Source organism: Pinus tabuliformis, chromosome 9 (genome assembly GCF_031772625.1).
Source record: "Pinus tabuliformis cultivar Carrire ecotype Pingquan chromosome 9, CPIR1, whole genome shotgun sequence".
Taxonomy (NCBI): Eukaryota; Viridiplantae; Streptophyta; class Pinopsida; order Pinales; family Pinaceae; genus Pinus; species Pinus tabuliformis.
The window spans coordinates 1,042,858,232-1,043,146,589 of NC_142307.1; the positions used below are offsets into that span (position 1 = coordinate 1,042,858,232).

Here is a 288,358-nt window from a genome sequence, read left to right on the forward strand (position 1 = left end):
TGGCTCCTCTTGCTCAAATGTGGCTGCTCTGGCTTGGCAATGTCTTTCAAAGAGACCTCCTCTATTTGCTCTGATATTCTGCAATATGCCTCTGGCTCTGATATTCTGCGATATACCTCATTTGTTAACTCCTCTAGCTTATGGTTGGCTATCCTGATGGCCTTGCTTCTGTCTCTTCATGGATCTACTCTGCTTCCCCTTGGCTTCATATCATCATCTGGTATCTAGAATATTTCCATATTGACATCAATGACAACCTAGGTCAATAGCTTCTTCAATCTAGGGTTTGATTCTTCGATGTAGATCTTGATCTTTTTCTTTGATAACCTTCAACTTGCTTTGATGCCTTCCTTGAAACTTGATCCTTGAATGTCTCTTTGATTAGATGCCCTTCCCTTGATTTTAGCACCTTAGCTTTGATACCATGTTGAGAAATCTAAGGCATTAGTGTTAGGTGATTTCTCTTCCATTAGTGACTTCTTGTGAATGTTTTCACTTCTTTAGATTAGGTTCTTCTTACGTTAAATTATTAGTGTTCTTCTTCATCAAATAGTAACCAATGCATGAGCATAAATACGCAAGAGACACATCATGTAGGCTATAAGCCAAGGCCAAAACCTCTCACTCTTTGAGAGGAAAACCCGCACAAATTCTTATTATAGAGATTCCAATTGATGAATACAAAGACCATGACCCTTGACCTATTAGCCCCTCCAAGATCAAGACACAAGTTCTCTTCCACCTTCTACTTTCTTAGTTTCTCCTACTTTAGATCTTGCAACATATGTGATGACACTGAATTGTGATCACTGAACCTGTCAAGGATGTTGAACTTTTCCTTCTCTTGTAGCACCAATTCTGAAGTCATGTCACTAAACCATAGATACTATTGATAGCACGAAGACCTTTCTCCCTCATAACAGTACTGAGATTATGTCACACACTTATCACCTTCCTCTTGAGGTAGCACCGAATACTTCACTGGAATATCACTAAAACACCATGGTATATTATTGAACTGTCTTCTTTATAGCATTGAATCATAGTCTTATCATTTCAACAAGTTGTGGCTTCTCTATAGTAACAAATTGTAGTATATATACATGTCCTTGATTAGGCAGTGTTCCTTTATTGAGGTACCAATACTTTTCTTCAATGGGAGCCACTAACAAATAAAATCTCTCACTCATGAAACCCATGAAGCAAGGCATACAAAAATAATTTTATTTCCTTTATTACATCATTGACAAAAGTCACAATTACATGTCATTATGAAGACCAAACCTAGTTACACTTTTCAACAGTGTCTACCTAGTTATATAAGCAGGCCCTCACCTTCATTTGCAATCATCTCATACCTCATCAATTCTTTTATATAATATTCAATATACAATTACTTGTCCTACAATGGGTGTCCTTGTCTTCGAAGTATTTTGAAGATTATTGCAGAGTACATATTGTGTTCATAACATAGTCTCTGATACCCTAAAATGTATGCCTCCATATTGTCTGTCTATCTGAGTTAGGCCAACTCCCTGAAATGAAGCTCGGGGTCCTTCCTATCAAATCGCTCAATAAGCCTCTGAGTGAACTCAATGTATGAGGTGATGTTGTGACCCATTGTTAAGAACCCATGGTACCACCACTCATGAGCTTCACCTTCGAAATGTAATGGGATTAGCTTAATAGTCACCTCCTCTGTGATCTAATGCAACTGAAATATATATCCAATTTACCCATGACCGAGTTGAGCATTTGTATGACCCATCAAAGCAAGGGATGGCCACCTTCCCCAATGTCTTTTGCAGCTCGTTAATCTACCTCAAAGTCCTCTGAAGTGTTTTGGGCTTGCTTTTCAACCGAAGGTGGCAAAAATTAATGAAACTCATGATAGCGTGGAACTCACGTCTCAATGCTCTATACTCCTGATAATCTGCATATGGAATTGTTTGACTTGTCTTCTTTGTTTGGTCCTCTGTTGTCTCATGTAGGAACTGAGGCATGTTGAGTTTGGGTGTTCTGCTAAATGAGAGTGAATGGCTCTATGTAGTAGCACGAGCATGAATGCCTTCAACATTGTTGGACCCTTCACCATTAACAAGATCCCTTTCAATGGAAGTCCCCTTGTTTGACACCATTCTCATAAGGCTGACCATCTCCTTTTGGCCTTTAGCTAAATCATTTAGTGCATTTAGCAAACTATTAAAGGCCTGTGTCTACTTATCCCCTATCTTTGGTTTTTCTCTCTCAGACGACTCTTCTACCCCCTTTCCCTTACTAGTAGTTTCTTCTTCTTTTATTTTTGAATTTCTTCTTCCTCTCGAATGAGAGTGGGATCTTTGGTTTTGTATTGTCTTTTATTAGTGACGTAAGTATGTTCTTCACCACTCATTAAGTTATTGATAATCTTCCCTTAGACCCCACAATTGTCCATGAACATGCTCTAATACCACTATAAGATCCCCACTAGGAAACAACACAAGATGGACAACAATATCCCCAAGTTTAACAAACTTTTTCAGTATTGAGAAAACACTGGTGTAGGTGTAATTTTTGCTTATTTTTAACTTGAGCAAACACACAATGACAAATCTATGCAACCAAACTTCAACCAACAACCCAGGTTACCATTTAACCTTCAAAATGTCACCATTCATTGGTATGCATATCATTACCAATGAATTGGAAATTATGGACTGTTATATATATAACCATATATATTTTTATTTCCAAACCCAAATACACAAAAGGCATGTGAGCTTCAAACAAACTCCCAAATAAAGATAAACAACATAACCAACTATTGTAAATATTTCTATTGCAACATATTAAATGGCTTTCTCCTTTAAAATTTTACACAGGTACATATTACAAAGTCTGATAAATTCATTTTTCAGTCAAAGCTTCATCTGGGTGCCCGCAATAACTCGATAGAACCAACAGCAGATTCTAGGGAAAAACTCGGTCAATACGGAATTTCGAGATTGTCAATGTTATGAAGCTGGCTCATGCTTCTTCAGCAGGGCAGTTATAATGCCATTGAATATATATGAGGAGCATCGCTTTATTATATGATGCATACCCCTAGTGAGTCGTTGGTTGGTTAGTTTGGGGGTTGGTTGTTCTTGGATCTGGAATTAGTCGTAGGTGAGCTCCCAGATTGCTTATGGAAATAATAGTGAGCTCTGGGAATGGTTCGATCTGTGGAAATGGATACTCAGATGAGCTACTCGACTAAAGACAGGAAGATGACATGTTCGTTACTTATGAGCATTTCAATTGAGAATGATTTGATTGGATTTATAATTGATTAGTCTTCTGAGAGGGACAACACAAAAATAAAACAATAAAGACGATAAGCTCAAAATAACACAATAACTTCGAATCTTTTCACCAACTTACAATAATTTAACCACACCCTTCCAGTGAGTAACTCGAACCATAATGTGAGAAGACTCCTCCCACAAGAGAAATCAGATCTCTATGCAATGTGTCCAACAAAGATGGGTAGGAAATTTTTCCTTTATCTAGCAACCCTTCCCTCAAGTAAGAGGGTCAATACATAACCCAACTCACAAGGGATACAACCAACAACTATTATGGAAGTCTACAACATTCATTTCTTAGCAAAAATCACCATTCAGCTAACAAAACTAACCCTGGGTAGTAAGGAAGGAATTCAAACCCCTTTTTAGCAGAGAAGCTCACTTCTAATGCGCCCAAAAATAATCAGTTTGACCCAACAATCTTTTGACCAAGCGTAGACCCTCTTCAATGGCCAAATGGTTCTCAGTTGTAGCATGTGCCTCCACCTGTTATAAGAAATATAGAAAACATAATCTCAGGAAATAGAACCAACTGATAAAACCTCTTTCAGCTCAATATCTCCTACAAATCTTTTTCTCCGTAAAAACACAATGGTGAAATTTAAGTGATTTCACTTTTGAAACCATCTATAGTGTCTAGTTTCAACATCGAAACTATATGTGGCAGCTAGGGTTTCTCAGACCCTAAGTTTTCTCCCAAAAACTCTTCGAGGGCTATTTTTCTCAAAATGCAAGTGAGAATGAGGAGAAACTATTCACTTTTATATTTTTTATATTTGAAACTACTATTGCCGCTATTCTACCCTTTTAATATTTTATTAAGACACATTAAGAGACTTTCAATTTATAAAATTAAAGTGAATTTTCATTACCCTAAGCTATGTCTCATTTTCACCCCTTAGGCAATTATAAAAGTTCTCCTAGGCAAATCATGTTCACTTGTTAAAATTTCCCCTACCTTAGCCTATGGAAACTGATTAGACCAGCAGAACCCATCTTATTTCTCCTAAGCAATCGGTGACATTACAAATAAGGCTCAACCTAAGGTGATTTCGAGTTTCACGTTGCCCAAAATAACTTTAAAAATGTGGACTTGATGTGAATGCCTACTCCAATGACTACTCTGCAACTTTTTCTCCAGCGTCATTTCCTTGGAAGCTTCATGAATTGCTTACCTCCCTTTGCACTTTTTAATATGTGACTAAGCCACTGCATGATTTTGTCTACCCTCAGGCCTCAAGCTTGTCACTTAAGCATTGTGCTAAATTGAAAGTTGAAACCCCCATGCGTGATGTATCCATTGTTCACAGTCGCACTCGACCACAATCATGAATGGTGTTCGTCATTCACTCTTTGTAACCTTGATACAAACGTTGTCAAGAAAGCAATCGTGCTCCAATCTTGACTAGCTGAAATTTTGACTCTGTTACAAATTTTGTGAAACAATTTCAAGGATTATAAATATTTCACATTATAACTGTTTGACATTATGGACTTCCTTTGAATTTTGAAATTTAATAAATATGTTATACAACATTTTGCAATTTGTAGAGTTGCAGTAGTATTGTACTATATGAAATATGTTCAAAATTTGATTATGTTTTTTTATGTTGAGAATTTACTTCAAGGATCACAAGTATTTGACATTTTGGGCATACAGATCCTTTTAAATTTTGAAGCTGATAAACATGTTCTACTTCGCTATGCTTATTTCTGTGTATTGATGCTCATTTTTTACTCTTTTATATATAGAGAGAGAGAGACAGAGAGAGCTCCAAACCCCGTCCGGACATTAATGGGAAAATTTGAACCCAAATCGAACTTAATAGCTGCTAGCAAGAACAATAACACCAAAGAAAAGCTGGGGAAAGGGAATTCTAAGTAATCTGAATGTACTCATAAATACCAACCTTGACCCTTTTAGGTGGAAGGAGGTGTCTTGGGGCATCCAAAGTGTGTCTAAAGGGAGGCGGTTAGAAATGTCATAAAGACCTCACAACTTTTGGGTTGAGATGAAGGCTCTATTGGAATAAAATAGGTTCTATAAGCATAAGCATCATATGCTGAAAATAGACTGATAGAGCCCTTGTACTATAGCAAAAGTGATAGTCTGATATAGTCCTTGTACTATAGAAAAAGTGGTGCACAATAGTGCAACTTGGAATCAGATCTACTTGTGCAACCTGGAATCCACAATGTGGTCAATGTCGACAATATCAAGCTCTATGAAGCCCTTAATTTGGTAGAAGGAACAGAGCTTCACCCAATGGACAACGTTCTGAAATTTCAAAACCAACCACTGAAGACACTCTGCCAAATATCATAACTCAGTACAATAAGACAGCAAATCACCTCCTATGTAGTCATCAAGAAAGACATCTTGTCCTCTAAAGAGAAATGTCTCCTCATGCTCAATTACTGCAGAAATTGACACTTTCTGGCAACATTCTGATATTGAACAACTGCTTGCTGAAGACACTTTGCTGGATATCAGAAGTCGGACTACCAAAAGACCATAAATCACCTCCTATTTAGTCAACAGGAAAGGCACCTTGCCTGCTAAAGAGAAATGATTTCTTCTGCTAATTTACAGAAGCAATTTCCCGGTTTGCAACAGAAAGAGGCCACTTTCTTCCACAGACTCCAAAGGAAAGGAAACAATTAAGTACAAAAAATAATAAAATGATACTTAACAAACAATGATAATTAAAAATTGTTTGAACGGGCAGTATCTCTTTCATTTAATAACAAAGTCTGGAATGTGGATGAATAAAAGCTTTTCTTGCTAGGCAAATTTTCCGAGTCTCTGCTTTCTTCATTGTTTTCTTCGCAAATTAATTTTAGCAAAAGGTCCATGGCATGTTAAAGATGCATATACATTACAGCAAATTTTGCTCTGCTGAACAACAATTACAGTCTCACTAGCAATCAATCCCGAAATCCACATCTTCCAAAGAGAAGATGTCCTCTATTATAGGAGTGTTCAAGATGGTGCCCATGGTGTCAGGGGATTCATAAAGATTCTTAAGATAGATATCCAAAATTTTTAAGGGGATTGAATTATTTTCCTTCGCTTTACGAACAAGAATATTCTTCCAAAATTTTCTAGGCTCAACTTTAAAAAGGTGAAGAAGATGCTCTTGCCTCCTATTTATATAGGATCTTTTCCTCTTTCTGGTAAGAGCTTTGTACATATTAATTTTTTCAAGCTTTACAGTTCCGTTAGGAGCATCTCTAATCACTTTCCTAGCAATTTTACAATCATTATCATACCAAGGGTTGAAAAGTAGTTCTATTATTATTTTCATAAGACACCTTGAATGAGAACTTGTTAATGGTAGTGGACAGAACTTGTTAATAGTATGTATGCACGCGGTGGTTATGTCTCTCAATAATCCTTTGAAAGTAAACAAATAATATGACTCAAAGAAAGCCACCTTTCACACCTCTCTTTCAACGGTAAATCATGGCCAATCATACAAAGGGTAAATCTTGAGAACATTTCATGCAAATACAGAAGAAAGTGAATGTTTCAGAAGAATAGTAATGCCGTGTTAAAGATGAATATGCCTTTACAGAAACTTTGTTCTATTGACCAACAATTATCATCAGTCATTAGCAACAATAAATGTGTGTACAAATTGGTCATGCTGCTATTAGCAAATAATCATTTGAAGGGAAGCAAATAAAATTTGCTTCGAAAGAAATCACCGTTGACACCTCAACAATAATCATAAGAGCCTCCCTTGAGCTCTAAATAGAAACATATTTCTATTGTATTCGAATAATTAATTGTTTCTTTAACACAACATCGAACAACATAGATATTATTGAGTTTTTACAATGCCCTTGAGCTCTAGATTGTCACGTTCAACTCAGTCTTTTATCAACCACCCTCCACATAATTCAACTACAAATAGAGTCATACATATGCAAAAATAATGTTTTGATATGCCATGCATGCAAGTCTAACCACCTGGATCAACTCAATCTCTACAACATGGTTACTTGTAAAATTTTATTCCATCCATACATTTATACGTGTTTTCAGTCATTTTAATTTCTAATGAAAAGACATTCAGGGCTTCAATCCATGTCCACTAGAAGTAAAAAGAGCAGTAGTGAAATGCTAGCTTAAAATGCAATCATTGCAAAATTTGAGAGACATTTCTATTGAAAATTACAGATCTTTCTTTATTTATTTTCAGATGATCCTTCATAAGGAAGAACATTAATGGCAAGAGAAAGTATTAGCTAACATGATTAAATTATCTGCAAGATGATATTTAAATTTCATATACCTAGTAAATCTGTGTGCAAGCACCTAGATAGAAACCATCATGTAAAAGAATCCTACTGAATTAAATATTGCAAATTTGAAATAAATCACCGTAAGGGATCCGAGTTCTTCATAAAACAAAGCAGCCCCGAAATTAGGACAAGGTTACAGCCATTATCACAAAGAACAAAAGTTGTTATCTGCACCCTTCAATCCTTTAGTGAATATTTCTTGCCACTAAATGCCTGGAACTTGGGTTCTTCCTTTGGTACCTCCTGTTTGACCTCCTTCACAGGTTCCTGCATTAAAACCAATATATCAGATCAATGCACCAACAGGAACCTAAATAAGCTCGCTCTCTTCTAGTAAGGTGAAATTCGATATGTAATTACCTTAGAGGCATCCGTAGAAGTACGTCCCGTGCCCGAACCAAATACAAGCTTCCCTGAGGCATGGCGTTGTGAAGTGCCTGCAGATGAACCAGGCCCCGATGTTTTATTGTTTGTAAGATGGGATGTCGTTTCTGTCAATGGTGCTACTGAATACTTTAGTGGTTTCCCATCCAGACGCCTTCCAACTCCAGTAAAGGGAGTAAATTTAGTTTCTTCCACATCTTTTGATTCCTCTGAAATCGCGAAACCACCAGACTGTAAGTTATGTTCCAAAAAAATAGGGACTCATAGGTTCAGAGAAATCAAGCAGACAAATACAAATAAGTGATTCCTCAGACCAGTTAGTCAACTACACAGAGTGAATTGTCAAGTCTGAGCATGACAGTGACTGTACTTTGGGCAATTCACAGATATAAAATTATACGGCCCATAGATTTTGGTTTTTATATCAATTTAGATAAAAGATGGAAGCACTTGTAAGCTTATCATTCTCCTAAAGCATTAAGCCTGGTAATCTAAGTTGCACGGAACTCCAAAAAAAATAGAAGTTTTTGAAACAGGTATGTCTTGAAACGCAACCCCCAGAAAATGGAAACATTGGCCGAAAAAAGACTTAATCACTCTTGCTCCACCAATTTTCATCAATCGATGCCCTCCTCACCATACTTCCCTTCTCCAAATCTAACTGTCTCCACTTAGCGCAAGTTGAACCCACCACCATACTCATTAATGCATTTTTAACTTCAACAAGGCAATGCAACTTGATGAGTTTGAGGCACACCTTATCTCAACAACTTTGAGAAACTCCAATTTGGAGTATTCTCGATATATAACACTTGAGATTGGTGGTGGTTAGTGACGAATTTTACAATCTCCCTAGCCTACCCTATGACCTCTATAATTCATTTTGCTTTTGTTTCAATCTCTTCTAAAATCATATTCAAATTGTGGACAATTCAAGGAGTCCAAAATATGTGATTGTATCTACTCTCAACAAGGCGATGCAACGTGGTGAAGTTTGAAGCATACCTTATCTCAACAACTTTGAGAAACTCCAATTTGGAGTATTCTCAATATAATGCTTCAGATTGGTGGTGGTAAGTGACGAATTTTACAATCTCCCTAGCCTACCCTGTGACCTCCAAAATTCATTTTGTTTTTGTTTCAGTCTCTTCTAAAATCATATTCAAATTGTGGACAATTCAAGGAGTCCAAAATATGTGATTGTATCTACTCTCAACAATTAAGCTTGCAGCTTTGCAAATAGGTGCATTATCTAGTGTTGCGGGGGAGCACACCCCCCCCACTCCCCTCGATCTCGTTCCCAATCTGCGCTCTGGGCGGGAGCGACTCGGGAGCGGGTCGAGAGAGCGCTCCCTGCCTTTTCGAGAGCGTTTAGCCTTTTTTGCAAAAAGAAATTTGCAGTAATGTTCCAAATGCAATTTTTTCAAAGAAACAAATAAGTTTTGAGTGGGGCAGCTTAATGATCAAGCCTATGGCCCTAGTATTGATATGTGGTTCATGGTAAAAGTGACATTCTCCTTTTACTTAAAGTAATCTTCATTTTCATCATTTTACTTAAATTTTTAACATTACCATGAAATGACTCAGGATGTTTGAGAGTGGTTCTGACCTCATTGGATTTCATATGGAGAATGTAGAATTTTAAATTTCATTCAAAATCTAGTAGACTTATCAATTTTTCAGGATAGCAATGTTTCCATTGAATTTTGTCATGTATTAAAGTATGGAACTCGTATTTAATCAAGAGCACCAATTCCTCTATGTACCTTGATGTTAGTGACATTGGTTGTTGAACTCCTCTATCATGACCCTCCTAAAAATGTATGCATCACTCAAACAAAATCTTGACTTGACATGCTATGCTTTTTCTATCTTATGTTAATGTTTAGAGGGTGATATTAATGACAAAGATCCCTATACAGGTACAGAGGTAATGACAAAGATACCTCTAGATATTAATGCATAGAGGGTGATATTAATGACAAAGATCCTGATTTTCCAACAAGACTAAAAAATTAGACATTTCTCGTGGTGGCAAGAGGCCCAAGCATAAGCAATAGATAATAGATTTACTTGTCTTTTCTAGTTTCTAGTAGTTTTTATAACTATTGACTCTTTCATATTTATTATGATATTTTTTTAAACAATATATGACAATTTAAGTTTGAAGTTGGCAATTATAACTCATTAGTAATGAATTATGAATATGATGCTTCATGAAAGTTGAAAGTTGTTTCATTTCATTTTATAACATTTCATTTCATGTTAGATATTATTTGTTGTAATGGTTACACTTAGCTTACAAGTACAACTTTGGTGATCAATGATGATAAATGTTATACATTGAATTTTGAAAGCTTGAAACTTTAAGATTGATGAATCATGAGACTCAATATGTTGTATGTTACTATGTTACTAACTTGTGGACGTGGTTGATGAAGATTATAACTTCTAGATGATTGTTGTTATATGGTTCAAATTATGTTTTAGAAACCGGAACCGGTGACAGAAATGGTCCACCTAATGAACCAGGTTTTGAACCGGCACTGATCAGGTCTAAACAAACTAGTTTGAAAAAAATACATTAGCTAATTTTTAATGAAAAAAAATATTTTTAAGATTTAAAACCATGATTCCAAGCCAATAGAAACAAAATATGCAAGGTTTTCTCATCTATATACCATGTAAAGGTGAATATATTAAAATGGCATCGAGTGCAATACATATCCGCAACAAAATACATAATCAATGAGGCTCTAAATGGCCTATAGAGTCTGAAAGCAATGCTCTAAGCTATGAGATCACTGAACTACTACAAGTCTACATATCAACGATCAACAACATGATCACTCCTCATCGTGATCAAACTCATCACCATGAGCTACATAAATAATATGCCTCCAAGTTTGAGGACTCCTAAAACTCCTCTACAACTTTAGTAGTAGTAGCAAAAATAGACATCAAAACTACAAATCACTGATCAACATGGTCACTCATTAAACTCATCATTGATTCAACACTACTAGAAATACATGAACATCATCAACAAGAGATACATGAACATCATCTAGCTCAAAGTCTTCAGGCTTGGATTACTCAACCTTATAACATGATAGAAATTGAAAAGGTTTAACATGCCCAACCAATGATTTTGGTTTGAGTGAAGGGTTCATCTCCTCAACCTTATAATGTGGTAGAAAAAGCTTAGTATGCCTAACCAATTGTTTTCCTTTGAGTGAAGCATGCATTCTTGTTAAGGCCATGGTAGAGGAGTTCAACAATCAGCACCACCAACATCAACAAAGTTCAACAATAAATGCCACCACGATCAAGGTTCTTAAAGGGCTTCATGCTCTTGATCAAATGCCAATCTCATACCCTCACGCATGATAGACTCAAATGGAAACATTGCAAACCCCCAAACCATGAAATCTTGAAAACCATTAAGTCTGCTGAATTTTGAGTGAAATCTAAAATTCTAGTTTCTCCATATGAAATCCAATGAGGTCGAAACCACTCTCAAACATCCTGAGTCATTTCATGTTAATGTTAAAAATTTAAGTAAAAGGATGAAAATGAAAATTAAAGGAAACGTCACTTTTAATTTAAGAATTCAACATTACCAACATTGTTAGGGTTGAGATGTGTCAGGGAAATGAGAGGGTAGGCATGTTTTTCTCGGAGGGACTATTTTTGGAGGAAAACAACCCAAAATTTCGCTCAAACTCATAAAAATACATTTTTTGGGGTTTATAGTTGCCCTGGCAATAAACCAGCTGGTTTGACCACAAACCGGCCAATTCCGTCCTTCCATCCTAAACCGGCCGGTTAGGACCGATTTGTCCTCTTTATTGGCGAAATAGAGGGTCAACCGGGTTTTTCTGCCGGTTTGACCCGATGGGCTAGCTAACCAACCGGTTTGACCGTTACCAGTTCAGACCGGCCGGTTTTTAAAACACTGGGTTCAATCTATGTTTTTTATATCTAATTCATCATTCTACATGTTTTTGTTGACATATATGTATCAAAATATAAAAATATATAAAATATATATATTATATAAAAAACGCTTCGGATTCGCTCCCAAATCAGGAGCTTCTGAAAATGTCGCTCCCGTTCCCATGTAACATTGGCATTATCTATGATAACTTGCACTACATTTTCTAGCCCCACTTATTCAATAGTAGCAATTAAAATTTCAGCAATGAATTTACTATCCTTTACCTCAATCGAACAATCTTATGCTTTTATGAACATGGCTCCTTTTGCTGATGATGCAATGACATTAACAAAGGCCTACGCTTTGTATTAGTCCAGCCATCTGAGGTAATGGAAAGCCCTATGCTACCCCATGAGTTATGAATTGGTTTCAATAAAGAACTTGACTCTCCTTGACCAAAATTGTTTTAAGTTTTTCATAGTTTGGCCCCTCGTAACCTTGAGGGGTTGTGTTAATCGCTGTCACCAAATCGTAGCAATATGGGGATCGAACTACATTAAAAGGGATGCCACAAGCAAAGATGGCCCATGCCACTCTTGAGTTAGCCTCTCTCTCCCTTGATTGTCAAGCATTTTCAACAATCTATTGTCTTTAACTGGATTTGATGGCTTGGATAACTCTTCTTTTGCTACTAGCGCCCTACTCTTTCTTGCTTCATGAACAATCCTTGGCTCATTGTCATCTTTCTCTTTCCTGAATCTAGCCCTTATCTTTGGATTTCTGGCATGTGCACACACTTCAATACCCTTTATCTCTTCATGCAAAATGTGAGTCTTCACTCTTGTGTAAGTTCCCTTGAAGGTCCTATCAATTTTGCATAAATTGCACTTCCATTCCCTTGAACCACCAGTAACCATGTGCTTGACTTTGATAACATAACTCTACAAAGGATAGTATTCTTGCCCTAGTTGCTTGAGTAGACCTAGGGGAACTACAAACACAACTTTGAGAAGCCATAAATGTTGCAAAAATAGAAAAAAATCACTTGCCAAAAAAGTTGTTGCCCATGCCCTTCTTGTTGCCCACACTCCAAAATACAACTAAAATGCTTGCTACTGCTGTAGGAAGCCCTTCTTGCAAAAGAATGCATGAGGAGAGAGTGAATGAAGTGTGTTTTAATAGAAAAGAAGAGGCTGATAGGGTTTTTAGAGAATTCTAACTTTTCAATTTTCTAGAGAATTCTATTTGTAATTTTTTTTTAATTAAAATTTGTAACTAAGTGTTTAACTTAACTTCGGAAAAAAATGTTAATTTAGTGTTTTTGGGCCATAGAAGGGACTCATGTCCTTCAGCCATTTGACTGGACTAGAAAAGAAAGAAAAAAAAGCCCAAAACACAGCCTTTAGCTGCCAAAATGGCTTTGAAACTCCGCCGGTTTTACTGTACTACATTTCAGAATCACGAACGCCATATGGTACGACCAACAACATTCTGGAGTTGTTTTGGTGTCGTTTCAAGTACCAGGACAGCCTCTAGCCAGCCATTCCTGCAACATAGCTAGTTATATTGTCAAGAGTTTGTTGGAAATGGTGAGAGGGGGGGTGAATCAGTGTTTGTTTAAAATTGTTATTTTACCAGTTAAGATGTTAATTTTAGGTAACAATGGTATGTTCTGTGCTTAAGAGAAATTTTACTTCAATTTCTTTATTAGCCCAATATCAATATCCAGTTCAGCAGTCACATCAACATGATAGTAAAATGCAGATGGAACATAAACATAAACAATAGAAGACAAGCCAAGACAAGAGGACACAAGATGTGGCACCAACAAAGGACAAACCCCAATATGGGGAAACCCTTGATCAATTCTTCTTATATTCTTCAATAGTTCAGCAGAGAGAGAGAGTACAATTTACAAATATGATCATTTATGGCAGCAGCAAAAAGCCCTAGCCAAAAAAGTCAACGCTAGTCAACAGGGTAGAATTCTTCCTTTATTCAGCTCAGTCAAACCCAATCAACTTCGGCCTCCAACAGCAAGTGTAATCAGCCCAAAACAGTCTGAAAAGGTCCAGACAAAACTAGTCAACAAAAGTCAACCCTGTGGCTAGCCCTAGTACAGTCAACACTGGTCAAAGGAGAGGTCAAATTGATTCGGTTTTAGTGCCCAGACCTGTGGCCTGCTAGGACAGAGATGCCTCACCCAAACCAAAGTCAAAACAAGTCAACGCTTGAAGTCAACGCAGTCAAATAGCCTCCCTGCAGCTCGGTCAACACAGTCAACAGAAATTTGTCTTGCTTTCCTTCGCACGTGCGAGAGAGAAGAATACCCAGAAATGCGTACACAATCACAAGAGGAGAGAGAGACGTGAGATGAGATGATGATGAAACTTGAGGTCTCCTTTTATATGCAACGTTGAGGATGAGTTGGGGGTTTGAATCCCTATTTTGCTTGTTGGTCGACCTTGACAATTTGTCCATAATATAAATAAATTCATATCTTTATTTGTACCTGTCGGAATCGAATGATCTTTAGATCAATCCTACACCTCTCGAAGAGAGGAATCCAAGAAAAAAATTAGTTGTCATAAATAAGATGACCCATGTGGAGTTTGGCCCTAGTTGCTAATTTTAACACTCCCTCTCAACTAGGGAGAACTCCATCTGTTAATCCATCTGCCAGTCGTTACTATCTCTGCCATCAATGCACTGCTCTATTGAACTATGAAGAAGAAGAAGTGATCGAGAATGTATCATACCATTCTCTACTGACCCAAAGTCAATCCCAGACAAAAGTGAGTGTCTCATACCACTCTTACTGACCCGAAGTCAATTCCAATCAAAAGAGAGTGTCTCATACCCGAAGTCAGTTCCAATTGATCCCAAATCAATATCGGTCATCCTAGCATAGGGAGTACGGTAGTACACAATGCGTCCATCAATAGTACTATGGTCCCTATCCTCATTTCCCTACTCATTGGCCAAATGAGAGGTACTTCCCATGAGTCCCAGACTGCATAGTTAGGATGTCTCAGTAGGAGAAGGATGAACCACTCATCCTTCCTACATGTCGCCATGGGGTATCACAGGGGAAGGTTGAACCACTCACCCTGTACACAGCAAACCACTAGGGGAACGCTGAACCACTCACCCTATGGTTGCTCATCGCTCCAAGAAGTACCCCAAGCCCCCCAGAGCTCCCAGAGCTCAATGTCCATATCATACAGGACCCTCACAAGAGGGTCCCTCCACGACTCCAAGTCGTTCTCGGAAGGCCAAGAACTTGACCTTCCCCAAGGGCTTTGACAGAATATTAGCGACTTGTGCATCAATCCCAATGTGATGGAGCCTTATTGCTCCTCGTTGTACCATATCCCGAATAAAGTGGTACTTGATATCTATATGCTTAGAGCGATCATGAAACACGGGATTCTCTGATAATCGGATCCCACTCTGGTTGTCACACAAGATCACGGTGGTATCCAACACATGTCCAAACAGTGCACTGAAGAGCTTCCTCAACCAGACAATGTCATACAAGGCCATACTAGCAGCTATGTATTTGGCCTCGGCGGTGCTCAAAGCAATCGATTTCTGATTCCTGCTCATCCCAGATTTCAAAGCAGAACCCAAAGAAAAACAACATCTAGAAGTGCTCTTGCGATCCATCACACTACCAGCCCAATCAGCATCAGAATAACCATGCCGCCTCACATCTCCGACAGTGTATCTCAATTCATGAGTGATTGTACACCGAAGATATCTCAGAAGATTCTTGGCACCAATGCAATGTATATGATGAGGTTCAACGTGTTAACTGCAAAACATATGTCGGGACGAGAGTTCACCAAGAACATCAGTGCTCCTATGAGTTGACGATACTTAGAAGCATTTCCCAATTCAAGTCCAGCAACACTACCACATAACTTCTTAAAGTTAAGTTCCATCGGGGTAGTCACAGGCTTGCAGTCCACCATCCCAAATCTTTCCAATATCTTCACAACATATTTTCCTTGAGATAGGAAAATTTCTCCTGGCTTTTGCCAAACCTCCAACCCTAGGAAGTAGTGCATCAGTCCTAGGTCCTTCATCTCAAATTCAGAAGCCAACTCCCTCTTACATTTGTGAATGAGAGGGTCTGCACCTGTCAGAAAGAGGTCGTCCACATAAAGTACCAGTATGAGAGGTTTACCATTTTCAACTTTAAAGTAAAGGTTCAGATCAGTTTCACTTCTAGTGAATCTCAGCTTCATCAGATAGCTATCAATCCTCTCATACCAAACCTGGGGTGCTTGCTTCAAACCATAGAGTTTTCTTCAACCTTCATACATGAGATTCCCGGTCATGAACCTCAAAGCCCTCAGGTTGTTCCACATAGACTTCCTCTTTGATCGAACCGTGCAAGAAAGCAGTGTTGACATCCATCTGATGTAGGTTCCATCCTTGCGAGGCAGCAAGGATGGTGATCGAGCGAATGGTGGTGTATCGGGCAACGGGTGCAAATATCTCATCGTAATCTACACCTCCTTTTGAGAGAAGCCTCGAGCAACAAAGCAAGCCTTGAACTTTTCTACACTTCCATCAGCTCCATGCTTGATTTTGTAGAGCCACTTAGAGGTGACAACCGATTTGTCCTGGGGTCTAGGAACCACATCCCAGACATCATTCTTCATAATTGACTCGTATTCTTCATTCATAGCATCCTTCCATACTCGTTGCTTCACAACTTCTTCGAATGATGAAGGCTCATTTTGAATGATAGTGCTCATGAAAGTCAAGTATCCTTGATACCTGTTCAGCGTCTTTCTTTCACGGAAAATCCCCCTTGGTGCAATATGTCTCTCGGCATCTTCGAGAGTCTCCCTAAGCCATGAGGGTTTCCTCTTGGAGGAGGAGGGCCCTTGAGGAGGAGGATCAATAGGATCCATAGGTTCATCAACATTCGGCATCGTTTCATCTTCTTTTGCACCCTGTTTTCCGGTGTCAGCTTCTTTGTCCTTCCTTGGGATAGGAAGGTTGTTGATCTTTCTAAGGGCCATATCTTCGTCGAAGGTGACATCATGACTTATCTCAACTTCCCTTTGACCAGCCACATAAATTCTATAACCCTTAGAATTTTCACTATAACCCACAAAGATTCCTTTCTTCCCTGATGCACCCAATTTGCTTCTTTTCTCTTTCGGCACATGAAAATATACGGGACTTCCAAAAATTCTAAAATGAGAGACATCGGGTTTCTTACTAGTGAACACTTCTTCGAGAGTCTTGGAGTCCAATGCTTGATGAGGGCATGGGTTTTGAACATACACGGCAGTATTTGCAGCTTTAGCCCATAGGAAATTTGGAATCCCTTGATCATGAAGCATGGCATGAACAACTTCTACAATAGTATGATTCTTCCTTTCAGCTACACCATTCTGCTTGGGAGTGTATGGTGTTGTAGTCTCCCTCTTAATGCCAGCTTCTCTGCAATAATCATGGAATTCATTGGATTCGTACTCAGTCCCATTATTAGTCCTCAATATCTTGATTTTCTTCTCAGATTGGTTTTCGATCAAGGCTTTGAAGTGACAGAACCAAGTGAACACTTCATCCTTCTTTTTCAAGAAATAGATCCAGGTCTTGCGAGAATAATCATCTGTAAAGGTGAGATAATATAAGTATCCTCCCAAAGAGTTTACGGGCATCATACCAGATATGTCGGAGTGGATCAATTGCAATGTATATGTGATCTTGCTATTACTTGCGGGGAATGGTCCCCTTGTAAGTTTTCCTTCAGCACATCCTGGACATACACCTTTATGCTCTACTTTGAACACGGGCATACCTGTCACCATCTGTCTCACATCGGGTAGAACCTTATAATGAAGATGGGCAAACCTTCGGTGCTATAGTTCAGATTGTAGAGATGTGTCATGAGACATAGCTCCCAATGGACTTCCTCCAACTTGATACAAAGTGTCAACCCTGAAACCAAGAGTAAAAGCATCTTTAAAATTTATTTTCCAAACATGTACCTGTCCATTGATGAATGCCACCTTGTATCCTTTGTCTTCCCTTGTCGAAATGGACACCAGGTTCTTCTTGAGATCATGTACATATAGTACTTCTTGTAAATGAATAGTGTTACCTTGATTCAATTGAAGGGTAACATTCCCTACTCCCTTCACGGGATAGGTGGCATCATCTCCAAGGATAATCTCCAAGTTTGTCTCCTTCTCTATCAGATTAGGGAGAGCTTCGTTGTATCTGGTGAAGTGCCTTGAGACACCACTATCAATCAGCCAATTCCCCAAAGTGTTAGGTGGAGAGGTAGTGGAGAGGGCCAATATAAGATAGTACTCCTTTTGCTTATTGTTAATAACATTTGATTCTTCATGCCTGGAGTTCCTTGCTTTCTTGGAGGGTCGACCATTTCCTTGATCTCCCGTATTCCTTTTTCCCTTGCCATTCCTTTGATCATTGTTGTTGAAGTTGCCCCTGGAATGATTGTGATCATCATCATGTGATGTGTCCCTTCTATTTGGACACTCCCTTGCATAGTGGCCAAACTTATTGCAAACAAATCACCTGCCCTTCCTTCCCTTAGATCCAGGCTTTCCATTGAAATGACCTTCAGACCCTGCATTATTTTTCCTTTTGGCATGAGCGGAGAATGCAGTGGGGTTGCTTCTATTAGAAGGAATTTCTTGCTCCACCATTCTTGTTTCTTCTTGAATGCATCTCGACATCAATTCTTCAAACCCTGGAATTCGATCATTATTGAGAATAGTGGTTCTAAATATATACCACTCGAGTGGGAGTCCTCCAAGGGTAGTGATAGTAAGCTCCCTGTCAGGAATGACCTCTCCAATCAAAAGTATATCATTCTTGATCTCAATAATCCTTTACAAGTAGGATTGAATATCCTCGTCCTTGCCCTTCTTAATATCCTTCAAATTATTTTTGAGAAATAAAATTTGATTAGAATCACTAACCTTGAACATGTTGATCAACCTGTCGTAGATCTCCTTGAAGGTCTTCAAATCGGAGATGTAGGCCACCAAACGCTTGTCAATGGAATCTCTGATAATCTTCTTTGCTTTGACTTCAACCCTATTGTACTTGGACTTCACAGCAGCCGGTGCATTTGAAGGAGGCTCAAGGATTTTACCCTTCACATAATCCAACACTTCTTGTTCTTCTAAGCTTAAATCAAGAGACATCTTCCATCCATGATAATCAGATTTTTCACGGAGTTTGTCTTCAGCCGGGAAGTGGGATGAGGAACCCATTGAGCCTTTTTTTCTTGTCCAACTGCCTTTGGTGATTGCTCTTTCAATCTTGCTTGGGCTTTGTCTTCACCTCAGATCTGATACCATATTAATTTTAAGTAACAATGGTATGTTCTATGCTTAAGGGCAATTTTACTTCAATTTCTTTATTAGCCCAATATCAATATCGAGTTTAGCAATCACATCAACATGATAGTAAAATGTAGATAGAACATAAACATAAATAGTAGAAGACAAGCCAAGACAAGAGGACACAAGATGTGGCACCAACCAAGGATGAACCCCAATGTGGGGAAACCCTTGATCAATTCTTCTTATATTCTTCAATAGTTCAGCAGAGAAATCTTAACGGAGTCAACAGAAATCTGTCCTCCTTTCCTTCGCACATGTGAGAGAGAAGAATGCCCAGAAATGCGTACCCAATCACAAGAGGAGAGAGAGAGAGATCTAAGATGAGATGATGATGAAAATAACTTGAGGTCTCCTTTTATATGCAACATTGAGGATGAGTTGGGGGTTTGAATGCATGTTTTGCTTGCTGGTCGGCCTTGACAATTTGTCCATAAACAATGTTGCGGGGGAGCGCCCCCCCCCCCGATCCCGCTCCCAATCAGCGCTCTGGGCGGGAACGACTCGGGAGCGTGCTCCTGGAAAAAAAATTCCGCTCCTGTTGCTCCGAGAGCGATCGGGGAGTGATCGCTCCCGACCACTCTCAGGCTATTAAAATGCTCCCAGCCGGTGAGCGACGAAAAAAATCGCGCAAGGAAAAAGAAGTGGCTGGAAAAATATAGATTGTCACTGGTTTTGGGGGAAAAAGGGAGGGAAGGGAGGGAATATAAATAAACCCTCCCTCCAATCAATTTCATTATTTTAGAAGAGAGTGAGAGTGAAAGCAATAGGAGAGTAAGAGACGGTGAGGAGCAAGAGAGAGTGAGGGGCAAGAGAGAGCAAGTGAGAGTGAGAGCAAGGAGCAAGGTGCAAGCAGAGAGCAAGTGCCAAGGAGCAAGGAGCAAGAGAAAGCAAGGAGGGGAGATTGGAGGCCAAAGAGTTAAGCTCTATTCTAGAAATTTCTTTTTAATGTTCATGAATCATTACTAAATAAATAAATAAATAAAATTTCTCCCATTCCCATTCCATTTTTTTTGCAAATTCAAACATCATGGTTATATTTCTTGGCATTTTCTTCTTCTTTGTTCCTTTTTTGGTTATTATGGTGTTGGAGAGTAGAAAAATGAGGGTTGAAAATGAAGAAGGGGATGAAGAAAGGGGTCATAGTGAATTTGATGAAACCCCGGTGAGGAGCTGGAGGAGAGTGAACATGAGTCAGCTCAAAAAACTAAACAAGACCAAACTCCATTGTGGAAATATGTTAATAGGCCTAAAGCAGGGAAAGGGAATGGAACAACTAAATTTCATTGCCCCCATTGCAACAATAATTACATAGGTCAGTGTTGCGGGGGAGCGCCCCCCCCCCCCCTTGATCTCGCTCCCAATCCACGCTCAGGGCGGGAGCGACTCAGGAGCGGACCGGGAACGCACTACCGAAATCACTCCCGAAAATATATATATATATATATATATATATCGGGAGCACACTACCGAATCACTCCTGAAAATATATATATATATCGGGAGCACACTACCGAAATCACTCCTGAGTCACTCCCGCCCTGAGCGCGGATATATATATATTCCGCTCCCTGCCTATTGCCGGAGCGAAGTAGGGAGCGATCGCTCCCGTCGCTCCAAGAGCGTTTTTTATAGCCCGGGAGCAGTCGGGGAGCAATCGCTCCCGATCACTCTCGGGTTATAAAAAACGCTCCCAGCCAATGAGCGACCAAAAAAAAAAATCTTGCAAGGAAAAAAAACCGGAAAAATATATAACATCGTTGGTTTTGAGGGAAAAAAATGAGGGAAGGGAATATAAATAAACCCTCCCTCCAATCAATTTCATTATTTTAGAAGACATTGAGAGTGAGAGCAAGAGGAGAGTAAGAGAGGGTGAGGAGCAAGAGAGAGTTAGGGGCAAGAGAGAGCAAGTGAGAGTGAGAGCAAGGAGCAAGGTGCAAGGAGAGAGCAAATGCCAAGGAGCAAGGAGCAAGTGAAAGCAAGGAGGGGAGATTGGAGGCCAAAGAGGTAAGCTCTATTCTAGCAAAAAAGTTTAATGTTCATGAATCATTACTACATAAATAAATAAATTTTTTCCCCCATTCCATTTTTTTGCAGATTTAAACATCATGGTTATATTTCTTGGCATTTTCTTCTTATTTGTTCCTTTTTTGGTTATTATGGTGTTGGAGAGAAGAAAAATGAGAGTTGAAAATGAAAAAAGGGGATCATAGTGGATTTGATGAAAACCTCGATGAGGAGGCGCTAAAGGAGAGTGAACATGAGTCAGCTAAAAAAACTAAACAAGACCAAACTCCATTGTGGAAATATGTTAATAGGCCTGAAGCAGGGAAAGGGGGGTGGAGCCACTAAATTTCATGGCCCCCATTGCAACAATAATTACACAGGTCAGTGTTGCAGGGGAACGCCCCCCCTGATCCCGCTCCCAATCCGCACTCCGAGTGGGAGTGACTCGGGAGCGGGTCGGGAGCGCGCTCCTGGGAAAAAATTTCCGCTCCCTGCCTATTGCTGGAGCGAAGTAGGGAGCGATTGCTCCCGTCACTCCGGGAGCGTTTTTTATAGCTCGCGAGCAGTTGGGAAGCGATCGCTCCCGACCACTCCCAGGATATAAAAAACACTCCCGACCGGTGAGCGACGAAAAAAAATCACGCGAGGAAAAAAAGGCTGAAAAAATATAAAACGTCGCCGGTTTTGGGGGCAAAAAGGGAGGGAAGGGAGGGAGGGAGGGAATATAAATAAACCCTCCCTCCAATCAATTTCATTATTTTAGAAGAAAGTGAGTGAGAGTGAGAGTGAAAGCAAGAGGAGTAAGAGAGGGTGAGGAGCAAGAGAGAGTGAGGGGTAAGAGAGAGCATGTGAGAGAGAGAGAGCAAGGAGCAAGGTGCAAGGAGGGAGCAAGTGCCAAGGAGCAAGTAGCAAGGAGCAAGAGAAAGCAAGGAGGGGAAATTGGAGGCCAAAGAGGTAGGCTCTATTCTAGCAATTTTTTTTAATGTTCATGAATCATTACTAAATAAATAAATAATTTTTTTCTCCCGTTCCCATTCCCATTCCATTTTTTTGCAAATTCAAACATCATGGTTATATTTCTTGGCATTTTCTTCTTCTTGGTTCCTTTTTTGTTTATTATGGTGTTGGAGAGTAGAAAAAGGAAGGTTGAAAATGAAAAAGGGGATGAAGAAGGGGGTCATAGTGGATTTGATGAAAACCCCGGTGAGGAGGAGCTGGACGAGAGCGAACACGAGTCAACTCCAAAAACTAAACCAGATCAAACTCCATTGTGGAAATATGTCAATAGGCCTGAAGCAGGGAAAGGGGGTGGAACCACTAAATTTCATTGCCCCCATTACAACAATAATTACACAGGTCAGTGTTGCGGGGGAGCGTCCGCTCGATCCCACTCCCAATCTGTGCTCCGGGCGGGAGCGACTCGGGATCGAGTCGGGAGCGCACTCCCGGGAAAAAAATTTCGCTCCCTGCCTATTGCCGAAGCGAAGTAGGAAGCGATCGCTCTCGTTGCTCCGAGAGCGTTTTTTATTGGCCGGGAGCGGTCGGGGAGCGATCGCTCCTGACCGCTCCCGGCTGGTGAGCGACAAAAAAGAAAAGCCGCCAGAGAAATATAAAACGTCGCCGGTTTTGGGGGAAAAAAGAGAGGGAAGGGAAGAAAGGGAGGGAGGGAGGGAATATAAATAAACCCTCCCTCCAATCAATTTCATTATTTTAGAAGAGAGTGAGAGTGAGAGCAAGAGGAGTAAGAGAGGGTGAGGAGCAAGAGAGAGTGAAGGGCAAGAGAGAGCAAGTGAGAGTGAGAGCAAGAAGCAGGGTGCAAGGAGAGAGCAAGTGCCAAGGAGCAAGGAGCAACAAGCAAGAGAAAGCAAGGAGGGGAGATTGGAGGCCAAAGAGGTAGGCTCTATTCTAGCAATTTTTTTTTAAATTCATGAATCATTACTAAATAAATAAATAAATAAATTTCTCCCACTCCCATTCTCATTCCACTTTTTTGTAAATTCAATCATGGTTATATTTCTTGGCATTTTCTTCTTCTTGGTTCCTTTTTTGGTTATTATGGTGTTGGAGAGTAGAAAAAGGAGGGTTGAAAATGAAGAAGGGGGTCATAGTGGATTTGATGAAAACCTCGGTGAGGAGGAGCTGGAGGAGAGTGAACATGAGTCAGCTCAAAAAACTAAACAAGACCAAACTCCAATGTGGAAATATGTTAATAGGCCTGAAGCAGGGAAAGGGGTGGAACCACTAAATTTCATTGCCCCCATTGCAACAATAATTACACAGGTTCATACACCCGTGCCAGAAAGCACCTCCGCGGGAAAATGCCTTGGGATGGAGATAAACAAATAGGAATCAAAACTTGTTCAGGTGTGTCAGCAGCAGATAGAGCCAAATACGCAAGGGAAGAGGAGGAAGCCCAATACAAATCTAAAAAATCAAAGGGTTTCTTTGAACCAAGCTCACAATCACATGCACAAATAACTCCTTCAGTGTCCTCCCAAGGCAGTGGATATGGAGGCACGGGGTCACAAGGTTTAAGGCGTAGAAGCATATCATATTTCCTTGATGAAGGGTGTAGGAATGATGTGGATTCAAAATTTTACAGGTTTCTCTATGCATGTCGGGTACCATTCAATGTTCTTCGCTCACCTTATTGGCACAAAATGGTTTCTACCATAAATGATGCCCCTAAGGATACAAGAGCCCTGGGTATGATGTTATGAAACTAGCTCACAAAAAGATAGAAAAGATAGATAAACGTCTTAGAAATAAGCCTCTTCGAGAGGCAACCTCCTTTACATTACACAAATGAACAATTCTTAGATGATACAAATGACAAGACCTCCTTTCTATATATAGGAGTCTAAGGGGTCATAATATAATCAGAGTCGACACAACAATAATAATGCAAGGGCACAATAATAATAATAATAGTGGGCTTCTATGGGGCACAATAATAACAATATGGGGACTACATGGGCACAACAATATAATAAAGGGATTGTACTAATAACAATAAGGGGTTACACTAGTAGTATAGGGACCTAACATGCCCCTCTCCTTCAAAAAGTGTTGTCCTCAACGCTTGAATAGTTCTTGATGCTTCTGTATAAATTCTTGTCCTCCAATGTGGAATCTTCAGTGGGTAAGTTCTTCCACTTGATGAGATACTCTGAAATTGATCTATTTCGTAGTTGTCGATTTCTCGGTTCTGTGACTGCTTCAAGTTCCAATCTGATTTTTCCTTCCTTGTCAAGTTCTCGCAATACTATTTGAACTAGGATCTTCTGCAACTTTTGAATGAGTTCCCACTCCTTTGGGCATATGGATATCTGTAAGGCCTGATGTTTGGAGGAACACTTCCTGGAATCAAATGAATAGCATGATCATGATCACGAATAGGTGGAAGACCTTTGGAAGTCCCAAATACCTTGGAATGATTGTCCAAAAGTTTTGGAGATCTACAGAAATATATGATTTCGATGTGGGATCCTCTAGTGAACATAATTGTGCAATTACACCCCGTTGTTCTTTATTTAGAAGCTTTGTCATGCTATTAGAGTTGATTATCTTTCCTGATTTCCCTTTGATACCCCTCAATTCAACTTTCTTTCCTTCCCAAAAGAATTTCAAGAAAAGTTGTTGAAAATTAAAAGATATCGTACCCAAAGATTGTAGCCATTGGACTCCTAGTAAAACATCAGCACCACCCATTGGAATGGAAAGCATTGGATTGTTCAATACATATTCTCCCATGGATAGCTTGATATTATGGCACTTTCCAGAGCAATTTATGGTTCCTCCACTTGCAACCATCACTTGACACTCTGGTGCTGGATATAGGAAGCAATTCAATTCCTTCGCTATCTTACAATGAATAAAATTATGGGTAATGCCCGAATCAATCAACACTATTACCTTTTTCTTCTTGATATGTCTTTCTATCTTGATAGTTTGAGGACTGGTAATTTCTTCCAATGCATTTCAAGATATGGTCGGATTCATTTCTTGATGCTCGATGTGATCTTTCACTTCTTGAACATTTTTCTTCTTGATATGTCCTATATTGATAGTTTGAGGAGTGGTAATTCCAGTCAATGCATTACAAGATATGGTCGGATTCATTTCTTCTTTCTCAATGTGATATTTCACTTCTTGAACCTTTTTCTTCTTGATATGTCCTTCTAGCTTGAGAGTTTGAGAAGTGGTAATTCTTTCCAATGCTTTACAAGATATGGTCAGATTAATTTCTTCTTTCTCTGGGTGGGTTCCTGGTGTATATCCTCTTCTTTTGATGTTTCTTGATCATTTTCTTCCTCCTCTTCATAATCTATGTAAAATAATTTCTTCTCAGCACACTTATGACCTTTAGTGTATTTGCTATCACAACTGTAACAAAGCCATTTTTCTCTTTTTTCTTCCAATTGTTGTGGTGTAAACCTTGTAGGTTGTGGAAGGCTAAGAGAAAAAACACTTCCATAATTATATTCATGAGTGGTGGGATTCCTTGTTTCCATAATTTCGCTTTCAATTTTTCTTGCCAACCTGAATGCCTTCTCCAATGAATCAGGTTCCCAAAGACAAACCTCGTGTTGAATGTTATCCTTTAAAGTCCCTATGAAGACATCAACCATTTTCTTCTCTGGAATATCATTTACCCTTATATTCAATTTTTGGAAGTCCTCAATGTGCTCTGCCATTGAATCCTTTTGTTTGAGATTTATCAATTGGCTAAAGAAGGTGTTTCTCTTTGTATCCTCATAATGTGCTATCATTTCCTCTGTGAAAATTGACCACGTGACAAGTGGTTTACAAGAACAAAGCCCTTTATACCATAAAAATTGATTCGATTCTAAATAATTAGATGCAATACGTACCTTTTGTAACAGTGGTACACCATGTAGATCAAAATATTTCTCCATTTGTAGTATCCAATTTACCGGATCCTTGCCATCAAACTTCCTCATCTCACTTTTTCTTGATTTTAGGAGCTCGATCTTGAAACGATTGTAACTCTGTACTTTCAGATCTTTAAGTTCTGAAATTTCGGTCTGCAATAGCCCTCTGAGTCCTCTTTCTAACTCCACAAGTCTTATCACAATTAGGTTCCTAAAGAAAGATTTATTCCCAATCTCCCGCAATGACCTAATTATAGACTAGTTCAGTAGAGTGAACTTGTACGACATGCCACGTGTCACTGTTTCAACCTTAGGTTCTGAAAATTATACCCAAACAAAATATAGTCCGTCCTCTTTCTGTAACTTCTTACGAAATTTCAATTTGATGCTCAGAGAGAAAGTTATGATGATTTTCCCAAGGTCACCTGTTTAGGATTTAATTCGGGAGTCTGCAAAAACCCTAACTTCCTCAGATCATATATCCGAAAATATAGCGAGCCAAGATTTGAAATTCAGACCCGAGGTTCAAACCGATTTCTTCTCAAATGGGTTTTTTTTTTAGCTTCTGAAACTTCATAGCGAAAACATTATAGTGAAAATTCCACAATGACCTGTTTTAGATGAAATTCTGGAGCTTGCAAAAACCCTAACTTCCTCAGATCATATCTCTGAAAATATAGTAAGACAAGATATGAAATTTAGACCCGAGGTTTAGCGTGATTTCGTCTCAAATGGGTTTTTTTTTCGCTTCTGAGATGTCGCAGGGAAAAAGTTATAGTGAAAATCCCACGATGACCTGTTTGGAGCAGCGAAACCCTAGAATCCAAAGCTCTGATACCAAATGTTAAGAAACCAGCGCACAAAAAGATAGATAAACGCCTTAGAAATAAGCCTCTTCGAGGAGGCAACCTCCTTTACATTACACAAATGAACTATTCTTGGATGATACAAATGAGAAGACCTCCTTTCTATATATAGGAGTCTAAGGGGTCATAATATAATTAGAGCCGACATAACAATAATAATGTAAGGGCACAATAATAACAATAGTGGGCTTCTATGGGGCACAATAATAACAATATGGGGACTACATGGGCACAACAATATAATAAGGGGATTGTACTAATACCAATAAGGGGTTACACTAGTAGTATAGGGACCTAACATATGACAAGGCAAAAACCGTTGGACTTGATCATGAAAAAGCAAAAATATCACATTCTTTGAATAGAAGGACAAGTTCTTGGACTAACCATGGGGTGTCCATTGTATCTAATGGATGAAAAAATGTAAAAGGCAAGCCATTGATAAATGTTCTTGTTGTGTCTGTTAGTGGTGCCATCTTTCTTTCAGCATATGATTACTCAGACAAGTTCAAGACCGACAGCAACATTGCAGAACCATTACTTGAAATAATTGAGTGTATTGGGCCATACAATGTCATCCAAGTCATCACTAATAATGCTCTTAATTGTAAGGCAACAGGAGCAATTATTGAGGATAAATACCCCAACATATTTTGGTCTGGGTGTTTGGTTCACACAATGAACCTTTTGATGCATGATATTGTTAAGAACAAAAACGAACAATACAAATGGATTGGTGATTTGTACAAGAGAGGCAAAGAAATGATAAAATTTATTACAAATCATAGCAATACCCATGGCCTTTTCCGCAGTCACTCAAGATTGGAGTTGTTGAAGATTGCGAGGACTAGATTTGTTAGCTATTACCTCACATTCAGGCGCCTTTTGAAGGTAAGAGAGTCATTGGCTAACATGGTATCAAGTCCACACTGGCAGGTATTAAAGGAAAGGGCTACAAATGCAGCTGACAGGCAAGGTTTTGAACAGGTGGAGGAGGTCGCTCTTGATGGTATGTTTTGGGCACGTGCGAGGCAAGTGTGATTTCACCAGGCCCGTTTATCACATGATTCAATTTGCAGATACAGATAAACTAGTGATTGGCGAGGTGCATGGCAGATGGATACCATGTTGGGGCAAATAAAATATATTGTTCATAACAATGATCCCAACTTGTATAAACTGATTCACGATTGTGTGTGTATACGGTGGGATAAACTTAATGTTCCACTACATTGCTTGGTGTATATCCTTACGCCAAAATACTACTCTGCATCTTGGTTGGGCCAACCTGCACCAGGGGGTGGGGTTAAGGTCAAACCCCATATAGATGAAGAGGTATCTACAGGATATTTGCAAGCATTAGAAAAGTTGATACCTAATAGGGAGGAATGTGCTAGTGTGCGTCTTGAATTAGGCAGATACTTCAGTTGCACTGGTTTGTTTGGTACCTTTCATGCAATGGAAGATAGAGACAGATTTGATGCTCTCACATGGTGGGAATCATATGGTGGCCAGGGACTTTTGGTAAAATTGGCAAAAAAAGTTCTTTCACAGGTTGTAAATACTTCTTCTGCAGAGAGGTGTTGGAACACCTACAGCTCCATACATAATGTGAAAAGAAACAGACTCAATGAAAACTGAGCAGAAAGCTTGGTTTATGTGCACTACAGCTTGAGGTTGTTGAGTCATTACTGTGATTGAGCTTATGAGGATCCAACATATAAAAGTTGGGACAACCACCTAGAGGATGATAATTTAGAGGATGGCACTATACATCTTGAAGAACTGGAAGCGAAACTTATGAGAGAGGAAGATGAAGCAATAACCATGCCACCTCCACCATCCAGTAGCAATGCTTGAGTTCAGAGTCTTGTTCCTTTGCTGTCGCTGCCTCCATCTATACCCTCACGTGGAGGGCATGTGCCTTCTGGTTCTGGTCGTCGGTTTGTGCAAGAGGAGACTCCTAGAAGACCACCAAGACCTGCTCATACATCAGACACTTCTCATGGCAAAGGCCACATGAAGTAGTAGATAATAGATTTACAATTTACTTGTCTTTTCTAGTTTCTATTAGTTTTCATAATTGTTGAGTCTTGACGCTTTCATATTTATTATGATATTTTTTGTAAACAATATATGACAATTTAAGTTTGAAGTTGGCAATTATAACTCATTGGTAATGATTATGAATTATGAATATGATGCTTCGTGAAAGTTGTTTCATTTCATTTCATAATTCATTTTATAGCATTTCATTTCATGTTAGATATTATTTCTTGTAATGGTTAAACTTAGCTTACAAGTACAACCGTGGTGATCAATGATGATAAATGTTATATATTGAATTTTCAATTTTGAAAGCTTGAAGTTGAAACTTTAAGATTGATGAATCATGATTCACAAGACTCAATATGTTGTATGTTACTAACTTGTGGACATGGCTGATGAAGATTATAACTTCTAGATTATTGATGTTATACGGTTCAATGATCAATCTATGTTTTTTATGTTTTTTATATCTAATTCATCATTCTACATGTTTTTGTTGACATATATGTATCAAAATATATATATATATATATATATATATATATATATATATCGCTCTGTGATTCGTTCCCAAATCGGGAGTTTTTGAAAATGTCGCTCCTGCACCCGCTTTCCCTCCCGCTCCCAAGTAACACTGGTCCATAATATAAATAAATTCATATCTTTATTTGTACATGTCGGAATCGGATGATCTTTAGATCAATCCTACACCTCTCGGAGAGAAGAATCCAAGAAAAATATCCACTGTCATAAATAAGATGACCCATGTAGAGTTTGGCCCTAGTTGTGAATTTTAACATAAGATCACTTAGATAAAACACAAAATGGACAATAACAAGATAAATAATTTTATTAACAAAATTGACGACTCCTCCAATCCTCTTTACAACAAATCAAGTACAATAATGCCCAAGGCTCCAACCCTAGATGAAGACACCAATATTCAATTAACCAGGCTCTGACTTGTACTTTGCCAAGCACCAAGTTGGGCTTCACAAGGCTAAAACCTCTAGGGCTCCAACCCTATCAGCGAGCACAGGCACCAACCTGATCTTCCTAAGGACACCTATCCTCTAGGGTTCCAACCCTACCAATCTGCGTCAACTCTTCAATGTAGGTTGAATGGTTCTGCGAGGCTTCCAATGTCTTCTACAACAAACCCTGGTAGTATCTTCAAGTTCACCTTCAACAATACCCTTGCTTAGCTTATCTATGACAGCATTATCAACCAAAAAAAAAAATGTGTCTTCACAACTCTTCATGATACCCATGCAACTTCCTTCAAGGTCACTTCATGAGGGTTTCAATCATGCTCCAAGGTCTCTAAGAATCTTCAATACTACTTCTTTAGATGCTTCCAAGATGCACTTACACATGTCTCAATAATTTTCAAGGGTGTTTTTTTAATTCAACAAATGATCTTAATAATAGTCTTCAATTGAGTTATTATATGATTCACCAAGGTGTGCTCAAACAATCCTTCAGAATGTATAAACTTCGTCAAAATACTCTTCAAGATTTGTACAATGATCAAAGATTCCTTTAGATCTGTTCCAGAATAGTCTTCAAAGGATTGCTCTTTAACAAAAAGGCTCTTCCATATTCTGCTCCAACAGAGTCCTAAAGAGTAGCTCCAAAATTTCACCAGCTAGCTATAGTCTTTTTCAATGGTTTGTTCCTCAAATAGCTCTTGGTGTCTTTCAACAAATCTGCCCTCTTGCTTGGGCCTCTTGACAAACCTTATAGCCCACTGTCCAAAGCAAACAAGGTAACTTGGTCCTCAATTTTGAAACCTCAAGAGATATCACAAGTTTTTCAAAAGTATTGCCCAGGTCTTCAATGTGCAGAGTAGTCACCAAAAATTTCAAAAAATGCCTCACGTTCTAGCTGCAGACTTTATCAGGTTGGTCCACAGGTCTATATGCCACTGATTTGTAAGTCTTGAGTTATGTGACATAGGTCTTTAACATGCCACAGGTCCGCACATCTATAACCATGCCACAGGTACACAGGTTTATAAATATGCCTCACTGCTAGATGAACCTTATTTCTTTTGAAATTTGTTGGGTTTATAGCTGAAACAGACCTCAATTATGTCTTTGCTAACCACAGGTCTGCAAGTAGATCTAGATATCTTCACAAAACTTTGTACAGAGGTTTCCAATTTCCAAATGTGAACTTCCCTTTGACTGCTTCCTCGCTTATCTGCCTTGGTTTAGTGCAATGATGGACCAATGTATATAAGCTCTGCAAATCGATCAATCTACAGAAGATATCCTCCACAGAGCTTCCGAACAATGAATCTCAACCAGGTCCGCAAATGATATGTATTACAGTACCACGAGTCTGCACGCTTCTACAGGTCTGAGTCCCAAAATAATAAAACAGGTCTTCCTTCAGTTGACAAATATGCAAGTGTTTGACAGGTCCAAATTTCAACAAATACGAAACAGGTTTGCACATCAGTTGACGGGTCCTCACTTCAATTAACAGGTTTGCAATTTCTTCATTAATCTTATTTGTGTGTGAGTTCACGAGATGTGAACTGGACCTCACACCCTTGCTTACTTATATTATCTTGTCATAATTTTATAATGATTTTAACGAAACTCGTATATCTTTAATTTATATGGGTTAATGTGTATTAAAGAGTCATGACCATTAGCTTTACGATGGAGCCGACTCATAGTTGAATAATTGTGCCTTTTAATAATAGCCAATGGTATCATAATATAATGGTAGCTTTTTAATAATGTATGGTAGCGTAGGATAGGGCTATCATTATGCTATTTTAATAATATAAAGTAGTGTATAATGTAAGATAATGTATGGTAACATAGGGTGATATATGGTAGAGTAAATGTAGGGTTAGGGTTTATGTATTTTATAGAAGGGCTTAGAATTTAAGATTTTTATGAATTTTTATAAAGTCAATGGAATATTGTATATGCCTAATTTTAGGAATTTTAGGGCTAGGGTTTCATAATCTAGGGTCTCATCATAAATTGGGGTTTAGGGTTTTTTAACAAGCAAGGGTTTGCAAACAAGGCTAGGGTTTCGTCTTCTTCAACAATGCACCAAATTTGCCATCTTATTGACATCAATGACAACTTTATCCAACAATCTCCCCCTTTGTCATTGATGACAATATTCTCGCCCTTTCAGCATTCTCTCCCCCTTTGACATCAATGGCATATGGGGTGTCCCAACAACGCCTTTTTCATTAAGTGCTTCCCCTATCATGCTTCTTCTTGATATGTTGCTCCCCCTGTCATCATGCTTTACTTCTTTTGGCAATATGGTACAAAAGATATCTTTGTGTTTCTTCATGATCAACCAGCTCCCCCTGCCTGCATAAACTCCTCTTGCTCTTCTTTTTGCTTATGGAACCTAAGACAAGAAAGATTGTTGCCTTGTGATCAAGTGGAAGGCATCTTCAACAATGGATGTGTAGTGAAGACACAATATCATGCTTTTCTTTAATGGAATTACTCCCCCTAAGCTTTGCATGCATGGAAATGAATGAAGTAGATGATGTCTTTATGCAAGAGAGACCAATTTGTCCAACAAGATTTTCTTCAAACAAATCTCAGAGATGATCCATCAAGAGATATATCTATGTGTCTCATAGCATGATTGTCCATGTGTGACACGTCAAGGGTTTCCCAAGGCTTATCAAGGAAGAATAGTCAAATTGTCACAAGCTTCCCCTAACAATATGCATGGTCTTTGGCAAAAACTCATCATCAAAGCTTGAAATATCATATCTACCAAAGATGTATTGATTAGATCAACAACATGAATTGATGTTTTGAGTGTTCAAGACACATTCCATGTGATCTCCTTGTGGTTCAGCTTGCTTCCTTCTCCAAACTTCTTTAACCTTCTTTTCATGCTTGGTTGTTATGGTTTTAGCTTGTTTAGGAGCCCAATTCAAGTTACAATCACAAGCTATATGACCAATATTATGAATTTTGTAGCATTGAATTTTAAATAGATGAGGCATAATTTCTTCTTGCAAAATTGCTTCTGGGAGACTAATGGGAACCATTATAATTGTCTTTGTTGTATGCCCTACATTCCTTTTCCATATGCCCAAAATTTGTACAAGAATAGCAATAACCAAAACATATACTTTGGTACCTGAAGGATGATCCTTGCCTTGATGTACTTCTAAAGTCTCTTTGCCTTGAGATCCTTTGGTGATGTGCATTGCCTCTTGCATCCTTAACACAACCTATATACCTTCTTTGAGTAGGGTTTCCTTCAAGATTATCTTGATTAATCTTCTTGCTTTTACTGGAACCAGGGTCATCAACATATCTTTCAAGCTTTTACACACTTGTTATTTGATGCATTAGGGTTTGCATCATTTTCGCTTGAGGGTTCACCTGCATAACAAAGACCTGATTTATCAAGGGGGGATCTTTGATGACTTAGGATGTCATCTAGGGTTTGAGAGCTCTTTCGACTCTTATTCAGCAAGTCAACTTCTTTCCATAGGAGATCAATTTCTTCTTTCATCATCTTGCATTCTTCATCCTTCTTTGCTAGACTGGTCTCCATTTCTTCCTTCATCCTTGTTGCTTCACATGTTTCGACATTGAGAGAGGTGATATCTGATTTTAATTTGAAGATCTCTTCATATTTTCTTCGAGTTGGTAGGCCATGGCATTTCTTTCCTTTTTTGCTTCACCTACTTGTCCTTCCAGGAGGGCCAAAACTTCCATTACCTTTTCAGCTCCTTGTACTTGTTTCTTTGCTTCTTCCAACTGAGATTTAAGGGAGAAGACCTCTTCCTTGTATTGACCAATTTTTGCTTCAAGTTTGTTCAAGTCCTCGTGTCTTTGTTCAAGATGGCTTGACAAAATGTCTTCCCTTTTCTTTGCTTTATCCAATTGATTCGTCATGGATATGACTTCTTCATGATGCCTTTTCTTGTTTTGATGAAATTCCTCCTTAATCTTGGTGAGCTCCTTATCTCTTTCTTGTACTTGAAGCTTAAAGAGATCAACTTCCTTCCTTGTCTTGTCAAGGTCATAGTCACCATCTTATGCTTTCTTCTTGAGCTCCTCATTTTCCTTATTCAATCTGCTTATTTCTTCTAGCGCAACTTCAAGTTTTGCCTTGAGATCTTCTTTGAGGTCTTCTTCATTTTCTTCATCTTCTAGGTCTTCCTTGGTCTTGATGTCTTCACTCTTGTTTTCAACTTCCTTTATGGGTTCTAGATTTCCTTCTTGCTTTTCATCATCTTCTTGATTAGAGGTCATGGTCAATGCTCCTTTTGAGTGAAGATTTTGCAATTTTCCCCACATATCTTTTGTTGATGAACATTTTTTTACTTTGCCCTTTATCAGATTTGGTAGCCCACTAAAAATTTCCTTTATTGCTATTGTACTATGTTTCTTGGATTCTTCATCTTCTATTGTACTTCCAGAAATCACTCAATCCCAGCCTTCAAAACCCTGAGTCATCAAAAAGAATTTCATTCTACCCTTCCATACTTCAAAATTTGTTCCATTCAACATGGGGACTTTGACTACTTGATTTTCATCTGAATTTTTAACTAAGGAAGAGACATCTTCAGAAGGTTTGGAGCCTTTCTTCCTTGATGTTACCATTTGTGTGCTAAGGATCCACCTTCAAGCTTGTTACGCTCTGAGTGAAGGCACTAACTCTGATACCAATTGTTGAAAACACTGGGGGGGGGTGAATCAGTATTTCTTTACAATTGTTATTTTACCAGTTAAGATCACTTAGATAAAACACAAAATGAACAATAACAAGATAAATAATTTTATTAATAAAATTGAGGAGGACTCCGATCCTCCTTACAACAAATCAAGTACAATAATGTCCAGGGCTCCAACCCTAGATGAAGACACCAATCTCCAATTAACCAAGCTTTGACCTGTACTTTGCCAAGCTCCAACTTGGACTTCACAGGGCTCCAACCCTATCTTCTAGCACAAGCTCCAACCTGGTCTTCTTGAGGACACCTATCCTCTAGGGCTCCAACCCTATCAATCTGCTTCAACTCTTCAATGTAGGGTAAATGGTTCTTCAAGCCTTCCAATGTCTTATGCAACAAACCTTAGCAGTATCTTCAAGTTCACCTTCAACAATGCCCTTGCTTAACTTATCAAGGACGACATTATCAACCAAAAAAAAAATGTCTCTTCACAACTCTTCATGATACTTATTACCCACCATTTCATGGGTAATATCCCTAGGGGAAAAAAATTTGCAAGATGGTCCTCAGCCGACAGCCCCTTGCAGCCATGAGCTAGCTCATTGTGCCATTTCTACACCACCTGACCCAGCCATGTGGTCCCTCGCCATCAGCCATGATCGTATGTTTGAAGGTGGGCCTTCACGGGGCTCCAACCCTATCTACTAGCACAAGCTCCAACCTGATCTTCTTGAGGACACCTATCCTCTAGGGCTCCAACCCTATCAATCTGCTTCAACTCTTCAATGTAGGGTAAATGGTTCTTCAAGCCTTCCAATGTCTTATGCAACAAACCTTGGCAGTATCTTCAAGTTCACCTTCAACAATGCCCTTGCTTAACTTATCAAGGACAACATTATCAACCAAAAAAAAATGTGTCTTCACAACTCTTCATGATACCTATTACCCACCATTTCATGGGTAATATCCCCAGGGGAAAAAAATTTGCAAGATGGTCCTCAGCCGACAGCCCCTTGCAGCCATGAGCTAGCTCATTGTGCCATTTCTACACCACCTGACCCAGCCATGTGGTCCCTCGCCCATCAGCCATGATCGTATGTTTGAAGGTGGGCCTTCCAAATCTAAAGGTATGCCTTGTCATTTTGAAATTGAGTATTGTAGTTTGCTTATCATGAACACTTCTAGGCATGAATTCATGGGGGGATTCGGCATAAAGGATGGGCTAGGTCTGTGCTTTTGTCCCCTAGACCCCTTTTAGGGATTAACCTTGGATTCTAGTCCTGTGGGATCTCGTTTACTAACCATTTGGTTTCAGGGATGGTATTTCATGGGAAACCCTGATTTTGGTTGCGTGGTCCCGCTCCCTTAATCCTCTTATATTGCCCTCTTTCCATTCATTATTACCCCATCCATCATTTCTCCCACCTAGGTCCACACCCCTCCATCAGGTCGACATAGGGTTAGCTCACCCCTTCCCCTTGCCCACACCTTGGGTCATGACCTAGAATGAAGCCCGAAGGTTGATGCAGCAGCGCAGCTGAAAAGAAAGTTAAAAGCATATATGGCCACATTCAATAGGAAAAGTACCACAAAATGCATAAGATGGTCGGGACAAAAACATTTTAGCATGTGGGCATAAGCCAATACATAAGCTCTGCCCCATTATCATGGCCATCACCTTGGTTCCTATAGGTTTTACGAGATTTCTTCATCATATAGGAACCCATGATTGTCCCAATCCCTGGTGGGCAATGAACCACCCACCTTAAAAAGGGGATTACACTACTATATCTTACACATCATGCTCTAACCCCTCAAGCCTCGAGCAACTAAACAAAGAAAATCATAAAAAGGCAAAAGGTATAAAATAAGGGTGGAAAAATCAAGGTTAGGGCACCTCATGTACCATGATTGCTCCTCCTATACATTATAACCCCAAGTGTGGGCTTCCCTCTTATGAGCTACCCTTGCACCCCAACATGTGACCCAGGGCTACCCCTTTTCATCCCCTACTTCATTCACCATATTTGTCACATGCCACCACCTTTTGAAGGATGTACCTCGAATATTGACCCCTTTAGAAATAGAAACCACCTAATAGGGTGCTTGGTTAAGCCATTTGGAGTTTAGGAGACATTGGCACATCCTGAAGCCCATTATGGAAGGGCAGGCCATTATGAAGTCCCCACCTGTGGTCCATGATTAGGTAAGCTCATTTACTCGATTTCTCTAATGACTTGTTGTACTGGAAGGCTAGGGGACGAATTGGATCTTATGCAGGATTGCAGATGGTTTCCATTTGGGGTTTGGTCTCTTTCTATGGGATCCTAATCCTCCAGAGGGATACATTGGCACATGTAGGGTGAGCGTCGAGAGCCATGGACCTCCACAGCAACAGATTGCACTCCATGGATCCCCACAACCATCCAGAGATTTCTCGTGTTTCACTTATTGGACGACGAGGATGCACTTGATCTATCATGCCCAGCCAGCCCTAGATCTACACCATACACTTGGAAAATGATCCAAGACTTACACGATGATGTGGCATCACCTACACCATCATCCTAGCTCTTAAGGGCAGCCTATAGGCATCCTCAACTTGTTTGGAGACCCACGAGGACACGCATGCCCCCACATGTCATTGGGAGCACCACAGGTTATTACAAGGGACCAACCCCTTGTCCACTTGCTTTTGAGGGTCTTATTCTTCATCGGGTGCACCCATGGACCCCATTAGGCCTCTTAGAGGACCCTACAACATACATAGATTATTATTCGACCTCTTAAGAGGCTTACTTTTTCATTTATGAGCTAATTTGGTGAGCTTGTCACCAAAAGTTGTATTATTAACACATTATTTTATTTTTGGGGTTATGTAGGCCAAGGAGGCTAATTCGAACTCCTAAGTTGTGTATAAATAGGAGTGAGATCAGTTCATTTCCCATCATCACTTTGGATTGGATCTCTCTCTTCTTTAGAGAATTTTGCACTTTTTCCTAGAAGATGAATTCGAGCTTTTATGGATGAATTTTGATGTATGGTTGTTGGTCTATCTTTTCTTAGAGCTTCTTTATTGACATTTGTGAATGGTTGGATATACTCTACTGCATGTAAGTACAAAATTTTGATGTTATTCTTGTTACTTTTTTTCATTTATGCTAGATTGGGATTTTCGTTGTTTCAGGGTTAATATTGCATGCAGTTATTGCTTAATGTTTGGAATTGTCTCTATTATAATGTTCCCTCCGTGTATGGGCCATGTAGTGTTAGCGAAATATCCTATGGGTAAAATTTGACCTTTATAAGCCATTCCTCTTGTGCATTTGAAGTATAAAAGTTGCATGATTGCTTTCACTTGACCTAGATGATTTGTGAAGTAATTTTGAGGCCTCCTTGACTGGGAACCAAGAAATATTACACATAATCAACATAGACTCCATTCTCCAAAGGATTAAGGCACTGATCTACCAAGGGTGGTCATCAAAACTCTTATTCCTTCACCTTCTCCCAAGTCTAGCCACATTGGGGTGCCTAGGGCATCAATTTCTTGACAAGTTAGCCATTAAAAAAATTCAATCTCCTGGGGTCTCTTGCACTGGCCTTTCCTCTAGCTCTCCTCCAAATTTGAAGACATTCCAACAATGGAGTTGGGAGAAAAGCCACGCCCTAGCTCCAGGACCAATACTTGCCCTGCCATCCCTAAGGCTAGCACTTCTTAGGGTCAAACCAACATCTTTGAGCAATTATATTTTCTTTGATCCTTTCCCCACTTTGTCTAGGGTAAGAATATCATTGGTTGCTACATTCCTTCCTCATACCCTAGACCGGGTCCACTTGGCCCCGTGTGGTCCCACTCCTTTCAAAGACCATTCTTCAAGAACCATCCTGGATTCCAATTCTAACAAGGATTTTAGGGATTGGAAAGATCCTTCACACGTCTATCCCATAGACCTAACCCTCAAAATCCTCTTCCTTTACCTAGAAGTACATAGTACCTTGCTTAGAAAGCAAGCAAGCTCCATCCTTCAAAACCTTCTGGGAAAGGGTCTGGGTCACTCATATCCATTGACTTATCATTCATTAGTGACTCCTTAGGTCCCTTGCTAGTTTGAGCGGTAACAATACCCATGCAACTTCCTTCAAGGTCACTCCATGAGGGTTTCAATCATGCTCCAAGGTCTCTAAGAATCTTCAATACTACTTCTTTAGATGTTTCCTAGATGCACTTACAAATGTCTCAACAATTCACAAGGGTTTTTTTTTTTAATTCAACAAATGATCTTGACAATAGTCTTCAATTGAGCTATTATATGATTCACCAAGGTGTGCTCAAACAATCCTTCAGAATGTATAAACTTCTTCCAAATACTCTACAAGATTTGTACAATGATCAAATATTCCTTTAGATCTGTTACAGAATAGTCTTCAAAGGATTTCTTTTTAACGAAAGGGCTCTTCCATATTCTGCTCCAACATAGTATTCAAGAGTAGCTACAAAAATTCGTCAGCTAGCTATAGTCTTTTTCAATGGTTTGTTCCTCAAATAGCTCTTGGTGTCTTTCAACAAATCTGTGCCATCCCTCTTGCTTAGGCCTCTTGACAAACCTTACAGCCCACTATCCAAAGCAAACAAGGTAACGTGGTCCTCAATTTTGAAACCTCGAGAGATATCACACAAGTTTTCCAAAAGTATTGCCTAGGTCTTCAATTTGCAGAGTAGTCACCAAAAAATTCAAAAGATGCCTCACGTTCTATCTACAGATTTTCTCAAGTTGGTCCACAGGTCTATATACAACTGATTTGTAAGTCTTGGGTCTATGTGACACGGGTCTTTAACGTGCCACAGGTCCACACATCTATAACCATGCCACAGGTACCCAGGTTTACAAATATGCCTCACTGCTAGACGAACCTTATTTCTTTTGAAATCTGTTGGGTTTATAACTGAAACAGACCTCAATTATGTCTTCACAAAACTTTGTACAGAGATTGCGAGTTTCTAAATGTGAACTTCCCTTTGATCGCTTCCTCGCTTATCTGCCTTGGTTTTGTGCAATAATGGACCAATGTATATAAGCTCTGCAATTCGATCAATCTACAAAAGATATCCTCCACAGAGCTTCCGAACAATGAATCTCAACCAGGTCTGCAAATGATATGTATTACAGTACCACGAGTCTGCAGGCTTCTACAAGTCTGATTCCCAAAATAATAGAATAGGTCTTCCTTCAGTTGACAAATACGCAAGTGTTTGACAGGTCCAAATTTCAATAAATAAAATAACAGGTTTGCAAATCAGTTGACAGGTCCTCACTTCAATTAACAAGTTCGCAATTTCTTCATTAATCTTATTTGCATGTGAGTTCACAAGATGTGAATTGGACCTCGCACCCTTGCTTACTTATATTATCTTGTCATAATTTTATAATGATTTTAAAAGAACTCGTATATCTTATAATTTATATGGGTTAATGTGTATTAAAGAGTCGTGACCATCAGCTTTACAATGCAGCTGACTCAGTTGAATAATTGTGCATTTTAATAATAGATAATGGTATCGTAATATAATGGTAGCTTTTTAATAATGTATGGTAGCATAGGATAGGACTATCATTATGCTATTTTAATAATGTAAGGTAGTGTATAATGTAAGATAATGTATGGTAGCATAAGGTAATATATGGTAGAATAAATGTAGGGTTAGGGTTTAGGGATTTTAAAGAAGGGCTTAGAATTTTAGATTTTTATGAATTTTCATGAAGTCAGTGGAATATTGTATAGGGCTATTTTTAGGAATTTTAGGGTTAGGGTTTCATAATCTAGGGTTTCATCATAAATTGGGGTTTAGGGTATTTTAACAAGCAAGGGTTTGCCAACAAGGCTAGGGTTTCATCTTCTTCAACAATGCACCCATGTTGCCATCTTATTGACACCAATGACAACTTTATCCAACATTCTCCCCCCTTTGTCAATGAAGACAATATTCTAGCTATTAGAATATGTCTATTTAGTATTTAATGCTCAGTCTTCTAGCTGTTGCTAATTTTATTCTTTTAGCAGTTTCTTAGATGAAACTGTTTGTACATAGAAACCTGATGTTTCTATTATTGTAAATATCTTTGTATTATCATTGAGCTGTTTGCTCTTTGTGAATTAATTCATTCAACATTCTTTTATGGTATCAGAGCACAGGGATTTTTTTCGAAATAATTTTTCATAGTTTGAAAAATTCAGGAGTTCATTTCGAAACTGCTCTCAGGGTCTGTAGATTTCTTGATCAGCTATCCTCTTCATTTCTTTCTAAGGTCGAGCCCTCTGTAAGCCAGGTAGCCTTCACTGAGTCTTAGCTTCGGCTTTGCTCATTGTGATAAAAGCTTACAGTCGTCAATCTCGATACAGAAAGGGATTCTTCTCCTGCATTATCTTTATTATGAGGAATTAACTTTGTGGAGGTACTCGGGATCGTGAAATTTTCTTGAAATTAAATCCGGCATTTTGAAATCTGGGGGCAGCAGTCGATTTATCGGTTGAACAGGTTATCTGTTTTTGAAGTCTTGTTTATTTTTGTGGCCCGTGAATTCTCAGTATTCAACCCTAGTCTCGTACCAGCGTTTTCACGGTGAATCTGGTTCAAAGTGTTCTTCTGTCACGATATCTGGAATCGCACACATATCCGGTTATTTTCTTCGTGGGAGCGGGATTTTGTTTTTTGCTAGCGAATCCGATTATCTTCTTCAAAGTCGTGGAACCTGTGGATACACCTGCGGGTTATACACCTGTGGATCCAGCGTTTGCTCTTATCTCTGCGTGCTTCAATTCTCGCCTTGGTATGCTCAAAACCCATCCATTTTCATGGTCAAACTATCTTAGAAATGCGTGGATGAATATTCAGTAAGTATAAACTTCATATATCTATGCTGTTCGATCTTCGATTTAGAGGAAATCGCTTGTCGAGTTTATATTCCGCGGCACTGTGGACGTGAAGCCATAACACAAATTAAATCATAGCTGAGAAAGTGAAGACGTGGGTTCATATTTTGTTATAAGCCGTGAAAAATTAAACCGTGAAGACGAGAAGACGTGAAGACGTGGGTCTGAGACGTGAAGACGTGGGTCCATATTTTTTGTTGTTTTGTGAACCGTGAAAACTTAAAATCATAGCTGATATACCGTAGAACTGAAGACGTGAAGCTGTGAAGAAGACGTGGGTCCATTTCCTTGTTTCAATCTACGTATTTAATTTTTCAAACAGTCTTGTCTGCCGGCAGTTGTTTTCCAGTCAACGAATTTTTTCTCCATAGTGATCCTGACAGCCTCCATTACAACTCAGATTTGAAGGAAAATTATCTGTTTATAGCCTGGACATTGCAGCAGTCAGACTTGTGCTTACCTCAGGACAAATCTCAGAACTGGAATCTCAAACTTTAGCTTATGATTTGAACCTGTTACATCCATTAAAGTTCTGTCTTGTGGTATTTGCCTAAAGAAGGGTACAGCTACAGCCGTATTGCTATTTTTTAGACAGGGAGAAATTTTTTTTTGCTGGGTAATTTTTTTCCAGAACAAAATCTGTTTTGATTTACATCAGGATAAACAGGCAGCTACATTCTTTTTGTGTATCAGTCTTCTGTATTTTCTTTAAGAAAATGGCCACGCTCACCAATCTGATGTTAGAAGGAAATCAACGCTTTAATGGCAGCAACTATAACATTTGGAAACAAAGAATGTTGACCATTTTTGAATACAGGCGTCTTGATCAGCTCATTTTGGGCAAAGAGCTTCGTCCCGGTACAGCTGGGACCGATCAAGATAAATTTGATGATCGAAATCGAGAGGCTGTTATGCTTCTCAAGCTCTCTGTCGCTGATGATCAGTTACCACAGATTCCTTCTGGCAAGACCGCTGCCGAAATCTGGCAACAGTTGAAAGAACTGCATGAGACATCTGACAAAAGCAGAGCATTTTTTCTCAAAAATCAGTGGTTCTCCATCATGATGGATGACCATATGTCTTTACAGGAACATCTCAACAAAATTAAAGACATTCGAGATCAGCTCGAAGCTATTGGTCGGACTATGGAGGAAGAAGATATGGTAGTCATTACTCTGAAAAGTCTACCGAAATCTTATGAACACTTCATCGAAACACTCAACATTACAACCACAAATGTTGATCTGAAGTTTCCAGATTTATGTACCAAACTTCTGCAGCAAGATAGGTGGAAACAGCAGTTTGGTAGTGGTACTTCATCAGTGCCCTCGGAAAATGCATTTGCTGCAAAATATCAGTCCTCTCAGTCTTTTCAGCAGAAAGGCTCATCTCAGTCTTTTGATCCTGCCAGGAAGAAAAGTGTACAGTGTAATTACTGTCACAGGTTCGGTCACATGAAGAAAGATTGCCGGCAGAGGATTGCTTCTGAACAAAAGAAACAGGGAGGGCCACATCAGACAGCGAATGTTGCAGAACATTCCGAGCAGACAGATTCTGCCTTTTACGCCTTTATGGCTAAAAGGTCTTCAGAACATGTTCCTTCCTCTGCATGGTACATTGATTCTGGTGCATCACGCCACTTCTCTCACAGGCGTGACTGGTTTATTGACTTCTCACCTTTCAGTGATTCAGTGGTATTTGGTGGAGGTGAAAAGTACAATGTTGCTGGCAGGGGTACAGTTCAAATTCAGTCTGGTGGACGCACGCTCATATTTCTAAATGTATACTATGTTCCTGGTATGGAGATTAATCTGCTCTCTGTCAGTCAGATTATGAGGAATTCTCCTCAGCTTGATGTTGTGTTCAGTGCACACAAGTGTTCCATTATTGACAGGGAGACCAGTCTAACAGTTGCTACTGGCCTAGAGGACCATGGCCTATACAGGCTACTTGACACCGGTGACTTTCCAGAAGTGGCTCTAGAAGCACGTGTCTCTCCCATCAGTACTCTATGGCATCAGCGATATGGGCATCTCAATATGCAGTATCTCTCTCAGCTCTCTCGGGAGGGACTTGTGTCAGGATTACCTGATATTCAGACTCAGCAGTTGGGGGTATGCAGCGCCTGTCAAGCGGGAAAGCAACATCGGTCTTCATTCAAAAATGGAGAATCTTGGCGCGCATCACAGGTACTTCAGTTACTTCATGCTGATATTTGTGGTCCTATGAATACAGCTTCTATCACTGCTTGCAAATACTTTTTACTTATTGTAGATGACTTCAGTAGAAAGATGTGGGTGTATTTTTTAAAAAATAAATCTAATGCTCTTAGTACCTTTCAGAAGTTTAAAACTTTAGTTGAAAACGAATCTGGTTGTAATATCATGACCCTTAGGACCGACAATGGGGGGAAATTTTGTTCCTCAGCTTTTGCCAACTTCTGTGATATTCATGGCATCAAACGTCAATTAACCACACCTTACACTCCCCAGCAGAACAGTGTTGTCGAGCGTCGCAACCGCACGGTTGTTGAAATGGCTCGTTCCATGTTACAACACCGGAGTGTTCCAAACAAATTCTGGGCTGACGCAGTATTTACTGCTGTTTACCTTCTTAACAGATCCCCTACTCAGGCTGTTAAAGGGAAGACTCCTGAAGAAGTGTGGTCTGGTCGTAAGCCTAAGATCAGTCATCTCAAAGTTTTTGGCTCAGTTGCATATGTTTGGATTCCATCTGCTAAGCGCTCTAAGTTGGATTCCAAAAGTCAGAAACTCATGATGACAGGTTACAGTGATCATCACAAGGCCTATAGGCTGATAGATATAGCCACTGGTCGACTTAGCTTCAGTCGAGATGTAGTATTTGATGAAGACAGAGGATTCTTTCAGTCTTCTTCTTCTGAGCAGCGCTCTGAGGATCCGCCTCACAGTGTTCTTCTTCCAGTCAGTCCATCTGATGGGAGGGATGATGTAGCATCAGGATTTGATACTACTCTATCTGAGCTTCCTCCAGAAGCTAATCCTCCTCTTTTTGTTCCTATTGCTCTTGAGCCTGCTTCTCTTCCTCCTGATATTGGTTCCTCTAATCCTGATATTGGTTCTTCTTCTCTTCGGCCTAAATGGTGGGCTAAAACCATAGGTGATCTCCGGGATGATGAGCTCCTTGAAGGTAGAACTTCTAGGCATAAGAACAGACAACAGTCTACAGTCAATTTTGCTCTTATGGCTAACCTTCACAGTATTTTTGAGCCTCAAACCTATTCAGAGGCTAAGGGTACATCTGAGTGGGAACAGGCTATGGAAGCCGAATTCCAGAGTCTTCAGAAGAATCACACCTGGACTCTTTCTGATCTTCCTGCGGAAAAAAAGCCCATAGGCTGCAAATGGGTGTATAAAGTAAAATACAAAGCTGATGGAACCATAGACAAGTATAAAGCTCGTCTTGTGGCTCGAGGGTTCTCGCAGAAGGAAGGCATCGATTATGAGGAGACTTTTGCTCCTACAGCCAAGATGAGTACCATAAGGCTTGTTCTTGCCCTAGCAGCTCAGTTCAATTGGAAAGTTCATCAGAAGGATGTAAAGAGTGCTTTCCTAAATGGTGATCTTCAGGAAGAAGTCTACATGACGCAGCCTCCAGGTTTCAAGGTTGCTGGTCAAGAACAGAAAGTGTGCCGGTTAGCTAAAGCAATCTATGGATTGAAACAAGCTCCTCGGGCTTGGTACATGAAAATTGATCAGTATCTGACAGATCAGGGTTTTCAGCGGAGCCCATCTGATGCAAACCTGTACATCAAGCATACTGGTGCTGATATCTTATTGGTTGTTGTCTATGTGGACGATCTCATCATTACTGGCAGCTCTGCACATTTGATCCATGGGATCAAACAAGATCTATGCAGAACTTTTGAGATGACAGACTTGGGACTTCTTCATTACTGTCTGGGGGTTGAAGTTTGGCAGACTGAAAATCAGATTTTTTTCTCTCAGTCCAAGTATGCCAACAATCTTGTGGAACGGTTCAGAATGCAGGATTGCAAACCGGCCACGACTCCTATGGAACCAGGGCTCAAACTTTCAGCACAATCATCCTCTCCTCTTGTGGATGAAACTTTATTCAGGCAATTAGTGGGCAGTCTCATCTATCTTACTGCTACCAGACCTGATATCAGTTTTGCAGTAAGCTACATTTCTCGCTTTATGTCATCTCCTAAAGCTGATCATTGGATAGCTGCAAAGCGGGTGCTAAGATATGTGCGTGGTACTTCTGATTATGGCCTCTTATATACTCGCAGCTCCAATCCTATTCTCAGTGGCTACACTGATTCTAACTGGGCCGGTTCGGTTGATGATCGTAAATCTACAGCTGGGTATGTGTTTAGTCTAGGATCTGGTGCTGTTACTTGGACTAGTAAGAAGCAACAGGCAGTGGCTCTCTCTTCAACAGAAGCAGAGTATCGGGGAGCAGTTAAGGCATCCTGTGAGGCAGTTTGGCTTCGCCGTATGCTTGCAGATATGCATGTTTTCCAGACAGGGCCTACTTCTTTGTTTTGTGATAATCAGGGAGTACTCAAACTTGCCAAGAATCCAGTCTTTCATGAACGAACAAAGCATGTGGAAACTCATTGCCACTACATTCGCCAGCTGGTTGAAGACGGCTCAGTTCAGTTGCAATATGTTCCCACAACAGAGCAGCTCGCCGACATTTTCACCAAGCCACTTGGTCCTGATAAATTTGTAAAATTCCGAGGGTCTATTGGTGTTGTAAATAGATTGAGCATTAAGGGAGGGTATTAGAATATGTCTATTTAGTATTTAATGCTCAGTCTTCTAGCTGTTGCTAATTTTATTCTTTTAGCAGTTTCTTAGATGAAACTGTTTGTACATAGAAACCTGATGTTTCTATTATTGTAAATATCTTTGTATTATCATTGAGCTGTTTGCTCTTTGTGAATGAATTCATTCAACATTCTTTTACTAGCCCTTTTAGCATTCTCTCCCCCTTTAACATCAATGGCAAATGGAGTGTCCCAACAACATCTTTTTCATCAAGTGCTTCCCCTATCATGCTTCTTGTTATGTTGCTCCACCTGTCATCCTACTTTACTTCTTTTGGCAATATGGTACAAGACATATCTCTGTGTTTCTTCATGATCAACCAGTTCCCCCTGTCTGCATAAACTCCTCTTGCTCTTATTTTTGCTTATGGAACCCAAGACAAGAAAGATTGTTGCCTTGTGATAAAGTGAAAGGCATCTTCAACAATGGTTGTGCAATGAAGACATAATATCATGCTTTTCTTTAATGGAACTACTCTCCCTAAGCTTTGCATGCATGGAAATGAATGATGTAGATGATGTCTTTATGCAAGAGAGACCAATTTGTCCAACAAGATTTTCTTCAAAAAAATATGAAAGGTGATCCATCAAGAGATATATCTATGCGTCTCATAGCATGATTGTCCATGTGTGACACGTCAAGGGTTTCCCAAGGCTTATCAAGGAAGAATAGTCAAATTGTCACAAGCTCCCCCTAACAATATGCATGGTCTTTGGTAGAATCTCATCATCAAAGCTTGAAATATCATATCTACCAAAGATGTATTGATTAGATCAACATGAATTGAAGTTTTGAGTGTTCAAGACAAATTCCATGTGATCTCCTTGTGGTTCAGCTTGCTTCCTTCTCCAAATTTGTTTAACTTTCTTTTCATGCTTGGTTGTTATGGTTTTAGCTTGTTTAGGAGCCCAATTCAAGTAACAATCACGAGCCATATGACCAATATTATGACATTTGTAGCATTCAATTTTGTACATAAATGAGGCATAATTTCTTCTTGAAAAATTGCTTATGGGAGACTGATGGGGACCATTATATTTGTCTTTGTTGTATGCCCTATACAATCCTTTTCCATATGCCCAAAATTTGTACAAGAATAGCAATAACCAAAAAATATACTTTGGTACCTGGAGGATGATACTTGCCTTGATGTACTTCTAAAGTCTCTTTGCCTTGAGCTCCTTTGATGATGTCCATTGCCTCTTGCATCCTTGACACTTTCTATATACCTTCTTGGAGTAGGGTTTTCTTTAAGGTTATCTTGATTAATCTTCTTGCTTTTACTGGAACTGAGGTCATCAACATCTCTTTCAAGCTTTTCCACATCATTCTCGTTTGATGCATTGAGGTTTGCATCATTTTTGCTTGAGGGTTCACCTGCATAACCAAGACCTGATTTATCAAAGCGAGATCTTTGATGACTTAGGATGTCATCTAGGGTTTGAGAGCTCTTTAGACTCTTACTCAGCAAGTCAACTTCTTTCCTTAGGAGATCAATTTCTTCTTTCATAATCTTGCATTTTTCATCCCTCTTTGCTAGACTGATCTCCATTTCTTCCTTCATCCTTGTTGCTTCACATGTTTCAGCCTTGAGAAAGGTGATATCTGATTTTAATTTGAAGATCTCTTCATATTTTTCTTCAAGTTGGTATGCCATGGCATTTCTTCCCTTTTCTACTTCACCTACTTGTATTTCCAGGAGGGCCAAAACTTCCATTACCTTTTCAGCTCCTTGTGCTTGTTTCTTTGCTTCTTCCAACTGAGATTTTAAGGGAGAAGAACTCTTCCTTGTATTGACCAACGTTTGCTTCAAGTTTGTTCAAGTACTCGTGTCTTTGTTCAAGATGGCTTGACAAAATGTCTTCCCTTTTCTTTGCTTTAACCAATTGATTCGTCATGGATATGACTTTCTTCATGATGCCTTTACTTGTTTTGATGAATTTCCTCTTTAAGCTTAGTGAACTCCTTATCTCTTTCTTGGACTTGAAGCTTAAAGAGATCAACTTCCTTCCTTGGCTTGTCAAGGTCATAGTCACCATCTTGTGCTTGCTTCTTGAGTTCCTCATTTTCCTTATTCAATCTGCTTATTTCTTCTAGCGCAACTTCAAGTTTTGTGTTATGAATATAATTCATAACAAGTAAATAAATAAAATAAATGTAAATATTAAATAATCAATTATCGATTATGTTAAATAGTCATTAAGTTAAGTGAAAAAGCATGTCTAAAAGACATGCCCAGTCACTAAAGCACTATATATGCTGGTCTCCATTGTAACATTCATCATTTGTACATTTAATACCTATGATAAATTATTATTACAAAATACCTCGTGTATTTTAACATATTAAGTCAAAAAACTACAAGTTTTGTTGCTTCAATGGTATCAAAGCCATGGCACACAATATAATCATGCGAGTCTTTGAACGTTGTTCCCCGCACAATGTGCCATTACGTTCAGGACCTGATTGCATTGAGCAGTTTAATAAAATTCAATAAGTGTTTCAATGATTAGAAAAATCATGTGCAGACGTTAAAGCATGTCAAAAGGAAATCGATACTAAGGAGGTTGATAGTGACAGTGAGGAAATAGAACAAGGTGAAGCAGGAGAAGAAGATTTTGACCAGAATGATGATAATGAAAATGAAGATGCAAGGATTATTGATTCTGATGATAAAAGGGAAATGAAAATGATTGATTCTGATAGTGGTGGTGAAGAGGAAAATGAAAGGAACGTAGAGATAAGAAGTGGAGGAAATGAATTTGAGGACATAAATACAGTTGTTGATGATGAAGATGTTGGGATTACTCATTCTGATGATGAAAAGGAAGTGAAGATGCCTAATTCTGATAATGGAGATGAGTCAGATTTAGATAGCACAAATAGTTACAGTGGAAGTGTTGTGAAAAGGGACTTGCCAAAGCTTCGGTTTTCGTTGTTACCTTCCAAAATCTCCCAGTATCCAAAAAAAATAGACCTCTCCCCTTTCTCAAAACCTCTCCTATCATATTGTCCTTGCCTCGGACTATCTGTGTTAGCAGCTCTAGCACTAGCATTAAAGCAGAGCCAGATTCAGCTGAAGCAAAGTCAGATAATTCTCCAAATAATCAGACCAAGTGGAAACCCATTACAAAGAGGAAGGTAGCAATGCGTGTGTAGGAATTTACAGGGTAAGTTCCTCAGACAGAACACCAAAAGGACACCGCTCACAACCAGATCGCAGATCAATACACCAGTATTTTGACGTGGTTAAAACCCTCAAAGAGGGAAACAGTCCACGGCCTAAGCCAACGCGGCCACTTCAGGCAATTTATTAATAAAAGAATGAAAATTTACATATGTTTCTCTCATGCATGGATTACCCTACAAATGACCATCCATGCGCTTTAAATAGAATTCATGGACCAATCGGGTGTCAAGCCACGGATCAAGTGTCGGTAATACGGAGGAGAAAATGAACCGTCGGATCACTACATATCGTGACCGTCGGATTGTAAGTTACAAAATGTACAACGGTAAAGAAACACACTTTACCTAACTCTACACTAGACCAAGTTGTACTTAACTATTTCCTATGTGTCGGAATATCCTAACATCCCCCCTTAAGAACAACTTGGGATAGGATTGAAGGATTTACAAATATGACACAATAGGAGAAGGAAGGAGGCACTAGAGCCTATCCCCCCTTAGTGACAACTTCCTGAACTCCAACCATGAATCAAAGTTTAGTGAACTTCGCCTCTGTGAGAGCCTTTGTGAAGATGTCTACAGCTTGATCATCTGTTGAACAATATTGCACTTCAAGAACATGGTCGTGAATGAGCTTTCCGATGAAGTGCATGTGCAGTTCAATGTGTTTGCTGCGTTGATGTTGGACTGGATCTTTGCATAGCTGAATGGCACTTTGATTATCACACCAAAGTGTAGTCGGATGTTGCTACTGAAAGCCAAACTCTAACAGGATCTGACGAAGCCACAAGGCTTCCTTGCTAGCTTCTACGGCACCACGATACTCTGCTTCTACTGACGAAAGAGAAATGGCACCCTGTTTCTTGCAAGCCCATGTAATAGGTCCTGAACCAAGAGTGAATACATAACCGGCAGTAGACTTCCGATCATCAGGGTCACCAACCCAATTGGAATCAGTGAAACCAACCAATAGAGGAGATGCTTCGGCACTATAATGAATCCCAAACTGAACTGTACCTCGAACATAACGAAGTATTCTTTTAGCTACTTTCCAATGACTTTCACGGGGCTTTTGCATAAACCGAGCAACAAGGCCAACAACAAAGGAAAGGTCAGGACGAGTATGGGTTAGATACAAAAGTTTTCCTACAAGTTGACGATATAAGGTAGCATCAACTTCAGGAGAATTACAAGTGACTGAAAGTTTGACTCCAGACTGAAAGGGAGAAGGGGTTGGCTTACAGTCTTCCATGTGAAAATGACGTAGAATATCACAAGCATACTTGGACTGGGAAAGGGAAATAACCTCCTTGGATTGTAAGACTTGAAGACCGAGAAAATAGTGTAAGTGTCCTAAGTCTGTCATTTCAAATTTCCTTTTAAGGCTAGACTTCACATGGTTTATAAGGTTGGGATCACTACCAGTAAGGATAAGATCATCAACATAAAGAACAAGGATGATAAGAGAGTTGCCCACTTTCTTGGTGTAGACAGTATTGTCAGAATGACACCTAGAAAAGCCAGATTCTAAAAGAAAGCTATCCATTTTGGCATACCAAGCCCGCGGAGCTTGCTTGAGACCATAAAGGGATTTCTTAAGTCGACATACAAGGCTGGAGTCTGTTTGTATGAAGCCAATGGGTTGTTCCATATAGATTTCTTCATGCAAGTCTCCATGCAAGAAGGCAGATTTAACATCCATCTGATGGACTTCCCATTTGAAAGAGGCAGCAAGGGAAAGAACAAGGCGGATAGAGTTCATTTTGGCAACAGGGGAGAAGGTTTCAGTGTAGTCAATGCCTTCAACCTGTGAAAAACCCTTAGCAACAAGACGAGCTTTATGTTTATCAACTTTCCCATCTGGTCCATACTTAGTTCTGTAAACCCATTTGCATCTAACAAGTTTTCGTCCCTTTGGTAGAGGAACAAGATCCCATGTATCATTTGCCAACAATGAATGATATTATTCATTCATAGCTACTTCCCAATCTGGATGGCCTGAAGCTTCTGCAAAGGTGTCAGGATCATAATTTACTGGAGCTTGAGCCAGTAAAGAAGAGGCTCTCTCGAACTGAGAACGTGTACGTCGTTGATCTGTAGGATCACCAGCAAGATCACCTGCTGCATCTCGAGTAGCACGAACCCATTTTGGAAGCTCAGGAGCTGAAGGAGGATCCTGAGATGGTGGGGGAGGATTGTCATCCTCACTTTCATCATCTGAAGAAGAAATGTTTTCAAAAGTAGAAGAGATAGGGAGAGGTGGCACAACCGCCGGACTAGGCTCGCAGGCCGATATATTTTCATCAAATTTTACATCTCTTCCAATGATAACATTTTTGGACTTAAATGGAATAAGTCTATAGCCTTTGACATCTTCAGAATATCCAACAAAAGTACATTTTTCACTCTTAGGTTCTAAATCCTTATGCTTTTCATCTGGAATATGGGCCCACGCTTCACTTCCAAAAACACGAAAGTGACTTACATCTGGTTTGATTGAGCTCCATGCTTCTTCTGGAGTGATATTCTTTAAAGCCTTAGTAGGAGTGCGATTTATTATGTAATTTGCACAGTTAATTGCTTCTGCCCAAAAACTAAGACCAAGTCCTTTAGATTGTAGCATACAATTAGCCATTTCCTTTAAGGTGCGATTCTTCCTTTCAGCTACACCATTTTGTTGTGGAGTATATGGAACAGTATGTTGCATTTGAATTCCATTCTCAGTGCAATAGTTGATGAATGTGTTTTTAACATATTCTCCGCCATTATCAGATCTTAACTTAAGAATTTGATGTCCAGATTGTTTTTCAACAAAGGCCTTGAAGGCCAAAAAAGTGTTAAATACTTCACTCTTGAGTTTTAAGAAGTATACCCAAGTGCGTCTGGAGAAATCATCAAAGAAAGTTAAGAAATACTTGCAGCCAGAGAATGACACAACTGGAAGTGGACCACATAAATCACTATGCACAAGCTGTAAAGGGGCTGAGGCGTGCCAAGAGGCACGTTTTTCAAAACTGTCCCGATGATGTTTTCCGAGTACACATCCGGAACAAACACCATCTCTGCAAGATACCATAGGAAGACCTGTCACCATATTTTCTTTACATAGATGCTGAAGGGAGCGATAGTTTAAGTGACCAAATCGCTCATGCCAAAGTTTGCTCACTTCATCGTTATGAGCAACAAATACTGAGGGAAGATTTGATGACCCAAAGTTGTGAAACTTATACAACCTTGTAGAATCATCAGCAATGCCAGTAGCCAAAATCTGTTTAGGATCTCTTAAGTCCTTGATTACAACATCATGAGGTTAAAATTCAACAATTTTACCTTCACCTGAATGAGTTATCTGATATACAGATAGAAGATTGCAGGATAAGGTTGGAACACATAATACATCATTAAACTGACCATTGTCTAGATGAACAGTTCCAGTCCCTATAACATTAAGAGATATATCATCACCAACATATATATTTTTGGTGTTACAATCATTTAAAGAAGAAAACATGGCTTTGTTTTTGGCCATGTGATAAGAAGCTCCAGAATCAATGAGCCATTCATGAGAATGAGAAGAAGAAGATACATTTAATGCATAGCCAGACCGAGATGCTTGACAACCACATGCAGAAAGTGCCATTCCTGAAGATGAAGTTGAAGTTGAAGATTGCCCAAAATGGATGTTATGCTTCTTCATTGCTGCTTCCAAGGCTTCCATCTTCTTAAAGCATTTTGATTCTAAGTGGCCATCTCGATTACAAAAATTGCAATGTCTATCAGTCTTCTTCCCTTTGTTTTTATTTGTCTTATCATTTTGTTGAAATGATTTTTCATTTTGGGGCTGAAATTGCTTAGGACCCTTGTTTGGTTTAGGACCATTCTTTTTAGGATATGACTTTTTAGGATTCTTTGAATTTGGTTGCTGCTGGGCGGCTAACACTTTCTTGGAAGAGTTTCCAAGATTAAGAAGACCAAGGTGTAAGAGTTTTTCTTGTTCTCTTATTAAAGAATCACAAAAAGAGTCAAAGGAAGGGGGCTTGTAGTCTGTTCCTTGAGAAATAAAGGCTTCTCTTGTAGAATGGAAGGTGGAAACAAACACAGAGTAGGTTGGTCCCAACTTTGTAAGAATGGAATAGATAAGGTTACTATCTTCTTTCTTAACTTTAACACCTTCCAAAAGATATCTAAGGGTCTTGAACTTAGACAAGAAATCTTCAATGCAAGAAAAATTATTAGGGTCCAATGTAAGCAACTCATTTTCAAGTTGATGGGCTCTAATTCATTTTTAATCCCAAAAACTTTATTGATTTGTTTCATTGCTTCATCAGGAGTATCAATTTCTGCAATATGGAATCTAAGATCTGGAGAAATAGACATCCCTATCAATCCACGTGCTTGATCTTGCCTATTTTCCCATTTAGCGGCTTTATCTTCATCCTTTGGTTTCTTTTCTTGTCCTGAGGCTATTCTGTAGAGACCTTTACTTCTAAGTAAATCCTCAATGTAAGCCAACCATTGGAAGTAGTTGGTGCTGTCAAGGGTAACTTGGTATTGACTTTCCATTTCAACGGAAACTGAAGCTAAAGATACTGAAAATAAGTGTTCCAATGGATAGATCTCGAAAAATTAGGCTGGTTTAAAAGAAACGGCTCTGAAAACGGCTTCCAGATGAAGAAGTTATGGCTTTTTGAAAAAAAGTTGTTGAAGTTGCCGACGAAGTGCGGGAATGTGCGGAAATGAAAAAGTCTGCCCCCACAAAATGGAGACTTGAACCCAAGACCTCTACTCTCTTAAAATAGCTTTGAACCAATTGATCTATACAAAAAATTTGTGTGAGAGAGAGAGAGAGGGGGGGGGGATGCTTTGGGTTGCGTGCTTGCCTTGAGAAAGCCAACACGGACATGCAAAGAAAACGAACCTTATGGCTCGAAGTTAGCTTTAGCCGAAAAACTAAATATTTTCAAAAATGAACCTTGCGGCTCAAAGTTAGCTTTGGCCGGAAACTAAATATTTTCCTCAATGTTTCTGATTTTCCGAGATCACCCTAAGGCGCAGGGAAAAGAGCATACGCATGAGAAAAATCCTTCCTTTCTGTTTCTGATTTGCCCAGATCGCACAGAGTCGCAGGGCAAAGAGCATACGCAGAAATGAAAGGTATAGATCCGGTAATAAAAAAGGCTAAATAAACTGAAACCGAAATAAACAGAGAGAAAATAACAGTACACTGCAAATAAACACTGTATACCTCCAGATCTTAAAAATGACGCAGCTAGGGATACCGGAAACCTTTTCGCGTGAAACGAAAGGGGTTCCTCACTGGAACAGATGCTCCCAACACAACAGAGCAGTCCTCTCGGCCCGAAAGCAGTCAGAAACAGCAGATCTAGGAAACAGCAGTCGGATGCAGTTCTACCGGCTTCAGATTTGGATCACCAACGGACGCGGCCCTCAAATAGCTCTGATACCATGTAGGAATTTACAGGGTAAGTTCCTCAGACAGAACACCAAAAGGACACCGCTCACAACCAGATCGCAGATCAATACACCAGTATTTTGACGTGGTTAAAACCCTCAAAGAGGGAAACAGTCCACGACCTGAGCCAACGCGGCCACTTCAGGCAATTTATTAATAAAAGAATGAAAATTTACATATGTTTCTCTCATGCACGGATTACCCTACAAATGACCCTCCATGCGCTTTAAATAGAATTCATGGACCAATCGGGTGTCAAGCCACGGATCAAGTGTCGGTAATACCGAGGAGAGAATGAACTGTCGGATCACTACATATCGTGACCGTCGGATTGTAAGTTACAAAATGTACAACGGTAAAGAAACACACTTTACCTAACTCTACACTAGACCAAGTTGTACTTAACTATTTCCTATGTGTCGGAATATCCTAACAGCGTGTTGATTACGTTGGGACTAATTACAAAGGTCTTCAAATTCAGCGAGACTTTGCTTCTACAATCACAATTGAGGATGAATTGGAAAATGCTATTCTCAAAACAGGAGGGATGCTTGAGAGTAACTATGGAAATTTACATAAAAACCGATCGAAGAGGAGCAATCGAACTGACAAAGGGGTACATTCTCTAGCTACAGTAATAACAATGAAAATGGAGATTCTTGATGGTGCTTGGGAGAAAGATCCAGATGGTATAGCACTTGCAGATGTTATCAACGGGCATCTTCCATACAACATAAGGATTTTCAGCATTCTTCTGGTGAATAAGCGATTCGATGCAAGAAATGAATGTAATAGTCGAAAATATGTGTATCTTCTTCCAGCTGAAGTTATAGGCATTGGGAATGCCAGCAGTCCTAAAGAAATGACTGAGGCAATGACTTCAATGCAACTTTCATTAGAGAGGCATAGTCTATTTAGAGAAAATGTAAACAACAATCATCTGCCAACAATCTTGTTCCACATAGAAGGCAATGCACATCTTGTTCCTTCCCTGAGAGTTGAACTCTATCAGCATCAGTCTTCTCAAGAAAGAACCCCTGTTCCCAATTCTAGCCATGACCAGAGAGACCGAGTATGGGAAATATTCAGAGATGCATTGATGAAGCCAGGCCATCCATCCACATTTGCACTTCAGGCATTGCAGGAGGCTGTGGGTCCTAAGAACCAGACTGTGCTCGCCCAAGATGAAAATCAGTTGCTAGAAAATGGCTTGAGGGCTTTGTTGCAGGAGCTAGTGACCTCTGCAGTTGAGGCTGGAAAACCCACAATGCACCATGGGGAATCAATTGCAGAAAAGGATGCAAAAAACAATTGTGGGCTTATCCCCAAGATTCTTGATATTGTGCTTTATCTTTGCCAAATGGGTCATGTAGAAGGAGGCCTCATATTCCAGTTACTTGAAGATTTGACTGAGATGTCAACAATCAGAGACTGCAAAGAGGTTTTTGGGTACATTGAAAGCAAGCAGGAAGTTCTTGAAAAGGCAGAACTCCTTGGGAGAGGGAAGCTTGTCATGCTCAGGACATGCAATCAGCTCCTTCGTCGTCTATCCAAGGAAAGTGATGTGGTTTTTTGTGGTCGAATTCTTATGTTTCTGGCACATTTTTTCTCACTCTCAGAGCGTTCAACAGTTAACATTAAGGGAATTTTCAACACATCCAATGACACAAAATATGAAAACCATGATGGGATTTCTTCTGTTGGGTCCATCTCAGAAATGGTTCCCAGGCCAGATAAATACTATGAAGTTGAAGGTGAGGTAAAGATAGACAGGATATCTCCCACTGCTTGGCCACTACCCGCGGAAAACCTCTGGCCTCGACGCATTGTTCCAACCACCGATCACACATGGCCACATTTGTTCATGCGCTGCCCAACAAACCAGACACTATAATCTATTGGTCTGTACCTACAATCACCCCACGCCCCACGCTGGGATGGCCGACCGTCGTTCCACCTTTTTCCTTTTTGTGCCGTGACTCCCATTACTCTTCCCCGTTGTCTGAGTGTTGCATTTCTACACCCACTGCACTAGATCATCGACATCGCTTTCCCTAACTGACCGACGATGGAGTGGACAACTACAATCAACCAGGAGGTAATTCGTTGATTTGATATGAAGTCAACGGACTGCATAACCGGACACTGGGTGAAAGCGATAAGTCGTAACCATTACTTAATAAGTCACTCGACTATACGTAAAAATAGTTATATATATTTTATATAAATTATAATTACATAATATATAATTTATAATTATATAATTAAAAATATATATATTATTATTTAAAAAATAATAATAATAATTAGAGTTAATTAAAAAGAAAATTTAAAGTTCAAAAATTAAAAAAAGTAGAGTTCAAAAAAAAAACGAGTTATTCAAAAAAAAAATCGTTAAGCATGGATTCAAGAGAGTGTTACCAAGCGAATTATACAATTCAAGACAATGTTACCAAGCAAATTATACAGGCAGAGATGCCAATGGCGTCGAATTACATATGCCGAGATGACAAATGCAAACTGAAGGAAACTGGCGACAATAAGCTTTGAGGACAAAGCTTTTGAAGGAATGGGCTATGTTATGAATATAATTCATAACAAGTAAATAAATAAAATAAATGTAAATATTAAATAATCAAATTATCGATTATGTTAAATAGTCATTAAGTTAAGTGAAAAAGCATGTCTAAAAGACATGCCCAGTCACTAAAGCACTATATATGCTGGTCTTCATTGTAACATTCATCACTTGTACATTTTTATATCTATAATAAATTATTATTACAAAATACCTCGTGTATTTTAGCATATTAAGTCAACAAATTACAAGTTTTGTTGCTTCATTTTGCCTTGAGATCTTCTTTGAGGTCTTCTTCATTTTCTTCATCTTCTAGGTCTTCCTTAGTCTTGATGTCTTCACTCTTGTTTTCAACTTCCTTTATGGGTTCTAGATTTCCTTCTTTATTTTCATCATCTTCTTGATTAGAGGTCATGGTCAATGCTCCTTTTGAGTGAAGATTTTGAAGTTTTTCCCACATATCTTTTGCTGATGAACATTTTTTCACTTTGGCCTTTATAGGATCTGGTAGCCCACTCAAGATTGCCTTTATTGCTATTGTACTATGTTTCTTGGATTCTTCATCTTCTATTGTACTTCCAGAAATCAGTCAATCCCAGACTTCAAAACTTTGAGTCATCAAAAAGAATTTCATTCTACCCTTCCATACTTCAAAATTTGTTCCATTCAACATGGTCTTTTGACTACCTGATCTTCATCTGAATTTTTGACTAAGGAAGAGACATCTTCAGAAGGTTTGGAGCATTTCTTCCTTGATCTTTCCATTTGCGTTCTAAGGATCTACCTTCAAGCTTGTTAGGCTCTGAGTGAAGGAACTCGCTTTGATACCAATTGTTGGAAATGCTAGGGGGGTGAATCAGTGTTTCTTTACAATTGTTATTTTACTAGTTAAGATCACTTAGATAAAACACAAAATGAACAATAACAAGATAAATAATTTTATTAATAAAATTGATGAGGACTCCAATCCTCCTTATAAAAAATCAAGTACAATAATGTTCAGGGCTCCAACCCTAGATGAAGACGTCAATCTTCAATTAACCAAGCTCTAACCTGTACTTTGCCAAGCACCAACTTGGACTTCACGAGGGTCCAACCCGATCTACTAGCACAGGCTCCATCCTAATCTTCTTGAGGACACCTATCCTCTAGGGCTCCAACCCTATCAATCTGCTTCAACTCTTCAATGTAGGTTAAATGGTTCTTCAAGGTTTCCAATGTCTTCTGCAACAAACCCTAGCAGTATCTTCAAGTTCACCTTCAACAATGCCCTTGCTTAGCTTATCAATGACAACATTATCAACCAAAAAAAATGTGTCTTCACAACTCTTCACTATACCCATGCAACTTCCTTTAAGGTCACTCCATGAGGGTTTCAATCATACTCCAAGGTCTCTAAGAATCTTCAATACTACTCCTTTAGATGCTTCCAAGATGCACTTACAAATGTCTCAACAATTTTCAAGTTTTTTTTTTTATTTCAATAAATGATCTTAATAATAGTCTTCAATTGAGCTATTATATGATTCACCAAGGTGTGCTCTAACAATCCTTCAGAATGTCTAAACTTCTTCAAAATACTCTTCAAGATTTGTAAAATGATCAAAGATTCCTTTAGATCTGTTCCAGAATAGTCTTCAAAGGATTGCTCTTTAACAGAAAGGCTCTTCCATATTCTGCTCCAATAGAGTCTTCAAGAGTAGCTCCAAAATTTCACCAGCTAGCTATATTCTTTTTCAATGGTTTGTTCCTCAAATAGCTCTTGGTGTCTTTCAACAAATCTGCGCTATCCCTCTTGCTTGCGCCTCTTGACAAACCTTACAGCCCACTGTCCAAAGCAAACAAGGTAACTTGGTCCTCAATTTTGAAACCTCAAGAGATATCACAAAAGTTTTCCAAAAGTATTGCCCATGTCTTCAATTTGCAGAGTAACCAAAAATTTCAAAAAATGCCTCGCGTTCTATCCACAGATTTTCTCTGGTTGGTCCACAGGTCTATATGCCACTGATTTGTAAGTCTTGGCTCTATGTGACACATGTCTTTAACATGCCACAGGTCTGCACATCTATATCCATGACACAGGTCCGCACATCTATATCCATGCCACAGGTACCCAGGTTTATAAATATGCCTCACTGCTAGACGAACCTTATTTCTTTTGAAATCTGTTGGGTTTATAACTGAAACAGACCTCAAGTACGTCTTCTTCCCTAACCATAGGTCTGCAAGTAGATCTAGCTATCTTCGCAAAACTTCGTACAGAGACTGTGAGTTTCCAAATGTGAACTTCCCTTTGACTGCTTCCTCACTTATCTGCCTTGGTTTTGTGCAATGATGGACCAATGTATATAAGCTCTGCAATTCGATCAATCTACAGAAGATATCCTCCACAGAGCTTCTGAACAATGAATCTCAACCAGGTCAGCAAATGATATGTATTACAGTACCACAAGTCCGCAGGCTTCTACAGGTCCAAGTCCCGAAATAATAGAACAGGTCTTCCTTCAGTTGACAAATACGCAAGTGTTTGACAGGTCCAAATTTCAACAAATACAAAACAGGTTTGCACATCAGTTGACGGGTCATCACTTCAATTAACAGGTTCGCAATTTCTTCATTAATCTTATTTGCATGTGAGTTCACGAGATGTGAACTGGACCTCGCACCCTTGCTTATATTATCTTGTCATAATTTTATAATGATTTTAACGGAACTCATATATCTTTAATTTATATGGGTTAATGTGTATTAAAGAGTTGTGACCATTAGCTTTACAATGGAGCCGACTCATAGTTGAATAATTGTGCTTTTTAATAATAGCCAATGGTATTGTAATATAATTGTAGCGTTTTTAATAATGTATGGTAGCGTAGGATAGGGCTATCATTATGCTATTTTAATAATGTAAGGTGGTGTATAATGTAAGATGATGTATGGTAGCATAAGGTAATATATGGTAGAGTAAATGTAGGGTTAGGGTTTAGGGATTTTATTCAAGGGTTTAGAATTTAGGATTTTTATGAATTTTTATAAAGTCAATGGAATATTGTATAGGGCTATTTTTAGGAATTTTAGGGTTAGCATTTCATAATCTAGGGTTTCATCATAAATTGGGGTTTAGGGATTTTTAACAAGCAAGGGTTTGCCGACAAGGCTAGGGTTTCGTCTTCTTCAACAATGCACCCAAGTTGCCATCCTATTGACATTAACGACAACTTTATCCAACAGAGTTTGCATGTTAGATGAAATCATTATATTGTCTCCTAATATGTAGAGGCCAGTCGTATAAATTATCCTGTTTATTAAGATTTCACATCCAACCTGACATGCAGAAGACCAGTAAAGTGCCTCTGCTGAGAAGAGAAAGTTCTGTACTAGATAAATGTGTCATAATGCTAAGGGGTTGATCTGGAATATGTGATATCGTTTGAAAATATTTTAGTTATCAAAATGTCATTGTTAAAACACTGTATAAATCATTATTTAAGGCAACAATGGCTAGGCCTAGCCATTACAGACTGCAAGATGTCAAAAAAACTTTAACACTCTCAGAGAATGCATATTCACCTATTTGTCACAACAAAGATGTATATCCACAGTTTGTATTTTGATCATAAACAGCAGCTTAGAATATGGTGGCACAGAAGATCAATCATCAAAAAGCTTGCATGACTCTGGAGTCAGGAAGATAATCGCATATTCATAGCAACACACAGTTACATGGTATTGCAGTTCCTTACTACTGTCTTCAAGAGAAACTTGAACCTCATTCAAACCTTGGATCTATTCTGAGTTATCCACATACAATAAATTTCTAATGTGTGTTTCTCCTGTCTGAAGGTATCAATCATATACATTTGTATGAATGTTCGTCTTGCATTATAATTCAGGGGAGGTTCAGTGTTACCAGACTCAGCTCAGGAAAAGCTCGGCAAGGCAGAAGATTCCAGGGAGTTTGACTCAGGTCAGGAAAAAACTCAGCTAAATCAAATGAGAAATATGGTGTGGTTTCTGGGCACTTATAGGCTGGTTGAAAAATCATACTCAGTTGAAGGGAGGTTTAATGTTATCAGACTCAGATCAGGAAAAGCTCGGCAAAGCAGAAGAGTCAAGGGAGTTCAGTTTGATTCAGATCAGGAAAAGCTAAGCTAAAACTTCAGAGAAATATGGTGTGGTTTCTGGGCATATATGGTTAACAAATCATACTCAGATGAAGAAGTTTGACTCAAGTATGATTCCACCTGAATCATTTTGACTAGTTTTGTTCACAAACAAGTCAAACTTGCAAGCATCTGAGTTTGATGCATGAATCTTGTAACACTTTTTGAAACATTGTGGTCAATCACTGTTTCCAAACTACCAAGAAACTTAAGTTCTGGGTAATGAAGGCAATTATTGAACCATTAACTGCATAAAATTTCCCAAAAAAGTTAAAGCTTCATTCTTAAGGTCCACCAGACATGTTTCACCAAGTTTTGTGTTAAACAATCACAAGACCCAGCTTCTTGATATAATGGTCCTAATGGAAGACAATGAATAAAAGGATAGAATACAAGGAAAATATTGCAGACCTTGAGTTGTTGTTGTCTTTGCAGCAGGAGCAGGTACGGCTGGCACTCTTTCAGGTTCTTTGTAATCAAGAGGAGGAGCAAAATCCACCTCACAATCTGTCTCAATAATAGTTATTGCAGAAGCAGGTTTTGTCTCAATTATGTCTATATAGTATTTCTTGTTGTTGTAAGCTACCATAATACTATCACCTGAGGTCAAACAGGAAAAGTTCCTTAAGGTGGTCTCCAACCTGCAAGAATTGAAAAAAAAAATAACCATGACTTCTCTAAAAATATTTTGCAAGAATTACGAGATACATATGCTTATTTCATGAATTTAATTTCTCTATCATAATTTTAAGCATAGAATTTAAATCTCCACATACTTATACACTGCAATTAAACAAAAATTAAGAATATATGCATCAAAATGTCCATGTAGTTTAAGCACTTACACAGCTTTTGGATTAGAAATGTCAAGAAAATCCTTTGTATGGGGTTGTAGCTTAACATATGTCCCTTTTGGAAGGGTGGCATTTTTCACATTCACTGTGTCACCCTCTTCTAAAAGCATATTTTGCATCATCTAAAACCATAAAAAGAAGATAAAAAAAGTAGGTTAGTTTGTATCAAATCCTGAGACAAAGAAACCTGATAAAGTTCTCAGAAATTATCCATGACAGCATGTTGACACATACCCAATATGGCATATAAATCATGCCCTCCTCGCCAACAAATTCAAGCACTCCACAGTGTGATCTTCTGTGTGTTGCAGGATTATGAAGCTCAAAGAGCATTGGATAGTCTATGTGTAATGATGCTACAAATCCATCAAACAACAGTATTAAGATCAAGAGCAAATTTACTTCATGACAACAAAATGTTAGCATCCAGGTTGGAATACACACACAGCAGGATGACCAAGGTAGTATAAATGACCACTACACATGTATATCATTAAAGCAAAGTGGCAGACACTACTGACAGGACAGTTTCTGTGTGTAGAAAATTAAAATGCCTACGTTACATGACAGTTCAACCCGAGTCCTATGCTACAAGACAATACCATTTAATAAAATAAAAAGGTAACATAGAATGCTACCAGGTTATAGAGCCAATAGTGAAATGCCAGTAAAGGATTTACTGTGATTTACATACCCAGACGATCAAGAGCAGAAGGGGGCATTATAACTGGCAATTGACACAACGAAGATTAATATGAGTTCATTGAACAAATTGTCCAGAAGAAAAAACACTAAAAGCTGTATTACAAACTAACAAAGTATATAGTAAATAATTCCATATATAGAATGTTGAGATAGATTGAATAACCACATACTTTTGTCACCACTTTCCAGTTGAGGCTGCATCAAGAGACCAAAGCAGACAGTTATACTTCAATTAACAATATAACATTGTTATGAAAACAAGTTCATTGCATGTTCACTGATGCTGAAGAAACAAGAGTTGTTATCCAGACTTATCAATTGCAGATATGTAAATGCTTTAAAAAACAAATTCTAACTGATCCATTTCCCAAGGAGGCAGATTTGGTGCATTTCAGAGAGGTATCACGAAACCTCTGAGAAAATGAGAGCAACAAATTTTAAATCCATTAGACAGCAGATTATTTTACTATCTGATCAAAATGGGACTAAGTTTCATAATAATGTTGGAGTCAAGTAAGTTTACTCAAGTCAAAAAGAGGAATGCAAAACTATAAATACCTAACACAGAAAACACTCTAAAACAGTATAGAACAGTGAACCAAGCAGTTAAATCATCAAAAATGATGAATCAAAATAACTAGGAAAGAGCAAACAGTTTTTCCATAAGAGCTGGCACTAATCATCAACTTACTTTGAAAATATGTAAAGACTATTAATCACCACACACCCAAAGACCAGCTGCAAAAACCTACCTGGAACCTCGTATAGGTTTACTACAGTCTAAAACATGAACCAAATTGATTTTTGACTAATTGAATCAGAGAAAATATGTTGTCCTGTATCAGAGGAGCATGCATGAACATCAGCTCTGCCCTTCAAATTGTGAATCAATCATTATGCTTATATTTACATGGAATATAATGCTACAAGTGATATAAGAGGGTGATTTAGCTTGGCCAGGAGGAAATTTTTGATGTGAATAACAATTAGGATAGTGATTATCTCCCTTTTCCAGCTAAAATTGTGCACAAGTTTAGTAGATAATCAATAAATTGTCAGATAAATAGCTTTATGACACAGTGGAATAGATAGAATGGAATTCACCAGAAAAATTCAGAGGGATACAGCTGAATCAGAGTAAAGAGATATATATGAGAAGATCCAGATAAGGCACAGATATGTAGAAAGAACATGATCTGTATAATCATCATGCTCGTTTTAAGCCAGGAACATTCCTGACTGAAAAGGAACAAAGCCAGAGAATGCAATGTCCCCGATTACTTGAGCACAAAGTTATTATTCCCGCTTGTCTAACTGTCTCCTTTAGGCTAGCAAGAGGGGAAAATTGTCAAGGAGACTAAGGGAGTTTTACCCAACTCACCTTGATTTTATTATTATAAATAAAAATGGGAAAAGTTATTATTAATAATAAAAGGGGCAAAAAAGTCACTTGGGGGGGAATAAGTGGCTTCATGAATAAAATATTAAAGGGAAGTTCTAGAAGCTTGGAGAAGATCTGGTGAAAGTCTTATAAAAAGGGAAAGAAGGCCATTCTTCATTCATTCTATTCTAGTGATTATTTTCTTATGTTTGGATTTTGGCTCAGGGAAGTCAAGTTTGAGGATTTCAGGCGAGACTCTTATACTAGGTTTGGTGGACATCATTGCCACCCTAGCTGGTAATGGTCCAATTTCGGTGGACATCATTGCCATGCTAGTTGGGGCTTGTGGGGAAATCATTCAGATTCCCATTTGTGCTTATTTGCGGGAGATCAAATTGCTAATATTTGGAGGCCGAGTTGTTTGCAGGTGATCTTTGAGGGCCAAATATCTTGCAGGAAGAGAGGGCCGAATTCATTCTTGGAGGAGGACCAAATTCTTCTTATCTTGTGGCCAAGTTTCTCCTCATTCTCTTGGGCCGAATTTATTTTAAGCTATTATTGGAGAAGGCTGAGTTTGTCTTGACAAATAGCAGGGGTTGGAGCTGCAATAATTGGAGGTCGATTTCTCAAGGAGGTCGAGCTGCTTTCATTTTATTGCCAGAGGGCCCAGTATATATCTTTATTGGGAGGCCGAGTAACCTCTTTAAGTAGAGATCATGGTATCTGAACCATTCATTCACTTGGGAGACCAAATTTGGTTCTTGAGGGCGAGATTTTTGTCTATTTGTGGAGACCGGGTAGCATCATTAAAAGAGGCCAAGTTGCTTGATCATTCTGAGACAAGTAGCTGATTATCATGAGGCCGAATTGCCCATATTCATGAGGTAAGCTTCCATATTTTCATTAGGCTGAGTTGCTTAGATTTCAGGGTATCGAATTCCTTGCTTGGAGGAGATCGAACCCTCTATCTTGAGACAAACCAAGTTGCTGAAAGTAGCCCTTCATTGCCAATGCTGAGTCTGTGAATAACTGAAGGGGCCAAGATATTCTTATTGCCAGGCAGAGTTTTCCATTGAAGGCTGAGGTCATTTCTGGAGGGTTTTATCATTATTTCAGAGGAACAAGATCGATCTCAGAGGAGCCAAATTTATTCAGGGGTCTGAGTTCAAACTTCATACTTGTTTGGAGGATAAAATTTCTGTAGCTAAAGCTTCTCTGTCTAGCGGAAATCACGTTCTTCCTAAAGGCCAAATTGATTCATATATTGCTGGAGTTGTGCCAGGTTCATCAGATTTATCTGAGCATTGTATTTCTCTTCATCAAGATAATAGAATCTCTACTTGCCTCTCATATTTATTTCTGTCGCAAGTGTTTCTACTTTGTCTGCAAAGTGTTTGACAGAAGTTCTGTTCACTAATTGTTTGTTAAAAGTCTTCAAAGAAAAATATCTGTGCACTAAGTTTTTGAAGAAATCCGTCAAAGAAGATTTTTAAAATTGCTGGATTGCATTAGCTTTTTATATTTTTGGTACATTGCAGAGAATGTGTACAGTACAAGAAAACAACAGATTATATATCCATAGCAAATACATAAAGAAACATTTTTTAGAACAAAATATGCCTCTCTTCTGGAAAATCACGAAACAGCGCCATATATCATGAAAAAGCATGCAATGCATTCCAGATTATTTCCTTTCCTCCAAGGAGAAAAACAAAGAGAATAATCAGTGTCTAAAGATGATAACAGAAATGAAGTTGTTAGAAGCTAACCATTTATGTTATCAGATTGCACTATATATAATGGGAATTATACTTTTTAATACTGCAAATACAACGGACAAGTGCAAGGTTGGGAATTAAAAAAAGAGTAACATCAATAAGTTCTTTTTCTAGAGAGTTACGAAGAGAATTTTATGAGAAATTTAAGGTTTTATAGCTTGTCATTCATGCTTCCGTAAGTCTATATAGAATTCAAAATCAGTCAAAATCTGACTAGATTTGGAGGAAAATTCCCCCTCCCTCTCCCTCTTGCACCCCCAAACCCATCCAAAACAATCTTTATCAGGTAAATAAATTTTTTCCATATGCTGTGCACAGGAGAACGACTGTTGGCTGTGAGTTTTGATGCAACCATTCTGATTTGGGAATATATTTACTGCACAAGTCAGTTCATTGACAAGGTATAAAGGATCTAGCTGCATGAAAAGAGGAAACCAAAAGATCACGCTCTGGCAGAAACAAAGCCATCATCTGCACATTTCTTCCTAGTTTAGAGTTAGTTTTCAGTTCCTTGTTGAGACATGCCGCTCTTAAGTTTGCAATCCTTGCTGCCGAAATCTTTGTCACAGTTTAGTTCATCATTGTGCCCAGTTCATTTGCGACCAATACTAGCTGATGGTAAATCTTTCCTGTGACTCATGTTACAGAAATGCAACTGTTCATAGATTGTTGATAATAATATTCAGCAATGAATGATCTTCAACAGTAAAGAAACTTTCTTTCTACCAAAGCCAGTAGGCAGGGTCTGTCAGTCCATACTATTCACTGATATTTAATATAACACTTGCAGCTAGATGATTCCAACGAGATAATGACTGTAGCAGTTGCTTAGCTTAACTAGGCAACATGCTTCGCGTAACACCTCTTCAACAACGGATACGTCAGCATTCACAACTCAATCAACAAGACAATCAACAAGACGATCTTTCCAACAACTGAAAGCTTCAACGATAATTTTGTTATAACATTTACTCTCAGCAGCAACAGCTCTAATGATTAACTCAGCAATAGTTGAATTTACACCTTCAAAGGCTTCAACGTTCAAACTTCAAATCATACTCTGATACCATGCCATCTCTTACCCACACTGTCACTTGGTGGTGGCTGTCAAATTTCTACATTCCCTTTCCCCCCTGCACAATCATACATGTACCCAGCACAGTCACTCTGGGGGCATTGTCAAACTTCCTCTTTCTTCAATTCTAACAATACTCTATCATGTTCCTGCACCTTCAATCGATGGGAGGTGCCAATCTTCTTTCTTTTACTTTTGATACCACTTGAGTTTATGCGCCCAATTTTTATTACCCAGCAGGATGGTCAGAATCTTGCTCTAATGCTAATGTTTCTCTACAGTATTAAGGAACGTCATATACCAGCCTTGCAAAACTACTTTGTCATTGATTATAACCAAGCAATCAACCATGTAAATTCAACTAAGTGCATGTAGTAATACCTAAATCAAGAGTTATCTAAGACATGTACAACAAACATTGACCGAAGAGCTAAATAAGAATCATTACCTTTAGGAGAGTTTTTGGGATCATGGCTAGCGTTGCTGCTCCAGGTTTTCATGCCACCGCCGCAATGCACACCAGAGATGGGGGCCACGCAGGAACCCCCCACAGCAGATCGACGTTTGGATGCCTCCCCCTCCCGCATCAAGGTAACCAATCCGATCAGCCAGTCGTAAAGGCAGTGCGGCCGATTCAGTCAGCGAGGGAGAGGTTATGGGCCGTGCTACCTGAGGCATTCCAGCACTCATTTGAATAGGCGGGAGTAGGTGCCAATGAACGGAAGATGGGTGTAGCGGCCCTAGCCATAGCGGCCATGAGCCCGGAGACCCGGATTTTCCTGCCGCAAATAAATACTCTTGTCAAAGCAGATGGATCTCTGAAAAACGCTCCCTATAAGTCAGATCCGGAGAGACCAAGGCGTAGACTAGATCCAAAACTAAATGGCGCATTTGGGTTCACAGAGGAATTGCCCAATCCAATCGAGCAAGGCCTCACAAAGAATGATCCACTCTGCATGGATGAAGATCTGATACAAATCTTCATCAAACTGATAGGGGGCAAACATTACAACATGCGGCTCAGCAAGGGGTCGAGTATCCAAGCTTTAAAGAAGGAAATCCAAATTCAACTTGGAACCCCAACAAAATACCAAAACTTGATATATTCAGGGCATAGTCTGCAGGATAACCAAACACTCCAGCACTACGGCATCATCAAAGATTCAAGAATCATTCTAAATCTGCGACCGCGGCAGATGTAATGGAACTAGCTCAAAAAATACAGGTTCCTTTTGGGATGCAGTCAAAGGAAAGGAAAAAATGCAAAATAAACCAGCACCACCACCAGAGCTACCAGGCCCCTATACTGTGGAACAAAAACCGGAATCTCCAATGCTTCAAGTATCTTTGCCGGAGGTAACTAATCTACACACAGATCTATCCAAAAACGCTGTTATTTGCAGATTTAACGGGTTCTGGCCAAAATAAAATGCTCTGCATCAATGGATTTTTTCACAATGGACATCTAACTGTGAGATTTACCTGTGCCCAAAGGGGTTTTTTATTGTTAGATTTAACACAGAGCAGGAACGAGATAGCATTATCAATCAGGGGCCTTGGTTTTGGGGCAATGCCACCTCTTCACCACCCCCTGGTTTCCTGATTTTGATGCCAATACAATGAAAGTCTCAACAATGCCAATTTGGGTAAGGCTTCATAGTCTTCCTCTACATTTTTGGCATCACAAAGTTCTAATAGCCATTGGGAATTCCCTAGGTAAATTCCTAAAAATGGATGAAGACAGAGCTATCAGGGGAATATTCACATTTTCCAGGATATGTGTAGAAGTGGACCTGAGTCAGGGGCTACCAGATCACATCACTTTGAACTTCAATAATTCTCTGTGGACACAATCGCTTGATTACGAGAACACAGCATTCGTATGTCGCGGTTGCATGCAAATAGGGTACCTCCAATATTCCTGCCCACTGGCTCGAAAGGACCCCAAAAGGAATAAGAAACAACAAAAAAAGCCCAAAGGATGGCAGCATACCAGCCCGTTGGAAGAAGAGGACATGAACACAAATCCCACAGAGAACCAGACAAAACCTAATACACAAATGGCACAGAAATATACACAAGAAGAGAATTCCCCAGTTACTCAGCTGGGGCCACTCATATCAAAACAACAACAAGAAACACATCTGGAAGTAAGCGGCATCAAACGAACTCATGGATCCGAAGGCTCAGAATCTGACAAAGAACTTCCATTGATCACAATGGAAAACCAGCTAGCTATTATTGCACCTACCCCCAACTCCGGAGGTTGGCGACGAGTTGAGAAGAAGAAGGGCAAAAAATTATAGGCTAGCTGGAATTTACTCTTTTTCTCTTTTTTTCTTTTGATTCCTGTCATTACAGGAACAGCTATCTGCATATGCTCAAACATCTACAAAATGTAATTTTTTCATATGAATAAAATTACGACTTTTTTCTACCGGAAAAAAATGTACAACAAACATTTCATGGACCTGAAATATCACATGTTACAAACGATATTTACTGTTTAAATCAACCAATTGTGAAACTGACTGCCAGACAACAGATTCACCATCCTGCCATTTGCATTCCTAATTTCCTCGTCGAATTCCACCCCTAAGTTGGGGAAACAATAAGACGAGTGATCCACAAGCACAGAAAGTTGAAATGACCTTCACTCTATCTCCATTAACTTACACGATACCTTTGTTAGCATTCAAGCTCATACGGGGACAAAGATGATAATCACATAAAAAAGACTCACCGGACTTCAACAGTGAAGGAAATCGCAACCAACAAATGGCTTGCTAGAGTACTCACTAGCACAAGACCTCCTCACTAGCCTTTTCACTACAACAAAGGAAACTCTAATCCTTGCTAGCTTGTTAAGGTATCTAGACATTTAGGCGTTAGTAAAGATCAACTTGGTCTAATGCGTCTTTAGGTAAAAGTGTGTTTCTTTAGCATGCATTAATACGCAATTGTAGTTATGTAATTTGACAGTCATGATATGTTCTAGACATGAAGTGATCCAACAGCTCACATTCTCAGAATTGGACTTTAGAAAATGGCCCTCCATGCTCTTTAAATATAGATCATGGACCAATCGGGTCCCAAACCACGGATCAATATAGTCAAAATAAATTCCATTGACCTTGTTCTAATCCTTGTAGCCTCACATAAAGGGGAGGTCCATCAAATGGATGTTAAATCTACCTTCTTGCATGGTGATTTGCAAGGGAAAATCTACTAAAACAACTTCCTGGCCATGTACAGAATGAGTCCATCACTACCTTAAGAAATCTTTCTATGGTCTTAAGCAAGCTCCCGAGCCTGGTATGCTAAAAAGGATAGCTTTCTTTTCAACATTGACTGTTGTTGATGTTATTCTAAACCCAATGTCTAATACTAAGAACACAGGAAACCATCTGGTAATACTTGTTGTTACCGCACAAATTAGCAAAAATGCTAGCCATGTGGAACTAGAAGGTTGGCCACTATCACCTCACCAACCCTACTCTACATTTTCGACTAGGGTAAATTGAATCCTAACTGGGGGGTTCGCTATGGGTTACCAAGTTTAATGTGTATGCAACATGTAGTTGGAGCATGAGAAATCTTAGCATCATAAACAAAAATGGAAAAATGGGTTTAGATAGTTGGGGAGTGGTGCATAAAAGGGAAACTAGTGCCTCCAATTGCTTGGGCAATGGACTAGTTTAGAGAGTGATTCTAATGTAATTTTAGTGGTAGCAAGAAATCGCTTGATATGTGCAACTACACACCTAACTTGTTTGTTTAATCTACAAGTGTGATGGTGTAGAGGATGCTATAAAAGATCCAATATTCAAAGCAAATTGCAAGGTGGCACCTATGAAAGATTATCTACAAATATAGAATGTGTAATGTTTTCATCTTGAAAGTGAAGTGAAAACTTCTTGATACGCAGAGAAATATATATATAAATATTTATTAATGATTAATTGACCGAAGATGATTGTTTACAGTGGGGGTTCCTGGCTTATATACCGCCATGGGCACCCTCTAGGGAAAGGGCATGATCTTATGATTGTGCCCTTTCGTCTAATTAACCTAAAATTTAAAATAATAAATAATTTTTACATAACATTGCCTTCCTCTCGAAAGAATGCTTTGTCCTCAAAGCATACGTAACGACAGATGTTGTTGACAAAATGATTCATTCTCCCAAGAAGCGTCTTCTTCGGGTAAGTCCTTCCATTTGATCAGATATTCCTTGATTGTATGATGTCGAAGCTTTCTTTCTCTAGTAGATAAAATACCTTCTGGTTCTAGAATGACCCTTCCTTCATCATCCAGAGATGGAAGCGTTGTTTGCGCTAATTGATTGTTGCCTAGTGCCCTTTTAAGGCAGGATACATGGAATACGTTGTGAACACGACTTGTCTCTGGAAGGCTTAAACCATACGCAACTTGGCTAATCTTTTTGTTGATCTGATAAGGTCCATAGAACTTTGGTGCCAATTTGTTTTTTCCTTTCTGTTTTAAGGATAATTGTTTGTATGGTTGGAGCTTGACAAACACCTAATCTCTGACTTCAAACTCTCTTTCGGTTCTGTTACGGTCTGCTTGTTGCTTCATGCAATTCCTTGCATTATTCAAGTTTTCTTTTAATATTTGGACGATTTTTTGGGTTTCTTCTAGTTGATCTTTAACAGCAGGCAGATTTGTCTGGACAACAACTAGATCTTTCCATTTCGGGGGTTCATACCCATATAAAGCTTGAAATGGCGTCTTTTTTGCTGATGTATGATAAGTGGAATTATACCACCACTCAGCAAGATGTAACCATTGAGCCCACTTATTTTGTTTTTCTGTAGCGTAGCAACGTAGGTAGGTCTCCAAACATTTATTGACAACCTTTGTTTGGCCATTTGTTTGAGGGTGATAAGCGAAACTCATATTTAGGTAGGTTCCTATATGGTTGAACAATTCCTTCCAGAAATTACCCTTGAACTTGGCATCTCTATCACTCATAATGACTTTCGGAAAATCATGTAACTTATATATATTTTTGCAAAATATTTCAGCGATTGCTTTTGCTGTGTACGATTTCTTTATTGCCATAAAGTGAGCATATTTGGTGAGTCTGTCAACTACTATGAAAATCTTGTCCTTGCCTTCAGATACTGGTAATCCTTCGATAAAGTCCATTGAAATTTCTTCCCATTTCTGATCTGGAATGTTTAAAGGGTGAAGTAATCCCGGTGTCGTAATATTCTCACTTTTATTCCTTTGACATGTGTCACATTCTGCTACATACTTCTGAATATCGGGACTCATTCCTTTCCAAAAGAAGGATTGACGTGCATTGTAGTCAGTCTTAAAGAATCCTACACGTCCAGCTGACGATGAGTCATGTGATTCCTTGAGTATCTTAAATTTAAACTTGGAATTTGTATTTAGATAGATTCTTCCCTTATACCAAAGGACATCATTCTTCCACTCAAATTTTGAGTTGTTGGGTAGGTTATTGATTATTCCCGTTATTTCTGGATCCTTGGCATACTCACTTCGAATTTCGTTAAGCCACTCAAGAACAACAACTGAAATTGCAAGTAGTGTTGGTTCTTCATCTTTCCTGGATAGGGCATCTGCTACTACATTGTCTTTACCTCTTTTATGTAGTATTTCCAAGTCAAAAGCGGCAATTTTTCAATCCATTTTTGTTGTTCTTCAGAAAGTGTTTTTTGTTCAAGGAGATGCTGGAGACTGTTGTGGTCTATTCGAATGGAAAACTTACTTCCCAAAAGATATTGCCTCCACTTAGCTAGCGCGTGCATGATAGCGAGCATTTCTTTGTTGTATGTGGATTTGAGGCGTTCTCTTTTGTTGAGCTTCCTACTTTCAAAAGCTATTGGATGTCCTTGTTGCATTAATACTGCACCTATACCGAAACTAGAAGCATCACACTCAATGATAAATGGTTTAGAAAAATCTGGTGTTGCTAATACGAGAGCATTAGACATAATTTCCTTTAATTTTTCAAAACACCTTCCTGCTTCCTCATCCTATAGAAACGAATTCTTCTTTAAAAGAATTCAGAGGTGTAGTTATATGTGCATAGTTTTTAATAAATCTTCGATAATATCCAGTCAAACCTAAGAACCCTCTTAGCTTGGATATATTGACAGGTTTGGTCCATTCTTCTATAGCTTTGATTTTTTTAGGGTCCACCTTTACGCCTTCATGGGATATAATGTGTCCAAGGTATTCTACTTCTTCCTTTCCGAAGGTGCATTTGGATTTTTTTGCGTAAAATTGATGTTCTTTAAGTAGTGTAAGAACTTTGTCCAGATATTGCAAGTGCTCTTTCCAAGTTTTACTGTAAATTAGAATATCGTCAAAGAATACTAATACGAACTTCCTAAGATGTGGATGAAATAATTCGTTCATAGTTGCTTGAAACATTGATGGTGCAATGGTTAATCCAAGCGGCATTACTTTACATTCATAGTGACCTTCGTGTGTTCAGAATGTCGTTTTTGGTATGTCTTCCAATCTGATTCTAATTTGATAGTAGCCTGATCTTATGTCCAATTTTGAGAAGTACTTTGCGCCATGTAGGTCATCCAACATTTCGTCGATAAAGGGAATTGGGAACTTGTTTTTTATTGTTATTTTGTTTAATCCTCTATAATCAACGCATAACCTGAATGAACCATCCTTCTTCCTTACCAATACAATTGGAGCAGCGTAAGAACTTTTACTTTTCGAGATGATCCCACACTTTAAAAGGTCTTGGATTAATCTCTCAATTTCCATTTTTTGGTGGTGTGGATATCGGTATGGCTTGATGTTGACGAGGTCTGACCATGCCTTGACTTCTATTGTATGCTCAATTTCCCTATTAGGTGGCATTTTCATAGGTAGGTCTTGAAATACTTTTTCATGCTTCTGAATTAGATCTTGTATCTCTGGTGACTCTTCACTGGTCATATTTGCAGATAACATTTCTAATTGGTGACATTGTACTACATAAGCGGGTGCTCCTTTTCGAATCATCTTCATCATCTGAGATGATGATACAATTTGATTCTCTGGTGCTTGGAATCCGTGTAATTTGTACTTCTGACCTCCCCATTTGAATTTTATAAATTGTACTTGATGGTTGGCGGCATAAGTACCTAAAGTTCGTAGCCATTGGATACCTAAGACTACATCTACTCCTCCTAATGGTACCGTGAAGAACAGAGACTCTAAATTAAAGTCTTGAATCTACAATTTGACCTTATGGCATTTCCCCACCTTTTCAATCTTCTTACCGTCAGCTACCATCACTTTCATGTTTGGTAAGGGAAATGAAAAAATATTGAGTCTCTTTGCCACAGTTGCATCTAAAAAATTGTGTGTGCTACCAGAGTTGATGAGAACCACTACGTTGTTCTTCTTTATGTGTCCTTTTAACTTTAAGGTCTGAGGTTGTGATATACCTGTCATAGCTGATAGTGACACTTGCGGAATACTTCCGTCATTTAATTCTGGTGAGAATTCTGGGGCATCTTCGATTTCTTCTATGTCAAAATCTTCATTGTTTGAATCATTGGTTGCTTCACAATTATATAGGTTCTTTGGTTCTTTTCCTTCAGCACATCTATGTTTGGGGTCCCACTTCTCACCACAGCGTTTGCATTTACCCTCTTTTATCCTTTGCATTTCCACATTAGATTTTTCATCTTCACGACGATGTGGTGGAACATATCTTGTATTATTTGAGTCCACATACTGGGGTATTCTTCGTCTTGAATATGTTTTTTCCGATTTTGACCAAAATATTTGTTCGAATTTCTTTCGGCTTTTTTTGCTTTTCGTCTTGCTACTTCTATTGATGTAATGTCATGCATCTCAAGTTCTACTTGTAAATGAGTATTGAGTCCCGAGACGTATGATTGAATTAGACGAGATTCTGATGACCCAGGTACTCGTGTTACTAAGGTCTCCCATTCTTGAGTGTATTCGTCCACACTTCCTTTTTGTCGTAATTTGATGAGTTTTGAAAAGAACTCTTCTTCCTTTACACCTTGGAATCTTTTAAAGAATGCATCCTTAAATGTTCTCCAACTAATGACGTGTGTTGTCTTTTTCCACCACATATACCAGTTATATGCTTCCCCTTCCATTTTCATGGATGTGTGCCTGAGCTTTTTGTCATCATCATTGATGTCATATATCTCAAAGTATTCTTCTTCTTTATTTATCCATGCAACATTGTTTTTTTCGTTTCCATCGAATTTAGGCATCTCAACTTTTGCCCTTTGCTGGTATGTCGCTAATAGTTGAGCGAAAAAGGGGTGTTGATTGGTAAAGGTATCCCAGAGTTGCTTATTTGTAAGAGTCGCGTTACTCATTTCTTGGCGGGGTGTCACCGATTTTTTTGGGGATTTAGCTTTTTCTTGAGATTTTGTTGATTTCGTTGAATCTAATGAGTTGTGCTCTTGATTTTCTTCATCTTCTTGTAGTAGGTGTGCGGGTGTATAATTCATCTTTTTACACATAAGTTTCAGTAATGTTAAGGTCTCCTTTTGATTCACCTCTGATTGGACACGTTGATGCTCCATATTTATTTCTATTCGATTTGTTGTGTCCTGAAGCCTTTTGATATCGCCAACCTGCCCTTTTTAAGCTTGATCTGGAAATCACCTAATTTTTTATTGACCTCATTGTTGTTGTTATTCATCTTATGCTCCGTGTCAACCAATTTTTTTTGGAAATCAGCCATTGTCATTGTCGACATTGAGCGCGTTTGTGGGGGCGTGTATTTATCTGCCAGCGTAAAATTTTAATTAATTAAATTTTTTTATTTTTTTAAATTAAAAAATTAATTAATTAAATTAACGTTATATATATATATAAAACTTATAATTAGATTAAGTTATGTAATATATAATTATATTATAATATATATATATATATATAAATTAATCGTTATATATAATTTGATGATATAAATATATATTTCTACGCCGAACAGTCACGTCTGACTGATGGGAACCTTTGACTGTTCAAAAACTAGCGAATGTCACCGCAGATTAACGATGGCTATCGATTTGGACGGCACGATGAATAGAACCCTGCGAAATAGGTGGATAGAGTCGCTGACAGACGACAGAAGATGGGAAACAAGAGACAGCGCGACACCAACAGACAACAGGCATGAACTGGCAAGGGAATGGTCAGGGCAAATAAGGTTGCGGAAGCTTGCGGAATGAGGAGCGTAATATAGTGATACACACGGTGAGAAGATGCAATGGCGCAGGAGGTGGAATCAGGTGCAGGAATCACGATTGGCAGCGGATGGAACGGCGTAGTCAAGTTGGGAGTCGGACAACGAAAATGATACGCACAAAAAGGACTTGGGATGGATGCGTGAAACCAGCACAGGCGAGAGGATTCGACCCCTCTGATACCAATGAAGTGAAAACTTCTTGATACGCAAAGAAATATATATATATATATATATATATATATTAATGATTAATTGACCGAAGATGATTGTTTACAGTGGGGGTTCTTGGCTTATATACCGCCATGGGCACCCTTTGGGGAAAGGGCATGATCTTATGATCGTGCCCTTTCATCTAATTAACCTAAAATGAAATAATAAACCTAAAATTTAAAATAATAAATAATTTTTACATAACAGAAAGTGAAGGATACAAAAGAGAGATAAGAGGGAGGAAACCATTACTCTATCCCTTTCCATTGTAGCACATGTGCTTCTCTATGGCCCCTGATTTTCCCTTTTTATCCATACACCATACAAACAAATTCCTAATTGTAGCACATAGAACTGAAAAAAACACATAAGAAATTAATTATACATTACTCTATTACTTGGGCAAAATGAAGGAAAAATTACTCCAATAGCCTTGAGCTTCCTTTATTTACACCAAAAATTCCCAAGTGAAAGGTGGAGAGAGCAAACCTTCATAGAAGTTTTAGCTTAACTCTCCCTTACAGTAAATATTATTTTCCACATGAGACTCCAAGAAATATTAAAAATATTTACAACTACCTAAGTGGCCGAATTAGGTCAAAATCCCATAGAAAAATGCTTGGATACAATGTTCTAAATGATTGTAGTGCCACATCTCTCCTTCTTCCATCCTTGTCTTCATACAAAGGCAAAATCTATGTGCCATTTTACCTTCTCACGTGTAAAAAAACAATAATAAAAGGCTTGGTCAAATAGGTAGGGTGAATTTCCAATAGATGTGCATGAATGCCAAGTGTAAACTCCATGATGAAGCTGTTTTTCACGAAATAATCACCTCAAAAAAATAATATTATTTAGGAGAGCAAAATTCCAAGAAAATGAGCAGTTTTCTATGTGTAAAGTTTCATTTATGAGGTTGTTCTTCTAGAAATGTATGTCAATGCCACATGTAATGCTCAAATGCTCTTTCAACAAGCCCTTTGACCAAGAATTATGCTTTTTGTTCACATTTAAACCTTCACCATTCATGAATTTTCCCTAGAAGAAAATTAATTTGCCCACTTTGACCAAGTCAACCTTGGAATTCTCACCCTAGAATGTAAAGCAAAGTAAATTTATTAATGTCCAACTGATGACCACAAAAGTTCGTTAATGGCATTGAAGAAGAGTACAATCAGTATGACTACAATGTGGGAGTGCAAGTGCATCTCCTAAAAAATGTTAAAAATAACATATAGAGAGAAAGAAACTAGTGGTAGTGCTGCCACAACATTATATAAGAGACTGGTATAATACAAAAGGCAGTCTACAGCGCAATAGAAATAAAAATGGCCTACTAAAAAGGGATGAGTGAGTGAGATGGTAAGGTCTGGCAATGGAGCTAGAGATGTCAGGGGCTCTTGAGTATAATGACCAGTTGCAAGGGAGGTGAACTGGGTACAAGTTCATTGTCAAAGTTCCCTGGGGCCAACAGTGGATTCAACAATATGATCCTAGGGGGTACGTATTGCTGATTTTTCTACAAGAGCATAGTAAATTACTATTTTCTACCGGATAATTACTACCTAATGATTTTCACATGATATTCTTATGCCATTGATATCATTGAGCAATTACATTTCAGAAAATAAATACAGTAAATACAATAAAAACAGTGAAGATCATTGAAAGACATCCATGCACAATAGAGACAATATTTTTACCCTAGAAAATCCAACCTTGGGGGAAAATCCAACAATTCTTCTTGAGGATAAATTATTCTTCAGCAAGGTTTACAAATCAACAAATTGTCTAGAAATTTGTGCCAATACCCAAGCCAAAATATCAATCAAATCATGGCCATCTTCAACATTCAATAGCAACATCCAACAGGCCATGACCTGTCCTCTTCAAAGTTTGCAGCAAGCCCTATGGCCAGCACCCAGTCAATTTAGCTGTGATATTCTCACTTAACAACATTGCTAAGGGAAATATCAATTTTTGGCCAATTTTGAATTAATTCGCATTAGCACTTCGGAAGTGTGGGTTTAGAGACCCCACATGTATTTTTTATCAAATGTGAGCCCAAACATTAGAGGATGGAGGATAAAATTGAACCACTAGTGGTACGTGGGGGCCACTCATAGAGAATTGCAGCCCACATGGGAAACATGCTCTCATTGGAGCGAAGTTGGTGGGCGAAAGTCGAGTTGGGCCCACATGGGCATCTTGGAGGCTCTTTGATAAAAAGAGCAAGAGGCACTCATTTTGGTCATTCATTCATCTTTGAGAAAATTGTCTTTGACATAGCACACTTGAGCGGAAGCCAAGTCTGCAAGTGTTGTTTAGCACACAAGTGTTTTCGAGCAGAAATCTCAACCCTTGCTTCGGTGGACTTCGAGTGCTAGCCCAAGGAGGGAGTTTCATCTATTCTGGTTTGTACCAGTAGCAAGGAGTGCGAGTTTGTGGAGAGGCTTAGCATCAACAGCACAGGGATTGCGCAGTTCTTGGAGGAGGCACACTGGGTGGTTGAGGAGTAAAGCAATTTTGGGGTTGAGACTTGAGGTGGAGTTTGGGGAAGTACTTTGTTGGAGATTGCAACTATTTTGGGGGATTTTCCAGCACTTTGGAGGAGCAGCAAACACAGAATTTGTTGCAAGTTACATCTTCTACTTGTGGAGGAGGGCCAAGCATTTGGGGTCAATTTTGAAGCGTCAAAACTAGGACAAACCCTTTCTAGGTTTTTTACAAGGACCTCAGAAATAATTTGGCAGAATTTTATGGGCAGATTTGAGGGGTCAAACAGGGGTCCCAATTCAACCAGCAGCTAGAGGAGCTAGGGGAAATTTTGGCCAAAACTCCATGATCAAGATTTGGCCAATTCCTTCATGGGTTTTTGTGGGTTATTGGTAGAGAGCCCGGGGTTAAATTCCCAAAATTGTCTGAGCACTGGAAGAGGCCCTAGCAACTATTATTTGCAGTGAGCAGTGTAGTTTTCACTGGGACAGCGCAGAAATTGTTGGGGACAACCATACTGCATGTTAGAGCAGCTGATTTCATCACCTAGATATTGTTAGCTTGCCTTGAGAAAGTCCAGGTGCATACTTTCTGATTTTACCTTTGTACCCAGCAATTATATTAATGAAATGGCTCAACACAGCGTTGTTCATGGAGATTTATGGTTGTTTGGTGTGCTGTAAATTTTTGTATGTGTTTTTACTATGTTTGCTTGTTTATCATTGTAAATTTCCATTAGGAATATTGCAGTGGTATCAAAGCATGATTTTGGCTCGATGTGGGTCTAAATCACGCTAATGCTCAAGTGCTATTGTGGGCTAGAATTCCAGAGACCAAAACACTAGTGCCACATTATTCTTCAGATTGAACTTGTGCCCAAAAATTTCTGTTAGGTCCCTATACTACTAGTGTAACCCCTTATTGTTATTAGTACAACCCCCTTATTATATTGTTGTGCCCATGTAGTCCCCATATTATTATTATTGTGCCCCATAGAAGTCCACTATTGTTATTATTGTGTCTTTACATTATTATTGTTATGTCGGCTCTGATTATATTATGACCCCTTAGACTCTTATATATAGAAAGGAGGGGTCTTGTCATTTGTATCAGCCAAGAATTGTTCATTTGTGTAACATACATGAGGTTGCCCCCTCGAAGAAGCTGAATTCTAAGGCGTTTATCTCTCTTTTCTATCTTTTTGTGAGCTGATCATAACATTTGGGATCAGAGCTTTGGATTCTGGGGTTTCCTTGATCCAAACAGGGCATCGTGGCATTTTTGCTATAACTTTTTTCTGCGACGTTTCAAAAGCTTAAAAAAACCCATTTGAGCCGAAATCATTCTGAACTTCGATTCTGAATTTCAAATCTTGTCTCGCTATATTTGCAGAGATATGATCTGAGGAAGTTAGGATTTTTGCAGACTCCCGAATTACATTCCAAAGAGGTGACCTGGGGAAAATCGTCATAACTTTTGTTGTGAGCATCAGATTGAAATTTCGTAAAAATTTCAAAAAGAGGATGGCCTGTAGTTTTCTTTGTATCAGTTTCAGGTACTAAGTTCGAAACAGTGACATGTGGCACTTCGTACAAGTTCGCTCTACTGAACTAGTCTATAATCAGGTCACCATGGGAGATTTGGCATAACTCTTCCTTGGAGAGTCCAATCTTGATTAGACTTGCAGGGTTAGAAAGAGGACTCACAGGGCTACGGCAAGACGCGATTTCAGATATTTGAGATCTGCAATTACAGAGATACAACAGATTCAATATTGAGCTCTTACAAAAGTGAAAGAAAAAAGGTGTAGTTTTTTTTAAATTTTGCATAAGATTGGTTTGAAAAATTAGTTTAAAGGAATTCAAAGAGAATAGTGAAGAATTATTAGCATTAATTGATACCCAGAGGAAAGAAAATGGAAACACCTAGTAAGCAACCTGAAAGCTCTAGCATGACTCGTTAAGAAGAGGAATAAATGCAACATGATATATCAAAATTACAAGACCAAGTACAACAAATTTCACATTCACAAAAGGTAATTGAAGCCAAGATGAATGGCATGGAAGCTAATACGAATGGCGTGCAAGCTAATATGGATGGTGTGGAAGCTAAGATGAATGGCATGGACACTAAGATGGAAGAATTGAAGATAAATTTGAATAAGTTGCTACAAGAAATGGTTAGTAATGGTGAAAGGGTAGTAAAGGAAACTCATGATGAGAACAAAAGAAATGTTAATCATGATTTCATAGATTCTAATGTTGAATTGAAGACCCACCATGTTCCAAAAATCAATATGAGGAAGTTTGATGGCAAGGATCCCGGAACATGGATACTACAGATGGAGCAATTTTTCGATCTCCATAATGTGCAAAACACACAAAAGGTACGTATTGCAACTTTATATTTGGAACCAAATCAGTTTGTATGGTATCAATGGCTTTGTTCTCGTAAACAAATTGTCACTTGGGCAATTTTTACGGAAGAAATGATAGCACATCATGAGGATACAAAAAGCAACACCTTTTTTAGCCAATTGATAAATCTCAAACAAAAGGGTTCAATGATGGAGCACTTTGAGGACTTCCAAAAATTGAACATAAGAGTAAAAAAGATTCCAGAGGAGCATAGGATTGATGTGTTCAAAGGGACTTTAAAGGATAATATCCAACATGAGGTTCGCCTTTGGGAACCTGATTCATTGGAGAAGGCATTCAGGTTAGCAAGAAAAATGGAAAGCAAAATTATGGCAACCAAGAAGCCTACCACTCACAACTATAAAGTTGGAAGTGTTGTAGCCCATAGCCTTCCACAACCTACAAGAGTGACACCACAACAATTAGAAGAAAAAATAACAAAAGGGCTTTGTTACAGTTGTGATAGCAAATACACTAAAGGTCATAAATGTGCTGAGAAGAAATTATTCTACATAGATTGTGAAGAGGAGGACAAAAAGGAACAAGAAATGTCAAAAAAGAGGATATACGCTAGGAACAAACCCTAGATAAAGAATAAATGAATCCAACCATATCTTGTAATGCATTGGCTGGAGTTACCACTCAAACTATCAAGATAGAAGAACATATCAAGAAGAAAAAGGTAATAGTGTTGATTGGTTCGGGAAGTACCCATAATTTTATTCATTGTAAGATAGCCAAGGAATGGAATTGCTTCCTATATCCAGCAGTAGAGTGTCAAGTGATGGTTGCAAGTGGAGGAACCATAAATTGCTCTGGAAAGTGCCATAATATCAAGCTATCCATGGGAGAATATGTATTGAATAGCCCAATGCTTTCCATTCCAATGGGTGGCGCTGATGTTGTACTAGGAGTCCAATGGCTACAATCCTTGGATACAATAGCTTTTAATTTTCAAGAATTTCTCATGAAATTTTGTGCAGAAGGAAAGGAAGTTGAATTAAGGGGTATTGCAGGGAAACCGGGAAAGATAATTAGCTCTAACGGTATGACAAAGCTTCTAAAGAAGGAACAACGAGGCGTAATTGCACAATTATGTTCGCTAGAGGTTCCCACATCAAAATCATCTATTTGATCTCCAAAAAGTCTTAGACAAACATTCCAAGGTATTTGAGAATCCCAAAGGCCTCCCACCTATTCGTGATCATGATCATGTTATTCATTTGATTCTAGGAAGTGTTCCTCCAAACATCAGGCCGTACAGATATCCCTATGCCCACAAGAGTGAAATTGAACGTATGGTTGCAGAAATGCTAGAGGTTGGTATAATTCAACCTAGTTAAAGTTCTTTCTCTGCACTAGTAGTATTGGTGCACAAGGATGGATCATGGCACATGTGTCGGGATTATAGGGAGCTCAACAAGCTCACTATTAAAGATAAATTTCTCATTCCTGTCATTGATGAATTATTGGATGAATTGCATGGATCAATTTACTTCACCAAGTTGGATCTTCGTTCAGGATATCATCAAATCATAATGAAGACTAAAGACATTCCGAAAACAGCATTTAGAACTCATGAGGGTCATTATGAATTTTTGGTCATGCCTTTTGGCCTTACCAATGCACCTTCTACATTTCAAGGTTTGATGAATTCCATTTTCAAACCCTTCATTAGAAAATTTGTGTTAGTATTTTTTGATGATATACTAAACTACAGCAAGTCTTGGAAGGATCACGTTCAACATGTTGACAGGGTGCTCAAACTATTGGAGGAGAAACAATTATATGAAAAAATCTCCAAATGTTTCTTTGGAGTACAAGAGGTGGAATATCTGGGTCATATTGTATCTCATGAAGGTGTTAAGGTAGACCCTAGCAAAATTAAAGCCATTAAGGAATGGGAAATCCCCACATCCATAAAGCATCTGCAAGGATTTCTCAGGTTGACAGGGTATTATCGCAAGTTTGTTAAGAATTATGGGAGAATAACAGCACCTCTAACAACATTATTGAAGAAAGATGGATTTTCATGGACTCTAGAAGCAACAAAGGCCTTCGAACATCTTAAAGAGGCAATGTGCCAAGCACCGGTCTTAGCTAAATCGGACTTCAAAAAAACCTTTATTGTGGAATGTGATGCTTCAGGAAATGGAATTGGAGCTATTTTAATGCAAGATGAAAGACACATTGCTTTCGAAAGTCATCCAATCAAAGGAAGGTATTTACACAAAGCTATTTATGAGAAGTACTACATGCACTTAAGGAATGGCAACCCTACCTAATGGGAAGACACTTCAAGGTAAAAACGGACCATGATAGTCTTAAATACTTTTTAGAACAAAGATTATCTTCTGAAGAGCAACAAAAATGGGTCACAAATATGTCGGGTTATGACTTTGAAATCATTTACAAAAAAGGGAAGCAAAATGTTGTTTCAGATGCACTCTCAAGAAAGGATGAGGATGTGGAAGCATTGTTTTGTGCCATTTCTATTATCTAACCAGATTGGATAAACGAAGCAAGGGATGAATGGAAGAAGGACAAAGAAGTGTGGCCACTCATTCAAAAGTTGCAGAAGATCCAAGTTCAAACAATATTGCCAGAACTTGATGAGTACGGAAAAATCATATTGGAACCTAGAGCAGTCGCAGAAACAAGAACCCGACAGCTACGAAATCAATCAATTTCAGAGTATATCATCAAGTGCAAGAACTTAATCGCTGAAGATTCCACATGGGAGGACAAGAATTTTATACAGAAACATCAAGAACTACTCAAGCATTGAGGACAACACTTTTGAAGGAGAGGGGCATGTTAGGTCCCTATACTACTAGTGTAACCCCTTATTGGTATTAGTACAACCCCCTTATTATATTGTTGTGCCCATATAGTCCCCATATTATTATTATTGTGCCCCATAGAAGCCCACTATTGTTATTATTGTGCCCTTACATTATTATTGTTATGTCAGCTCTGATTATATTATGACCCCTTAGACTCCTATATATAAAAAGGAGGTCTTGTCATTTGTATCATCCAAGAATTGTTCATTTGTGTAATGTAAAGGAGGTTGCCCCCTCGAAGAGGCTAAATTCTAAGGCATTTATCTCTCTTTTCTATCTTTTTGTGAGTTGGTTTCATAACAATGTCTCAACAGAAGAAATTCGAAAATGTTACTAGGAACCTCGAGAGACTGGTGGCGCAAATCGAAGAGTGGATATTAGCAAGGGCAGCAAGAACAAAAAGTAGTTGCTGACCTACAGATGAAGAAAATAAGAGGGGCATGACCACTAAACGAAATGTTGATATCAATAATGCAAAGACGAAGATGGGTGGCGAAGGTAGTGATAAGATGAAAGAGAGCATACCCATCAAGGAGGGAGTTCATCTAGATACATTCCAACCAATTGAGCATGAGGCTAATGGTACGCAGGAGGAGCACGAGGATACACATAGTGTGACGCAAGAGTCACCTCTATTGGAGTTTCCTTTGGTAGCCCCAGTAAACAGATTAGTGGAGGCAATTGAGCACACAACCATTTTTGAGGTATCCCTTGATGAGGCACCCAGGTCTATGACAAAGCTTTAGAACAATAGCCACCTACAGCTAACTGATGAGAATGTCTTGCATGTTGGGTTCTCTATGGAGGAGCAGTCGGAGGCTCATGACGAGCCCATGATGGAGGAGGATGTGCAACCATCCTCTAGGCTAGCCATTTATGAGGGGCAGCATAGAAACCACACGTTGGGATTTCAACACGATTTGCTTCAGAGGCACCCTGACAGGGTCTACAGCGTTATCAACCCACCCCTGCGCACTGGATTGAGAGAAGCGGAGTTGTCTAGACATACCAGAGGGGATGACCAGGTTAGCAACATTGTTGGGTCACCTTTGCCTATTGGAGAGAGAGAGACGGAGCTACCTAGTCAGATCTCATGTGTTAACCTGGATAGCAGGACGAGACGATCGGAATTGCACAGGGTGTAGCATCCGCATGTTGGGGTTGTTCTATGTGCAGGAGTTCGTGCATTCGATCCCTCTCTTGGGGTTGGATGGCGAGAGATTCTGAGTTGGTACCCTATGGAGTGGGCTATGGAGATGGTGGTGGACCTGGGTGTAGCTCAGCAGGAGCTTCCAGGCACTGGGGATACCGAAAGCCCAGACTAGCATTGGGATCCAGGTGGGACTACCTATCATTTCCCAGGTATGTCAGTTGACTACGACCTGGATGGTATAGTTGACCTAGCAGTTGAGCGTGCACATTCACTAGGGGAGTCTTGGTCAGCAGCAATGGCCAACTGGTTTATGGATAGACTCCTATGGTTGTCTTGGTATGACAATTATACACAGGATCACGAGGTGATCAACATACTCTGGCAGGAGTTCGTCAGAGGAGGTGGCATCGGCAGGCCACCAGACAATGCCTTGTATGGAGTTGGGGATTCTTCACCTTTGTGTGGGGTACAAAGGGCGTAGAGGAGCGGAGATGTGGTGGCATCACTACTAACACAGGGAGATTCACTTCTCGGATCCGTTAGGGAGGATTTGGAGCGAAGATCCATTCATCAGCATGTGTGGCGATGCAACAGTGGAGGTGATGATATCGATCAGGTGTGGGTCGACACATAGAGACAGCTCTAGGATATCACATCCAGGGATGTGTGGGAGTGTCTAGCGTTGAGCAGCGGACTACGGGTAGACATGGAGATGCATGGTGGTGTACCGTAGTGTGTTGGATTGCGTTGTGGAGGAGTGCCTTACATCACATTGAATACACGTGGGGAGTGACTGGTGCCTTGACACAGACAGGACGTAGGATGGTACAGGATGGTATAGTCGTAGTCGGGGGTATCTAGTGGTGTACAACGACAGGTTGCGACATACAATGGCATGTCGAGGAGTATGGTGATACTTGGTGGTATGCCACTACATATGATGCAGCGCAGCGGGCTCTTGGAGCGTTGCCTCTAAGGAGATTTATGAACCGAGGCATTAGGTGTACCATTGGATGCAACTCACCTAGGATCGATGAGGACATTGTTGAGCATCTGGGAACACCATGTTTAGAGGAGACAGGGCTTCGAGGGGGTTATCAGCAGATTCGAGGCAAAGAGAGTGACATCCGTAGGATTACTCTTGAGCATTCCTACAGACTTTTGATCATACCTTTGGGACATATCCACCCATCATCCTCCAGTGTTACTTATAGTCACAGAGTGTTTGGTTGTTGCCCCTTGACATTCTCCATTCAGGGAGCAAGGCATGGGAGGCTCACCCTAGACAGTTGGATGAAACACCGCGTGTCATGCGCCGGGAGGAGACTCTCAAGTTGAGACACTTAGGTGCACAAGTTGTCGAATACAGGCTTAGGGATGGCATGGTTGATTGTCGAGGTAGCATATGTTCCACCCCTGGGCTCACACTTGAGGGACGGTGGATGGTAGACTTTGTCTACAGGAGGGTACCCAAACTTTGAGCAGTGTCTAGGTGTATCATCAGGAGTTGGGATGGCGGATTTCACTAAGTGGTCTGGTAAGAGCAGGGTCGATTCACATGTGTGGGACATATTCCTGATACTTGGGGTCCCCCCAGGGGATACAAACAGGGGTTAGAGATGAGGACCAGATGGGTTCCAGCAAGTAGCAGCGCTACGTAGCGACATCCTGTGAGGAGTGGGAGTTATGAGCTTCGTGTATGTTTGGGGGATCCAGGGATCCAATTGGCGGGTGGATCACTCCACTTTGTGATAAGCAGGGTCATGGCAGAGGGTGATCCAATTCACTTTGGGTTTGACACATGGGGGATCACTTAGACCTACACTACATGTCGAGGCAGACCTATCATGTTATGGCTCAAGGTTGAGATTGACAGTGCAGGTGTAGATATTGGCATCATGGAGATGCCCGGGCAAAATGAGCTTGGCTCTCACAGATTTTTCGCCATTAGGCCTCAGGAGGGGAGGACACAGTCTGTGCACGATGGGGAGTATGTCATAGTCGGAGTAGCGCAGCGTCAACATGGTGGCACCACTCTGGGACTAGTAGAGGATTGGAGCATCACAGCTCAATAACCATTAGGGATGAACTGGCTACTACAAGGGGAGATCATGCAGATCTTCCATTAGGCTTTAGAGAGCCAATGGTGGAGTGGGGGACAGCCAATGGTGGAGTGGGGGACCTCATTAGCATGGCAAGTGGGCCAGCAGGATGATATCAGGAGAAGCTCACATGAGCGAGATGCTATCTCTGAAGGGATTGGGTGGTATCTTCGAGAGTATGCTCTTGGAGTGCATGATATGGCCTATGTGGTAAGACAGCTTCACGAGGGGTTGGGCATGGTGCCACATTATCATGATCCCCTACTCATTGATGGTATGCAGGGGACTTCTAGTACTTGTACCGGGCAGGAAAGTGAGTGGAGCAAGGGGAGCTTCACGTTGGACAGGATGGCTTGGGATCCTAGTATTGAAGGATTCTTTCATGTCAGGACAATGCAGATGTCAGGGACGATTTAGTGGCACATTTAGGACCCTAGCACATTTTGTAGTGATAGTGGGGCGTAGCAGCTAGAGAGGATGCTTGTTCGGGCCTTGCTTGAGGACAAGCATTTATTGGCGAGGAGGACTGTGATATTCCCACTTAGCATCATTGATAAGGGAAATGTCAATTTTTGGCCAGTTTTGAACTAATTCACATTAGCACTTAGGAAGTTTGGGTTTAGAGACCCCACATGTATTATTTATCAAATGTGAGCCCAAACATTAGAAGATGGAGGAGAAAATCGAACCACTAGTGGTACGTGGCGGCCATTTCATAGAGAATTGTGGCCCACATGGGCAACATGCTCTCATTGGACCGAAGTTGGTGGGGAAAAGTCTAGTTGCGCCCACATGGGCATCTTGAAGGCTCTTTGATAAAAAGAGCAAGAGGCACTCATTTCTGAACAAATGTTTAGCACACGAGTGTTTCCGAACGGAAATCTCAACCCTTGCTTCAGTTGACTTCGAGTGCCAACCCAAGGAGGGAATTCCATCTATTTCGGTTTGTACCAACAGTAGGGAGTGCAAGTTTGTGGAGAGGCTCAGCAACAGCAATGCAAGGATTGCTTAGTTCTTGGAGGAGGCACACTAGGAGGTTGAGGAGTGAAGTGATTTTGGGGTTTAGACTTGAGGTGAAGTCTGGGGAAGTACTTAGTTGGAGATTGCAACTATTTTGGGGGATTTTCCTGCACTTTGGAAGAGCAGCAAACACAAAATCTGTTGCAAGTTACATCTTCTGCTTATGGAGGAGGGCCAAGCATTTGGGGTCAATTTTGGAGCATCAAAACTAGGACAAACCCTTTCTGGGATTTTCTGGGTTTTTGACAAGGACCTCAAAAATAATTTGGCAAAATTTTCTGGGTAGATTTGAGGGGTCAAACTGTTGAAGGAAATGTAACTAGGTTCGATCATCATAAATGTACTTTTGATATTTGTATTTATTCAAAAAAGGAAATATTATTTTTATAATATTTCAATGAGTTTCTTGCTCATTGAAATAGGTCTAGCACATGTTAAAGTGCTATAAGTGAGTCAAAGAGTCAAAAAGAATTATGTTAAAGTGTTATAGGTGAGTCAAAGAGTCAAAAGAATATCTTCTAGAATATAGGAGCATGATAGGTATAGCTCAAGATATTCATGTAGAAGGAGCATACCTAGAATAGGACCTCATCCACTATGAAAGAAAATTGATCATGAATAAGAATCTTAGAAGACCTCCATCATCAAAAGGAAAGAAACATTTGCAGGGTAAGGGTCTTCAAGATCCTATGATGGAATCTTCAAAAGAAGATTCATGAATAAGAAGCAGATGTCTCATTGGGAATCCCATTCATGGGATTCAAGAAAAGGATGATATGCAGGCAAGCTAAGATGAAGCAAGAAGGGCCACACCAAGGACAACCAAATGAAGCTAAGATGATCAAAGGAGAATCAAGATGAGGTATGTATGCATCAAAGTTTAGTCATGTTATCATTTGTATATTATTGAGTCATGGGAATAGTTCTATAACATGATCAAGTATGAAAGAATCTCTTTCACCAAGGACATGCTCGAAGGCATGTACTACAATACAATGAAGGTCAATAAAAGAATATGCTCACATAAGGAGTATAAGATTGTTGACTAAGAAGCAAGAAGAAATGCTAACTATTCCAGGAAGCAAGCAATGAAGAAATGCTCTCAAAAGAAGCATAAGATGGTTGACCCATCTATCTAAGAACAAGCAAATGAAGAAAGAGATCAAGCATGTGAAGAACACCATGATCACCAAGAATCACTATCTGACAAGATATTTTGAAGATATCTCCCGAAAGAAGGCAAGACAACTCTAACAAAGGAAGGAAGGATCCTTGACACCTATGAAGGCCTTGGAGATATAAAAGATGCAGATAATTGATTCTACTCTACGAAGATGTCGTGATGAAGAAGCCATCCAGCAAAAGAAAAAGCAATGTTGAAGCAATATCAGGATGAAGTCATGATGGGCTACTAGGTCGAAGCATGTAAACAAGCAAGTACAACGAAGCATCCATGAGAAGAGTATTCTGAAGCATGGACAGATGACAAAGGAGTAGCCAGATGACAAGAAAACCTGATGTATGGCAAGAAAGCCACTTTCCACGAAGGAAGCAATGACATGACAAACCAGGAAGGAAAGTGATCAATGGATGGTGCCCTACCTAGAAGAAGTTTGAACAAAGACTTCATGACATGAAAGAAAGGAAAGAGATCAAGCAACTGAAGGACCCACAAAGAAGAAGTTTTTGATGAACGAAAGAGTCCCTAGTTAAGAGGGAGCTCTGACAGGTCCCTGATCAAAAGCGAGTTTTGGATCACCCCTGATTTCAAAGGAGTGACAATTGTGTTTTTCCATTTCATGGGTCATGCACTACACCAGGACTAACAGCTATAAGTCTAGATGAAGGCCATGAATGGAAATGTAGACACAAGATAGACACAACATTCTTGTCTTCACTTGGGAAGAATGAATGGGAGGATTAGGTAATCATCTAGCATCTGATACTCTTTGAGGATGTGTAGGGAATCCAAGACAAGAGTAGGCAAGAGGACCAATATTCTTTGAGGGTTGGGAACCCAAGATAAGAATAGCCCTAGAAGGTCATACTCAGAGAACACCCGGGTGGGTATGTACCTTGACAAACCATGATGAAAGTGTCTATAGATCATTGGAGTTTTGGTGTTTGGAATCAATTTGCAGTTGTCCCACCCTTGTTGTAGCTCATGATCTCATGAAGAGATGGAGTTGTTAGTCAAGGCCTTGCACTATGACAATGATGATTGATATGATGCTATAATAGATGGATTGTAAATCTGATTTCTCTTATGTGAATTCTTCAAGATTGAAACATAGTCAAACACCTTGTAATGTTGTATGAATACCTCCCTAGTTAAGAGGGAGTGTTGAAAGAAATGTAACTAGGTTCGGTCTTCATAAATGTACTTTTGAAATTTGTATTTATTCAAGAAAAGAAATGTTATTTTTATAATATATGTCAATGAGTTTCTTACTCATTGAAATAGGTCTAGCACATGTTAAAGTGTTATAGGTGAGTCTAAGAGTCAAAAGAATTATGTTGAAGACCTTAAGGACATGTTACACCATGTATATACTTGTATAAAGAGTCAAAGGAAAACCATCCGAGCAAAGTCAAGTCCTCTCCATGCAACGACATCCTCAAGAAGCAAAAACAATGAAGAATCTTCAAGTCGGCCTTCAAGTCGGCACAGACCTCTATATATAGAGGTTGTCCACTCCCTCAAACGACAAGCACTTACCTCTGAAGTCAACGAAGAAGGATAGCCAAGAAAAGTGAAAAGAAGACAATTTTGAGGAGCCTCTAATGCAGTGAACGAGAAGTCAAGACCGAAGTCAAAAGGACTGTTTTTAGGGTAAAAAAGAGTCACACATGTGAGAAACAGAGTCATCTCTGCGGTCATAATAGCAGCAATATAACAGTCCCATATCTATCACTGTTTTTGCTAGTAAGTTAGGCCTATAAGGCTTTCTACTCAAGCGAAGGAAAAACTCACCTAAGCGAAGATCAAAGGAGCATAATATTCAAGTAAGCCATCCACACATGCGAAGAACTAGGACTGTTGGACAGTCACACCGATTCTACATCTACATCTCAAGAAGGATCTCGTTTGGTTGAAAGTAGGAAGGTGCCTACATGAGTAAAGGATATCACTAAGCAAAGAAGAGAAGCATCTCATCTAGAGCTCACATAAGCTAGGTCTATCTCCAGTCAAAGAATGAAGAAGGAGGACAAAGTGTCGGGAAGCAAAGTGCCGGAAGAAGGAAGACTAAGTGTCGAGGAACAAAGTGCAAGAAGGAGGAAGGACTTGACTTGTGCTTGGAGGACATTTTAGTCAAGGGTCTAGGGTTTGGCATTGATCAATAAGAAGCTTCAATAAGAAAAATTTACCGAAGGGTTTTCTTATCAAAAGAAGAGAGATTTTGGCCCTAGCAGAGAGCCAACATCTTGTGTTCTTGTTCTTTTGTTTTGGTAGCAGTTTGATGAAGTACACACACATGCATTAATAAGAAGAAGAAGAAGATTAAGCTAACAAGAAAAAGTAAAAAGACTCCACAAATTGTTATCAAGTAATGAAGAATCACTCTACACTTATTTGCCCTAGATTCTTCAACATGGTATCAAAGCTAAGGTGACACATCAAGGAAAGGGCAACTCAAGAACACTTATCAAGGAAGGACATCTACAAGGTTGAAGCATCAAGCCTAGAAGTCTCAATCACTTCAAGGACAAGAAGGTCTCCAATCCATCATTCATCAAGGAAGTCTACATAGCAAGAAGAAGAGCCTTACATAAAGGCACCTACAAAGAAGATCAGATCAAAGCAGGACCTACATCAAGCTACAAGACATCAAGCAAATTTCATCATCAAGATCCAAGGAAGGCAAGCCATCAAGTCTTCAAGGAGGAAGCAAATCCATTACATCTCAAAAATCTATCAAGTATATGTCCCCTTTTGAATATACATCAATGTCTTTTTGCAAGGAAAGCAACAAATTGGTAGGTACCAATAACTTTCTTGCATGGAAGAAGAGGACTGATCTACTTCTCAAGGAGAATGAATTTCTAGAACATATTAAAGGGAATATCACTATCCCTGCTAAGGAACAAACTCAAGCCTTAGCTAAGTACAATAAGGATGAGACAAGAGCACAAAGGATTCTATTAGAATCAATCAAAGACTCTCTCATTCCTTATCTCTCCAAATTTGAAACATCAAAAGAAAATTATGATAAGCTAGTAGAGCTATTCTTGGTATCCACAACCGGAAAAGTAATATCTCTAAGGAATTAATTGTACAAGATGAAAATAACAAACGAAGGAATAGCTCCCTACTTCATGAAAATCTCTAAAATAAGAGATCAACTTCAAGAGCTTGGGGAAGTCATGTCTGACAGAGAGATGACAATTGTAGTACTCAATGCGCTACCTGAGGATTGGGGCAACTTCACCTCAAGCATATATGCCAAGAAGGAAGCAACCACACTTTGTGAAATGTGGTCTCTATGCACGACTGAGGAAACTAGACTTAAAGCAAAGGAATATGTGGGATCAAAGGAGCAAGCATTTGATACCATGGCCAAGAGAAGGCGAAAATTTGGCGAATTTGGTCCACAAACAACAAACAACAAAGACATGTCCAAAATCCAATGTTTTGGATGCCAAGAATATGGACACCACAAAAGGAATTGTCCTAAGCTTAAGAAGAACAACAACAACAACAACAAAATAAAGAGGGAAGAATCTCACATGACTCGAGAGGTGAAAGAACAAGAAAGAAGCAAAAGAAGGAAGATCCTCTGGATCTCTACTACGACTAAGTCAAACTCTTTACTTCAAGTCTTCTTTCAAGGTTGAGTAGGATAGAAGCGTGTAGGAATAAAATAAAATTGCATGGCTAGAAACATCTTCTAGAATATAGAAGCATGAAGTACATAGAGTTCTAGATACTCATGAAGAAGCAGCATTTATAATGAGAACAAAATGCATGGTTAGAAATATCTTCTAGAATATAGGAGCATGATAGGTATGGCTCAAGATATTCATGTAAAAGGAGCATACCTAGAATAGGACCTCATCCACTATGAAAGAAAATTGATAATGCATAAGAATCATAGAATGCCTCCATCACCAAAAGAAGAAACATTTGCAGGGCAAGGCTCTTCAAGATCCTATGATGGAGTCTTCAAAAGAAGATTCATGAATAAGAAGAAGATATCTCAAGAAAAGGATGATATGCAGGCAACCTAAGATGAAGCAAGAAGGGCCACACCAAGGACAACCAAATAAAGCTAAGATGATCAAAGGAGAATCAAGATGAGGTATGTATGCATCAAATTTTAGTCATGTTATTATTCTTATATTATTGAGTCATGGGAATAGTTCTATAACATGATCATGTATGAAAGAATCTCTTTCACCAAGGACATGTACTACAATGCAATGAAGTTCAACAAAAGAATATGCTCACATAAGGAGTATACGATTGTTGACTAAGAAGCAAGAAGAAATATTGACTATTCCAGGAAGCAAGCAATGAAGAAATGCTCTCACAAGAAGCATAAGATGGTCGACCCATCTATCTAAGAAGAAGCAAATGAAGAAAGAGATCAAGCGTGTGAAGAACACCAGGATCATCGAGAATCACTATCTTACAAGATACTTTGAAGATATCTCCCGAAAGAAGGTAGGACGACTCTAACAAAGGAAGGAAGGACCCTTGACACCTATGAAGGACTTGGAGATATAAAAGATGCAGATAATTGATTCTACTCTACAAAGATGTCGTGATGAAGAAGCTATCCAGCAAAAGAAAAAGCAATGTTGAAGCAGTATCAGGATGAAGTCATGATGGGCTACTAGGTCGAAGCATGTAAACAAGCGAGTACAACAAAGCATCCATGAGAAGAGTATTCTGAAGCATGGACAGATGACAAAGGAGTAGCCAAATGACAAGAAAACCTGATGTATGGCAAGAAAGCCACTTTCCACAAAGGAGGCAATGACATGACAAACCAGGAAGGAAAGTGATCAAGGATGGTGCCCTACCTAGAAGAAGTTCGAACAAAGACTTAATGACATCAAAGAAAGGAAAGAGATCAAGCAATTGAAGGACCCACAAAGAAGAAGTTGTTGATGAATGAAAGAGTCCCTAGTTAAGAGGGAGCTCTAACAGGTCCCTGATCAAAAGGGAGTTTTGGATCACCCCTGATTACAAAGGAGTGACAATTGTGTTTTTCCATTTCACGGGTCATGCACTAGACCAAGACTAACAGTCGTAAGTCTAGATGAAGGCCATCAATGGAAATGTAGACACAACATAGACAGAACATTCTTGTCTTCATTTGGGAAGAAAGAATGGGAGGATTGGGTAATCATCTGGCATCCGATACTCTTTGAGGATGTGTAGGGCATCCAAGACAAGAGTAGACAAGAGGACCGATATTATTTGAGGGTTGGGAACCCAAGATAAGAATAGTCCTATAAATCCATACTCAGAGAACACCCAAGTGGGGTATGTACCTTGAGAGACAATGATGAAGGTGTCTACAAATCACTGATCTCGTCAGCATTGTAGCTCATGATCTCATGAACAGATGGAGTTGTTAGTCGAGGCCTTGCACTATGACAATGTTGATTGATATGATGTTATAACAGATGGATTGCAAATCCGGTTTCTCTTATGTGAATTATTCAAGATTGAAACATAGTCAAACACCTTGTAATGTTGTATGAATATCTCCCTAGTTAAGAGGGAGTGTTGAAGGAAATGTAACTAGGTTCGATCTTCATAAATGTACTTTTGATATTTGTATTTATTCAAGAAAAGAAATATTATTTTTATAATATATGTCAATGATTTTCTTGCTCATTGAAATAGGTCTAGCACATGTTAAAGTGTTATAGGTGAGTCAAAGAGTCAAAAGAATTACGTTGAAGACCTTAAGGACATGTTACACCATGTATATACTTGTATAAAGAGTCAAAGGATAACCCTCCAAGCAAAGTCAAGTCCTCTCCATGCAACGACTTCCTTCAAGAAGCAAAAACGCTAAAGAATCTTCAAGTTGGCCTAAAAGGAGGGACAGACCTCTATATATAGAGGTTGTCCACTCCCTCAAACGACAAGCACTTACCTCTGAAATCAGCGAAGAAGGATAGCTAAGAAAAGGAGAAAAGAAGACAAGTTTGAGGAGCCTCTAGTGCAGCGAAGAAGGAGAATTCAAGACCTAAGTCAAAAGGACTGTTTTTAGGGTGAAAAACAGTGACACGTGCGAGAAACAGAGTCATCTTTGCGATCATACCAGCAGCAATATAACAGTCCCATGTCTATCATTGTTTGGGCTAGTTAGTTAGGCCTATAAGGCCTTCTACTCAAGCGAAGGAAAGACTCACCTAAGCACAAATCAAAGGAGCATAATATTCAAGTAAGCCATCCACACGTCCGAAGAACTAGGATTGTTGTACAGTCACACCAAGTCTACATCTACATCACAAGAAGTATCTCGTTTGGTTGAAAGAAGGAAGGTGCCTACATGAGTAAATGATACCACTAAGCATAGAAGAGAAGCATGTCTTCTAGAGCTCACATAAGCTAGGCCTATCTCCATTCAAAGAACGAAGAAGGAGGACGAGATGTCAGGAAGCAAAGTGTCGGAAGAAGGAAGACTAAGTGTCGGGAGAAAAGTGCAAAAAGGAGGAAGGACTTGACTTGTGCTTGGAGGATATTCTAGGGCCATTACTCTGTTACCTCTGAATTGCCCTGTTATAATGTGAGTTGCCATCAAGGACAACACATGTACCATAATGCCAACAATCTCCCCCTTTGGACTTGATGGCAACCATGGTGTTGATCACATCAAGCTGTAGAACCTGTTAGATATATCAAACAACACCAAGATACTCTCCCCCTTTGACATCAAAAGCAAAGGGCAGAGCAAGATATTCTCCCCCTTAGTACATGCTGAGATGCACTACACTGTCCATGCTCCCCCTGAGCACATGCAGAGCCTGTAGAAATGTTTTTCAAAAGAATAACATGACTCTATAACTCAACTATGTGAGTATGACCTTCCTATCACCAATGACTCATACATACATCAATCTCCCAACCAAGTGGGGATACATATTTGACTCAACCACCCAACCAAGTGGGATTACATATTTGACATGATCTCAAAAGTCCATACATGACCGAATATGGCGATTATTACATCATAGGTCTTTACATGACCTTTACTTCAAATGATATACATGACATTTATAACAAAGACAAAAGACCTAAACAAGATCATGATAGTTATCAGCAACTATCATACATCATATATGATCTTAACCATAAGCATTTGTCAGCAGTATCAAAAACAACAACCTGTATATGTCCATCATCAATTCACAAGATAAGTCAATGTAACTTTAATATCATCAACCTATGACTAAGTATGCCATATATAGATATCAATTCATCCTCTTGACCTTATCAAGATCAACTTACTCCCTTTCCTTAGTAGAAAAAGCCTTATGTTTATCAAAAACATAACCTTCCATGAATCAATTAAGCATATGCCATATCTCCAAGCAGTGATACAAAACCATTCACATCATATCATATATATGTGAAAACACCATAGTCATCATTCATGACCATAACATCATCATCGTAGCAAGAAATGCATGATCTTTTCACAACAACCCTCAATATATCAACCATGTATCATCACTAGGGATTTTTCCAACATCCCGCATCTGATAAGCATCAACCATGATAATCAACATATGTGAGAATCAAGCCTAGTAAGAGGTCATCATCATTATGTGACTAAGTAAGTCATGTCTCCAAATAGCCATGTCTTCATGAAACCTGCAATAACACCATTCTCTTGGCCAATTTTCTTCATACAAGAGGATCTTTTATACCAACATCATTTACCAATGTGCAATTTAATTAATCATCCATGTGATCCTTATCTGTAATGTATCCATCATAGAGATAGCAATATCTAGCTTCTCATCAATGTGAAAAGCAAACCATGAGCTCACAATCATTTGTCAAACTTTCTTGATACCATCAAAAGCAGTAATCCTCAACCATGTGAGACCCAAGAACTATAGGAATCCTCATTCATAACTGCACCATATGAAAGTTATGCATTTTTGAAAGTATGATGATAGCAACATAAAAGAAATGAGTGACACTTATCATCATCAAATAATGAAGTTGTGTACTCGAGCTTTGTTCTTCTCCTTAAACTTATGAAGATCACCATGTAAGCAACATAACATATGTACTATATGCATCATCAAAAGAATCATCTGAATCATCCATAAATCTGATCAGAAAAACAACTATGTGGCTCAAGCAATATAAGTATCATCTAAGATTTCATCTTAGGCAACCCATGCCTGCAGCATAGTATGATGCATCATTTAAACATTTCAGCAGCATAAGCATCATCACCATTGATAAGCATCATTATGTACCAAGGACTTCTAAAGCAGACATAATGCCAACAATGCATTATTATAAGCTTAGCAAATGCTCCCCCTGAACCTGTGCCAACTGTTCACCGTCAAATCTGATCATTGCATATGTCAATAAGAATCATCAAGGCATCATCATCAACCAGTTATATGTCAAGTCATCAACAACTTATGAGGGTCAAAAGCACTTCTAAATAACATCCACAGACTATAATCATCAATCATCAAAACAGAAAAGACAATTGATAATTGACTGAACCATATCAAACCCCTTTTTCTGAGTCTATCCTACTGCTTCTTCATCAAACCAACATATACGTGACGGTGCAGTTTCTAACTCGCGTATATACACGGCTACACTTCATAAGGTCCACGTATGGAAGGTGGAGTACTGAAATTTCACACTTTTAGCCCCCCCTGAATTTGTTCTAGTTGTACCTGATCCTAGAACATCAATTCCAAGAATACCATTACCATGATGGTTCTTCATCAGAGACTCCATTTTACTCTTGTATTCATCTTCGTCTTTGAAAGAGCAGAGAGCAAGATCACACCTTATCTGATCTTCCTTTTCTTGATTCTTGGTGGATTCATCTTTTTCAGATTTTCTGATATAAATATGCTTATTTTATTGCTTACCATATTGTCTACAGCGATCCATAGACTTGTCCCTACATTCTTTCACTATATGCCCAAACTTGTTACAAGCATAACATCTTATATGTTTCATATTCCTTCTATAGCAATCAATGGCTTTGTGACCAAACATATTGCAAGAAAAACAATATCCCTTAAAGTACCTGGAAGCTGATGATCTTTCTGTGAGATGGTTATTAGCTTGAAACATTCTACTTTTGCATCTAGCTACAACATGTCCAAAATTATGACATATAGAACATTCAACATTATTGATTAGAGGAAAGAATCGATTAGCACTTATATAGTTAAGAGTAAATGATTTTCTTTGAAGACTTTCTTTCCTTGGTTGTTGATGGGTTTGACTTCTTGTCTCCTTGTTGAGCATTTTTGCATTAGAATTCCTTGCCTCAGTTTGTGAGCTAGATTCACTTTTAACAGTTTCACGAAAACCAAGACCAGATTTGATGGCAAGGGATCTTTGAATACTAGAAATATTATCCAAAATCTTAGTACTATCTTGAAATCGTAACAGTTTATCCTTTTCTTCTAATTTACCTTTTAGGATATTTACCTCAACCTAATATTGCTCTTCCTTTCCAAATACTGCTTCTTCATGATTGCTTCAACTTTTCTTCCTTCTTCCACTTCTTGTCTTAATTTGAGAATCTCATTTTCTTGTTCTTCAAATGCCTTGAAGTAGTTCTTCATTCTGCTTATTTGAATTTTCAAGATTTTCTTTTAGAGAGACGACCTCAACTTCAAGACCTTCATAGTAAATGGCTCTTTCTTTAGGTTCCTTGGTTGTTGTATCCTTTTCATTCACTTCATTTCTCAATGATGTCACTTCATCCTGCAACCTTTGACATTGATCTTCCTTTTCCTTGTACTGCTTCCTTATTTTGTTTCCTTCCTCCAACTGAGTTTTTAACCTGGTAACTTCTTCTTTGTAGGTACATTCCCTTTTATCAAATAGATCTTGTTGATCTCTAATTTTATCTGTGAGCCTTTTAACTTCTGCCTCTATTAGATTTCTTTCACTTTCACCCATAAGAGCAAATTTAGTTGTTTCACTGTCACATTCATTATCTTCAATATTGCATGAACAGAGAAATGTATCACCAGAGGACCAAAAATTAGTACCTGATAATTCTTTTGCTTGTTCATCTTCATTCTGAGGTGATTCTGAATCTGAATAATTGCTTCCACCTAATAGCCAATCATCTCTCCCGTTGTCACTATTCCTTTGAGATGTCTTCTTCTGTTGAGGTGTTTTCTTCTTTTGCTTCTTTCCCGTTGTTACAACGGATCTCCTTCAAGCAATCAAGCTTCAACCAAAGGACCTGCTTTGATACCAATTGTTGGGAAAGCTACTGAGGGGGGGTGAATCAGTATTTTCAAATCAATAAATTTTACATTTCATATTCAGATTTATATACGCGACTTTACTGAAAGGAACCTGCATGTGAATGCAACTGTTCTTAAGACAATTAACATATATCCAGTGAACTTATGATTCAGTTAATTCATCATATGTTGGTCTTCAGCCAGTGCATCAGAACTTTATTAAACATTAGATAAACAATAACCATGTTCTGTAATAACAAAATAAACCATCACACATAAGCAACACATGAACACCAGGATTTAAGGTGGAAACCCAATGCGGGAGAAAACCACCTGTTGCTGTCATCTTTGTCTTCTTTTTAATATAAAGAAAAAGTTGTTTACAATCTTGTACTGGTGCAGACTCATACCAGTACGCAGGCACCCACTTGCAGAAGGCTACAACCTTCACTCATTCTCCAACTTCTACTGGAAGGGAGCTACAACCCCCTAGTTCTTATACTGGCATAAACTTGTACCAGTACACAGGCACCAACCTGCAGAAGGCTACAACCTTCACTTGTTCTCCAACTGCTACTAGAAGGGAGCTCCAACCCCCTGATCTAATCACCAGCTACTACTAGCAGGAAGCTTCGACTTCCTCACTGAAGGCTCCAACCCTCAGCATCCTCCATGGACCACGTTTCATCAAATTTTCAGACTGGATCCACCTGCTTCAACACATCATAACTTGTAGGCCACGTTTCATCAAATTTTCATACTGGACCCATTATCAACACTTAAGCTCAATATAAAAAATCAAACTGTAACTCATCACTGCAACACTGTCATTTATCTCTGACAAAATTGAATCAATCAATCACTGAAACCCAATCATCAACCACTGAAACTCAATCATCAATCTCTGACATAACTGAAACCCAATCATTAATCTCTGAATCAACCGATTAATCTCTAATTTTGATCTGTAATCCTTTGTCCCATCATCCTGTTCTTCTGTGCCATTACTCTGTTACCTCTGAATTGACCTGTTACAATGTGAGTTGCCACCATACATCACTTTATCATTTATGAACTGACCTATGGATACATCTGGTTAGCATATATGTGAGTTGCCATCAAGGACAACACATGTACCATAATGCCAACAGATTGATTGAGAAGTCTGTTCTTGTGATTCGGATGTCGATAAGGAGTTCGTTTGTTTTGACTTTCCCTTATCATGTGTGTGGCAATTTCTTGATTTACTTCAGGTACTGATGTTGTTGAATTGGTTACAAAATCTTCACTTGAAATCTCTGATATTTGAACTGCAACTTCTAAGTACATCTTCACTTCAATTGGTTTGTCCTCTTCTTGAATTGTGATATTGATTGGATCAGTTTCCGTTCCCTTATCTTCAAATTGGACTAGAGACTTCAATACTTCTTCTTGAGTAAGTTGTTCTAATTTGTCTTTTAGCAACTTCTTGTCACTTTTAAGCTTCTTAATTTGCATCAATAATTTCTCATCGTGGTCCTTGAGGTGAGTAACTGCTTCATTTTTGTCAACGGTGATTTTTGTCAACTTCCCTTTTGCATATTTTGTATCATTTTTTTACTTTCTTGAGGAATTACTTTTGAGATATATTGTATGTCTTCTGGTGTTACTGAATTTGGTTTCAATGTGACATCTTGTAGCGTTATTTTTTTCTTTTTGTAGGAAAGCGTCAAAGCTTTTTTTTTGTATTTAGGATAAAAGACCCTAGTGATTCCATCCAATGTGAACCCAAAATTATATAATTGTTGTCGCAAAATAAGGTTTTAATAGTGAACTGCGAGACAAAAATATAGTCTTCAATGTTTAGTTGTAGATTGTTTATGCTATATTGTTTATCATTCATCGAATCAGTCACTTCAATTATGTTCGATTCAGGGATCACTAATTGGTTAGCACATTCAATACTAATGTAATTATTATCTTAACAAAAATATTGATCGACACAAGAAAAAAATACATTTGTGACTGGTGAAAAATGTGACCATAAGCAAGAACCTTGCAGACCGCTGCTGTGCCTGAGCGGCGACCTGAGACTGACTGATCAAGCTCCATCATGGATCCTCCGGATCCGCCTGGTGGGGATCCGGAGCTGCAAAGAGCTTTCTCCAATCTGGTGAAGTCTCTCCCTCAGCAAAGACCTAGACCAACAGCAACAAAGTTTGTGAAGAAGCTTGATGTGTTACAGGAAGTCCATCTGCGTCCGACCATTCCACGCATGGCAGCCATTTCCTTAGCAGAAAAAGGGTTAATCAGGCAATTTACAGGACTATGGCCATCACCCAGAACAGTGCAAAGATGGGTTGAGCGGAACTGGTCGGACAAGATCCAGGGTAAAATATCCATCAGATTCTGTGGCAGAGGATATTTTACCTTCCATTTTGAAACCAAAGAGGATAAAGATCTAATATTCAGAAACGGGCCTTACTTTATGGACTCCAGGGGCCTCTACCTCAATAAATGGACCCCGGATTTCGATCCAGAACTCGATATACCAAATGCGGTTCCAGTATGGGTTAGATTGCCTCATCTTCCTCTTCACTGCTGGGGGGACGATTCGGTTAAAGCAATAGGAAATGCGGTTGGAAAATACATATATCGCAGTGAACCTAAAGACAACATGCAGGCATGTGCGCGGATTTGTGTAGAAGTCGATCTGGGCCGAGGACTACCGGAAGCGATCAAACTGAAAGTTGATGACTGGTGCCACATACAGCAGTTGGACTACGAGCAGAAACCCTTCAAATGCAAGGTATGTCACGAGTACGGCCACTTTGCAAATAGATGCCCTAAAATAGTTAATGTTGAATCTGATGAGCAAGATGGGCAATGGGTAACTGTAAAAAGGAAAAAATCATCTCCTACCCTCAAATCTTTGGATCTTGAAGCCCCTGGTCCTTCCGTCCAACATCCTTCCCTCCAGCAATCTTCCCTTCAGCATCCTCCCTCCTCCTCCCAGCAGCCTCCCTCTCATCATCCCTCCTCTCCTCCTCGGATTCCCGTCCCTCCTATCCCTCCCTCTTCTAATCCCTTTGCGACCCTCTCTGAGGAAGATTCCGGGCCTGAATTCCCCTCCTCTGATCCTCCTTTACATCCCTCCCCCCCTCACATCTCTCAGCCCTCCTCTGATTCCCCCTCTATTAGGATTACCAGAAGCTCCTCAAAGGAGCATGGAGCGCCCAGCGATATCCCAAAAAAACATGGGCCTAGGAGAAAATCGGCCAAGCAACAGAGAGAAGAAAATGCCCAGAAAGACATTGCCATGGGCTCTCAGACTCCAATAGAGTCCTTCATTCTTGGACACATGGAGAAAGAAAATAATAACAAAGGCAAAGAGAGGCGAGCACCTCTCCACGTAACCAGTAAATCATGATGAAAATATTATCTTGGAACAGTAGGGGATTAGGGCACCCCTCCAAGCTAACAGCCCTCAAGGACTTAATCTATAGTGAAAACCCTGAAATAGTTCTTCTCCAAGAAACAAAGCACGATCAAGCAGAAATTAATAAAGTCATAAGTCAGCAAAAGCGCTTCAGTGGATGTGCAAGCGAAGCAAGAGGAGCCTCAGGCGGCATTCTAACTATGTGGGATAACAATAAATGGAACTATGATTCCACCAGAATTCATCAGAACTGGATCTGTGTCAAACTGGAAAGCAAAACTGGTGACTCAAAGGTAACAATCTACAATGTATATGCCCCGAATCAGTACAGAGAGAAAGAAGTGTGTTGGAACCATAGTTTTAAAAACCGTTCCGGTCCAACCGGTTACCGGCCTAACCGGCCGGTTGGGAGGCTCACCGGTCAGAACCGGTGAAAAAACCCGGTTAGAAGCCCCATTTGCCCGGAAAATTGACCTAACCGGTAAAAACCGGCCGGTTTAGGTCAAAACCGGCCGGTTTATTGCTAACCGGCCGGTTCCGTCCTAAACCGGCCGGTTTATGGACAGGCCGCCGGTCAAGCAAAAAAGCGCACGGTTTTTTGGAACTGAGGGCGGTTTAGGGGTTTTGGGGGTGAGGGAAAGGGATTTTCCCTCCAAAAACACCCTCACACTTGCTATAAGACACCCCTCTCACTCTCATTTGTCTCACACAACTGATTTGGAGTGTTTGTGAGTGTTTGTGAGTTTGTTTGTGAGCTTGGAGAGTGTGGAGTTTTTGCTGAAGTAGTCATCTTGGAGTTGGAGTTGGAGCTATTTTGGAGATAGTGTGTAGCTGTCAGTGGAGTTGCCATCATCAAGAGGAGGCTAAGGGAGCTACTTTGCATTTCCAGGTAAGGATTTGCACTTGATAATTCCTCATTTGGGTCTGCTGTCCATGAATTATTTTTTTTGTGCTATAAACTTCTCACTTCAATGATCTATCATCTATGCTAAGCCTATGAACTCTCTAGCTCTATGCTATCAAATTTTGTAGCTTGCATGTGCATTTTTTTTCCTACATTTATCATTGGTTTTCCATGTTCCTTAGCTGCAATTTTTTTTTTAAATGGCAGATTTATTTGCAAATTGTTATTATTTCAAGCAAACATGGCTCCAAAAGGAAAGGACAGTGCATGGGCTCATTGTGATGTAGTTGAGGGAAAAATGATATGCAAATTATGCCATAAATCTATTGGAGGTGGGGGTATTCTTAGGTTGAAACAACACTTGGCTGGGGTAAGAGGCCAAGTAAAGCCATGTGATGCACCAAATGCACTGTTAGGTCCTATTAGGGCAGAATACATTGCCAAGCTTGAAAAATTTTATGAGGATAAGGCTAGGGAGAAGGCCATCCAAGATGAAATTGCAAGGAAGAGGGAATTATTAGAAGCCATGAAAGAGAGTGGGTATGATGATTATGAGATTCAAGACTCCACTTCTATCCCTTCCACCAATGACCCCTTTCACTATGTTCATCCTTCTGTTGGAGTTGGCCAACCATCAAAAGGACCAAAGAGACCAAACATCCAAAGTTATTTCTCATCTTCTGCCACCATTGCTTCTTCTAAATCTAATCCCACTTCCTCCCAGCCAAGTTCTCAACCCACTTTGGATCAGCATTGGAAAAAACAATGCAAAGAAACTTCTCACCAATACATTGCTAGATGGTGGTATGATTCAGATATCCCATTTAATGCTGCTCGCTCACCTTATTACCAAGCTATGTGGGACTCTGTTATAGCTGCAGGAAAGGGATTCAAAGGCCCTAGTATGCATGACTTGAGGGGAGCTCTTTTGCAAAAAGAGATATCTTCCATTGATGAGTATTTGACTGAGTTTAGAGAGTCATGGGTCAAAACAGGTTGTTCCATTATGTCAGATGGATGGACCGATGGAAAGAACCGCACTATCATTAATTTCCTTGTTTCTTGCCCTCAAGGAACCATGTTTTTGAAATCAGTTGATGCATCTGATAGGGTAAAGGATGCAAGCCTTCTATTTGAGCTTTTGGATAACATTATTCAGGAAGTTGGGGAGCAGCATGTTGTGCAGGTCATCACTGATAATGCCTCAAACTATGTTCTTGCTGGAAAGATGCTTGAGGCCAAATATAATACCATATTTTGGACTCCATGTGCTGCACATTGCATAGACCTCATGCTTGAGGATATAGGCAAGGTGGAGTGGGTAAAAAACACTGTAGAGCATGCCAAGTGCATTACAAAATACATTTACAACCACTCATGGGTATTGAGCCTAATGAGGAAACACACTGGAGGCAAAGAGCTTGTTAGGCCTGCAATTACGAGATTTGCAACTCACTTCCTCACGTTGCAATGTCTCAATGGTCAACATAGAAACTTGCAGAAAATGTTTTCCTCTGATGAATGGTCTGAATCTCGGTGGGCTCGTAGACCAGATGGAAAAGACACCAAAAAGAAAGTGTTAGACACTTATTTTTGGAAAAGGTCTGTAGAGCTTGTGAAAATTACCGAGCCCCTTGTTAAGGTGCTAAGGTTGGTGGATGGGGAAAGATTGGCCATGGGCTACATTTATGAAGCTATGGATCAGGCAAAGGAGCAGATACGGGCAGCTTACAATGACAGGTTAGCTAAATATGGCCGTATATGGGAGATCATTGATAACAGATGGAACAATCAACTCCATCGTCCTATACATGCAGCCGGGTATTTTTTGAACCCAAGGTATCACTATAAAAATCGGCTAGGAGATCAGCATGATGGGGAGGTCAGAGCTGGATTGATTGATTGCTTGGAGCGCATGGTCCCTAACCATGTAGACCAGTTGGATATACATAGACAGCTTACTATTTTCAATCAAGCAAGTGGTACTTTTGGCAAAAACTTGGCAAAGATGGCAAGAGATGTGGACCAACCAGGTAAGCAATTCCAATTTCCATTTTGTTTTTCATTTCAAGTTAAAATTGTTTACGTTCTTTACAATTCAAATTATAAACTAAGTTACTAATTATTGTCTTTTTCTTTGCAGCACATTGGTGGGAGTCATTTGGTGGCCAGTGTCCTCAATTGCAAAGGTTTGCAATTAGAGTCCTCAGTCAAACTTGCAGTGCTTCAGGTTGTGAGCGCAATTGGTCTGTTTTTGAGCGCATACACACGAAGAAGAGAAACCGTTTGGAACAAAAACAGTTAAATGATCTTGTTTTTGTGCAATACAACCTTCGACTGAGGAGGAACCAAATGATGAGCAAATCACCTGATCTAGATCCCATTGTGTTGGACGATATTGATCCAACATCAGAATGGGTGGAGGAGACTGAAGATCCTGTGTTTGAGGCTGATTTTGATATCGACATGGCTTTAGCGGAGGATGAGGCAGATTATGTGGCGGCATCAGAACCAGGATCAGTAGCGGCATCAAGGAAAGGCAAGGAACCAATGGAAGGCACTAGTCGTGCAGGTCGACAAACTCGTGCTTCCACTAGGTCCACTTCTATTGTCATTGGTGGCATTGATACTGATGTTGCAGATGAGGCAGAGGCATCCTCAGACTCTGAACCAGATGATGTCTATGTAGCTCCTGATGATGATCCTGTGTCTAGTAGTGGTGATGATCTTGATGATTGATCATGTGTACACTGTAGACTTGTAGTAGGCCAATGGCCTCATAGCTTGCAGCATTGTTTTTGGACTTTATAGGCCATTTAGAGCCTCATTTCTTATGTATTTTGCTATTTTGTCGATGATATGTATTGCACTCGGTGCCATTTTGATATATTCACCTTTGCATGGTATATAAATGAGCAAACTTTGCATATTTTGTCTCTATTGGCTTGGAATCATGGTTTTACATCTTAAAAATAGTTTTGTTTCATTAAAAAATAATTATTTAATGTATTTTTTAAAAACCGGTTCGTTTAGACCAAACCAGTCCCAGTTAGACCGGTTCCGGTCGGTAAACCGGTTAGCTAGGTGGACCGGTTCGGTCACCGGTTCCGGTTTTAAAAACACTGGTTGGAACACAATGGAAGCAAGTATAGAAGAGGAGCAGGATAACAATCTAATTATAGCAGGAGACTTAAATCTGGTGATGCACACTAATGAAAAAAGAGGGGGCAACTTCATCCCAGATCCTTTTAGAAATCGACTTGAGAGCATTGTGCAGGAGCAAGACCTTGTCGATATCAAGCCCAAGAATCGTAGGTACACCTGGAGTAATAGAAGAATAGGAACTGGCAATATTATGGAACGTCTTGACAGATTCCTTATAAGCATAGCATATATGTCCACTTTTACAACAGGCCACTCAAATATTCTCAATGTTTCTGCCTCTGATCACTATCCAATAACTCTCACTCTTCATAGCCAATGTCAGCTAGGACCAATTCCCTTCAAATACTGTTCCATCTGGAATCGCTCCCCTGTAGCAAAAGATGTGGTATGGCAGGCTTGGATTCAACATGTAGAAGGCTCTCCAACTTATATTTGGGAGACAAAATTAAAAAGAGTAAGACAGGCTCTAAAAAATTGGGCAAAGAACAATTACCAAGAGCCTGAGGCGAACAAAAAGAAAATTAAACAAGAGCTAGAAGAAGTGCAGCAAAGCATTGAAGCCTCTGGGCTGTCTCAGCAAGCCAAAGAGCAAGAAACAAGATTATACTCTCAGCTAAGTCAAACTGTAAGGGATGAAGAAACTAAATGGAGATTGAAATCAAGGCAACTCTGGCTACAGGAGGGAGATAAAAACACTTCTTACTTTCATAAGCAGGCTACAGTACAAAAGGCCAGAAACATTGTGAGCACAATTAGGGACAACGAAGGGAACAGCTACAATACTCAGAATTCTATAAAGGAAGCGGCCACTAATCACTTTAAAAACCTGCTGACTGAGGATAAAGATGAGGAGGATTACTCAAGCATGCTGCAGCACCTGTCTAAAGGAGTCACACAGGAAATGAATAACAGCCTCAAAAAAGAAGTAGAAGAGGAAGAAGTTCAAAAAGCAATTTGGAGTCTACACCCAGATAAAGCTCCTGGACCTGATGGGTTTCCAATCAGTTTCTATAGAGAGTACTGGCAGATGATCAAAAAAGACCTCTTAAAGATGATACGTTGGGTTCTTAAAAAGGGCAAAATGGGGGGATTCACCAACTCTACCTTCCTAGCCTTAATCCCTAAAGAGAATAGACCCTCCACCTTTTCAAGATTTCGGTCAATTTCTTTATGCAACTCAGCATACAAGATAATATCAAAAATTTTGTCATCCAGGCTCAAGCCTCTCCTTTCTTCTCTGATCTCAGAAAACCAAGGGGGCTTTCTCCCCAATAGGCACATTACTGACTCCATCCTTCTTGTGCAAGAGGCCATCCACTCAAGCGTAAGCAGAAAGGAGAAAGGGTTTGTCCTAAAGCTGGACCTTGCCAATGCTTTTGATAGGGTTAGGCATTCCTTCATGTTCGCTGTTCTCCACAAAATGGGATTTGACCCCTCCTTCATCACAATGATCAAAGCTTGTATTTCGGACCCCTGGGTCTCCCCTCTGATTAATGGGGGACCGTGTGCTGCTTTCCAATCCTCTCGAGGCCTCAGACAAGGCTGTCCCCTGTCTCCTTACTTGTTTATTCTTATGGCCGAGTCTCTCAGTCAAACCTTGGACTTCAACCGAAGAATAGGGCTAATCACTGGCATCAAAATTGAGCAAGGATCAAAGAACATCAACCACTCCCAATTTGCAGATGATACTCTCCTAATAGGAGGAGCGTCCACCACTATAGCAAGGCGCTTTAAGAAGATCTTAGATCAATTCATGGATTGTTCAGGAGGGAAGGTCAATCAGTTAAAAAGTTGCATATACGGTTGGAATACATCAAACCACACCATCCATAGCATTGCAAGCATATTTGGGGTCTCCTGCAAACTGGTCTGGAGCCATTTCTCCTACTTAGGGATGCCAGTAAGCATTGGACCGCTGAAAGCTGACACCTGGAACGAAATCCTTGACAAAATCAAGAAAAAAATCCAACAATGGGGCACCATGTGGTTAAACCCAGCAGGACGACTTGTTCTTCTAAAATCAGGTTTGTCCTCTCTTCCTATATACCGGTTCTCTTTATATCAAGCCCCTGCTGCCTTCCATCAGAAAATGGAAAGAGCCCTCAGGCACTTTCTTTGGCAAGGAGGGAAAACGGAAAAAAGAAAATTCAATCTTGTAAGCTGGAAGAATGTTATACAGTCTCAGGAAAAAGGAGGATTAGGAATAAGATCACCAAAATTGCTAAATTTAGCTCTTGGAGCTAAAATAATATGGAGGATGATCACAGGACCCTCAGCGTGGTGGAAGAATGCTCTAGAAGCAAAATACCTGAATGGCACAAGGCAACAACTTCTGGAGACTAATATACCCAATAGAGATAGCACAAAAATTTGGCAACTCTGCAAGAAGGCCATATCCTTTATGTCTCAGAATATTTCAAAGGTCCCAGGAGGGGGGAGCAGCATCAATTTCTCTACAGACAGAATCCTAGGGTAGCATCCCATGGGATCCAAAATGGAGGCAATCCCTGCCATAAATTGGCTCAATGGTAAAGGAATATTGTACTTGGCCCAAATATCACAATGGGACGATCACTCACAAGCTTGGATAGGTTGGAAATTCCCGGACCACCCCAGGGATCTAGACACTAGTCTCACTGCCCTAAAGCATCTCCTGCACAGCAAAGCTCCGATCCAAGAAGGCAAGCAAGATGGATACCGTTGGGATCCAACTGGAACTCAATACACGGCTAAAGCTAGACATCAACTATTATGTGACAGCAATTTTCCACAGGATATATGGAACCAATGGAAACTTGTATGGAGAGCAGAAGCACCCCCCAAAGTCAAATTTTTCATTTGGTTGCTCCTGAAAGGGAAAACACTAACAGCGGAAAATCTAAAGAAAAGGGGCATAATGGGGCCATCTAGATGTCCAAACTGTTGTAGATCAAAAGAAACAATACAACACCTGTTTATAGATTGCCCGGTGGCTGAGGAATGCTGGAGAAAGATGGCCTCCATAGGGGATGCACCCTGGGAGCCTCAGGCAACCATTGCAAAAACGATTCATAAATGGCGGAAGAACTGCCCATGGAAAGAGAAAAGGAGTAAACTGACGCAAAGGATATGGAATACCTTACCTCTAACCCTCTTATGGCGCATTTGGTTGGCAAGAAATGGAAAGGTTTTTCAGGAGAAAGGTTGCAATATCAGGGTTATGTGTCACAAGGCACAGATGCTAGCGGTGGAGACAGTCACAAACCACACCAAAGGCAAGATCGAGGCAGCAAATTACAGCATGGAAGAGAGAAACCTAATCAGCTATGTTCTGGAGAATATTGCTAGCGCTTAGGAAACAAACCAAAAAAGGATACAAACGAAAGAAACAAACAGGGCATGGAAGCTGAGGTTAAAAGAAGAGGAATTTGCGAACTAGTTGAGAAACTGTAACAGGTTTTACCTATTTTTGATGGTGCTTCTAAATCGAACCCGGGCCAAGCCGGTGCAGGGGGACTCATTAGCAACGCTAATGGAGAAAGAATACTCCAATTTGAATGGGGGTTGGGAGAGATATCCAACAACAGGGCAGAGGGATTGGCACTGTATCAGGGACTCACTCAGCTGCTAAAGTTAGGAATAAGGAAGGCAGTGGTGTTCGGGGACTCAGCAATAGTTATCAGGCTGATGGCGCAAAAGCAGAGCACGCCGAATATCCTTCTCCAGCAGATAAACCAAAGGAATCAAACCCTTCACGCTTCAATGGAAGAGGTTGAATACTACCACATCCTACATGGATTGAACAAGGAAGCTGATAAGCACGCCAACTGGGCATGCGAGCGCCCCGAGGGCAGCTTGAGTTGTAACAACAATATCTCTTTCCAACCGTTACCATGAACATCCAATATCTAGCCAACAGCAAGTGTACAACTGGTGACAGAACCAATGATAACAGACAAGCAATGAGTGCCGACGCCAGGGCAGGTAAGGCAGGCAGGATTTGGATCCGAAATAAGATTGGGAGATCGACTCAGCGCATGGGAATCAAGAGAAGTTCAGGGAGAAATCGTCCTTGCAGACAGATCTCATACGCTGTTCAAGATACGCATTTGACCATTATGTGGAGTATTGGGGAACGTAAAAGGGCTCCTTCACGCCTTCACAGCCTGGGTAAGGACTCTTTATATATCCGGGGTGGCAAGACCCTTCACTACATAGAAAAAGCTCATCTCTGCGAGCATCAGAACACTATCGCCCCCGCTTATCTACAAGCAGCCCGAGGTAGCTACCATAGTGTCCAGCAGAATCATACCAACCCTACGCGAGCCGTGGCTGTCGCCTGCTGTAACCAAAGAAATCAGAGGTCCCGCGTTAAGGAAACCGGCAGCGTAGAAAGGAATTTTCCAACGTCAATGGAACGCCCAGAAGATTGTTTCCACTGCAGAGATTTGCAGGCAGAGTTCGAGGAGTTACGAGCTCAACAGCGGGCCCTGGAGGATCAAGTTCGAAGTCTGGAAATGAGACTGGAAGACCAGTACAGAATTCTCAATGAGAAGTATCGGGCAGAGATCAACCTTTTCCTGCACAGAGTCAATTCCTTACATGAGCAGTTCAGCAACTTGGCCAACAGATGCAGCCACGCAGAAGAATCGTTAGCTGTCCTTAAGTTCATGATGGATAAAAAGTTCAAGGATGCTCCTTCCTCCTCCAGTGCAAAACAGAATGAGCCAGACCCAGGTCCAGAAGCGTCCACAGCTAGGAAGATCAGTCATATAGAGATAGATTAATTATGTTTTGTAGTTGTAAATTTTGGTGTTTGTAGTATGTAAGGATTTACAGTAGCATTAGAAGCCTTAGAGGCAGGAATATTAGAACAAGGATCAAAAAAGGGACCCTTTTTGTAATTCCTTGGATCCAGAATGCTCAAAAAGCACTATATGTATGGCAAACTGCCTCTTTCTTTTTTCAGATCAATATATAGCAACCGAAATTTGTCTAAAAAAAATTGTAATTATTATCTTGAGTAGGATCGATAGAAATTATAACATCCCTTCCTGCAAGTGATTTTTCGATTTTAAATAATGCATTAACACACATCATAAAAGTTTTAGTAAATCTTCCATCATTGTTCTCCATTTTGCGTTTGTTGATAATATCTTGATTCTTGACCAAGAGAATATAAGAATTGATTTCTTCCCCCTTTTTTTTTTCTTTTTTTTTAAAACCCTTGTGTGTCTTTGCTTCTTTTTTCTCTCTTTTTCTTTTTTTAATAAATATCCCTTTTCTTTCTGATTACTCAAATCCCTTTTTTTATATATGGGTTCTTTATTTATTTTTTTTTATTTTATTTTTTCCTTTGTAATTTCCACCATATACATTAATGTAATGATGTTCCAACTTTTTCAATTAGGTTAATTGATTCCCTCGTCTTATAAGTTATTGTTATGACAATGGTGGAAGATTAGCCATCTTTAGTGTAACGTCATGACCCTCAAGTGGAGTCTTCTTTCAATGATAATCATCGCGACCAGATGAATCATTAACCAATGTTTGTTTTTTTAATGCCAAAATGTGGGCGCCTGTTACAACTTCAGTTTTTGGCAAGTTAAGATACACTATCTCACAACTTGAAATTTTCAGCGTTGTGTGGCTGACTATTGTATGGTATCAACAATTTGAGAAACACAACTTCGAACCCTAGCACGGGTATGCGTTAATACAGATAGTAGAGGTGAAGGCTGACGGTCAGTGATTGCGATGGTTTTCTCTGTCTTGTTTAATTATATTATTTGTTGAATAGGGCTAGCAGCAGATTTATTCTTTTTTTCAATTATCAAAATGCAAATAACCAAGGGCTGTGGAATAGTTGAACGCAGCAGCGGTTTGGAGTGCACATGGCGTATGTGGTAGTCATCGATCGCTGGTCTGTTGATTTGTTGTGGAGGCTGCCGGCTGGTCCGCTGATTTGCTGTGGAGGCTGCTGGCGGTATGATGGCCCCAACAGTTTTTCCTTGTGCGGGCCAAGTAATATTTATTTGTTTTTTATATTTTTATATAACTTTTTTTTCATTTTTTAAATAATTTTTATTTATATATTTGCTCTTTTTTTTCTAATTCTTTTATATATAGAATTTTGATTTTTTTTAATAATATATTTGACATTTTTATAATTATTTTTTTCTTTTTTTCTCTTTTTTTTTAATTTTATTTTATTTTATTTCATTTAATATCTATGTATAATGTTTTTTCTTTTTCTTTTTCTTTTTAATGGTCAAAGCCCTGATGGCAAAATGGAGAACCTCCAAAAATTTGTGTGTCGAAACGCTTTCAATTTCACAACAACAAAGTTGGCGCAAAGTTGATGGCCAAAGGCCGGATCAGACTGGCTCTGTGCAGCAGTGGAGCGCCCAAAGGATCGAAGAGCTCTTATACCACTGTAGCAAACAAAGTTCGTATACTTCAGCGGTATGCTTTGAAACCAATGTAACAAACAAGGTTCATACGTGCAGCAATATTCTTCAAAATACTTCGAAGACAAAAACATCCATTGTAGGACAAGTAATTGTATATTGAATATTATATAAAAGAAGTGATATGAGATGATTATAAATGAGGGTGAGGGTCTGCTTATATATCTAGGCAGATACCTCTTGACCAAATAGTCATGTCCTTAGGGACATACCTCTTCATTAACTAATTACTAGTTAATTAATCATTATTTATTATAGTTATTGTTTATATTATTTGTATTAATTTAGATATACTTTATTCATAACATCCCGACTTTAAAAAATCGCTCTAGAAGTGAACAGGAGCGATTGCTCCCCGACCACTCCCGCGTTCGCTCCCAAAAATCCAGGAAGCACAAATTTTTTTAGGGAGTATGCTTCGGGAGTGGATTCCAGGTGGGGGGGGAGAGGGTGCTCCCATGCAACCTTGGCTAGGAACTGGGAATTTTTTAGCATCTTTCAAGGAGTTGTTTTTCCGCTGCCAAATTGTACCATTTGTAAATGGATGCATTGTTACCAGAATCAGATTAACTCACATTGACCCAGTTTGACTCAGTCAACATGAGTCAAACTTGTGAGTCATGAGTTTGACTTGTCCGAGTCCTCAGAATGCCTTTAAAAAGCATTTTCAGTGTGATGCCAGTAAATTTTTAAATCCCATTTCAGCATATTTTCTCTCTGCCAATTAACTGCAAGTAACAAACAGAGACACAAGCGTATGTGTATTATCTTTATTTTTCTGTGTACATTTTCCCCGATTTATTTCCGATCCAATTCAAAATCTTTGCTCTTTTGCCTCACCAAGTTTTTGCTAATTCCGTATATAGTTACGCTCACTAAATGTGCCTTTCAATGTCATTGATCTACTTTTATGGTCATTTGGTGAACATTAATAAAATTATCTTATCTGCCTTATTTTTGCAATATATGTTTTCTTTAGGAAAGCTAATATTTCTAAAAAGTTTAATATGCCGTAAATTTTGAGCTTCTAGTCAATTCTGTGGGACTATTGTGCACTTCCACCCCACTATAATTGCTTGCCTACAGATATAGCTGGGCTAGTTTATACATTTTTATATAATATGCAATATTTTCATCTCTTTAAGAAAAAAACATTCCACTGATGACAACCTTAGTTCTCCCCGCTTCTTTCTGGAAACTCTACATGTAAATTCAACCTAATAATAAAATGTAATTTTCCATAGTATAGTTATTCTGAATATCAAAAGTAATAATTAAAAAATACCTTTTCAATAAAAGATGCTGGATAACATTTATAAGTCTGCTCGAACGATGTTGCAGGATATCCATAACCATCAAAGAACTGCAACCATTTCCAAATATTATCGGATCATAGTGCAGAATATTTTCCCAGAGCTTGAGACTTGATATAGTTTCAAACCAAATTTAGCTTGTATTGTGTATGTAATGTTTAAGCATGAAAAATGCAAGAGAATAGATGATCTTTAAAGTCCAGTATTATCCAGCAACTAAATCCCATAAACAATTCTAGAATCTATATTCAATAAAATTAATAGATAAATGGAGTAAAATGCATACCATTGTGAAAATAGTCTAGTCACCCAATCTGTTCAGCCTTCCAATAACAGATTCTGCAAACAACCAATTACAACATTCTTCAATCAATCATTCTAGTGCCAACTTGGCCAGGATGCTGTATTTTAAGCTACAGCAATGTATCATTGAAATCAGTTTCCTAGGACACTTGGTGGTTACAAATATTCAATGAAAATTGCAACAACTAAAGCTACATATGTAACCTGTGTTTTGTTAGGCCCCTACACTAGTAGTATAGGGGGGCCCCTATACTACTAGTGTAGGGGCCTAACATGTTTTTATTCTGTCAATATGTAAACCAAGCAAAACTTTAATTATTAAAATGAAAGAGGAGCTAAATAAAGCAAAGGAATATTTGAAGGGCACAGTGTTACTTACTGGCCTAATTATTTGCCCTTGTTCCATTATTTCTAGTGTGTTTATTCTATGTTTCACCTTGTCAGATTCTGAGCCGGTTAGTTTAGCTCCTAGGATCTTCTGAAATGGCATTCTATCAAAACACAAGCACAAAATTTTGCAAATTACTATTACAATGCCACTACACCCTAACAACCAGGAAAACCAAGTTTCAATTGCATTTTTTTACCATGTATTATGAGTTTTATCCTCCAGAGTCCATAATGGTACAGATGGTATTGTATGCCCACGTGAACTGTTGAAAATCCTGTAGCTTGGGAGGTACTTCCACAAGTCATGGGTACTTGACATGTGAGGGTTTGACCCACTTTGTGGGCAAAGTACCCAAGCCAATGGGTTTTGGACCCAAAGTCGTGGGCTTAGAACCCAAGGAAATTATTTGTTTATTCTAATTATTGTGGAGAAGACTCTTTAATGAGCTTAAGGGCTCCTAAGACAATTAATTTCAGAGCTCTATATATGTGAGACCTTGGAGGTCATCTCACCGCATAAGCAAGACCAATTCTTGTGAGAGATCAAGCCTAAGGAGCCACAGAGCCTAAGGAAATAGCCATAGCAAGGGAAGATCTAGCTTAAAGAGGACTGAGCGTCTGGTCAAGAGGACGCTGGACTGTTTCTTGGTGAAGTACAGACGAATCTGTGTTCTTGTTGGCTGGAAAGTCCATCCGCAGCCTGGAAGAAGGCTTCTCCGAGTTCCTTTCTGTGAGATTACAGGGGTCAGAGCTAGAGAAAAGGGTTTACTGTGTTCTGTTCTGAAGTAATAGGGTAGCCGCAGAGCCTAGTTAGGGATGGCCGCAGGCTGCCCCAGCCCTAGAAGCAGGGCCGAAGCTGACCCAGGGAGGCCAAGTCCCTCGAGGAACATAACAGGACTGATAAAGGAGTCTTTTATGGAGGGCCAAGCACCCTAGACGTAACAGAAGTTGCTGTTCAGTGATACAATGATGACTGTGTCTGTGACAAGGTTGGGACTGCTGGTAGTAGGCTCAAGCAAGAAGTCGTTGGGGGAATAAGGCTAAGTTACCTGATCCAGCCCTCTGGGGTCCAGGATCCATGGATCCACGAATCTGATCTGGATCCAGATCATCCGGGTCATAAACATGTCCAAGAACCAGCACGTGGCTTATTTATGTTGGCTCAAAACCAATGTGGAAAAAGTCGAAGTCGGGATTAATTCGGCAAGGGTCCAAAAGTTGAAAAACTTGTTAAAGTCGGGAGTTTTTTGAAAAAGTCGGCAAAATTAAAAAAACTCAAAAATATTCATTTTCTTTTTATTTTTTTAACATCTAGAGTATCCACAGTATCAAATAAATGCATTTCCACATAAACATGTAAAGAAAGCTAATATATAATATGTATATGAAGTCTAGTGCTACATCACATATCAAAATAGTGAATCAACTCTTGAATCTTGAGGCTTGTCTGAGTCTCAACTCTCAAGACAGCAGACTTTTTGGGTCGACTCCCGATAAAATTGGGAGTATAATAAATAAATCGCAATTTTTTCGTTTCTGAAAAAGTCTACAAAAAGTCGGAGGATTAAATTGTTTTGTTGAAAAATCGCAATTTTAGGATTTAACCCCGATTTTTTGTAGACTTTTTCCACACTGCTGGAAACGGATCTTGAAACCTGGAAACAAATCCTGAAATCTGGAAACGGATCCCGTGTAAGTTTTTTGCAATGTGTTTTTTACTTTGTAGACATTCGTTTTAGGTTTTTTATTGGCTTACTTGGATGATGTGGTCCCTCATCCCTCATTGTCTTTTTCTGAGTTTGTCGGCCGCACACAGAGAAGAAAAGTGACAACAGCGAAGAATAGCGACAACAGCACCCTTGTTTCATGAGCTTGTCATGACTCAACCGCATACGGATAGCATTGAGCAACAGCACAACAGAGGACTATTCAGCAGACAGCGACCCCTGTAGCTAACACTTTTTTAAATTTTTTGAAGACGATTCATTTACTATTTCTACTGTTGAGATCTATGTAATTGCTTTATGATGAATGTGAACACAAGAAAGTTAACTTAAGAAATCATAAGAAGTAATTATCAGATTAGAAGACCTTTGAAAAATCAACAATAGAGACAACAATTTTTCCCTAGGAAACCCAAACTTGAGAGAAAACCTAGCAATTTTTCTTCTAGAATAAATTATTCTTCAGCAAGATTTACAAATCCAAATTGTCTAGAAATCTGTGCCAAAATCCAATCCAAATACCAGTCAAACCTGGTCAATTTCCAGCAAGTCAACGCTGCTCATACCAACCAAAAATACAGAAGTGAACGCTGGTCAACAGTCAAAATTTTGGCCTATAGTCAAGCTCGGTCCGACGGTCAACAGCCTACAGTCAATTCAGCCTGCGACCAAAGGCCTGTAGTCAGATCCATATGGCAGTCAACTCTAGTCAATGGTCAAACTCAGTCAAACTCAAATTTGTTCAAGTTTCTGTCAATTCGGCCTCTATCTGTTCCCACGTGCAGCTGCTCTAGAAGAGAGAGGAAGCAATGATTTTTCTGATCAAGTGAAGTGTCACATCACGTATATATACAAGTCAAATGGGTGAATTTTGACCAAGAGACACACCCTTTCGTGGTGGGGCTGACTTGTCCTTTTTGAGCCTACATGATGCCCAAACAATAAAATTTTAATTTTAATTTTCACAAATCTTATAGGCAGACTTAGGGGATCTTTTGGCATGCAGGAATACCCCCCAATGCTACGCAAAAAATCAACAATATGCTGAGAGAAGGCAAGTATATTGTTTATTAATGTTAAGATTGCATTGTTCCTAGAGGTATGTTGTTATCTTAGTCTAGTCATTATACCAGTATGAAGAAAACTATGCTATGTATATATGACAACTGAAGATTGCTGGACTTCCAGCATTGGAGATTTTCTTGGCCAACCTATATGGAAGCATGGAAGGAAGTGGGATAGCTTGAGGAACTGCATAGCAGTGAAAGGGGATCCCATTTCCTGTATTGTACAAAACCGAGGAGGTAAAGGAAGCCGCAAAGTGGGATTGTTGTAGAATAAATGGACTGAAGAGTAACTTCACTAAATGTAAATGTTAGTTACAACCATGGTCTATGCGATAGAATTCTATGGCTTTAGTAACTGTTTGGGCCAATTGAGGCAGACATAGGCTTATAGCTAATAAATTCCCCCTTCTTGTTTCATTGCCTGGAACTGGGGTGACACCTACTGAAGCTCCTGCCTATGGTTAGGTGGAAAACGCTCCCATGGAGCTATTTCCCCAAGTGCAGCTAAAGACAGTTAGCTATTGATTTGTATTGTTTATATTTTGCTACTAATGCTTGCAATGAGTGTTGTGTTTGAGAAATAAGTGATTACTTTGGAAATTACAAGTCTAAAGCTGGACATTGGAGCTCAATAATGCATGTTGGGTTGTCTGGTGAAGATCTTATGCAGTTTTTAAGGCTACCACAGCAACTATTGTAATACAGAAGGCTTAATTCTGTCTTTGGAAAGTATTCGGTATCTGGGAGTCATAGAAGGGGCAATAATTCTAGAGAGAATTGTAAATATACGTTTAGAAGATAATTGTTAATGTCGGTTGTTGTAAATGTATATGAATGTTGCTGCAATTGCACGCGTATCAGCTAAATTTATTTTATGTATGAGCAAAACTATTTGTTATGTGTCGAGATGGCCGATTGTACTGATGGATAGTGAATTGCTTGGTCATGATTAATGTTATTCTGTAATTGTCCATAAATTACACGTAGGAATGCTAGTTACAGTCTAATTATGCAATTGTGTACATTACATTGCAGCATCAAAGCAAGAAGTTGGTGTGAATTTGGTTGTTTCATGAAATACTCCATATCCTCAACAGAGCACAAAGGGTATTGAGTATGCTACAATATGGTATCAAAGCCACTGGTTGCAGCACTAGGAACATATGGCCTAGAAGTCAACTTGGATATGAAGAAATTGAGTTTGTTTGTCAAGTGTTTGACAAAATAACTTAAGAAGAATAATTGGGGAGGTATTCTTGAAGATAGAAATTGTTGGAATAATGGCTCAAATTCCAAAATTGGATTCCCGAGCATGCAGAAGTACAATTTGTGTGATTCCCAAATTCTAGAATTCTAATACGTGGAAACTTGAGTACAAACGCAGTTTGCAGAATATGTCTTCAACAAAACGTCCATGAGAAAGAACTATATAGAGTTGAAATTGAGAGTTGTTTTCTAAAGTCAACCAGTGTAACGCCTGAATGGCAGAGCTCAATTCCATGGTGGATTGGACGAAGTATGATTGTAAAGTTCAACACTATGGAGGAATTAGGAAAAAAAATTGACATCAACAAAAATACCCAAATTATGATGGTGACGTAAGTTTGAATTCACCAAAAATGGTGTCAAACTTCCATCTAGGGAGTAAATTAATGCACAAGAGGCTTGAAATCAAAGAGGCCATAATGATTTTCATGTTAGATTCTAGAATAATGATCATTTGTCATATTCTAGAATTATTTATTGTTAAGTTTTGTTATGTCTCGAAGGTTTAATTTGAGATAGAGAATTATTAGTTGAGAGATTTGTGGAGAGGTTGTTGAGAAATTGTTGAGAGATAGTAGGTAATGATTGAATCGATCATTCGCTCATGGGCATGTATAAAGATTGGTTTTCTTAAAATGTTTTAGCTGGTCTTATTATTGCTGAAATTGTATGTTGCTCCATTTTTTGTTGGTGTACTCGAGAGAATTTGTGAAACTCCATGTGATTTTGAAACTCTGTGGACAAGTGTTTTTCTGTTGTTTTAAAATTTGCCTCTGCGTGGAAGAGTGGAGGATCTGTGGATGCAAGAGTTGCACGTCCGTGGATGGAGCATGTAGATGAAGCTGGTGCTTTTTGTGGAAGAGATGCAACATGTGGATGGAGTGTGTGGAGCTGTGGATAGCGTGAAGCTACTGCCGGGGACAGATCTGTGTATGGAGGAGCATAGCTTAGCTGTGTGCTATGCAAAATTCAGCCAGCCATGCAGCAATAATGGCAGTATAAAAATTTAACAGTGTGTATGTACATATACAAATCATTAATTTATATTCCCTTGTTCTAAGGTATGTTTGTGCTGGATTCGTAGCTGATGCAGGTGGACATAGTGAAAGTTCATTATAAATTCGAGTGCATCAAATAAAAGAGGGTGGAGCAGTGGTTTTTAATGTAAACAGGAACACAGTAAGATAGATGTAAAGACAATATTAAATTTGAGCTGGTGTAATGTCCCTCTTAAAGAGATTACCCTTGGGATGAAATTCTGAGTTGGGGATTCAATAAACATATGACAGAATTGTATTTTATTTAACATTGTTGCAGTACTTCAATTTATGAAACAGTGATGATCTTTTATTGAATGCACAAGTAGTATAAACAAGAACTCAAACAACAGTCAATTCCATCGGCAAACACCATAAGGTAGGGCCAATTCAACTAGAAAATTGCAGACTTACAAAATCCAGTTTCCCAATAGGGATATCAACACAAATGTAGTTATTCCCTTGCTGCCACAAAATCACACCAACAGGCCTCGCTGAGCCTACACCATTATTCAACCCTTGTTTCCCCAATCCTTGGCCAACCGGCACCCTAAATTCACCTTTAAATCCTCGCTTCAGCCAACTGCAGCCTTATATCCCTGAGCATGGCCTAGGGGCCACTCACTGCCCTGAAATTGACTTTATGCCAACTCTCTGTAGATTAAAACCCAACTTCAGGTAGCCCGCTGTCCCATGCTACCACAGACAACCAACCTGCTGCTCTTTTTCCAGCCCTTGCTTGCCTTAGAAAGATGGATCCCCACCAATTGCTGCCTCAGAAGTATTGGTTCTAGCCCTCGCTGCCTCATAAACAAGATTCCAGCCCTCGTCTGCCTGAAGAAGATGACTCCCCACCAGTCATTGCCTCAAACTGATTGGTTCCACCCCCCACTGCCTCAAAAAGATAGGATCTAGCCAAAATTCAGTCACCTGTAGCAAGAAAGCATAGAAGGATTGGCTAGGGTGGAATCTTACACCACCAAAACCAATTAAAGAAAGGGATCTTAAAACCCTTCAAAAGTCTCAGCCCAAAATCAAAAAGAGTAACAATCTATGATGATCATTGTTGACCTCCACTGGTCAACTACCCATGCAGTACACCCCCTTCTTTTTCTTTGTCAGAAAGGGGTAGCACCTGAATGACGTGTCCGTGCCAGCCTACAGTCATCAGCAGCTTGATCATTTCAATTGTAAACCCAGTCTGCATGTATGAATTGTAAATAATCTAAGCAGATCAGAGTCATGTATGTAAAATTGCCTAGGTGGACCTAACTTTCTATGATAATCTATGTCCCGGAAGGTTTTTCGTCTCACCGATCCATGGATCGGCAGAGTTTTCCTTCAAACCTGACCCCAAAGCCGGGATGCATTTTGTCATTAGAACTTTAGGAGAATCCTAGTGTGTTAATCTGCTAGATTATAGTTGTGTCGCAGAACTGGGTGATTGATGAGGGTCTGTGTTAAGCGGGCTTGTCCCCTTGAGATGTAAGTTGTAAAAGTCATGATGTAATGTGTCTTGAGGGTCGAAAAATGTTTTAAATCCCCTCGTGAGTCCTAAGTCCTAGGTCCTAGGTGATGTTTCCAAAGGTTTAGTTCGATGATCCATTTAAAAAATGAAATAAAATAATAAAAAAATTTAAAAAATGAAATAAATAAAAAATAATAAAAAATTTTAAGTGAATAAATCGACGAATGAGATCAAGAGATGTCTTGATCCTCATCAACGGTCGAGATCATTTCTACATGGATCAATCGAACTAGCCGTTGGATCATTTCCTTTAAATAGGGTGCTAGGAGTCATTTTCGATTCATTCGATCTGTGAGTCTGATACTGAAGAAGCTCTCTTGTAAATCTGTTTCTGGTTAATAAAAGAAGACTTTGGGGTCCATATCTTGCTGGTGTTACTCTCTTGAAATGCTGTGAGATTGTTTAAATTTTCTGCATATTTTCTTTTCAGCCATTAATAATAGCTTTTTGTAGAGTAGTGTGGGCACAGGTATCTTGTCCACTTGCTAGGGTTTGAGTGCTGTTAGGGTTTCTGAAGTAATGGCAGGTATCTCCATTACTGTTTGAGATCTAGCAGCATTTTTGCCCTCTTTATTGACGGTTGTTTTGAGCTGTGCAGAAAACATCATTGAAGGAAATTTTGTGGGCGTTCGGGGAAGTTCTCGGCTAAACCAGCCAACTCCCGCAAGCATTTTTTGCTGAGCCCAGTTGGATTTGATCCTGGGTCTATCATTCAGTTTTATTTTTCTGATCTGCATGAGAGATTTTCTGAAGTTTTTCACAGTGACAATCTGAAATTTCTGTTCTTTAAATATTTTCCGTGCTTATTGCCAGATCTGGCTGTTAAGGGGCCAAATCTGTACATTAATCAGTTGTTTCAGAATTTTTTTTGATCTAGAGTTTCAAATTTTTTTACTTAGGGTTTTGTTTTCTTTTTTGCAGTTGCCCAGGATCGGCCCACAGGCAACTCTCTCAAAAATTTTTGATGCAGGCTTCATTGTTAAATCTAAATGCAATAAATTTTTATACAGCCTGCTCAGCCAGCAAATCCGAGTCCGACCTCCCTTCACTCAGAAAAACAGCAGCTCCAGCGTTTCATAGATGTATAATCCTCGTCCATGCACGATAATAGGAGTAAAATGTTGAAACGATACCAGTTCGCTTTTGAGCCATCCTCGTAACTCTTGTTCTGCTCATTCCGCCATCAAATCTCTTTGCTGGGAATACGAAAACCTTGATCCCTCCTTGCCGTCAGAAAACCCACGGAAATCTGTAAAGGCTACGCATGAGGTTCCATTTTATCGTGCATCAACAGTGGGGCACCGGGTTAAATAGTGGATGAGCGTTGAGGTCTCCACACTGTCGCCATCGAACTGTGTCACCGAATGTTCATTCTGCAGCTGTCGAAATTTCCACCACGTCAATCTTCTTCATTGTTAAATGCTCAGAGGTCGAGCGTCCCACGGGCTTTGGCCACCGGCTCAGGTAATATCAAATGTATGACGTTGAAAGAATCACAGTAAGGGTTCAATCTTCGATCCAGGTATGTATTTTTTCGGTGAGTCTTCCGCTGCCTGGTTTCTAAATCACCCTTCGTCGTCCGACCTGCACAGATAAACAAAGGAATTCCTCTGCGGCTAGGGTTGGATGCGTATGCTTGGGTTACGATTTCATTTGACTGCGTAATTCTTTTTTGGGCATAGGCGTAGAGTTAGGATTTAGGTTTTTGTTAATTCGATTTTAGTTAATCAGTTTTTCAAATAAGCTTCGTCTTTTTGGTGTTTAGCATAGGTAACGAAAACGATATTTTTTTTTTTTGTGGTCTTTGTATTGCGTAGGTTAGTTGTATAGTTTGTTTTATATCTCATGTTTTAGATTATAGGTTTTTTTAAAAAGTAGAGATAGCGTGGTTTAGATTTAGGTTTGTTTTATAAATTTATTTTGATACATATGAAATAAAAAAATGATTTGCCGTTTTCATTTTTAACTTTAGATTTTTTTTTATTTTTTTTTTTTTTTTTTATAGTTTAGATTTTAATTTGATTTGGTTACTTTAGATTTAAAAAAAAAATCGTGTAGTTTTATTTTTATTTAAAATAGTTTTTAGTCCTTAGATTTAGATATTAGTCAGATTTTATTTCTAGAGTTTTAGGTTATGTTAGATTTTGATTTAGTTTTTGTTTTAATTAGATTTTAGGTTTTAAGTTTTATATTTTTTTTAGGATTTTTTAATTTTCATTTTTATAAAATAAAAAAATAAAAAAAGATTTAAAAATTTTTTGAAAAAGTATTAAAAAAATTTTGTGGAAAATTCTCTTCGTCAGATCCAGTGATTTTCGGGAATTGTCGTATCTTTCATGCTGAGATCTAAATTTTCAAGTCGAGATGCGAAATTGATATCTGGTGGTCATTCTAAGAGCATTGTGATTTAGCTGATGATAGATGATTGCTGTTCATGGTCCATATTTTTGTATCATTTAACAAGTAATCGTTTTAACCACAATCTCTTAAGGCACTGGTCTGCTAAATTAATCAAATCCATCGAGTGCTTTTTATATCGTATCTCGTGTCTCCCAACCAACTGGTCGACAGTTGGTCTCATCATCTCACAGGGACTACCCCCCTTAGCCGCGGGAGACAGGCTTAAACGGAGGGATCGGGGATCAGAGTGACAGCCCCCGGTCTGAGCGTTGTCGTGTCAATCCGCGCGACAACATTTTTTGGCGCCATTGCCGGGGATAGAGTTTTTCTGTTCCTGGAGTTTCATCGACATTCATCTTCTCATCTTTCTCATCTCTCATTTTGAGCTGGCAAATTCAACCTTTTGGGTTATCATTTGGATCTTTTATTGCCTTATTTGTCGCCATATCAGCAGCATCTCTTCGGTTTGTTTCTTGTTTGGGTGGCGACTCCACTTTCTCATTTTTCCCAGACAAGAAGCTTTCCTCATATTTGCTTGTGGTTACCTTTTGAATCCTAGAATCAGATTCATTGTTCAAGTGGCGACTCCCCTGTTTTCATCTCTTGATTTTCTTGAGCAGATATCTAGTTCTATCATCCTTTTAATCCCTTATCATTCATCATGGATTATTCATTTAAGCCATGTCGTTTTACTGAACGTCTCCATGATTTTCCGGAAGATGCCATTCCTAAGTTACCTATTTTCTCGGATGGTGATCCAATCGTTGTTAGAAGGCATATAGTCTTGTTTACTCGCATCATGACCATATACTGTAGATCCCCTCAGTTTAATCATGAAGATATCAAAATGCGTCTATTTGTCCTTTCTTTAAAAGATGATGCTTTGAATTGGTTTAACAATTTTCCAAAGGAATCTTTCACTTCTTTAGAAGACATTGTCGATGCTTTTAAAAATAGATATGGTTATCCAAACCGCTTGCCTTCTGCCTCTAAAATTGTGCAACAGAATGAAAGTAATTTGATAAGAGGTCCAGCTGAAAGATCCCAAGACGATTCATCATGTCAAAATGTGTCATCCACTGGAAATATTGCAGATCAAGTTCATGATAGTGAAAAATCAGGGACAAATGACAATGAAAAAGAAGAGCAAAAGCAAATTATACGAGACCTAATGATGCTGGTGAGAAATATGGAAATCAATCAAACTAATTATGTCAATGATGTGAAAACTTTATGCACCCATCTGGGAAAACGTAACAGGGAGATTGAGGTCACGCAAAGTCACCATGCTAAAGAAATTGAGGCCATGAAGACTAATCATGAAACAGAAATTAGAATCATGCAAAGCAAGATGTCAGTCTTAGAGGAAAATATGGTGACCATGAAAGCTGATCATGATAGGGAAATTGACTCTATGCAAAACAAGTTATTAACTATGGATGAGGAAATGACTATCATGACGTTCAATCATAACAATCAGTTGGCTGACATGCAAGCGAATCACAAAGAAGAAATAAATTCCATACAGCATTACTTGATGGACATAAAGGAAAAGAACAATAAAGTGATAAAAGACATGGAAGAACACCATGCCAGACAAATCAGTGCTACAAAGGTTGAACACTCTAGTCAGATGGATGCCATTAAAATACAAGTTCAAAGGTTTCAGCAACTGGCAGAGGATAAGAGAAACCAGCAAACATCAACAGATCAGGAGTCTTCTCATTTGCTGCAACAAGATTCATCTTATTATTGGGAGGTTGTTGATTCGATTGAAAGATGGTTGATTGAGGGTGATCCAGACAGACTTAAGAATGATAAAGATCAGATGCAAGATGAAGAAAGACATAGCACGCATATCTTACATACTTCATCTGATAGCTTTGAAACAGAAAGTACCAGGTCATCAGTAATTCAACCAGCCAGAAAGAAAAAGCACAAGAGAAAGAAGATAAGACGAAGATTTGATACATCAGACGGCCGTGAGCAGCTTGATTTTCGGATAGGAAAAAGTCCTACCATATGCAAAATTGGACATGGCACATCCGACAAGCAGCCCACAGATTTGCCTGAAAGCAGGCAAATGCTCAGTATGCACTATATTGAACACATCTGATGCCATGGGGCATCCTTTGTATCGTATTTCTAACCCTACTTCTTGTTTTTTTCAGCATTCTTATTTCTGCTTTAGATAGTTAATAAATGAAGAGCTTTTATCTTTATTGTGCTTAACGTATATGATGATTTTTTTTTTTTGGATGGACGCTACTTATTTTTGTGTTGTATGGATGCAGATTCTGGATTCTCACATTCCTGCAAGCAGCAACGTGTCCCCAAGTAGAGCCAGATGTTGACCTCTACTGGTCAACTACCCATGCAGTACACCCCCTTCTTTTTCTTTGTCAGAAAGGGGTAGCACCTGAACGACGTGTCCGTGCCAGCCTACAGTCATCAGCAGCTTGATCATTTCAATTGTAAACCCAGTCTGCATGTATGAATTGTAAATAATCTAAGCAGATCAGAGTCATGTATGTAAAATTGCCTAGGTGGACCTAACTTTCTATGATAATCTATGTCCCGGAAGGTTTTTCGTCTCACCGATCCATGGATCGGCAGAGTTTTCCTTCAAACCTGACCCCAAAGCCGGGATGCATTTTGTCATTAGAACTTTAGGAGAATCCTAGTGTGTTAATCTGCTAGATTATAGTTGTGTCGCAGAACTAGGTGATTGATGAGGGTTTGTGTTAAGCGGGCTTGTCCCCTTGAGATGTAAGTTGTAAAAGTCATGATGTAATGTGTCTTGAGGGTCGAAAAATGTTTTAAATCCCCTCGTGAGTCCTAAGTCCTAGGTCCTAGGTGATGTTTCCAAAGGTTTAGTTCGATGATCCATTTAAAAAATGAAATAAAATAATAAAAAATTTAAAAAAATGAAATAAATAAAAAATAATAAAAAATTTAAAAAATTTAAAAATTTAAAAAATAAAATAAAATAATAAAAAATTAAAAAAAAAAAAAATTTAAGTGAATAAATCGACGGATGAGATCAAGAGATGTCTTGATCCTCATCAACGGTCGAGATCATTTCTACATGGATCAATCGAACTAGCCGTTGGATCATTTCCTTTAAATAGGGTGCTAGGAGTCATTTTCGATTCATTCGATCTGTGAGTCTGATACTGAAGAAGCTCTCTTGTAAATCTGTTTCTGGTTAATAAAAGAAGACTTTGGGGTCCATATCTTGCTGGTGTTACTCTCTTGAAATGCTGTGAGATTGTTTAAATTTTCTGCATATTTTCTTTTCAGCCATTAATAATAGCTTTTTGTAGAATAGTGTGGGCACAGGTATCTTGTCCACTTGCTAGGGTTTGAGTGCTGTTAGGGTTTCTGAAGTAATGGCAGGTATCTCCATTACTGTTTGAGATCTAGCAGCATTTGCCCTCTTTATTGACGGTTGTTTTGAGCTGTGCAGAAAACATCATTGAAGGAAATTTTGTGGGCGTTCGGGAAAGGTCTCGGCTGAACCAGCCAACTCCCGCAAGCATTTTTTGCTGAGCCCAGTTGGATTTGATCCTGGGTCTATCATTTAGTTTTATTTTTCTGATCTGCATGAGAGATTTTCTGAAGTTTTTCACAGTGACAATCTGAAATTTCTGTTCTTTAAATATTTTCCGTGCTTATTGCCAGATCTGGCTGTTAAGGGGCCAAATCTGTACATTAATCAGTTGTTTCAGAATTTTTTTTGATCTAGGGTTTCAAATTTTTTTAATTAGGGTTTTGTTTTCTTTTTGCAGTTGCCCAGGATCGGCCCACAGGCAACTCTCTCAAAATTTTTTGATGCAGGCTTCATTGTTAAATCTAAATGCAATAAATTTTTATGTGTATACAGCCTGCTCAGCCAGCAGATCCGAGTCCGACCTCCCTTCACTCAGAAAAACAGCAGCTCCAGCGTTTCATAGATGTACAATCCTCGTCCATGCACGATAAGAGGAGTAAAATGTTGAAACGATACCAGTTCGCTTTTGAGCCATCCTCGTAACTCTCGTTCTGCTCATTCTGCCATCAAATCTCTTTGCTGGGAATACGAAAACCTTGATCCCTCCTTGCTGTCAGAAAACCCACGGAAATCTGTAAAGGCTACGCATGAGGTTCCATTTTATCGTGCATCAACAGTGGGGCACCGGGTTAAATAGTGGATGAGCGTTGAAGTCTCCACACTGCCGCCATCGAACTGTGTCACCGAATGTTCATTCTGCAGCTGTCGAAATTTCCACCACGTCAATCTTCTTCATTGTTAAATGCTCAGAGGTCGAGCGTCCCACGGGCTTTGGCCACCGGCTCAGGTAATATCAAATGTATGACGTTGAAAGAATCACAGTAAGGGTTCAATCTTCGATCCAGGTATGTATTTTTTCGGTGAGTCTTCCGCTGCCTGGTTTCTAAATCACCCTTCGTCGTCCGACCTGCGCAGATAAACAAAGGAATTCCTCTTCGGCTAGGGTTGGATGCGTATGCTTGGGTTACGATTTCATTTGACTGCGTAATTCTTTTTTGGGCATAGGCGTAGAGTTAGGATTTAGGTTTTTGTTAATTCGATTTTAGTTAATCAGTTTTTCAAATAAGCTTTATCTTTTTGGTGTTTAGCATAGGTAACGAAAACGATATTTTTTTTTGTGGTCTTTGTATTGCGTAGGTTAGTTGTATAGTTTGTTTTATATCTCATGTTTTAGATTATAGGTTTTTTTAAAAAGTAGAGATAGCGTGGTTTAGATTTAGGTTTGTTTTATAAATTTATTTTGATACATATGAAAATAAAAATATGATTTGCCGTTTTCATTTTTAACTTTAGATTTTTTTTTATTTTTTATTTTTTTATAGTTTAGATTTTAATTTGATTTGGTTACTTTAGATTTAAAAAAAAATTCGTGTAGTTTTATTTTTATTTAAAATAGTTTTTAGTCCTTAGATTTAGATATTAGTCAGATTTTATTTCTAGAGTTTTAGGTTATGTTAGATTTTGATTTTGTTTTTGTTTTAATTAGATTTTAGGTTTTAAGTTTTATATTTTTTTAGGGTTTTTTATTTTTCATTTTTATAAAATAAAAAAAATAAAAAAAATAAAAAAAAAAGATTTAAAATTTTTTTGAAAAAGTATAAAAAAAATTTTGTGGAAAATTCTCTTCGTCAGATCCAGTGATTTTCGGGAATTGTCATATCTTTCATGCTGAGATATAAATTTTCAAGTCGAGATGCGAAATTGATATCTGGTGGTCATTCTAAGAGCATTGTGATTTAGCTGATGATAGATGATTGCTGTTCATGGTCCATATTTTTGTATCATTTAACAAGTAATCGTTTTAACCACAATCTCTTAAGGCACTGGTCTGCTAAATTAATCAAATCCATCGAGTGCTTTTTATATCGTATCTCGTGTCTCCCAACCAACTGGTCGACAGTTGGTCTCATCATCTCACAGGGACTACCCCCCTTAGCCGCGGGAGACAGGCTTAAACGGAGGGATCGGGGATCAGAGTGACAGCCCCCGGTCTGAGCGTTGTCGTGTCAATCCGCGCGACAACAATCATAATGACTCTCCTCCCTTCCTTACACAGTTTCTCTTTGTAGCTATTCCCTCCTAATTTAAAATTTGAGTGACTTGCAAATTTTCTTTCATTCACCCCAATTTAATTTTTATTATATAATGTTTACCTAAATAACATTAAATAATAATTCCCCCTTTTTAAACTGACTATAGCCTACAGGGTTGTAAAGGCTACTATGTCCTTCCTTGGGCAATTAACTCAAAGAGGACATTACAGTCCCCACTTCCCGACATTGCTTGTCCTCAAGCAATTGCAGATTCAGGTGTTGCAAGATTTGTTCTCCTTCCCACGTGGCATCCTCCTCAAGCAAATCCTTCCACCTGATAAGATATTCGAAGATCAACCTGCTCCTCAATCTCCTTTCTCAAAAGCCATGATAGCTTACGGAATCAATACTAATTCCCCCCCCCCAATCCAAAGGGGGTGACTCAGCTGAGGTAGTAACTTGTTGACCTACTGTCTTCTTAAGGCATGATACATAGAAGACATTGTGGATTTTGCTCCCCTCCAACAACTCCAACTCATAAGCTACTTCACCAATTTGTTTGATTATTTTGTAAGGCCCATAAAATCTTGGTTTTAGTTTCTCTGCACCACTTTTCTTGAGTGAAGATTGTCTATATGGCTGCAATCTTAGGAAAATTAAATCTCCTACCTCAAAGCTGCACTCTACTATATGCCTGTCCACATACATCTTCTGCTGGTTCTAGGGAACCTGCAGATTTTCCTCAAGGACCTCAAGAATGTCCCAGCTTTTCTGTATCCAATCTTTGGCATTTGGAGCCTTGCTACGCCCAAATGCCAAATCGACAAATGATGGAGCATCATATCCATACAGTGTCCTGAATGGGGTCATCCTAATGGATAGATGATAAGTGGTGTTGTAGCAGTGCTCCCCGAGATGTAACCATTTGATCCATGCCTTCTGCTGTCCTGACACATAGTTATGTAGATACCCCTCAATCCATTTATTCACAATCTCTATCTGGCCATCTGTTTGAGGGTGATAACTGGTACTAGGGGTCAATTCTGTGCCCACCAATCTAAACAGCTCCTGCCAAAATGCACTAATAAACCCACTATCCTAATCACTAACTATATTTTTAGGCAACCCATGGATTCTAAACACCTTCTTGAAGAACAATTCTGCCATTTGTGTTGCCTTATAATCTACTGAAATCACAAAGAAATGTGCAAACTTGGTCAACCTGTCAACTATCACGTAGATGCAATCCTTGCCCTATGCCTTGGGTAAACCTATGATAAAGTCCATCAATAAGCTCTGACATTTCTGCTCTGGAATTGGCAAGGGTTGTAGCAATCCTGCAAGAGAAGTATGCTCGAGTTTGCTCTGTTGACAAGTCATGCACTCCCTTACGTGCCTCAACACATCATCCTTGAGGCCTTTCCAAGAAAACCTTTCTCTAATCTACCTGTAAGTTTTGAAGAACCCCTAGTGCCCTACTAGTGGTGTGTCATGTGTGGTCTTCAAGATCTTCTCTTTGAGTGTGGATTCAGGGACCAAATATAACCCGCCTTTATAGAAAATGACCTCATCTACTATTCTATACCTATCATCTTGGATGAGACCATCCATTAACTCACAAGCAAACTTGTTTTTGGAGTATTCTACCAAGAGGTGGGCTTTCCAATCTCTTGTGATCTCCATGAGTGAACAAATGGTTGGTTTCCTAGAGAGTGCATCAGCCACAACGTTTTTCTTGCCCTTCACGTACTCAATATCAAAATCATAAGCTTGAATCTTACTTACCCATTTTTGTTGTCTTTGATTCAAGTCCTTTTGTTCCAGAAATTGTCATAAGCTATGTGATTTGTTCTAACCACAAACTTTCCCCCTACCAAGTACTGTGTGAACTTCATCAAAGCATGCATGATGTCGAGCATCTCTTTCTCATAGATGGAATAGAGCTTCTCTAGATCTTTGAGTTTTTGGCTTTTGAAGGCTATCATGTGTTTATTCTGCAATACCACAACTCCTATCCCCTCACCGGAAGCATCACATTCTAATACGAAGGATTGGCTGACGTTCGGAAGTGCTAGCACCAGGCACGAGTTCATCACTTCTTTCGGCTTGTTAAATGCCCTCTCTGACTCTCATGTCCATCTAAACACCCCTTTCTTTGTCAAGTCTGTCAATGGCCTACCTAACTGAGAGAATCCTTTAACGAATCACCTGTAAGTTGTAACAGCTACAAAGCCCAAAGAATCCTTACAACTCAGTAAGGTTCCTAGGTGTGGGCCAATCTAGTATGGCTTGTATCTTCACCTGGTGTACCTATATCCCTTGCGCACTAATCACGTGGCCCAACTAAAGGATCTCAATCATCCTAAACTCACACTTTCATGCCTTGGCATAAAATGACTACTCCATAATAATCAAAATCTCATCCAAATGTCCCAAATACTCTCTATGTTTTGTTGTATATGATGAGGTCATCAAAGAATACCAACAACAACTACATGTGACATATGATGAGGTCATCAAAGAATACCAACAACAACTACATGTGACTGAAAGGTGGTCAATGCATTGGTCAACCCAAATGGCATGACCAAGAATTCAAAATGCCCATAGTGGCACATGAAGGTTTCCTTATGCACATCCTGCTCTTGGACTCGAATCTAATGATAACCTTATCAAAGATCAATCCTTGAGAAATACACCACTCCATGTAAATCATCCAACAGCTCATGATCCTGGGGATGGGGTTCCTATTTTTTATGGTCTTCTTGTTCAAGGCTTGGTAGTCAATGCACATCCTCCAAGTACCATCCTTTTTTCTTCACCAAAACCATTAATGAGGCAAATGGACTCAAACTAGGTCTGATGTGGCCCATGGCTAGCAATTCCTTGATGGCCTTTTTATGTCATCCTTGAATTTCTTTGGATGCCTATAAGGGTTGGTGATCACTGGTTTGGCCCCCTCCTCTAGCTCTATGGTGTGCTCAAAACCCCTGTCAAGAGGTCTCCCTAGGGGAATCTCTCCAAAAACCTGGTCATGCTTATTCAACAATAACTAAATATCTACCTGATATTGTTGGCTACTATTTGACAGCTTTTGACTCGTAATTAGACATTTTGTTGTGCAAGTTATATCTCCATGCATGAATATAGCCTCCATTATCTTAGTTGATATAGTTCAAGGAGCGCCATTGGACATACCCCTCAACACTACCTTATTGCCATTTGAGGCCCTGAATTCCATCTCCATTACTTGGTAATTCATTAAGAACTTCCCCAACAAGTACAACTAGTGTACCCCTAATACAACATTAGTGTCTGCAAGATCTACTACATAGAAGTCATCCATAAATCTGCAAATTCCCAATGTCACGTTCAAGCGTGGAATCCTCTATGTGCATGTCATGTTGTACCCATCAGCCACCACAACATTAAAGCCCTCAAACTCTTATGTGGGAATACCTCTCTTTGCCACCAAGGCTACATCAATGAAGTTGTGAGTTGCCCCACCATTGACCAAAGTTGTAACTCTCTGTCCCGGTATGACCCCCCCTGAACCTAAAGTTATAGTGTCTAGCGACTCCACAAAGAGTGGTGATAGTACAACTCTTAATCCCCATACAAGGCCTCTCATCCCCTTTAGCTTCCTCATGGGACTGCTCCCCCTCTGAATTGCTAAGCTTACTAATTGGTGCTAGTTGTTAGTTTTTGTAGCATTGGATGGTATTCTAGTCTCAAACTTTGTGGAGAGGCTAAAACAAATGAGCTCTCCAAGGCCCAAAAATCACTTCTGGAAATTCCACCTAAAGATAGCTCAATTAAAATAATTGACCATCATTTAAAAAAATTCTAAGTCTAACTTAGGAAAATTGGTTAATTAATAGTAATTAATTGAGAAATGTGAGAATTTTCTAGAAACTCACATTGATCGACTTAAAGATAATCTCAACCATCGATTAAGTTTTAATCGTGGCCATTGAAGTCTCAACTAGAGATTATAAGAAGAGGTCAATTGGGTAGATGGAATACACACTAGTGCAAATACTCAGTGATCAACGCAATTCGATTTTCCAATGCAAGTGATTAAACAAGAGAGATCGAGCCAGTGATCGAGTAGCACGTGGTAGAGGGGCAGTGTAGCAGATTTCCGAAGGAGGTTCCAGTTCTGGAGAGGCTGCGAGAGGAGATTGTATTCTTGTTTTCAGGAGGCTACACAAGGGCTACGAAGAGCCTCATAGAGGCAGTTTGATCCAAAATGGATCTTGTAGTTTAAGTCGAAAGTTTGCTTAACGACCAAGATGGTCCCACGTAGCAATTTGTTATCGACTTGTGCAGAAAATGGACAGTCCCGGATCATCCCGAAAACAGCATCAAGTTGAAGTGACCGTCGTTCTGAATCCGACACTTCTTACAGTTTTCATTTGCACTTTGGATGATGGAGAAATCATCTGTCAAAGTATATGAAGCGCAGGCGCAAAAGAGGCCTAGTTGGTCATATGGAGTCTCCATTGCTCGACATGGTATTTCCATCGCTTGACACGCAGCATCAAGTCAAATCCTATCTCCAAAATCCTGCAAAAGAACAAAGGTAAGATGCAAATGTTGATTAGGTGTAATAATGTTAATGGTTTCAAAACATTACAATATGTGCACATTTTTAACTAAGGTACTAAACTATGGTAGCAATATTTCCTAAACGAAGGTGGAAATATTACAAGTTCTATGGTCAAGTTTTATAAACTTAAAAAAACTATACAATGCAAAGTGGGTGCATGTATAGTAAGTGGACCATGGTGGGCGCATTAAAACATAGTTTATAAACTATATGTAAAATGGATGGCACATTTATCGAATTGTTCGTAAAGTTATAAACTACATATCACGGAGTATGAACTATATGCATGGTAGGCATCAAACCTAAGTTTGGTAGCGGAAATATGAACAGACGTTATGGTTATCGACTATGCAAATATTGTGATAACGAAAGTTCAACACGGAGGTGGCGGCCCAATCAGCACGGAGGCAGTGCAAATATAGCACGGTTCCGCCACGGGGGCGTACATGCTATCACCATCGGGAAGTGTACTAAGTCAGCTGCCACGATGCGGAGGAGTACAGTTGCGGATGTCAACGAGCCGTTGGATGAAGTATGCCGCAAGGTTATGGTAACTATCCAGAGTTATGATTGTGCCACGAAGATATGCCACCGCAAAACTGACGTGCTAAGCCACAGTGGAGCAGGTGAATAAGCATGGCGCAGAGTTCGTTGGCAACCACATCGTCCGTCAGCTAAGGTCTAGTCAGCAATTCCATGGCACGATTGCGAGACACATGGTGAAGCCGAGACCGCCGGAGGTACATCCCGTCAGCGTCATTGAAAGAATGATAACGGCAGCAGCAAAAACATTACACAGATGTCACATAGCACGGGTTCGATGTATCATTAAAAGTCCAGCTCAATAAACGTCACAACCACCAGAAGGTAGAGACATTTTAGGCACATAGCAAAATAGTTAAACTATCCGCAATGTTTGCCAGACCGCCAGCAGAGTATTGCTATTCTAAATCCGCTTGGGGTTAACTTAACTTCAGTTCCGTTCAATTATGGATTTTTATGCTATGTAATGGGGTTTGGGGTTGTGCGCATGTGGCCACACTCCAACCCACCAATGTCACATTTTATGCAGAGATAATTGTTGATGTTTGAAGACTGGTACCGCCGCAAAGATAACCAATAAATGATAAGGGATTCCACCAGTCACATAGCAAACAGTTAAGCCTTCCGCATTGTCTGCAAACCGCCAGCGTATTATTGTTATTCCTAAAGACTAATTTTGGGTTTTGTTATTAAAAACAAACAACTTTCATTTGTGTTAGGCATTATGGTAGAGACTTTGGATAAGTCAACCATAAGGTGGCTTCAAGTCATTGATATAATATTTCAAAAATCATGGCGTTGATACCATTCGAAATACCTTGAAGTTAAGGAGCTAGATTATGATAAGTTTGTTAAAACTAAGTGCATAATGTATATGCACCGAACCATTGTATTGGCCAGCTTCTAAGTTGTTAAAACAAACTATGCTAAATGTAGCATTCCCCATCCTATAAATGCTTCGAATGTTTAAAGCATAAAAACACACTTGTGGAGATCACATATTCAGTGTGAGAGTCCTTAAGAGCGTTCAGAGCTCTACTTGGCATAGATTGGTCATCTTGAAGCCAAATTGGGCGCGGAGACAGGCAACGGAAAGACAATTCAGAGAGCCATCTTAACACAGCATCCAATGGTGCCTGTGTGCATTAGTTGGGTCAATTTGTGTGTAAAGAAATCAGCCATAGTTTTTCCTATTCAGCGCTTGTTGTGGTAAGCTTGTTGTGGTAAGCTTGTTGATGTAAGCTTGTTGTTGTAAGTTGGTCGTCAGAAAGCCGAGTCAGAGAATTTTCATTGGACAGAGCCAACCATGTCAAAGGACACGATTCAGTTGGATTCTCTTTGTAAGAAAATTTGTCAGCGCCTTCCTAATACAACGGACGCTCAATTAAAAGCGAACCCGGAGACGTAGTCCAGGAGGGACGAACTCTGTCAACAAACTAAGTCGCATCTTTTTATCTATTGCTTCTGAGTTTGTTACTTTAATGGTTTAAATTTAATGTCTAATTAAGTTTTCTTGTGCACCGATCACCTACCAGCTCCATTTTTAGTTTCGCACACATTGAGAGAATGATCTAATTTTCCGCATTTCAGATCATAGTTCGATTCAGCCAGGAGAGAGGTTGATTCAACTTCCAATGGCCGGGAAAATTTCCAGGAGGCCAGGAGAATCACTTTTAGAGGCAACAACAGGTAGGACGTTATCATCAAAGAGTTTCCAGCTAGTGCGAGTTGGTCTACGCAAAGTCAATGCAGAAGGGCCTACGCAAGAGTTTGGAGGGCCAGTGTCTGAGGCTCAGTTTGTTGCAAGATTGCTTGGAGAGGAGGGTAATTTCCCTTAGTTGATTTTGCCAACATTTCTCTCAGATAGAAACGTCAATTTGACGTCTATTTTATTGTACTCATAATTTTTGTTGTTGCATAATAATAAAACCCTCAATTGTTGCACCGATTTTCCCACATTGGGTTTTTCTGGGGTCAATTGTCCAAAAATTATTGTGTCATTTTTATGTGTGTGTGTTAGCATTTCTAAGTTCCTATTTTTTCTTCCGCAATATCTTTTATGGTGAAGAAATTGCAGTGTGAATTATTCGTTGTTTGTCGTAGCAAATAAACTACATAATTAATTTACTATTAGAAGAATAGTTTCCAGTTGTTGCATTTCAAGGAAATTTCACATGGTATCAAAGCATATTTGACAGACAGGAGGCTCAGAGTCGAAGGGGGAAATTTTTGTTGTTCAAAGGGAGCAGCAAGACGAATTTTACAGAGGTTGTACAATGCCTAGCCAGGCAATGCGAATTGTTGTAGTTGGACAGGGCTTGATTTTCCAGTAGCAAAGGGCAAAAAAGTTCGATTTGTCTAGAGAAGCAATTCTAGCAAGCAAAGGGAGCGACAGCTCAAATATTTTCGCAAAGCAAACTCTTGGTCTGGGCACAAAGGGTTTGTAGCAGTTTCCTAAAGCAGATTCAGTGGCAAGTGGAAGAGAAAGTGCACACACAAAGGGAGTTTCTCTCAAAGGGTTTCTAGCTTCAAAATCCAAAGTTTTCAGTTGCAGTAGGCAGTTGCAGTGGGCAGATTTTCTCACTCCAGGAAGGAATGTGAATAGCAGTGCTCGCAGCCGAGTAAGTTGAAGAGAGAGATTTCCGCCCTAGGTCGAGTTTTTGCAAAGATGGCCTCAACAAGGCTTAGAGATCAGGACAAATTGGAAGGTGCGTCCAACTATATCATTTGGAAGGCCGAGATGTCCTTTCTGCTACACCAGTATGGTCTAAAGACGTACGCAGAAAATGTTGTAGTCATACCGACAGACTAGTAGCAGCTAGAGAATTACAAGAAGGAAATGGCCAAGGCAAAGCGGATGATTCTTGACAGAGTTTGAGACCATATAGTCTCACACATAGCGGCCAAGAATACGGCCAAAGAGATGTGGGATGCTCTTGCAGGACTGTACTAGAATCCTTCCGAGTAGCAGAAGATGATCTTGAAAGAAAAGTTGAGGAATGTTCGAATGCAAAAGGGAGAAGGCATCAACCGCTTTCTCACCAGAATTCAGGATATCCGAGATGATCTTGCAGTTGTAGGAGAGACGCCTCCACCTACAAAGATTGTGCGGTTGGCCCTCAACAATGTCACCAAGGAGTGGGAAAACTTCGTCCAAGGCATTTTGGGATGAGATCAGTTACTTGGGTGGGACCAGATGTGGGCATATCTCACACGAGAGGAGATGAGGCGAGCTATAGTAAATAGATCCATCAATAGCAGTAGCAGGAAAGGATCGAAGGGTGTGAAGGAGGAAGACAATGTGGCCCTTGCATCGAAAGGGAAAGCAAAAGGTCCCAGTCAAGGACAATGCTCGCAAGGGAGAGAGGGAGAAGAAAAAGGACATATCGAAGATTAAATGTTACAAGTGTGGTGAGTTCGGTCACTACAGTACCCAGTGTTCTCAGAAGAAGAAGGACAAGAAGGAGAAGCAGGATCAAGCGGCAGCATCCACATAGATCGATAAATTTTCCTCTAGGCTAGAGAAAGATTTCACCATGTATGCAAAAGAGAGGTGGGGCGGTGTAGAGCTTTAGTCCTAGAGTTGAGCAGAGGTTTGGACAAGGTCCATCGATGTGTGCATCGAATGGTGCTTCCTCATGGATCATTACCCTTGCTACAAGAGCCCACAGTATTCAGTAGCAGGAGGATTAGTATCAGTTGGTGTAGTCAGTTCCAGTGTGACAGTTGTAGACTTGTTGCAGTGAAATGCTAAGGAGCGTAGAGCAGTGTTGAAAGCAGTATAGGAGGCACAATGCAAGACTAACAGTAGCGCGGGTTTCCCAGTAGACAGTGCAGAGGCTAGTAGCAGTCATAGAATCACGAGACAGTTGCAGCGTATGATCACAGTTGATTCAATATTTTAGATGCTTCTCAGTGGCAATAGTAGCAGCGACAGTGAGGAGGAGTGTTAGTTGGGTTGCAGTGCAGATGCAAAGTTAGCAGCAGTACAGGTTGTACAGTGCAGTTCCAGCAGCAGCACAATTGCAACATGGTTCAGCTACAGCTAGTAGCAGATAAATTAGAGTTAACGCAGTGGTTGATGGACAGTGGCACACAGCTACAGTTGTCAAACATCAGCAGCGTGTATGGAGGATGATGCAAAAATAGGGTGTTGTAGCAATGCAGCACTAGAGAACACCTTCCTCGCTAAGAGGAAGTGTTATTTTTTGTAACATCGGATGGTGTTCTAGTCTCAAACTTTGTGGAGAGGCTGAAACACGAGTTCTCCAAGACCCAAAAATCGTTTCTGGAAATTCCACATAAAGATAGCTTAATTAAATTGATTGACCATCATTTAAATTTTTCTTAAGTCTAACTTAGAAAAATTGGTTAATTAATAGTAATTAATTAAGAAATGTGAGAATTCTTTAGAAAATCACACAGATCGACTTAGAGATAATCTCAACCATCGATTAAGTTTTAATCGTGGTCGTTGAAGTATCAACTAGAGATTATAAGAAGAGGTCAATGGGTAGATGGAGGACACACTAGTGCAGATACTCAGTGATCAAGGTAGTTCGATTTTCTAGTGTAGGTGATTCAACAGGAGAGATCGAGTCAGTGATCGAGTAGCGCATGGCAAAGGAGCAGTGTAGCATATTTTTGGAGGAAGTTCTAGTTCCAGAGAGGGAGTGAGAGGAGGTCATATTCTTGTTTTCAAGAGGCTACGCAAGGGTTGCGCAAAGCCTCATAGAGGCATTTCAATTCAACCAGGAGAGAGGTTGATTCAACTTCCAGTGGTCGGGAAAATTTCCAGGATGCCGAGAGAATCACTTCCAGAAGCAACAACAGGCAAGACGTCATCATCAAAGGCAGTTTCCAACTAGTGCAAGTTGGCCTGCACAGAGGCAGCACCAAAGGGCCTGCATAAGGCTTTGGAGGGCCAATTTCTGAGGCTCAGTTTGTTGCAGGATTGCCTGGAGAGGAGGGTAATTTCCCTCAATTGATTTTTCTAGTAATTCTCTGATATAGAAACGCCATTTTGACGTCTATTTTATTGTACTCATAACTTTTGTTGTTGCATAATAATAAAACCCTCAAATGTTGCATCAACTTTCCCACATTAGGTTTTTCCGGAGACAATTGTCCAAAAATAATTGTCATTTTTATGTGTGTGCTATAGTATTTCTCAGTTCCTATTTTTGCTTCCGCAATATTTTTTATGGTGAAGAAATTGCAATGTGAATTATTCGTTGTTTGTCGTAGCAAATAAACTACATAGTTAATTTACGATTGGAAGACTAATTTCCAGTTGCTGCGTTTCAAGGAATTTTCACACTAGCATTATATCTTCTTCATCATTGTTGTCTAACAACACCTCATAAACTAGACCTTTCCCTTGGCCAAGCATATGTGACCTAGTTCCCATGGTTCATTGCAACTAAAGCAAAGTTTCTTCCTTCTCAGCTCACTCAGAGTCTAATTATCCAACCTGTCCTTCTCAGCCTACTCTCTCTTAAATGGCTTCTGGTTCTTCCGAGTGATGAGTGGTTTGGATGGAAATTTAGCTTTAGGTACTACATCTTCCATGTTTCATGTCCTAGTGATGGCATCTTGTAAGGTGGTGGTTTTGAAGGGCATGATCAGCCTCTTCCCATTTATGTTTGTCACCATCACAAATACTCGCTGAAATTTTGCATATGGTGTTCTGGTCTGCTTGAGTTGTGCTAACTCCTTGAAGTGTATTTATGGCTGCTTCCTATCAAATCATTCTATTAATTTTTGTGTGAAGTTCACGTAAGAAGTAATGTTGGAATTTCCCAAGGCAAACATGAGCTTCTTCCAAATGCAGGGTAGCAAATCTGATGGCCTCTACTTCCAACATTGGGTTAAGTTGGAAGTAAGTGTCTAATTTTTGTACCTAAGACCTTGTCAAATATTTGGATGACCCATCAAAGGAGGGGATGGACAAGTTCCCATCCTTGCGCAATATACCATAGTTCTACTGTGTGCCCTATTATGATCCCTGGGGATACTTCTGTACTTAATGTTACTTAACTCTGTAAAGGTCATAGTTGGTCATACATCCTCTCCTAGTGATGCATACTCCTAGAAATATTCTGAAAAATCTACTACTCCTTGAGCATCTAGTAATTGGGGTAGTAGAGGTATTGCGGTCCTCCTACTGGTGCCCTTGTGTTGGTTGTTGAGAAACCAAGTGTAGTGTAGTTTAATGCTTAATTCCTCTTTCTTGAAAAATACTTGTGAATATTATGTGTATTCTTATTATTTCTTATGTCTTCTTCATTAAGCAATTGCTCTAGTTACAACATCCTTTGACAAAAATATAATATATATAAATATCATAAATACATTAATGATAAATTTACAATATGAAGACTAAGTCTAGTTACAACTTCAATATTGGTTTGTGCAGAGATGTTAAAAGGACCAGGATTATGGTTGTTGCTTCCTTCTGCCAGACTTTGGCTGCCTCCATTAGATCCATTAGCACCATTGTTACCCGCATTACTCAGACTTGCCAAAATTTGGGTAAGTAATTGGGCCATTTGCTATTGCCCTTGTGCCATCAGTTGAGCCATCTGCTGCTACCCTTGTGCCATATATTGAGCTACTTGTTGTTGACCTTATGCCATCTATTGTTGCCCTCTTACTAACTCCCCCATGATGTCTAAGGGGTTTATCTCGGGTGGCTACTCTTCCCTGCTCGCCATGACTAAAATGTTGGTAACCTTCTTTTTCCTTACTATAATGTTTTCCCTATCCTCCATGGGCATAAAGAAATCATATACTCAAAAGCTGGCAGGATGGACAGCTCTAATACCACTGTAATGTTCCTCTTAAAAAGATTACCTTTGTGATGAAATTTTGAGTTAGGGTTTCAATTAAAACATGACAGAATTGTATAAAACAGTGATGATCTTTTATTGAATGCACAAGTTGTATAACCAAGAACTCAAACAATAATTGATTCCATCCGCAAACATTTTAAGGTAGGGTTAGTTCAACTAGCAAACAACAAACTTACAAAATCCACAGTTTCCTAATAGGGATATCAACACAAATGAATCACACCAACAGGCTTCGCTGCTACATTGCACCGTTATTTAGCACCTGCTACTTCAATCCCTAGCCAACCAACACCCTAAATTCACCTTTAAATCCTCGCTTCAGCCAACCCCAGCCTTAGATCCCTAAGTGTAGCCCCTAGGCCAGTAGTTGCCTTGAATTTGACCCTATGCCAGCTCATTGTAGATTAAAACCCAACTTCGGGTACCTCGCTACCATACGCAGCACGATACCATAAACAACCAACCTGTTGCTCTTTTTCACGCCCCTGTTGTCTTAGAAACCAAGTTCCAGACCTTGCTTGCCTTAGAAAGATGGCTCCCCGCTAGTCGTTGCCTCAAAGTTTTAGTCCTAGCCCTCGTTACCTTAGAAACTAGGTTCCAACTCTTGTTTGCCTCAAGAAGATGGCTCCCCGCCAATCGTTGCCTCAAAAAAATTGGTTCCAACCCTCGCTGCCTTAGAACGATAAGGTCTAGCTAGATTTCAGTAACTTGTAGCAAGAAAGGATAGAAGAATTGACTAGGTAGAATCTTTCACCACTAAAACCAATCAAAGAATGGGATCTTAAAACCCTGCAAGAGCCTCAGCCCAAAATCAAAGAGTAACAATCCATGACGATCATAATGACTCTCCTCCCTTCCTTATATAGTTTCTCTTTGGGGCTTTTCCCTCCTAATTTCAAATCTAAGTGACATGCAAGTTTCCCTCCATTTGCCCAAATTTTACTTTTATTATCTAATGTTTACTTAAGTAACATTAAATAATAATTCCCCCTTTTTGAAATGACTATAGCCTACGGGGTCAAATAGGCTACTATGTCCTTCCTTGGGCAACTAATTGGAAGAGGACAATACAATTGTCATCTACTTTATGAAACTATTTCAAGAGCAACCCTATATCTATTAAACTATATCTGATAGCATTTTAAAGTTGTACGTTACTTGGGCCAAGATCGATCTGCCAATTACTTCCAACTACCATGGATCTGATGGACAAGTGAAGAAATTCCATTCTCGCCCAAAGACTTGCCTGTACAACTATAGTATGCAAAATCTTTGAGAGAAGGCCAAGTTAGGCGGAGTTGAATGTGAAACAGTATAGAATCTACCAGCTAAGTGTGGAGACTTGAAGAGTTGTGGTGCAATTTGCCATGTGGAGATTGCATGGAAGGGTTGTGTTGTGACTGTTGGGATATAAAAACCCATTGATGCATATCAAAAGATCATAGACCTATTTACAAAAATCATTTATGTGGCTTGTGAAGTGGTGAAACGCAATGTGGGACGTGACTTTGAATGCATGTTGTTTTTTGTTCATTGTTGTAAGTTTCTTAAAAGTGAAATCTATTTTAAAAAAGGCATGAAGGATAAATTAGAAGTATAAAATGCGAAAAATCCAAAAAACTCTGCAACTACTAATATGAACAATCTGAATACTAGTTTCTTTTCATATAGACATATAATTTCTCTACTTATTTTGCAGTGAAATAGGAACAAAAATAAATACAGTCACACGATTTTTCTAGGGAACCCAACTGGGAAAACCCTCTGCTTCATTGAAAATTTTATTACAATAACACTCTTGTTTCAATAGAAACCAATTTGGTAGCTTGATTTCATAAAGGAATGGCTCTGCAACCCTAATGGAACGGCAGCCATGAGCTAAACTGAACTACGACCTAAAACTCTGACGACATCTGCAACGCTGCAAACCAAGAGGCCGATAACAAGGTCGAAATGACAGAGGAGGAAGGGGGGGAGAGATCCCCTCCTACTGAGACGCGACGGCAGGGGATTCCCGCCAGAACACAAGTAACCCAAAGCTAACAAGAGATACAAACAAAATGTCAGGACCTATCCTCGGGGCGCAATGGCAGGCAAGCAACAGAGGAAAATGTCTACCATGTGCGACGGAGAAACCAAGATTCATCATTCCAATGAACAAACTGGAGCGATACAAAAGTTACATGAAAGACCACGTGCTAATATGTAAGTTCATCAGAGTCTAACCGACAGAGAAGGACCTCACCAAATGGATACAACAAAAATGGCAACCCAAAGATCATATCGAGCTCAAGTTGGGAGCTAGAGGCTTCTTCACGGTAATATTCTCAAACCTGCAAGACAAAGAAAAAGTATTTGAAAGTGGTCCTTACTTTCATTATAATGTTGGTTTGTTTAAGAGGTACTAGGAAGAATGCTACAACCCAGACAAGGAAAAAATTTTGGCAGCCCCGGTTTGGGTTATTAGGTTATTCGGTCTCCCAATGGATTTCTGAGACCTAGAAATCCTGGAGGGCATTGGAAATACGATAGGCAGATTTGTCAAAATAGCATAAACGACAAAAAATGGCAGATACACTTCATATGTGAGAATATGCATATACATGAACATAGTTGAACCTATACCTAACTCAATGGAACTAGAATATCATGAAGAGGTATGGCAGCAAACCCTAGACTACGAACACATCCCGTTCAGATGTTGTAGATGTCATGAGTATGGCCACCTATTTAAGGAGTGTCCAATGAACCTAGAGGAGGGAGAGAACATGCACAAGCAACAGAGGAAACATCAAGAAGATAAGGAAGGGTTTCAAGAAGTGAAAAACAAGAGGAGACAAGCAAAAGAAACTCCCAACACAGGGAAAAAAGAATATCAAACTTAGCCGAGCAAAACGAACAGCTTTGAAGCGCTGCAGGGAGAAGAAGAAGAAAAATAAAATGAGGTCCAAACTATGGACTACCAGGAAAAAGGAAAGGAGAGCAGTTCGAGTCAAGGCAAACCGAACCCCAAGAGGAAAGCTCAAAGAGAGCTGATAGATAAAGAGGATAAGGAGGACAGGGAGAGGATGGAAAACACCACAATGGAAATTGACCCAAGCAAGGGAGAGGAACTAAGCATGGAAGAAGAGGTGCTGAAGAAACTGTTGAATGAATGGAGACACCTAGATGAAATATTTATACCAGAAGACCAAAAAAGACTATACAGAGAGACATTCCAACAGTATCAAGCTAAGCAGGGACAGGGACAGGTGGAGATGGCAGAACAATTGGGGATGCATTAGGAAAACCCCCAAGAATATTCAAATAAAATGAAAGGAGGAAAGAAAAGAGGCCGGAGGAACCTACAGGAATCCATACAGATTATGGGAGACCACTATCAGCGGTATACCAACAAATAAAGAAGGTATCCCAATAATAATTACATCTTGGAACATAAGAGATCTCAATAGCAGAGGCAAACATAGACACTTAACTAAGAGACTAAGAAAAGAAAAACCTCAATTCATGCTGCTACAAGAAACAAAGATTAACATAGACACTTAACTAAGAGACTAAGAAAAGAAAAACCTCAATTCATACTGCTACAAGAAACAAAGATTACAGGAGGGAAAATGGAAGAAATATTAAGTAAAATAAAACCAAGGTATGAATGCATGACTATAGATGTGAGAGGTAGCACAGGAGGAATTGCAATATTGTGGAACTCAACAGAGATCACAGTCGACTACTGGATAGGTATGAAGAGAATCCTCGCAGGGCGGTTTCACCTGATAGGGAATAAAGAATGGTTCCTAGTCTCTGCAGTATACGGTCCTTACATACCAGTGGAAAAGGAAAATTTCCTCCAACAAATAAAGAGGTTAAGCCAACTTCAACTTAACTTAATAACAACAATAGAGGAGAAAAAAGGGGGACTGCGAAGAGAAGAGCCAGAAATGGAGAAATCCAAAGATTTACAAGAACTACAATTGGTGGACATCCCAACAATAAATGGAAAATATACGTGGAATAATAGAAGGGGAGGGAGCAGACAAATAGCCTCTCGTCTAGACAGATTCTTGGTCACAGAAAACTTCATTAGCAAAGATGTATACTATGAGGCTAGAATTCTACCGTGTCTAGGGTCGAACCACTGGCCTATTAAACTAGAAGTATAAAGGAAATAAGGAAATCGAAACAGACCTTTCAGGCTTGAGGCCTTTTGCCTAAGAGAACCAACCCTCATAGAAAAAATGGAGTGGTGGAATGAGAGTGAGATAGAAGGGAGAAATCTGATGCACACCTTTCAACTCAGACTTAAAGAACTAAAAGGAAAAATAAAGAAATGGAACAAGGATGAATTCGGCAACATACATCAAGAACAGGAGTTGATCCAAGCAAAGATGAAGGAAGTACAACAACAAATTATCAACGAAGGCAGAAGTGAAGTGCTAGCAGAGGAGGAAGGGCAGTTGATTAATAAAATGGAGGAAAGGAGACAACAAGAAGAAATACTATGGAAGTAGAAATCCAGAATTCATTAAAGGAAGGAGAACGAAATACAAGGTTTTTTCACAAAGCAATGATCCATCATAGGCAGCAGAATAGGATATTCTCCCTAGTAGATCAGCAAGGCAATCAACTTACTCAAAATGAAGACATGGAGAATCTGTTAGTGCAACACTTCAAAAGGTTGCTGACGGAACCTAACATAAGAAGGGAGGAGAATATAAACAAAATCATATAGCACATCCCCAATCTGGTGAGCAGAGATCAGAACATGGCCCTGCTAAGAGAAATATCTAAAACAGAGGTAGAAGAAGTCATTAGGAATATGGTAAGAAACAAAGCACCAAGGCCAAATGGATACACAGCAGAATTCTTCCAGGCGACATGGCCATTCATGGGCGAAGATATAGTGAAACTAGTGGAGGAGTCCAAACGCACAAAAAGAATGCACTCGGCCCTGAACTCCACATTTCTGGCCCTAATTCCGAAGACAGATCATTCGGAAGAACTGCAAGGGTTCAGACCAATAGCACTTTGTAATGTCATATACAAAATTATGGCTACAATTATGGTCAATCGTTTAAAACCTATACTACCTGGGTTGATATCTCAGGAACAAACAGGGTTTGTTAAAGGAAGACAAATAACAGATGGCATAGTGGTGGCACAAGAGGCAATTCATTCATTAAAGACAAAAAAAACCAAAGGAATGTTGGTTAAATTAGATTTATCAAAAGCCTATGATCGACTGAATTGGAATTATCTACAAGGAATATTGAAGGCATTCGGCTTTGATGCAAGATGGATAAGTTGGATAATGTCGATGGTATCAACTCCAGTTCTGTCAATTCTACTCAACGGATCACCCACAGAGGCGTTTAACACAACCCGAGGGCTCAGGCAAGGCGACCCGCTTTCACCATTTTTGTTCATCCTGGCAGCGAAAGGCCTTGGAAGGTATATAAAGGAGAAAGTTCGAAGAGAACAGTACACTGGCCTCAGACTATGGGGGAATGATCTACCATTAACTCACCAACAATTTGTAGACGACATAATGATGTATGGACAGGCATCACTCAAGGAAGCCAGAAGAATAATGGAAATTCTCATAGACTTCACTAGTGCTTCAGGGACGGAGATAAACAAAGAGAAGTCTAATATATTTTTCTTCAACACAACAACACCCTCACAAGCTTTCTTAGCAAGAGTAATGGGATTCAGAATAGGAAATTTTCCCTCGAAATACCTAGGAGTCCAGCTAAATGATCAGCAAAACAGAGTGGCAAACTGGAAACCCCTGTTGGGAAAAATCCAAGGAAAAATGCAGAACTGGACATTCAGGTCACTGAATATGCCAAGTCGCGTAATATTACTGAGATCAGTACTACAATCTATCCTGATAAATCCAAGGAAAAATGCAGAACTGGACATTCAGGTCACTGAATATGCCAAGTCGCGTAATATTACTGAGATCAGTACTACAATCTATCCTGATTTACCAACTAACCAGTCAAGCGACTCCAAAAACAGTATGCCAAAAGATGATAGACATCTTCAAAAAGTTTTTATGGCAAGGGCCTAGAACGGAAAAAGAACAAAAAACAAAAAAAATGGCTCTTCTATCATGGAACTAGCTCAGCAAACCCCTAAAAGAAGGAGGACTAGGACTCTGAGATCCTTACATACTCAATCAGGTCATGGGGGCAAAGTTATGGTGGAGATGGATCCAGGGAGGGGTAGACCTATGGAAACAATTATGGGAGAGGAAGTATGACATGCCAAGATCAACAAAAGGAAAGCTGAGACTCCAAGACAACAAGAAAGGATCAACAATATGGAACCTAGCCTCAGACAACAGAAATTTGATCAGCAACCATAGTTTCTGGGAAATTAGAGGAGGTGACAAAGCCAATTTCTGGGAAGAAGCGTGGCAACAAAGAGAAAAACTAATCAGTAAGCCTGAGCTAGAAGAAGTCTACCAATATACCAACATCCATGGGGAACAAACAGTTAAAAACTTCTGGAGCATAGAACCTGGAGAATACTGGAGAAAGTGGAAACAAAAACAGGACTGGCCAGATGCTCCAGAAACACCCCAGTGGAAGTTATATGAGAATGAGATGGCAACCCGGAAAATCGCAAAAGCAGAAGGGCCAGACATACTAAGATGGGGATACAGGATTAAAGGGATGTTCACAATTAAAGAGGGTTATCAACTACAAGCAGAACATCTTAGGCAACAAGAGACAAATATCTGGGAAAGTATATGGCAAGAAAAGACATGGCCGAAAGTCGCCTTCTTCATGTGGATCCTTCACCATGGGCGCGCACTTACATGGGATCAATTGCAAAAAAAAGGGCTACAAGGACCCTCGATATGCAACTTATGTAAAGAACAAGAAGAAACAATGGAGCACATGACCAATACCTGCAGATACAGTGATAACCTGTGGAAAAAACATAATCAACTCTTTGGAGTAAGTGATAGGAATCCAAACAACATGAAAACAACAATAGATAATTGGCGGAAAAAGCCTTACCAAAACACAATCCTGAATCGAGCTTGGAGATTATCGTTAGGGTTCATCCTGTGGGCAATATGGAAGGAAAGAAATAATCTGATCTTCAAAGAAGAAAGAAGAACTGAAGCAGAAAGATGGAAACAGATAATCCAGAACATAAGAGAGACAATACTGGCAGAGAAATGGTATGAGGAGGATTGGAAAATCAATCCACAAGAAGAAAGAATAATGAAAGGTCTGAACTTGAAACCTAGTATGCTAAACACCTCCTCGTGGAAGCATCATACCCCCAATGGAGAGTCTGCAAATTGTTATAAATGGCCTCAGAAAGAATTTGTCAAACTTAATTTCGATGGAGCTGCAAAAGGGAACCCTGGGGCGACAGGGACAGGAGGATTATTTAGAGATGATAAGGGGAAAACGCTCAGAGTATACGCTATGGACTGCGGCAATGCGAGCAACAATGAAGTAGAGCTTCATGCTCTGAAGAGGGGATTGGAAATTGCGATAAGAGAGCGATTCCAAAGACTGCAGGTAGAAGGAGACTTGAAAATGGCGATAGAGATGGTGAAGAAGATCCAGCAAGGAACACAGTGGGAAAGAATCAGCCAAAGCTGGAGGACTGCATGGCTGGTCCAAGAGATCAGCAAGCTAATTCAACAGATAGGATACATTATCCCAACACATGTCCGAAGGATGGGCAACGTGGCAGTAGACAATCTTGCAAACTGGGGATGCGGCCAGGTAGGTAGAAACTTAGATATAAAAGTAGAAGAGTTATTACAAATGGAGGGAATGAAGAAACTAGTGGAAATACTAGAAAAAGACAAGGAGCAAGAGGAGAACCCCCGATCGGGGTGTGACAGAGAAGAGGAGGTGGGCCAGCGGCGATGGGAAGTGGAGATGTCAGGGATCATCCACTCGAGCACAAGGACAGAGAACACATCGGGATGCGGAGGAAGAGGACAATAGGAAGGGCAGGTGGAAGGACAGGGCAGGGAGGGAGAAAGCCCCAAGAGAAGGCAGGTGGAGTTACGAAGGGAAGGCAGAGAGGAAGGCATGGGAGCCAGCGAGAGAGCGCGCAGAGTGATGCCAGCAAGTGGCAGGAATATAGAGAAGAAGTCACGGCAGGAGCAGCCAGAGGCACGAGGGAGTCAGAGCGGGAAAGGACGAAGGGCCATCATTCCGAGGTGAAGGAATGAGAAAAGGGGCGGCAAGCAAATTAGGAGGACAGGTGGTAGGTGCGACGAAAGGTAGCAGGGACAGGGAGGTAAAACAAAAGGGAAGAGAGATAGAAGATAGTTACATGCAGAATGAGAGAGCGAGAGTAGGAGTAGAGAAAGGTGGTGGACGCAGGACGACGACGCAGGCTGGTGGAAGTAGCTGCATCAACTCAGGTCGACGGTATGTATTCTTCCATTTCCTTAACAACAGAATTATAGTTATGTCAAATTCAATGGTATTAGGGAAAGAGACCTGGGAAAGTCTGGACTCCGAAAGAGTCGGAACCAGGGTCTCCTGGAACACCACCTAGGTCAGGAATGAGGATGAAAGGGTGAGAGAAGCAATAGTTAAAAATTCGCCCCTGAAGAAAGCGCACAAAGGGAAGGAGGGAGGTCGGGGAGAGAAGAGAGAACCTGGCAAGGGAGAAGGTCTGAGGAATTCAACTCCGGCCAGGTGGCTCCTGAGGCACGGAGGAGATTTTGTAGGTAGCTAGAATAGAGAGGAATCTACCCTGGAGACCTCAGTAGCTAAGACAAGGGACAGCTGGGTCGCTGAGAAACCTACCTGGAATCTCCTGAGTAAAACTGAGAGGATAACCAGGGGCTCAATTAGAGCGAAGACTATAGAGAGGTGCGCGAATGGAATGAAAATACCTCGTGCAGTCCAGAACAGGGACATGGTCCCCCCTTGTAGTCTCCCTGGTAGGTTTTCTATGGTAACCCTTCCATGTGAGGGCAGACAGGGAGGGATGAATCTGAGAGAAGAAGAATTGAGGGGCAACAAAAAGCTAACCCAAGAGCTGGTAGGGGGAAAGCTGAGGGAAATGAAAAGCAAACTCAAGCCGCCAGGACTTGAGCGAGAGACCAAGCACGACACAATTAAATATAAGACAGAATGGGTGGTATACCAACAGACTACTGATACTTCTTATGGTATTGTTTTAGGTTTAATCATAATCTGCGTCCAGTACAGTGTGAAGGCAAGCAAGCACACAGAGGAAAGCGAACTGGGAGAAGACAACGACAACCGAGACAACGCAAGAATGGGAAGAGACGAAAAAGAAGTGGCTAAGAAGAGCAACAGAGGTGCAGGCAAAGCAGGGAAAAGGACCGTCAGGGGGGTGGGAACCTCCAGCAGAGAACAACGCAAGAGAGGGAGAAAGACAAGACAGGAGCATATGAAGACCCTCATTGATGCGTACATGGCAGGGAATCCACCCGAGGTCAGAGCGCAAATAGCGGGTTGGGAGAGAGAATTAAATGACAGTATTACCAACCAAGATATTCCCACAAAAGAATGGGAAGACATGGTACAAGACCCGGGAAACACCCGCGGCCGGCACACTCTCTTCAGACAAACGATCCAACAATACTGGGTCATGAAGAATGTAGTGGCCCGAGCCATGACTCTCAACAAAGAACAGGCAGTAAACAAAGGACAGGAGGCACAGGAGGAAACCAAAGTGAAGGAACCCAGCAGAGCAGATCTCCTCAGAGAGATAGCAGCAATTCAAATTCAAACATATCGAAACAACCTAGCACTGGGTAGGATCGAACAAAGTCTGCAGGATATGAGGAGAAGTGAGATGTTGGGCTCCAGTGCTAAAGCCCCAGCCCCCGTGGAGTCCTCGGACGAGGAGTAAAACAGAGATCCAGATAAATTTTGTTTTTGTTTTTATGCCGATTAGCTTTTATTTTCCAAAGTTGATATTCAGTATAGACAAAATAGACAATGTTGTAAGGTTGATAGAAAAAGACTTATATAAATTTTGGATAGCTTTTAACACTGATAGGTGGCCAACCTACTTTCCTACAGGCAGGTTGAGGCCACCTGATACTACTGGAAAAACTTGATTATGGTTAGTTAATATAAATAGAGAAGGTACTACAAAGTTTACAAAAAAAAAAGAAACCAATTTGGTTTTCTCTGCTCATACTAAGCTGAAACAATCTGCAAGACCCCTGATCCTTATGCCTTCTTGCCTTGCCTGGATGAGCTCCTCAATCCTTGTGCAAATCCTAGGAAATAATTCCCTATTTCCTAGCACATTACCAAGGCAATTCTTCTTCTATCAAATCTCGCACACAAGCCCCTTCTTGTTCTTGTCACTCTTACAAGCTCACACACAATACTTGTACTCAAGAAGAATGATTACAATTGTGCCTTCGCTCTTCCTTACAAGCAATTCGAATGGCTAAATTTGACAAGTCAATATTTTAGGAATTGAACTGGTGATTGAGTTGTTAACTGAGTTGAAGTGGCTCATGCAACTCATCCTAAGTCTCGATCTAGATTAGAGACTTGTCACTCGTCCCATTCTTTTCCAAGTTAACTTGCACTAGAAGACAATGAACTCGACCTTCCACTTTTGCACATTAGTTAACCGCTTCATAACTCATCCTAATTTGTAGGGACTCGTCCTAAATCATAGGAATTCGTCCTAACTTATAGGAATTAGCCTCTAACTTATAGGAATTGATTCCTGAATTATAGGAACTCGAGCATGCTAAGGAAGATCATTGAGGTCCCTTTGATTAAGGCACAAATCAAGGAACCCTTTATTGCTATCATTTTCAACACTCCCTCTGAGCGAGGAAGGTGCTTCTAGAAGAACCTCATCCACCTAGATCTGTCTCCAATACTACTATGTTCTCTACTACTGCAGTTGCTCCCTCTAAACTAGAAGACTTCCCTGCTTTCTTTTGCAGAACCTGATCTGAAGACCTATTCTTTGCCACCATGTTCTGCGAGTCCATCACTTCAATCATAAGTGCCATGTACCTGGTACCTTTGTGGTTGCTTCCTCTGACTAGAGGTGATACTGAAAGATACAACTCTCTTATGATCTCTCTTAACCAAATCCTTTGCCCACTTAGCTCGAACTCTCCCTATACTGGAAGTCTCTAACTTAGTGGCTACCTCCACTCGCCCTAGGCTATGCTTCTCATCATCCTACTGGTCAACCCAACTGCCAACTAACTTAGACTCAAACTGAGATACTTGTTGAGGCTCCCTCAAGAGAGCTCTATCCTGCTCTCACTCAACCACCACTTCTCTACTTTGAGCTCTCCCTGCCTTGTTACTCAAGGTTGCACCTGTCTCTACCTACAACTTGTAGAGATTCTTCACCCTCACACCTATCTACTTCTTACATCCAGAAGCTAAGTGTTGGAGGTACGCCTACCTCTGTTGAAGATGATATCATATCGCTTATCCTCAAGGGTAGCTACCGAATCAATATTCTACCTCAATCTTGGAACATAGAGAACCTCTCCAAGATTAAGAGGATTACCTGACTCCCTCTAGCTTCATATTGACCATCATCTCCTAGCTCAATCTAAAATTGCACGTCCTTCTCCTTCAGGAGTTTGAAACTTTTCTTGTTCCCGGTCATGGGGAAGGATGCTCCTGAATCAAAATACCATACACTGCTATCTATTTAGCTTGTCCTGCAAGCAATCAATGAGAAATCTTTCTTGAACTGGGCAGAAAATGCATCTACCTCCATTGATTCAGCAACATGATCCTTACTAGACTTCTTCCAATTTGGAGACTTAGTAGCATAGTGCCCAAACTCATGGCAATGGAAGCACTTGATCTTGCTTAGATCCTTCTTCTTGCCCTTCTGACTGGACTTGGCCTCTCCTTGGCCCTTCTTGCCCTTGGCTTTACTTGCAAGAGCAAAATTATCCTCTTCAATCTCAATCTTCAACCCCTTACCACTGCTACAGGTAGAAGCCTTGACAAGATTGAGCCTGAGCTCCTCCTAAGTGAAATCACTCCACAAGTGTTCCCAATCTGGTAGCTTGTCTCATCCAGTTATTCCATAAACGAAAGTTCGCCATTCCTTGATAAACCCATTTAGAGTTGTCTGCACCAGCTCACTGTCATATGGTTTCTCTTGTACGGCTATTAGCTCATCATGAATGTTCTGAACTCTGGTGAGATAGGAAGTTATGTTCTCACCCTTCTGCATCTTGGTTGTCCTCAGCTTTTCCTTGAGAATCATTTTATGATTCTCATATGGATCCTAGTATAGCTTAACAACGGCATCCCACGTTTCCTTTGCAGTATCCTTACCAGAAACATGTGGAACTATATGATACCGGACTCCATCTCGAATCATCATCTTGGCTTTGACCATCTCCCTTTAGAGCTGACGTAATGGGTTTGGATCTAAAGGTTCTGCAACACTTTTCTCTGCATAATCCTTCAATCCAAACTCGTCCAACAAGAATGACATCCAGACCTTCCAAACACCAAAGTTCGAGGCAACATCAAGTCTATCCTGATCTCTCAAACCTGTTGTGGGCATCTCAAATATGAAATTTGTGTGTTGGTTGATTTTGTTCACAGCTCTGATACCATGTAGAAAATTCATGAAATTCTCCAACTGCTAATACAAACGATTTGAAAACTAGTTTCTTTTCATATAGACACGAAATTTCTCTACTTATTTTGCAGTGGAATAGGAACATAAATAAATACAATCACACAATTTCAACAACACAATTTTTCTACGGAACCCAACCAAGAAAACCCTCTGCTTAATTGAGAATTTTATTGATAGAAGAATGAGCAATAGATTTCTTACAATAACACTCTTGTTTCAATAGAAATCAATCTAGTTTTCTCTACTTGTAATAAGCTCAAACAATCTGCAAGACCCCTGATCCTTATGCCTTCTTGCCTTGCCTGGAAGAGCTCCTCAATCCTTGTGCAAATCCTAGGAAATAAGTCCCTATTTCCTAGCACATGATCTACTCCTATTTCTTAGGAATTCGCCCTTGTTTCCTAGTGCATTCCCAAAGCAATTCTTCCTCTATCAAATCTTGCACACAAGCTCCTTCTTGTTCATGTCACTCTTACAAGCTCACACACAATACTTGTGCTCAAGAAGAATGATTATAATTGTGTGTTTGCTCTTCCTTATAAGCAATTCGAATGGCTAAATCTAGCAAGTCAATATTTTAGGAATTGAACTAGTGATTGAGTTGTTAACTAAGTTGTAGTGGCTCATGCAACTCATCCTAAGTCTCGATCTAGATTAGAGACTTGTGAATCATCCTTTTCCAAGTTAACTCGCACTAGAAGACAATGAACTCGACCTTCCACTTGTGCACATTAGTTAAATGCTTCATAACTCGTCCTAATTTGTAGGGACGCATCCTAAATCATATGAATTAGTCCTAACTTATATGAATTAGCTCCTAACTTATAGGAATTGATTACTAACTTATAGGAACTAAAGCATTGTAAGGAAGAACTCGTTGATGTCCCTTTGAGTAAGGCACAAATCAAGGAACCCTTTCTCGCTATCATTTTCCACATAAAATCCTTTGTGGAATAATTGTGAAAGCTTTCTTGATATTTTCTCTAGTGTAAAAAGATATATTTATTATTAACTCTTAGTGTAAAATATTATCTATTATATTAGTTCTTTAAAAAAAACAAATAATTTGAGTTTGTAAAATGGTTTATCCCTCATTTGAATTTTGAATTGTGTAGTTACACATCCTTTGTACTTTCAAATTAATAAAAATATATTTTTGGTGGTGGTGGTTGAGTCCTGATTTTTGGGACAGTTGTTCACATCCTAGGGTGAAGTGGAACATGTGTGTGCGCTCTTTGCTTTTTTTGTTGTTTTGTTTACTCTCTACAAATCACAAGAAGCAAATAGTGCTTCCAAAATTCACAAGTATTATTTATTTTTACTGGAGCAAAAGAATGCAACCAATGTTTATCAGCAAAGATTTATGGGAATTGGTAATTGATGATTATGATATGCTTTCTAATGATGAGTACAAAGAAATGGATATTGATAGAAAACAAAAATTAAGGGAGATTATAAAGAAAGACAATGAAACACTTTCTTTCACTGGCAACACAATTGATGAATCAGTCTTTCTAAAAATTAGTACAGCACAAACTTCTAATCACACATGGACTATATTAAAAAACACGTGAAGGAGTAGCAGTCGCTATTTCAAGAGTAATGAATCAGTCAATGATTATATCACAAAATTCAGGATCTTGTTAATCAGATGAGGATATTGGGTGAAGAAGTTCCACAAAGAAGGATGATTGTAAAGGTCTTAAGGAATTTAGTACCAAATTTTGAAATGGCTGCCACAACTACCATAGTTTCTAAGGATCTCAATGTATGATGATTGAGAAGGTCTTGAGGAATTTAGTACCAAATTTTGAAATGGTTGCCACAACTACCGTAGTTTCTAAGGATCTCAATGTAATGAAGACTGATGATTTAAGTGGATATTTATTATTTGTTGAATAGATTTCTTCATAAGAGCACATGGAAGATGCTTTCTCTACAAAGTATCGAGGAAGGGGAAGAAGCAGAGGGCAACTTCATTATCAAGGTTCTCAAAATCAAAACAAAAATCAGCTGAATTCATAGGGAAGTGCATTCACTTCAAGAGGCAGAGGAAGAAATCCAATTTAGTTCAAAGGAAAAAGCAGATAAGAGTCAAGAAAGACAAGGACCACAGTGTTCTTATTGTCACAAATTTGGTCATCTTGAGAAAGGCTGTTATGCAAAATTATTTGATAATGAACATAAAGGTGCCAATACAGTTGCAGAAGAAACCAGAAACGATAATTTGTTCATATCAAGTTTGATGGCATATAATGAAAAAACTAAGCATGGTATATTGATTTGAGATGTTCAACTCATATGACATCTCAAGGGGAGATGTTCACTAGAATAAATGATACTTATTCTAGTAAAGTCATATTTGGTGAAGATAGTGTCAGAAGTGAAAGCGAAAGGTACAGTTGCAATTTCAGCAATGCATGGAAAAAATAAGTTCTCAAATGACACATTGTTGACACCAGCATTGAGGAAGAACCGACTTTCTGTAAGACAGATGATGGAGCAAAACTACATGTTAATATTTGATAATAAACAAAGTTTAATCATGGATAAGTTGAATAAATATGTTGTTGTAGCAAGAGAAGAAATAACTAAAGACAGAATTTTCAAACACTCTTTTGATTCAAGTAACTCACATGATTTGAATGCTACAAAATTAGTGAATAGCAAGATTTGGCATTTGAGGATGGGACACTTGAATGTTTAGAGTTCGATTTTCTTAAGGAAGAAGAACATGGTGAATGGTCTGTTGAGAAATCTAGGGCAATGAGATCAGGTAATCTATTATATTGATTTCTCTTTACTTTTGATAGATGCTTGTGATTTCTTAATTAGATTCTTCTTCTTCTTCTTCTTCTTCTTATAATTATTTCTTTGTTCATCAAACAGCTATCAAAACCATAAAACAAAGGGGCACCGAATGTAGGCACTCGGCCAGGGAAAAACCCCTAATGAGGGGAAGGCCCAGTCAAACTCTTCCTTAGTAGATTCATATCACAGTGAGACAATCAAGACCTTTGACACAGATTTTACCCCTCCTTCCATCAAGCTAACCAACATGAAGACAGTCTTCCTGCAATGGTAACAATGTCCTGCAATTTAACCTTCGTCCTACAATAGTGACAATGTCTTACAATTTAACATTCACTGTTCTGTAATACTTCGTTGTCCTACAATAATTAACTTTACTGTCCTGTAATCATTAACTTCTTTGTCCTGTAACTTCGCTGTCCTCTAACTTTGCAGTCCTATAATCCATCTGAACTTCCTTGACTTCTCTGCAATTGGGTCAAGTTCACACAGGTATTTATAGTTGTTTATGCCTGTATATTGAGCAGACATGACTAATAGTAGAGGTCGACTTATGTTGGAACCAATTTGAGGCTGACTTGATGGACGGATGGTTCAACATGACCAAAGTAAATTTTCTTTCCTTGATACGATGATCCCAAGAAGGGTTTACATTTGACTTTGACTCAAAAAAATCCTAGAGCACTCAATGGGTGCTTTGACCTATTGACAACAGACCCAAGCATGAAACCCATCCTTTAATAAGTCAATTTATTTAACAATAAAATTTTATTTTGAAAAATACTATTCATGACTCAAATATAATTATGAAGACTGACACTGTTTACATACTTCAACACTCCCTCTTAACTAGGGAGGTATTCATAATTACATACACATAGATGTACATGGAAGATCTCAAAATGATATGAACTACGAAGAGTTCTAGCACACTCAGTGCTTCGGACTAGATACCTAACCAGGGTATTCTAAAAATAGGAAGCCTAATTTAGCATTATCCATTGTCCAATTTCTATCCAGGTGGGACTAAGGGAACTCAAGCTTTAGCCAGTCTAGGTACCATCAGGCTTTTAAGCTCTGCCACCACCCCAAGGATCTAGGTGTGTATCCAAGGTTGGAGCTCCATGACCAACGCCACCCTCCCTCTTCAGGATCGAGACATCAATACATAGGCCGGCTAAATGTCCTCCCAAGCATCTTACCATAAGATGCCTCATCTCTCCTTATAAACTAAACCAGATATATCCAGTTGTCCAAGCATGCTTCCAAAGTGTTCAATCTTCTAGTGGAGAGATTCTACACAATCACAACCCCAATTAATAATAAACTTTCGAATGTATATATACAAGTAAACACAAACCTTCGGGGTCCTCAATCATTCTAATGTTCCTTATATCATCATCAAGTTATACACTTTGTTGGAAGATTTCTCTTTACTTCTTCAGCAGCACCAAATATAGCCTCAGTACTTCTCAAGTCTTCATGAATCACGATCATTCATCTATAGTACTTTCATTCATTCAGTTTCATTCTTACTTCAAGGTATTCTTTATGATTCTCATAATATGCACTCCCTCTTAAATGGAGAGACATACCAAGACTCCCTCTTAACTTCGGGAGATAAGCAACTTCATAACTTCGAAGAAACTTCATTCTTTCAAGGCTTCATTTCTTTCTTATTGCATCAAGGTCATATAGCTTCCTTCATCGTGCTTATCATTATAATCTTCAACTGTGAACATCTTATGTACCTGCAAGACCTTAATAGCAAGTACAACAAAAAATATATAGAAGCATGAAGTTAACTATGTCAAAAGTCATAACATTAAAACATTAGACATCAGATACCTAAACCTGGTTAGGTTCATAATCAACGAATGTTAGATCCTTTTACATCTTTAACTTCTTGCTAGGGTTTTGTCATAAACCCTAGACTTCATCTTCTTAACTATCAAGAACCAAATCAAGTCAATCAATCATAGTACTATACACTTAGGCTTTCAACAATATACTTTTTCATGTCAGACTTTACTAGGGTTTGTTACAAACCCTAGATTTTATCAACAAATCAAAAACAATATCATCATGCCCTAGAGTATCAATTTCTACCAGAGTTGTGTTCTATACCCTAGATACAACGTAAAACATCAACAATCAAGTTAGCATACTAATATATGCATATCTAGGGTATCAACATATCAAAACTTACTTCAGTAAACCCTAGACACAAATGTCAATATATCAAAGTTAGATATACAATATTTTTAATCAAGCTAGGGTTTCGATTATATGGACGAATACACACCTAGGGTTTCATTCCTAGGACCTCATATTAGCTAATACAAGGGTCTTGCTCATAAACCCTAATTCACCAAACCCTAAAAAACTAGAGTTTTGACTCATTAGCAACAAGCCCTAACTTATCAAAAAGATTTAAGGTTTCGATTTATTATTAGGACAATAACAACAAACCCTAAAAGACTGGGATTTACCATACCAATACCAAAACCCTAAATATCATTGGTTCTTTATTAGCAACCTTAAGTGGACTAGGGTTTCGACATCATTGTTAACATACTCTAAGCAAGGATAGAATTTCATTGTACAAACCCTAAGTAGACTAGGGTTTCATCGACATACCCTTAGCATCAAGAGGCTAGGGTTTTACAGTGAACCCTAAAGGTTAGGGTTTCATAAGAATGATCAAAATGATAATATAACGAGGGTAGATTCAATCTAATGATTGATCACCCTAACAAGAATATTTAAGATTTGAATACATGAAAGAGTTCGTAATATAGAACAAATTTCAAAAAGACTGCTTGTAATATGAAGAAGATTTTACTATAAATCTTTCTATGTACCTTGAGTTACTTCTTTTACAAACCTTGTAGGGTTTCATATTGAAGAACTCTCACTTGCATAAATTCAACATTTCTTTATGTACCTGCAATATTTGCTAGACAAGTACCACGAAAAGTATACAAGTACAAGAGCAAGATAACGAACTAGAGAATTCATGGAATCTTTAGAGGGGATTGACATTCATCCTAGACTTCCTATAGACCAAATACTAGGGATTCTATACAGACTAGGTTTTACAAGTATCAACAAGGGTTTTACAAAAACAAAGACCTTCAATAATATGAAGACTACAAACCCTAGAAGACAAGAACTACGATTTCTATCAAATTAAGGTTATGGATTCTTACTTGACAAGGGTTTTCTACTTCAAGCATTATCCTAGATTCCAAAGATGAAGTCTACAAACTCTATGATCAAGATATTCGTAGAAAATCTCAACACAATCAAAGACAGACCTTTTGCTCAACTATGCAAATGCAGATACCTTATGACAACATACCTTAGTCAACCATGATTGTTGAAAGCCTTCAATCTTTTGATGAGTGATGTTGGTTTTGTTCCCTTACTAGGTGACTTTTCCAGCCTCAAGAATACTTGATCTATCTCCTTATGATTTAGCTAATTGATACTTATTTCGGCTCTCAAACCTTACTCCAATTTCGAGACTTCATATGATTTGCATCTTTTGTAATCTTCTGATATCTTCGGACTTCTGGGTACTACTGTAACTTCAGATCACTTGTATTAGGACTACAATCTTTCGGACCTGTGTATAGCTACTGCGACATTGCAACTATTATTTCTTTCAACTTCTTCGGCCTCTTCAAAGAGTGACTATAACTTTAAGACAGATCTTTTTGATAGGCTTATGAAGGTTCTATACAGCTTGGTCTGGATTCTTTTGACAAGTAAATTCTTCGCTTGATAAGGGGACTTCTTATAGTCCTCAAAAAATATTCCAGATATGAGATTTGGTCACTACAGAACTTCAGAACTTTGGCCTTTAGAGGAAAATACAGACCTTAAACTTCATGTACAGACCCTTTAAATTTACGCCCAGAATTTCGTTCTTCCTTTCAGGAGACTTGGTTTTGAGTAGGCTAATGGACTAACCCTTTGGATCTCCCAAGAGGTGCTTCTAGGCTCCTTCGCACTTCTGATTTTAAGCTCTGTTCTACAGCCCTAATTACAGAGGTAAGTCCGAAAAACGTGATCTTTTGAAGCTCATTCTCTTCTTTAAGTAATTTGGCTTTGAAGTCTAGAGATGTAACCTTTCTTCCTTACACAAAATTGATTTTTGTTGCCCTTATACTTCTAACCATAGCTCTGATACCATGTTGAGAAATCTAGGACAATGAGATCAGGTCATCTATTATATTGATTTCTCTTTACTTTTGATAGATGCTTGAGATTTCTTGATTAGATTATTCTTCTTCTTCTTATAATTATTTATTTGTTCATCAAACAGCTAACAAAACCATAAAACAAAGGGACACCAAATGTAGGCGCTCAGCCAGGGCAATACCCCTAAGGAGAGGAAAACCCAGTCAAACTCTTCCTTAGCAGATTCATATCACAGTGAGACAATCAAGACCTTTGACACAGATTTTACCCCTCCATCCATCAAGCTAACCAAACATGAAGACAGTCTTCCTACAATTCAATGTTTGTCCTGCAATAGTAACAATGTCCTGCAATTTAACCTTCGTCCTGAAATAGTGACAGTGTCCTACAATTTAACCTTCACTGTCCTGAAATACTTCATTGTCCTATAATAATTTACTTTACTGTCCTGTAATACTCCACTGTCCTGTAATCATTAACTTCTCTGTCTTGTAACTTCGTTGTCCTGTAACTTCGCATTCCTGTAATCCATCCGAACTTCCTTGACTTCTCTGCAATTGGGTCGAGTTCACACGCGTATTTATAGTTGTTTCTGCCTGTATATTGAGCCGACATGACTAATAGTAGAGGCCGACTTATGTTGGAACCAATTTGAGGCCGACTTGATGGGTGGAGGGTTCAAAATGACCAAAATAAATTTTCTTTCCTTGCTACCATTATCCCAAGAAGGGTTTACATTTGACTTTGACTCAAAAAAATCCTAGAGCACTCAATGGGTGCTTTGACCTATTGACAATTGACCCAAGCATGAAACCCATGCTTTAATAAGTCAATTTATTTAACAATAAAATTTTATTTTGACAAATACAATACATCATGACTCAAATATAATTATGAAGATCGACATTAGTTACACACTTCAACATGGTCTTCCTTATATCAATGTGGATGATGAAGTACATGAAGGAAGCATATTTGGGAAGCAACACAGGGAGAGTTTCTCAAATGGAACATGAAAGGCTAGAGAACATCTAACATTGATACATTCAGATTTGTGTGGTCCAATGGAGACAGTGCTTTTGGAACGGCGTGCTATTTTCTTACCTTCATTGATAATTATTCCAGAAAGACTTAGGTGTATTTTTGCAAGAGAAATCTGAGACGTTTCCTTCTTTCCTGGAGTTCAAGGAAATGGTTGAAAAGCAGAGTGGTTTGAAAATTCTTACCCTGAGAACAGATAATGGGGTAGAATATAAATCTAATGAATTTTTGAATTATTGTAGAAAGAATGGAATAAAGCAAGAGTTTACCAATTGATACTCTCTTCAACAAAATGGAGTTTTTGAAAGAAAAAACAGGACCATGGTTGAAATGGCTAGAAGCATGTTCAAGACTAAGTCTCTTAGAAGTAGGTTTTGGGATGAAGTGGTGCACACAACAGTTTACACTCTCAATAGATATCCTACGAAAGCAATATTGAATGCAACTCCAGAAGATGCTTTGTCAAGATATAAACCAAGTGTTGCGCATATGAAAGCTTTAGGTTGCATGTGTGCCTAGGAAAAGAGAAGTAAATTGGATAGTAAAAGCATGAAGTATATTTTTATTGGGTGTAGTATTGAAACAAAAAGCTTCAGGGTATTTGATCCTCAAGCAAAACCAATCATAATAAGCAAAGTTGTTGTATTTGATGAGCAAGGATTTTATCAGCCAGAATATGTACAGATAAAATCAACTTAGAATGAGGTAGAAATTGGCAATGGATCTGACCTTAAGGTAGATGATGATAAGAAAAAGCCTAAGTGGCTAACCAGAGGTCATTCTAAAAGTGATATGTTCGATAGAAAATTTGAAAAAAGAATTACTAGATCACAAAGTTCCATTGTAAATTTTGCACTTATGGCTCAAGTAATGAAGATGGATGGCCTAGATAATTATGCAGAAGCATTTTTTCTATCGCTCTGCAGCTTGCGCGCCTCCGCTGAGGGTTTTGCTGCTGGCCGTGGCCGCCTTGCCCTGGTTGGGGCTTCCAAGCTAGCTCGTCATGGAGGCACTGACTCCCCCACAAGGGCCTCCCTCTCCTCCTCCACCTTCTGCCGCTGAGGCTTTCAAATCCTTGTTGGCCTCTTTGCCCAAGAAGAAGAACATGGAAGCTGCAAAATTTGTGAAGAAACTAGATGACATCCCTAAGATCGCCCTTCCGCCAAAAGGACCGATCCAAGTGGCCCTGTCTCTGGCAGATCGTGCCCTTGTTGGCCAGTTCACAGGACTCTGGCTTTCCCGAAATCCACAGAGAACTGGGTCACCAGGAACTGGGCACCTTTGATAAAAGACAAGGTAACCTCATACTTCCTCGGGAGAGGCTACTTTTTGTTTGAGTTCACCGCAAAAGAGGACAAAGATCTCATTTTCCGGAATGGCCCTTACTTCATGGGCCCTCAAGGTCTGTATTTGAATAAATGGACGCCAGACTTCGATCCGGCAGTGGATGTGCCTACAGCGGTCCCGGTGTGGGTGAGACTCCCCAACCTTCCAGTGCATTGTTGGAATTGGGATTCTCTGAAGCACATAGGCAATACCCTTGGCAAATTTATAGACAAGGCTAACAGCAAATATCAGTATGACTGCACCAGAATTTGCGTGGAGGTAGATCTAGAGATCGAACTACCGGAAGCCATCAAAATAATCGTAGGCCCCTGGACTCATGTACAGAAACTGGATTATGAGCAGTTGTCGTTCAAATGCCAGAAGTGCCACATCTATGGACATTTCGCCAGAGACTGTCCGTCCAATGGTGTGGAAGAAAAAGGGAAGGAAGAGGGCTGGAACCAGGCAAAGCGCTCCAAAACCTCTCACAAGAAGAATGCAAACGTAAATGCTAAAGCTCCACAGACGGGTCCTGCTCAGAAACCATCCATGGAAAGTCAAGGGAATAAATTCGAGATTCTTGGATCTGAAATCATGATCTCCCAGGAGGCAGAGATCCCAAAGGAGGTTTCTCCATCTAAAGCCTCCCCCTCCATCAAAAGTGCAACAGAGAGATCCAAAGGGAAGATTTCAGAAGAGGAGGAGGAAACCCAAGAATCCGAGGAATCAGAGGAAGAAGGAGAAATAGGAGACTCTCAATCTTCTCCCAGAAGATCCACAAGAGGACGCAAGTCTGCAAAGGAAAAAAGAGAACAAGAAACTTACAAGGAAAAACTTCAGGGCAGCGAGCCAACGCTAGAGAAGCTGCTGGCAAAAACCCCGAAGATGACGAGGAATCAATCTCAGGGCTCTCACCACAACAAAAATAAATGATGAAGATGGTCTCCTGGAATTGTAGGGGAATGGGCACCACAGCCAAGGAAGAAGCAATGAACAGTTTAATAAGACTGGAAGCCTCGGATATCCTCCTCATCCAGGAGACTAAATTGGAGGACACAGCTTTCCTCCAAGCAAGTAAAAAAATTTGGAATAAAAGCGGAGCGCATGCAATTTCTACCCGTAGAGCTTCGGGAGGGCTTGGGTTGCTTTGGAACCCTAGTAAGTTCTCAATAATCTCTAAGTCCCTAAATACCCATTGGATTTTTTTTTAAATGCAGCGTTTAGAAACTAAGGAGATTATTTGTCTATTCAATGTGTATGCTCCTAACAATGCAGGTGAGAAAAAAAATTGTTGGGACTCCATAAAAAGCCTCGCAGATCTAGAGAACCTGGAAAATATAATCATAGCCGGAGATCTCAACCTCACCCTCCTCTCGTCGGAAAAAAGAGGAGGCAGCATCGTTAGGGATCCGGCAAGAGAATGGGCGGAACACCTCATGTAGGACTGGGACCTGCTAGACATCAAGCCGATTACTGGTAAGTTTACTTGGTCAAATAAGAGAGCTGGTCCCGGACACATAGCAGCAAGACTTGATAGATTTTTTGTTCAAAGTTCCTTCCTGCTTCTTGGGCTAGAGGCTAGAATGCGCATTCTTCATAGCAGTGTATCAGATCACAAGCCCATTAGTCTAGAGCTGCTAACTCCCAAGGATCTGGGGCCAATCCCTTTCAGATTCAGTTCACTATGGACTAAAGAGGCAAACTTCATGCAAAAGGTCAGAGATTGCTGGAAAGATGCAATCAAGGGTTCCCCTTTTTTTGTTTGGGAGGAAAAACTTAGAAGAGTAAAAGCTATGCTGAAAAACTAGGTTAAGACCTTGCCCAATCCTGTTGTTGAAAGAAAAAAAATCCAAAGCGCTCCAGAGAAGCAACATCTTCATCTAGAAGCAGCTGAAATCACCAAAGAAGAGCTAGACAAGGAGTCTCAGCTACAACATAAATTTCACAAGGCCTGTCTGGCAGAAGAAGAATTCTGGAGGCTCAAGTCCAGGAGTCTATGGCTCAAAGCAGGCGATAGAAACTCCTCTTTTTTCCATAAGCAAGCTCAAGCCAGGAAATGTCGTAACTCCATCTTTGAAATCAAAGAAGATAACTGCACCTTAAAGGATTTTGCCAGCATCAAAAAGGCAGCTTCAGAACATTTTGAGAAGATGTATAGGGAAGACATGGAGGCTGGCCAAAACGCTAATCTGCTGGACGTTGTTCCCAACCTTATCACTTCTAGAATGAATCAGGTTCTTGAAGGCAAAATCAACAAAAATGAAGTCAGGGACGCCCTCTTTGCAATGGATCCCGACAAAGCCCCGGGACCGGATGGTTTTACACCTAGATTTCTCCAGACCTGTTGGTAGATTGTTGAGAAGGAGTTCTTTAAAATGATTCAGAAGTCCCAAGAGTGTCAAAAAATTGGAGGTTGCACAAATTCAACTTTTCTCGCCCTCATCCCTAAAGAAAAAGGTGCAAACTATTTCAATAGACTTCGCCCAATCTCCTTATGTAACATTGGGTACAAAGTGATAAACAAGGTGATAGCAAACAGGTTGAGGAAAAATCTCCCCAAAATCATCCCAGAGAATCAAGGTGGATTTATTCATGGCAGACAACTTGTGGATAACTTCGTCCTGGTCCAAGAGGCGATTCATTCCAGTCTTCGTCGAAAAGAAAAAGGTATGGTCATTAAACTAGATCTAGCAAATGCATTTGATCGTGTAAGACATAGCTTTTTGTTTGATGTTCTGCACAAGCTGGGTTTTGGTCAAAATTTTATCAAGTGGATCAGAGCTTGTATATCGGAACCCTGGATTGCTCCCTTGGTGAATGGTAGGGCTGCTGAATTCTTCAAAGCTTCTAGAGGGCTGAGGCAGGGATGTACCCTCTCACCCCTTCTCTTTGTGATGCAGGCTTCTGTCCTCGGCTTTTATTTAGATAAGAAACGGCAAGATCAAGATATAGCTAGCCTGTGCATAGCAAGAGGGGTAAAGAACATCAATCACACCCTTTTCACGGACGATACCTTGCTGTTGGGGGCTGCAACTCCTCTTTCAGCAATCAAATTTAAAGAAGTGTTGGAAGACTACTGTAAAGTTTCGGGCAGTGAATTAAATAAGGGCAAATGCCATATCTACTGCTGGAATATCTCTGCTTCATCCGCAAACTCCATTGCCAGATGTCTAGGCTTTGCAGCCTCTTCAACTTGGACCTCTTTTAAATACCTTGGGTTGCCCATCTTTCATAAGAGGGCCTTGAGCAAAGACTGGTATCCTCAGATAGAAAAATTCAAAGCAAAAATGCAAGCCTGGGGATCCTCCTGGCTCAACATTGCGGGAAAATCAGTGCTCATCAAAGCCGTGCTTAGCAGCCTACCGTTATTCCAATTCTTTGTTCTCTTGGCTCCTGTGGGAATCATTAAGAAGATGGAGGAGCTAATCAGAAAAAAATTCTGGAAAGGAGGCAAGCAAAACGAGAAGAGGATTCCTCTAGTCAACTGGGAAATTGTCACCAGACTGCTTCAGGAGGGAGGGCTGAATTTCAAAGACCTCTGTGCTCAAAACTTAGCCATGGGAGCCAAATTGATTTGGAAAATCATAGCTCCAAAACCAGGTTGGGTACACTTAGCACTATGGAGAAAATATTTCAGAGGACAGAGACTCTGATGCCTGGAGCAGCCCAAAACTCATCTCAGAACCCCATTCAGCATGCTCAACAACAAAGCTGGCCCACTGATAAGAAATCACTCCTTTTGGATACCGGGAAATGGAAAATTCATCAATTTGTGGGACGATAGTATAATGAACAGGCCCCCGCTAGCAAATTCGGGCTCCATGACCGAGTTGAAGGGATGGATGGCTGAAGCAAACATCAAAACGTTATGGGACTTTTTGAATTGGAGTGGCGACTGTTGGACGGGTTGGAAACAGCTCCCAGTTCCACCCGCATTGCAAACAGATTTTGCTGCGCTTTTAACAATGATGCATGGGCTGGCTCCATCACACGCACGAAGGAAAGATGTGAGAGGCTGGGGTCCGAAACAGGTTGGCTACACGGTGGCTCAGGGCTACACCAAGTGCATGGAGCGGCCTCACGTACCTCCCAATCCTGCCCCCTGGGTTGGCATTTGGAATTTCCCTTCTATACCAAAAATCGATCACTTCTGCTGGCTGCTTTGCCACCAAAAAATTCTAACAGACGACAGGTTACAAAAAAGGGGCATTTTCGGGCCATCAAGATGCACGCTATGCAAGGAAAGTTTGGAATCCGCCCTTCATCTCACGCTAGAGTGCAAATTCGCAGGTTTTATCTGGCATGAGCTTCTTGGATCATGGAATTTTATGTTCACCTTCCCCCGCTCTATCCCGGACCTGTTTGCTGGATGGATGGCCAGATATCTAGGCCCAAATCCAAAAAACAAAATCGTCAAGGCAGCATGGACTGCTCTGCCTAAACTCATCAGCTGGAAAATCTGGTTGGAGAGGAATAGAAGGATATTCAGAAACAAGGAACAGGACTTCAGACTAGTTGCAAATACAGTGAAATGTCAGTTAATTGAGTGGCTGAGAGACAAAAGTGATGATACAAACCTAAGTCAGCAAGATATTGAGTTTGGAGCTGCTCTCAATCTCAAATTTCAAAAATCAAAAATCTCACCTACATCCCTCAAAGATTGGCAAATCAGGAAAAACGAAGAAGAATTTCAATCTTGGATGTCCAAGCAAACACTTCCTTCTCTCTTCTTTGACGGGGCAGCCAAGGGAAACCCAGGAATTGCTGGCGCAGGAGGGCTCATTATAAACCCAGAAGAAACTTCTATACACAGATTTGCTTGGGGACTGGGCCACTCCTCAAGCATACAAGCTGAAGCGATGGCCCTTCTTCAAGGGATCAAACTTCTCAAAGAGCTGGGACACAAGGAGGCAAATGTCTTTGGTGATTCCCAAGTCATCATCAAAGCAGTGGCGACCAACACTAATCCAGCAGATCTGTGGCTTGCAAGGACAATTACAAGGATCAAAGACATGACAAAGCTCCTGAATTTGAAATTCTTTCATGTCCTGAGAGCAAATAACAAAGAAGCAGACATAGAGGCAAACAAGGCAGTCCAGCTAGCTGCCGGAACTATTCTCAGAGACAATGAAACCTCTTGGGATCCAATCCCCTAAATATCCATGTTTTACTGCATTTTATTGAAACAGTTTGTATGCATTCATAAGCTCGGGAAATCAGCAGCAAAAGTTCATATTATAAAATGTAAAAAGAGGCGACTCATAAGCGTATGTGCTATGTCCCTCTTGTTGGAGAGACACTCAGAAACCAGCCTCACTATTTGTAACCGGAATTGTGGATCTTTGCCAAACATTTAATGAAATCCCATAACCATCTCTGTTAACAAAAAAAAAAAATTATGCAAAAGCATCAAAGAAAAAATAATGGAATGAAGGCATGGAGTTTCGTTAAATTACCCAAAGGAAAGGATGTAATTGGTACTAAATGGGTGTGTAAAACAAACTATAAATCAAATGGTTAAATTGATAAACATAAAGCCTGTTTAGTTGCCAAAGGTTATGCTCAAAAGGAAGGAATTGATTATACATAGACATTTGCGCTCCTGATTGTTAGATATAATGATGATTTCATAACTATGTAATTAATTCGTAAATTAATAAATACATAATTAGGTACATATTTAAAATATAATAAATAATTAGGTGACTGTTTTCTCATAGTAATAATGGATTAACATAAATAAAAATGTAATACCACTTTGAGTATCTATACCAACGGGACTATTTCTTGCTTTGCTAACAGTTAGAACACTTGAATCCTTGAACAGTAATTTTGAATTTTGGACAATATATGTAAGACTAACTTCCAAAAAGCCCATTTTTGTTTGTGTTATTACGTTTTATGGTGCGGCCATGCCAATTTTTAACACAAATCTTAAATTTTCAATAAAAAAGAAAAATGGAATGGGGGAGCATGCAAAGAGTCAAGACTCAAGAAGCGATGTCAAGAGGTACACTTTTGTAACTCCTTGAAACTCTCTTGTAAATTTTTGCATGTAGATATTGTAATGGACTTCCTTTCACAAGAGGAACTTGAGAGGAGGATTGTGTAATCAAAATTTCAAACTCCCATTGGGTCAATATAATGTAATCATGCAAATTTGTGATCACTGATGAAGAATCGTGTAATTCATTTGTTGCATCCCTTCATGATTAATAAGTGAATATTTGCTTACAAATGTGTGTTCATTGTGTCTTATGTTTGCCTAAAGCACAATGGATTAGTGAATGCAATTCTAGATGTGTTGGTTTGCATAAATATAGTCTAATTCACACGGTTCAGGTTCGAGTTCAGGTTCGGCAATGATTATGATCGGTTTGAGTTCAAACTTTTTGATGAGGTACATCATTATGTTCGCTATATGTACATATATTAACTTTAAAATGAAATATAGCATAAAATAGTAAGAAATCAACATCTATAAACATAGAAAATGCTATCATGGACTTGAGGTGTAACATGAGGTTATGAGCTTGAGCTACGAACTTGGTCAATGGCCATGAGGTTCGATGAGGTTCGCCAAACCTCAAATTCGATTTTAGGTTCGCCAAATTTTGAACCTCGAGGTTGAAGTTCGGTGAACCTTGTGAGTCATGACATTAAATATTGTGAACTTGAGATCATGGTAGAATAGAAATGTGTATTTTGATTTCTAGGCAAGTTCATTGATTCCGCTACTTGAACCTAAATATTCCATTCATGTTATTTTGATTCTAGAATTTTGCTTATGTATTCAACCCCATAAAATAAACCTTATTACAAATTACCATAAAATGAAAAAACTAAAAAGCCAAAAACACTAAGCCAGTACTGCAAACGGGAGGATTCATCTTAAAGGAGGATACTATGATTTGGGCATTTTCATATTATGAGCTCCATGTAAAAGTTGACTCCAGATATTTGCTAACGTCAACAGATTTCCCTATCTAGCATTCCACCCAAAATCATGCAGTGGATTACTCTTAGTCACTGCTCACAACCATTGCCAAGGAAGATATCTTCCACTAGTGCATTGGCCCATTTACAATTATTGATAACTCCAAACTAGAGCTTGTGTGGCAGCCCCCCCTACATGTCCTTGCCAACTATAGTGTCAGTGTCAACTCCAATCTAGGGCCTACATGGCTCCCCACCACATGTCCTTGCCAACTCTAGTTTCAGTGTCAATCTAGAGCCCTTATGGCAGCACAAGGCATTGAAATCCTCTCTTATGTTCTTGCACTGAGACTCTCCTGGACTTGCACCTTATTTTATATTTTTTCTTGACTAGACATTCACCCTTTTTAGGTTTTTAACCAGACACCTATTTCTTTGTCTTTTGTTTTCAAAATTGATCTAACAGTTGCTTTCACACTCACACATTGCTTTCACACTTGATGTGCTCTTTAGTCCCACTGACCTACTATTGTAATAATATGTTGGATAATGAAAAATTTTATCTAATTATTATCTTATTGTATTGCTAATCAATTTTCTAAATATTTTGCTTTACTGTGTTACTACAAGGCCTATTAATACATTACTAATCAATTTTATTTGCATATTATAGGCAGAGAGATGGATAGCTTCACGTTCCTTATCATCCGAAACCCTCTAGACACATTTCTAATTCGGTTGCCATTGCCCGTTTCAGGTGACATAAACTTTGGAAATCTTGAGAAAAGTTCTACCCACTTTCTATTCCTATCGTTCAAAGGCCAATTCAGAGCGATTTGAAGGATTCAAATTAATTATAAAAATCGTGAGGGAGTTTCTGTCAACTCTATTCTGAGCAAAAAGCGATGAACGCTGATCAATAAATACCTGGTGAGCCGAACCCAACCTCAGAAACGGGGTGTAACAACGCTGTTAATCGCCAAACCCTTCCACACTGACAACGTTAGCTTATGGGAAAGAGATCGACTATGATAATTTCGAAACCCTAACCCACCCAGATCCTCTTCCTTCCGATTCCAAGGACGTCCTCGTGATCATGAGCTTTGCAGAGAAGCTGTGTATATGAGCAATTATTAGTTGTTCTTCGTTTCTCGTTTCGTTCTGTTTCCTCTAGCTCTGCTTTGATGATAAACTACTTATTTCTATGAATTGGATGCCTTCAAGTGTGGGAAAGCTTGAATTTTTCCGCTTTTTCAAAGTTCTAATTCACCGTCCATATTACGCACCAGTCACACCTGGTAAAGGCTTTTCACAGACGTGAATCTCACACCTAAGAAGAATTTTACTCGTTGAATTAGCGTAATCCCATAAAAATGAGAAATAGTCTTTGGTGAAAATTAGCGAGATAAATTAACTTAATAGGTAACAAATTGGAACGGAGGTAGTATCCAGTTTTAGAGGTAACAAATTGGAATGGAGGTAGTATCCAGTTTTATGTCTAAAATTAAGGTTAATTTTTTCAACGAAAAGTAAGTTTAATTTTTACTAAAAAACATAGAGGAAATTTTAATGATGGTTATAAGGGATATTAGTTTTTTTGGGATATTAGTTAGGAGTAAGATTTATCTTTTTTCAAAAGAAAGGAAGGAAACAAGTTAATGGCCCAAATCTAACGGTATTTGACACACTAGTAAAAGTTTCTCTCTTAAAGACTACCATTTTGTTATTTCAAAGACTATCATTTGGTTATTTCAAGAGGCATGGTTTGAGTCAATCCCATTTATGGATAGCAATCAATAATGGTTGTCCTCACTATAATTGAAAATTGATTTATGATAGCTTTTGCCACTTTTGAAAATAAATAAATAAATATTAATTGAATATAGGCCATATACTAAGATTTTATTATTGATATAGTGGATACATTAAATCGCATATCTCATAAAAGTACGAGGTTGGATACAAGGTTTACGCAATTTTGGCTATATAATTAACACTCAGACATGACATTTGATTTGAAAGATGCACATGTTATGTGGCGTAGCCTTAACATCTAGGTATGTTTCTTGAAAAAGTCATGTTTAAATTATAGGTTATGTATTAGCATGATTAAGGAATAAATTCCCTTTGTGTTGTTCAGTTAGAAACAATATGGCAACCACTTAAAGTGGGAGTGTGCTTTTTCTCATATAGAAGAAAGAGGCTAATGTTATGCTTAATGACAATTGACGTCCTAGAAGCTTTCCAAAGTATGACAACTCACTAACTCATATGAATTTTTAAATGCATATTGTTGTGAATGAGTGAGAAATGGAGTTAGATGTGGCTCGTTTGTACAAACACTTTTATTTCTTGGGAAGTGCTTGGTGTGTGCTAAACACATGTTGCCTTTCTTTCTTATCATGTTAGATTTATGTAGTCCTAGTGTTGTGATGGAAGGCATTGCCATTATGTTGGCCATGTTGTGAAGGAGCATTAGAAGCAATAACATCATTGGGTCTTGCCAATTACACAACAAAATCACAAGTTCTTCATGCTTGTTCTCACCTCATCAGAAGCTTGAAAGTTGAAAGAGCTCAAGCATAGTGATCATAGTTAAGAGTTAGTTATTCATAACCCAAACCACAACATTGATGAATGGGGTTTGGCCCTAAGGATAGTGATGATCCCCTGCTTATAGTTGGACTTACTAACCTTCTTTAATATATTTTTTTGCAAGAAAAACATTGTAACTTCGTACTTCAAAAAAAAAAAGAGTCTACATTTTGAAAGTGCCCAAGGCATGAGGAGCAAAACAAATCCAATCAACCACATAAAAAATAACTACTTATTCCTAACCCAAACCACAATAACAATAAAGTGCATGAGGTATGAGATGCAAAAAAACCAATAAACAACCTAGAAAAAAAAAACTACTTATCATCAAGTTAGAGAGTTTTACGTATTTTAAAAAGTTTCTCTATGTTATAAAGTGTCCACAATGACAACAATCATAAAAAACACTAAATTATCAATAAGGTGTGCCATAATAAAAGAAAAAGAAAAAAATCTTCTTATTATATGTATCTAATAGTATGTGTCATTTGCATAAGCAACTCCTCCATCATCCCATGATCCCTTTCTTCACGGAGGATCTCTAAAACAACAAGTGTGTCTAGATTGATCCAAAGATCATTAGACCTTGCCAATAACCTTAAAAAAAATTGAATACTTCTAAGTGTTAAAAGGGGAAAACAAAATGGTGGGTCATTAAGCTAACTTCAGTGTCTACGTGAGGGGAGGTTATATGGTAATCAACAAAGGGGAAGAAATACCCGAAGTTACCCCATGATAGATATCATCTGCATCTCCAGGATCCACTCATTAAATAGTTGCAATTGTAAGCATGTGTGAAAGATTACATTAAATCCCACAATAGCTAGTGCTAAAAATCCACTCGTAGTCAAAATGATAAATATTATTTTGTGTGTTTGGTTCTCTGCGTGTGGGTTCAGGAAGGAGGCGTAACCAATGATGCAACCATGGTCTACACTTTGCAACATTGGTCTAGTTTTGAGCTCTAGTAGTAGTTGGGTTAGGGTAATTAGGTTTGTCTCTAATGTCAAGGCTTTGTTTGGTGGTTATTACTTCCAACCTTAGCGATTATAATTCTTCTTTAAGGCTTTGGCTTTGTGGTGTACCACATAGTCAAAGTGTTGGGCTTCCTACAAGTGTGTTGTAAGGATCTATTCCCTAGTCGTATACTAGCTAAGGCACATGAATGTTTATAGGGAAAAAAATGTCCCATCACCAGTGAACGAACAATTGTTGTGTTCTTTGTTGTTTGGCTTTGATTAAAAGATGCATTAAATGTTGTGATTGAGAGATGAATAGCATTTAAAGCTTGATGGAGAACAATGTTCGGAAGAGGAGTCAGTGGAAAGACGATTGCAGGTATGGATGAAAACAAGTTGAAAGTGATAGAGAGTTGGAGATATGGTTGAAATGAAAGTCTTCATGCATTCACAAATCTAAAAGCAATTTGAGTATGAGAAGATGATGCAACCTAAATGCATGGGTTGATATGGTGGTGGAATTCTTAGGGATATCTTTGGAGAATGTTGGGACTTCTCCTATAGTTTGTAGGGCCACTAGAAAGTTGCCCATATTCTTGTTTTAGTTCGAAAGGAGATTAGAAAAGAAGCCTTTTTCTAAATATAACTAAACATGGAGCAAAGCAATGCCAAGCTCGTTGAAATGACTATATAGGGAATAGTGAGAAAAGCCCCTATACCTTGTTATTTCAATTTTTTATTAATTTTCTAGTATATATTATCATATTAAACTTCTTTCTTTTTTTTGTAAGTTGGGTAGGTCCTTTATTCATTCAATATAAATGCAGGTTACATCCACAAAAAGACGTTCAGTGGTCTCAACCTTCCCTATGGGAAACCAGGTATGTTGACCACCGAAACACATTATATGCCATCCAAAATTTGAAAGTTTTGAGTCTGTCCAACAAGGCCTTATAGGCCTGAATATCTAGCCACTAGTGTCTATTTAGATATCTACAAAATTCTATAGTAACTGACATATATAACAATAAAAACCAACAAAAAATCCAACAAAGCTAAACATGCTAACATCTACTAATCTAAGGACTCCACAGGGGTTGGGTCCTTTGCACTCGAACCCGATAGTTTTGACTGGGGGAGACACAGAATGTGTTCCTCAATGCGACCAAGGCACTTTTTTTGTTGCTAAATCTGGACCTGGATCAGCTGTAATTCCTTTTGAATTTCATGCAACCTCGGATCAGGCTCCCCTACATTTATCTAAGGGGTCATAGTGGCTTTGGCCACCAAACTCTTCATAATCCAATATAAGTGAACAATATGCTTGTACTATGTGGTACACCCACGGGTGTTGCCTAGGTCCAGGATAAGATCCCTCCAATATTCCACCTGAACATCGGAAACTACCCATCGGTTGAGTTATGTCTCCCATGTTGTAATTAGTTACTTAACATTAGCTGGAGTTCAGACATTATAGGCCTGCACTGCCTCTTTGATGATTAGAGCATTGGTGCGTCAATCACTCCTCTTCGGGGATCGGGTAGATGGTGACACTTTGTCTATGTTTTTCCTTTGGTGATGGTCGTTACCATGGCCTCCAGAAACTGACAAACTTGCACCCCAAGCCATCACAAAAAGAGCGCTTTCAAACTGAGCACGACTGGGCTAGTGAAGGTACACCGACACCAGCCTGAATCGAGACTTGCTCATGTAGTCACAGTAGACACATGAATTAGAAATACATGCTACATTAACATTATGGAGTAGCGCAAGACAGACGAAGTCAGGATTAAGCCACCAAAACATAACCAATTTTGTCCCAGGTGGACCGCTCCACCATATATATACTCGATGAAACACCCGTTACACAAAGAAACCAAAAAACCATCCCTTGTTGTTGCAATAAAAACCCATAATATTGTTTACATTAAAGAGCACCTCGCCAGATCGAGGCCCCAAACAAACCATGCCATAGAACTCATAGAATCAAACTAGACAATTGACAAATAGAACCTGGAGGAGAGCCAGTCGCACAAATAACCTACTGCCTTTTTCACATGTGAGAGAGGAGAGTGCCAGACACGACTAAGACTAGGATAGAAACAACACGTTGAATATAGAATTCTTCTTGCAGATAAACCGCATACAATTGACCTCCAAAGAAAACCATTATGGACCATCCCATAGCCCTTCCATTATCCCGACTATGACAGACATGTTGCGGACGTGGAGGTTAATTTAGATAAGAAACATACCCGATAATGCTTTCCATGCAGCCAAACAGCGCAGACAGAGCTGGTGAGAAGCAACTCCTCCTCTAGCTCTCCAACATTATGGAGAAACACCACCACCACAGAACTAACTAGCCATACCATCCCAAGAGAGAAATGCCCACCGACGGAGTCTCTTCCCACCAAAATACCTGGGTGAAATGCTTCTTCCCTTATGCACAACCTTAACTACTTGTCGTTCCCGCATGCTCAGACTGACTAATGGCCGCCTCTCGACCTTATCTCTTTATGCTTCATCCATCATCTGAATCCCAAAATGGATTGTTTGGCTTGATCTCATCACGATAGAGGGCATATTAAACTACTTTTGAACTAATTTGTTAGACATTATATTTATTAATATTTAATCTTAATTTTAAAACAAGTCAAAACATGTTTTGGTGTCCAAATAGCTTTTTAATTTTGTTTGAAACCCTCAAACAATAGCCATATATTGCTTTACATGACTATATAATCTAATTGCAATTTCTTTTTTAATTTGATTGTGCACACACAAACATGTATTCATTAATTAGTTATATTAATATTTTTTTATTTATTTTTTTAAATCTTTTGATTTTCAACTTTTTTTTAAATATATAGTTATATAATAATAATTAATAAAAATCTCTTGAATTTGGGTGACTCTTCACACAAATAGTATGTAACCACCCATGTCAACACCACTTAGTGCATTAATGGCTTGGACGGGGTGGCAATCACACTCAGGTTCCTGTGTTGAGTGTGTTCCATACACATGCAAAGGTGGCAATTAGATGGCGATTAAGCACTCTCACCATGTTCAAGACATTGTCTCCAATCTTAGTCTCCAAGAGAAAAATCATTCTTATATTTACTATGCTCTACAAGTATAATATCTCCACCATATCCGATGGTCTCAACCACAGATCTCCATCACCCTTACCATCCTTGGCAGTTGGTGTCTGGCTTGCTCGCTAGCCTCAGCCACTAGTTATGGTCACTCGTTCTGTTGCTCAGCAACACTATTGTTTATCTTGATTACCTCTGCTCTTGGACCGGCTTTGCCAGTCACTCTTTCAGTTCCTCGTCAAGCTTGTAGGTCCCTATTGTATGTCTTTGTTGCATTTGCTAGGCAACAGAGGCCAAGGAACGCAAAACTGTGTCCAATAATCCTCTTGTCGATGCATCCATGGTTCGTGAAAGAAGGCGTGCTTGACGTGGCGGGCGTGGACATGGATGTGGTCAGCCTCTCTCAACTTGGCATGATCTAGGGATGGAACAATAAGATGAGGACATGCCTAAGCACATCAAGCTCCAAATTGCTACCATGGAAGCCTAAGAACTCAAAAATACTTGTAATGGGAATTGGGCTATAAGCAATTTGTTGGGTCATCATCTGAAGGAACAGGAAGCGGTCTACGACTTGTTGAAGGAAGAATAATGGACATGAACTCCCATCTGATTCAATCTTATATGGCTTTGAGAGCCTTGGCTCGAGACTCGGGAATTCAATTCCCACCTCCTCCTCCTCCTCCTCTAACCTCACCTCATGTGTCAGTGCAATTAGACAATTCAAACTCTCATGTTCAGGGCTCCAAACCTCCTAGCCCTAGGATTCTTGTACCTAAGAAATCAAAGGAGAAAGAACCAGGTGCCTCGCGGGAGCAAGCTCAAACTTTGGTTCAGGTGGAGGATGTCCAAATTGCTACCAACGAAACCACTGCCACAACCACCCAAAAAGGGGATACTTCGCAGCAAAAGACCACCACTAGCCCATATGGTGTGTTTATTAAGTGGGGGCGCCCTCCTTCGCTTTCAGAAGGCCATGATGGCCCCTTTCAGTACCCTACCAAGGATGACCAGGCTCACCAACAAGTCCTAGGGAAGGCTTTCTAAGTTTCTTCTTTGCCAATATTTTTCATATGTTCTTTTGATATTCTTGTTATGCTTATAACTATATTTTGGACTTATAAACTATATTTAGACCTATCACGAGGATTTTCTAGTTTCCTCTCAAGAGAAAATGATCTCTCCTTAGTTTACACACAACTAGTATGGTTTTGACATCTTGAAGGTACTCTCCTCAGATATAATCTACACATGTTAACTCCTACTTGTATTCTATATAACTTCATGAAAATCTAATTAAAAATTTACTTACTTAATTATTATTATTATTATTAAATTGATCGTAATCTGGATTAGGGGCAAAAATTTGCTCAAAAATCGAAGTGCTCGGAATCACTCAAAACCTGAACGACCGCATCCATCTCAACGATACGATCTCAATGCAACTTTTTTCACTCAAAAAGGAGCTCATATGAGAAAGATAGAGACTTACTGGAAAATTTTGGGTACAAGGTTGACTAGGCATCTATACAACCCAGTCAGCAAAAAAAAATTCTAAGGAATATTCCTAGAATATTCCCTAGGTGGCTCAATCAGGATTTGACAAATGTCAGCATATTATTGGTTTATAACATTTTGGGTGGATCAATGAGAGGCTGACACATGGCAAGCCCAGACGCTGCCATGTGCCCTCTCAAAGGTGGGGTAAAATTATAGTGGGGAGGTCGGAGTCAAACCCACAACCTCACCCACACAAGCGCCATGCCTTACCACTATACCAACACTATGTGTCTTACCAACTATGGGAGCAATTTGTAATTAAAGTGTTAAACTTTGGCGAATTGGGAGGTAACCATTAACCTTAATCGCCGCATGTGAACGCTAACCCCTTAACTACTAACATTTAGTTTAACCGCGCGAATTAAGTGGGATTAACATTAATTAACCCATACTTAACCATTAATTAACTGCGGATTTAGTTGGCGGTAGTTTTGGTGGGTCCGACAAATCCGACACTACTCCAAATTTGGCGGGGTTAACTAGAGTTTCTCCAGATTTGGTGGAGTTTTCCTAGGGAAAACTGAAGAGGCCATAACTTCTTCATTTTCCAACCAATTTTGGCTCAGAAAGAGTCATTCCTAGATTATTTGGAGGCTTTGAACACAATGGAACAGGTTACAAAGGTAGAAAGGAACTTTTGTATGTGATTTTCTACGTTGAAGTTTAAGGAAGCCTAGGGCCACCAAGAGAGGAGGTCAAGCCTAGATCAACTAAAGTCCAATTGCAGAGCTTGGAGAGTCATTTTTGGGGTTTTTTAGTCTTCTGAATCCAATGGAGCAGGTTTCAAATCCATTGGAGCACTTCAGGTGCATGTAATCAGAGAATTGACCATTAATCCAAAGAGGGCCTAGCCATTGAAGCAGGTCCAAGGAGATGTAGCCCATGAGGGGTGAACTCCTTTATCAATTTTGTGTTATGAGTTGTTGTGTTTTACTTCTCTGCATTTTACTTGTTGTGTATGTGTTTTAAACAGCGAATTAACCTCATAAATTGTTCATAAAAGATACTCACTACGTTACACGTAATTCCTCACATTTTGGTTAATTTGAGACGATCCTAAAAACATCTTTTTTTATACTGATCAGGGAGCTTGCATAGCATTAACAAGTTTTCCCAACATTCAGATCAGGTTGGTATTAGAGCATTGTTAGCTCATTTTAACCCTGAGATGGTTTGCTAAGGTTAGTTAGAAAATTAGCTATTGGTTTTGTATTTATGTAAGGAGAATTTAACTAAGTGCAAGTTTATGTGTGTAATTTGAATGGTTTGAGATGCTTCTTTGTTTAGAAACTTTTTGAAGCTTTGTGAAGCTTTTTGATGCATTACAAGTTTGATGGCAGCTTCAACAAGTGATGTTTTTAATCCATCTTCCTTAGCATGGCTCTTTGATTTAGAGATGTTGCAAGAGCTTATCATCATGAGAGATATGGTGCAAGAGATGAATGAAGATAGGAAGGATAACACTATACTTCAAGAGAAGTTGATTAGCATGAAGGAGGAGAAGTAAGAGCTTCTTGAAAAGATGCATGAGATGGAGATTCAACTCCATGATGCGAAGGAAACCCTAGCCAAGTATGTGCATGAAAATGAGGTATATAATTAAAGTTTGTCTTCAATTTCCTCTCAAAATAAATGTTTTGGTGCTTTTGAAAGACACATTAGAGGAATAGGGTCCAAATTATTGATGAAGATGGGTTATGAAGGTAAAGGGTTAGGAAAACATGCACAAGGCATAGTTGAGTCAATCGTTGTTGAGGAAAGGCCTAGGTATTTGGGTCTTGGTTATGGACAACATGATGGAGAATGCTCCAAAGCCAAGGAGGCACATGAAGGTGTTCCAAGAAGGACTTTCATTACATTGTCATCACCTCAAGCTTGTGAAGTTTGTGTTCATGAGGAATGAAATTTTGTATACCCACTTTGCAAGAAGATGCTCATGAGCACGTAACTAGTGGAAATGGCAAACAAGAGGATGTTGAAAGCTCTAAGGTCATTGAAATCATTGTTGGTATTCCAAAGAGAGTCACTACCTCATCAAATTCACCTCTTCAAGAAGGCGACAAAGGTGAATGTGCAAGGTATAAATCTGCCTTTAATCATGTTTCTTTTGATTATGATAAACATGGTAAATTTTCACATAAGATTTGGAGAAAATTTACATGTTCCTTTTGTGTTTTGAATAACCATATTGTTTCAAGGTGTTGGAAGAGGATAGCCATATACAAGAAACTTTCAAAACAAAAGAGACAAAAAGCGAAAGGTCCATTTGATAATGGAAATCATGTTGAAAAAAAGATGCAATTATTTTGAACTCATTGCCATAAGCAGGGTCATCTTGTAGACACATGTTTGAATTTGCATCCAACAAGTCATCCCTGACATTTGAAGAAGGTGGAGAGAGATTTTGGCAAGAATGGAAAAGAGGATTCCATAATTGATGTGGGTCAGGATGATACACATGATAAAGTGTGTTGGGCAATTTATTGTGCTTAAATTGCTGCATTAAATATCGACCAGGGAAACTCGTAAGCTTTTGATGATGCCAGCACTATATGTGCAGGAGTAGGCGACTAATTCTATGTCTAATTAAATTACCTACGATTCAATATAATATGCAAGGGAAGAGGCTCCTAACTAAGGAGGTCCTGGTTGTCCTTCCCTACAGTATCATAGAGAAACCATATAAAACTAAAAACTTGAAATAAAGACAAGAGAATGAACTTTAATTGTTGCTCAGATTCAAGTAGAGAGAGAGACTAACTTAGTCTCTTGATTGTCCTCTCATGCACTAATCCAAACTAAACTAAGATTCATTCATAAGCAGAAGAAATGAAATAAAAGCGCAAAAGAATGAATTTCAATTACCATATAAATCATTGGAGAGAGAGCCTAACTTAGACTCTTGGTATCTCCTCATATGATACTTGAAACATAAAAGCAAAAAGATGAATTCCAATTACAAATCAAATAGAGAGAGAGAGCCTAACTTAGACTCTTTGTTGTCCTCTCATATGTTGATAAGATTCTAATTGAAAATTCATTCATCAAACCAATCCTCAAACATTAACATCTAAGCAATTAAATAAAATAAGATCTAATATGAAATAACATGTTTCTCTCATCCTTTTAGAGTGAGCTCAATTCTCTTAAGAACAAGACAAATTATTCCATATACTACATTAAGGAAAATTAAATCTAAAACTACATAATGGAAATATATGTAAAACTTATATCTATAACTACATAATAGAAATATATGCAAAATGAAGCTTTATTCTATTCCATCATCAATTGGATACAATGCTCTAAGAGTCCTCCCCTTTGGAATGGAGGAGGTACTCCTATTTATACAAAAACTTATGATAACAACCTCATAAATGTAGACCCACTATTCTCTCCTTTGACCCACATATTTCTCAACCAATGATGACACATAACCCTATCCTCCATGATCTCCTCCATGAGGTCCATGATCTTCTCCATGAAGCTTATCTTATCAAATTCGAATTTGATCATTCAAGGCCACATAAAGATGCCCTGGAAGCTTCCTTTGTGCCTACACATGTCAACAAACTCATTCCAATTGTTAGGTATAAGTATAAGCATGTTATTTTCTAAAGTTTAGCCATAAATTCACTTAAAAATGTTAAGAATTAATAAACTTTGGAAAAGCATAGTTATAATCCAATAATGAGGTAAATGGAATGATGTGGAGGTGGAATGGAGGTGACATGAAGGTAAAATGTGAAAATATTGGTGAATAATGGAGTGAAAATAGGGACTATTTTAAGGCCCAACATCTCCCCCAAACTCAAGATATTGCATGTCCTCATGCAATCAATGGTATTGCATGTCCTCATGCAATCTATTACATTACTTTTTGAGCTTTGTCTTAAACTCTGCATGATATCATTTACATAACTTTTGCAAAGCATTATTTTGATGAATTACAACTTGGTTGGTTCTTGTGTTTCAACCATATTTTGTTTGTTGCATTCAATGTATGATCTTTGCATATTGATAATGTGATTTTTGTTGCAGATTATTTTTGTAGGAATGCATCATGGTTGGTTCTTGTGTAACAACCATGATTTGTTGGCATCCAATTAACTTTTAAATACTTTTATCAAAGCCACTTGTAAGCTCATGTAATAATGGCAGAGTATTTTTGTTGGAATGCGTCATGGTTGGTTCTTGTGTAACAACCATGATTGTTTTCGCATCCAATTAACTTCTAAATACTTCCGACAAAGTCATTTGTATGCTCATGTAATAGTGAATATACTTTGAAGGTAAGTGGGGTTAAGTGGGGTTGTGATATATGAATGTGGATATGAATGTAACAAAGCATGTATGTAAGTGTATCCTTCCCCTTAAACGGATGGTTTGGGCAGTTATGTGAAATGGGGAAAACAAGGAAAAAGGAAGTGAAGTTTTTCCAAAAATTATTATTCTAACTTTTCAAGGAATTAATGGTTAAAAGTTAGAAAGTATCATACCTTAACTTACCCTTCCAAAATGGATGAGAGCTATGCACGTGTGGCTGCAAGAACTTTTGTTCATGGTCTTCTTTACTTGGTTGGAAAAATCATGCATGAATCATGCATGTGCAGCTGCCACAATTCTGCTCTAAATCTGCTTCTTCAAGCTGTGGATGAAAGATGAATCTGTGTTATTGTATCGGCTGCTGGATCCTCTGTTGCTGGATGAAAAATCTGAGGAATCTGCTGAACATGGCTGAAAGTTGTATCTGCTGCTGAATCTGATGAGTCTTGCTGAATATGGTTGAAAATATATAAGGCTTGGAAGGTATACAAAATATAGAAGTTACATTTTCCTCCCAGCCTTATTTATTCACTTGTCCTCAAGTGAAATATAATGTATACAATGAATGGAAATACAATGAATGGAAATTGGCTTCATCTGCTACAAAATATGGGTCTTCAAGTCTTCACCGCTCGATGGCACAAATCTTACTATGTGATTAAATGTGTCGATGTCGAACATAGCAAGAAGTTGTTGACTTAGTGGCCGTTAATGAATGCCCCTAGCCAACACAAGAGCTCCCACCATTGATTCCAATGGGAGTTAGGATGCCTAACACATCTTTGTAGGTACGAATAAATTTGTCGTGGTCGAGTCACCTACAAGATCCAACGAACAAGGGATATTAATGTACTCCCATTGTTCATTGGCAAGAGTACTTGCCATTAAGGCATGCAAGCCTCTAGGTGTTTTTTCAATGATACATAGACTCTAGGACTTTGACTCAAGCAGAGTTTTATTGGCGGAAATGAAGGGGAATGATAATGACAAAGAAAATGGATGAATGTAAGGAAAATGCATGGTGGATGAATAAGAACTCTTGCTGTGAAAAATGGATATGGAAATGGGATGCTTTTATGGATTGACAATTGGTGGAAAATGTTTTGCAAAAAGGGAGTTGCAAAGGAGTGGTTGTAGAGTTGGATTTGTCTTTGGAATATGTCATGACTTAGTCTTTGGAAGACTAATTGTGCACATAATGTAATCTCCTTATGATCACTTGATTATCCTGTAACCTGTAAAAAAAAACTTGGTACAAAGAAAACATAAGTGTGCTCATGAAGAAATGGCCATTTGCTTCATGTTTCTTACGCAAAAATTTTATACCAAATAAATCAAATTAAGGACAATCAAAGTTTTGAATTTGACTTAATCATGATATTAAAATCATTCCATTCTTAAAATAACCATGGAAATGTTATACTCCCTGTTTGTGTCAGCTGACTTTGTGCATGGCGAAAAGTTTGACATTTGCTGTGTCCTGCGGATTAGTACATTGTAAAAGCATACAACAATATTACATTGTGCATTCTATGCAAGTTAATCAGCAAATCCACCAAATGGTCTTTTAAGTTTTGCTTCCAAAAGTTCCATTATTTGTTTTCAAACCTATGTGAATTTTGTGAAAAGTATGTGTTTTTTTTATTATGTTGATTTTACTTTTAACAATAAATTAATTTTTTATTTTATTTTATTTTATTATTTAAGTTGAATTTTCTTTTACGGTTGTAAAATCAACACAATTTTATGTAGGAAAACCTAGAAATAAGCTATCACTATCGTTAGTGTTTATTTATTTTAGGGAAACCTAAAAATAAACCTAATTTGTTAGTATTTTATTTTTAATTAAGAAAATCCATGTTTCGTTTTTTTTTTTTTTTTAAATTAAAAATAAAATTGAAATATGTATAAAAACAAATTATGACTAAATATTTAAAAAAAAAAACAAATTAAATGCGGAAAAAAACAAATAATATCAAAACAAATACAAATACAACTATACAAAAAGATTTTATATTTACATAAATACAACACAAATAAAACAAATAAAATTAAAATGAATAAAAATAAATACAAAACCTATAAAATTAAAATAAATACAAAACAAATACAAAACATTAATTACAAATATAATAAATACAAAACCAGAATGCCGCCGAGACCGATATTCCATTGGAAATGTTCTGCGTCTTGGAGAATACCTAGCCCTGGGTGATCACTGATAATGATTTCATGGCATCGGGAAGACCGAGCCCGGTATCCCCTTCTTGAGCGATCATAACCATCCTTCCGCCCCATTGGTGAACGTGATAATGATCTATCACGCCTCTACCGGATGATCTATCACGCTTCTGCGGAGAATACCTTAATACCTTCTTGCATTCCATGAAACTACATCTTTTCCCATTATTTTCTCAAAATTCTGGCGTGCATCATCTACATTCCCGCATTTACCGTACATAGCCACCAAAGAATTCTGAACAGAAATGTTCGACTCGAATCCACTTCTCGTAATGTAGTCATGAATCCATCTTCCTTGTTCAAGAGCTCCCAACTGTCCACATGGCGAGAGCAAACTTATCATGGTGACGGAGCTAGAGTTCACACCAGCTTCTTGCATTTCGTGAAACAGATCCAACGCATCATGAGCATGTCCATTCTAGCTGCAGAGCTCCCAAATAAGCACACGCCGGAAGCACACTTGCCACAGTGACGGAGTCTGGCATCACACCAGAGATCTGCATTTGCTGAAACAACCGCAAGGCCTCGTCAGAGCCTCCACTTTGTGCATACCCGGCAATCATTGCAGTCCACAACACCACATTTCTTTGAGACATTTTGGGCATCTTCCACACCACCACACTTACCATACATGTTGACAAGTTTGTTACCCAAAACTAAGTCCTGATCAAATCCAGTTACGATCAGGTGAGCGTGGCGTTGGTTAAGTACCTTTATATCTGTACATCCCTGCAGGAGAGAAGCACAGGAATCGATATCAGTGCCGGAGTATAACGAACTAAAACTCCACGTTGATTTCGGTTGCTTGATAGGAGGATAGATGCGCCTTTGTAAGCAAGTGAGCTTGTGAAAGGAATGATAATGGGGATTGCGGTATGACAGTTGCCATTGTAGAGGCTATGATATTGTAAACAGAATAAGTCTGCCACTGCTGCTATATGTGATAATATAACCCATCTGTTATTGCACCGAGAATCCTTGTCGTGTATATATCATTCTTTATTGGGACTTGGAAGGTATAATATAACAGAGCACCGATATATAAAATAACTGCGAATATGTTTGATATATAAAATACCCTGGCTCTATTTTCACTCCATTATTCACCGATATCTTCACATCTTACCTTCATGTCACCTCCATTCCACCTCCACATCATTCCATTTACCTCATTATTGGATTATAACTATGCTTTTCCAAAGTTTATTAATTCTTAACATTTTTAAGTGAATTTATGGCTAAACTTTAGAAAATAAAATGCTTAAACTTATACCTAACAATTAGCATGAGTTTGTTGACATGTGTAGGCACAAAGGAAGCTTCCAGGGCATCTTTATGTGGCCTTGAATGATCAAATTCGAATTTGATAAGATAAGCTTCATGGAGGAGATCATGGAGGATAGGGTTATGTGTCATCATTGGTTGAGAAATATGTAGGTCAAAGGAGAGAATAGTGGGTCTACATTTATGAGGTTGTTATCATAATTTTTGTATAAATAGGAGTACCTCCTCCATTCCAAAAGAAGAGGACTCTTAGAGCATTGTATCCAATTGATGATGGAATAGAATAAGGCTTCATTTTGCATATATTTCCATTATGTAGTTTTCTTTCCATTATGTAGTTTTAGATTTAATTTTCTTTAATGTAGTATATGGAATAATTTGTCTTGTTCTTAGGAGAATTGAGCTCACTCTAAAAGGATGAGAGGAACATGTTATTTCATAGTAGATCTTATTTCATTTAATTTCTTATATGTTTGAGGATTTGTTTGTGATTGATGAATGAGTTTTAAATTAGAATGTAATCAGCATATGAGAGGACAACTAAGGGTCTAAGTTAGGCTCTCCCTCTCTATTTGATTTGTATGATAATTGGAATTCATTCTTTTGCTTTTATGTTTCAAGTATCATATGAGGAGATACCAAGAGTCTAAGTTAGGCTCTCTCTCCAATGATTTATATGGTAATTGAAATTCATTCTTTTGCGCTTTTATTTCATTTCTTCTGCTTATGAATGAATCTTAGTTTAGTTTGGATTAGTGCATGAGAGGACAATCAAGAGACTAAGTTAGTCTCTCTCTCTACTTGAATCTGAGCAACAATTAAAGTTCATTCTCTTGTCTTTATTTCAAGTTTTTAGTTTTATATGGTTTCTCTATGATACTGTAGGGAAGGACAACCAGGACCTCCTTAGTTAGGAGCCTCTTCCCTTGCATATTATATTGAATCTTAAATAATTAAGTTAGACATAGGTTAGTTGCCTACTCCTGCATATATTGTGCTGGCATCATCACAAGCTTATGAGTTTCCCTGGTCGATAATTTATGCAATAACATATGAGTTTCCCTGGCCATTCTCATGTTATATCGACTTGGAAGAGTTGATTTTGTCTCCAAAGATGAAACGAAGACGTGATGAATTGTTTCATGAGAATGTGGAATTCTTGTTGTAAATCGTCAAGCTGTTGTACATGCTTTTGGTTAACTTGAAAGTTAGTTGTTTGAAGAAGCATGTTTTGTCAACTTGTGTTTAGTTGATGGATTATACACCAAGATGTAAGAGTACATGGCGATATTCACATGATGTGACATTTGTTGCTTTGAAGAAGCAAAAGGAAGAGGTCGTCAAGTTATATTCTTGCATGAGTGTTTTTCAAGGTTAATGGTGTTTCTTGTGACAAGATGTCACAGGATTTTGGAAGGTCCACGCTTAAGCAAGAGGCTCATGATTAGACTTCATTCTCGAATCATGACATGAGTAGCATGTTAATACTGGAGGATGATGGAATCAAGAAGCGAAAGTGGACAAAAATGCCAAAAAAATTACAGTCATTGTAGACCATTTGATGTGTTGACGCCAAGAAGTGAAAGAGATGGCGAATGCATTCTTCTAGATGTGGAATTTGGAACCGTGGAGGTAAAAGAATGGTCATTTCTTTTCTTGTTATTACTGATATTGGAACTCATTGTTGTAGTTCACTCAGATGGGCTTAACTTGGAAAAGTGGTTTCCAAGGAGAAGCTTGCATCAAATGCACGTGTTGCAAAGGAGAAACATGATTCTCAGTAGGAGGGCCATCAATCAGCTTTCCAATCATCGAGGGATCGCTCTGGTACAACAGGGTGTTTAACCAGCAAGTAACCAGTAAGTGTTGGATTGGGTCAGCAACAAAAGGAGAACATTGGTTGAAGTGCCAAGCCATTTGCAAGGCAAGGCATGTCAGTGAACCCAAGTGGTTGTCATGGAGAGTTTTCCAAGTAGAATCAATTGATAGAACTTGGTAAGGAGAATAGTATTCAACTCTCATTAGATAACCAGCTTTTGTGGGTCCAAAATCCTGTCAGTGGGAAGGACTAATCGAAATTTGGATTAGGGGCAAAAATTTGCTCAAAAATCAAAGTGCTTAGAATCGCTCAAAAACTGAATGAATATGTCTGTCTTGGTGATATGATCCCAATGAAACTTGTTTCGCTCAAAACGGAGCTCGTATGAGAAAGATAAAGACTTTTGTCCACTTTGTCAAACAGTTAAATTTTGGGTACATGGCTAACTGGGATGCTGATTAGGCATCTGTACAACCCCATCAGCAAAAAGAATATTCTTTGGAATATTCTCACAGGTCGCTCAATCAAGATTTGACAAATGTCAGCATATTATTGGTCTAGAGCATTTTGGGTGGACCAATGAGAGGCTAAAACATGGCAAGCCAGAGGTTGCCATGTGCCCTCTCAAAGGTCGGGCAAAATTATAGTGGAGAGGCCGGAGTCGAACCCGAGACCTCACCCACATAAGCGCCATGCCTTACCTCTATAACACCACCATGTGTCTTAACCAACTATGGGCGCAGTTTGTAATTAAAGTGTTAAACTTTGGCAGATTGGGAGGTAACCGCTAACCTTAACCCCGCATGTGAACGCTAACCCCTTAACCGCTAACATTTAGTTTAACCATGCGAATTAAGTGGGATTAATGTTAATTAACCCATACTTAACCATTAATTAATTGTGGATTTAGTTGGCGATCGTTTTGGCGGGTTTGACAAATCTGGCACTACTCCAAATTTGGCGGGGTTAACTAGAGTTTCTCCAAATTTGGTGGAGTTTTCCCAAGGAAAATTGAAGAGACCATAACTTCTTCATTTTTCGACCAATTTTGGCTTAGAAAGGGTCATTCCTAGATGATTTGGAGGCTCTGAACATAATGGAATAGGTTGTAGAGGCAAAAAGACACTTCTGTATATGACTTTTCTATGTTGAAGTTTAAGGAAGCCTAAGGCCACCACGAGAGGAGGTCAAGCCTAGATTAGCTGAAGTCCAATTACAGAGCTTGGAGAGTCATTTTTGAGGTTTTTGGGTCTTTTAAATCCAATGGAGCAGGTTCCAACGCCATTGGAGCACTGCAGGCGCATGTAATCAGAGAATTGACCATTAATCCAAAGAGGGCCTAACCATTAAAGCAGGTCCAAGGAGATGTAGCCTAGGAGGGGTGAACTCTTTTATCAACTTTGTGTTATGAGTCGTTGTGTTTTACTTCTCCACATTTTACTTGTTGTATATGTTTTAAACAACTAATTAACCTCATAAATTGCTCATAAAAGACACTTAATACTTGACACATAATTCCTCACATTTTAGTTAATTTGAGACGATCCTAAACACATCCTTTTTTATACCGATGAAGGTTCTTGCATAGAATTAACAAGTTTGCCCAGCATTCAGATCATAAATCCATTCAAATAATTTAAATTTTAATGAATATAATATTTAAAACGAAATGTGATTGGAAGATGGAGGCTCTGACGGCGTTTCGCAAAGGATTGGGTTAAGCCGCAGACCGCAGCCGCAGGACCACAGTTAGGCAACGGATCGAGAGCAAGACAACGAACTGTCGACAGATCAACCGCGGAAATCAACAGGGAAGAGGTCATCAACCGTCATGGAAGGTCAACAGGTAACGGACCTCGTGGATTTCACCGAGGATCCGTTCGAGGGACAGCTAGTATTCCAAAACCCTAGCCTAGCTACGCCGGGTTTCGCTCCACCGCTTGCTGAGGGGTCACGCGCTCAGGATGTTTCTCCGGTGGTCTCTCTGCCGGAACCCGCAACCTCAGCTATCGGTTTGGAGGCACCGCCTCTCTCCCCAGGTACTGCCTTCCTTCTCACTTCGCTCTTACCCGATGCTCTGATTTTCGACCCTATCTCCTCCCCGCTGCCTGGCACTCCAGAGGTTCAAGGGAATCAAACGGTTAATCAAGCGGTTAACGCGCCAAACCCTAGACCGGATACAGGGGTAAAATCTTTTGGTTTCTTCTGTACCCCCACGGTGAATGTTAATCCCCCGAAACCCACAATTCAGACTAGGGTTTCAAATCCGTTGGTTGAACATCCATCGGCACCTCGCTTGAAGAAACGGAAAGCAAAGTGTGTAAGAGCAACCACGAAAGACATCACTATAGAGTTTGGCAACCCTGCGGATTTTGAAGAAACCATGGTTTTAGCACGTACAGTGCTGGTTGGACATGTGCGGGGGCGCACATACACGACGGAAAGGTTGAAGCGATGGGTTAAGGAAATATGGGGAGGCATGTTCACACAGATGCCAGCAGTCCGGGTTCTCCCACGAGGATGGTTCTCCCTATGCTTCGCACAGGAGGGGCACACGGACGCTGTACTCGAAAAATTTTGGCACATAGAAACAACACCAGTCCTATTGAAGCGATGGAGTCCGCTCTTTGACCCCGAGCGTGAACAAATTGCAGCGGGGCCACTGTGGGTTCGGTTGCCAGGATTACCTTTGCAATTATGGAGAGATGAAGCATTTACCAGAATCGGTAATGCTTTAGGCACATACTTGGACCATGACCGATCCTATATTGACTCAGGGAAGCAAAGGGTGGCTCGAATTCTGGTGCACCTGGACACCAGAGAAGGCTTGGAAGAGAAAATCACCCTGAAATTAGGAAAGTATAGGCGCTCATAGATTCTGGACTATGAAGGAGTCCCCTTCCGCTGCAATCGATGCCATCAAGTGGAACATCTCTACAGGGACTGCCCACTGATCAATAGTCCTGCCAGCTCTCCAAAGATCTCGCCCATTGCATCCAGAGGGAACTCTCCACACACTCCACAATCGGCCCAGAAGCAAGCAGACCCAACAGGCGACATGGAGAACCCTGCGCAGATCAAGAAGGACGTGCCCTCACCTCCTATGACTCGGGCACGGGCAGCAGCAGCAGCCGCACAGGCATCGGGTACTAATCTTATCTCTTCCCCTATCTCTAATTAGCAATCAATTGAATTTTTAAATTCAGTGACATGTTCCATGGCGCATTGCATTATCCCTCCACCTCCCTTGGTATCCTCCACTGCCCCTCCCTCTTTGACCCGATCCCCATCGCCCCCATCCGATTCATCCCCCAGGAAACCTCCTCCCCATCCATACTCCCTTCGCCCTCGACCCTCACATGTGGATCAATCTAATCCCTGATTGGGCTGGGTATTGTCTCCCCGGGGATGGGAACTATTTCCACAAGGGGTAGGAAATCTGATCTTAACAAAGCTATCAAACGCACCGGTGTTGAAGTCGCATCAGGGCGACAGTCTACCATTGACGGGGTCCTTAGAGCATCAAAACCCCCAAAACAGGGGCCCTCATGAAGTGCCTCTCTTTCAACTGCAGGGGTCTGGCTAGTTCCCCCAAAAAACTAGCCATCAAACGACTTTTTGAGGTCGAAAATCCTGATATTATTCTCCTTCAAGAAACCCTTGGACCTGCTGAGACCATCTCGCACACTCTCAGCCACATCTCGTCTCGATGGAACTATATTGCCCTGGATGCCAATGGTAGATCAGGGGGTTTGGAAATTGGCTTCAACCCAAAAACCATCAGACTGGACTCTTCCTGGGGTGGTCCTGGGTTTATGGGGATTGATATCTTCACAGCTGAACTAGGGATCAATCTGCGCATTGTCAATGCATCTGGGCCATGCCATCAGAGGGAAATATTTTGGAGACAGCTCCTCAGCAATAGACTGATGTCCCTGGACCGCATTATCTTGGGAGGTGACCTAAACTTTTCAATGGGTTTCCGGGAATCATGGGGCTCTATGGCGCAGATAGATTCCATTACAGACTTCATGAGAAGCCTCTTGGAGCAATATGACTATATCGACATCCCTATGCAGAAGCCCCTACCAACGTGGAGAAATAGAAGGGTTGGACCAGCGGTAGTTGCTCGCAGACTTGATCGATTTCTGTTGAAAGGACCATTGATCCACCATCTCCAACGGTACAAACAATGGGTAGGGTCCGGAGGCATTTCAGATCACTCCCCAATCTTAATGGAGATCATGGGTCCCCTTCCAAAGCCAAAAGCACCATTCAAATTTAATCATCTCTGGCTCTAGGATCAAAGCTTCACTACTCTTGTATCAGACTTCTGGAAATCCCATCCTATTGATCGGGAATCATCGATGGCAAGGGGGTTTGTCAAAAATTTGACAGAACTCAAGCACATTGTGATAGAATGGGCTAAAGCAAAGAAGATAAGGGAGGATGAACACCTATCCAGAGTGGAAGAAGAGCTCAAAGCCCTTCAGGATGACAGGAATCTGGCTTTTGGATCTATGGAGGACAAGACCCGCCTTATTGATTTAGAGAACCAAAAGCAAAACATTCTAAAGCTCAGGGAGGAATCACTTAGACTTCGGAGCAGGGTAGTTTGGCTCAAAGCAGGGGATGAGAATTCAAGATTCTTCCACAATTTTGCAAAAGGTAGGAGATTGGCTAACACCATATGGAACATCCCCCGGCCAGATGAAGGATTGGCAGACACCTTCAACAAACTCTCACAATTAGGTACATCTCATTTCAGAGGTTTATATAAATGTCCGGCTGGCACAAATCTGGCTGAAATCATCAGGGTGGCTTCGCATTTCCCCAGATTTGTGAATGAGGAGGACACTGAGCCGCTCACTGATCCTGTCACTATGGAAGAACTGGAAAGCACCATCAAGTGGTTTCAGAAGGAAAAGAGTCCTGGACCTGACGGATGGACTATTGAGTTTTACTCAGCTTTCTTCGAACTCCTTGGAGGAGACATCCTGAAGGTGGTTGAGGAGAGCAGAACATCAGGACAGATCTACCATGCTATAAACTCCACTTTTATCGCCCTCATCCCCAAATCGGACTCCCCATCATCCTTCGATGACTTTCGACCCATCTCTCTATGCAATGTCCTCTACAAAATTATCTCGAAACTCATCGCCAACCGGATCCGGCCCATTCTGTCCAAACATATTGCCCCTCAGCAATTTGCTTTCCTGGAAGACAGACAGATCCATGAAGCCATTGGATCAGCCCAGGAAGCAATTCACTCCATCTGGACCAAGCGACTCAAATGCATTCTCCTCAAGATTTACCTTTCAAAGGCTTTTGACCGTGTAAGCTGGCTCTTTATCAAAATGATCCTCATTCATTTGGGATTTCCCCTCCTCCTCATCAACTAGATTATGGCCTGCATCACATCCCCTACTTTTAGCATTCTTATCAACGGTGTTGCTTCTCACTTCTTCCACTCCGAAAGAGGCCTGCGCCAGGGCTGTCCTCTGTCACCCCTTCTTTTCCTTCTGGTGATGGAAGCCCTGAGTCGATTAATTATCACAGCAAAGAGGGATGGATCCATCAGGGGTCTAAAAATCTCTGATGAGTGTTTTCTTACTCATCTACTGTTCGTAGATGATGTGCTTATCATGCTAGATGGCAGCATCCAGGATACCTCCACCTTCAACAGAATATTAAAGATTTTTGCCTAGGCTACAGGAATGGAGGTAAACCGGACAAAATCTACTATCACTCTGGTTGGCACTTCAGTAAATGAATCATTTGCTGCAAGCCAAGCTTTCCCTTATTCCACCCAACCTCTGGACAGGGGGCTCAAATACCTGGGATACTGGCTAAAACCTACCTCACAAAAGATCGCAGACTGGGTTTGGCTGGTAGCAAAAGTGGAGAAAAGGATCACATGCTGGAGCTTTAGATATCTATCCAGGGCTGGCAGATTAACCTTGATCAAATCCGTGCTGGAAGCAACTCCGGTTTTTTGGATGGCGCTTGCATGGATACCCCGAAATATTTTAACAAAGCTTCAGCGCCTTTGTAACAGATATCTATGGGCTGGTAAACAAGAAAAGCGCACCTTCGCTTGGATTAGATGGAATTCAATTGCCCTCCCCAAGAAATGGGGGGGTTGGGGCTTAAAGGATCTCCCCACCTTCGCCTGTGCTCTGGCAGCAAAGATGGGCTGGGCCCTGACGACAACTCACAACTTATGGACCACCATCGTTTATCATAAATACATTTGGCCGCTAAACGCTATGGATTGGCTCAGACTGCCAACTTGGAACAAAGTTGGAATATCATCCATCTGGAAGGCCCTGCTACATGCTCTGCCACTCATCAGGAACAACATTGTTTGGAGAATCAAAAGCGGAGACAGAGCACGAGTTGGTCTTGACCCTTGGAGTGGCAGTGGTGGGAGACATCTGCTTCCGCTAGCCCTGGTGGATTTTCTTTCTGCACCAGATAGCGGATCAGGACCATTCTGACATATTTCACCAAGCTTGGAAGACTGCTTATCATCTAAACCTTCCTCTGAGATGGCACACGACCTGGCAAGATTATTGTGCTGCCCTGATGGAATCCCATATCAGAATAACTGAGGGTCCGGATGAACTGATATGGTATCAGGCTGATAGTGGAGTGTACACTCCAAAGGAGGGATACACACAACTTATCATTCAGAGAAAGCCCGAGGTACTAGACAGTTGGTGGTGGAAAATATGGAAACTCTCAGCCTCGCCTCGGTCAAAGCTATTTACCTGGTGCGTCCTTCGGAACAGGGTACCCACGGGAGATTTCCTTATGCGACGAGCACTGCATGGCCCGACGAGATGCGCTCTCTGTAAAGCTGATTCTGAATCCACTGCGCACTTATTTCTGCATTGCAATTCTGTACAGCAAGTATGGATCAATATTAAGCCTTTCATTCCTTTCAACGGGGATTGGAGTGGACCCGACCCAATCAGTGCTTGGATTGATTGGGACAAAAGACACAAAGGCACGAAGGCGGCAAACCTTCCCATTATTGTAAACTGGTATATCTAGAAAGTTAGGAACAGATTGATCTTTGATGACAAGGTCCCACTATGGCCTCTCATTGAAGCAGGCATTATCTCAGCATTCAAAGAGCTTCCTGACCTGCCTCCCCCAAAAGCCCGTCGACCAAATCCTCCTCCCATCATTGATCAGGGTACCCCTTGGGCATTTTTCGATGGAGCCGCAAATGCACAAAGCTGTGGGGGTGGCTTCATCCCGCACCTAAACTCAAACCACTCCTACCACATAAAAGCTGGACTGGGGGCAGGAACAAACAACTACGCTGAGCTATTTTCATTGCGTCACCTCCTTCATTTTGCTCTAAGTCATCATTGCACTAGTATCAACATCTATGGGGACTCTCAGATTATTACAGATTGGTTCAATGAGATTTCTACATGTCACTTGCACACACTCAGAGTCATATTTGATGAAGTTCGGCAGCTCAAAGAGGCATTTAACCATATCACTGTTGCACACATTTACAGGGAACACAATATGGAGGCTGACAAACTGTCCAAGGAGGCCGCGCTGATGGATCGTGGATCATGGGAGATCATCGAAATTTTGGATCAGCAAGAACGCAAATTCTATCATCGTCCTTATATAGACCCGGGATATCCTACAGCGGGTCTACCTCCTACTTAACATATCGAAATGGCAGCAGTTTTTTATAGATCACAGTTTTTTGTATAGTTCTTTTTTGAACAACTGAAGGTTGCTGAAGGCAACAAATCTTTTTACAGACAAAAACAGGATTGCACAAGTGTTTATATCAGACAAATGAACAATGTAATTTCTTGTAAAAATGTACAGATCCACAGCGATCAAATGGCATATGCGAATAGCATCTACATATGTAATCTTTTCATATTAATGAAAACTTTACGGATTTTTCCAGAGGAAAAAAAAATATTTAAAACGAAATACTATATATATTTCATTTTATATCGTTTATATCATATAAATTATCAGTTCTTTATCAAATATGCTTTGTTGGTTCTTTATCATATAAATATGCTATATACAGCTTGAGTGGGCCTCTTGGTCAAGAGCATGTGTTTCCTCCTAAGAGGTGATAGGTTCAAAACTAGAGGGGGGTAGAGTATGTATGCCTTTGTAGACTTAACAATAAAGTCATTGAGCGGAGGTGGGTCCCTTGTCCTACAAACAAGGAGGTCTCATACACCAATTTGGTGCTTGGCGTGGTCATGACCTTAAAATTAGATAATAATAATAACAATAATAATAATATATGTGTGATAGAGATGAGTTTAACTACATAAACTCAAATATGTAAAAGTGGGTAAACCTAAACAATTGACCATGGCATAGTTTTGATTAAATAAGTATTCCTATAATATATATAGTTAAGCTTAATTACATCATCTCAAATATATGTTAGTGGATAAGTGTGAACAATGAACAATTAACTAGGATAGGTTAAAAATTATAATTATATATATATAAGCTTAACTACGTGAGTTCAAATATATTATAATTAACTTTAATATGATTTATTCTAAATAAAATTTATTTGTATATATAAAATAGCTTAACTATATGAGTTCAATAATTTTATACGAAAAATATTTATTTATATAATTACAACTTTAGTGGGCCTAATGATTAAAAGCACATGTTTCCTCCTAAGAGGTCACATGTTCAAAACTAGAGGGGGTAGAGTATGTATGTCTTCATAGACTTAGCAGTCAAATCGTTGCGCGGAGGTGGGTCCCTTGTCCCATAAACAAGGGGGTTTCATACACCAATTTGGTGTCTAGCTTAGTCGTGACCATAAAATTAGATAAAATTATATATATATATATATATATATATATATATATATAGATATATAAGCTTAGCAATACCTTTCATTCATTCATCTATAAACAAGCAGGTTAAAAATATATCGTTCGTTCGGTGGCCTCAACCTGCCCAATGGGAAACCAGGTCTGTTGGTCATTGAATCACATTATAAGTCATCCAAAACATAAATAGTTTAAGTGTTTTTAGCCAAACCTTATAAGGCTAATAGTTTGGAAACCAACTAATAAACATGAGACTGAAATCATAAATGCTACCCGATGTAAAAAACAGATAATAAGCCAGAATTAACAGTCATAACTTTGACCCATTACTCATTCGATGATTCCACCGGAGTAGGATCTTTAGCACTTGATCTTGGTAATTCAGATTGTGGTAGGCATGGGATATGCCACTCGATGTGACCCAGACGAGAATTTTGGTTTTGCAACTGATATTGGATAAGCTGGAGCTCATTTTGAATGTCTTATAGACTCGGCTCGGCCTCACTATGTGTCATTGTGCTAGTGGTCACAACTATTGCTTTGGCCACTATGCACTTCATTAACCAGTAAAGATGAATGGACTGTTTCAACAAGGTGAGACAATCGCGTGTGTACCCAGGATCCATGATTAGTGCCCCACAGTCTTCGGTTAGTGGTTCAAGCTCAGCTTGTGAATTCAACTCTGCCTCCCATCTCGCAATTAATTGTTTCACCTATGCCGGGGTGCATTCACAGTAAGCTTTGATTATGGCCTAAAGATTCTTAGAATTTGTTTTTCAACCCATCTATCATGCACTCCCTTGCCATGTAGTCCCTTTCTGCGCAGTCCCCTGCCTTGTTGTCTCCTACCACACAGTCATATGTCGTGTCGTCACCTGCAGCGTGGTATCCCACCGCTCAGTCCTCTGTCGCGCAATTATCTGCTGCTTAGTCTGATCGGAAGATGAATCTACATCTTTTCCTTTATCTTCTTGGTGTCTTCTACCTCAACCCAAGGCTCCATCGCGAGGCTTAGACTTCACCATTTCTGCCAAGGTCAGGGCCCCTTTCTTCACCCTTCTCCCACTTTCCCATGCTCGTGACCCAACTCATTGTACAGAGGCCAAGAGAGAAGACAACGTAAGAAGGCCTGGAATATAATTTATACAGAGAACCACTCGAAAAACAAGCATTAACTTAATGAATGGCCGGAAAAACAAATGCAACGCCCGACAATGCTATGTCCCTTCATAATTCCACCACCCAAGCCAACAAGCATATATTTAATAACCCTCCAAAGGTGGGAGGTATCACCAAAAAAGGAACGGTGTCCCCCATACCCCCCTGAGCCCTGAGTCTGTAGGCTTGACCCTGATCATTTTCCAAAACCCTTACTCTCCACAGGGCTTGCCCTGACAATTCAAGCTTAAATTAGGAAACCCAATTATCAACACGCAGAGAAAACATCATGATAAAAAACTAAAACTAGTAAACATGCCCATGCGAGAAAGAATATTGCCAAAAAATATAGAAATCAACATCACATAATCGAGAAGGCCTATATTGTCAGTCACAAAAACTGCTAATTTAACCAGTGTTTCCTTTCCCCTCTAGGCACGAAGTTTATCCCAAATAGCCACCCCCCAACTAGGATACAAAGATAACATTGTAACATACCAAACTTTATACACCAACCTCGAGTAGAGAAAAGAAACAACTGGGTGTTCCTCTCGCATTTTTGATGTTGTGAACCTGTAACCAACAAACTTAGGCTCCTTAAGAAGTTGAGGACCTAAGTTTATACATCAGATATGAGGTATTAACTCCACATTTGCTCCCTCTACCTGTAGGCGCTAAGGAGGACCAACTTTCATGTCGTGGATCTGCCAAGATCTGTGACATTGAATATTATCACAGTAAATATGCGTGTGAGGGCATGGGGGATACCACCCACCACCCCAAAACATTAAAAGCTCTGTCATGTCAATCAAGCCCAAGTGGGCCTCCAACTATCTTGCACCCCGATCGGTGGATCTGATTAGGAGCCAAGTCCTGGTTCAGAATCAAAGTCAATTGTTCCATTCCTACTTCCCCAATCTCCCTTAACTAAAGCTTGTCTATATTCGCTCTTGGGCGAAGACAACCCCAGTTTGCTAAGAAATCCACAGCTTTGTTTCCATTGCGGCGGGCATGCAAGTGGATGATAGACTCAAAATCTTGAATAAGTTCACTGATATCCTAGATCAAGCGAGTAGTCCTCCAACTTTTACTAATATTTTCCCATTGGTACCCCTGGTTAAGCTTTTTAATAGTATCAATGACTAGAGAAGAGTCGCCTTGCACCACCATTTTTCTCAGCCCTTCCCTTTTGGCTATTATCAAGCCATGTTTAACAAGATTTAATTCAACTTCGTTGTTACTTGCAATGTCGTAATCCGAAGCATATATTCAGACAACCGGACCCTACGAGTCCTTGATGACCCCTCCAAAGCTCACATCCTAAGGGTCAATTTTGGATGCCCCATCGAAGTTTAGCTTGAGAAAACCCTCTAGGGGGCATGAGAAGCAAGAAGGAGATTGGCTGGGAGGAACCTTTAATTTCCAAGATGAGGGTGTAAGCATTTGCGGGGATAAGTTGAGAGTAGTCAATATCTGTGCTTCTTGGGGGTTGACCTTCCGATCATCATAATGCCATTTCTTTGCAAGTATATATTCTCTTATATTTTGGATTATTCCTTTCCATATTTCCAAGCATGACAGTTTCTGGTCCTTGAAAATCCTTTTGTTCCTTTCCTTCCATACTACCCATAAAAGAAAGCTGAGAGAAAGACACCAGGCTCGATTTACCACGAGAATGGAAGAGATTTATTTCCTCCAACTCCCAATGGTGTATCAGATACTGTTATTATCTCGATATAGATGACCAAAAAGAGTATTTATATTCTGCTAGAGTCGGGCTACAAAGGGGCATAGATTTAGGAGATGCTCTATGGTTTCAGTCTGAGAGGCACACATACTACAGAAAGAGGGACCATGGATTCCTCTCTTCTGTAATTGGTCCCAAGTGTGAATCCTGCCACTGCACACTAACCACAGGAAATACATTACTTTCGGCCAAAATTGTCCCGTCCATATTTTCCTCCATAGTGGACTGTTCTGATCTGTATGATCCTCTGCTGCCCGTTGGTAAGCTTCTTTTTAGTGAGCATACCTTTAGTTTGATAGCCCCACCTGAGAATGTCTTGTCCTTATAACGATGCAATTCTTCTAGTGCACAACTCGGAATCAAACACATCATATTGGTTTGAGTCAGGAGGGTTGTGCCAGTCTTGTTTCGTTTTCCACTATCTCCATTGATTCCCGGGGGTCGAGTCCCAAAACTGATTAACCGTCAAGTTTTGGGGTTTATTGTTGAAAAGAAAAATCTCCGCCAGATCTTGGCGACTCAATTTTTTTTCCCGTTGTTGCCACAAATATGGCCAGATTAGAGCTCTCCTCCCATATTTGATTTCCCAGAATGTCTGGTTACGAATTAGCTCTTTATTCTCAGAATCTAAGTTCCAAATTGATGATCCTCTTGGAGTTCCCTGCAGTCTCAGTATTTCCTCTTCAGGTGAAGGCATGTTATATTTTCGACCCCAGATGACCTTTCAGAGATCAATACCACCTTGTGTCCAACGCCACCAAATTTTTTCCCCCATCACTTGGTTTAGTAGAAATGTATCCCAGAGACCTAACCCCCTTGCCATTTTAGGTTTAGTCAACTGATCCAATGCAAGGAGTGCCTAATTTTTTGCTTCGTGAGCCCCCTTCCATAGGAATTTTTTGAAGATAGTTGTCATATTAGAGCAAGTAGTTTTAGGAGTAGCTAGACCTGAGAGTTGATATATTGGGATCGATTGTAGCACAACTTTCAGTAAAACCACCCTCCCAACAATGTTTAGGGATCAGAAAGACTAGATTTGAAGACGAGATCAGATTCTCTCAAGGAGGGTTTTCCAACAGGAGTTCATAAGAGAGTTAATCACTAGGGGAATTCCCAGATGTTTGGACAAAAGGGAGCTAATGCGAAATCCCAAGATCCTGGCCAAGAAAGATTGGGAAGGAACCAGGGTGTTAAAGAAAAAGATATTAGATTCCTCATTATTGATTGAGTACTAGAAGCTTGCATAAAGTCTTGCAGAATGGATTTTAGAGCCCTAGATTCTTGAAGGTAGACTTGATAGAATAACATTATATTATCCACAAATTGCTGGTGGGATAAGGGAAGGTCATTGCCCCACAAACGAATTCCTTTTAAATGGCCAGCATGAACAACTGATTTTATATAGCTTCACATCCCTTCTACAGCCAGAATGAAGAGGAAGGGTGAAATAGGGTCACCTTGGCGGATGCTTATGGTCGCATTGAAGGTGCGGGAGGGAGAGCCATTTATGAGGAATGAGAATACCAGGGAGGAGATGAGAGAAGAAATCCATTGGATCCATCGTTGGTCAAAGCCAAAGGCTTTCAATATGTTTTTCAAAAAGGACCAACTCAGACGATCATAGGCTTTGGATAATTCTACTTTTATCATCAAACCCTTTGATTTAAGGCTCTTGAGAGAGTGAATTGCCTCGTGGGCAGTGACAATGTCGTCCAGAATTTGGCGGCCTTGGACAAAACTGGTTTGCTCGGGAGAAATTAGGGTAGGAAGAAGGGGTTTAAGATGATTAACCATAATGGTGGAGATAATTTTATATATGACATTACATAGAGCAGTAGGTCTGAATCCCTGAAGATCTTCAGAATGAGTTGTTTTCGGAATTAGTGCTACAAAAGTGGAGTTAAGAGCAGGATGTACTTGTCGGGATAGTTGAGATTCTTCAACCACTTCCAACATATCCTTACCCAAAATAGGCCAAGCCACCTGCAAGAATTATGCAGTAAAGTCGTCAGGTCTTGGGGATTTTTTCTTCGCCAAGCCTTTTACTACCTCCTCAACTTCCTCCATAGTGATGGCTCTCATCAGTGCCATGTTTTGGTCTCTGCTAACCAATTGTGGGACGTGTCTTGTAATGCGCTTGATTGCCTCTGATCTATCCTGATCTAGTTCCGACAAGAGGTTATGAAAATGGTCAACCAAAAGGTTTTCAATGCATTCATGTTGTACCAGTCGTTTCCCCTCTGCATCAAGTAGCGAAAAGATATGGTTGTGCTGCCTATGCTGGATCATAGCTTTGTGAAAGAAATGAGTGTTTCTCTCCCCTTCCCGCAACCATTGAACCCTGGATTTTTGTTTCCAAAGTAGCTCCTCCTGCTTTCTTCGTTCCTCGATCCGAGTTAGGATTTGTCCTTCTTCTACTATTAGGGGCCCTGAACGCCCTTGGTTGATCATCTGTTGTTGTACCTTTTGCATGCGGGCTTGCAAGATTTCTTGATCTTTCTGAATGTGACCAAATTCTGATTTATTCCATTTTTTATCTACTGCTTCAGATCCTTTAGGTGGAGTTGAAAGGTGTGCATATAGTTATGTCCCTGAACCGTATTGGAGGTCCACCAATCCTTTAATTTGTCCATAAAGGATGTATCCCGTAACCAAAAAGACTCAAACTTGAAGGGTCGATTACGTTGGCCCAACTTAAGGTCCATTTCTAGCCGGATTGACCAATGGCCGAATCCCAGACAAGGCAGAATGGAGGCTTCGAATAAAATGTCCTTACTGATAAGGTCTTTAGAGACCAAGAATCTATCAAACCTAGAGGCGACTTGGTTGGCTCCGCCTCTCTGGTTGTTCCATGTGAATATCCCGTTGATGGTTGGATTGTCTACTAATTTTAAATCTGTTATCCAAGTTAGGAAGAGATCCATTTCTGGCTCCCGTCGTCTTATCCCTCCCTTTTTCTCTTCTAGCTAGGTTATGAGGTTAAAATCTCCCCTAATCAACCAGAATTTTTGCTCACTCATTGTGCAAAGCTTTCCTAAATGTTGGAGGAAATCTTCTTTCTCCTTGGAATATGAGTTCAAATATATTATAATTAACTCTAATATAATTTATTTTAAATAAAATTTATTTGTATATATAAAAGAGCTTAACTACATGAGTTCAAAATTTTTATTTGTATATATAAAAGAGATTAGATACACTAATTCAAATATACTAGACAAATTGAATTTGAAATAGTTTATTTTAAATAAATATTCTTATTTTTTAAACTTAATATTTAAATAACAATGAAGTTTAGTGAATTCTTATTATACAATTTAGTAAATTCCAATTATAAAAATTAGTTTTAACAAGGCCATATAACTAACGTTCATGTCACTTAACTTAATTATTGAACTTGAAAGGAATGAAATAGTTATTTATGACATATACTTGGATGGTTGTGCTCCAATTTAAAATGTTTTTTTTTTTTTTTTTTCCTTATAATAAAGCCTTCATTTTTTTTTCACACATACTATTTAATATTTGATGGAAATCATTGAAGTCACCACATATTATTTCATGTTCTCCATCAATCAAGAACACAAATTTATAATAAAGCATAATAAACTTACCCACATTTAAAAATAAAAACAATAATGGTAGCATTGTTATGATTAACCATAATAAATTTTACTAATCTTCACAAAATAAACTAAAAGTAATTTATTGTGTATAATATCAATTTTAATATGAAAATGTTCACTCCGTACTTAATAAGTTTTGGTGGGATTTTAATCACAATTTTGTGTTGAAAAGCAGTTGAATTTACTTTATAAAATAAAACAAGTATTGCATGTCGCTACATCACTGCAGGATAAATTTAAATATAAAATGCTTATATGAATTTTAAAATATAAAAATGCTTATTTGATATAAATGTGTGTTAGATATCTAATTTAATGACCATACACATGACAATGCATTGAGCAAAATCTATATTTTCTCAAAACTAATAAAAACTGAAGTACCAACTGAAGATAAATATTGTGCTTAAGATAATGTCCACTTAGTAAAATATACATTTTCTCACAGAGCAATAAAAAACAAAAGTGGCGTATTCATATTCATCCGTCAATATAAATGTTGCAATGAAGATAATATTCTTTATTAGAGCCTTCAATCCTCTCTAGCAATACACAATTATAAAACAAATACCATATATACATATGCATCGATAAACACGTTAGTGTCAAGATAATGTTGTTCGTTAGAGGTTTCAATCAATTACTAACAATAATTATATTGCTGACGATAAATGTTGTTAATGGCATTTAATCATTTATATGTTTTGACGGTGATACACGTGTGATGCCATAACATGATGGGCAAATTGGAGAGCATGATTTCATTCACACAATTTTGTGTATTTTATAAGACCTTGAAATAGCTTATATAAACGCTACCTAAATAGTTGAGGCGCTTCACTACTTAAAAGTCTGGTTAGTACTCTTCGTCATGTGAAAAAAGTGTAAATGAATACAAAGTTTAAGTACATCATGGTCCCATTCAAGTGAAGTTTTGATTCACACTATATTTTGTATGGAAGGTCAGTGCATATTGATTATTTTATTCTGTGACATATACAAATACTATAAGGTTCCTCCAATGATGAGACGAGTACCATGATATGGGGCAGATTTAGATGACACACAAGTGTGCACACACACACACACACATATAACTAAAACTAATATACATACATATGCATAAAAAATTGAAAATTATATTTGTATCTAAGACAAAACTAATATGCATACTAAATAGAAACTAATATGAACACTGAATAGAAATAAAATTACCAATATTATATTCATTCTCTACACAAAGCCTAACATGCCAATCTATAAGTAAAAATCAGAAACTCAATCGTATTATTATGGGAAATTATGCAGCAATAGATATACCTAGCATAGATACATATATATAAGTATTAATATGGGAAATGTGGGACGACAATATTCATATGTGAAATTATTCAGTGATAGGGTAACCACGAAGATGACAAAAACAAACAATTATCTGCTTTCTTGTTGATATAATGTTGATTCAACATTATAGGCAAAATTTATATTATTATTTATGATCGTTTCATTGATACTTAGTATCATTTGGATATGCATAATCATATTTATGTAGATGGTGTATTTTGGAAATTCTATTTATAATAATGAAATGAAATTCTACAAATAAGATAAACTATTGGACTTGCTTTTATATGTTAAATTTCTAAAATATTAGTAAATATCAATATTACTCTCATATTCATGATTATGATCAAGATGATTTTTGTGCAGAAACCAACACCAAAGGAGTAGAAGCTCATTTGAGAACCAATCGATGATGACCCACCAACCCTACATGATAGCATCCACAAATTGTACTAATAATTGACTAAGCCATGCGAGAGCGCAGATTTGACGAACTATAAGTACAATGATGCCATTTTCATTTTTTATTTCATTGCAAATGCATGAACGGTAGCGCAAACATCAAACGTACAAACGACGATGCAAACATCATTAAACAATAAGAGGAAAACTAGGCGAACCAATCAAACTTTCAATACATAAAATTAACATATTAAAAAAAATTATTTTTGTTTTATAACTTAAACCTTCTGTGTTTTAATTTAATTTTTGGTCAAATGGTCCGTTAATTCATCGCCAACATAATATCAATTATGTTATACCTGCTAGCGACAGGATAATAAAGATGAAATCTTGAAGATGTTTTTATTTTTTCTTATACCATAAATTCATGTACTAAAATCACAATCAATAAATTTATGGTTAACTATTTTCAAAGCTTAATGAATTCTTACTATAGAGTGTCATTATTGGTAAAGATAGAATTTTGAAATCTTTATCATTAGAACAAAGTTACCAACTTAATGAGAATTGTATCGAGATCATGTTTTCTTTGGAGGTCACATTAAATCATGATTTTCGTGCCGATTTTGAAAAGTGTTAATGCAAGATCAACCTTTTTATTGGAGAAGGATATTTTTGACACTTTAAATTTTCTTATGTGTGAAGTATGGATTTTTTTTTTAAATGTTTCATGACAAATTTGAAAAGTGTTGATGCAATGTCAACCTTTTTTTAAGCATATTTCTCACACTTAAATTTTTTTATGTATTAAGTCTTGACCTTTTTTTTTTAATGTTGGTGATTTCATGCTAATTTAAAAAAAAAAATATGCAACAACAATTTTTTTTTTGGCATATTTTTCACACTTATGTCTTAAGTATTAACATTTTTTTTAAGTGTTAGTTATTTAACCATTTTTCAAGTTTTTTCTTCTTCTTTTTTCTTCTAGAGAGGTTTGTTTTTTGTTTTTATATACAATGTTTTTTTGTAATGAAAATTTGATTTTTTTTTGCAAATTTAAAAGAATAATAATATATATATATATATATAATTTATTTATTTATTTTTTATTAATTAATTAATTATTTATTTTTCGTTAATAAATACTTCAATACAAAGGGGTGGTAGGAGGGGGATAGATTCTCTCCAATCCCGAAGGTATAATAGTTGCCAAGTATGCTTGGGGATTACGAAGAGAGACCTATAATCAAGTAGAGGTTCATGGTCTCTACTTGGGGCTCCTCTTAGCCCAGAAGAGGGGAGTTAATGACATCGTAATCCTAGGAGATTCCTTTCTTTTCATAAGGCATTTACAAACAAACTCCCCTGCAGAGGATAACAAACTAAATTAGATGCTACAACGAGCTCAAGGTATCCTCCTCGCATTTGCTAGCTCTCAGACTTTACATATTCTAAGGAACCTTAACTCAGAGGCAAATTTATTGGCAAACAAGGCTTGTCGCTTAAAAGAAGGGCAAACAGAAATCAATGTGGCAATGTTTTTTCACCCATCCCCTAACTAGTTCCCATGGTGACCCTCTCTAACTATCCCCCTCCTAGTATCATCCATGAAAGGAACCTAATAATTATTATATCAACCGCTAATGTGCATTACTCATTCCCCTTTGTCCTGTTAAATCGTAACTCCATGACATCAACCCATTATTCCTGCTTGCTCAATTGCATGATGATGCCCTCCCTTATCACCGGGATGAGAGGCACTTGTTCCAGTCCCCACGTGACATTTCCTGGGACGGATATGCAAACTCCAATTGTTATGGGTTCATCTCAGGCATCTTCAATGGTTACTCATGCAAACTCCCTCAACCTCTGAGCTGAATTTACTCCCTTTGGATTAGACTAGACATCCCAACCGTTTGAGATTCAGGCTGCGTGAGAAGGAAGTACCCTCACTTCATAGAATAATGATGGATCCGCCTTGAGATCCTGATGGCTCAGGCTCCTCTTTACATCACTATATGAGGCATTTTCATGGTATTTTTTATAAATCACCTTAGGGCTATTCAAATTCTCCCATTTTGTTGGTTGATTACAGGTCTGGTATGAGCTCGCAAGGATTTGGCTCCACTCTCTCAGTAAGGTGAAGTTGGGCGAGTCATAGAGTCAAGAAGATTTTATATCAGTTATAGGTCATGCCTCTCTGATAGGGTGCATTCTCTCTATTCAGAGAGATTCACGGTTTGAAATTCCTCAAATTTGCTTCAATTGTTCCACACTTTTAGTTGCTCATCAGTTGTAGTTCGTCGTTCTACGGTTTGGTCTCGGTGGTCCCTTCCCCCGCAGAAAAATTGGCCCGATGAAGAGGATCTTGACGAGAAAAGAGAGTGTAAGGGAACCAATAATGTTCCTTTGCTTTCCCTTTTGTGTTTACGTTTAACTATAGGAGTGCTTTGTTTCCATGGCTTCTGGTTCTTGGGGTAGTCGACGTGATCGTTTAGGCATGGTGGTGAGAAGTAATTTCAAGAATTTGGCCATGGAACAAGACATATCCTCTCTTTGCACCCTTGATTTTCTCAGTTTGCGACCAATGTGTTAGCGAGCATGTAGATATGAGGATTGAAATCTTTGACCTCCAGGTTCTGTTGCATAGACAAAATGAGGCGTCCAACAAAAATTTGGATATCATAGAAGCTAAGAGAAAACAAATTGCTTGTTTGGAGGACGAGGTCAGGGCACTCTAAAGCATGATAGAGGACCTCTAGTTGCAGGTGGTTAATCCAAGCACCCCTCGAAAAGAAAAGAGCCAGAGCTTTGACTTAAATCGCCCTACAGATCCCGATGCCTAATTTGTAAGTGTAATGGCTGATTCTTACTGCATCTTCCTTCTATCACAATTTTGTCGGGTCTATACTAGTAGAATAATTAGAGCATTGTCGTCTTTTGTAGTTAGTAGTGACAATTGGGCATGGCGTGGTTGTCTGCAACTGTTGGATTTGAAGCCCATTGATGGAACTGAATTGTAAATCCCTTGAGTATTTTGCCGCGTCCGTGCACAAATTTTACAAAAAGTACTCATTGTTGTTAAAAAAAATTAATACTTCAATACACATAAAATAATTGTCAATTAAAAAATAATAATTATGTTTGCTGAAAAAAAAAAAAAAAAAAAAAAAAAAAAAAAAAAATTGCATATAGATATAATTAAAAAAATACACATCTTGCTAAAAATGACATGTCAAATAAATGAATTTTATGAAAATAATGAATTAAAAAAGTTGAAAAAATAACAAATTTTATGAATTTTATGTCCAAAAATTATAATATTTAGTGTATTTTTTTCTAAAAATAATGACTCATATAAAATTTTTGGGTATAAAAAAAAATTAGAAAATTAAAAATAACTTTAACTGGGGTTAAAGCTAGCATGTATCCTCTGCAACCTAAGTATAGATTGTTAATGATAATTCAGACCTTTCCTTTCAACAAGAGTGGTCTGAAGCTTTGGGGACTATCTTCATCCAAGTGGATGTCTTGACTCCTTGGTGGAATTTCCTGGTGGAACCAAGACTTGGGGTATGTGTGGAATTGAAGATGAGTTGGATACCAAAGGATATGACTCTCAGAGGGCTTAAAGGGTGCCTTCAAAATGCTCGCTTGGAGTTGCATATATTTAAGCTTGGGTTAATTTTCTTTGATTTTTGGTATGATGTTGGTGAGGACTATGATAAAGGACATGAGGTCTACTATGTAGAAATATGCAAGTCTGCAGGAGGTTGGACAGACCCTAGGCCTTGAAATATTTTCCTCCATCGCACTTTGGTCCTCAGGGTCTTTCTTAGTGAGGGTCTGGCAGTTGAGGGAACTTTCTCTATGAACGTGGCTGGTGGTTTATGTTAGAGTGACCTAGCTTATAGAAGAGTGGTGGGGCAGATTTTTTGGTTAGTGGGTGGCCATGTAGGAAAGGGATGAGGGCTAGATCAAATTGGAACTTTGTCTAGAGTGGGAGCGGGCCCCAAAGGTATTGATGATAGTTGGCAGGTGGTGTGGGGTTTCATATGCCTAACTATATAAAAGGCGAGGGCGAGGGATTCACACAGTTGGACTCTGAGTGCAAGTTGGATCTCTAGTCTAAAGGAGGGTTGTTGTCGCCACTTGGTGGCCAAAGAACCAGAAATGATTCTCCAACATGCGTGTGGCCGTTGCGGAGAAGGTCAAAGAGGACATGCAGAGGGTCACTGTGATGGGCAGGCAAACAACAACGAGGAGCTTGAGCAACACTCAAGCAATTCATATGGAGTTATTGACTTGTCGCCACCATTTGACATCCTTGAGGCTCATATTCGTTGGTTGACAACCATGGTGGAGAAACTAGCTTGCAACAGACGTAATAATCACAATGAGATCATTCATTTATGAATGAACATGCTAGACAAAATGGTTTCTCTCCGGCGGGGTCAGAGGAGGCTACAAGCAAGGATGGATAACATCGAAATCAAGATGGACCATATGGAGGCTCACATTCAAGAAGCCTTCCATTAGTTGCGTGGAGCTGCAATGGACATCCCGGGGCCGAGTAACCCTGCTGGCTAGTTATGAAAATTGGGTGTATTCTGGTTCTGGGTTAGTTTTGGTCTCAATGGGAAATCCATGTGTAGTCAGTTAGCTTTGTTATGATGTTATCTTTATCTTTTTGTTAAAACCAGTTAGCCAATAAGTCCAGTAGGAATGAGGTTATTTAGGTTTGGATCAAAAGCTCATCATGATGTAATATTTTCTCGAATATATATATAGATATATAACGATTATAATAATAAAAAATCAAAACAAAAGAATTCAAAAATTGAAAATAAAATTTAAAAAATAAAGGCATTATTAAAAATAAATACGAAAAAAAAATCATAATTAAAAAAAGAAAAATTAATTGAAAAAATATTAAGAATGTAAATTTTGAAATGGGAAGTGTACCGAGTACTCGTTCTTTTGAGGTAGCAAAAAACCATCCGATTTTGAAAAATGTTGATTCAAAATACACATTTTTTAAGCTTATTTTTGACACTTCAAATTGTCTTATGTATCAAGTATGGATATATATATTTTTTAATATTAGAGATTTTCATGTTGATTTTGAAAACTGTTGATGCAACAACATCAATGACTTCTTTTATAAGGCTTATTTTTGACACTTTAAATTTTCTAATGTATTAAGTGTGGATAATTTTTTTTAAATGATTGTGATTTTCATGCGGATTTTGAAAAACATCCACAATTTTTTTAAGACATATTTTTGACACTTTAAATTTTCTTATGTCCTAAGTATACACAACTTTTTTTTAGATGTCGATTATTTATCCATTTTTTACACTCTTATTCCTCTTCTTGTTTTTTTTCTTAACATAATTATTTTTTAAGGGTTTCCCAAACATGTGATTTTTGTCTTTCTTTGTAATGTTTTTTTATTAATGAAATTTTATTTTATTTTCAAAAAAAAAATAACATTAATATTTTGAAGTTAGGATTTTTTTATATATTTATATATAGTTAATTAATACTTCAATACACATAAAATAATTGTCACTAAATATAATAACATTAAACATTGGACAAAAAATATACATTTTGCATATAAAATATAATTAAAAAATGCCTATTTTAGGACCTTTTTGTTAAAAACTACATGTTAAATAAATAAATAAATAATTATGAAAAATTGAGTAAAAAATCTCGAAAACTACGATTTTTTATGAATTTTGTATGGAAAAAAATATTTAAAGTATTTTTATTTATTTATTTTGTTTTTCCAAAAAAAATATTTGAGATAAACTTTTACGTCAAATAGCCAAAAAAAAAAAAAAAAAAAAAAAACATACACTTAAAAAGGAAAAAAGGAAGAAAGAAAAGCAACACCTTAAAAAAAAAGAAATAAAACATTAAAAAAATGGATTAAATTAAACAAACAAACAAACATTAAAAAAAAGTAAATTGAAAAAGGAAACATTAAAAAAACACATAAAACCAATAAAAAAATAATTAGAAAACATTTAAAAATTTAAAACAAAGAAAAAAAATAAAAAAAAAACAAAAAAAAACATTAAAATAAATATAAAACAATAAAAAATCATTAGAAATTGTTGTTATTGTTCCCAAAAAAAATGTTTGAATTTTTTTTTAGGTTTAAAAACAAAAAAATTGGAAAAAGAAAAAAAATAACAAAAATATAAAACATACAATTAAAAAAGAAAAAAAAAGGAAGAAAGAAAAGAAACACCTTAAAAAAATAGATTAAAAAAAAATTAAAAAAAAATTGAAAAAAGAAAACATTAAAAAAACACACATAAAAATCAATACAAAAAATAATTTGAAAAACATTTAAAAAAATAAAATAAAAAATATAATCATTAGAAATTGTTGTTGTTGTTGTTCCAAAAAAATGTTTAAGATAAAATTTTAGATTTCCAAAAAGAAAAGGGAAAAGAAAAATAAAAATAAAAAAATAAAACATACAATTAAAAAGGAAAAAGGAAGAAAGAAAAGAAACACCTTAAAAACAAAACAAAAAAAAGAACATTAAAAAAATGGATTAAATTAAACAAAACAAACAAACATTAAAAAAAGTAAAATGAAAAAAAGAAACATTAAAAAAAAAACACACACATAGAAACAAAAAAAAAAACATTTAAAAATATAAAATTAAGAAAAATAAAAATAAAAAATAAACCAAAAAACATTAAAACAAATATAAAACAATTAAAAATCATTAGATTTTATTTATTTATTTATTAAAATAAAAATAACAACTATGGCCCCATGGACCTAAGCGGGGCAGGTCTGATTCTGGGAATTGGATCACCCCTGCTCGAGGCCCATTGAGTCACGTGGGTGGGTAGGGTAGAATGTACAGCTCCACCCCCACGACCCAACGGGCCCAAGGCGGAACTCCTTCGCCTTGGGCTCGTTGGGCCGCGGGGGTGTGCGTGGAGCAGCTGGCCCAATGCCCCTTCCATCCCACCGCCATGACCCAACAACAAATTGGCCCTCCCCCACCCTGGGCCTGTTAGGCTGCGGGGATGGGTGGGGGCACGGTGGGGGGGGGGGGGGGGGTTGAACTGCATGTTCAGTTCCGCCCTTGGGGTCATTACCCCTGCCAACCCCGTGGCCCAATGGGCTTTGGGCGGAGGAGATCCGATTCTGGGAATTAGATCTCCTCCGTCGAGGGCTCGTGGGGCCATAATTTTTTTTTGGGTTATTTTTTTTTAATCCAATTTATTTATTTATTTTTTAATTATCATAAATTGTTCTTTATTTTTATTTTTTTTGGGTTAATCTTTTATTTTTTTCCTTGTTTATTTTATTTTATAAGTTATTTTTTATTATTTGTTTCTGTTTTGTCATATATATATATATATATATTTTAGTTGTTATTATTTTTATTGTTTTGTTTTTCTCAATATTTTGATTTTTGTTTTTTGTTTTTTTTGTCATGGTTTTTAATTTTTTTTATGTTTTAATATATATTTTTATTGGAGTTGTTTTTAGTGTGACTTTTTGGACTTTCCAGTGCCGGAATCTCGTGGAAAAATTGGAGGTGAAATCTTGATTTGTGTTATTTAAACTAGTGTTTTTACTGTATATATGGATTCAACACCCTTGAAAACATCTAGGGCACTTCGATTGCACATAACTACCTATCAAACTTATGATTTCAATAAATTCTTGCCGGATTTTAGAGAAATCACATCGGAAAAACCCACCGTAAAAGCTTCCAAAAAGTCGCACTAAAGACAACTCCATTTTTATTTACTTATTATTAATTTTTAAACTTTTTGTATTTTTGTTTCTTTTTATTTTTTTTCAATATTTTAATTTTTGTTATTTGTTATTTGTTTTGTTTTGTTTTTTTAGTTATATTTATTTATTATTTTATTTCATTTTTAATTTTTTCTGCGGGTCCATCTTGATCCTCAACTCCTATTATGTGTCAATTTGATAGTTGATTTTAAAGTTTTGTCATAATGGATAGAGTACACTTCCAAAATGAGTTAATTTCATGATTGGTCTTTAAGTTTTCATTACAATGGGTTGAGTTTACCTATATTGGGTGTCAATTTGATGGCTGATTTTTAAATTTTTGTTGCAATGTGTTAAGTTGTCTCAGGGTATGATTTTAAAGTTGTTATACTTTTATCATTTAAAAAAGAAATTACTCTTGGTATAATGACTTTTTAATTCAGGTGTTCATTTTTAAAGGTTTTTTAGTCATAGATTTTTTCCATAATGGCATGGATGAAATATCTTGAAAACTTGAGGTTTTCTATAGTCATTATCTTTGGATTTAATTCCATGGTTGAAAAATTGTAAAAAATTTAAGGTTTTTCCGAGTCATGATATTTTATCTTTAATGTTATCGTTGAAAATAGTTATAAGAACAAAATAGAGTTGGTAGGGATGAAAGGAAAAACTCTGACCTGGGTGATCCTATCATTAATATAGGTCTTTCAGGTTGATCTGAGAAAAGGGCTCTGCAACGGACCATTACGACAACCTAACCGTGCACGGGCGGAATCGAGGTTACGAAGCTCGCAACAATGGAGGCAACGGAGACCATAAGCTTGTTTAACGTCCATGGTAACTACTTCTTACCCCCTGTTTGTTACTGTTGATGCCATTACTAGGGTTCATTGTCACCACCTGCTAGTTGTTGCACTCGCCCCTTGATTGCTGCTCCTCTCGACGGTTACGGCTGCCCTAATCCCACTGCAGCATGGATACCATGGAACTTGACGAAGTCGACTACATAGCTGACCCAAACCTTGACCAACAAATCTTCCTGCGACCTAACCCTACACCAGCCCTAACCGTCCCCCATAATGTAGCCGCCTCATTCCGCACCGGCTCAACTCTTGTGGTTACCCTACCTGGAACCTCCACCTCCAGCCTTCATTTGACAGCCTCTCCATTGCCTCACCAGACCTAGATTTCCCGCCACTCTCTCCGACGACCCTTCACCTCCTAGCCGCTTGCTTGCACTCCTCTCCACCCTTCAAACCCTCTCCTCCTGGTGAATACCTCCGTGCACCTCACCTTCCCTCCACTTCAGAACCTGCCCCTTCAGGAGTTCCTGAGCAGTATCCCCCGACCGACACTCCATCCAACATTGTAGGGGCAGTAGCCACAGGCTTGCCCTTTGGGTGTTTCGGAACCCCGACCATCAAAGTTCGCCACTCTGCATAGGGACCTCAACATGAGACATAGAGTATAATGACCCTCTTCTGGACCACCCCACAACACCCAGAATAGGGAAAAGAAAAACAAGGTGTGTGAGGGCCTCCCGGAAGGACTTCACCCTCAAGTTCGACGAAGGCCTCAACATGGGCGAGGTGGTTAACACGACTGGGAAGGTCCTGGTGGGTAGGGTTAGAGGCCGAGCTTACACTGCTGAGCGACTCAGTCGTTGGGTCAAAGAAATATGGGGAAATACCTTCAAGGACCTCCTTGAGGTTCAGATTCTCCCCTGGGGCTGGTTTGCATTACATTTCTCTCTGGAAAAATATACCATCCTGGCACTATCCCGTTACTGGCACATCGAAATGGCCCCAGTTTTACTGAAGCAATGGAGCCCTCTCTTCGACCCTGAACGTGAGCAGATTGGGGATGGACCACTATGGGTGAGATTCCTGGGGCTCCCACTGCAATATTGGTTTGAAGATGTCTTCGTCCAAATTGGAAATGCCTTGGGTACCTATCTGGATTACGACAAATCCTAAAGTCAGTCCAGGAACAGAACATTAGCTCACATCCTGGTGCACCTGGACACTAAAGAAGGTCTGGAAGAAAAATCACATTGCAATGGAGGCATTTTACCAGAATCCAAATCCTGGATTACGAAGGTGCCCCCTTCAGATGCCGAAGATGCCACAAAGTTGGGCATCTTTATAAGGAATGCCCTCTGTTGTGAAAGGACACAGACCCTTCTATGGGATTTGAGGATGCTGTAGGGATACACACTGCCCCCATCTCGAGGCCACCTGCACCAGCTGCTGCGACTACAATCAGATTGACATCTTCCACTCCACAAGCTACACCCATTAGACCTCATCCACCCTCCCCATCGATGACCAGATCACGGGCTACTGCAGAGGCTGCTCGCACCTCAGGTACTCCTCCTTCCTCGATCTCTGCTTTTATTTCCTCACTTGAATCCTCTGCATCGCATGTTCATGTTGCATCTCTGGGTGGCACTCTTACCTCCATTCACCCTATCTCTGGGTGGCACTCTTACCATGTGCATGTTGCATCTCTGGGTGGCACTCTGTCCCCTAACCCCTCATTCACTGACTTTCTCCACTACCCCGCCATCTTCCCCCCCAATCCTCCCCTTGTCCCCTCATGCACCCCATCTCTCCCCTCCGATTCTCCCCATCCTTATAACCTAAGATCTCGCCTTGCCACTCCACAGGATGGCAGATCTGGATTGGGCATATTACCCTCCCCTTCGAACCACAAGCCCATCCGTGGCAAAAAATCACACCTATCCAAAGTTATTCTGATAGCAGGGGCGGAAGTCGCCTATGGAAGACAAGTCACACTCGACCGGGTTCTTAGAGCATCGAACACCCATATACAGTTGCCCCCATGAAGTGGTTACCCTTCAACTGCAGGGGCATGGCTAGCTCGCCCAAAAAACTAGCCCTCAGAAGATTGTTTGAATTTGAATCCTTAGACATTATCTTCCTACAAGAAACCTTGGGAGAAGATGACCTCATCTCCCATACGATCAGCTCCCTAATGCCTGGCTGGATTTTCCAATCCTTGGATGTAATTAGATGTTTAGGTGGATTGGCCTTAGGATATAACCCTCGTACCATAAACTTGAGGACCTCTTAGGGAGGGGACGGATTTATTGGCATGGATATCTTGTCATCTGAATTAGGAGTGGACCTCCGCATTGTTAATGTTTATGGACCATGTCATAATAGAGAGGCATACTGGAATCGATTTCTCAACTTATCGATCATGTCCTCGGAAAATCTCGTCATTGGGGGCAACCTAAACTTCTCCATTGGATATGGATAATCCTGGGGGACCAATGCATAAGTCGACAGGCTCATTGAAACTATGGAGATGCTACTGGAACAACATCATCTGATAGACATTCCCATGAACAAGCCCCTACCTACTTGGAGAAATCGACGTATAGGGTAAGCTGCATTAGCTAGAAGGCTGGATAGATTCCTGATTAATGACACTCTGATACCAAATTTATCCCTCTACAAACAATGGGTGGGATCTGGTGGGATATCAAATCACTCCCCCATATCCATGGAGATCTCGGGCCCATAAAAAAAACAAGGGGCACCCTACAAATTCAACTACACCTGGTTAAAGGACCCATCCTACAACCAAATGATAAATGATTTCTGGCGACTCCATCCACCATCCAGAAGCAGAACTTGGGCTGAAGGTTTCTATTGTAACCTCACAATGCTAAAAAAAACTCTCCACTAAATGGGCCAAGGAAAAAATCAAGAGAGATGATAACACCCTCACTATAGTGGAGCAATCTCTGGCTTCACTTCAGGATGAGAAGAACAGAGGGTTTGCATCTGCTGAAGCCAAGGATCAGCTTATTGAACTTAAAACTAGAAGATCAAAATTCTAAAGAAGAGGGAAGAAACATGGCGACTCCGAAGCCGAGCAATATGGTTGCAAGCAAGGGATGAAAACAAAAAGTTCTTCCAAAACTACACAAAAGGAAGGAAAATCTCCAATACTATCTGGCATATGCCTTTGGAAGATGGAAGCAATGCATCTTCTTTCAGTCAACTCTCGCAGTTGGGGAATTCACACTTCAGAAATCTCTTCATGGCCCCCCGAGAGGCATCCATTGCTAAAATTGTCCAAACAACAGGGCACTTCCCCAGTTTTGTTGATGAGGACTCAATCAAGGATCTCATTTCCTCGGTCACATAGGGGGAACTTGAAGGAACGCTAAAATGGTTCAAGAAAGACAAGAGCCCAGGGCCGGATGGATGGACCATTGAATTCTTCCTTGCCTTTTATGAACTCATTGGCCCTGACCTACTTAAGGTGGTGGAAGAATGCAGATCATCTGGGTGCATGTATGAGGCCATAAATACTACTTTCATTGCTTTAATCGCAAAATCAGACTCCCATACATCTTTCAATGATTTTCAGCCTATCTCCCTTTGCAACTGTCTATATAAAATCATTGCCAAGATCATTACAAATCGGCTCCGCCCCATCCTGTCTAGACATATCTCCTCCGAACAATTTGATTTTCTCCAAAACAGACAAATACATGAAGCTATAGGCACTGCACAAGAAGCCCTACACTCTATCAATCACAAAAATATCAAAGGAGCCATTCTCAAAATTGATCTAGCCAAAGATTTCGACAAGGTCAGTTGGCTCTATATCAAAATGATCCTCACACATCTAGGTTTCCCCCTCCCTTCATCAACTGGATCATGTGTTGCATTAACTCATCAACCTTCAATGTTCTCATTAATGGCTCTGCCACGGATTTCTTTCATGTTGAGAGAGGCCTTCGGCAAGGATGCCCTCTTTCCCCTCTTCTCTTTCTAATTGTTATGGAGGACCTTAGTAGACTCATCACATCAGCCAAAAGGGAAGGCCGATTACATGGGATACAAATGACTGACCTCTACCACCTCACCCATCTACTCTTTGTCGATGACGTCCTTATCTTCCTCGATGGCAGCCCGCGGGAATCATCTACCTTCCATGATATCCTTAAACTCTTTGCAAAAGCCTCCAACATGGAAGCAAACCATACTAAGTCCACCATCACTCTCTCCTTTACATCACCCCAGAAAGCCAGATATGCATACCAACTCTTTCCCTTCCAACAACATCTCTTGGAGGATGGCCTAAAGTACCTGGGATTCAGGCTTAAACCCCATAGCTATCGTATTGTGGATTGGATTTGGCTTGTTACAAAGATTGAGAAGAGGCTGAAAAGCTGGAACCATTGTTTCACTTCAAGGATAGGTCGTCTCATTCTCATAAAAACTGTCTTGGAAGCCACCCCTGTATACTGGATGACGTTAGCCTGGATCCCTAAAGGAATTCTTGCCCGCATACAAAAGATCTGCTGCAGATTCCTTTGGAATGGATACAAAGAAGGCAAGCCCTATGCTTGGGTTGGATGGAAACAAATCGCTCTATCAAAAAAATGGGGAGGGTGGGGTTTAAAAGACCTCTCAACATTTGCTCATGCACTAGCAGCTAAGATGGGATGGTCCTTGCTCACTTCACAGAACCTTTGGACTGAAGTCACTTATCACAAATACATCTGGCCTCAACATCTCATGGACTAGATTCACAACCCAACCTGGCCTCGAACTGGGATATCTATCATTTGGAAATCCATCCTCCATACTATGCCCAACATTCGAGAGGGTCTTGCTTGGAAAATCAAACAAGGCAACATGGCACACATAGGCATGGATCCATGGTCTGGTGGGGGCAATATGCATCATCTACCCCCAGATCTTATTCAATACCTAAACCAGAGGCAGATTAAAATGATCATCCAGATTGCAGACAGGGAGAACAACTCCATTTTTGAACAAGCCTGGTTATCTGCACAACACTTGGGCATTCCCGAACATTGGCACCAAAATTGGGAGGGTTATATAAATGCCCTCAATGAAGCACATGTTTGCATTATTGAGGGATCTAACGAACTCATTTGGACCCCGGATGAGCACGGGAAATACTCTCCCAAAGCGGGATATCCAAACCTGCTAATGGATCGTAAACCACCTACTCTCCTAGAATGGTGGACAGAAACCTAGAAACTAAAAGCCCTCCCCACGAGCTAGATTTTTTATGTGGAATGTGCTCAATAACTAGACTCCAATCGGAGAAAATCTCATGCGTAGATCATGATTTGGGCTGCATTGGTGTGTCCTCTGTACTCAGGCAGCAGAGAGTAATGAACACCTTTTTTTAACTTTCCCTCTCATTGTTTAGTTGTGGCAAAAAATAATACACCTTCTCAATAAGCAGGGTAGTTACCACGAATTGTTGATCGCTGGAGCATGGAACAATTGGAAGGATGAGCACTTGGACAACAAATCTCGATGCTTACCCCTCCTCATTTGCTGGAAGATCTGGTTGACCAGAAATAACATCATCGTCCAAGGATCTCCAACACGATGGCCACTCATCACTGCAAAAGTTACAGCTACATATCAATAAATCCCCGAGGAGACACAGTCCACTACAGCACGACCTCATGCCCCCGAAATTATAGATCGAACTATCCCGTGGGCATATTTCGATGGAGCAACCCAATCTCATGGATGTGGGGGTGGCTCTCTTCTATGCCAATCTGAACAACACCATTACCAAATCAAGATGGGTTTGGGGGAGGGTATAAACAATTTTGCAGAACTGATTACCCTCAGACACTTATTGCATTTTACACTTCCACACTCATGCAATAGTATTCAAATCTTTGGGGATTCCAAAATCATCATAAACTGGTTCAACAACATAAATATTTGTGATGCTCATTCTCTCAAAAACATTTTGGACGAGATTATCGTTTACAAGGCCCAATTTAACTTTATCATCTGTCAACATATTTACATGGAACACAATGAGGATGATGACAAGTTATCCAAGGAGGCCACGACACAACCCAGAGGACTGTTGATGATTCAAGAACAACATGGAACAGATCAATATCAGTACTATCATTGGCCATATATTGATAGATCATATCCTCGGAGGGATCAGGCACAAAATTTTTGATGGGCATAACAACTCAGATTTTTATTTATGTATATATTTATGATATGTTATCTATCCCTGCAACAAACTCTGGACACCCTGTGTGGTGAATATGTACAACACTCTAATGGTTATGGTTTCAACACATATAATATTTTTTGACAACTATGGCCCTGGTTTCGACCAACAGTTATGCATATGCCTATGGCATCTACTACATGTAATTTTTCAAATTAATGAAAGATTACGATTTTTCCTTGGGGAAAAAAATAGTTATAAGTATTTTATCTTTAACAACATGGCTAAAAATTGTTGGAATTTTAAGGCTTTTCAAAGATGTGATATTTTATCTTTAATGTCATGTATGAAAATCGTTGGAATTTTAAGGTTTTTCGGAGTCATAATATTTTATCCTTAACGTCATTGCTAAAAAATGTTGAAAATTTACCTCGAAAAAAAAGAACATTATTCAAGCATCAACATTTTTTTTTTAATTTCAGGGTGTTTTTTGCACAAAAAAATAGTTTTTATTGCCTTTTACTGTCATTTTTAAAAAATGTTGGAAATTTATCTGAGAAAAAAAATTTATTCCCGCATCAATATTTTTTGTTTTCGGGTTGTTTTTCATGTTTTTCTTTTTGTTGGTTTTTTTGGCTAGAGTTATCATTTTGAGTTTACAGTTCCCATTTCAAAGTTTACATTGTTTAAAAAAAACATTTTCTTAAAAAAATTATGAAAAAAATTCGGAGATATAGGGCGTTTGATTCCCATAATCGACCACCCTCTTGGCTTTGTGCGGATACTTTGGTGTGTTCCCTGACTATTTGTATCAAAACCTCAAATTTCAACCTAAAATATTATGGTAATGTGCGTATAATTTTGAAATTTCAACTTATAATATTATGGATAATTTGTTGTTGCCTAGGTGTTTGCATCAATACTCAAATTTATAGAATTTTGAAATTTTAGTTTATAATATTCTGGGTAATTTGGCCATTATATTACAAATGTGTTGTACCCATCCCCACATTACAATGTTCATGAGTGGTCGTGGAAGTGTTTAGTTATCATAATGCGAGGAGTGAGGGACTCATTGACCTCTGAAAGGCTAAAGAAAAGTTGTGCGTAGAATAATAGAGTAACACGAGGGTATTGGCACATTCTAGTAATCGTTGTCACTCACTCCCAACACTAATCCATTCACTTACCTAGGAGGTTAATTACACTGAATTTGTCATGCAACATGATACATAACTTCATCTCAACCTCAACTCATATAACTCCACACATTTGCCAAGTGAAACACCATTTATTTATATGTTTAAGGAGGCTTTTATTAGTTTGGATAGTTGTAGCAGCGGTTTATTACAATGGAGTTGATTCACTTCCTATTATATTATGGAGAGAATCTTATTAGTCCATGTCGTAGGCAAGGCAGGGACTATAGTAATCGAAATGGTGGGAGGTAATATTAGTTTCACTTGCTTAACATTAATTTCACTTGCTTAATGTTACAAAAAACCAAAGTATTAATGCTCGTAGTGTAGTGAATTTCTTTTTATCATCTTATTTGGCCTCTTCCTAAGGCATAGAGGTATAACCATATGTTATATTTATCGATTTCCTTCGCATTTTGAAAGTGAAGAACTAATGCTAGCATTAGTTTGAAAGCATTAAATGTTGTGTTAGTCATTTTCGCTGAGGACTATATATTATTTTACGTGTTACTTCCATGGCCACCATGCTAGTACCGCAACCACGTACTCCATATTTGCATGTAATCCCAACCTATCCCTCCATATTTGCATGTAATCCAAACCTATCACTCCATATTTTCATGTAATCCCCACTTGTCACTACTTGTATGTCACTCTGCCCACCCGGTCTACATAAAAAAATAATACTTTAAATCTACATAACGAAAATAATTTAGAAGACCTGTAGACTTGTGCACAGAACATAACATTTGGGAGGTATGCCAAGCCCCCTTGCAAGCCTCTCCTCAGGGCCTGTTTCTTCCCAAATTAACTCAACAATAGAGGCATTAACTCTTCTACACTGGTCAAGGCCCCCTGGTTAACTCAACAACGGAGGCAATAGAGACTGTAGTGTCGTCTCCCGACGACGCTAATGCTTTCGGTATGGGTACTTACTCACTTCCCCCTGACGAGTTGCTGAATATCTATGGGTTGGTAGGTAATTCAATTCCAAAATCATATGCAAATATTGTAGTTAGAGAGGGAGTTGATGACATAAATATCACTCATATATAGAAGATAAAACAACTAGCTATGACTTGGGCACTTACTTGATATTGGTTGAATCTTCTAATTATGTCGCTTGATAGAAAGAAGTTGAATCTTTTGGTTATGTTGTTGGCGAGAAAGAAGCAGACTAGTGAGCCTCCCCTAAATGGACAACAACCATTAGAGTTTCACCCAACAACCTGAAGCTCCTCACTTAATTCCTGGTATTAGCTTCACTAAGTACCCCACTTTTAATACCCAAATTTCGATACCATACATGCAGTGTGGTTCTTCCCACGCTTGGAGTAAGGATTTCACTTCTTACTACGTGCCCCTTGATCGTAATTCCAAAATAAGTACTCTTCAAATTCACAGGTTGTACATATTTTGAAGCTTGAAAGTATCTTTCGTTTGAAGGGCCGAAGATGGAGTAAGTACCTAAGATGGAGCCCTTTTATTTACTAAGTGCCAACAAAGGCCAGGGTCACATTTCCGTGTTGGTCTTTGAGATAATAGTTCACTATACATCTTTCATGGTTGCTGGACACAGATTTTTCTTTCCTTTGCAAGAATCATGACACGCTCATTGTTTTTTGCATCAATTCTCGAATATTTTGCAAGTCTTCACATAACTATACCAATATTGTGAGTTTTCCCCAAAGAATCCTCCGAAGCTTTCTGCATACCTTGTCAAATCCTTTAAAGATTGGTTTGGAATTCATTTAGAGAGATTTATCCTAAAACATGCCACATTCTAATGGTGTTTTAGCCCATCCTTCACAAATTTTCCCACAACTAATGAAATCCTGTAGATTATCTTGCATAGATTGCTAAATCGTTTAAAATTCTGCGTGCTCCATTGAATCGACCGGTTTTGGTATTTGCCCGCTACGCAAGGAGCTCACTCAAATGCTTCTCTATAAAATCACCCAAGGTTTTGAGCTTTCCTTTTTCTTAAGAGTAACAATATTGGTTGGGGCCTTTCCTTCTTTAGCTTTTGGTTCATGAGTGGAGTGGGGTGGCCTTTAAAGTAACCTTTATCCTTTGCATCAATGTCATAAGCAGTGAACCCAAACCATAGATAGATGAAGGTCGTGGGTTGAGAAGCCGTCAACTTGATCTTGTCTAGTTAGTATCAAAGAGGTTGTTTCGAGTGTTTACTGTTGGTTGACTTTCCTTTTGTAATGCAGAGCGAGTATTAGGCTCCAACAAAATTAATTAGTGAGGTACAAGGTTTTCTCAATGTGTAGCTTTGCCGCACGATCCATATCCATTTGGGGATTGAGATGTTTTTTGTCGAGTTGATTAACTTGATAACCTGGTTAGCGATGGTTCCGTCTGGGTAAGTCATAAGGATGACAAACAATATTGAGCATCTTCCCAAGCAATATTGTGATGCTTGGTATCTGGGCTGATAAGCTTGCACCCGTAATGGACAGGTGCCTAGATGTCTCTACTTGGTAGCTGGGCTGATAAGCATGCACCTATAATGGACACATACTCGAACCTCCCTGTTGTTCCCATTTACTCACTGACCTAGGTGTATGTGGCCTATGTCTTACAGAATAGGGAATTTGGTATGCATGCATGTTGGCGCTCATTGCATGAGATATATGTGGTTGTGTTTCTAATGATTTCAATCCATTGCTCAATCAACTTCCACCTTTAGGTAATGTCCAATAATGACATGATCTTGAAAATCATATCTATCAATTTTCCCTCTTTGTTTTCACAATTACTCAAAATCAATTTTTGTAGAGATGACAAACACTCAAAATCCATGTACAAATCTTTCAACTTAAAATATGAATTCAAATATAATTCTTCTAGTTCAAGTTGCCAAAACATTCTTGAAGCTCGACAATGTTTTCATAGTTTTCCAAGTTCAAATATCTTAGATTCACAAATGCCATGAATTAATGATGAATCCTTTCTAAAGTAATATAATAGTTCAATTCCATCCTAGTGATAAATTTGACTTGGCAAAATCCTCTGGGAAATTCCTTTTATACAAAACAACCATTCATGTTCATGATCTATTTTTTTTGTTGCTAGTTCAAATTGAACTTTATTATCCATTAATCATGTCCCTTTTGTTTTAGCAATCGTCATGTTCAAATAAACACAAGTCTTATGTGGTTGTGATTCGTAGGCCCTTTGCAAAAACTGGGCATTGGGAGAACCGGTGAAATTTCCCAAACTGTCCATAATTTTTTGAATCTGTTTATGCAGAATTCAATTGGGCCATTCTGCTAATTATCATTCAAAATTTTAATTCTTTACAGAAGGTTCATAGGACACTTACACAACTAAAGAATAATTTTGAGTTCTGTATAATAGAGAAAAAATAAATAGCATTAGAAAGTAAGCATATCACTCCTCAGCCAGTGGATAATCCGGTCTATTCCTGTCAACTTCTTTTTTATGGTTTTTCTTGTAATTTATAATTAACTACTCTATTTATTTGGGTACCTTTTTCCCAAGTATAACATGGGCCCATGTAAAGTACAATGTTTGAACAATGCAAAAACAACATCACAACATCTCTCTGGCTATTGGGCCTTTTCATTTTTCACCTATTTAATTATGATTTTAGTTCAAGTAATGAGATTATTCGTTAATTATGTTTTTTGGTCAAGTACAAATGAGATTATTAATTAAAGTAATGACTCTCAAAACAAGGCAATTCAATTTCGACAATCTAAGTTATCATCATTTGAACCAGGCTATCTATTTTCTCCTTGCTTAAGGCAAGTGAAGCGACCTTTTGAAAACCAGGCTTCTTTCAGCAAGCAAAGAAGCCATTTGCACCCCACTCGTGGTACCTTCTTGTCCATTCTCCTTTCTTTGGATTCAATCAAGGCCACAAGAATCCTAGCAAGCGAAGCGATCATTTGAACTGGGGTTTCCTCTTGGCCATTATTTCCTTTCAAGGTAGGGACTAGCTGCCTCACAACCCCCCTTGTTGATAATGTATCATCGGGTCTAGAAGTACTGTATGGCATCTCTTAAGGATATTATAATGTTGATATAGTTGTATCAAATTAGGATATAATACTGGAGATATAACCTCTTTGGCCCGATTGGGTGGGGATTCATTTATGGAATCGACCTGCCCTAAGAGCGCATAGTGCTGAGGGTGGGGTTGATTTTGAGAAGTGACCCTGAGAGAGATCAATTCGAAGAATCGATATTCACACAATTTTTTTAACAAAATTTTTACTATTTAAAAAAAATATGTTTTTAAATAAATTTTTTAATATATACTTTTTTATTGTTATTTATTTTTTGTAATATATATATATATATATATATATATAGATATAATTTAATTTGTTTTGTTAATTATTATTATTATTTATATATATCTGTGTGTGTGTGTGTTATAATCTAATTTGTTTTTTTGTTTTTTATAATAATTATTATTATTTCTTTTATTCGTTAGATTTTTATTTTTATTTATTTATTTTTTTCCTCGATGGGGTGTCAGACAATGGGAACCATGCGTCATGTGACGAATGACACTTGGCATTAGGTTTAAGCAGAGGAGGGCATACATACAACCCCTCCATCACATTGCAGTTAATTGCTTTGCGTTCAAATGTGTGAAACATCCTCCATCTGTCTGCAACAGATTTGTACAGTCTCGAGGATCAATGGTGTCGATGCTAAACTAGTTAAGTAGTTTGGTACACAAAGTTGTCTAGTTGTTTTTTTGCTCATCGAGAATTGTGAATTTACTTGCACTCTCATCTCTAAGGGTCGTATGGGTATGGTGGTTGTCGTCCATTTATTGCTCCTCCTGTGGGCTTAATAAGGTAACAACTATTTCCCTATTGTTTTTGGTGAAACTTTCCTTCTCTCTCCTTAGACAAAGGATGTGTTGTTTGAAGATTTGGTTGGTTATGGACATTGATGTTTTGGGCTTGCGAGGTTTATTTCCTTGGCATTCTAGGTGGTGATTCTTTGTTTGTACGTGCAAGGTGTCTGTTGTTTTTATAAGTGGCGCCCATACTTCTGATGGTGGCAGTCTTGTTTGGGCGCTGGTGTTGTGATGGCTCTTTGGAGTAAGCATTTCCTTCCAGGGGCCACTGATAAATTATTATAAAATAATTCCCTTTGGCGAAGCCCAATGGCTCTAGCGTCAGTTGGGCTTCTGGAAGCCTGGATTTCTATTTATTCCTGTGCACAATTGGGAGGTATCCTTCTGGCCTTTCTAGGCGTGGGATTGTTTGCATGTACTAGTCTGGATTAGTGTTTGTTTAGAGTTGGATTTATGACGAGGTGACCTATGGCATTGGGTTACCTTTCCTTCTTTGTCTGTTGTGTGGAATGTTGGATTCCTAGTGGAGGGTGGTCGATTGGTAGTGTGTGTCATTTTGGGGTGTGTGGTGTTGGGCTTGTTTTGGTGGTCCTTGGTGTGGAATGGGGATAGCCTCGGGTGTCTAGGCTTCATCTCAACCATCAACATGAATCCAAGTCCACATTCCTCATGTGCCCTTGTTCAGGCGAAGGCAGAAGAATACCACCTCAGGGAAGGGTCATAGGATGGCGTCTGGGGTGGCGGTGTGAACGCAGGTGGTGTTAACAGTGCCTAGGGTGTTGGAATTGTACGCGGTGTTGGGCGTGGGGGTCGTGGAGCACTGGTGGGTGAAGGTCTTTGATCGATTTTATGGTTTTCAAGGGCAGCATGGTTTTGGTTTAGAGCGGTCGTGGAGTAAGCAACGTGTGTAGTGGAATGGGACGTGGTCGAGTCTTGAGCTCATGAGGGCGGAGCAACAATCCTAGTGGTGCGGGGTCAGCTGGACGCACATTTGCTAGGCGTTTTGTGGGTTCTACAACGCTTTAGGCGATGGTTCAATATGTCATAGACTTGTTGGAATCTCATGATAAGGTCTGAAGGGAGGAGCATGAGGCAGTTATGGCCATGGAGCAAATCGACTATTTTCAATGCCATGTCCGCGAAAGAGTTGTGGTTGCCCGGTGTGGGCAAAATATGTAAACTGAGAAAGTCGAAAAGCTAGAAGCTTGGCTTTCTCACTTTGAGAAACATGTCAACTACATGTATCATCCTCTTTCTCCTCTAGGAATGGGGTTACATAATCCCGCTTCAATCACTTCGGATGACTAATTATGGTAACTTGTGTTTTTATTGTTCTTTTTGTTTTTTGGTATGTAAGGCCTATAAGGCTGTGGATCTCTCTATTGTGCATTTTGATTTTTGTATGTAGCATGGTAATAACTGATGTGGCTCATCATTGAGTAATTATATGGGGCTTAATTGGCCTTAATTCGCCTCCTAGCTTAGTCAAACCAACTATTCTCACAACTTATTGCATACTTTTGAATATATTTTGCTTATGGAATGAGTTAGAGTTGGATATTTTGCTTTGTGGTCTAATGTGCATGAAATGCAGGAATAAAGGATAAAAGCAAGGAACTATGGTAAAAGACCTTGGTAAAAACTCAGATGGGACAAGGGAGAGGAATTACAAGAGGTAAATCCTCCTCGTTTACTACCCCTCCATTCGAATATCCCTCCATCAGCTGAAAGCACAAACATCCTTGTTCTAAAAAGCAGCCAAGCAAGTGAAGGTGAAAACAGCCAAATCAAGAGTACTAGAAGGCATCCAAGCAATTGGAAGAGAAAGTACGAGTTTTCTTGAGTTGGGAGCCAATCTTCCCTACTAGAAGGTAGTCGGGCTAGTGAAAGTGACAGAAAGCAGTTTATCTCGAGTTGGGATCCAAACGACCCTAATTTAGAAGGAAGTCGTTGGAGACTTTAGATGTATAAGTAGAGAGGCTTAGGACCTCAATTTTTTTAGTTAGTTAGTGAGGAAGGATTCAGACTTCTATTGTAAAACTCTATTTTATTTCTGAGCTGCAAAGACTCGTGACAATTTGCTCTGTAATCCATGGTTTTTTATAATAAGAATGAGTTCTGTTTAAGCCAGCCCTGAGTTAACTTTGAGGGCTGAAGCTCTTGGGTTAGGGCCTGACCCAAGCAGCCACAACTCTTCTTTACTGTACTATTATGCTAGCATAGATTCTTGGTTTTCATTGTTCATTGCTCAAGCAGCATAGATTTCTGTTTATGTTTATTTTCTCAAGTAGATTCATGGTTTTTCTTATTCATATGGTTAAATAGCTTTCTGCTTCTATTCATCTGTGTTGTGTTTTAGTTTATTGTCATTTGTGCCTTATTTTAGTTCACAGGTTAGTTAGGAGAAAAAAGATCACTATCAGGTTGTGTGTAGGTGTCTCGACCTCATCTCCTCCCTCTGGGACCATGATTTGAGGAAGAGATCCTCTAGTAACCCCCAAAAAACATAGTTTCTGGTTCTCGCATGAGCTATGGAGTTTTTCGTTTGATGCAGTTACTCATTGTGACAGAGGTAAGTTCCCTCTACGGACAGAAGCAATCCTTCTAGCCCTAGACTAGGTCTAGTCACTGCACAGACAATACCAAAGCAAATTTCCTTAGAAGGTTGGTGTTATGAAGACCTACATTCAATCTGACATTCGATGAAGTCCTCGTCGTGTTTCTCAAGCTCTTTTTCTTCTAGTCACTCATACCTGAAAGCAACATGTAGAGAAACACCACAAACGCAATAGAAAACAACCAAACAATCTACTTGTAGAGTCACAGAACCTCAAGCTATCAATATACAATTTAATGCACGATATAGGAAACAAGTTATTGATTTGTATTAATATAAATCAAAGTAAAACTTACAACTAAACCTTGATGTCGTAAGCCTCCTTGAAGGGTCATGTCGGTATGTCTCCGTAAGTATTTACTTGTGAATCGTCTCCCAAGGGAACATATGATTCTCTCTTTTGTCCAAAAGGGTTGATGCTAGAAAGCTCTCAAGCCAACTCTACTCAAACATCTCTCAAATCAAAATAAAAATGAGGCTACTTCCACACTCCAATAACACTCTCTACCTCTACTCCTCTCTTAGAAACTTGAAACTATCAAATTACATCTAGCTATCATCCAGTTACATCCAAGCTAGCTGATTTTATTCATGGAGGAGATATTTATTGGAGGGAGAGGTCCCATAAGAGAAGGATGGAAGAGCTTATCTCTTAGGGAGGTTGCACAAAAGGTGGAACAACTATCCTAGAGGAGAAAGGCGAGCTCAACTAACCCAAAAACCAGCCCTAGGACCGCCCATGAAGCAATTTCATCTCGAAGTTTCAACGAGTTGTAGAAAAACTTGCCAAATTTGGCTTGTTGCAGTTGCAACATAGGGACAGAGCGAAGACTTCGCTAGGGCTAGTGTTAACTTGACCATCTTCGTGAGGGGGATAACTTCTGACTCACAACGACCTAGAAACTTAGGTAAAAAGGGTCTTCTTTAGGGATAATGAAATGAGACACTCTTCCTGAGATTGCAAGGAAGGTAATGACACATAATTGGCAACATGACACAGCACATATGTCAGTAACATGGACTGGCAGTATCTGGGATCAGGGAATGCGGAGTCGGTGAAAAATGACTATGTAACATATGCCCCCTAAAGAATGGAGGCTGAGAGAGTGGGAGGGGTGAAATGCTTTACGAATCCATAACTGAAACAGAACGTCCTCACAGAGAACCTGCAGACGCAAGTACAACTAATATCTCTGATACATGAGTACATAGTGAAAGGAAATACATGTGCATAAGGCATGGGCGTAGTCATCCAGAGGATAAACATAAATGGTCTATGGTATGGATGCAACCATCCAATCAGAAATACCGCAAGAAAGATTTAGGTATGGTCGCAACCATCCAATCAGAAGAGTCATGTATAAATCAATCCACACAACCTAGACTTGTGTAATCTGAGCCCAGGGTCTTGAATCCCAACCTATCCATTGTACAATTTCTAATATGTGAATAGATGTGCTGAAGTCGAGCACACTAGAAAATCACTTGATTACCAGCCAATGATGTGAACTGTTAACAAGCGCGAGAGAAACCACTAGTAATGTCAATGGTTCTCAAAGTACTGTTAGTACAATCCACAAAGTGTGAAGAATGATATGGATTCGTACACTTGTGAAATCACTCGATTGAAGACCAATGATGCAAGCTTGTCGTTGAATGCGAAGAACTTGCCATTGAGGCATGTAAGCTCGAAGGTACCAGAAAGGAGTCTCTAGGTCAACTTCCCGGATAATGAGCTGAAGTTGACAAGAAGCGACTGGTTGAAGGAGGGCCATAATGTTTCCCACATCATCGATGCGAGACAAAGGAACAAGACGATTGTGAATGAGACAGAGAATCTGAGGAAGGTGTGTAAGGCTACAAACTGCAGAAGGATTAAGCTCTTGAACATATTGGTGACACGACTTCGGAACAGCATTTTGGTACCAAGGGATCAAAGGTCATGACGATGTAGCATAGATCAGATGGAATGAGGCAAAATGAATAATCCAAAACCCAAAAGTCCATTGATAGAATGAAGATATCCCAACTCGACATGAAGCAGAAAGAGTGTCAATGTCCAAGAGTGACAAACTTCCATAATAACTAATACGATCAACAAAATGTTTCCAAATTTCCCTCCACCATTTCTGGCGAGTACCCCAATTATTTTTCAAACGCAAGCTTGAAGGGGATAGCATATGCTTGTAATGTAAGTTCATCCTTCAGATGAATCCGACCTAGTGATTTTTAATGAGCCATAGGAAGGAGAAGCTCGACCTCGTCATGATGACAAGTTCAATGTCATCAGGGTTTAATGAGTCTGACATAGGTAAAACTCAGAGATTTTTCATGTTTAGAGAGTTTGAAAAAGACACAGAAAAGAAAAATCCAAAGGTCCCTTTTTGTAAATTTGTCCCTTGAACCCGGAAAGGTAGAAAATAATATCCAAGGGAACCTATTGACCATGAAAGATCAACGTATACCTTTTTCGCAAATAATCTATCACAGCTCGAAAAAGGGGTAAACATATACTGGGTAGATGACACTTCGCAGCCTTTAACAAGTTCAAAGTGACAAGAGCTTGACGATCTTTTCATGTTCCGAGAGTCAGAAAAGAGCTTAAAGATGACTCCAAGAGGGAATTTTTGTGTTTTTACCGAGTCCAAAAAAATATAAAATATAGCTCGCAGGGTAGTCACCAGGGTTCGCGAAACCTGTTGCTGCACAAAAATAAGCGTAAGATCCATCTTTGATATAAAAATACATGAAATAGTCAAAAAACCTAATTTACAAACCCTAATTTGACCAAAAAGGCTTATAAAAGAGTCATTTGGTAAAAAACAAATTACTTTTCACCATTTTACCTCAGAGTGAAAAATTTACCCTCGTGCATTTGAAATTTCAACGGTCGACTGGAGAAAGATCAGCAGCCTGTCAGCAAATTCGTCTGGTCTAGGTAAGCTCTAATTGTTTTCCTGCATATTTACATAGACAATACTTCATTTTTGATGGTTTGAGCTGCCTCCAAGGAAGGATTTAGGGCCGGCATATGCGCGACGGTTGTCGCGAGTCGCCAGCTCGGGACCGCGACGACCCAAAATCTTCCACGGGGAGAAAACAGGGTCTTCGCGATTGTACACGGAAAAGTCGCGAAGATCCCGATTTTTCCGAACAGGTGATTTTGGCTCGGTGCACCTGTTTGAAAAATAGGCGTGCCGAGTGCCGATTCTCAACATTTCTCAAAACTGAAGCCATTTCTTTGGATTTTAAATACAAGCAAAGTACTTATAATCCTTTATGTGTGTGTGCAGGAAGAAAAATGGTGATTGAGTGGAAAGAACGAGAGCACACTGGCGATGATGAACTAGCCATGGGAGACCAAAACTGCCTGGATGTGCTCCGAAACTGTGGTCTACTGAAATTTTTCATGGTGCCTAGTCTGAGGGCACAACCAGACTTGCTCCAATATCTGGTTGGAGCATGGGATTTGAATGAGGCTAAGTTCAATATCCGAGGGCAAGAGCTGGAGATTGAGGCAGCAGAAATCCAATTCTTGATAGGTTTGTCATGGAGGGGGGAGAGGCCTCGCATGACTGGGACTTGGATCACTGGAGAAACTATGGACATGATGATGGGAAGAATGTTTCCAAAGGCAGAGAAGTCAGATAAGGGTGGAAAGCTCAAGATTGCTACTGTCAGAGACTTTTCTCTCTGTGTCCTTCTCTAGACCATCACTAAAGTAGCTGGCTCACATGCCCCTCATGATGCCACCAAAAGCCAACTTCGGCTGGCCGCTAACTGTATGGATCCCACCATCTTCAACTGGGCCGAGGTCGTGGTTGATAACATGGAACGACAATTAACAAAGTGCCGGCGAGGGGATGTAAAATAGTTTGGGTATGGGTCCATCTTGGTACCATTCATCCTTGAGCGCCTTCATATCTTTCAGAGACAAAAAGCAATCATAGCATGGTCGACTCTGCGGGAGCCACGGATGACTTAGTGGGCACTACTGATGCCCAGAGGAGGCAGGGCTCAACATATGTCATGGAGACCTAAGTTTTTCCAATGGTTGGACCGCCAGCTTGTCGTGGTTGAGGAATGGGCATACACTAGGCTAGATTTCAGGTGTGATCTGGAGTTAGTACTCTCCTTGGGGAACACTGGGACCACAGATGTAACAAACTTTGATTTTTAAAGATTTTGTAAATTTTTATCATTTTTTATATATGTTCTGATCACTATGTTTCAATCTTGCAGATGTTGGGCCGGAAAGGCCTATAGGTTTGTCTCCGATTGCTAGGAGAGTCAAGCGGGAATTTGATATTCCTCCTCCTGGTGGAGATGTAGAGGACAAGATCGCTCGTGACCTGGAGAGATTGACAGAGGGAATCACTGACTATGCGAGATTCGAGGATGTCCCTCAACAGTACCAATGACACACAACAGTGGTTCATTCAAGATTCACCGACTTCTCAGACGTGTGGTCTGAGTAGTCATGTCCTATAGAGAGCACCACGTAGATTAGACTCCTAGGTTTAATTTTTGCCATTTTTGAAAGACATGTTGTCTTGTGAAGTAACCGAGCACATATTTTTTTGAGCACTGCGATGTGCAACACTAAGATATATATATATATATATATATATATATATATATATATATATATATATCGCTATATTGACTTATTATGTCTTTAATGATTTACTTTCATAAATGTCGCAAATGTCTATCTAATACATGATTTTCCAATGCATCAGTTAATGTATTTAGTCTTCTAGGAATGTGTCGATATGTAATATAATCAAAATTCCTTTCCAGTAAATGAACACGTAAATACAACCTTAAAATTTGAGGATTTCTAATGGAATAGCGTTTGTTGAGTTGAAGAACAACAAGCTGGGAATCTAGATTCACAATCAATGCGCGAATATTGAGGACAACAACCTCAACTAGTAATTCAATGACTGCACTATATTCAGCGACATTGTTTGTGGTACATCCTAGACAAACACCTTGAAGATCCACCAACTCACCGTGAGGATCGTAGATAACCCATGCCGCGGAGGAAAGATTCTGAGTACTGTGACAGGCACCATCAGCGAAACCGACATAAGGTGCGACAAACATTTGCATAAGAAGCAAAAAGGACACAATAAGTGACAAACACTTACACACCAAGCCAAACACGTACAAAATGAAAAACACACTTATGTACATAGCAATGCACGAAAGACTCATGCATAGTATTTCTTAAGATAAAGCCCATTTCGGGGCTTATCTAAAGGGTTGCCTTCGTAATCAATTAGCTCATAAGCCCCTTTTTGCAACACACGTTTGACGATATAGGGCCCATGCCACATGGGTTCGAATTTTCCTACCCCCAGCTTGTCATTAGCTTGATCATACAACAGGACTAAATCTCCCTCCGTGAAGGAACATGGGTTGACTATTTGATCGAAGTGAGTTTTGACTCTCTTATTTTGTGCTTCAATGACTAAAGAAGCAAGTCGATGACTCTCATGAAGCTGCTCTAGAAAAAGAAGGTGTTCTTCCATCGGAGTAGTATTTGGGAGCAATTCAACAACTTACTTGAGAGAAGGGATTTCACATTCAATCGGAAGGGTAGCTTCCAAACTATAAACAAGTTGAAATGGTGTGAATCTGGTCGCATCCTTAACCAAGGTATGGTAGGCCCATAGGGCGGAAAACAACATCAAATGCCAGTTGGACTTGTGCATTCCAATGGTATGCTAAAGCATGGTAACCAACACTTTGTTTACTGCTTCGACTTGGCCATTTGCCTGAGGGTAATAAGGTGTCAAATTATCGTGACGCAAGCCTAACTGGGTTGTCAACTCAGTCATCATATAACCATGGAAATGGGAACCATGATCAGTGACTATAACCTGAGGGACTCCAAACCGGGTAATCACATGATTGAACAAGAATTGCGCAGCTTTGTTACCGTCGTTAAACAATGTAGGCATTGCTTCGGCCCATTTCGTAAAATAATTGACGAAAACGATGATATACCCATGCCCAGCGGCCAAGCGAGGGTTACAAGTCATAAAATCAATGTCCCATTTAGCAAAAGGGGCGACGGTAATGACAGGATGTAAGAGGGAAGGTGGCGCACGCATCTTCCGTTGGTAAATTTGACACACATGACAGGAACAGGCAACTAGAATGCAATCCTTGAAAACGGAGGGCCAAAAGTAACCAACACGAAGAATCTTTTGGGCAGTATCATAGCCAGACATATGACTACCACAGGCGCCAATGTGGCAGTTATTTAAGACCTTTTCAGCTTCCTCGAAAGTCAAACAACAACAGAGAACTGAATCAATGCCGAGATGGTATAAAGTGTCTCCAACAATATGATAGGGCTGAGAATGGTGGCGAATGCATCGCCGAGCATCCTTAGACAAATCAGGGTGGAATGAAGATGTCTGGAGGTAAACAATAATGTCACCGTACTAGGGATCGAGGGTACTGATCAAGAAAAGCATGTCGTCCGGAATGCGGTCCTCTATCCGAGAGGGAGCGGAAGCAAATGGTAATGAGCAAATCAACTCAGTGAAGACCAGTGACTTCTTAGACTTGGCAGTGGTAAACTCCAAATCAAACTCCTGAAGGATAACAATCCATTTTGAGTATTTTCCCCCATTAATTGGCGTGACAGGATGTATGTCATTGGGTTGCAATCTGACATCACAGTCATCATGCACAACAAAATATAATGACAAAAGCGTTGGACAGTTTGAATAGCTTCTAAGGTGAGCTTCTCGACATAAGCATAGTGAGTCTTGGTGTCAAGAAGGTTGCAGCTAAGATAATAGATGACATGCTCGGAACCATCGTCGTTGTCTTGAATGAAAACCATACCAATAGTATTATCAGCGGCAGTGAGATAAAGCGAATAATCACGATGATAGTTAGGTGGACGCAACAAGGGAGCAGAAACAAGAAGTGCCTTGAGTTGCTCGAATGACCTTTGGGCGATGTCATCCCAAATAAATGGAGTGTCACGCTTAAGGAGACGCATGTAACCTTTAGCAATCTCGGCATAGTTAGGGATAAAACAACGTAGGAAATTGGCCTTCCCCTGCAAACTCTGCAACTGATGCAAAGAAGCAGGAGGCGGGAGATTCAGAATAGCTTCGACCTTGAGGGGATCGAGACAAATACCCTCCTTAGAAATGACAAACCCAAGAAGTTTGCCGTATTCTATGTAGAAGACACACTTATGCAGATTGAGACGAATACGGTAATGTCTACAACGAAGAAAAAATTGGTGGAGGTGGTTCAGATGGTCAGGTCGTTTAGCTGAATGAGCTGGAAGATCATCCAGATAAGGCTGAACAATGTGTCAGATGTCATGAAAAGCATAGGACATTGCTTGCTGGAAAGTTGCACCGGCATTCTTCAGCCGAAAGGGAGATTTTTGTAAGAAAAAGTACCCCACGGATAGATGAAGGTAGTTTTGTGTTGATTGGCAGGCAAAATATTGATCTGGTTGTAACCAAAAAAGCCATCCGTAAAAGAGAATGTCTCACTCCCAGCACAGTCGTCGATAAGATGGTCAATAAAGGGAGTAGGATAGTTATCTTTTGGACATGCACGATTAATGTCACGATATTCAACACAAACCCTAATAGTGCCCTACTTTTTGGTCACAGGGATAATATTAGATACCTAGTCTGTCAGAGGGATAGGGTAAATAAACCCTGCCGTGAGAAGTTTTTCAAACTCTCCTTTAATGGCAACGACCTTTCTTGGGTGCATGGGATGTAAATGTTAACGAATGGGCTTTGCACCAGGATACGTAGGTATCTCATGTACCATAGTACTCGGATCAATACCGATCATTTCTTCATATGACTAGGCAAACACGTTGCAAAACTCTCCGAAAAGGTCGATGTAAAGTTGGATCTCCTCAGGAGAACACGTAACTCCAATGTGAATATTTTCAACAATCCCTGGTTTAATAGAGATGTCGATGGGCATGGTTTGCGTAATATTCCCCATATTCCCCTTAGGAAAAACCTCATGAGTCAAGATGGGCGTCTGAAGTGGCTAAGAAGGAACACAGGAAGCAAACTTATCTAGACAGGCAGTCAGGGCCCCATAGCCTGGGAGAAATGATGAACGATGATGATTATCGAGCCAAGGAGGATCTTCAAAAGACATAGTCTCAAGAATCGCATCATCATAAGGAAATGTCTCTTGTAACGAATCCAGAGAAGCAATATCTCCAAGCCAAGGGGATTGCACATATGTGTCGAGAGATCTACTCGAAGGAGTAGAATTAGAGGATGAAACTGAAGCCGAAACGATTTCAACATAGTTGAACTCTACAGGGCTCAACGACAGAACCTCACCCCATGAAGCCACCTGATCGATGGGGGGAATCACCCAGGGATCAAGATTGATAGAAATCATATTAACGGAGGCGACATTAGGAGGTGGGAGTGAGAAAACACCCATAAGGGCAGGATCTTTAAAGAGTCCAGCACCCACACTCTCATAGGGAATATTGGTATGCTCCACAAACAGAACATTGCCATCCAAGGAAGAGGAAGCGAAGAAAGACAACTAATCGACATGACAATCTTCGCATGATGAGGAAAATGGAGTACACGAAATAATAACGAAGCGGCAACATGCATAGACATCTAGCTTCACCCCAAAAAGGTTGTAAGTCAAATTAGCATCAACAACTTTGACTTCGACGTTGACTGTTTTCCCTTCTAGGGTGATAGGCAAGCCCGGGAGAATACCAAATGAACGAGAATCTCTTCCATCAAAAGTTTCCAAGGTATTAGGAGATTGACTCAAAGATGGGGAACTGATGGCCTTCCAACAAGCAACAAACATGATGCAAGTTGAGGCGCCCTCATCAATAATAGTACGATGAATATTCTTCGAGTTAATGATGAATTGAATGAGAAAAGCAATTTGATGAGGCAATTGTGGCACATGGTTTCAAGATGGAATGTAATTAAATCTGAATCGGCCGAATTAATGCCACCAATGGCAGATAGCAGAGACTTCCGTTGGGGGGGACAACTCTAGAGAACTTCCAAGGTGGACATAGCCGAAGGAGCTTGGGCTAAGTCTTCGATAATACTATAGTGCTACGTGGCACGAGCATTGGGGTTATAGGAAGATTTCCGGAGAACTCCCTTAGTAGGAGGTCTAATGACAGACTCGGTGCTGGGTCGTTCAATGTGAAGAGGGCCAGAAGTGGACGAAGGAACGTTAAAAGGTACTTGATGTTCCTTGCCGGCAGACGAAGCATATTCTTTCAATCGAGTACTCACATGAATAGGGATAGTCCCAACCATAAAAACTTGGGAGCCAAAAGTGGAAGAGGACTGAGGTTGATCGACCACCATTTGAGTTTGCTGGGAGGGAAAAGGCTCTTTAAGTACAACAGGAGTTCCCGAAGTCCCCTTAAGCAAACGACTAACCTCAGACCATCTAGGACAGTCTTTAGTGTAGTGATCCTTGTCATAGATAAGACAAGGATACTTAGGTTTGCATTTAGAACCATCATCGGCAGGAGTCTTAGGAGGATCTTGCTTCGGTGGATCGGCCTTATTTTTACCTTTCCCCTTCTTCTTACCTTTCGAAGTTTTCTTTGCCGCGGTGGACTGAACGACATTGACTTCTGAGGTTTTCCTAGTATTAGATGTGGAATGAGAAGCATTTTCACTAGGAGCAGTAGGTTTTTTCTTTGTAGGAGTCGTGGAAGACTTTCGGGAAGATTGAGCAACAAAACCAATAACACCATCGATGGAAGGTGTCGACGGGGCTTTAGAAGTTCCAGGTTGCGGAGCATCAGGTAAGACATCATAAAGCATACCAGATTGGGAATAAACCAAATCAAGATACTGAGCACGCATGATAGTTTGCTCTTCAGTAACACATGCCCCCATAGCAATATCTCAAGCTATCAGACCGACAAAAGAGGTAGTAAATTAGTTAGTCAGAAGCTGATCAGGGATCCAGAACTTAATCAAACTGTGCCGCCTTCTCCATTCATGAATATGATTGGAGATGTGGGTAGCCGTGTCCTATTTCAGACAAGTAAGGAGATGTGTTCTTGTTTCATAACAAATCGGTAACTGAAAATGGGTAAGAAATGCCATCGCAAGTGAATTGAAGTCTTGGAAAGTTCTACGAGTGAGTTGAAAAAAATATACCATTTCACAGCGGAACTAGTAAGAGTCCTTTGAAAAAGACGGAGGCGGATAGAATCATCAAGCCATGAGTTAGATGAGCACCAAAGGTGATCAGTCATAACATGTGCTTGGGGATCCTCTCCAGATTTACCGTTGAATTTAGGACAATCACCGGGAATCTTGGTCGAACTGGTGGCCAATATGGATTAGGAAGAATAGGGTCGTTCGTCAGATTGGACACATCGGGCAGTTCCAAAGTTGCAAGAAAAGGTAATTGAGGGTTAAAGGACATCATGGGCCTTTGATAAGGGCTAGCATTAGGGTTCCAACCAGAGCCTTGTTGCCCCCTGTTGATGCCTCGAAATTCGTTGCAACAACATCGGGGAAACCACCCGGTCCGGAACTTAGTGCAGCTCCTTTTCCGTTTGGAATAGTGGCTCCGACTGGGGATAACGGGACCAGTTTCCCAAAGATTATAAGTGAACGGGATGGATGGATGATTTAAGATATGAAATGATAATAAACAAAATAACTAAACTATAAAAGAAATACAAAAACTATAAGCTAATCCCGGGACTTATCAATTCAGACAGTACAGCGTTTAATAAACTATGCTTAATGACAGGCATATAGATGACACTAACAACAAGCATAGATGTTTAATCATTTGAGATTGCTAAGTAGTTACGAATATACTGTACTCAGTCATTTATATCATTGATACATACATGGGTGAAAGATAACAAATCTCAAAACATTCAATAGTGATATGAAATGAAGACTTGTTGTTGTATTACATACATGTATTCAATAATAGCAAAGTAATAACACAGCAATTCATATAACTGAAAAGAGAACAGATACAGATAATAGTACCATGCAAGCTGTTTGATCAATCCAATGTATTAATCGCTATGTAGCAGTCCTTCCTTCCAACCAGAAAGCATTCCAAGCAAACGACAATAGTGCACAATTTACTTAAACAGCATTCCAAGTAAAATTAAGGACCAGTGGTCGAGTTTCAAAAAGAATATAGACCGAAGCACAATAGTGCAAACTTCAGCCTTTTAGTCTTTTACAAAATTTTACGACCCTTTCCAAAACAATGAAAGGGTCTATAAATACTATTCTAATCTAACTACTAAATATCTAAAAACTGAAAACTAAGAAATCGGCATCAACAAATATCATTTTGCATTTGGGTGATTCGGCAGTCGGCGGCGATGCTTCAGTCAGCTGTCTCTTTGCCTTTACTCTTTCGCTGACATATCGCCAGCATTGGCTCTACTTCAGGTGGAGTATTGAGGCGAGAAGTCAGCTGTGCATCATATGTGGCATCTTGGAAATCGGCAATCAGGTATTGGAGAGCGTCGGTTAGACAGTTAAGAGCCGACCTTTGAGAATGCGGTTTAATCAAGAAAAGCCAGTATGCATCGGAGGTTAAGGTATTCACTCCAGCAATTAACCGCCCTTGTTCTTCCAGCTTAAGATAATTCTTATGCTCCAGCATATTCGCGGTTGTTATGTTTCCAGGTGTGCATTGTGAAATCATGTTAGCCAGATACAATGTATCATTGACTATATTGATCATGTTTTTGGAAATTGTTTTGCATCTGGATGCTGCCCTCTCTGCCTTCATTACCTGTGTTTCCCATTCCATGAAAAGTATGTTCTTGTATGTTTCACTAATTCGGGCTAAATTAGCAGCTTGCCCTTCTGGAGTATCTTGCCATTCAATATATTCTATTATTTCATCTTCGGCCTGATCCAAGTTAGTCCTGGCTTTCTCGATTTGCTTACATACTGCTGTAGATATATCACAAAGTGACTCAGCCTCAACTAGCTGTTGGCACAAAAGTCTAATCTGAGATATTAAAGCGCCGTTTATCAGAGTTGCCTCTGTTCTGAAATCTTCAATACTCTTGGCACCTTTAATACCTTCAAGCTGTGCTGAGAGCTGAACTATTTGATCCTCTTTAGATTTCATTAACAGCTCATTTGATGCTTCCAACTGTGATAATGCCTCTGCTAATTCACGTGCTTTAATGTCACTTTGGTCTATCCTTAGTTTTTCAATTTGCTGGGTTAACAAATGATTCTCTTGTTGTTGAGCCAGCAATTGTTCTTCCGCCTGTGTCGTTTTATTCTTTGCCTCTATCACTTCTGCTTGCAATGCATATACCTCATGCTCTTTAGTCTTCAAAAGAAGACTCACTTCGGATGCTTTGTCAATGGTTGCTGCTGAATAAGCTCCCGCAAATTGCGACAGCTTTGTTAAATCTTCAGAGGGACTTAATTCTCCCTTCCAGACGACATTGCCCGTGACTGTTTGCTCATTTGAAACAGAAGGTTGATCAAGCCTTCGCCTCTTCCTTGAGCGTCTTACAACGGCTTTATGCTTAGGGCTGTAGAAAATGTCTAGAGGAGGGATTTCCTCTACCTGAAGATCAACTTGATCAGATGGATTCTGAGTAACTTCTTCAACGTTCTGTACTGTGGGTGGGCCGCTGGTTCCTTCAAGAACCGGAGAAACAGTAATATCGGGAGTCTTTAAGGCATCTGAGTCTTTGGAGGCTTCTTTACCACTTATAATGGAATCAAATTGGTTCCATTCCTTAATCAATTCAGTATCGACAGAGATTTGCTTACTCTGTTCTTTTTCTTTTTCAATTCTCTGCTGTTCTTCGAATGCCTTCCGCTGCCTATCTTCCAGTTCTTTCCTTATTTTTTCTTCTTCCTCTCGTTTCCTCTGTTCTTCTATCTCTCTTTGTCTCTGTTCTTCTATCTCCCTTTGCCTTCTCTGCTCTTGTTCAATTTGTGCTTTTTGCTGCCTTTCTATTTGTTCTCTTCTATGACTTTCTGCCTGCAGCTTTCTTTGACTTTCCTCCTGTTCTCTAATTGTAACGGGAGGTGAATTTATTTCTGGCTGATCAGGCTCGCTTGAGGATGAAGTTGGGGTTGTAGATAATAACTTTAGAGGCAAAGTTTGCAACCTTTGCTTTCTAAGTTTATTAAATTCAGTTAATTCCATATCTTCATATCTCATCGCAGCAAGTTGTTTGACTTGGCTTATTGAATCAGCACCCATGAACAGGTCGTCAAACTGGTCTTCTTGGTGAACAACCTTTGTCAGCTTAGCCTGTTCCAAGGCAATGAAAGCAGCCTTGTTCGGGTCATAGAGTCTGTTGGGAATAGAAACTAGAGATAGCATTTGGAGTTTTGCTGCTTCCTTTTCTGCATGCTTATAATTTAGCAGCGTATAAACTCCAATTCTTAAAGGAAACGATGGCCATCCTCTCTTCTTCTCCTCTTTGAGAGTTTGGGTAACACCTTCAGACATTATCTGATAAGAGATTTCTCGGGCTAACAGTTTGTCTGGCATGTATACGGGAAGAACATGTGGCCTGGCCTTGCTTCCAAAAACTCTGATATAAGAAAAACATTCTTCGCCGAACCAATGGGCTACGGCTGGCAGGTCAAAAGAGGCTTCATAGGAAATCCTAGGGATAGGTCTGTCAAAAATAGAATAGTGAACGGGAACCATAAAACCATTGCAAATTTGGTACAAATGGTCTTTGTGAGAAGGTTTCCACAATTTACGATGATACAAATGAATAGGTGTTGGGTCATGGGTTGTCCATCTCCAACCAAGGACAGGAAACTCAGAATTAAAACAAAGGGCATCCATAATGTATGCAGAGTAATAAAAAGGTGGGATTTTTCTCTCAGTGACTCTGGTTTTGGCCCTAAACTCACGAATAGCTAAGACCAACTTATCAGACAGGATAGTGGCCCAATCCATAATTATACTATTAACGGCCGCTTCCATTAAGGGAACCATATCAACATGGATATTTGCAGAATCATGAAATCCCCACAATCTACACATCATAATTCCAGCATAGCAGTAAGGTGAAGCCAGAGAGGCATTGGAATACTTACCCGACATATCCTGTTTGTGTTTTGCTGGATTTTGCCTCCAATCTCGGAGAGGTTCGGCTGGTGATTCATTCTCTCTGGCAAATTTTTCCACAAATGCTCTGTTATAGACTTGCTCGGGATTGGGCAAATGATACATTCGTCTTAAGTCGTCAGGCTTGAAGGAGCCGAAAATCCTTCCATCCTTAGAAATGAAGGTTCTATTAGTGAGAGGAACTTCTTCAATTGCCCAACGTACCACATCAGTATAAGGCAAGACTTGTTCCCTGGCTGCTATTCTGTGCAGAAAAGAGTCAGCCAAATCTTTAAGAGTTGCCTCAGACTTTCTTAATTCATCCACACTTGCCTCCGTTACTGTCACTTCTGGTTGTTCTCCTTCTAGCAAATTGTATGTCCCTTGCCATGTAGTACCAGTAAGACCAGTGCATGTAGTATCTGAGATTAAGCCTTTCCTTGAAGGTGTAGCAGCTTGGCCTGAGGCAGGTGTCGCAGTAGAACCTGCCATCTTCTTGAACTTTTTTCCCATCATATTCAGACTTCTCTCGTTAGTCGAATTCTACACAAGTGCAAGAGAAATCGTAACAAAGAAATAACAATGACAATCCATAACGGGATAAATATATGATTTGAAGCGTGGCGAGATTATTCCTAAAAGAGGCTGGGGATCTAATGATTTGAGAAGGCACCGTAGATGTAATGATGGTGATTTTACGGCCTGCAGCTTCATAAATGACCATTACTTAAGTTATTAAACCGAATGACCCCTTAAAGCGTGTAATAGATTTTTTCAAAGGTCTAATCGTAATTGCTCGTTAATTCGAAGGGGCAAAGCTTTAAATACGCATGCATTACCTTATCCCTTTACTTAACGGCATTTTGAAATCTGTGATTTTGTCAAATCGATTTTAAATATAACTTTAATGCTTTGAAATAATCACCTTTTGGAACTGAGGTCATCATTAAGCGTCATCATATCGCATCGGAAGTGTGTGTGTGGCGTTATCACTTGGGAAAGTTCTTTAGCGAACGCCGATTGCGATATCGCATTCGGCGCGCGAACATAACCCCCAAATGTGTATCAATTGCTTTTAGCGAATGCCGATAGCGATATCGCATCGGGGAAAGGATATAAACGTCTAATGAAAATGCGTAGGATTGTACCGATTGCCGATATGCGATATCGCATCGGGCCGGAGTGTTAAAACATTTTTCACAAGACATAGTGCCATGCCGATAGCCGATCGCCGATATCGCGTCGCATCGGGGAAAAGGTATGTGCCCTTTTGTGTGTGCATTGGCTATTGCCGATGGCCGATAGCGATATCGCATCGGGAAAAACCAAGATGGCAACCGAACTTGCGATTACTTTTTTGGACTTAACCAAAAATTGCTTATCATTTGCTCAACAAGGGTTTTTTGCATAAATTCATTTGATTATCATACCTTATTTGAACAAGTTTATTAATGCCAATTAAAATTTTTAAAAGGGACCCATTTCATATGTAAATTGTTTGTGATAAAAATGTTATGAAATGGGGGGTTGTTGTAGGGCACAACAATTGGCGATTCGCTGGCAGAACCAGTTATCTCTGAACTAACAATTATATTTACATTTTCTCAAATAGAATCTTTATAAAAGAAAGGAAATTTCTAATATAACTAGATATCTATTGATTCTAAATAAAACAGGTTTCTTCATTAAACTTCCTCTTTTTATAAATGCACTTCGAGTATTAAAATAAGTCCTTATTGGTTTGTAAAAGTAAAAATAGAAAACTTTTCCATATCAGCTTTTAAAATAAACTCCTCTGTCACAGGTAGAGCCTCTGCTGCCAGCAAACGTTCATAGTCTCGGCAGGGTTACCTTTTAACCATGTTCTTGTCCATTGTTCCATTCACCTTAGAGTGTGACTAAACAGAATGAATTCAAAAGATATTCTCGTATTTTTTGAATTTCAATTTCTTTTTTCGTTTAAGATAAAAGCCATTGTCCTGGTTTGGTGGCCAGATAGGTGACAATGCCATTCACGGGTAGTAATTAAACTGAACAAGCTGGCTCGTGATGAGACCCCTTGTCTTGAGATTTCAAGCCATTACCCTGTTTGGTATGCAGTTTTGGTAATGTCAGTTAAATTATTTTCCTATGAACATGGTAAGCAGGCTTGTGATAAGACCTCTTATCTTTAATCTTTTATATTTTAGAATTACACTCTGAGTAATCAAAAACTGTTGGTGAATGGGATGAACAATTATCTTATTAAGAATAAATGGATGACAGGTTTAAGAGTTGAAGATGCTGAAGATGAATTAGCTCCTATTTTCGTATAGATAACCTTTGGGGACTAATTTCAACCACTCAAGATGATTCATAGATCTTTGTTCAGAGTGAAATTTACAAAGGTGAGTCTGTAATGCTTAGAATAAAAAGATATCTAATTTCCTAGAAATGATCTCTCTTGGTTCAGGATGCTATTTTTAAAAAGTAAATATTAATATTACTATGGCGAGACAGCTTTTGTTTACAGCGAAAGGTCAATGGGAATGTCCCACATTCTTATTCCTACAAATCCTACAAACTATGAAAAACTAATAAGCTAGAAAGAGAAGGGGTTACCTCCTTAGTTAAAGAATTTCTTCAGAATTAGACCATTGACAGGGAGAGAATCTCTCACCCCTGATAGATTTTGAAGTATGAATGTGGAATGGCCTACTTTTTCACAGATTTGAAATGGTCCTAGCCACAGTTTTTGGAATTTGGAATGTTTACCTTTGTCTTCATGGGCTTTGTCCCATTTCAGGACTAGATCTCCGACTTCAAATTGTCTAGGGCTGGATGAGGCTAGATCGAAAGCTGCTTTAATGACTTGCTGATGTCTTGCATGTGTAACCTTGGCTTTATCCCTTTCTTCTTCAAGTTTGAGTATTTGATCATGTCTAAACTGTATAGAAGAAGAAGGAGTTTCGTCTATAAATTGCACTAGGGCTAAAGATGGGAGAAGAAGATTGGTTGGTACGACTGCTTCTTTTCCATAAACAAGATTAAAAGGAGAGGTCCCTATGGAAGCTTTCTGTGTAATTCTATCGGCCCATAATGCAAATACCAAGGATTTATGCCAGTTCTTATGATTTTCTTCAATTGTTCGCTTAATGATTTTGATTAGATTTTTATTAGTTGATTCTGCTAGGCCGTTACCCTGGGGGTAATAGTTGGCAGAATACTTTAATTTGAATCCTCTTTTGATAGCGAAATCAATCATTGCATTGCCTGAGAAGTAAGAAGCATTATCAAAGACAAGAGTGTTTGGAACGCCAAACCTGGTTACGATGAACTGATCTATAAATTCGATGATTGCTTCCGAGTTTGTTGTCTTTAATGGAACTGCTTCTACCCACTTTGTAAAGTAATCAGTTGCTGTAAGGATATACTTGTGTTGCTTGGAAGATGAAGGATTTATTTCTCCAATGATGTCCAATCCCCATTGTTCAAAAGGTTGTTCAATGTTGATTGGTTGTAAAGGGAAAGCTGGCTTTCGTTGTCTTCCACTGGCAGTTTGGCACTTAATGCATTTCCTTACATATTCATGAGCATCCTTAAACAAAGTAGGCCAGTAATATCCGGCATGAATTACTTTATGAGCTGTTGTATCAGCTCCAAAATGTCCTCCTGCCGGTCCATCGTGTAGCTCCTGCAAAACCTTTTGAGCTTCAGGTTTCTCAAGGCATCTTAGTAATACAGAATCATAGTTTCTCCTGAAGAGCACATCGTTAATAAGAGAAAAACTCTTAGCTTTCAATCTAATGGCTCTCTTATTCTTGTAGGACAAATTGGTAGGTGCATAACCATTCTTTAAATAAAAGATTAGATCTGAATATTGAGATTCGGAATCCGGTATACTTAGCTGATTGACTTCTTGGTTTTGCTCTGTATCACCTGATTCAGGAATGTTTGATGCTCCTGCTAAGATCCTGCAAAAACCTTGACCTTTAACAAATTTTGCTGGCTTTATTTCTAGATCATATTCTTGGAGGGCTGCGACCCAGTTTGCCCTCTTTTCTCCCAATTCCTTTTGAATTAATAGTTGCCTAACTGCGGAGAAAGGAACTATTACTTTAGTATGGGTTTTAAGAAGAAAGGGTCGATAATGTTTGACTGCTTTAAAGACAGCAAAAGCTTGTTTCTCAATTTCGGAATAATTCAATTCGGCGCCTTGGAAGTTAGAACTGAAGAACGAAATGGGCGCTTCCAAATTGTCATCATTCAACTGAGTTAGTACTGCTGCGTAAGATAAGTCGGATGCAATAGTATATAATGTAAAATGATTAGAAAGATTTGGAGTATTCAGGGCTGGGACATTGATTATGGATTGTTTAATATCATGAAAAGCTTGCTTTTCTTCTAGTCCCCATCTGAAGGTTGAATTCTTTTTAATCATCTTTTGCAGTGGTAGTACAATCTGTGAAAAATCTGAAACAAATCGCTTAACGAAATTAATTTGTCCTAAAAACGACTGCATCGATTTTTTATTGTGTGGAAAAGGAATTTCAGAAATTTCTTTAATTCGCTCAGGATCTACATAAATGCCATCCTTAGATACAATAAACCCTAAGAGCTTGCCTTGGTTGAGAGCGAAAAAAGACTTTTTCGGGTTAAGAGAGATACCATATGTTTTGCATCGTTGAAAAATCTGATTTAAATCATGCAAGTGATTATATCTCTTTTTAGAATATACAGTAATGTCATCGAGGTAGACAACTACTGTTCGGTTAATTAACCCTCTAAAGGCTGTATCCATAGCTCTTTGAAATGTCGCTCCTGCATTTATGAGTCCGAAAGGCATCTTTTGGTATGCGTAAGTTCCCCATTTTGTTCTGAATGTAGTTTTTAATTGGTCATCAGGGTGGACCAGCACTTGATTGTATCCTGAGAAACCATCAAGAAAAGACATCAATTCAGATCCTGCTACCGACTGAAGGATTTGCTCCATGGTAGGCAGAGGGAAGTTATCTTTTAAGCTTGCCTTATTTAAATTTCTGAAATCAATACAGATTCTGATGTCGCCGTTTTTCTTCCTGACGGGTACCATATTGGAGACCCAGTTTGAGTGTCGGACAGGAAAGATAATCTTAGCTTTTAAAAGCTTATTAAGTTCCGACTTTATCTGGCTCTCCAAATTTGGATGGATTTTTCTTAACTTCTGCTGGATTGGTTTTTGATCGGGAAGCATAGGAATAGTGTGTTGTATGATAGATGTATCATATGTTTTAAGGTCATCATACTTCCAAGCAAAAACTTGTTTGTTTTTTCTTAAAAGTTTGATAAATGCTTCCTTTTCTATTGTAGAAAGTCCTAATCCTAAATTTATATTCTGAGGAGTTTGAGCCGTTCCTAAATTAATCAATTCAAACCTAAGAGTAGAGCTCTGGAGTTTAGCATTAATTACAGGTTTAAACCTATCTTTGATGTCATAAAGGTCTTCAAGCTTTACCACAGGTTTAGGAATAACGTTATCTTGAGATGTTTGCTTCATTTGAGAATCATGCTCATCCTCTTCAATGACTTGATTGTCATAGGACTTTTCAGAGGTCAAAAATTGCAAAATATCCTCGTCATGGTTGAAAACCCTCCAGCTAGTGATGTTATCAGGAACTGAAGGTCTAAAAATTAACTCTACAGAAAATCTATCAAGACTATAGTCTTCGGAAGGGAGAAGCTTGGAAGCTACGTTGGCTAGTAAATCAGCTGCTGAATTTTGCGATCTTGGGATTGATAAAATATTGAATGCTGAGAAATGCGAAGTGAGATCTTGCACTAGCGTTTGATAATGCTTAAGGTGGCTTGAGAGGCAATGGATTGTATTCCTTACCTGTTTAACAATGATCTCACTATCGCCGAATACTTTTAAATATTGGACTTTAAGGTCAATTGCCTTATATAATCCCTGAAGTAGTGCTTCGTATTCGGCTGTATTGTTGGTGCATTCAAATTCTAATCTACAAGAAAGCATTGTCTTTTCGCCTTTTGGACTAATCAAAATGCAACCTGCTCCTGAGCCCTCGCTGGACTTAGAGCCATCAAAATACAAAGACCAAAATAAAGGAGAATCAGAAATATTTACATCCTTTTGATCTACATTAAAGCATTTGGATAAATTTGATTGTGAAAAATTTTCTACTTGAGATGTACAATGATTAACTTGAAAAGGGGAAGATTGGGCAACAAAATTGCCAAAGAATGATTGTGAAGAATAATTTCCCAAAATGTTATTGTTGAAAGCTACCGGCTGGTTTTCTTGTTCGAAATCGGTTACTGTATGAGTCATATGCTTCTCACGGTCGATCCTTATTTGATTTGGCTTACCCTTGTAGGGGAGCCACATATGTGACCAATCGGTGGAAATGTATCCATGTAGTTTCTCAGACCAGTCTCTGCTCAAAATTAAACCGTAAAATTCAGGTATATCGGCTATCAAAATGTCTATTCTCTGTACTATTCTGGGATCAGCAGACAACCTGATAGTCACGGAATTAATTTCTCCTATGACCTGTACTTTGGTTCTGTCTAACTGTACAATGTGGATGGCTGACTTCTGGGGTTCTATGTTCAGCTTAGAACAAACTGAAGCTGGCATAATATTGGATGAAGCCCCTGAATCAATTAAACAGTTATGCAGATTTCGATTATAGATTTCATAGGTGAGCAAAAAAGGTGGGGTATGAGAATTGGATCTATCTCCAATCAGAACCGAATCGGTAGCCTCGACCATATCTGGAGGGGGTTGTCCTGAATCATTAGCAGCTTTTGAACTGGGAAGAGGGGAAGAGGGAATAGCGTTAAATTCCCTTAGGAGCAGTTTTTGCTGATGTTTTAATTTACCTAGTTCAAACATAGTTATGTTTGCCTTGGTCTTTTTCATATCATCGACAATATTATACTCCATATGGTCAGATACCACTAGTGTTTTGGATGTTGAAGGAGAATTAGAAATTGGAGGCTGGTTTTGAGGGGCTGCTACCGGAGATTTCTTCGGAAGAACTTTTTCTTTTGGTGTGGCAGCACCTGCACTCCTCTTTTTTGTTTGAGTAGGTTCAGAAGCGCTTCTACTTCTTGTAGTAACCGGAAAGGCTTCTTCTTCATTCTCAGTATCAGAGTTTGGGAGTATAAAATCCCACATTCCATGGCATTCAGCTATTTCTTCTTCATCATTGGTCTGTTCAGTTGTTTCACCTTCCTCTTCTTCTTGGTCTGAGTCTGCATTGGATATAACATTGGGTGGCTTTGACTCAGTTTTCTTGTAAGTTCTAAATGGTCTTTTATTTGAGGTTTCGGCCACCTGTTTCTTGATATCAACCATTTCATTAGACAATGTTTTAAGGACCTTTTGTAAACCTTCCATATCATAGGGGTCCTTTGGGGTTTTCTTCTTGGAATCTTCTTTAAACGAGACTTTTTTAGCTTTTCGGTCTTCAAGAGCAGCTTTCTTCTCAAGAGCATTAATGCGCTTTTCAACAGCAAGTGCTTCTTTCATGTTTTCAGCTAAGGTAGGTTTGCCAGCCCTGTCTACAAAAATAGCTATGTTGGCAGGTAAGGCGGTAATATACCATTCGCTTCTGATTTGTTCACTTGGTTTAGAGGCGGTAGGGATTTTATTCAGGAGTTTATTAAATCTGGCATTAAACTCTTTTATTGGTTCCCTATGCTCTATTCTCAAGTTGGAGAGATCATTTATTAAAGTAGCTAAGGACCTATCATCTCCATACTTGGTAAGAAACTCCTCTTGGCATGTGTTCCAACTGGTAATTAAACCAGAAGGTAAGGAAAAATACCAGGATCCTGCCGATCCTTGTAAAGTGTAGGGAAAAAGTCTGACAACAACATCTTGCTCTGTCACTCCTTTCAAGTTAACTGCTAACATAAAATTGTTAATATGTTCTTCAGCTTGGGTTCCGTTATCTGGATTAAATTTAGGCAACCATTTTTCGGGAGCGTCTGGTAGATCATGTAATGGTCCAGGCATGTTGACTGCACCTGGCCTAGTCCATGGATCTGCCATTGTGCTAGCAACAGTGGTTGACACTACTTTCGGGGTTCCAGATGTTTGAGGAGGTATCAAAAATGAAGAGTGAATAGGTTGGGATATTGAGGCTCCTATTCCCTGATGAACAATAATATGTAATGGAGGAGTGGATGGTCGACTTTGCAGATGAGGAGATGAAATGGAGGATGTGGAAGAAAAATCTCCACTATCAGATCCTTCAGTATTTTTCTTTGGCCTTTTCCTTTTGGGTAAAGGAAACTCAGTGGGTTCAATACCAAGTTTTTCGCTCTGAAGTCTGGTGAGAGGATGAGTGAGGTTGAACTGCGAAGTCGCACTGCTTTCTGATATCTCAGATTTCTGTGGTGAGATGGAGAAGCTCTGAAGTTTCTGGATTAGAGACTGGACTTCAGGAGATTCAAGACTTAGTTGTTCTGAAATATTATGGGTGTGAGCAGTGGTGGTTGATTCTTCCTTTCTTTGATCATGTGCTGGTAAACCAGCATGTGATTGAGAAGGAGAAGATGGTTTGGAGGGGGAATTACTCTTAGAATGGTTTGTGGTGTTGGACCTACTTGCCATTCACAGTTGATGGCCCTCCTTCTAGCGCCAAAAATGTTGATGCCTCGAAATTCGTTGCAACAACATCGGGGAAACCACCCGGTCCGGAACTTAGTGCAGCTCCTTTTCCGTTTGGAATAGTGGCTCCGACTGGGGATAACGGGACCAGTTTCCCAAAGATTATAAGTGAACGGGATGGATGGATGATTTAAGATATGAAATGATAATAAACAAAATAACTAAACTATAAAAGAAATACAAAAACTATAAGCTAATCCCGGGACTTATCAATTCAGACAGTACAGCGTTTAATAAACTATGCTTAATGACAGGCATATAGATGACACTAACAACAAGCATAGATGTTTAATCATTTGAGATTGCTCTGCGTAAGTAGTTACGCAGAGCTATAATAGCGAATTACTGTACTCAGTCATTTATATCATTGATACATACATGGGTGAAAGATAACAAATCTCAAAACATTCAATAGTGATATGAAATGAAGACTTGTTGTTGTATTACATACATGTATTCAATAATAGCAAAGTAATAACACAGCAATTCATATAACTGAAAAGAGAACAGATACAGATAATAGTACCATGCAAGCTGTTTGATCAATCCAATGTATTAATCGCTATGTAGCAGTCCTTCCTTCCAACCAGAAAGCATTCCAAGCAAACGACAATAGTGCACAATTTACTTAAACAGCATTCCAAGTAAAATTAAGGACCAGTGGTCGAGTTTCAAAAAGAATATAGACCGAAGCACAATAGTGCAAACTTCAGCCTTTTAGTCTTTTACAAAATTTTACGACCCTTTCCAAAACAATGAAAGGGTCTATAAATACTATTCTAATCTAACTACTAAATATCTAAAAACTGAAAACTAAGAAATCGGCATCAACAAATATCATTTTGCATTTGGGTGATTCGGCAGTCGGCGGCGATGCTTCAGTCAGCTGTCTCTTTGCCTTTACTCTTTCGCTGACATATCGCCAGCATTGGCTCTACTTCAGGTGGAGTATTGAGGCGAGAAGTCAGCTGTGCATCATATGTGGCATCTTGGAAATCGGCAATCAGGTATTGGAGAGCGTCGGTTAGACAGTTAAGAGCCGACCTTTGAGAATGCGGTTTAATCAAGAAAAGCCAGTATGCATCGGAGGTTAAGGTATTCACTCCAGCAATTAACCGCCCTTGTTCTTCCAGCTTAAGATAATTCTTATGCTCCAGCATATTCGCGGTTGTTATGTTTCCAAGTGTGCATTGTGAAATCATGTTAGCCAGATACAATGTATCATTGACTATATTGATCATGTTTTTGGAAATTGTTTTGCATCTGGATGCTGCCCTCTCTGCCTTCATTACCTGTGTTTCCCATTCCATGAAAAGTATGTTCTTGTATGTTTCACTAATTCGGGCTAAATTAGCAGCTTGCCCTTCTGGAGTATCTTGCCATTCAATATATTCTATTATTTCATCTTCGGCCTGATCCAAGTTAGTCCTGGCTTTCTCGATTTGCTTACATACTGCTGTAGATATATCACAAAGTGACTCAGCCTCAACTAGCTGTTGGCACAAAAGTCTAATCTGAGATATTAAAGCGCCGTTTATCAGAGTTGCCTCTGTTCTGAAATCTTCAATACTCTTGGCACCTTTAATACCTTCAAGCTGTGCTGAGAGCTGAACTATTTGATCCTCTTTAGATTTCATTAACAGCTCATTTGATGCTTCCAACTGTGATAATGCCTCTGCTAATTCACGTGCTTTAATGTCACTTTGGTCTATCCTTAGTTTTTCAATTTGCTGGGTTAACAAATGATTCTCTTGTTGTTGAGCCAGCAATTGTTCTTCCGCCTGTGTCGTTTTATTCTTTGCCTCTATCACTTCTGCTTGCAATGCATATACCTCATGCTCTTTAGTCTTCAAAAGAAGACTCACTTCGGATGCTTTGTCAATGGTTGCTGCTGAATAAGCTCCCGCAAATTGCGACAGCTTTGTTAAATCTTCAGAGGGACTTAATTCTCCCTTCCAGACGACATTGCCCGTGACTGTTTGCTCATTTGAAACAGAAGGTTGATCAAGCCTTCGCCTCTTCCTTGAGCGTCTTACAACGGCTTTATGCTTAGGGCTGTAGAAAATGTCTAGAGGAGGGATTTCCTCTACCTGAAGATCAACTTGATCAGATGGATTCTGAGTAACTTCTTCAACGTTCTGTACTGTGGGTGGGCCGCTGGTTCCTTCAAGAACCGGAGAAACAGTAATATCGGGAGTCTTTAAGGCATCTGAGTCTTTGGAGGCTTCTTTACCACTTATAATGGAATCAAATTGGTTCCATTCCTTAATCAATTCAGTATCGACAGAGATTTGCTTACTCTGTTCTTTTTCTTTTTCAATTCTCTGCTGTTCTTCGAATGCCTTCCGCTGCCTATCTTCCAGTTCTTTCCTTATTTTTTCTTCTTCCTCTCGTTTCCTCTGTTCTTCTATCTCTCTTTGTCTCTGTTCTTCTATCTCCCTTTGCCTTCTCTGCTCTTGTTCAATTTGTGCTTTTTGCTGCCTTTCTATTTGTTCTCTTCTATGACTTTCTGCCTGCAGCTTTCTTTGACTTTCCTCCTGTTCTCTAATTGTAACGGGAGGTGAATTTATTTCTGGCTGATCAGGCTCGCTTGAGGATGAAGTTGGGGTTGTAGATAATAACTTTAGAGGCAAAGTTTGCAACCTTTGCTTTCTAAGTTTATTAAATTCAGTTAATTCCATATCTTCATATCTCATCGCAGCAAGTTGTTTGACTTGGCTTATTGAATCAGCACCCATGAACAGGTCGTCAAACTGGTCTTCTTGGTGAACAACCTTTGTCAGCTTAGCCTGTTCCAAGGCAATGAAAGCAGCCTTGTTCGGGTCATAGAGTCTGTTGGGAATAGAAACTAGAGATAGCATTTGGAGTTTTGCTGCTTCCTTTTCTGCATGCTTATAATTTAGCAGCGTATAAACTCCAATTCTTAAAGGAAACGATGGCCATCCTCTCTTCTTCTCCTCTTTGAGAGTTTGGGTAACACCTTCAGACATTATCTGATAAGAGATTTCTCGGGCTAACAGTTTGTCTGGCATGTATACGGGAAGAACATGTGGCCTGGCCTTGCTTCCAAAAACTCTGATATAAGAAAAACATTCTTCGCCGAACCAATGGGCTACGGCTGGCAGGTCAAAAGAGGCTTCATAGGAAATCCTAGGGATAGGTCTGTCAAAAATAGAATAGTGAACGGGAACCATAAAACCATTGCAAATTTGGTACAAATGGTCTTTGTGAGAAGGTTTCCACAATTTACGATGATACAAATGAATAGGTGTTGGGTCATGGGTTGTCCATCTCCAACCAAGGACAGGAAACTCAGAATTAAAACAAAGGGCATCCATAATGTATGCAGAGTAATAAAAAGGTGGGATTTTTCTCTCAGTGACTCTGGTTTTGGCCCTAAACTCACGAATAGCTAAGACCAACTTATCAGACAGGATAGTGGCCCAATCCATAATTATACTATTAACGGCCGCTTCCATTAAGGGAACCATATCAACATGGATATTTGCAGAATCATGAAATCCCCACAATCTACACATCATAATTCCAGCATAGCAGTAAGGTGAAGCCAGAGAGGCATTGGAATACTTACCCGACATATCCTGTTTGTGTTTTGCTGGATTTTGCCTCCAATCTCGGAGAGGTTCGGCTGGTGATTCATTCTCTCTGGCAAATTTTTCCACAAATGCTCTGTTATAGACTTGCTCGGGATTGGGCAAATGATACATTCGTCTTAAGTCGTCAGGCTTGAAGGAGCCGAAAATCCTTCCATCCTTAGAAATGAAGGTTCTATTAGTGAGAGGAACTTCTTCAATTGCCCAACGTACCACATCAGTATAAGGCAAGACTTGTTCCCTGGCTGCTATTCTGTGCAGAAAAGAGTCAGCCAAATCTTTAAGAGTTGCCTCAGACTTTCTTAATTCATCCACACTTGCCTCCGTTACTGTCACTTCTGGTTGTTCTCCTTCTAGCAAATTGTATGTCCCTTGCCATGTAGTACCAGTAAGACCAGTGCATGTAGTATCTGAGATTAAGCCTTTCCTTGAAGGTGTAGCAGCTTGGCCTGAGGCGGGTGTCGCAGTAGAACCTGCCATCTTCTTGAACTTTTTTCCCATCATATTCAGACTTCTCTCGTTAGTCGAATTCTACACAAGTGCAAGAGAAATCGTAACAAAGAAATAACAATGACAATCCATAACGGGATAAATATATGATTTGAAGCGTGGCGAGATTATTCCTAAAAGAGGCTGGGGATCTAATGATTTGAGAAGGCACCGTAGATGTAATGATGGTGATTTTACGGCCTGCAGCTTCATAAATGACCATTACTTAAGTTATTAAACCGAATGACCCCTTAAAGCGTGTAATAGATTTTTTCAAAGGTCTAATCGTAATTGCTCGTTAATTCGAAGGGGCAAAGCTTTAAATACGCATGCATTACCTTATCCCTTTACTTAACGGCATTTTGAAATCTGTGATTTTGTCAAATCGATTTTAAATATAACTTTAATGCTTTGAAATAATCACCTTTTGGAACTGAGGTCATCATTAAGCGTCATCATATCGCATCGGAAGTGTGTGTGTGGCGTTATCACTTGGGAAAGTTCTTTAGCGAACGCCGATTGCGATATCGCATTCGGCGCGCGAACATAACCCCCAAATGTGTATCAATTGCTTTTAGCGAATGCCGATAGCGATATCGCATCGGGGAAAGGATATAAACGTCTAATGAAAATGCGTAGGATTGTACCGATTGCCGATATGCGATATCGCATCGGGCCGGAGTGTTAAAACATTTTTCACAAGACATAGTGCCATGCCGATAGCCGATCGCCGATATCGCGTCGCATCGGGGAAAAGGTATGTGCCCTTTTGTGTGTGCATTGGCTATTGCCGATGGCCGATAGCGATATCGCATCGGGAAAAACCAAGATGGCAACCGAACTTGCGATTACTTTTTTGGACTTAACCAAAAATTGCTTATCATTTGCTCAACAAGGGTTTTTTGCATAAATTCATTTGATTATCATACCTTATTTGAACAAGTTTATTAATGCCAATTAAAATTTTTAAAAGGGACCCATTTCATATGTAAATTGTTTGTGATAAAAATGTTATGAAATGGGGGGTTGTTGTAGGGCACAACACCCCCATGGATTTTGTCTATAAGGATTTTGTCCATAAGGGTTATAGTTGGGTGGATTAATGCCATAACCTGGTCGTTGACCCAGATTTTAACCGCCAATAAATCGTTGGTTACTAGCTTGACCAATAGGGGTAGCATATGGCTGTTGAAAATTCTGATAAGGATTAACCTAAGGTTGCTGATAGTTCTGATACGGAGCACCCTGAGGTTGCCCTTGGGATTGTTGAGGTACTTGGAGACTGCATTGCGGCTGAGGTCCAAACTGTGCCTGAGGCCCAGGTTGCATTTGATAAACAGGTTGGGTTTGAAATCCAACTTGAGTTTGGGGACTAGGTTGAACTTAGGAACCAGCTTTCATCTGAGTGTTTGGTTTACCAAGAGTTGGATTGACTTGACCAGACTGATGTCCTTGTTGGAATTGGGGTTGACCCAACTGACCAGGAGGTTGGCCTTCTTGGAACTAAGGTTGACCTATCTGTCTAGAAGGTTGACCTTGTTGGGCGATAGGTTGACCATGCTGAAACTGAGGCTGCCTTACTTGACTAGAGCGTTTTCCTTGTTGGGCAATAGGTTGGCCTTGCTGAAACTAAGGCTGCCCTGGCTGACCAGAAGGTTGCCCTGAATAAACAAAAGAGGAACCTGTGGAGGCCAAAGGTTGTCCTCGCAAGCCTGAAGGTTGTCCTTGAAAAGGTTGCCATTGTAAACCTGAAGGTTTCCCTTGAAAAGGTTGTCCTTGCGGGCCATGATAAGTAGTATGATTCCAGGCAACCGAAAGTGGAACGTAATTCTCAACCGGGACCCCCAGAGGAAGAGACCTAGTGTAATAAATATGAGCTCCACAGTGATCATAGTAGTGCAGAGGGTGATGCAGAATGGACAGCGGTTGAAAACCTAAAGGCTTATGAGTCAGATTTTGGAGAGCAAACATGTATTGCTCATATGAAAATCCCGCCGTAATGGAATTCGAAGAGATTGGTACATTGCTTGTAGGTTGACCACTCCAGAAACAAAAGGTGAAGGACCGCTGCCAGCAGGTCCAGATGATATCCCAGTAACAGTAGTAATGATTGAAGATGCGCTAACCGAACTAACAGAAGGGGTTGTGGATGCCACACATACTGTGGAAATTGATGGAATGGACGTAACGGATGTAACCTACGTCTGAGGTATGGAAGTTAGGGCCGACTGAGCAGACACAAAAGGTCCAGAAGACGGAATGGTAGTACGAGACCACATAGAGATCTGATGCACAAATGTAGAACGAAGTATGTCAGCCAGAGCGTGATAGCGAAGTGGAAACGACACATTTGGAGCAGTGTGGAAAGGAAAACCTTCCAGGGGAAACTGACGTTCCCTGGTCAACACAAGGCTCTCTTGACTGCTAATGGGACTTGACTCATCCATGTCGGAGGTGGCCATTGTAATCGAAGCACCAGGAGGAGTAGACAGGAGTTCCTTTTCTAAAAATTCCCAAACGTTGGGAGGAGTCCAATTGATATCAAAAGGTTCCTCACTCGGAGCTCGAGAATCAAGAGGCTGAACACTAAAGGCAATAGGAAGAGTACCAGTAACAGATGATACCTCAGAAGAGAGAGGAGAAAGGGGCTGTCTGTCACCTGTCACGGACGACGGATTCGGTGAGTCCGCCAGGATGGCCTCACCCAAAAGTCTGGGAGAAAAGATATTATCAATAGGGTTGCAAAAAATATTCCAAGATGTGATCACGATGCAACCATGATTAATAGGTAAAATGTTATCGTGGACAGATAAATTTTATGACACTGGAATAAAACATTGCCTTTTCATGTTTAAAGAGTCGAGAAAAAAGGACAGAAGATGACTCTAGTCACCTTTGAAATTTAATGAGCTTGAAAGGACAAGTGCTCAGATGATCCTTTTACTTTTAAAGAGTCGAAAAGGAATGAAAGTGATTTCTTTGGAATTCTAGGCAAGAGGTTTACCAGACAAATCGTAAAATTGCATATACACCTTGGTAATAAAATGAAAGAGAAATGACCAAGGACTTCCCATATGACAACCAATCTTCCCGAATGTTGTGTTCGGTGCATTAGGAATTGTAAGTCGGTAGACTCGACTTCCTATGGATAATAGGATGATAACCTAGTGGGGTCTCCCAATATATACGTGACGGTACATGGAGCACAAATCCGTACTAGCATCTATTGTATCACAAAAGGAGGAATCACCCAACCTTAGTGAAAACCATAGGGACTAGGTTTAACGATGCCAGAACACGTCTCTAGCGTAGACCTCTAGATATGTGAGCTTTAGGTTCCAATTAATTTTTAAGTTCATTCAATAAATTTTAACAGTTAATCTTGAATTAATTCTTGATTTTAAGGCCCTATCAAATGTATCTTTCACACTCACAGAGTGCAACTAAATAAGCAAAAAGGCCATCTTCATTGGATGAACAACTAGCTAAGGAAGAGTGAGAGGTTCAATGCATAACAACTGAATGGAAAACAAGCAAACCAATCAAAGAAAAAAGAACACTTCTACCATTTACTCAAACTTGCAAGCAATCCGAAAAGAAAGAATGAGAAACACGCTTTTTGCTTTTCAATGTCTTAATCTAAAGAATCTACTAATGCAAAAATCGTCTTTCAAAACTTTTTGATTTTCTTGAATAAATGATAAGCAACTACATGCACAAGTGAATCAAAGACTCAAAACTAAAGAAATAATCCTTTTCTACAAAACTGGAAAACTATCTCATTGACTGGGAAGCAAAGCGATTAATGCCAAGCGAAAGAAGAAGATTGAACGAACAAGACGAGGAAGTTCGGTGACCAAACACATCCACCAATCAAGAGGATGACAAATAGCGAAAAAAATAAGCTTCAAACAACAAGAGAGATTTTACCAAGCAGAGTCTAAAGATCTCAATTAATGAGTGACCCAAGCAAACCAAGCAGTGGAGAAACCCTAGGGTATTTAGGTCACATGGTTCAAGAGGGAGGATTTGAAAAGACTTAAAAACCGAAATAAAAAAATCTTAGCAACCAACACTTTTGACACAACAAAGAGGAGAAAAGCAAGTTGTGAGGACAAAACACACTGGCCGATCAACCAAACAAACCTCAAAATTTGAAACTTACAGGAATCGTCACAAGTAAAACACTAGCAACATGTGCCGACAACAAATCATTGCACCTCCCTAAGCAAGCACCTTGTGACGTCGTCGCGGAAGTACATCAGTTAGCTGCACTGAGCTGATTTCAGGCCTTGTCACGACTGTCATACAATTTATTCGCACTATACAATAAAATGTGCAACCCAGAAGACATCGCAGACGCAACTACTTCGCAACTGTTAGGAAATAAACAACGACGACCCAAAATCAAAAGCAAAAAATGAAAGTTGGACTGGAGCAGGGCCAAATCTATCACTCAAAAGGGTGGGAAGGCTATATAAGTAGTCTAACAGCTTCCAAAATGAAGTATGCTACCCAAACAGTAAGGAAGACAATAAACCAACAAACCTAATCAACACAAAAGACAAAAGACAAAATACAAGTCCCCAGTATGGTCGCCAACTTGTGATACATGTAAGTTCCCTCTACGGATAGAGGCAACCCCTCTAGCCCTAGAGTGGGTCTAGTCACTGCACAGACAATACCAAAGCAAATTTCCTTAGAAAGTTGGTGTTATGAAGACCTACCTTCAATCCGATGTTCGATGAAGTCCTCGTCGTGTTGCTCCAACTCTTGTTCTTCTAGTCGATCATACATGAAAAAAACATGTAGAGAAACACCACAAACACAATAGAAAACAACCAAACAATCTACTTAAAGAGTCAAGGAACCTTAAGCTATCGATATACAATTTAACGCACGATATAGGAAACAAGCTATTGATTTGTATTAATATAAATCAAAGTAAAACTTACAACCGAGCCTTGACGTCGTAAGCCTCCTTGAAGGGTCCTGTCAGTATGTCTCCGTAAGCATTTACTTGTGAATCGTCTCCCAAGGGAACATATGACTCTCTCTTCTGTCCAAAAGGGTTGATGCTAGAAAGCTCTCAAGCCAACTCTACTCAAACATCTCTCAAATCAAAATACAAATGAGGCTACCTCAAAACTCCAATAACACTCTCTACCTCTACTCCTCTCTTAGAAACTTGAAACTATCAAATTACATCTAGCTATCATCCAGTTACATCCAAGCTAGCTGATGTTATTCATGGAGGAGATATTTATAGGAGGGAGAGGTCCCATAAGAGAAGGAAGGAAGAGTTTATCTCTTAGGGAGGTTGCACAAAAGGTGGAACAACTATCCTAGAGGAGAAAGGTGAGCTCAACTGAATCAACAACCAGCCCTAGGACTGCCCATGAGGCAATTTCATCTCAAAGTTTCGACGAGTTGTTGAAAAACTTGCCAAATTTGGCTCGTCGAGGGTGCAACATAGGTACAGAGCGAAGACTTCTCTAGGGCTAGTGTTGACTTGACCATCTTCGTGAGGGGGATAACTTCTGACTCACGACGACCCAAAAACTTAGGTAAAAAGGGTCTTCTTTAGGGATAATGAAATGAGACACTCTTCTTGAGATTGCAAGGAAGGTAATGACACATAATTGGCAACATGCCACAACACAGATGTCAGTAACATGGATTGGTAGTATCTGGGATTAGGGAATGCAAAGTCAGTGACAAATGACTGTGTAACACTCATTCAACTTCACTGGTTTTCCCTATCATTTTCATTTGAAACCGCCTCCAACATGTTCCTCATACATTGCTTCCTCGTCATCTGATCACTAACAAACCTTCACAATCATCATTTGATTTACTATTTTCTCCAACTGCCACCTCGTGTGGAGTCGTCCACTTACTTTATGAACTTTAAGTCCCCACCATCGATCTGCCTTACCTGATCCGACGACTGTCGCTTCACCCGATTGCCAACTAGCTTGGCCAATCTCCACCGTTGAGTCAGCCCCGCTTGAGCCAACGACTTTCGTGCCATATCGCGTGGATTTTTGTTCAATCGTTATCTGTTCGAGGGCAAGCGAAATGGGTGGTTTCCCTGTGCTACGTGTCGACTGGGGAGGCTAATCGCGTGAAATTTTAGAAAACTGCTTACAGCTTTGAGGGCACATGAAATACTGCTTACCGTCCTCCAAACCCACTCCCTCATTTCTGCACGTTCATTTAAGTGCTCCAATCTCCACTGTCAATCTGTCTCCTAATCTGATGGCCATCGCATCACCTGATACCATTTCCACACGTTTCTTTTGCCCGTGATCTAATCTCTGCCATCCCTCTATCGATTAATCTTGTCTGTCCATCTCCTGACTCCACCTGCGCGATATAATCTCAGCCGTCCATATCCGGTTGTCCCCGTTCGTTCATCTATTCAATCAAACGCCCGTGATATAATCTCCACCATTCATCCTGTTAGTTAACCATGTTCGCCCATCTACCTATGTACCCTCTTGCGATCTGATCTCAGCCGTTCGTTTTCCCTTCACCCACCTAATCCAACGGTTCTTTGGCGCTGTTGCTCCATCCCGTCCTCTTTTCACCAATTTTGATCTCCGACTGCTCTTTTGCTTAAACACAGACTTAGCTTAGTTTCCATTTCTTACCCCTTAGTCTAGTTTTGATGTTTTTACTTCTGCAACTTAGATAGTAGCATTAGATTAGTGTTGTTTTAGTAATTCTGCTTAGCATAACTATTTAGATGGTTAGTTAGGGTCTGGTGAGTTTAGCATTACATGATTGTTTTCTCCCTTACTGCAGTAGAGTAGCTCTCCTTTAGAATAGAATTTCTCTTCTTCCATCACAGAATTAAGCTTCTTCTGACCCTATAGAAGTCTGGCTTGGAACCCCTGGGGTCTCTTGCCAGATGAGCAGTGACAACAGGCAATACCTTCACTTATACTTGTGTATATAGCATAGTCACCTCCAAATTTGTATGAACCCTGGGTTGATAAGTAAAGCTGGTAGCCCTGGGAGTTACAACATTCTTGCTGCAATACCTAGCCTCATCACTTTTTGGCGCCGTTGCCGAGGGTGTCAGAGTAGGATGCGAATTACTGCTCCTTCTTCTATTTCTAGTCTCTAACTTTCTTTTCTTCTACTTCTAGTCTTCAATTTTCTTCTATTAGTTTATTTCTTGCAAAAGTAATCTAATTTCTTTCTTTCTTTTGTCATTTTTCTACTTTCCTTTCCATTCTGCAATCAGCAATTTCATTTCTACAATATATATATATATATATATATATATATATATATATATATATATGCATTAGGCATATTTAATTTCAAAAGTATAAAATTTCATTGCATTATAGTTTTCCATTCAATCATAAAAACAAAAACAAAAAAATTCTCCAACACCAACCCAACCCCCCCCATTTGATCATGTGGTGCAGTGAGAGCCACATCACCATTCACTCTTGCAGGTAGAAGAAGAAGATGACAAATAATGAAGAAAAAATGGATGGAGATGTTGACAATGAGGAAGATCCTCTTAGATTTCCCATTCAAGATATTGATGGTAGCATGCACATGAAGAACATCCCTCCATCTTTTCTTCCAAAATTTCATGGTTTAAGGTCAGAGGATCCGGAAACCTTTCTCTTTGAGTTTGAGATTGTTTGTAGATCTTATGGTTACTTATCAAAAACTCAAAATCTGAGATTGTTTCCAGCAACTTTAAAGGATAGAGCTCTTAGATGCTTCATGAGCTTAGGGACTAATTCAATAAGATCATGGAATGATATGCAAAAGGCATTTCTAGACAAATATAAAGATCATAATATTAAAGAAAAAATCCTTAGAATGAATCAAAGAGAAGATGAGAGCCTAGAGGATCTAATAGAGAGGTTCATGTATAATGTTAAGAGGGCAAAACTACATCATTTAGGATCCAACACACTAAAAACTCTCTTGCTTAGAACAATTAGGGATGAGTGTATTGATCTCCTTGATCTAATGAGTAGAGGTGATGTATACTAATTATCATTTGAAGAAATTTGTGAAGCATGCAAACACATATCAAGAGGAAAAGCAAGAGTAGGTAAATCAACATCAAAATCGGTAAATCAAGCTAAACTTGGAAATTTGTTTGATGATTTTAAAACAAAAATTCTTAGCAATCTAACAAAACAAGTAGAAATGTTAAGAATGCAAGATGAAGGAAAAGAAAATGCTGATATTTGTGTTGCAGAATCACAGGATGTTAGACATTGTCCATCATTACCAAGGTTTTTAGAAAGTTCACCAGGAGGACAATGTATCAAGTCCATTTCCAATGCAGCAATGTTATGTAGCTCCAAGAGGACCATGGAAACTTATTCAACCTGATATGATGCAAGAGCCAAATTCATAATTTCAAGCTTATGCACATCCACCTCCAAGTAGTTGGAACACACCTTTTCCTTGGCAACATTGGCCATCACAACCCCAAAACCAATCTTGGCAACAAGGTTGGCAAGGAACTTATGGGAGCCATCCACAATATCCTCAGTATTTTCCTCAATATCCTCCATACCAACGCCATGTTATCCTTACCATTCACCTCCACCACAACCACAATCTCATCCACATCCATCTCAACTATACACTCTCACTCAACTACTTGTACCACCATTTCCAAACCCACACATTGAAGTAGCTCAGCCCACTTAGAATGCTAAGATACAACACTTCCAAACATCTCCTCTTGAGATCAATGGTATTCACCATAGCTCAGGAAGAGTATTGCAAAAGAGAGATTCTCTTGATATCATTGAAAGACAACATACATAAGAAGAAGATTCCAAAGAGAAGATCAAAGAACCATGGGCTGTAGTTGATGAAGAACAGACAACAAAATCAGAAATGAAGAAAGCTCCCTCATGGTTACCATCAATTCCTCCATATGTTCAAGAGAACACTCAACAAAAAGAGGAAGATTTGAAGGTCATGAAAGAAGAAGACATCCAAGATGATCCAAATCAACAAGTGGACCAGGGATATCACAACTACATTAAAGTATGATTCCAGACAGTCACTAAGTTTCAACATCACTCTCTTCCTCAAATATTCTTGATCCTTTCAAAGCCAAATCATTTGGTCTCTGAAATTTAGGTACATGGCAAAGCATACATTTCAAGCCCCCACATCATCTTGTCTGTCATCTTGATGTGCACTTGGCTCCATTGGAAGTATTCTTATACTTAAAAGTGATTTTGTTTTTCAAGTAGGGTAGGGTAGAAAATAGAAATAAAAATAAAAAAGAAAATAATAAAAATCTAAGGTGAAAACCTCCTTTGAGGTGCCTCAGATTGGCTCATTGATTGAAAACATCCATGAGGCGATCAATGGGTTGAAAAAGAAAAAAAAAACATAATTGTTATTTGCAGGTGGGCGAGAAAGACAATCAAGGAGAAAAGAAAAGATCCAAAGGGAACCTTACCTCACATATATTCATCTCCTTCACTCCTTACCATGCATCCCTCCATCAGTTCCATTGTTTTTCACTTCATTGCTTCAATTCAGGTGAAGATTGTGTTTTCTACAAGATCCCCTAAGTAGTAGATTGGTTTGATCCCCAAAATTCATTCTAGCCATGATCTAACCCCTCACCTCATCCATTACCATCATCCCTGCATCCACACACACTCCTACTCCCTCTGTCCATTCATTGCAACATCCTCATAGCACCAGCCAACAACATGATTAAGAAATTATCAAGAAGCTCCACCAAACATTGCCAAGTGGTAATCCAGGAGCTCCATAGCAAAAACAACAACATCTAATCTTCAGTCACAGACACCAACAACAGTAGAAACATCTGATCTTCAGTCACATAGAGAAGCAACAACAACAACACTAGATATGCAGTCATAGACACCATCAACGGACAGCAGAAGAGGAAGAAGAATGACCATCAGCAGCACCTTTGATCTTCGGCAACTGCAACGCATCATTAAGGCCACAGGTAAGTATCCTACTCACTCACTGATATGCATCATTTGATCAAAAGTTGTAAAGGTTAAGAGGTAGTTAGTTTGTAAGTAAAAAGGTGGCCAGTTTCCTCTAAAAATCTAGTGGATTACATACACAAGAAACTTTGTTTTCTCAAGCATTTGCTCATTTCCTCTTCAAGCCCCGCAAACAATATGCTCATCAAGTATATCTCATGCGAGGGTAGATATAATATTGTTTATGGCTACCATTTTAGAATGCTTAAAGAATTAAGATTTGGGGTAGAAACACCAGTTCACCAAAGACTCAACATACCCTATTTTCTGATGCAATCACTCATGGACTACAACAACAAAGTAAAGAAAGGAAATTCCCAAGAGTTGTCTCACCATGGTTTGATCAGAATCCTCATTAAGGATTCCCTCCTAAACCCCAGGATCCCTATAACATGAATAATCTTCAATGACTTACCAGCAGAGGATGACATCAAAACCTTCATCTATGGTGTTAGTCCTTCTGTCAGTGAGAAGGAGGAAAAACAAGAAAAAGAAGATACAAAGCTAGATGGGGATGAGAAGGGTGAAGAAGAAACTAATACAGAGGAACATGCTGAAAGAAGACAAGGAAGATGATGCTGAAACAAGAGGAGGAAGCAAAGAAAGAAACTGATGGAGATGTGAAAGAACAACAAAAGGAAGAAGACAATAAAAACATAGAGGAAAACTATAGGAAAAGAAAGACCAACTAGCATATATGGCCAGCCTCTCCTTGGAGGCCATCCAGTATAGGATGCTAGCTAAAATCCTACGTTTTTTCCCTCAAAGAACAATGGCTACAATTCTAGATTAAAACACTGGCACAAAGGAGCACCATGCCATTTCAGGACTGCAGACAGTTTATTGATCTTTGTGATCAAAGTGCACTAAAGGATGGGGGAAAAATGGCCAAGTTTTACTTGCATAACATGGCTTTCACAGACATGAATATTTGGGATCTTAATGCAGAGCTAGGAGATCTACAATTAATGGCTTTGGCATCATGGATGAACCATGAGGAGTCAAGGGCTGCACAGATGAAAATAACATTGGCCAGAGAACAAAATGAACCTCTTTTCATCAGAGCTGAACAATTAAATCCCATGGCCCTAATCAGCACCCATAATCTAATTACAAATGATCCTCAGCTGGCACTTAGATATCTTGCTTCCCAAGAGCAATCAATTTCACATTTTGAGGATATGTATAGGCTGCTAAGAGTTGATAATATAAATGCTTGCTAAAGGAGATGGAACACACTGCCGCACAGCTTGAAGATCAGAAAATAAAAGAGGAAAAGAGGCTGTGGGAAGAAGCAGAAAGGCAAGCAGGCTCCTGTAAACAAGAAGAAAAGATCACAACAGAAACATGGGATGTTAGAGAGGCTACCAGAGCCACTAAGTTGCTCAGAGGATGAGCAACACTTTCAGTAGGGGGTGGTGATGAGCCTCATCATTGAGTAACTATATGGGCCTTAATTGGCCTTAATTCACCTCCTAGCTTAGTCAAACCAACTATTCTCACAACTTATTGCATACTTTTGATGATATTTTGCTTATGGGACGAGTTAGAGTTGAATATTTTGCTTTGTGGTCCAATGTGCATGAAATGTAGGAAGAAAGGATAAAAGTAAGGGAAATGCAGGAATAAAAGGTAAAAGCAAGGAACTATGGTAAAAGACCTTGGTAAAAACTTGGATGGAACAAGGGAGAGGAGTTACAGTAGGTAAATCCTCCTCATTTACTACCCCTCCATTCTAATATCCCTCCGTTAGCTGAAAGTACAAACAACCCCCTTCTAAAAAGCAGCCAAGCAAGTGAAGGTACAAACAACCAAGTCAAGAGTACTAGAAGGCAACCAAGCAAGTGAAAGAGAAAATACAAGTTACCTTGAGTTGGGAGCCAAGCTTCCCTACTAGAAGGTAGTCAGGCTAGTGAAAGTGACAGAAAACAGTTTATCTCGAGTTGGGAGCCAAACCACCCTAATTTTGAAGAACAATGTAAACTTTGAAACGGGAACTGATACTGTTACCCGTTTCGTAGAGATAGCAAAAAAATGACCCGATTTTCAAAAGTGGTGATGCAGAATACACATGTTTTTTTTAGAACATGGTTTTTGGAACTTTAATTTTTTTCATGTGCATTAAGTTTTAGAATGGTAGTGAATGGTAGTGATTTTCATGCTGATTTAAAAAAGTGGTTATTCTGCATCGCACCCTTTTTTTAAAAGACCTATTTTTTTACTTTAAATTTTTTTATTGTATGGAATGTAAATAATTATTTTTTAAAATTAATAATTTTGGAAGTGGTCTTCTTCTTCATATTATCTTGTTTTTAATTTTTTTTTTAATTTTTTTTGTAGTGAGGTTTTTATTGTTTTGCATATTTAAAGAAGAATGTCGATATTTTGCATTTTCGATATTCTACATATTTATACATTGTTAATTAAATTTTCAATCCAAATGAAATAATTGTCTGTAAAAAACAAATATAAAAAAAATATATAAAAAAAAGAAAAATAAAAAATAAAAAATGTTAAAAAAAATTATCTCATAAACCCTAAAAGAATTTGGAAAAAATAAAAAATAATATATATATATATATATATATATATATATATATATAATTAAGTAAGTAAAAATAGAGAAATTAAGAAAAAACATTAGCAAAACTAGGGAAAAAAAAAATTAAAAACAAACTAGTTTAAAAAAAAAATAGAAAATTAACGAAAAAATGAAAAAAATAGTAAAATTAATATTTAAAAAAACAAAAATAAAATCAAATTATAAAAAAAAACCCCAAAAAATATTAAAATGGCGGAAAATATATGTCTTTGCAAAAAAAAAAAAAAAAAAAAAACAAAAAAAACATTTATGATTTATCAAAAAAATACCTATTTTTGATTTTTTTTTTTTTTTAAATTCAAATTAAAAAAAAAAAATAAAAACAAAAAAATAAATTAAAATCATTAAAAAAAAAAACCCAAAAAATGCATTTTTATTTTTTGATTTTTTTTTATAAGTTAATAATAATTATTTTTTTTAAAACTAACATTTTTATTTAAAAAAAATAAAAATAAAAATCAATTTTTTTAAACAAACCTTTTTTTTAATTAAAAAAATCATTATTTTTTTTTTAACAATTTAATTAATTAATTAATTAATTAATTTATTTATTTATTTATTTTTTTTTTAAATTAAAAAAATTATAATTTTTAAATAAACATTATAATTATAATTTTTATTAAACAAACTTTTTTTTTTTTAATTAAAAAAATTATAATTTTTTTTTAATTTTCATATTTAAAAAAATTATTAAAAAAATAATTTAAAATAAACATTATAATTATAATTTTTATTGAACAAACTTTTTTTTAATTAAAAAAATTATAATTTTTTTTTAATTTTCATATCTAAAAAAAAAAAAAAAAAAAAAATTAAAATTAATTTTTTTTTTTTAACGGAATTAATGATTTTTTTATTAAAAAAAAATTAAATTTTGAAAAGTCACCGCCCCCGGCCGCCCGTGGTGGCGTGGCTGTGGGCGGAGGGCCTGCCCGCAGGCACCTCCGCCCAAGGCCGCGCCACCATGGGCGGCCGAGGGGCAGGGGGTCGATTCCCAGAATCGACCCCCGCCCCCCGGCTGCCCGTGGTGGCCCGGCCGTGGGCGGAGGTGCCTCAAAGAACAGACCACAACGAAATTGCAAATTTAAAAAACATAAGATGGTCTACCAGTTCGCTCTGGGAATCGACCCCCGCCCCCGGCTGCCCGTGGTGGCCCGGCCGTGGGCGGAGGTGCCTCAAAGAACAGACCACAACGAAATTGCAAATTTAAAAAACATAAGATGGTCTACCAGTTCGCTCTATTTCATTCACCACCAGATTATACACACAGAGACGGACCTACAAAGCACTGAACCAATGACTGTCAAAGGAGACGTCATCACATCAATGTGGAGTAATTGAGTCATCGACTTTTTCATTGAATCATTTCCAATTTATCGGATTCGCGAAGCTACAGATTTTACATATGGTTCAAATTGTTATCAGGTGGAGCAGGCGACGTCCATAATTGTTTACCTCTCAGCCACTGGATCTCGGCTGTAATCTGTTAACTTATCTCACAGTGGCTCATTTTCTGCAACTATTTTATCGCGCACGCGGAGTGATCTAAAGAAAAATCTCGCTACTAAAACGCTCACTTCCATCGATCTCGGAAGATGGCTTCCTTCACAACTTACACCGTAGCTCTTTCTACATCTGGCAAGTCGGACCATAATTCTCCAGCTGAAGCAGATCTCAATGGTGAATCGCCATGACCACCGCTTCTCTTCTGGCGAAGCGCTCAAGCAATCCACTGATTACAGTCTCCCACCCAGCTTGACCGAGACTGCGGTAAACCAACGATTTACAGGAGATATACTGTGACATGTGCTATCATCGGGTGGTCTTGCCACTCTCATGGACCTTGCAAACAACATGCAGAGGTGGACTTCTACAAAATGTCAAACGATGAAGCGGGCACGCACCTCCGCCCACGGCCGCGCCACCACGGGCGGCCGGGGGGCGGTGGCTTTTCAAAATTTATTTTTTTTTTAATAAAAAATCATTAATTCCGTTAAAAAAAATTTATTTTTATTTTTTTTAATAATTTTTTTAAATACGAAAATTGAAAAAAATTATAATTTTTTTAATTAAAAAAAAAGTTTGTTTAATAGAAACTATAATTATAATGTTTATTTTAATTTTTTTTTAATAATTTTTTTAAATATGAAAATTAAAAAAAATTATAATTTTTTAATTAAATATGGAAATTAAAAAATTAATTTTTTATTTTTATTTTTTGTTAACTATTTCTATTTTTAAATTTAAAAAAAATGTTTAAAAAAAATTATAATTTTTTTAATTAAAAAAAAAAGTTTGTTTAAAAAAAAATTAATTTTAATTTTAATTTTTTTGTAAATAAAAAGGTTAGGTTTAAAAAAAATTCCGTTAAAAAAAATAATTAATTTTTAATTTTTTTTGTAATATTATTATTATTATTATTATTTTTTTTTACTTTGAAATTAAAAATTTATTTATTTTTTGAAAAAAAATTAAAATCTTTTTTATTATTTGTATTTTAAAATTAAAAAAAAAATGTTTTAAAAAAATATTGTTTAAAATAAAATTTGAATTTAATTTAATTATTTTTCCTTTTTTAAAATAAAAATAGTAGGTTTAATAAAAAAATAATTAGAATTTTTTTTTTAATAAAAAATATGTATTCTTTGGGTTTTTTTTTTTTTTTTTTTTTTATAATTTGATTTTTTTTTTTTTTTAATATTAATTTCACTAGTTTTTTAATTTCTTTTCGTTAATTTTCTATTTTTTTTTTAAAACTAGTTTATTTTTAATTTATTTTTCTTTTTTTTTCCCAGTTTTTGCTAATGTTTTTTTTTAATTTCTCTGTTTTTACTTACTTAATTATATATATATATATATATATATATATATTTAAATTTATTTTTTTTCCAAATTCTTTTTTGATTTGTGAGATAATTTTTTTTTTTAACTTTTATTTTTTTATTTTTGTTAATTTTCAATTTTTTTAAATCTAGTTTTTTTTTTTTTTTTTTTTTATTTTTTTCTATTTTTACCTACTTAATTCTTAGTTTTTTTAAAATGTTTTTTTGTTTCTTTTCCGTATTTTTTTTTTCTTTTGCCAAATTTTTGATGGTTTTTTATTTTTTTATTTTCACTATTTATTTGTTTATAATTTATAATATTTTTAGTTTTTTAATTTTTACTATTAATTTTTTTTTTTTTTACATCTCTATGATCGATATATATATATATATATATATTTTTTTATTTGATTTTTTTAAAGTTTTATATTTTTATTTTGTGTTTTGTTTTTATTATATATCTTAATTTATGTTTTGTTATATTTTTAAACATTTTTTTTGTGTTTTTTCATTGTTTTAATTTTTAATTTTATTTTATGTTTTCATTATTTTTTTAAAATTTAATGTTTTTCGGGGTCATGAAAAAATATTTTACGCCATTATTTCGAAATGTTGAAATTTTACATTCGAAAAAAAAGAAGTGTTCTTCCAGAATCAACACTATTCATTTTGAGGGTGTTTTTTGGATAATTTTTGTGCAAAAAATTGGTTTTCACCACCATTTTTAAAACATGTTGAAAATTTATCCAAGAAAAAAATAGGTGTTATTCCAGCATCAACACTTTTCGTTTTTAGCGCTGTTTTTGATGCTTTTTTGGGGTTTTTTGGCCAGAGTTCCCGTTTTGAGTTTATAGTTCCTGTATCAAAGTTTACATTGTTGAAGGAAGTCGTTGGAGACTTTAGATGTATAAGTAGAGAGGTTTAGGATCTCAATTTTTTTAGTTAGTTAGTGAGGAAGGATTCAAACTTCTAAAACTCTCTTTTATTTCTGAGTTGCAAAGACTTGTGACAGTTTTCTCTGTAATCCATGTTTTTCTATAATAATAATGAGTTCTATTTAAGCCAGCCCTGAGTTAACTTCGAGGGCTGAAGCTCTTGGGTTAGGGCCCGACCCAAGCAACCACAACTCCTCTTTACTGTACTATTATGCTAGCATAGATTCCTGGTTTTCATTGTTCATTTGCTCAAGTAGCATAGATTTCTGTTTTTGTTTATTTGCTCAAGTATATTCATGGTTTTTCTGATTCATTTGGTTAAATAGCTTTTTGGTTATGTTCATCTGCGCTGTGTTTCAGTTCACTGTCATTTGTGCCTTATTTCAATTCACAGGTTAGTTAGGAGAAAAAATATCACTATCAGGTTATGCACAGGTGTCTCGGCCTCATCTCCTCCCTATGGGACCATGATTTGAGGAAGGGATCCTTCAACAACCCCAAAAAACACAGTTTTTGGTTCTTGCATGAGCTATGGAGTTTGTCGTTTGATGCAGTTACTCGTTCACCTTCATTGGTTTTCCCTGTCATTTTCATTTAAAACCACCTCCAACACATTCCTCATACATTGCTTCCTCGCTGTCCGATCACCAACAAACCTTCACAATCACCGTTCGATTCACTATTTTCTCCAACTGCTACCTCGCATGGAGTCGTCCACTTACTTTATGAACTTTAAGTCCCCACCGTCAATCTGCCTTGCCTGATCCGACAGTTGTTGCTTCACCTGATCGCCAACTATCTTGGTCGATCTCCACCGTTGATCAGCCCTGCCTGATCCAACGACTATCGCGCCATATTGCGTAGATTTCTGCCCGATCATTGTCTGCCCGAGGGCACACGAAATGGGTGGTTTCCCCGTGCTACATGTCGGCCGGGGAGGCTAATCACGTGAAATTTGAGAAAACTGCTTATAGCTTTGAGGGCACGCGAAATACTGCTTACGCCCTCCAAACCCGCTCCCTCATTTTTGCACATTCCTTTAAGCGCTCCAACTCCTCAGTCGATCTGTCTCCTGATCTGATGGCCATCGCATCACTCGATACCATTTTCGCACGTTTCTTTTGCCTGCGATATAATCTCCGCCATCCATCTGCCAATTAATCCTATCTGTCCATCACCTGACTCCACCTGTGCGATATAATCTTAGCCGTCCATCTCCAGTTGTTCTCGTTCGTTCATCTATTCACTCAACTGCCTGCGTTATAATCTCCACCATTCATCCTATTAGTTAACCCTGTTCGCCCATCTACCTACGCACCCTCCTGCGATCTGATCTTAGCCGTTTGTTTGCCCTTCACCCGCCTGATCCAACAGTTCTTAGGCGCTGTTGCTCCCTCATGTCCTCTTTTCAACAATTTTGACCTCTGACTGCTCTTCCGCTTAAACCCAGACTTAGTTTAGTTTCCATTGCTTACCCGTTAGTCTAGTTTTGATGTTTTTACTTCTGCAACTTAGATAGCAGCATTAGATTAGTGTTGTTTGAGCAATTCTGCTTAGCATAGCTGTTTAGATGGTTAGTTAGGGTCTGGTGAGCTTAGCATTACATGATTGTTTTCTTCCTTATTGCAGTAGAGTAACTCTCCTTTAGAATAGAATTGCTCTTCTTCCATCACAAAATTAATCTTCTTCTGACCCTATAGAAGTCTCGCTTCGAACCCCTAGGGTCTCTTGCTAGATGAGCAATGACAATAGACAATACCTTCACTTCTACTTGTGTATATAACATAGTCACTTCCAAGTTTGTACGAACCCCGGGTTGATAAGTAAAGCTGGTAGCCTTGGGAGTTGCAACATTCTTGCTACAATACCTAGGCTCATCAATAACGTTGGTCAACAAACCTAGTGGGGGTGAGACCACATGCATTTTAACATCTTTGTATATGCTTTTTGAGTAATGAAAAATCTTCATATATATATATATATATTTTTAATTCATTTCATATTTTGTTTTTTATTTTTATTTTTTATTATTTTATGCTTGAATTTTTCTCTTTTATGAGTTTTTTTTGTTATGAGTTATTTTTTCCAAGGAAAAAAACGGTAACCTTTTATTTAAAAAATGAAAAGTTACACTTGCAGATGCATTAAGCATTTCTGTATTATGCCCATAGGGCTCAAGTGCTTTCGCACCCCATGCAACGTTAAAAAATTAACGTGCACTAGAATAAGAAAAAGAGAAAGAGAGAATAAGGGGGGAAGGCAGAAAAACTGAATACCGGTAGTGAGTAATGGACTCACCCTTCAAGTTTTTCTCCCCTTTTTCTTTTCGACCTTGCGCCACTCACCTTGGGTTGGCTCGATCGAAGCTATGACTAACTGTGTTTCTACTTTCTGTGTAACTGTTTCCTTGTCTGAATCTGAAGTGTCTGAGTGATGATACCTTTTGGTCCCTCCCATATTCAGATCCTCGTTTGCCTTCTCTCCCTGATTTGTGGGGAACTGTGGGGCCTTGTTGTCTGATGTGGTTCCCTTCTGGGTCTCTATTCCTTGAGAGACCTCTGCATTCTCTGTGGGGGTATCTTCCTCTTCTGCTTCTGATTCTTCATCCTCTGAGATGGGGGGTGGAAATTGCCATCCCTTCCTCTGCTTCCCTTTCTGCTTCTTTTTGCTGTTTACTTTCTTTGCTTCTGGACATGTGCTTTGCAAATGTCTTGTCTGCCTACAGAGCCTACATCTGAATGCAGTGTTTTCGTAGTCTAGTGTTTGCAACCAATTTTGTTGTTTGTAGATCAACCTGATGTTGTCTGGCAGCCCTTTACTTAGATCTACTTCCACACAAATACGTGCGAAAGTATAGACCCTTTCACCAATCCTTTCCAGATTTGTTTTGAGATATTTCCCTATACTGTTCCCGATTCCTTCCAGTACTCGTTCACTCCAAAAGTGAAGGGGAAGGTTGTATAGGCGGACCCAGACCGGCACTTTGGATACCGTCATTTTGTTTGGATCGAAATCTGGGAACCATGGGGTCATAAACAACCCCGATGTTCCCCAAAACCAAGGCCCAGCACTGATGATTGTATCTCTAACTTCCTTGGATGCAAATCTTACTACAAAAAACCCCTTGGAGCATAGGTGTATATCACATTCCATGGTCCATTTGGTGAAGATCCAGTGGAATAGATCCATTGGTTTTGGCCAGAAACTGTTAAAACGGCAGATTAGGGCCTGCGTTTCATAGGATTTAACGAAATCATCAAGCCCGGTAGAATCAAAGTTTAGAGCTGGAGTTTGCCCTAGCTGATCTACTATGTATGGCCGAGGTGTATATCCACCTTGATCTGGAGAGGCCGCTGATTCTTTATTGCCCTGTAAAATGTTTTTATATGAAGAACCTTCCTTGGGTTGATACTGAGGTGTTGTCTTTTTCCCCTTGTCTCCTCTCAAGGAGCTTGGCTGTCCCTGCGGTGTAGCCCCTCCTCAGCCTGAGGTTTAAAGCTATGATTGATCCTGGACTTATCTCATAGCTTTCCAGCGATCTACTCTCTTGGAGGGACCACCTACCGCTGACCAAATGTTGGATCTGTACCGGGTATCCCGTTACTGCCCATATTTGTTTTTTCAGCTGCAAGATTGTGCTTTCTGCATGTACCCACACTAAGCAGGTTTTCCCCACAGGGGTTTTAATAAAAATCTGAAAAGGAGTTGTTATTACCTGTTCCATCTGTAAACCATCTTCTGGATCTAGCGTCGTGTTGATTCGTTTTTCCTTGTGCATGCCTGGATCCACCAACCCTCTGCCCGATCTTTGCTTATTGTCGCTGATCTGCTTCCTAGGTTCTGACTGTTCTCGAGTGTTGACCTGATCGTGAAGATCCAGGCCGGATCTGCGCATAGAACCCTCAGATCTGGGAAATTTGGGCCCCCTTTGGCCGCCAACGGGTTTCGATCTCGTCCTGCCAGAAGTCCTTTTGTTATGAGTTATTTAAAAAATATATATGTTTGATTTTTTGTTTTGTATATTTTTAATGTTTTATTTATTTATTAATTATTATTATTATTTTTTTACCTTTTATGTGTCTGCTTTATTTTTAATTTATGTTTTGTTTTGTTTTTTTTCATTTTACTGTTTTTTTTGGCGGGGGCTATGTCCATGCTCGTCTTGCAACCTAACCTCACTATGTGTCATTTTGATAGTTGATTTTTAAGTTTTTGTTACAATGGATAAAATTTGCCTCCATTGTGTGTCAATTTGATAGTTGATTTTTAAGTTTTCATGGCAATAGGTCAAGTCCACCCCTATTACGTGTCAATTTGATGGTTAATTTTTATGTTTTTGTTGCAATGTGTCAAGTTTTCCATGATATGGGTGGTGAGTCCACTCGAAATGTTGGGCAATAAAAATATATATATACATAGTGAAAACTCCAAAGGACTGAAAACCATTAAGAGCTATAGTTTTAGCATTTAAGAAATAAATTACTCTTGGTACAATGACTCTTTGATTTAGGCATTCATTTTTAAGGTTTTTCTAGTCGTGATATTGGTTTATAATGCCATGATTGAAATACACTGAAAATTTAAGTTTTTTTATACCCATGATATTTTATTTTAATTCCATGGTAAAAAAAAGCCGACATTTTAAGGTTTACACTGTGTGATTTTCTTGAATAGCGCAACAAAATCACACAATTTTCCAAAAGTTCTCAATATCATGTAGTTAACTATGAAAATCTACATGTTAAATTTTTAATGTCTTTCAAAGTTGTGATATTTTAACGACATAGTTGAAAATTGTCAAAATGTTAAGGTTTTTCAGAGTCATGATATTTATCTATAATGCCATGGTTGAAAATGTTCGGAGTTTTTAGGATTTTTTGGAGTCGTGATATTTTATCTTTAACATTATTACAAAAAACCTATTGGAATTTTAATGTTATTCAAAGTCATGATATTTTATTTTTAATGTCATTGCTAAAAAATGTTGGAATTTTAACAATAAAAAATGTTGATGCAACATCAACATTTTTGGGTGTTTCTCATGCGTATTTCATAAAAAAAATAGTTTTTAATACCATTGTTAAACAAAAAAAATTAAGCCAAAAAAAGACATTGATGCAACATCAACACTTTTTGTTTTAGGGTGTTTTTTCATGTTTTTTTTATGCAAAACTTATTTTTACTACCATTGCTTTAAAAAAAATATGTTGATGTTGCATCGACATTTTTCGTTTTCAAGACATTTTTTCATATTTTTTGTGCAAAATAATGAATTTTTGGGCTAGAGTTCTCATTTTAAGGTTATAGTTCTCGTTAAGTTGGTAACTTTGTTTAAGTCTTCACTTTATCTTATACCATAGACTCATGTACAAAATTTAATAAATTTATGGCCACTGATCCTTTTTAAATCAATCCTTAAAAGCCCAAGCCAAATAAATTGAGTACTAAATTATCATGTCCTTATTAGTGGACAAAGGTTATCCTTTATTGTTATTTATTATTTGACAACTATCATTTTAAGTTGTTTCAAAAGCAACATATTTATCAAGGCAAAAGGTATGTGATGGTTAGGTTAGGGTTTGAGTTTTGGAGTATATGAGTTTCACAAAGTTATTAATTTTATTTTTTTCATCATTAATGTATTTTTCATTTGGTGTTGGTTTAAACTTTAATTGGTTTTTTTACTTTGTCATAAGGAATTTAGTTGATTAAAAAAGGAGGCCTTAGAATCTAGTCTGGATTTATATGCAATTTTTTTATCTAGTGTTGGTTTTAGTATTTTTAATTGGATTTTTTACTTTGTCACAGGGAATGTAGTTGATTTAAAAGGAAAAACCTTAAGACCAAGTTTTTATTTGCATGATCTACATATTACTAGAGTTAGCAACAGATCTCTATTTTTAATAAAAAATTTACCAGGGCGATTCTACCCAAGGTGTCTTGAAGTTTGTCCTTAAGGATTACCATGATGATCAAGGCACTTATTTCCCCCATTTGGACCATTGTGATATCATTTTTAAACCATTTGGAATTGGGATAGTTATGGATATTTGAATGGGTTTGGACGAATTTGTGCATATTTTGACCATTTGGAGCTTTAAACAACATTTGTTAAGCCTGTAAATTTTGTGGAATTCAAGTGAGCTTTAGAGCATACATTTTAAGTTGTATAAATGAGTTATGGTCCCAACAATTTGACTTAAGTTTACATCTTAATACCCCTAACTAGTGGCCTTCTACATGTCTTATCTTTCCATCCCTAACTTTTCATTTTCCATTGTACTCCTGAGTAGTAATAACTTCTCCCTCTTGCATGAGGATTTGGCACATTAATGAAGAACACATCACCTTACAGAGATTGTTGCCACCATTGTTGGAGCTAATTTAAAATAGAACCATTATTATATCTTACACAACATATGTTTTAAATATGCAATTGTATTTAGTTATTTTATATTTTGCTATAATATGTTTAATTATCTAATCTATTGTGTTGCCCACCAATATTTTCTTGAATCTAGATCAATGGTATCAAAGCCTTCTTGTCCCTAATGCATACACCCTCTAGTGGGGTCAATATATAAGAAGTCTGGTTTACTAACATAAAATCCATCTAACTACATTCCTTGCCAATGCAAACAACCTCAAATTACAGAAGAATTTGCAACAAATATCTTATCAAGATGCTTCTTGATGAAGCCCTTAATAAGAAGAGGAATGAGATACCAAATCAATTTGCCTAGGTTTGTTAAAAAAGTCCACCACTAGCAGTGCATCTTCTTTGACAAGGAAACCTTCAGACACACACACTCAAGATATAACTAAACTTTAATATTTCTCAATTAGAAGGAAATATCAATGCAAAAGCTTTAGGAAAGTTATTTATTTAATTATAAATTGTGCTTCTCTTGAATAGTTTTTAAATAAGGGAAATATTACAATTTTTTCCTTTTTTGAATTGGTCACCCATGTGAAATGTTAGTGGGACAAGTTTCAAAAGAGCAATAAAGAAGCCCCATGTTCACCTAGAATGAAGTACCTAGTTGATGCCTTGAAGGAGGAATGCTTTCTTGTGTAAATTACACCAATCTATACACTAGGTGGATACAACATCACTAGGTTAGGATAAATTTGTGTAGGAGTACATAAACAACTTCCTTGCCTTGTCCATAAATTGACATTAGTGACACTAAGAGGTATAAGGTCCTAAATTAACATAACAATATACACATTTACATCCACGGTGAGATAAAGCACTTAGATAACAAATTATTGAGAGTTGTCTACAAATATTGTGCCAAAATTGAAGAAATGTTCAAAAGTGACAATGAGGAGGAGTTTGGTCCCTAAAACAAGATATCCAGATATGGGAATAAAATGAATGATGTTATGTTTAATCACACTCAACCTCCTAGAAGTTTCATAAGGTATTATACACCGTTAATTCATATGAAAATGTACATGCATATTGTTGTCCAAGTGCAAAAGATTGAGTTAAGCATTTCCCACTTGTGTCAACTCCTTGATTTTAGGGGGACGTGCCCTATGCACTATGATTGGGGAGTCATATGCTCCATCTATTACCCATTTTTTCAAATCTAGGAAATCCCAACACCATAATGGAAGGCCTCACCATGGGTTTGGTTATATTGTTAAGGAGCATTAGGAACAACATCACAATTAACCATTGCATATATGCAATAAATGATAAGTTCCCCATGCTCACTCCCACCATATTAGGAGATTAAAAAAATGCAATGGAGCCTAACCTTAGAAATGGTGGTTTAGAGATAATTATTCCTAACTCAAAGTATATAGTGAATGAATGGATTGACTTATGTTGACTCCTCCTTTGTAAATAGATAGATATAAGACATTATCTATATATACACATTATATATATATATCGAGAGAGAGAGAGAGAGAGAGAGAGAGAGATGTTATTTGGAATATGGGTTGATTAGTCAAAGCTCTATGTATTGTTTTGTATGATTTCATATGGATTTATAGAGATTGTTATGATTTCAAAGCCAAGTTTTGGTTGTGCACATTTTTTTATACGAACTCATCCAATTTTGTTTATGATTGAAGTCCCTCCATTACGATTTTTATTTTTTTAATTCTCGCATAAACAAATTATATCTGTAACACCATCTCCCACATTTACCCACTTTCATCGGCTTGCCGTGGTAAACATGAGCGAAGGGATAATATGACGTGACCCAACTCCCTAAGTAAAGTTAAGGAAGTGGAATTGACCAACCAAAACTTTACTGACCTTCCTCACAAACTACAAGACCCACAAGAGTTGATCCAACACTCTAGGTGCCCCAACCCGGAGCCAACTTGACTTTTTTGTGATATGGACTCCTCGTCACTTGCATAACAAGGCAAGCCAATGACTGTAACTCTCCAATCGCATGGATGACCCTGCCTCCCAGCGACTGCAGCCTAAATTACCCAATTTTGTGCATGCAACCCCAAGATATGAGCCACTTTTCCAGGGCTAGGATCCAGACCTCTGCCTAGAGCTTGATAGAAATTTCATAAATGACAAATGATACAAAGACAAAGCATTTAAATCAAAACTTAGACAATGACTTGACCTAACCAGGTTTAGCCATGATAGTCATTTCGTTAAATACATAGTGAACATGAAATCTACAGGTCATGAATGCATATATGAACATAGAGATATGGAACTTATTTGAGAATAATCAAGAAGGTTCAATGCCCTCTCCCAATCGCTGCAATAACATATATTAGGTCATGCATTCAATAACCAATCCTTTACCAATCAAACCATGATAAGAGCCATAACTTGAATTTGTCATAAAACCATGCTTATAACCAACATTTAACTAGATTAATAACAATGATAGAACAACCATCAAAGCCACATCATTAAAAGTACATTTACTCATTAAATACAAGAGGAACTTAGCTCTTATTAACATATGCAAAATCTAACCAAGTAAGGACTTCCACGTACCACTCGAATATTGATTGGGTTGAACCAAATCTTTCTTTCAGCCAATCATGTTAGAAATTATATATTACGGAGCAATGGAACACATAAAATATTGCAGAAATATAAACACAGAAAACGCATAAAACAAGAGAGACACAAATATACGTGGTTCACCCAGTTTGGGCTACATCCACTCCGAACAGCCAGTCCTTCCTTTCTATTATCCAGCAAAATGAAGAGACACAACCTACAGTAGATCCGCTGTAATATCCTTTGTTTTCTCTCACAGTCTCACCTCTCTATTTCTCGCTCATAGTCTACACATCTATTACACAGTCTCAAACACAATTCCCTCATACAAAGAGAGGGGTTGCCTTCTAGGGAAAAAAACCCTAAACTAAACATAAGTTCTACCGTCAGATCATCTGCCTAATGAACGACCCAGATTGACTAGAAATTACTATACTTTTACAGGGCAATTTTGCATCTGTTTTTAGCTTCAGGGGTGCTACCCCCGAGCCCCCGCCGGGGGATCGCTGGCCCCCGGACCCCCTAGCTGTGGGGGATCGGTCCCCCCGGACTCCCGTGGGGGGGACAAGTCCCCCTCACACCCCCCCGCGTGGAGGGGTGTACAAACTTGTTGGGGTATACATCCGGCTGAAACAAAGACCTCTGCACAATCATGCTCCACACACAACAATCTCCCACTTGGAGAATGATTGTAGCAACTCCACCGCTGCTTCATTTGCTGGACAATGACTCCTCTTTGGACCTGGCTGTTTCTCATCTTCATCGTCATCCTTGAAGACCAATTGAAACTGAGCATACTCTCAGTTTCTCCCTGGTTACAACTTTTGTTAGCATATCTGCAGGATTCTGGCTAGTGTGTATCTTTTCCAGCTTCAACTCTCCATCTTCCAACACTGATCGTATGAAATGGTACTTGAGCTGTATGTGTTTAGTCCTGGAATGAATTGTTGAGTTCTTTGCAAGATGAATGGCACTTTGGCTATCACTGTATAACGTGCCCATATCATGCTCCTTACCCAATTCACCCATAAACCTTTGTAACCAAATCATTTATTTACTAGTCTCTGTAGCGGCAACATACTCTGCTTCTGTTGTTGAAAGTGAAACAACACTTTGGATTTTTGAAACCCAACTGACAGCTATTACACCAACAGTAAATACATATCCTGTAGTGCTCCTCCTGTTATGTCCCCTGCCATATCTGCATCAACATATCCCTGTAGAGAAATGTTTGCACCACCAAAGCATAATGCTTGATTTGTGGTACCTTTCAAATATCTGAGAATCCATTTCACTGCCATCCAATGTTCCTTTCCTGGATTGTTCATGTATCTGCTTACAACTCCCACTACATGTGCAATATCAGGCCTTGTGCAGACCATTGCATACATTAAGCTTCCAACTGCTGATGCATATGGAACTTTAGACATATAATCCATGTCTTCTTGGGTCTTTGGGCACATTTCATTACTAAGTTTGAAATGGCTAGCAAAAGGTGTACTAACTGGTTTTGCATTGTGCATATTAAATCTTTTCAACATATTTTGTATGTACTCATTCTGAGACAATGTTAATTTGCGATTTTTCCTGTCTCTAGTTATTCTCATACCAAGGATTTGTTTTGCAGCTCCCAAATCCTTCATTGCAAATGAATTTGCCAATTTTCTTTTGAGCACATTTATTTCCTGCATGTTAGATCCTACAACAAGCATGTCATCTACATACAATAACAATATAATATAGCTGCCATCATTTTTCTTTTTCAGATAAACACAATGATCAGAGTGACATCTAGTATAACCTTGTTCAGACATAAACTTGTCAAAGTTTAGATACCACTTCCTTGGAGTCTGTTTTAAGCCATACAAGCTATTCTTCAACTTGCACACTAGTTTCTCCTTCCCTTTCACTTCATATCCTTGTGGCTGCTGCATATATATCTATTCCTCCAAATCCCCATGGAGAAAGGCTGTCTTTACATTTAACTGCTCAAGATGCAAATCTTCCACTGCCACTAAACTTAAAATAGTTCTGATTGAAGTCATTTTAACAACATGAGAAAATATTTCATCAAAATCAATACCTTTCTTCTATGCAAACCCCTTCACCACAAGTCTAGCTTTGTACCTCTGTTTTCCTCCATCTTCTTCCTTCAGCATGTAAACCCATTTATTCTGCAATGTATTTTTACCTGTAGGTAACCTGACTAAGTCCCAAGCCTGGTTATGCATTAAGGAGTCCATCTCTTCTTCCATGGCTACCTCCCACTTCTTCCTGCTTTCGACTTGCATTGCTTCTTCATAACATTCGGGTTCACCAGAATCAGTCAACAATAAATAATATAATGAAGGAGAGTATCGTTCAGGGGGTCTACTTATCCTGGTAGATCTTCTAACACCACTTTCAGGTGTTTGGGGTGCATGTTGCTGTTGGGGTGGTTGCCGCTGTTGTGGTTGTTGATTATTATTATTTTCAGGCATCTTTACTTTTCAGTGATTTCATCAAGAACTGCGTATTCCTTGTTTTCTTTTTCCTGTTTCTTTTCCTGCAACTGATTCTTATACAAGACCTTTTCATTGAATATTACATCTCTGCTCCTAACAATTTTGTGATTTTTGTAATCATATAAGAGATAACCAAAATCATTAACACCATATCTAATAAAGGTACATTTCTTTGACTTTGCCTCAAACTTTGTTCTATTTTCTTTATCAATATGGACAAAGACCTCACAACCAAAAGGCTTTAAAAACTAGTAGTTTACCTTTTTACCTGTCCATGCTTCCTCCGGAACACCACCATCCAAGGAACTTGAAGGCCCTCTATTTATTAGATAAACAACAGTATCTACAGCATTTGCCCAAAACTGTAAAGGCAATCCTGCATGCAATCTCATGCACCTTGCACGCTCCATGATTGTTCTGTTCATCCTTTCTGACACACCATTTTCTTGTGGTGTTCTTGGATCTGTCTTCTCTCTACGAATTCCATGCTCTGAACAATACCTATCAAACTCTTTGCTGCAATATTCACCTCCATTATCTGATCTAAGACACTTCAATTTCTTTCCTGTTTCAGTCTCAACCAAAGCTTTCCATTTCTTGAAAGTATCAAATACATCATATTTATTCTTAATACAATAAATCCAAGTTTTTCTAGTTGCATCATCAATAAAAGTAACATAATAACGAGAGCCACCGAGAGATGATACCTGAGCAGGTCCCCATACATCTGTATGCACAATCTCTAATTTTTCATTCTTCTTTTCTTTCCTAACTCTGAGAAATATGACTCTCTTCTGTTTTCCATAAATGCAATTCTCACAGAAGTTCAAATCAACATTCTTCAAACCCGACAACAAATTCCTTGAGTGAAGAATCTTCATCCCCTTTTCACTCATGTGTCTGAGCCTATGATGCCATAATGCTGCATTTGATCCTTTGGAAGTTAAAGCATTAACAGAATTAGAAATATCATTGCATAAATACAATGTACCAACCTTTTCGCCTTTTACTATTACCAGGGCTCCTTTGGTGACCTTCCAAGCTTTATCTGTGAAAGTTGTCACACAACCTTCACTGCCTAAATGCCCTGTTGAAATCAGATTTTTCTTTAGATCTGGAACATGCCTTACCTCCTTTAGTAGCCATTGGTTTCCACTCTGCTGTTTTACAAGAACCTTACCCATTCCAAAATTTTTACAGGGTTTATCATCACCCAAACGAACTTGTCCAAAATCTCCTTGAACATAGTCATGAAAGTATTTCTTATCAGGTGTGGCATGGAATGAGGCCCCTAAATCTACCACCCAGGAATAGTGATATTTTCAAAAGAAAGAATCAAAGCATCTTGTAACACCTCACCTGTCACATTTGCTTCATGATTGTTTTCTTGCTGTGCATCTCCTTTTCCCTTCCAAGATCTATAGTCTTTCTTTAGGTGTCCTTTCTTTCTGCATTTCCAGCACACTATCCCTGATCTGGACTTGGATCTGCCTTTTCTTGATTTACTGTGATATTTTGAGCTCTTTCCTCTTTCCATTTTTCTTCCCATAGACTCTGCACTCAAAACATTACCCGATGTCTCACCAGAGCTTTTTCGTCGTATTTCCTCGCTAAGGATAGCACTGACAACATCATCAAACTTTAAAGTACTAGATCCAGAGACAGAGTTACTAATAGCCATTACTAAACCATTCCAAATTTTTGGTAATAAGCATAAGAATAATAGAGCTCTAACTTCATCTTCAAAGTTTACCCCTACAGAACTTAACCGACTTGTAACTATATTAAAATCATTTAAATGATCTGCAACAGATCCACCTTCCGACATCTTCATATTAAATAACCGTTTCATAAGAAATACCTTGTTTGAGGCCGAGGGTTTTTCATATAGTTTCGATAACGCCTGAATCAAACCCTCTGTCATTGTTTCCTTCGAAATGTTGAAGGCGACTAACGCAGCGAGGCACAACCGTATTGTTCCGAGTGCCTTTCTATCGAGAAGGTTCCATTCTTCATCTTTCATACCCGTCGGCATCTTTGCTTTTCCGCCCAATGGTAGGTATAGATCTTTATGATATAGATAATCTTCCATCTACATCTTCCATAGTGAGAAGTTTTGGCCATTAAATTTCTCGACCCTAAACTTACCATCTTCCGCCATTGCTCCCACTCGAACGAGGAACCCTTCTTTCCTGCGAGTTTATCAGCCAAATAGAACTTTGGCTCTGATACCAGTTGTTAGAAATTATATATTACAGAGCAATGGAACACATAAAATATTGTAGAAATATAAATTAAAAAAACGCATAAAACAAGAGAGACACAGATATACGTGGTTCACCCAATTTGGGCTACATCCACTCGGAACAGCTAGTCCTTCCTTTCTATTATCCAACAAAATGAAGAGACACAACCTACATCAGATCCGCTGTAATATCCTCTGTTTTCTCTCACATTCTCACCTCTCTATTTCTCGCTCATAGTCTACACATCTATTACACAGCCTCAAATACAATGCCCTCATACAAAGAGAGGGGTTTCCTTCTAGGGAAAAAAACCCTAACTAAACATAAGTTCTACCATCAGATCATCTGCCTAATGAACGACCCAGATTGACTAGAAATTACTATACTTTTACAAGGCAATTACATATATTTTTGGCTTCGGGGGCGCTACCCCCGAACCCCCCAGCCGGGGGGGATCGGCCCCCTCGGACCTCCCCGTGTGGAAGGGTGTACAAACTTGCTGGGGTATACATCTGGTTGAAACAAAGACCTCTGGACAATCATGCTCCACACACAA

At 39.1% G+C, this 288,358-nt stretch overlaps 2 protein-coding genes across 5 annotated transcripts; one reads left to right on the forward strand and one right to left on the reverse strand.

Annotated features, from left to right (window-relative positions):
- Window positions 1-7,493: 7,493 nt before the first annotated feature.
- LOC149152256 (ubiquitin fusion degradation protein 1 B-like) lies at window positions 7,494-173,631 on the reverse strand. 4 transcript variants are annotated; one of them, XM_089446078.1, is made up of 10 exons: window positions 173,204-173,630; window positions 116,300-116,352; window positions 115,986-116,063; window positions 63,771-63,795; window positions 63,590-63,622; window positions 63,130-63,251; window positions 62,887-63,017; window positions 62,453-62,682; window positions 7,998-8,230; window positions 7,494-7,904 (listed from the first exon to the last, which is right to left on the reverse strand). In XM_089446078.1, exons 2-10 carry the CDS (start codon window positions 116,300-116,302, stop codon window positions 7,815-7,817), a joined length of 945 nt encoding a protein of 314 aa, XP_089302204.1. In that variant the 5' UTR covers window positions 116,303-116,352; window positions 173,204-173,630; the 3' UTR covers window positions 7,494-7,814. The 4 variants fall into 4 exon arrangements, with proteins under 4 accessions (XP_089302204.1, XP_089302205.1, XP_089302206.1 ...); XM_089446079.1 differs by lacking the exon at window positions 173,204-173,630 and adding an exon at window positions 118,463-118,484; XM_089446080.1 differs by lacking the exons at window positions 63,590-63,622; window positions 63,771-63,795 and having other exon boundaries at window positions 173,204-173,631.
- On the forward strand, window positions 105,982-108,037 carry LOC149152257 (uncharacterized). Its single transcript, XM_089439663.1, has 2 exons — window positions 105,982-107,119; window positions 107,230-108,037. The coding sequence occupies exons 1-2, from the start codon at window positions 105,991-105,993 to the stop codon at window positions 107,823-107,825; spliced, it is 1,725 nt and encodes a 574-aa protein (XP_089295789.1). The 5' UTR covers window positions 105,982-105,990; the 3' UTR covers window positions 107,826-108,037.
- Window positions 173,632-288,358: the final 114,727 nt, after the last annotated feature.

Excerpts from the sequence above, each read along its gene's own strand:
- LOC149152257 (XM_089439663.1), top strand. The coding sequence starts at position 105,991 with ATGCATGACTTGAGGGGAGCTCTTTTGCAAAAAGAGATATCTTCCATT. Across the intron at positions 107,120-107,229 it reads AAGAGATGTGGACCAACCAG|CACATTGGTGGGAGTCATTT; the intron begins GTAAGCAATTCC and ends TTTTCTTTGCAG.
- LOC149152256 (XM_089446078.1), bottom strand. Across the intron at positions 62,683-62,886 it reads ATTTCTAATCCAAAAGCTGT|GTTGGAGACCACCTTAAGGA; the intron begins GTAAGTGCTTAA and ends CAATTCTTGCAG. Across the intron at positions 7,905-7,997 it reads CTTCTACGGATGCCTCTAAG|GAACCTGTGAAGGAGGTCAA; the intron begins GTAATTACATAT and ends GTTTTAATGCAG.